This window comes from Cornus florida, unplaced genomic scaffold (genome assembly GCF_030987335.1).
Source record: "Cornus florida cultivar Cherokee Brave unplaced genomic scaffold, ASM3098733v1 CherokeeBrave_3.0.0_Hap2_Chr03, whole genome shotgun sequence".
NCBI lineage: Eukaryota > Viridiplantae > Streptophyta > Magnoliopsida > Cornales > Cornaceae > Cornus > Cornus florida.
Window position 1 is genome coordinate 90,784,070 of NW_026775573.1, and position 288,358 is coordinate 91,072,427.

The 288,358-nt window shown below is 36.6% G+C and overlaps 1 protein-coding gene and 1 pseudogene across 1 annotated transcript; one reads left to right on the forward strand and one right to left on the reverse strand.

Annotated features, from left to right (window-relative positions):
- Positions 1-175,225: 175,225 nt before the first annotated feature.
- Positions 175,226-175,798, reverse strand: LOC132298855 (dirigent protein 22-like). The gene has a single exon (XM_059795189.1). The coding sequence runs from the start codon at positions 175,796-175,798 to the stop codon at positions 175,226-175,228; it is 573 nt and encodes a 190-aa protein (XP_059651172.1).
- An 86,294-nt stretch (positions 175,799-262,092) lies between these two features.
- On the forward strand, positions 262,093-262,191 carry LOC132302034 (small nucleolar RNA R71; annotated as a pseudogene).
- Positions 262,192-288,358: the final 26,167 nt, after the last annotated feature.

Here is a 288,358-nt window from a genome sequence, read left to right on the forward strand (position 1 = left end):
TTGTTTGATTTCACATTTCATTTTCAAGTTGATAACTAGATGATTTTGTAACTTGTTGTTTCTTATTTTTCATTCCATTTTAAGTTACAGGATGTTAACTTTGCGAAATTATGCTTTATGCGTTATATTAGAAGTTCCAACGTTGGTTAAATTGCATCGATGTTGAAAATCGTGTTTTGACGTTCTAATAAAGCTTAAGATTGATCCTATTCATTCATTTATAACATAGACGTTAGGTGGCATGACCCACTTCTGTTGTTTTCATGCTTTAGATTCCAAGCTGATAGCTTTAAGAAATTGTATTTTGTTGTCTTGTATAATATGCTTTTATGTGGTTAGACTACATTGAAGTTGTAATTTGCGTTTTCATTGTTCAGCATGGTCTAGGTTGATTCCTTAGACTTATTTAGAACATAGACGTTAGGAAACATGATCACTTTAGTTGTTTCTGTATTCGAGATTGCAAGTTAATACCTTTAAGAACCTATATCTTGTTGCTTTGTATAATGTGCTTCCATATTGTTTAAATGGCATAGATGATGTGATTTATGCTAGAAACACTCTAAGATAGCTTAGGATGCTCCCTGAGTCTCATTTCGATATAGACGTTAGGTGGCATGAACCACTTTAACATGTTTCACCTTAAGGTGATAAATTTGTAAAATGCTAGGTCGATACATGCTCATCTCCTACGAGTAGCCTTATGTTACTTACCCCTACGATACTGGGGCATATTTCAGGTACAAAGACTTGGTTCGTGAAGCCTAGCATTCCTTGGATGTCGTGTAGCTTTCAAGTTTCCATTTCACGCAAATGTTAGCATGAAATGTCATTTTGTAGACTTATATGTCAAAATATGTATATTTGATTTCATGTATGTAATGTGTACTTAAGTACACTCCTTTCAATTTATTTAATATGTATGAGATGAGGCCGGAGGCCAATGACCATTATATTGTATTCTGTGTACTTTTTAACTTCATGAAATGTTGTAAAAATCTTGAAAAATCACAAGTCATTGCTTCACCATGATTGCATCGGGTGTGGGAATTCCATTCTCATTCTTTCATAGGGTCTCATAAATCATGTTTGAAGTGTGGCCAAGGGCTAAACGGTCATTTGATCCCATTTTGTATTTTTGGATTCCGAGTTTTCATTCCAAGTTCTATTTTTGCCTTTTTGCTCTTGGGGGTCTGTTCGGTCTTTTTCTGATCATTTGTTCCCGCATTAGTTCTTATTGAGTTCCACGACCTCATGGAAGGTCACTTTGACTTCTTAGAGTTTTGTTTTCTATTTTCGCTTCCGTATTCAGATCCGTTATCGGGTCAAGCTTCGGTTCATCACAGGACACGCTGGCCTAAAAACCAGGGTCGTCACATGAGCATGTATAGTTGTATGACATTGTTCACTTTAAATTACATGAGTAGCTTAGGATGATCCCTAAGTCTCACTTGACATAGACGTTAGGTGACATGAGTCCCTTTGACATGTTTCACCTTAAGGTGATATAATTGTAAAACGCTAGGTCGATCCATACTCATCTCCTACGATTAACTTTATGTTACTCACCCACGTAATGAGGACATTTTTCAAGTACCGGGATCAAGATTCGGGATTCACATCATGCTTGGATGATTTGTAGACTTGAAGTTCTCATTTCTTGTACATGTTGGCTTGAAATGCCATTTATAGCTTTATATGTCAAAATGTGTAAATTTGATTTTATTTTTGTAATGTGTATATAAGTACATTCTTTACAATGTATTTGACATGTATGAGATGAGGCCATAGGCCAATGACATCTAATTTGTATCCTATGTAACTTTTAACTTCATGAAATATTATGAAAATATTGAAAAATGCCGAGTCATTGTTTCATTATGCTTGCATCGGGTGTAGGAATTCCATTTTTATTCTTTCATAGGGTCTTATTAATCATATATGAAGTGTGGCCAAGGGCCAAACGGTAATTTGAAATCAATTGTTAATTTTGGTTTTCAAATTTCCCTTTTCTTGTTCATCTTTGCCTTTTTGCCCGTTGGAGGGTCGAATTTTGCATCGGTGGTATTTTTAAGCCATGGACCATTGTAGTACGTCCTAATAGGTAAGTTACGTTTGTGTGCATGATCGTTTTCAAGAAAAACCTCTTCCTTGGCAATTTAATCCTCCTAGGAACTCATTTTGAGGTTTTGTTGCATAATCTGATCTAGGGGTATTCTAGACCTTTCACATCAGTTTTATTTTCTTCTTTTGATATGGTCGATTAGAAAATGTGATTTTAGGGAGGGTTTCTTCTTCATGTTTTTCCAGAAAACATTGTCTTGGTACCGGAAATCCCTCGTCAAGTTTCAGCTTCCAGTTTTCATTTTAGCAGCTTTTTAGCTCTTTTGACCAGATTTCTTGGGAGGGCATTTTGGCAATTTTACAGTGAGTTTTTTTTTTTAATTCTCTTGCGAGTCACGTAGAAAACTCAATTTTGAGGGGGTTTTCTTTTTTGTGTTTTTGCAAAAAAGTTCATCTAGGACTCCAAATTCAGCCTCTGTTCCGGATTTTTCTGAAAAAAGACCACACAGCAGCTTTATGGGCTGCTGCCAACCATGTGTGCACCCAGCGCGCGCGGCGTGCATGGGCGCGTGCATGGGCGTGCGCATGGGGCTGTCATGGCCCCTCTTCGGGCCACTGCAATGTCATTTCTTCTTTTGGGCTTTTCTCCTTTGTCCGTACTCCAATTCAAGTAAATTTTTTTTTTGAACTTGACTAATTTTTCGCTGTCTTTCCAACGGTGTGCTTGGTTGCACCCGGTTCTTCCTGGATAATTACCAATTTACCCTTTTGCCTTAAGTGCTCGTTTTTCTTTGTCATGCCATTTCTCCTTCGTCCGGACTCTGAATCATGCGATTCTTAAGTCTATCTTGATTAGTTTTTCATTATCTTTCCATCGATGTTCTCGGTGGCACCTAAATCTACAGTTTTCAAAAATGACTATTTTACCCCTGGGGGCATATTTGTCATATTTTTGATCTTTTGCTTCCGCATCAGTTCTTGTTGAGTTCCACAACCTCATAGAAGGTCACTTTGACTTCTTAGAGTTTTGTTTTCTGTTTTCGCTTCCGCATTCAGATCCATTATCGGATCATCATTTCGGTTCATCACTGACACACTGGCCTAAAAACTAGGGCCGTCACAATTACTCACTAAGTAATGCAAGGTAACATCAACGGCAACTAGCACTCGCCCACCACACACAACTTGTATGGTAGCATGACAATATAAAGCCCCAATTCGTCATCTGCCCCTAACAAGCTTACTCGTGAAACCTATTGATACAAATGACATCAATGTCAAATAATCATTACCAAAAGCACCACAGAAACCAGACATTTTGTGAGAGTGGAGATATGGTCCAAAGATGTCCGGCCGAACCATTCTGGCCAATCCCAAAACACTGACAACAATGTCATAGGCATCGCTACGCTTAAGGCCATAAATACTTAATACTGAAAAAACTGACAACCCCAAGTGCAGTACAGGAATGATAACAAAATGAACTAATTAAGGCAATTAGTCATAAAACATACACACATATATATACAAGTATACACAAGTATAATAAGCAATATCGAAACATAAATGCAATATTTATATCTATATATGTATAAGTATACATCCACAAGTATGCTAAGCAGTATTAAATCCATGGTATACAAGTATACGGGCTCGGTATACTATACCAAGACAAAATAAAGTATCCAAGGCAAGACAAGAAGAATCATAGGTCAACACACCTATTAAATCCCTAACCATCACTCTAAGAAGAAGAAACACGAGAACCTAGCCATTGATGCTCACGAAAATAGACCTCCCAATCCCCCAGGAAGGACTCGAGTCAATCCAAGTCATCACATCAAGGTCACCATGAAACCCAAAGAGATGATACCAACACCCCAGGCACTCCTTGACTATGTCGTGAAGCCATAAAGGAAAAAGGAAATGAAACAGTGCCTCCCTAGCCCACGTCTCATTTCACCAGATAAGGATTGCGATTCTATACTCATATGAGCCTTACTCGCATCAACCGTCAAACTAAGGTCTCGAAACACCCAAACCAACAAGACAGACAAGAAGGTTCCCGTTTTGAGGACCTCACAGAATGACTTTCACCTACCCCAGGAGGAAACTTCGCAAGACAAGAATGTATCCTAAAGAATATGATGGACTCCAAGAGACAATGCCCTAACATCAATCTCAACCAACCAAGATGCAATAACCCGTAATGCCTAAATAAGCAACATAACGACGGACTACATACTTACACAAGTAGTAAAATCACATAAGGCATGTCGATACACGCAACATACAGTCATGTTAAGACAAATAAGCACAAATAACTCACTAAAGAAAACAAGCATATCCAACATGTTAAGCAGACCAGCGTAAAATAGCAAGCTACGACAGCCAAGCATATACAATGTACTCAGGTAGACAAACACATACAATATGCTAAGGCAGTTAAAGTAAACTTCTAAACATACGTCTACATAAGCACGTAAACATGTTATTAAGAAGCAACTAAAAACATAGAGCATGGCAACACAAGCATGATATACACCCAAAATCCATCGTCCTAAGGTTTTCGAACCCAAGAGCTCTGATACCACTTGTAACGACCCTGGATTTTACAAGCCTAGTGTGTCCAGTGATGACCCCAAATGCATCCAAAAATGCGAAAGCAAAACATAAACAAGTCAATAGAGATGTACATCATCCCTAAGACATGAGAGTGGTCTTCCGAGGAGTCCCATGACTTGATGGAAGTGAGACCAAGATTAGGGTTTCAAAGCCCTCCAAGGAATGGACCAATGGAAAAATGGTCATTCTAAAATGAAATGGGTGCCACCGTGTACACCATTGGATATACAATGAAAAATAAACAAAGTTAGACTCAAGAATCGCTTGATTCGGAGTCCGGATGACAAAGATATGAAAATAGAACGAAGTGATGTCCTCCGATTAAGAGATACCACAACCCTATCTTACTAAAACATGAATAACTCCCATTGTGATTTGAATTTGAGAATGGCATTGATACCATTAGAAAGCTGACTCAAAATCCTTGAGTTTAGACTCAAGAATCACCCAATTTGGGCTAGAAATGAAGAAGTTATGACCGTATGAAGTCAAAGCAACATTGCTATTACAAAACTAAAGGGCATCTATGTGAAAGTTATTTAGGTCGGCCGAAATGGACCCAAAATCACCAGAAAACTGAATTTTGAGGAAAAGTCACTTCGGTTATCTGAAATGATATTGGTCGGCCAGTTGTGACCCAAACAGTACTCTAGCTACGGGAATGACAAATTATTGTTCAAATCAAATTAAACAATGAACCAGTCGGCCAAAATAGACCACTAGTTGACCGAAACAAGTCGAAAATGTGAAAATGAAGCCTATTATGCGCCAAAGCTGAAAAGAGTTCTTAAGTCTCATTTGAATCCCCCATAGCATGATCGATTTAAAACTAAATGCTATTATATGACGATGTGAGCATGCACGCAAGCATAATATGGCATTTTAGACGTGCTACAATGGCCTACGGCCTCATTACATTTCATTTACAAGATTTTACATGCCAAACCTCCAAGTTGACAAAAATTAGTTTTCAAAGGCAAACTTGAAATTTAAATGGATACACTTGAACTTTAAAGTTTATGGCCCTTGGCCTCATGTCATACATATCAAATGAGTACTAAAAAGAGTGCTTAGGCACTCATTACATATCCGAAATTGGAATTGACATGTTAAACCAAACAATTACATCACAATTCAAAATAGAAGCTAAGTATGCTAACACTTGCATATGAACAAGAATACATGTAAAAGAACTTCAATTCGACGAAACGACCTCGGGATATTCTGCATCCCAAACCAAGGCATCCGTACCTGAAAACAGTCTGATAACTTTGGGGTGAGTAAACAAGTTACTCATAGGGAATGATCGTGCATTGAACTAACTTTTTACAAGGTAAAGCCATGGATGCTTAGCGGGGATCCTCGTACATGGTGAATAACCAAATTCCAATTGAAATAAAATCTTTAGGATAAATCAATGCAATTTAGGAGGAATCAATGAAAGGACATCAATTCAAATCCTGGATTTTCGAATTGAGAGAGATATTGAGAGAGATCGAGAATTCTCACTATTTCTTAGATTCATGGACCCAATTCAATTCAGTGGGATCTTTCATTCACATTTTTTTTCACCAAGAATGTTTTATAAAACTCTTTGACCCCCGAATTTGGAGTATCCTACTTTCACGCAATTCACAGGGTTCAACAAGCAATCGATATTTCACGATCAAGGGTGTAATACTCTTTGTAGTAGCGGTCCTTCTATATCATATTAACAATCAAAATATGGTCGAAAGAAAAAATCTCTATTTGATAGGGCTTCTTCCTATACCTATGAATTCCATTGGACCCAGAAATGGTACGTTTGAAGAATCCTTTTGGTCTTCCAATATCAACAGGTTGATTGTTTCGCTCCTGTATCTTCCAAAAGGAAAAAAGATCTCTAAGAGTTGTTTCCTGGATCTGAAAGAGAGTACTTGGGTTCTCCCAAGTACTAAAAAGTGTATCATGCCTGAATCTAACTGGGGTTCGCGGTGGTGGAGGAGCTGGATCGGAAAAAAGAGGGATTCTAGTTGGAAGATATCTAATGAAACCGTCGCTGGAATTGAGATCTTATTTAAAGAGAAAGATATCAAATATCTGGAGTTTTGTTTTGTATATTATATGGATGATCCGATCCGCAAGGACCATGATTGAGAATTGTTTGATCGTCTTTCTCTGAGGAAGAGGCGAAATATAATCAATTTGAATTCAGGACCGCTATTCGAAATCTTAGTGAAACACTGGATTTGTTATCTCATGTCTACTTTTCGTGAAAAAATACCAATTGAAGTGGAGGGTTTCTTCAAACAACAAGGGGCTAGGTCAACTATTCAATCAAATGATATTGAGCATGTTTCCCATCTCTTCTCGAGAAACAAGTGGGCTATTTCTTTGCAAAATTGTGCTCAATTTCATATGTGGCAATTCCGCCAAGATCTCCTCGTTAGTTGGGGGAAGAATCCGCACGAATCGGATTTTTTGAGGAACGTATCGAGAGAGAATTGGATTTGGTTAGACAATGTGTGGTTGGTAAACAAGGGTCGGTTTTTTAGCAAGGTACGGAATGTATCGTCAAATATTCAATATGATTCCACAAGATCTAGTTTCGTTCAAGTAACGGATTCTAGCCAATTGAAAGGATTTTCTGATCAATCCAGAGATCATTTGGATTCCATTAGTAATGAGGATTCGGAATATTACACATTGATCAATCAAAGAGAGATTCAACAACTAAAAGAAAGATCGATTCTTTGGGATCCTTCCTTTCTTCAAACGGAACGAACAGAGATAGAATCAGACCGATTCCCGATATTAACATGAAGCAATTCAAGAGGATTATGCTACCTAACATCTATGTCACAAGTGAGACTCAATGATCATCCTAAGCTACTCATGCAATTGAAATGAACTACGGCATACAAGTATACATACTTATGTATACAAAATGATGCTAAAACACAATATACAAAATATAAACTTACATTTACAAGTATACTAAACTATATTAAAACAAGTTAAGCAATGTCTAGGCATACCTACACAAGTATACATTTAATATGGAAAACTCGTAAATTAAGAACACAAACACAAGTATACCAAACTAATAGGATTGCGCATAAGACAAGTATACATAGCACAAGTATACTAAATGGAACCTACACACACGGAGTAAGTAAACGAGTTCAAGCACACTAAAAGAGATTCAAATACACAAACAAGAATACAAGTTCAAGTATGCCAAATGAGATCTAAATACACAAAGTAAGTATACGGTTCCAAGTATACTAAATGAGATCCAAATAGACAAGGCAGGCACCAATTCACAAGCTACAAGTAATCCATGATTAACAACTTGGAATGGAATATGAAATCAAGTCAAATAGTGAAAGGACTAGGAATACATGGTTATCAACCATGCAAGTTATTCCTATCTATTACTCCCACAAGGTTTTACCTAGTGCGCCATGTATAAGTGATTCTAGGCAATTACTCCCGCAATGTACTACCTATGCGCACTTCATATGACTAAGGAGACTTTTGTCGCCGTAATAGAGCAAAACTCTAGCCATCATATGTTCATTTTCCTTACAAGCCTTCCAAAATCAATAAGTTCAAAACTTATGCAAAATTAATAAGTTAAATCAAACTTATACCACTCAAATAATGCATAGGAATCAATTTCTATGTACAAGTAAGGTTGAATCCACACAACCATGTCCTAGAGTTTCAAGTCTACAATGACCTTCACAATGTCAAATCTTCAGTGTGCGATTCGTTACACGCTATAACAACATTATTTCAATATCAAAAATATAATCTCATCTAAACGATCCCTAATTTAGATATGTTAAACAACATAGTGTGGTCATTACATAAACCAATTCGAAAGCTAAATTAGGTCATTGAAACAACAAAATAGAGTTTAATCAAAATACGGCAATTAAATCTCTAGATTATAAAGTATCTCCAAATGGCCCTAAATTTGTATATACTAGTGAACTAGCCCTAGTCATTACCATTATCAATGGAACCATTAATTATATTTTAATTTATTTATTTAATTCAAAATCTCTAGATTTCTAAACTTATCCAAATGCTCTCAATTTAACATAGGTTAAAGAACATACCATAGTCTACTTTAATATCACATTACAAGTTAATTTCATGGTTGTTACAACGATGTGAATTAAGCTTACGCAAAAGATAATTATTAAATAAAAGTTGCAATTCTTATTCAAATAATCCCAATTTAATATATGTTAATAAACTTACCAAGGCCTAATTTACTAGCATGCCACAATTTAATTCTAAACTATATACAATCATTAGAATTAAATCTCAAACATAGAAAATAATTAAATTAAGTTCTAGAACTTGAACAAAAGGATGCATACAAGTTGTATAAGCCTATAAAACAATCAATACAACATTTAAATAATCCTAAGACATCCCCTACCTCAATTTGAGATGAAAATCTCAAAAGCCACCAAATGGAAACCGCTCCGAATCCAATGAAATTTTGGGGTTTTGTCGAGGACAACACGAACTCGAAAAATGGCAAAAACGGGATTCCAATTGGTTGGAATCGAAGGCCTTGTCAAGGCGGACATTAAAAACTAAGTCACTACGGCGTTTTACTAAAGAGAAGTGACTGGAAAAAGAAGAAGAAGGGTGGCAGCCATGGCTAGCCAGCCAAGGAAGAGAGAGTAGAGGTTTGACTTTTCATTTCAAGAATGCCTTATTTATAGAATTTCAAAAAGTGCCCCAAACGGGCCCTGCCGGGTTTGGAAAGGTGGAAATTGAGCAGACGCGCTCAAATGGCCAAACTCCATGAATGAAAAAGAACCAAAATGAGAAAAAAAAAAATGAACAGTGAAAGAAACAGAGTCAAAAACTAAGTCCTAACCAGAGAGATATGCTCTAAACAAGTTTGGTGCTAATCGGGCCGAAAATCCGAAAACTGTAGGGATCGACCATAAGATAATTCTAAGATTACACGACTCAACAAAATGTGAAAATGAATCCCATATGAGGATTCAAGCCCCAAGGAGACACTTTGCAATTAACTTTCCTTAATTGCACAAAGGTCCCTACACAAAAGGATAACTGCGCTACTGGTCTAGAATGAAAATATCTTCTAAAATATATTTTGTTAAAAACCTCTGAAATAAATATCTTTAAAAGATATTTACAAAAAACACCCCAAGAAATATCAATGTTTCTAAAGAATCTTTTCATTCACGCCCCTACAGGAAAAAGAAACAATCGACGAGCTTTTCTCCGAAAGCAAAGCTACGCATTTCAAAACAACTGGAATGAAAACTCATGAAGTCAAAACTCAACTCCGAACATGAAAAGTGAGGTTGTGCCAACAAAGTGACATACGAGGAAAAAAGACGAAAAGTAAATAGTGTCAAAAAAACAAAAAATGTGGAAATGACTCGGTCCTTTAAGGAAGTTGTCAATGCAACGGAAAGAGTCTCGAAAATCATTTCTGAGCACTCGAGACGACACTAAGTGACGAGAAACCAAACTCGTAAGAGATAATTCAATGAAAAAAATTCATCTGTAAAATTCTGAGAAAAAGGAAAGGAAGAAAAATGGCCGGGTCATTACAATTTACCTTTACTTTCTAGAGACCAAAATAAATCATATAATTGTTGTGCATAGTCCTAACATTTCTAGCTTAAATGATGACTTCTTTAAAAGCTTATCAAGCTTGAACTAACTCATTCTTTAGCAAAAACTCCATATGTTAATTATATATGAATGAAGTGTATAGTCTATTGCTAATGGATATAGGAACATATAAATGATGATATGATATGCATAGTCCTATAGAGATGAGCTTTCAAATGAAGTTACTTCAAAAATAACTTATAATTTAAGCTAGCACTCATCAAACTATCTAGCCCTTTCTTCAAGCTTTGTCCATGATCGTTTAGGCTTTGAGGTATTCTTGCTTTGTTCCTTTCTTTAAGTTGCTTTCTTGATCATTGATGTCCAAGCTATCTTTCCTTACAACTTCGACTCTTCTTTGTATCCATTTCTTTCTTTGATGTGATATTGAATAGTGGAATACTTGTAATGGTCTTTATGATCTTCATTAAGGTCCTTTTTGAATGTAAATCATCTATAATACATAATGGTTTGTTATCATCAAAACAACTAGATCGTCCTTGGATGAAATCCTTAAGGTCAACACACTTGAACCTGGAATGCTCTGATACGTACTTTGATCCCCCCCAATTTCGGAGACACGGGTTGATCAAGTCTACACCCAAAACCAGGGGATGTCAAACAATTAATATTTGAAACGAACACATAATACAAATGGATAAATAATAAATAAATTATATCACTGAAAAGGAAACCAAATAATACATAAATAATCCTTTAAATAAATCCAATAATTCCCAAGCGTAAATAATCCTCTAGAATACAACTCGAGAATCCGTATCATGGACCCCTAATAAAATCCCATAACTAAAGAAAATAATAAATGTCTAAAACTGAATAATAAAGACATAATGAAGAATCCTACATCAACAACACCGGAAGAGTGATGAAGAGAAGTCTTTGATCTGTATGAGCAATTTCTAATCCTGTTACTGACGAGGACCTGAAAAATATCACAACAAAGATGGGTCAAAATCCATGAACAAGTTATTTTTACAACAACCCAACTAGAGAACCAATAAATAATACATCCCTAGCTAACTTATGACGGCCCAGGATTTCCAAACCACCCAGTGCGTCCAGTGATGACACTATGATGACTCATTAACGAATATGAAATATGGAAATGAAACATAAAAAAGTCTTTAGAGATGTACATCATCCCTAAGACACAATAATGGCCTATTGAAGAGTCCCTGACTCAGCAGAATCAAAACTGAAGCTAGGGTTTCAAAACCCTTCAAGAAGTGGACTAAGGATAAAATGGTCATTTAATATTGAAAGGGGTGCCACCGTGCACACCATTGGATAGACAACAAAAAATTAACGAAAATTGACTCAAGAATCACTTGATTTTGAGTCCGGATGAAAAAGATATGACCGAAACAAAATGCCAAGCCAAGGTTGCCAAGATAGCACCTGCTACGCACCTTGTGGGCGGCCGCTAAGGGCTGCAGGCACCCACTTTACTGACACTACGGGCAGATGCCAAGGTTGGTAGGCACTCACCAAAAATAAAAGTTGATGCCAAGGTGATGAAAATGGGGGTTCGGGTGGTCCGAAAATTGTCCGAATGGCTAATGCAACTCTAAAATGCCTCCACAAGACCCCCCGAAACTTTCGGAATGGTCGGCATGGCTTTTGTGCAAAAGTCGATGAATAGTGCCAAAGTTCAAAGTTTAAAGTTTTGAAAAAAATGTATAAACCAGAAAATTATGTTTGAAATGGGATTTCTGAGACCGAGACGACGTTTTCTTGAAAACGTCCGTAAGGGAACCCCTCCCCCCCCCCCCCCCCCCCCCCCAAAAAAAAAAAAATCACATTTCTAAGAGAAACTCTAATGCTCTTTCATTTGGGCTATCAAACTCAAAATTTGAGAGAGGTGTAAAATGTAGGCTCTCCAATGGGCTTTCATTTGGGCTCTCAGATATAAAAGCTGCCAATTTTTCTTGGCAAGTCTTCTAATCGCTTTGTACAATGCCATTTGTTCACTTTCTATCTCTGCCTATTATTTTCCTGTCCATTGCTTTTTATCTCTGTGGTTGTGTTGCCCTGTTATCTCTCTCTCCCTCTCATCTACAACGACCTCTCTCTTCTTCTCATCTGCAACGACCGGTGATTGTCGATGGCGACAAGGTAAATTCTCAAATCTGTATTTTCTCTTCCCCTCCCATCCTCATGTATGTGTATATCTATCTATCTCTCTCTCCTCATAACTGTAAATTTTGTTGAAAAAACTCAAATCCATAATTATACATGTCATGTCTTCTAGTAAGCACAAACCCCTCATCTCATCCATTACCATGCTTCTTCTGTGCTTCCCCCCCTTTCACTTTTCTTTCTCTCTCTAAATCTGTATTTTGAAAAACTCAATTCCTCCTAGGTTGCGTAATCTACCTCTCCAGATGCATTAGTATATTCTAATAAGAACATAAAAAATTAATTCTTTTGATTTATATGCACGACATGTAATACCCTTAATTTTAAAAGGATAGTCTCGTCATTTTAATTATGATTTTATTGCATTTTTGTTTTATTATTTGCTTAATTGTTTAATTAAAATATTATGTATTTGATTTACTTGTTTAATTGTGTATTTAATTGCATTACTTGGTTAATTGGTTATTTAATTAAATTAATTGATTAATTGTTTAGCTAATTGAATTATATATTTATATTGTTTATTTAATTGAGAATTGGTTTAATTATTTTCTTTCATTAATATATGCTTAGGTGGACTTAATTGGTTTAAATTGAGTAAAATATAATTAAGGTTTTTATATTCTTTTAGGTAGTCACGTATTGGGTAGCCGACTTGGATTGTATATTTGATTGTTTTCTTTTCCTTTTTGGATCACAATTAGAATTAGGGTTTTATTTTCCTAAGCCTATAAATATAACATTACGTCAGCTTGGGGTTTTAAAATAAACACAAATTCTGTACACGTAAAGAGAAGGTTGAGAGAACAGAGGCACCAGTTAGGGCTACCAAGGAGGAAGGAGAGGTTTTGCTTGTGGATTTAAACTAGAGCAGTAGGAGGTTGATGGTGAACGGACGTCGTCAGAAAACTTAGGAAGACGGCAACGAGGTTTTGATTCAAAACCACACAGGCAAGTTTTATTCTTTCTCTCTCCCATTGGCCTGTGTTCTATGCATGCCTAAATGATCTATAGGATTTTAATCAGCTATTAAATGGATCTCGCATGCTTAGTATGTGTTAAATTAATCATCTGTATGTGTTTAAAGTGATCAGGAATAGTAATTATTGAACTTGAATTTCATTGTTTGATCTTAAAGCATGTTGAATCGGTAATTTTTTTATTGTTCTTTTTAATGGAAACTGTTTTAAATAAAGGACTGGGATGATATTGGATGTAATATAGACTCTTGAGTTCAATATTAATAAGGAACAGAAGGTTGGAAGTGGCCGGAGATGAAGCAGACGAAGGAAAATGATTCAGGGCTCTTAGAGAGGGAGAGAGCCGGCTCCATGCAAAAGGGAGCCAGCTCCCTTAAGTGCAGAGCCAGCTCTAGGGGTTAGAGAGCTGGCTCCCACCCCTCTAGAGCCAGCTCCAAGGCGCATGGAGCTGGCTCCATGCTTGGACAGAGCCTGCTCTCAAGTTTTGAGAGCAGGCTTTCTTATATGCATGCAATCTGGACTTTTTTGGGTACTGTTTGGATGAATTTGATATTCTGAATTGTTTTGGGGAATGCACTGAGGGTTCTAAATATAATTTCATGGAATTCTAAAACCTCATATTGCATAATTTACACCGTTATGCTAATGGAATGAATAGTATCAAATTAAACAACTTTGCATGCTATTAACGGATGGAAGGGATTTAATTGCTTAATTTTAATTTAGCAATTTAATAACCTATAGCATGATTATAAATCTTGTTTTGGATGCACAATAGGGTCATTTATTTGTCAGATGTGATCTATGCTTACTTTGGATCCTATTGTTGAAATAATAAACTCTGTTCTGCAATTATATGGATTAATGTTTTGGTTACAAATTGTTAAACTATTAAACTATGTTCTGTCAAATATATGGATTAATGTGTTAGACTTTAATTGCTGAATTATTATATTAAATTCTGTTAATTACCTGGATATTATGGATTGTATGCACCGGTATGGGACGATAGCATACTAGGGATGGTTTAGCTTAAAATGTTAAGACCTACCTTATTGGAATAAGGGAATGGATTGTAAAATATTGAATCCTACTTATATTTAAGTCATATCAACTGAGTAAGTTGAGTGACTACTTAGATTAATTGTTATTTGTGGTTAAGTCAAATCAACTGAATAAGTTGAGTGACTAACTGGATTATAAATCTTATGACAGATTAATGAACAATTGAATGACATACTCAGGTTTTGGATGAACTTTAAATATATAACTATGGTACCATGATATGAGCTTGAGTCTCAGGATCATTGGTTAGGAAGCGTATATGCATTGGGATGCATAGCTGGCTATGATAGTTGAGGTGTACCCTGTTAGGTCTATGTACTCATGCCCACCTCTGGTGCATTTTGCATGTTGCCTTCTATTCAGGTTGAGACCCCTTTGTAGTCCAATGAGAGTCCCTTAGTGTGGATATATATTTATGTATGGACTAGATAGATATTGTTGAGATATCTAGGATGTATCTGCGTATCAGGTCTTTGTTTGGATTGTAGTTAGAATAGAACTTGTTCGTGGGCTTGACCCACTTTCATTTTTCAGGTACTGGATGGTTCCAGTCTTAGATCTTCTTCGGGCTGAGCAGAGGTAGTTATTCGCTCTATCGATGACGTAGGATTGCATTCTATGTTTTGGATTTGAATTTTATCTTCAGTTGTTTATTTTTAGTTGGGATTTTATTTAAGGGTCCACCAGATGGATTCTCGAGTTGTACTCTTGGAGGTTTTGGAAAGTTAAATTATTTTAATATTTATGGTTTGAGGATTTTATATTAATTAATTCTTTCAACTTTAATATTTATTTCTTATTTCATTTTGTATTCCTGCTTGTTTACATATTAATTATTTGGTATTCCCCTGGGTTTGAACTTGGGCCTGATCAACCCATGTCTCTGAGTTGAGGGGTATCACAGTTGGAATCAGAGCACTCCAAGTTCAGTGTCTCTAGGGTATTTCGTATTAAGACTTCTGCGTAGCATTTTCTCTTGATTAGAGCTTATGTTTAGGATTCATTGTATTCCTTTGTGGTCCGTTTAAATCGTACTGATCGGTTGATCAACTATACATCAACCTTCGCAATAGCACGAATCATTGTAAAATAGGGCTATTGGTCGGGTAAGTCGAACCACTGGGACTGCACTAGTCTAAGGCAACCTAAGTGTCTAGAGTCATTCTTAGGATGATGAAGGGGTGTTCATAGAGGTTTTGTTTGTTGTCACTTAAATTAGGAATTCAAAGTGCATAAAACACTAATTTGCAAGGAATTTAGGATGAAAAGATTAAGAAGAGGAGACTAGGGAAGTGAATCCGCCTCCATCCCTATACATATGCTAGATTAGACCTAAATTGGGGGAAAAACAACATATGATGGTCAAGACTTACATAGCAACACATGGTTGCCATATAAGTAATCAAGAGGTACATTAGGTCTCAAACAAGTATAATCCATCAAAAGATAAGCATGCTTAGACTACCTAACTAAGGTGTAGCTTATACACATTTACTTAAATGAGAGACTATCAAGTTCTTGACAAAATGATAAAGCACATGGAGTTAGAGATTAAGCATACACCATCAAAGGATTTCCTAAGCAATGGTCTATCAAAGTCACCTATCAACATGCCATGAAACGACCTTGCTTCCACTCTCACCATGAAAAACTCAAGCAATATGATTACTCTAAGACATCATCTAAGACAAGATAATCAACTTAAAGAAATCATCCATACATGCATCAACATTCATTACAACAAATGAGGTGCTCTTGGTTAAGAAAAGACCATAAAATATATATAGCAAATCCCCAAAATAGACTATCCTAGGACATGCTTACAAGGGAGGGACTTCATCACCTCCCTAGAGAAAGAGTTAGTTACCCATTGCTAAGCTAGAAGAAGGAAGAAGCTCCATCCAAGACTCCATTTTCGTGCTCCTACTGTAGCACTCAAGAACACCCTCCTCCTTGCTCTCTTCTCTCTCCTCTAATCTTGTAGAAAATGTAGGATAGCCAATGTGTGGCCTTTGGTAGCTTTTTATTCTCCAACAAAACCCTCTCTCTCCTCCAAGGAACACCTCCAACCACTTCATAAAGAAGGAAGATGGCATTGAGGAAACCAATGTGCAAGTGGCTGAAATTGAGCCATTTCTGAGTGCAATGTGCCTGATTTTCGAGCACTCGAAAAGTGGTCTCGAGCACTCTAAATTAGTGCAATGTGCAACATGCTCTTCTTGCTCAGTGCTGACCTACTTTAGTAAAACTGCTATAACTTTATGCCCCGAACTCCAAATGATGATATGTTTAAAGATTTAGAGAGCTGATTCAGTGCTTTAAAAACTTTATGTTTTGATGAAGACCCAATTCTCAAGTCTGGTTGGTCGAAAATGGGGAGAAAGGTAGTACTTCAGTGCTGCCAGGCAGTTCTGCGCACCTCTGTTACGAAGATCATAACTCTCTGCTCCGAACTCCGAATGATGAACCACTTGAAGATTTGGAAAGCTGATTCAGAGATCTAAATATTTAATGTTATGATGGAAGTCTAGTTCTTGAGTTTGCTAGGTCGAAAATGGCCACAAAAGTCAGGATCACTGCTGCCAGAAATTCAGAAATGGCATCCTTTTTGTTCAAAATTCCACAAGGCATCATTTTTGCTTCCTTTTTGCACTTTAACCTGAAAATTCATAAAAACATGCAAATGGAGTTAATCTACATAAAATAATTAATAACTGGACTTTGTTAATGTAATTTAGGGCGCTTGAATATACAGTATTCAGCGCTTATCACACACCCAAACTTACATTTTGCTAGTCCCTTAGCGAAACCAAAATGCAAAGCTCAATGGAAAGAAAACATGGGAATGCTATTACAAAAATATTCACCATGGCAAAGATAAACATAAACATAGCTCAAATACAACTTGAAACAGATAAAGAGCTGGAGACGGGATCATTGGGAAGACTACCTTGCATATATGAAGCATTGATACAAAAAAATGGGAAAAAAAAAACATTTCAACATGCATGCATCAACATCATAGTCCATATAAATAATTCAATTGTCATCTCTTAAATGGAAATAACTCAAACTCCAGTGAAAGTGAATTGAATCCTCAAGATGCGGCTTTTACTTTCTTTCCCAATTCTAAAGCACAAGTTTTCAAATCAATGAATTCCCCTTTACATGAAGTCCCTAAGGCATGATTTTATTTTCAAGACAACTTTTGTTGCCTGTTAACAATTTATTGCAACTCATAAGCGAAACATAGAAAGGTTGTGCAATGCTAAAGTCCCTTAAGCTTTCTAACCAACCTATGTAGCAAGCATTAGGCCAACAGCTCCCAAACCAGACGGCTTTAGGGTGTTAAGTGTAGAAACACTCCAAAGGGCATAATAGCTCAAGTTGGAAAGGCTACGAACTCTAGCTAACCATGTTTATTACAATTTTTTTTGAATGACCGTGCAATGTTTAAGTCCCTTAAACTTTCTAACCAACCCTTGTTGCAAGCGTTAGGCCAACAACTCCCAAACCAGACGGCTTTAGGGTGCTAAGTGTAGAGACACTCCTAGGGCTTAATAGCTCGAGTTGGAAAGGCTACCAACGTCAACTAGTCATTTTTTTTTTTTTTTTTTAGATACATGCCAAAGGTATTCATCTATCAGGTTCATCAAATCAGATAAACTAGGCCAATGGTCAAGGTCAATCAAGTTGCATGCCTCACAGTTAAGTTTCCAATGTGCATCTGTGCATTGTGAAGCTTATAAGAGTGTAAATCCAGCAAGAATCTAATTGAGGCATTTATACAGACTACATTGTATTTGCATGATCATTTCAAATTCGAATTTCTTTATTTTCAAAAATTTCTCAATTGCTTCTATACACAAGGTATTAAACATATGCTTTGTCTCCGACAAGTTCCAAGTTACACTATCATTGCTTTACAAAAATATGATACCGAAACTATGCCAAGAATGCTTTGATGCACCCCCAAACTTAAACTACACAGTGTCCTCAATGTGGGACATGGATGTAAGTTAGAGACAAAAATGACAACGAGTATAAAAAGGAACAACAATACCCAGGGGGAAGAAACAGCATCTTGAGACAAAAACCCCCAAACTTGAATTGGACTGCGCAACCTGGAGAGCATCATGAAGAACAAAAAGAAACAACCACAAACAGCATTAATAGCACAAGCATAAATACAGAAAAAGAATGTACCGAAAGTGAACAGAACAAAAAGAATTTGCATTGCAAAAAGAGTTTACATGATTACAAAAAGAGCTGTACAGGGATCATGTCTACTAGAGCAACCTATACATAGCAAATTCTTACAGTTCAAAAGGAAAACAAAAGATACAAGAGAAATAGGTACATATGAAACAAAAAGAAAAGGTCCAACACTCGCAACAAGCTACGGTCCAGAGGGTAAACGGGCGAGGATGGAATGGAGGAGAGATTGAGTCTTACGCCGTTCAGCGGAGGCCAAACGACGTTCCTCAGTGGCGACACGGCGGTCTTCAGCAGCAAGACGACGATCTTCTTCAGCATGTGAAGAAGTCTCACACAGAGTCCGAGTGTACACGGACAAAGAATTCTCAAAACGATCCAGTCGCTCGTGAATACAGGCAAAGCTAGCCCGGATGAAAGCCTGGTCCTGGTGAGAGTCGACCGGAGGCTCTATCCTTGCAGCGGCTGCGGTGGTGGAAGCACCCGCAGAAGGAGGAGGAGGTGGAGCGTGGATGAACAGGGGGGCAGCAGGCTGAGGGGTACTAGAATGGCTAAGAACATTGATCCACCGGCGCTGGGTAAAAATTTTAATCTTGTCGCCTTTTGGTTCATGGGGAGGAACAATGAAACCCTTGTGCTGAAGGAGCCGAGTGATGAAAAACGGCAAAGGCAATTTCCGATTTTCAACTCGCGGAACCCACGCATTATGAGCATCATGCCAAAACTTCATAAATGTGGTCCAAATGAGCTCTGGGATGGAGAACCATTGGCCTTGGTCCATGGCATATAAGGCTTGCAAAAGGAGGCCCCGACACTCGGTGCTATGCACCAAAGGGCAGACATTGTGCTTGAAGACAGTGTCAATGAACCACTGGCGTTCCGGAAGATTGGTTTTGCGGATAAAAGACCAGGGCCTGGTAGGATCGTCAACAGGGCAAAGGGCAGCGGCAATCTGCTCCACAATTAATATATCCGGCTCCTCATATAAAGGGAGATTTTCACGATTGACAATGTCATCGGGGCACTCAATGGGGCAACCAGAAACCTGAATGATGTCAGTCATAATGAAAGCATAGGTGGTGCCATCAATGGATTTAGTGAGAGAAATGGGTGGCTCTTCAGGGCATTGGAGATTCTGGTAGAAGAGGCGCACTACACGGGGGTAGGCAACCCTGGCAAGGGGCGCGCAAATGTGCTGCAGACGCCGGTTAGTCAATTCGGCTACAGCCCACGAAGTTGTGGGTAGAATATCAAAGGCATCCGTGAGCGGAAAAGAAAGCTCGTAGTTGAGTTGTTTGCGATCCCAAGGATCACGTGGTCGCTCACGATTGACAACACGGGCACCCGCAGAGGGTCTAGGAGGGCGAGAAGGACCGGCACGAGACATTTAGAGAGGTGGACTTGGTTGAGGAATTTTAGCGAACACCTGGCGTGCACCACAAAAAGGAGAAGGTAAAAATGAGTGGGACGGATGATGAAACCCAAAAATTTTGGCAAGAAAACAAGGTATATCATAGAGCAATCATCAAAAACATTCAACACAACCTCCATAATGCATCCCCACACTCCTTATAATGGAAATAAAGACAAAGAAATGAGGAGAAAATGAAGAGCAGATACCTTGAGAAGAAGAAAAAGAAAGGAGGTGCCTGGATGGTGAGTAATGTGGGGTGGTGAGTAATAGAGGGATGGAGGTTGGGGTAGCCAGGAGTTGAGAGGGAGAGAAGGTGGTGGTTGGGGGTTAAGTTGAAGGTTGGGGATGAGGTGAAGGTGGGGGTTGGTTGTGGGTGGTGGTGACTTGGATTTAAAAGAGGAGGAGGGCGTGAGTGTGTGGGCTGAGGTGGGTTGTAAAATAGGTAGGAAGTGGGCTTGGTTCGAGTGCTCGAAGCTGGACTTCGAGCACTCGAAATGGGGTCAGTGAGTTGGACGCATGGGTTTGAGAGGTCGAGCATTTTCGAGCACTCGAAGCTTGGCTTTGAGTGCTCGAAATTATTACAGAGAGGTGAGGTGGATGTTTGGTTTGGGTAGAGAGAGAAAGGTGGTTGCATGGGTGGCAAGCATGGTTGTGGGGTGTGCATGCGAGTTGGTTGCATGGTTTTTATGCATGCTGGGGTTGGTCTGTAGATGCCGAAAGGGTGGCATGAGAGAGTGAGGTTGGGTTGATGTGGTGTATGATGTTGATCGATGGTGGTATGGTTTGTGAGGGTGGTGAGCTTGATGGGGGGGATAGTTTGGTGGGGAGTGGAAAAGTGGGAGGTGATTAAGATAGAGAGAAGTGAAGGTGGCCGAGAGGAGGTTGTGGGTGCTCATGCATGGTATGCATGAGGTGAGGAAGTGGGTTGGGGAATGCCGAGAGGTGTGTGTTTGGTGATAAGCGCTGCGTGAGTTGGCATGCATGCATGCATGGAGCTTGCATGCATGCATGGATGTGTTGGGTGGTGAAGGTGGTTAGTTTAGGTTGAGTGGCCGAGAGTGAGGGTGGTGGATGGTGGGTTGGGGAGGATGATGTGGGGATGGGGAGGTGGGGTTGAGGTGGAGTTGGTGTGGTGTGTTAGGTTGGAATGGGTTTGCATGGAAGATGGGCATGCAAGAGGCATGGTGTGAATGGTGTGCATGCGTGGAGGTGGTGAGGTGAGTTGAGGGTGGCTGGTTGAGGGGCATGCATGCATGGGCTTGCATGCATGCATGCAGTGTTGTGGGTTGATTGATTCGAGTGCTCGAACTGAGCTTGCGAGCACTCGAATTGAAGGTAGCCGAGAGAGGTTGTAAATTGGATGCAGGTTGGTGGTTTGTGGATGGAGGTCGAGCACTCGAAGCTTGGTCTTCGAGTGCAATTTGGGTAGAGAGTTGGGGTCTTTGGGTGAGAGAATTTTGAGCACTCGAAGTTCAACTTCGAGGGCTCGAAGCCTGGACAGGGAGCTCCACTGATGAGTGCATGTGAGTGCAAAGTTGCGAGCACTCTAACTTGGATATTGAATGCTCAAAATTAGGACAGTAAGCTAGAAAGGAGCACAGAAAGCTGGAATTTTGAGCAGCATAGAGGTTGAATTTTTCATCTGACAGGGATGCATGGATGCATGCAAAATTGGTTTATTTTTATGCATGTATGAATGCAAAAGTTAAACCTTACATTATGAGTGACCAACCGAGCACTTAGGCATACATATCTTATGCATACATATTGTAGAATGCAAACATTTTTTTTTTTTTTATATATGCATGCATGAAAATTTTAAACCTTAAAAATTTATTTATTTATTTATTTTGTATTCTTATGCATGCAGGAATCCATATGCATTGAATGTAAAGTTTTTCATCATGGATGTATGCATGAATTTTTTTTTTTTTTTTTTTTTTTTTTTTTTTTTTTTTTTTTCTTAGGTATTGTGAATGCATGCAAAATTACTATGCATAGATAGACTGTGTATACATGATGCAATTTGCAATTTGCCTGGATGCATTGGCTTGAAAGTTGAAATGTTGCATGGATGGAAAAATTGAAATTTTTCATGGAAATTTTTTTTTTTTTTTAGAACTTTGCAATTTCATTCTAATGTAATGCATGGATGATAAATTTCGAAAACTTTTCAACTTTTTAATGCATGGACAATTTGGAAAAAATTTCAAACTGTAGCACCTTTCCAACGCATGGATGATTTTGAGAAACCATGATCCAACAATGCATTGAAGATAAGAGGCTATGCATGTAAGAGCCATGTCGAAAGTCCAAGAAAATTGCTTGATAGAGCTAAAAACTTCCGGGAATGAAAACAAGAATTAAGAAGGTCTAAGAAGCCAGTCTAAAAATGTGGAACACAACTTAAGATAGTTCCAGAGAAAGTTAAATTTTGGCATTTCTACACCGTTTCCCAGAAAATTTGCAAGGCACGAGCAATTTCAAAGAGACGGAAGCTTGGAAATTGAAAGAATTGCTTCCCTTGCTTTGCTAAATTTACTGTCGATAGCTAAACAAAGCTAGAGCAGGCACTAATCCTCATAAATTGGATCCGTCAAGAGGACTTCCTCAACTTTTCGGGTTAGGATGGTGCCGTCAATGCAAGGCTTAAGCCGTTGGCCGTTTACCTTGAAGAGTGATCCACTTGCAGGATCATGAAGTTCGATTGCTCCATGAGGAAAGACGGTAGTGACAATGTATGGACCATCCCATCTTGACCGGAGTTTACCGGGAAAGAGTTTCAAGCGGGAATTGAAAAGCCAGACCTTTTGTCTCGGGGCAAAAGACTTCTTGACGATGTGTTTGTCATGAAAAGCTTTAGTCTTTGCCTTGTAAATTTTTGCGCTTTCATACGCGTCATTACGCAATTCCTCAAGTTCATTTAATTGCAATGCACGATTAGAGCCGGCTTGTTTGAGATCAAAATTGAACCTTTTTATGGCCCAATAAGCACGGTGCTCTAAGTCTACCGGGAGATGACATGCTTTGCCAAAGACAAGTCGATATGGTGACATGCCAATGGGTGTCTTATAAGCTGTCCGGTAAGCCCAAAGTGCATCGTTTAGCCTTACTGACCAATCTTTGCGGTCCGGTCTAACCGTTTTTTCCAAAATGTACTTAATCTCCCGGTTAGAAATCTCTACTTGACCACTTGTTTGAGGGTGGTAAGGTGTAGCAACCTTATGAATGACGGAATACCTAGCAAGGACGGATTTTAGATAACGATTTTGGAAATGAGATCCGCCATCACTAATGATTGCTCGGGGCGTACCAAAACGACTAAAGATGTGAGATTGAATGAAATGGATCACGACTTTATGATCATCGGTTTTGGTAGCCTCGGCTTCAACCCATTTAGACACATAATCCACCGCTACAAGGATGTACTCATAGCCATAAGAAGATGGAAATGGTCCCATGAAGTCAATCCCCCACACATCAAAAATTTCAACAATTAAAATGTTGGTGAGGGGCATCATGTCTCTTCGGGACATGGATCCAAGTTTTTGACATCGTTCACACGATTTGCAAAAATTGTATGCATCCCGAAACAAGGTAGGCCAAAAGAACCCGCTTTGAAGAACTTTGTTAGCGGTCTTTTTGGCACTAAAATGGCCTCCACAATCAAGAGTATGGCAAAAATTTAGAATGCTTGTGGCCTCGGTTTCAGGAATGCATCGCCGTATGATTTGGTCCGGGCAATACTTGAATAGTTCCGGATCTTCCCAAAAGAAATGATTGACTTGGGAGAAAAACCGGTCCCTCTCTTGTTTGGACCAATGAGCTGGAATTTTGCCAACAGCAAGATAATTGACAATATCCGCAAACCATGGAAGAGTAGAATGTGAAACTTGAAGAAGTTGCTCATCCGGAAAGGAATCACGGATGGCTGCGAATTTTGAAGATTTCTCAATAAGTAAGCGAGAGAGATGATCGGCGACAACATTGTCGGTCCCTTTTTTGTCCCGGATGTCAATGTCAAACTCTTGAAGTAAGAGGATCCATCGAATTAAACGGGGCTTTGTCTCTTTTTTCGCTAACAAATGCCTAAGAGCGGCATGATCTGAAAAGACGATGACCTTGGAGCCAAGAAGATAAGAGCGAAATTTATCCAAGGCGTACACCACAGCTAGCAATTCTTTTTCAGTGGTGGTGTAGTTCAATTGGGCATCGCAGAGAGTTTTGTTAGCATAATAAATGACATGCGGAAGTTTATCCACACGTTGGCCCAAAACCGCCCCTAATGCATAGTCGGATGCATCACACATGATCTCAAAGGGAAGAGACCAATTAGGGGGTTTCATGATTGGGGCGGAGGAGAGGAGAATGCGAAGTTTGATGAAAGCTTCCATGCAAGCGTCATCAAAATTGAATGGAACATCCTTGGCTAAAAGATTACACAAGGGCCGTGAGATTTTGCTAAAATCTTTGATGAAGCGACGATAGAATCCGGCATGGCCAAGAAAAGAACGGATTTGACGGACGGAATTCGGAGGAGGAAGATTAGAGATTAACTCAACTTTTGCCTTGTCTACCTCGATTCCCCGCTTAGAAATGACATGTCCTAAAACAATGCCTTCTTGGACCATGAAGTGGCTTTTCTCCCAACTTAGAATGAGATTCATCTCTTTGCATCTTTGGAGCACAAGAAATAAATTTTCGAGACACGAGTCAAAGGAGGAGCCAAATACAGAAAAATCGTCCATGAAAACTTCCAAGAACCTTTCAATCATATCGGAGAATATGGACATCATGCACCTTTGGAACGTTGCCGGTGCATTGCATAGACCAAAAGGCATGCGTCGATAGGCAAAAGTACCAAAGGGACATGTGAATGTTGTTTTCTCTTGATCTTGGGGGGCGATTGCCACTTGGTTATAGCCGGAATAACCATCAAGAAAACAATAGAAGCTTTGGCCGGCTAACCTTTCTAGGATTTGATCAATAAATGGGAGTGGGAAATGATCCTTCCTAGTTGATGAATTGAGTTTACGATAGTCAATGCACACACGCCACCCGGTGGTGGTTCGTTGTGGCACGAGCTCACCTGCTGAATTTTCAACAACGGTGAGCCCGGAATTCTTGGGGACAACTTGTGTGGGGCTCACCCACTTGCTATCAGAGATAGGATAGATGATTCTCGCATCTAGCAATTTGATCACCTCTTTCATGACCACTTCCTTCATGTTTGGATTTAACCGGCGCTGGACCTCTCTAGTAGGCTTTGCGTCATCCTCCATATGAATGCGGTGCATACAAATGGAGGGGTCAATTCCTTTCAAATCTGCCACTGTCCAACCAATAGCTTCTTTATGCTCTTGGAGCACTGCTAAAAGGTTGGTCTCTTAGTCTTTTTGAAGGTCCGAGGCAATAATGACCGGAAGGGTTTGCTTTGGACCAAGGAACACATACTTGAGATGGGCCGGGAGCGGCTTAAGCTCAAGTTGTGGCGGAGATAACAATGATGGGACCGGAGGAGTGGTGGAAAGTTGGGGAAGTGGTTCTTTTGGAATTTTCCAAGGAGGTACATCCATGATAGCACTAATATCAAGCAAGGAATTGACTTCTTGAATGGCTTGATCAACATCAAAGTTTGAGAAGTCAAAATGGGACATGCAAGTTTCAAGAGGATCTTTGCTTAGAATGAAGGGGAGAGCTTCTTCGACCACTTCATCGATGACATCCACAAGAAAACAATCATCCTCATTGGAGGGATGTTGAGTTGCATGAAAGATGTGGAGTTTGACTTGCATGTTTCCAAAAGCAATGTCCATCACCCCGGTTCAACAATTAATTGATGCATTAGCCGTGGCTAAAAATGGCCTACCAAGGATCACAGGAATGTGCTTTTTTGGGTCATGGACCGGTTCCGTATCAAGAACCACAAAATCTACCGGGAAGTAGAATTTGTCCACTTTGATGATAACGTCCTCGAGAATACCTCGTGGATGCTTGACCGATCTATCGGCAAGTTGCAAAACCACGGAAGTCGGCTTAAGATCTCCCAAACCAAGTTGTAGGTAGACTGAGTATGGAATTAAATTCACACTAGCTCCTAAGTCAAGGAGGGCCCTCTCGATTTTGCTGTCACCAATGACGCACGAGATTGTGGGGGCACCCGGATCCTTATACTTCGGGGGAGTGCTGTGCTGAATGATAGCACTAACATTTTCAGTCAACCTCACTTTTTTTGGCAAATGATTTTTAGAAGTGCGCGTTTGAGTGCACAAATCTTTGAGAAATTTTGCATAGGGAGGGATTTGCTTGATAGCATCCAAGAGGGGCAAGTGAATCTTCACTTGCTTGAAAACTTCCCACATGTCTTGAATTTTACAATTCTTGTTCCCAAAATGTGTCGACTCTTGAAGACGTTGAGGAAACGGAGCTCTTGGCTCATAAGTAGTTTCCACATTTGGGGTGACATGTGTGGGATTTCCGTGACTGGTATTTGGACAAGAATTTGGATTAGAAGAGCTTGAATTTGGATTTTTCAAAGGAGAAACTTCCTCACTTTTGTCTCCATCGACCTAGTTGTCAACCACTCTACCACTCCGAAGGGTGGTGATAGCTTGAACTTGTTCATGAGTCGGCCCACTCAGAGGAGGGGTTTCGTCAATCACATGCATTCCTCTAGGATTTTCAAAAGGTTGAGAGGGAAGCTTGCCCTTGTCCTTTTGAAGCAATTGATTCACCGAGTTAGCTATTTGGCCCACTTGATTTTCGAGATTAGCTATGGATTGAGCATGAGAGTGAACCATTTGGAGAGTAGGCTGCAAGGATGTCAAGAGTTGCTTGTTGGCATCCATTATTTGCTTATTTAATGATTCCATCATTTGCTTGTTTGCAGCTACTATCTCGTCAGTTGGACACACAGGAGGTTGATTGGAGACATTTGGATTGTAAGGAGGACGGTAGCTTGAAGAGGCTTGGAAAGGTCTACCTTGAAATTGAGAAGAGGGCTGATTTTGCCGCCCTTAGTTTTGGAATTGGGAATTTTGTGGGGCTTGTTGCCGCCACGAGAAATTCGGATGATCTCGCCAACCCGGATTGTAGGTGTTGGAATATGGATTGTCCCCGGGCCGCGAGAACATGGCATTAGCTTGCTCTTGGTTGGGATTGGGAAATTGCTCCGGTGTGGGGCAATCTTCTGAGAGATGGAATGGACTAGTACATGAAGCACAAACTAAACTTGCCGAATTTTGAGACAATGAAGGAGGAAGATGTGGTGCCATCAATTGGTAGAATTTATGAGCGATGGCATCCACTTGAGATGATTCCTCCCTTATTGACTTTGGTTGACAAGGGTTGGTGTTGTTTGGAGTGGTTGTGGTCGGAGCCCTACGAGAATTGTGTTGAAGTGAATTTTCACTCAAATTCTCAAGTAAGGTCCAAGCCTCATCTGCATTCTTGGACATAAACATCCCACCACAAGAAGAATCAACCATGAATCTATGGGTTTCGGTCAAGCCAGCATAGAAAGCTTGCACTAATTGCCATTTTGGGATCAAATGATGAGGGCATTTTCGAAGAAGATCTTGTAGCCTTTCCCAAGTCTCGTGGAGTTGTTCTCCATCAACTTGAGAAAAACTTAGAATGGAACGCCTCATTTGGTTGGTTTTACTCACCGGATAATACTTCTTAAGAAATTCTTGTTGCAATTGAGCCCAAGAAGTAATAGAGTTGGGAGCGAGGGAGTTCAACCAATATTTTGCCCTATCCTTTAGGAAGAATGGGAAAAGATGGAGATTAAGTGCATTGTCCGGAAAACCTCTCAACCGGATGGTCGAATAGATTTCAAGGAACTCATCAAGATGCTTATATGGATCTTCATTATCAAAGCCATGAAATGATGGAAGCATTTGAATGGTACTAGACTTGATCTCATATTGAGCTGCATCGATGTTTGGCATCACTATACAAGAAGGAGAAGCATAGGTGGTAGGAATGAAATGATCTCTAAGAGTCATTGGTTCTACATTAGGAATTTCAGCCCTTTCATTTCCCGGATTTCCTACGTTATCCCCCATTATATTGAATTCAGTTTCAAGGTCCCTTGTAAGAGTGGGTTCCCTAAGGTTCCATCTAAGAGTTCTTTCAAGTGAATTTATATCAATAGGCGAGTCAAGTGTGGGTAGAGAGAGTAACCTCCGGCCAATCATCAACAATTCACAACAACATCATCACAACAAATCTTTATCATCAACTCCACATACGATGTTCCCTTTCTCCTCAATTATCAAGACAGAAAATAAATGGCCACGACAAGGACTGATGCTTGGAATTGAAAATGCATAATTAAAATAGCCTCGACAAGGGCTTGTAATTTATCTACTTCTAAGCTTAACACATGCACGATATTCACAATTTGAAACTAGAAGTCACGAGACTTACCTGGGGTCCTCTAGACTTACAATTTGCTAGCAATCCCACGGCGAGCTTCGAGTCCCTACAATCTTGCAACACGAAGATGATCAAAACACACAAGGAATATTCACAAGACACAATATGCACAATCAAACTAAATTTAACCCTAAACTTTGGTTGCTAAACCGTTTGCAAGTCCCCGGCAACGGCGCCAAAAATTGATCGGTTGATCAACTATACATCAACCTTCGCAATAGCACGAATCATTGTAAAATAGGGCTATTGGTCGGGTAAGTCGAACCACTGGGACTGCACTAGTCTAAGGCAACCTAAGTGTCTAGAGTCATTCTTAGGATGATGAAGGGGTGTTCATAGAGGTTTTGTTTGTTGTCACTTAAATTAGGAATTCAAAGTGCATAAAACACTAATTTGCAAGGAATTTAGGATGAAAAGATTAAGAAGAGGAGACTAGGGAAGTGAATCCGCCTCCATCCCTATACATATGCTAGATTAGACCTAAATTGGGGGAAAAACAACATATGATGGTCAAGACTTACATAGCAACACATGGTTGCCATATAAGTAATCAAGAGGTACATTAGGTCTCAAACAAGTATAATCCATCAAAAGATAAGCATGCTTAGACTACCTAACTAAGGTGTAGCTTATACACATTTACTTAAATGAGAGACTATCAAGTTCTTGACAAAATGATAAAGCACATGGAGTTAGAGATTAAGCATACACCATCAAAGGATTTCCTAAGCAATGGTCTATCAAAGTCACCTATCAACATGCCATGAAACGACCTTGCTTCCACTCTCACCATGAAAAACTCAAGCAATATGATTACTCTAAGACATCATCTAAGACAAGATAATCAACTTAAAGAAATCATCCATACATGCATCAACATTCATTACAACAAATGAGGTGCTCTTGGTTAAGAAAAGACCATAAAATATATATAGCAAATCCCCAAAATAGACTATCCTAGGACATGCTTACAAGGGAGGGACTTCATCACCTCCCTAGAGAAAGAGTTAGTTACCCATTGCTAAGCTAGAAGAAGGAAGAAGCTCCATCCAAGACTCCATTTTCGTGCTCCTACTGTAGCACTCAAGAACACCCTCCTCCTTGCTCTCTTCTCTCTCCTCTAATCTTGTAGAAAATGTAGGATAGCCAATGTGTGGCCTTTGGTAGCTTTTTATTCTCCAACAAAACCCTCTCTCTCCTCCAAGGAACAACTCCAACCACTTCATAAAGAAGGAAGATGGCATTGAGGAAACCAATGTGCAAGTGGCTGAAATTGAGCCATTTCCGAGTGCAATCTGCCTGATTTTCGAGCACTCGAAAAGTGGTCTCGAGCACTCTAAATTAGTGCAATGTGCAACATGCTCTTCTTGATCAGCGCTGACCTACTTTGGTAAAACTACTATAACTTTGTGCCCCAAACTCCGAATGATGATCTGTTTGAAGATTTGGAGAGCTGATTCAGTGCTTTAAAAACTTCATGTTTTGATGAAGACCCAATTCTCAAGTCTGGTTGGTCGAAAATGGGGAGAAAGGCAGTACTTCAGTGCTGCCAGGCAGTTCTGCGTACCTCTGTTACGAAGATCATAACTCTCTGCTCCGAACTCCGAATGATGAACCACTTGAAGATTTGGAAAGCTGATTCAGAGATCTAAATCTTTCATGTTATGATGGAAGTCTAGTTCTTGAGTTTGCTAGGTCGAAAATGGCGACAAAAGTCAGGATCACTGCTGCCATAAATTCAGAAATGGCATCCTTTTTGTTCAAAATTCCACAAGGCATCATTTTTGCTTCCTTTTTGCACTTGAACCTGAAAATTCATAAAAACATGCAAATGGAGTTAATCTACATAAAATAATTAATAACTGGACTTTGTTAATGTAATTTAGGGCGCTTGAATATACAGTATTCAGCGCTTATCACGTACTGATATCTATCATTTTGTGTTAACGGCATGGTTAACACTAGAAGAGGATAGAACATGTAAGTAAATAGTCGACAAAGGAGACCGGTACGTAGGCAGCAAGAACCCCTGCGGCGTCAGCAAATAGAGGAAGAGCAGCAAATACTTGGGTTTGAGGATGATGATGGTCAGTTTCAGGACGAGCAGAAGGAAGTTCAGCTAGTTCAGGATCAAGGAGATCCAAAGTATCCTCCTCATATTAATGATCTCATTGCTCGGGCTATAGAAGTAGTGGTAACAACTATACTTCAAAATCAACCACAGGTTCAGCAGGCACCGATACCAGCACCAGTTTTTTCCAACTGATCCTTGGGAAAAAGGTCAGGAGTTTTTTCATAAAGGGGAGCCCACCTGAGTTCACAGGCTCCACCGATATGAAAGCAGCTCATCAGTAGAAGAAGGATATTGAGCGACATCTTTGAATGGTTCAGTGCATGGAGGTTTAAAAGTAGACGCTAGCTACATTCAAACTGGTCGAAGATGCATTACAGTTGTGGGAGTTAGTTACCACCATAGAGAAGAGGACTTCATTGACTTATGATCAGTTCAGTGTTCACTTCAATGAGAAGTACTTTCCTTATGCAATTAGGATAGCTATAAAGACTGAGTTCCTTAATCTGCAGTAGGGGAACATGACAGTGGCAGAGTATGAGCAATAGTTCACGCGCTTATCTCTTTTTGTTCTAGTGGAGGTGGATACAGAGGAAAAGAAACATAATAGTTTCGTTAAGGGACTGATGTGGTCTATTAAGCGAGCTATTACAGGTAGTTCAACCTACACTACTTATGCTCAGGTGGTGGACGCTGCTCTACAGCAGTATCAATTGACCGTAGACTTTAGAAAGGCTAAGGGTGAAAAGCAAGGTGACAGAGACTCTGCTAATCAGTCAGCTAAGAAAAGAAATGGCAATGGACACTGATAGACTGACAAGGGAAAATTCTAGTTACAGTAGTCTTGGAAGAAGCACAAGGGTAGTTCAGATGCTCACAGGGATTGGGCACCTATTCAGAGGCAGCATAATGGGGGACCACAGGCAGGACATAGTCAGCCACAAGATAGCCGACAGAGGAGGCCATTTAACACTTTCCAGGGTAGTTGCTACACTTGTGGAGAGTATGGTCATACTTTCAGGCAGTGTTCTAAAGCAAGACAAGGACAGGGACAGCATGTGTAGTAGGGACAGAGGGCATCGATACCTTTACCCGCTCCACAGGTTCCACGGATTCAGGGACAGATATATCCGACTTTACTGGCACCGCCACAGCCTCAGGGATAAGCACCACAGCAGTTACATTATAGCAGGGTGTACAACCCCATGCCACAGGATGTTCAGGTACCTTAGGCGGTTCAGGGTATGTTTTTTATTCATGGTTCACAGGGTCATGTTTTATTTGATACGGGTGCTACACACTCATTTGTATCTAAAGCTTTTGTTGCTTTATCTGGAATGATGACGCAGGTATGCGATAGACCTCAGGGTATTTCTACACTTTTAGGCAATACTGCCATTTTACATGAGAGTGATAGGCATGTGACACTAGATATTGGTAGACTCAAATTTTTAGCCAATCTATTGGCCTTGGACATGCACACTTATGATGTGATACTTGGGATGGATTGGTTATCTCACTACCATGCCCAAGTTAATTGTTATGATAGGTCTATTGTGTTCACCATACCTGGTCAGGATATCTACATCGTCACTATGCCACATTCTAACGAGGTTACTAGCACATATTTGTTCTATGTGGAGGAGGAAACGGAGGAGGAGATTACTGTGTCATTGGATAGCATACCAATTGTACAGGACTTTCTGAATGTTTTTCAGGAGATTCCAAGGTTGGCACCTAGTCGTGAGATAGACTTTGTGATTGACTTAGCTCCAGGAACTACGCCTATTGCTAGGGCACTATACAGGATGGCACTAGTAGAGATGCGAGAGCTGAGGGATCAGATTCACTAATTACTCAGCCAGGGTTTTATTCATAGGAGTACTTCACCCTGGGGAGCACCAGTTTTGTTTGTGAAAAGGAAGGATGGTTCACTTCGCCTGTGTATAGATTATAGGGAGTTGAATAAGGTTACTATTCATAACAAGTACCCTCTGCCCAGCATTGATGATCTTTTTGGTCAATTGAAAGGAGCTACAACTTCTCTAAGATTGATCTACATTCTGGATATCATTAACTTCGGGTTAGGGAGCAAGATGTTCCAAGGATAGCGTTTCTCACTAGATATTCCTAGTCTATTGAACATATTAAAGGCACTAACAATTTTCTTGCAGATTTCTGAAGCCGAAATTACAATGAAGTATCTAACGAAGATATTTCTCTGTACACAGATGAGTGATCAAAGCAAAACTCCTCCCGATAAAGATGGTTGGATCACAATTGCTAAAAAGGCAATCGACAAACCAACTTCATCACAGCCTAACAAATGGTTTATGGTATTTGCTGGTCACCAACATGGAATCTACTCAAAATGGAACGACTGTCACAAACAGTTGAGATCATTTTCTGGCTCATGCTTTAAGGCTTATGATACACTTATAGAAGCCCAAACCGTTTTCTATAATGTGGGAAAAGTCACCCAAAAAATGTTTTCACAAATCCCGGAGCAAATAGAGGTAAACAACTTCTATAATCAAGGTCTTCCAAACAATTTTTATAATGAAATTAATAGTGTTTGGAAATCCCACAAAATTGGTGCCAATAAGAAATTTTGACAACATCTGAGTACTCTTACGTCTCTTATAGCTGAACAAACAGCTATGACTGATGAGCTAAAACAGCTTTGCATCCAAAATCTGTCTCACCATTAACTGGGAAAAAGATTTTTCTTTATCAGAAATAAATTTTTTTCTTAAACTTGCCCAGTTAGTCGGAGAACTCGATTTTCCACAAAATTCGTTTTCTAAAATTGATCGTATATGTCTCCTTAAAAAAGCAAGGAACACTTTTCCTCCTGAACTTTTTCGAATAATCCTCTCCAAAATAGTGGATCATTCTGTTACAGTTAAAAACTTTTATTTTTCAAATCATGAAGAAATTAGTACTTTCGACATGATTCATACTGGGAAAACAATCCCAAAAATGACTCTTTTCATTGTTCCCGGATTTCCCTGGTCAATGGAACCTATCGATTGGGGAGTAATTAACAAAATCACTTTCTCATCTCATAACTGCCATTCCTGGATTGCATTCCCTGTAATGCTCAAAGCAATAATCTACAAAGTTATGTCCCACTGGAAATACTGTCGTAATTTGACTTTTTGGATTCTAGTACTATTGGATGGAGAGAAAAAACTCGTTTCTTTCAACCCTTCCAGATCTGGTTCCTCAAAACTACTGAAAAAGCAGACCTTGAACATAATCAACTTCTCAATTCAGAAGAAATCGCCAACAGCATCGATCCTTATTACCTTGTAATGCACAGTCTTATACACCTTCCAGACAAAGCCTGCAAAATCTTAAACGGAACGTTTAATAATCGTAATCAAATCGGATATTGTTGTGACAGACGAAGACTTTTCATCACCTCTCTGACTATGTATTATCCTGAATATTCAGAGAACCACATTTTAACAGCCAAAGAATTTCTAAAAGAAATAGTGGCTAATACAATTAACGTTCTAGAAACCATCCGAAGCGATGCTGATGACATCAATCTTGATTGGGACATAGTTGATGCTCAGTTACCAGTTAGTACTCCTCCACTTGATGAAAATAAGCTCCATAATCTCATCAATGCAATGGAAGGATAATTTGTCACTCTTCTTTCTGATCAACTGCAGTTCATCTAGCACACGACAAGAAGAGCTGTCATATCTACTATTCATCAACAGTGAAAGTAGCCGACAAACTATTCATCAACAGTGAAAGTTGTCGACATCTACTTTAAGGAACAGTACAAAGAAAGATTCCTTCTTATCTTCTCAAGGATAGTTTACTTTTTCTTGGCTATTTAAACCGAAGCTCCACAAAGGTTTCAGCATCTGAAGTTTTTATTTTAACTATTGCTTGTATTCTTTCTCTCTTGTAAAACATTCTCAGTTTTATATTTTTTTTCCGCACTTGTTTGTAACTGGTATTAGAGCCGTACCTCGAGCTTAAACCACTATTGTAAGCTTTCTTTTATATTTAATAATACTATTACAGTGTTTAATTGTGCTTTATTTACTGTTATAAATCTCATATATTTGATTATTGTTTAAAGCCCATATTTTCCTGTATTAGCTTGTTTATCTGTATGACTGTTAAAAAGCTTTGTCACAGGAACACTCGGTTTTAGGCACCACAACAGGAATCAAAAGGCCTTAAGAACCCTTAACTGTTTCTTATGGCACAATCTACCTCTGTAGGATGTATCTGTAATATAGTTGGAAAGGTCCCTAACAAATATGGTCATATCCCACACTATTTAACTTCAGATCCACTCAATTTTAACCAAATTGGCGCTAGAATGAACTTTTTGATCGACTTGATTAATGACTGGAAACATTCATTTCAGCTTAACCTCGAATCTACAAATTCTCAAATGGAAACCTCATTTGATGATTTGCAACAAGGAGTAATTTCCTTAAATGATAAGCTTGATACTCTAACACAGATTATCTCGCAAACTGACAGTCAGGATTTAAAAGATCAGATTCACTAGATGACTATTGATTTAGCTAAGCTCAAAAAAGCAAAACTATCTAATCTTTACCCTTCTAATGACCCACCGGATAAACAATCCACGCCTTCACCAAAGGTGCATAATCGGTCTACTTCAACTCAAACCATATATAAGGTCAAACCCCTTTTCTATGGTAATGTAGATATTAAAGTACTTAATGAGCAACCCTCATCAAGTTACAATAAAGAGGAATATGACAGCATCGTAGACTTACTTAGTTGCCTACGCGAGCTATACATAAATCCTCAACTATCTATTAATGAAAGCACACATATCATCAATCAGATACGAGAAACTTCTATACAAAATGAAGCTCTTCTTACACACTTCGGATATAATTTCAATATTTCTGACAGTGACACTGAATCAGAAGAACAAATACATGTTTTCTCTGATCAATCTTATTTCAAAAACTTTAATAACTCTAACGACTCAGAATCAGTCGATGAAGAAATCCAAGTTGATGCACAGCCTGAAATATCTTCCTCTCATCGCCAAAAAAGAGTTTCTGACACTATTTTAGACAAATCATTTTACGGTGATTTTCCTACAACAGAAGAAATGCATCCAGCAGAAGAAACTGCTATTCTAGCCACAGGTATACCAGCTGAGTCTTCTAAAACCATAGAACCAAAACCAGCTGCCTCTGCTACGTACCATAATTATGATTATATGACCCTTCCCACCTTTATTAGATGACCTCAATAGGTATCATATTTCACAAAATGTTACTTATCTTGATCTAACTAATGTCCCCTACAAAGATCATTTCAAAGCTATAAATGAATGGGCATAATCATTAGCTATTCTGGTTAACAATCAGAAAGCTATTTGGGGAAAAGATCATTTTCTCGACTACATTGCAGCAACCCTACAAGGTGATGCTCTTGATTGGCTTCGCTAATGGGATAAGATAGCTAAAGGCAAAGAGCAGAAAGGCGATCTCCTTAACAACTTTTACGAGATACCTGATATTCTACGTGGCTTTGTTCAAATCCTTAAATGTTCATTAAGCCGTTTATAGTTGATTACCATGCGGGCTTTACCTCTTTTTACCTCACTATGGTTACGTACCATAAAAGCAGGACTACTATGAGGGCTTTTGGTTCGTTTAATGAGCTTCTTGTCGAGAGGATCTTGAAGTTGATCGTCAAATTCGTCTATATTCTTTCGGAGATATATCATTGGTTTTACACAAATAATGATGTGAGCGTCTTTGAGTTTTAATCTGCAAAAATGAGGACTTCTACTCCATAGATTTAAAGGATTATCAGAAAAATTTTGTCGCAAAATAGAGTATAACCAGTGAGTTTCATTTAAGACAAAAAGGTCATTAGTGTCTCTTTTTGGGGGAGAAAATTTTTCATTTCAAACAGAAGCTAAATTTTCTTCAATCAAAATTTCAACAACTGTTTTATCTTTTAACGTTAAAGAAATTGTTTTTTTGTTTAACTGTAAAGGAAGATAACTGTAAATAAAGTTACATCCTAGAATGAAATCACCATGCATATATGGAAAATAGAGTAATTTTGGGATGATAAATTTTTTTGTCATTTAACCAAATAGCAATATCTTTTGCTTTAAATTGAATAACATTCATAGGAGCTTCAGCATCAATACCTTCAACACTAATAGGATGTTTCATTTGTCACCATTTTTCGGATGGGATGGCGTTATAACGGCAACAAATGGTTGTTGCTCCAGTGTCGATGAGAACACAAAGGCTATATGGTTTATAACCTTAAAAGTTAAGGATACCTTTTACATAGGTATACTTTCGCTTTTTTCCTTCAGAGGGAGCGATAAGGATTTCATCATTTCCGTGTCGAAAATGAAAAAATCTGGCAGATTTCATGGATTGAACACCACCAATAAAGGCATTAATGGGATGATTGAATCGATTGTCCATCACAAGAGCAAGGATGGGTTGATCGGTTCCTTTACGGAACAGAGAACTAATTTTGATCTGAACCATTCCGATATGAGTATAGTGTGCCAGAGGATTCTGTTGTTTCCATCGAGCAACCTTGTCTTTATTGAGGATATTGAATCCATGTTTGCCACTAGAGGTGTAATCGATAGTGGTATCACCGCTAAATTGTTCTAGAATCCTTTTTGAAAAGATTGAGAACTTTGAAGTTTTGTAGACTTTTTCTTTCTTCAGCTTCTAAAGTTTAGCGAACTAAGTGAGTTGTTCATTCGTAAACTGGACTTCTTCGCCAATAACACTGCTTAATTTAATGTTAGAGGATTCTTCCTCTTGATGAGAAGTAAATTGCATCATACAGATGTCTTCATCATTGTCGCTTGATTATGAGGATTGACTAGAAATTTTATAAAGAATATCATCAGAATCGGAGAGGTCGCTGCCATAAACGACACAGAGATCTTCTGTGTTAAGGCGTTTGATCATCTTGGATACACTTTTGCCTTTATTAGGACAATTAGGTGCAATATGACCAGGTTCATTACAAATGTAGCATTTGCAATCTTTTTTGATCTCTGGAGTCTTTTTCCCCTTGCGTTTGCTTTGTTTAGAAGTATGGGACGATAAAGATGGTTTAACATACTTTTTTAAGTTTTGGGTCAATTTTTTACCTTTCTTCCATTTTTGCCATTTGAAGTGTTTCTTCTTTTTGTACGAACGTCGTGTAGGAGTAGAGCCGCTTGGTGCACAACCAACCTTCCAAGTTTCTTGAAGAATTTTGTCGCAACAACGCTATCCGGTGGGGGTGTTACTGATTTGATTCTTCACCTATTTTTTGGCTTTAGTTTCTAAAATTTTTTTGTTAAGAAGATGATAAATGAAATTAGTACGAAACCCAAGGTTATCGGTTTGTTTTATTCGAACAAGAAAGTTGGGGTAGCCTTTAATGGCTAACTCATCCTAAGGACTTGGAAGTTTATGGAAGAATTGGCGTAACCAATGTTCCATGGCATTTGGAGGAAGACGTCTAAAATATTTGCTAAATATCTTAATGTATTCCGGAAAACGGCATATGTCACATAATTCGATTTTAGAAAGAGCGAAATTTGCATCATTGAAAAAAAGTACTTCACCGGTATGGCCAACTAGTTCTTCTTTAAGGATTTGAACAAAGCCACAAAGAATATCAGGCATCTCGTGAAAGTTGTTAAAGAGATCGCCATCTGCTATTTACCTTTAGCTGTCTGATCCCATTGACGAAGCCAATCAAGAGCATCACCTTGCATGGTTGCTGCAATGTAGTCGAGAAAATGATCTTTTCCCCAAATGGCTTTTTGATTCTTAACCAGAATAGCTAATGATTGTGCCCATTCATCTATAGCTTTGAGATGATCTTTGTAGGGGACATTAGTTAGATCAAGATAAGTACCATTTTGTGAAATAGGATACTTATTGAGGTCATCCTTTCTAGTAAAGGTGGGAAAGGTCATATAATCATAATTATGGGATGTAGTAGAGGCAGCTAGTTTTGGTTCTGTGGTTTTAGAAGACTCAGCTGGTATATCTATGGCTGGAATAGCAGTTTCTTCTGCTAGATGCATTTCTTCTGTTGTAGGAAACTCACCGGAAAATGATTCGTCTAAAAGAGTGTCAAAAACTCTTTTCCGGCAATGAGAGGAAGATATTTCGGGCTGTGCGTCAACTTGGATTTCTTCATCGACTGATTTTGTGTCGTTAGAGTTATTAAAGTTTTCGGAATCAGATTGATCGGAGAAAACATGTATTTATTCTTCTAATTCAGTGTCACTGTCGAAAATATTAAAATTATATCCGAAGTGTGCAAGGAGGGCTTCATTTTGTATAGAAGTTTCTTGTATCTGATTGATGATATGTGTGCTTTCATCAATAGATAGTTGAGGATTTATGTATAGCTCGCGTAGGCAACTAAGTAAGTCACGAATTTTAATAATAATATTATCCTGTAGTTTTATATCTTTGTGGGTTAAAACAAGGCCAAGGAAATTAATGGATTCATGTTCAACATCAATTTTTGTTGGAGATAGAATGATTCCATGGTTTTTCATTTTTCCTGAAAGACATTGGAGATATTTTTTGTGTTCATTTCTTGTTTTAGATAAAACCAGAATATCACCGATGTAAACAACAACAAAGTCTTTAAGGTAATTAAAGATCTTGTCTATCCATCTTTGATAGATCTGATGTGCAGTATTGAGACCGAATGGCATTACGGTCCATTGATAATGACCTCGTGGTGTCCTGAAAGCAGTTAATGGTTTGATTAATGAGAACATCTTTTTGAGGTATAAAATATCTGTTGAAAATTAAATGTTCATTAAGCCGTTTATAGTTACTTACCATGCGGGCTTTACTTCTTTTTACCTCACTATGGTTGCGTACCATAAGAGTAAGACTGCTATGAGGGCTTTCAGTTCGTTCAATGAGCTTCTTGTCGAGAAGATCTTGAAGTTGATCATCAAATTCATCTATATCCTTTCAGAGATATATCATTGGTTTTACACGAATGATGATGTGAGCGTCTTTGAGTTTTAATCTACAAAAACGAGGACTTCTACTCCATAGATTTAAGGGATTATCAGAAAAATTTTGTCGCAAAATAGAGTATAACCAGTGAGTTTCATTTAAGACAAAAAGGTCATTACTGTCTCTTTTTGGGGGAGAAAATTTTTCATTACAAACAGAAGCTAAATTTTCTTGAATCAAAATTTCAACAACTGTTTTGTCTTTTAACGTTAAAGAAATTATTTTTTCGTTTAACTGTAAAGGAAGATAACTGTAAATAAAGTTACATCCTAGAATGAAATCACCATGCATATATGGAAAATAGAGTAATTTTGGGATGATAAATTTTTTGTCATTTAACCAAATAACAATATCTTTTGCTGTAAATTGAATAACATTCATGGGAGCTTCAGCATCAATACCTTGAACACCAATAGGATGTTTCATTTATCGCCATTTTTCGGATGGGATGGCATTATAACGGCAACAACTGGTTGTTGCTCCAGTGTCGATGAGAACACAAAAGCTATATGGTTTATAACCTTTGAAGTTAAGGATACCATTTACATAGGTATACTTTCACTTTTTTCCTTGAGCGGGAGCAGTAAGGATTTCATCATTTCCGTGTCGAAAATGAAAAAATCTGGCAGATTTCATGGATTAATTAGAGCCAGGAAGGAAAGGTGCATCAATGGGAGCTTTGCCTTTCTCTGCCCATGCAAACTTTCGGCGTGGAGGTAGTAGGTTGGAGGTTTGAACATTAGAGGCTCTTTGGGGAAGTAATTTGTCCTATCTCGATGGGCTGCTAGATATGTGTGCTGATGTTGATCTTTGCAGCTGTGGTTTCTCTTTATTGGTTATATAAAGATTGGAACTAGATGCTTGAATAGTGGTAACGGTAGGTTCAACTACGCGGAGTTTAGGTTCCGAATTGATGTCTTCAAATAACCAGTTATGGGGGATTTCTAGACCTGTCCATTTCAATAATTTTGGTTCAATTACTGAGTTAAAAGGACGACGTTCGAACAAAGTGACTAGTTTTGAGTCAATTATAGGAATGGAGGCAGTTTCGGGTTCACGCATAAGCTCGTAAAGAACTTTCCACTATATCCCTAGACTTGGAGAATCAAAATCTATTTTGAGATTTGAATGTTGAAGTTTAACTTGGAGAACTTTCTCAATGTTTGGATTAGAAAGGGAAACAAAATAATTAGGTTTAATTTTGAACCAAATTATATTGTTAACAAGATTGGATTGAACACCACCAATGAAGGCATCGATAGGATGATGGAATTGATTGTCCATCATAAGAGCGAGGATGGGTTGATCGGTTCCTTTACGGAACAGAGAAGTAATTTTGATCTGAACCATTCCGATATGAATATAGTGTGCAAGGGGATTCTGTTGTTTCCATCGAGCAACCTTGTCTTTATTGAGGTATTGAATCCATGTTTGCCACTAGAGGTGTAATCAATAGTGGTATCACAGCTAAATTGTTCGAGAATCCTTTTTGAAAAGATTGAGAACTTTGAAGTTTTGTAGACTTCTTCTTTCTTCAGCTTCTGAAGTTTAGCGAACTGAATGAGTTGTTCGTTCGTATACAGGACTTCTTCACCAATAACACTGCTTAATTTAATGTTAGAGGATTCTTCCTCTTGATGAGAAGTAAATTGCATCATACAGATGTCTTCATTGCTATCACTTGAATTTGAGGATTGACTAGAAATTTCATAGAGAATATCGTCAGAATCGGAGAGGTTGCAGCCATAAACGACACAGAGATCTTCTGCTGGATGAATTTGTTCTGTTGTAGGAAAATCACCGTAAAATGATTCATCTAAAATAGTGTCAGAAACTCTTTTTCGGCGATGAGAGGAAGATATTTCGGGCTGTACGTAAACTTGGATTTCTTCATCGACTAATTCTGAGTCGTTAGAGTTATTAAAGTTTTAGGAATCAGATTGATTAGAGAAAACATATATTTGTTCTTTTGATTTAATGTCACTGTCAGAAATATTGAAATTATATCCGAAGTGTGTAAGGAGAGCTTCATTTTGTATAGAAGTTTCTCGTATCTGATTGATGATATGTGTGCTTTTATTAATAGATAGTTGAGGATTTATGTATAGCTCACGTAGGCAACTAAGTAAGTCTACGATGCTGTCATATTCCTCTTTATTATAACTTGATGAGGGTTGCTCATTAAGTACTTTAATATCTACATTACCATAGAAAAGGGGTTTGACCTTATATATGGTTTGAGTAGAAGTAGACCCATTATCCGCCTTTGGTAAAGGCATGGATTGTTTATCTGGTAGGTCATCAGGAGGGTAAAGATCAGATAGCTTTGCTTTTTTGAGCTTAGCTAAATCAATAGTCATCTGGTGAATCTGATTTTTTAGATCCTGACTGTCAGATAGCAAGATAATCTGTGTTAGAGTATCAAGCTTATCGTTTAAGGAAATTACTCGTTGTTGCAAATCATCAAATGAGGTTTCCATTTGAGAATTTGTAGATTCGAGGTTAAGCTGAAATGAATGTTAATTGTATTAGCCACTGTTTCTTTTAGAAATTCTTTCGCTGTCAAAATGTGGTTCTCTGAATATTTAGGATAATACATAGTCAGAAAGGTGACGAAAAGTCTTCGTCCATCACAGTAATATCCGTTTTGATTATAATTATTAAACATTCCGTTTAAGATTCTGCGAGCTTTGTCTTGAAGGTGTATAAGACTATGCATTGCAAGGTAATAAGGATCGATGCTGTTAGAAATTTCTTCTGAATTGAGAAGTTGATTATGTTCAAGGTCTGCTTCTTTAGTAGTTTTGAGGAACCAGGTTTGGAAGGGTTGAAAGAAACAAGTTTTTTCTCTCCATCCAATAGTACTAGAAATCCAGAAAGTCAGATTACGACTGTATTTCTAGTGGGACGTAACTTTGTAGATCATTGCTTTGAGCATTGTAGGGAATGCAATCCAGGAATGGTAGTCATGAGATGAGAAAGTAATTTTGTTAATTACTCCCCAATCGACAGGTTCCATTGACCAGGGAAATCTGGGAACAATGAAAAGAGTCATTTTTGGGATTGTTTTCCTGGTATAAATCATGTCAAAAGTATTAATTTCTTCATGATTTGAAAAATAAAAGTTTTTAAGTGTAACAGAATGATCCATGTTTTTGGAGAGGATTATTCGAAAAAGTTCAGGAGGAAAAGTGTTCCTTGGTTTTTCAAGGAGACATATACAATCAATTTTAGCAAACGTATTTTGTGGAAAATCGAGTTCTCTGACTAACTGAGCAAGTTTAAGAAAACAATTTATTTGTGATAAAGAAAAATCTTTTTCCCAGTTAATGGTGAGACAGATTTGGATGCAAAGCTGTTTTAGCTCATCAGTCATAGCTGTTTGTTCAGCTATAAGAGACGTAAGAGTACTTAGATATTGTCTGAATTTCTTATTGGCACCAATTTTTTTGGATTTCCAAACACTATTAATTTCATTATAAAATGATCATGCTAGACATCTTCGCATCGTGTTGTAGATGCTTCATGAACACCAGTTATATGCCAAGTTCAAGAAGTGTGAATTTTGGCAGCGGGAAGTGAAGTTTCTGGGTCATGTAGTGTCAGAAAGGGGAATAGCAGTAGATCCAGCCAAAGTTTCAGTAGTGGTTGAGTGGGGACAGCCTACTTCACCTATCGAGATTCAAAGTTTTCTCGGATTGGCAAGATATTATTGTAGGTTCATCCTGGGGTTCTCAAAGATAGCAGGACTACTTACTCATCTGACTAAAAAGGGTGTATGGTTCATGTAGGATGAACATTGTCAGAAAGCTTTTGAAGAGCTAAAGCACAAGTTGACTTCTGCACCGGTTCTGTCTACTCCACAGAGCGGGATTGAGTATCTTTTTTACACAGATGCTTCTTTGCAAGGTCTTGGATGTGTTTTGATGCAGGAGGAGCGACCAATTTCATATAGATCTCAAAAGCTTAAGCCTCATGAGCTTAATTATCCAACTTATGATTTGGAGTTCGCAGCAGCGATCTTTGCCTTACGCATTTGGAGGCATTATCTGTTAGGAGAATCCTTCAGATTATTTAGTGATCAGAAGAGTCTGCAGTGTTTGTTCACTCAGCGGGAGCTGAATATGAGACAGCGCAGATGGTTAGAGTTTGTGAAAGACTATCATTTCTCTTTACAGTATCATCCAAGGAAACTGAATGTGGTGATAGATGTATTTAGTCGCCGACCTGCTACTAGTCTTTCTGCTTTATTCACCACTTAATGGGATGCTTTGAAGACGGTGGATGAGTTGTTGGATGCTTTCATGGCTTGTATGGAAGTTACACCTTCTATTATTCATAAGCTTTTGAAAGCACAACTCACGAATCAGCAGTGCATTGACAGAGTTGTAGAGATAGCTTCTAGGGAGGTCCCATTTTACTATGTTGGGACTGATGGAGGTTTGAGGTACAAGGGACGTTTAATGGTACCTTCTGCTGACAATTTGAGAAAGGATGTGATGACTGAGACTCATCATTCTGATTTTTTTGTTTATCCAGGAGGAGACACGATGTATGAGGATATAAAGCGGTAGTTTTGGTGGCAGGTATGAAAAAGGACATTGTTATTTTTGTCTCTTGGTGTAGTACTTATCAAATGGTCAAGATTGATCATCAGAGGCCGCTAGGAGCTCTACAACCACTACCTATATTGGAGTGGAAATGGGAAAGCATTACTATGGATTTGTGGAGAGATTGCCTAATTCTTTAAGGATCACAATTCCATTTGGGCCATCGTGGATAGGTTAACTAAATCATCTCATTTCTTATCTATTCACACTAGTTTCACTTCGGAGTAGTTGGTGCGACTTTACATTACAGAGATTGTGAAGTTACATGGCATTCCATTGTCTATTATATCGGACAGGGATTCGAGCTTTGTGTCAGGATTCTAGAAGAGTTTTCAGCAGGCTTTGGGTACAGAGTTACATCTTAGTACTGCTTATCATCCTCAGACTGATGGACAGACTGAGAGCGTTAATCAGATTATGGAGGATATGCTTCATTCGTATGTTCTTGATTTCAAGGGCCACTGGGAGAATTATTTGCCACTTGTGGAGTTTGTATATAATAATAGTTTCCAGAAGACTATTGGTATGGCCCCATTTAAGGCATTTTACGACCGACCGTGCCGATCGTCTGTTTGTTGGATAGAGGTTGGTGAGAGCAGATTTTTGGGTCCTGAGTTCATTAAGGATACTTTTGAAAAGATTACTCTTATTAGGGATCGCATGCGCACTGCCCAGAGTTGGCAGAAGAGTTATGCCGATCGTCGCACTCATGCTTTGGAGTTTCAGGTTGGGGATCAGGTTCTACTGAAAATATCTTCTATGAAAGGAGTAATGTGCTTTGGGAAGAAAGGGAAGTTATCACCATGGTTTGTCAGTCCATTCATAATTACGGATCACGTTGGAGTTGTAGCTTATCGATTGGCACTCACGGATAATTTGGATCGCATACACAATGTGTTCCATGTTTCCATCTTACAGAAATTTTTGGGAGATAAGGATCGGTATCAGCATATCGATGCTGGGGAGATTGAGTTGCAGCCGGATGCAACATATTTGGAGCCACCGTGTCGAATTTTTGACCGTCGGGATCAAATTCTTCATAATAAGGTTATCCCTCTAGTGCGTGTTTAGTGGAGTCATCACAATGAGGCTGAGTCTACTTAGGAACGGGAAGATGTCATTCACTCGTAGTTTCCTAAAATATTGGAAGAAAGGTAAGAGCAAATTCCGAGGACGGAATTCCTTTTGTTATGGGGGAAGAATGTAATACCCCTAATTTTAAAAAGATAGTCTCGACATTTTAATTATGGTTTTATTGCATTTTTGTTTGATTATTTGCTTAATTTTTTAATTTAAAATATTATACATTTGATTTACTTATTTAATTTTGTATTTAATTGCATTACTTCGTTAATTGGTTATTTAATTAAATTAATTGATTAATTGTTTAGTTAATTGAATTATTTGTTTATATTATTTATTTAATTGAGAATTGGTTTAATTATTTTCTTTCATTAATATATGCTTAGGTGGACTTAATTGGTTTAAATTGAGTAAAATATAATTACAGTTTTTATATTCTTTTAGGTAGTCACGTATTGGGTAACCGACTTAGATTGTATATTTGATTGTTTTCTTTTCCTTCTCGGATCATAATTAGAATTAGGGTTATGTTTTCCTAAGCCTATAAATATAACATTACGTCGGCTTGGGGTTTTAAAATAAACACAAATTCTATACACGTAAAGAGAGGGTTGAGAGAACAGAGGCACCAGTTAGAGCTACCAAGGAGGAAGGAGTTTTGCTTATGGATTTAAACCAGAGCAGTAGGAGGTTGACGGTGAATAGACGTCGTCGGAAAACTTAGGAAGATGGCGACGAGGTTTTGATTCAAAACCACACATGCAAGTTTTATTCTTTCTCTCTCCCATTGGCCTGTGTTCTGTGCATGCCTAGATGATCTCAAGGATCTTCATTAGATATTAAATGGATCTTGTGTGCTTAGTATGTGTTAAATTAATCATCTGTATGGGTTTAATTTGATCTGGAATAGTAATTGCCGAACTTAAATTTCATTGTTTGATCATAAAGCATGTTGAATCAGTAATTATTTTTATTGTTCTTTTTAATGCAAACTATTTTAAATAAAGGACTGGGATGATATTGGATGTAATATAGACTCTTAAGTTCAATATTAATAAGGAATAGAATGGTTGGAGGCGGCCAGAGACGAAGCAGACGAAGGAAAACAGTTCAGGACTCTCAGAGAGGGAGAGAGTCGGCTCCATGGAAGAGGGAGCCGGCTCCCTCAAGTGCAGAGCCGGCTCTAGGGGTTAGAGAGTTGGCTCCCACCCCTCTAGAGCCGGCTCCAAGGTGCATGGAGCCAGCTCTATGCTTGGACACAGCCTGCTTTCAAGTTTTGAGAGCATGCTCTCATATATGCATGCAATCTGGACTTTTCTGGGTACTGCTTGGACGAATTCAATATTCTGAATTGTTTTGGGGAATGTACTGAGGGTTCTAAATGTAATTTCATGGAATTCTAAGACCTCATATTGCATAATTTACACGCTAATGGAATGAATAGTATGAAATTAAACAACTTTGCATGCTATTAACGGATGGAAGGGATTTAATTGCTTAATTTTAATTTAGTAATCTAACAAAATATATCATGATTATAAATCTTGTTTTGGATGCACAATAGGGTCATTTATTTGTCAGACTTGATCTCAGCTTACTTTGGATGCTAATTGCTGAAATAATAAACTTTGTTCTGCAATTATATGGATTAATGTTTTGGTTACAAATTACTAAACTATTAAACTATGTTTTGTCAAATATATGGATAAATGTGTTGGACTTTAATTACTGAATCATTATATTAAATTCTATCAATTACCTGGATGTTATGGATTGTATGCACCGGTATGGGATGGTAGCATACTAAGGATGGTTTACTTCAAAACGCTAAGACCTACCTTAGTGGAATAAGGGAATGGATTGTAAAATATTGAATCCTACTTACATTTAAGTCAGATCAACTGAGTAAGTTGAGTGACTACCTGGATTAATTGTTATTTGTAGTTATGTCAGATCAACTGAATAAGTTGAGTGACTAACTGGATTATAAATCTTATGTCAGATTAATGAACAATTAAATGACATACTCTGGTTTTGGACAGACTTTAAATATATAACTATAGTACCATGATATGAGCTTGAGTCTCAGGATCGTTGGTTAGGGAGCGTATATGCATTGGGATGCGTAGCTGGCTATGACGGTTGAGGTGTACCTTGTTAGGTCTAGGTACTCATGCCCACCTCTGGTGTATTTTGCATGTTGTCTTCTATTCAGGTTGAGACCCCTTTGTAGTCCAATGAGAGTCCCTTAGTGTGGATATATATTTATGTATGGACTAGATAGATATTGTTGAGATATCTAGGATGTATTTGCGTATCGGGTCTTTGTTTGGATTGTAGTTAGAATAAAACTTGTTCGTGGGCCTGACCCACTTTCATTTTTCAGGTGTCAGACGGTTCCAGTCTTAGGGCTTGTTCGGGCTGAGCAGAGACAGTCATTCACTCTACCGACGACGTAGGATTTCATTCCATGTTTTGGATTTGGATTTTATCTTCAGTTGTTTATTTTCAGTTGGGATTTTGTTTAGGGGTCCACTAGATGGATTCCCGAGTTGTACGCTTGGAGGTTTTGGAGAGTTGGATTACTTTAATCTTTAAGGTTTGAGGATTTTATATTAATTAATTCTTTCAGCTTTAATATTTATTTCTTATTTCATTTTGTATTCCTACTTGTTTACATATTATTTATTTGGTATTGCCTCAGGTTTGAGCTTAGGCCTGATCAACCCATGTCTCGGAGTCGAGGGGTATCACACTATATAAACTGGTATGAGCAATCCTGTTATGTTTGAATACTTGGATGCTTCTTTTCAGAAATTAATTCAAAGAGCAGTGCTACAATGAGGGTTTTCTCATGATGAGTTTGCACCCTTATCTGTCAAATTGAGTATGTGATATTATCAAACCTCAATCACTGAATGAGGAAATGAGCTCAAAAAAGACCTAGCAATTTTCTTATTCGAATATGATTTCGCATTATCCACATGGTAATAGAATCATAATGCCTTCACTAACAACTGCAAAGAAACCATAATTGAATCGATGAGGCTATGTTATTTGTTCTTTTCTTCAATCTACAGATACTAGAAAATGTGGAGAAACTATAATTGCTTGAATGGCAACTGCAAAGTAATCAAATGACACCATCTACATGTCCAATTTGGAACCTTAACAATGGGCAACTTTAATTATATAACAATTAATAGAAAATTTTGGAAATTACATGCATCTAAAAATGCAGGAATGTTGATGGACTATCCAAAACTCTTTATCTTGGTGCTGATATCTGTCATCTACAACCAACAACCATAAATTCCCTCTATCAGTACACAAAAATATGTGTGTGTATTTATATATTTTTGGAATTTAACACACACATAATCAACATGAAGAAGTTGTTACCTTCTGTAACATGAAATCATGGCCATATGTGATATGAGGAGAGACACTTGCCTCTAATTGGATTGTTGTCACTTCACCAGCTCATCTTTAAGGAAGAGGTTATGTGCTTGTAATCTTTTCCATTGGCTGCAACTGTGTGTACTATGTGCTAATTATCCTAACATAAAAACATTTAGTATGTGTGTTATTTTGTATCAATCCTCCCCCTCTTCCTTTTTACATTTTCTATTGAGTTCACCATAGTGCCCAATTTCCAAAGTTACGAGATTGGTTAGACTTTGAATACTATATGGAAGTTATACAACCTTAGGGCTCATTTGTGAAATTTAGTAAAATATACTAATCTAATTATTAACTATTTTGTTCTTTGATTAACATGCTTGGCATTTTGTGAGACAATATATTTGCTTACAATAATATCCTTTGACGCATGTCTTGTTAACCTTTAAATTCTTATTTTTTCAATTTTATCTAGTGTGGGTGCTATCATTCAATTAAATTCAAGATCTTGATATAGTAAATGGGCATCTTTGAGAAGGTTTAATGGATAAACCTGATAGCAATTGTTAAAGGGTTTAGATTTCATAACTCAGTGTTTACCAGTTCTAAACTTCTCTTATTTAAATGATAAGGCTCCTGTCTCTTCATTAATACACATAACTAAAGTAGTAAATCGGAATATATGTTTACTCTTCTCAAAACTATTCAACTCTTCATCACTTTAAATACTGTAATACATGGATGGTCCTATCCATCTTCTTCTTGTTTTCTTTAGCTTTTCTTGTGTAACACACGGAACTATATATGTGTTTTGTGGTTTTTCCTTAGTTTTGCAATGCTTGGTTGAGCATTAATGGAAGTCCTCAACAATCAACAAGACGGGGAAAGGCATTCACGCCGGATCAAGATGTAACAATTTGTAATGCTTGGTTGAGCATCACCCAAGATCTAATTGTCGGTAACTCGCAATCACAAACTAATTTTTGGAGTTGGATATTCCAAAATTATCTTGAGCACAGCAAAGATGATGTAACGACCCGGTCATTTACCTCCATTTCTTTCTTCTTGAAATTTTACGAATAATTTTTTTCGTTTAATTTTCCTTTCCAAACTCTATTTCTTATCGCTTAGTGTCATCTCCAGTGCTTGGAAATGATTTCTGAGACTCTTTTTCCATGGATTGACAACTTCCTTTGAGGACAGAGTCATTTCTGCATTTTCACTTTTCGGACACTATGCGTTATTTCATCCTTTTCCCTATTTTGTCTTATCTCCGTTTGTCAGTTTTTGGCACAACCTCACTTTTCATGCTCGGAGTTGGTTTTTGACTTCACGTGCCTTCATCTTCAGTGGTTTTCTCGAAATACGTATCTTTACTTTTGCAAGAAAGTACTCTGGTTGCTCCCGATGTCCATAGGGACATGGATGCACAATTCTTCAGAATCTTTTTCATTTCTTGGGGTGTTTTTCAGAAATATCTTTTGAAGATATTTTATTTCAGGGGTATCTAAGAAAATATCTTTTGGAAGATATTTTCATTCTGGGGCAGTTTCACAGTTAACCCTTTTTGTAGGGGCCATTGTGCAATTAACGAAAGTTATTGCAAAAATATCTCGTCTGGAGCCTGGATCCTCATACGGGATTCATTTTCATATTTCGTTGAGTCGTGTACTCTTAGAATTCCGTTCTGGTCATTTTTCTCCAGTTTCAGAGTTTCTGACCCCTGTTGCCGCCGAACTTATTAGGGGCATATCTTCCTGCTCGGGACTCAGTTTTTGACGTCATTTCTTCTGTTGTTCATATTTCTTCCATTCACGGAGTTTTCCCGTTTGAGCACATTTGCTCAAAATCCACTTTTCCAGACCCAGCAGGGCCCTTTCGGGGCACTTTTTGAGACTTTCTATAAAAAGGGGACTTAAGGAGAAAAATCAGATTTTTCATCATCTTCCCCACCTCTCTTGGCCGGATCTTCTAGCAGCCATGGCTGCCACCTCCTCTCTCCTCCTTTGATCCACTTTTTCTTGGTGAAAAGTCTTCGGCCTTAACATTTATTGTTCCCCTCGGCGTGCTCTACCTTTTGCCCTTATTAGAATCCATTTCCGATGATTTTTCGAGTTCAGGTTTGGAGTCAAGTTGAGATTTTCATGGGGCTTCTTGCGGATTCTTGTTCACGGTGTTGTCCCTGACAAAACCTCTCGGTATCGTTGAATTCGGAGCACTTTTATTTTGGTGGGCCTTTGAGATTGCATCTCAAATTGAGGTAGGGGGTGTTATAATTTACTTTTCTTGTCATATTACATGCTATGGGTGCTTGTACTACTTGTTTACATCATTGGTTATTAAATCTAGAAATTTTGATTAATTATTTCCTTGTGTAAGATTTAATTTTCCCGGTTGCTCATATCTTTGTTTGAACATGTAGCATGATATTAAATTACCCCTTGACATGATCATTGACATATATTAAATCTAGATCATTTGGACAAGTAACGTAGATTTTATTTAATATCTATCTTGAATAAAATATTAAATCACGTGGCCTTAATTAACTTGAAATCGATATGTGTTAGCATATTAAATTAGGCCTTAGCATGCTCTTCAACTTAGATTAATTTGAGAGTAAATGGTGATGTTTTAAAATCTAGAGAATAATTAATTATTTGATTAATTAATTTATTCTGGGTGTACTATTCACCCCATTGGAATTCCGACTTGACATTCATGATTACATGACATGTAGTTTCACATATATTAAATCTAGAATATTTGATTAGGTTTTAGAACTTTTCAATTATTATATTTCTAGTATTAAAGTTTAATACTCAAGGTAGTATCTTGCTCAGAACTTACTTGTATCATGGTTTTAAAACGAGTCTTGACATGTTGTATAACATACTTTAATTTGAAGTCATTTGGATGACTTTTAAAATCTAGAGACTTTAATTAAATAAATTAATTAAAATCCATTCAATGGTTCCATGAGCTAGATTAAGTTTCTAACCTTGTATTCATGATTTCCTTGATAAGTTCCTTCATGTGTATTACATTGAGCATAACCGGATAAGTTTCGAAGCTTATATTTCATTATTTCCCTAGTATGGAACTTAGCTCACATGGTCGTAACTTTTACTTCATGAAGGTTCTAGCTTTTTGTCATGTATCTAGACCCTTTGTATCTTGGTTTCATTAGTGTACTTCATAGGTTTATACATTTGTCTTGGAATGGTTTGATTTCACATGTGTTATTTTGTAAGTAATTAAATCATGTATCTTATACTTGTGGTATATTTACTTCAATGGATTCTATGTGCTATATATCTTGGATTTAATCTATATAGATGAATACTGTGTTTTCTTGACATTTCACATGCCATTGTAGTTGTGAACTTAGGGCATGACTTGTGTGTTCCAAAATCTTGGTTGTGCATGAAACGTGGTTAATGCATTTCTTGTATTTGATACAATCTTGACTTGCACAACTTGTTGTTTTGGGACTTGGGATATCAATCAAGAATTATCATGGCTAGAACTTGGTTCTAGTATAGGGGAAGGTACCCTTGGGTTAATAGCCCTAAAGTGATCCCAAGAACAGGGGAAGGTACCCTTGGGTTAATAGCCCTAAAGTGATCCCAAGAACAGGGGAAAGTACCCTTGGGTTGATAACCCTAAAGTGATCCCAAGAGTACGGTTTTAATCCGGGCGATATCCAAGTTTCCGTATTGTTTGATTTCACTCTTTAAATTTTAAGTTGCTATTCCTTGAAGATTTAAACTTGTCGTGTATGTGAAATGCTCCAAACTTGCTAGACTGTATAGATATTATGCCTTGCTCTTAATTTCATGTATAACTCTTTTCGTGTTTCATGGAATGTTCCATCCCTGTCTTATTGCATAGATTTTATGCCTTGCACTTGCATAGATTTTATGCCATGTTCTTGCATAGATATTATGCCTTGTTCTTGACTTCATGTATAATCTCTTTTTGTGTTTCATAGAATGTCCCATCCTTGTTTAATCGCATAGATCATATGCCTTGTCCTTGATTTCAAGTATATTTCACGTCGTGTTAATTGGAATATCCCAATCTTGTTTACTTGCATAGACATTATGCCTTGTTCTTGATTCCATGCGTTATTCTTGTCGTGTTCTTCGGATTATCCCAATCTTGACTTGCTTCATATATGTAGATATATCATGATTCTTGTTGCTTATGCTCCATGGTAACTTAGGATGATCCCTGAGTCTAATCTTTAACATAGACGTTAGGTGGCATGATCCCTTTTGAACTATATCATGTTAGTCCTAAAAATCTCTAAAGAAATAAAGTTAATGCATGCTCATCCCCTATGAATAAACTTGTTAGTCTTGTTTATTCACCCCAAAGTTATTGGGTGTCTTGCCGGTAAAGAAGCTTTGTTGTGGGTTACACAACACTCTTTGACAGGCTAGAAGTCTTGAAGTGTTGTTGATGACATTGATTATGCACGTGTTAGCATATCATGTTTACTTTTGTTTATTTTGATAAAACTTGTATTCTTTGACTCCACATATGTAAAGTGTACATAAGTACACTCCTTTTCATTGTATTCAACATGTATAAGATAAGGCCGAAGGCCAATATCATGTATCTCGTATTCTATGCACTTGTGCTTTCAAAGTTCATATGGAGATATTGAAATTTCATGTGTTGTTATGTCATAACTTTTGCATCGGGTGTGGGAATTCCATTCTAATTCTTTCATAGGGTCTCATTAATCATGTATGAAGTGTGGCCAAGGGCCAAACAATCATTTGAGACCATTTCATAAATTTTGGTTTTCACTTTTCTCATTTCAAGTTAATTTTCGCCTTTTTGGCCGTTAGGGGGTCGGATTTTGACTCGGCCATTTCTAGGAGCCACGGACCATTTTTGCGTGCTTAAAATCATCATTCACGTTTACGTGAATGATTGTTTGCATGAAAAACCCTTTCGTTTGTGTTTTGAGCCTCCTATGGACTCATTTCACCTTTTTATTGAAAAACTCGGCCAAAGGGCATTTTGGGGATTTCCTTTGGGAAATAAATTCCATTCTCAACTTTGTCACATAGAAAATGTGATTTTAAGGGGAGTTTCTTCACGACATTTTTCCAAAAAATGTCTTCTTGACCTCAAAAACCATGTTGCAAACTCATTTTTCTGCTAAAACACTGTTTCTGCTGCATTTTTAGCATTTTGTTCAAGTTGAACCGGTTCAAGAATAGTTGAACTAGTTCAAGGTGTCATTTTGGTTCAGCTTGGGTGTATTGCCAAAGTTGAACCAGTTCAAGAAATGTTGAACCGGTTCAAGTCTTCCAGAGTTTTCAGTTTTGGACTTCGAACTTCAAACTGATGTAATTTCTTCGTTTTAACTCCGAATTGGTCCATTCTTGAGTCTAAACTGACTGCGCTGAAGTCAGATTTCCAATGGTACCAATTTTAGCTTCAGATTCTTTTCTTAGCTCAAGATATCGTCGTTTTAGTGAGAGGGTGTCAGATTTGGTTTGAACCGTGATAGGGTTCATCTGAGATTTCAGTTCCTTTGGCCTTGGGACTTCATGTGAAGTTATCAAAGGATATTTTTGGATGTTTTTGACCTCGTTTGACTTGTTGGATGTCAAATTCCTTCCTCCTTGGGTAAAATGACCATTTTACCCTTGGCCCTTCCTTCGGTAGGGTTTTCATACCCTTGTCCTTGTTTTGCTTCCGCACTTTGTTCCTTTGGGTTTTGTGACCTCATGGAAGGTTAGCAAAGGGTCTTAGAGGTGTGTTATGCCTTGGGTGATCATTGTTTTATTCCTTGCTTCCGCATCTGGATCCGTTAGCGAGTCAATCTTCGGCTCATCACTATAGTACCGGGTTGAATCAAAACCCGGGTCGTTACAGATGAAGTTTTACAAACATAAGGTTCTATCCAATCTCGTTAGGGCATAATCATGAAGTGTTGCAGTAAATATAGTGGGTGCCTCAGACAAATTGAAAATAGGCAATAAAGTGGAATCAATGAAACAGATAAGGTAAGATTTCTACTTTTCTTGTTAGTTCTAATTTTAAGTTTTATACATCTAATTTTGTTTCATATCATTTCTAGCTTTTTCAAGCAAAAAGTTAGTATTATGAAAACGAGAAGAAACATTTTACTTTGGATCACTGTTGGGCGATCTTGGAACATGGCATTAAGTAGGAAGATTGGGGGTCCTCCAAAAATCCAAAGTCTCCTGCAATGACCCCATATTCCTCTTCCCCATTTTCCTCTTCTGCATCCCAAATTCCTGAGACGTCCATTTCTCTCGATTCCGATCAAGCTCCAACCGGAAAATCTGTTAACTCCCCAAGAACCAAAAGGCCTAGTGGAAGGAAATTTGGAAAAGAAGCATATAGGAAAATCAAGATGGCAGATACTTTAGACACTCGTTTTTGTGATTTGATGGAAAAATTTAACGAAAGTGTAAGTGCGAGTAGAATGAAGAAGTTTGAAATAGAAGAAAGAAAAGTTAAAATAATGGAGCAAATGAATCAAAGGGAGCAAGAAGATAAAGAAGCCAAGGAAAAAGAGAGATGATAAGATTATGATGATGAACCTTTCCAACATGGACCCTCAAGCGAAAGTTTATTACCAGCTGCGCAAGGATGAGATTCTTGCCAAACTACAAGCACGCTTAACAAACTTTGATTATTATGTTCCTCTTCCCCCATCTCCAACATGAAGGACAGGTGAAGTTTAGCACTTTCTAGCAATATGCTATTTTGGTTTGTTCCCTATATGAAGTAGTATGTTTGACAATGAAAGTAAAGGTAATGGACTGTGTTGTCGAAGCTTTTTTTTGTTGTGCTTTATGAAAGCATCTTCTTCGGAAATGTATTTTTTGAAGGAGGAGAAAAATGGTGATAACAGAAATAGTTGATATCATTCACCCTAGCCTTATGTTTGAAGATTATGAATGAGGAAAATGAGAAGGTACAAGGGAATCATTTTCTTGGTCAATCAGGGGTAAACACCTTTTTTTTAGAAATTAATTTTTATTTTTCTAATTTTATATAACAAAACAAGAAATAACATAACATGAATAATAGTATGATTTATTGTTATGGATTTTATTGAATTGTAGTATTGAAATGCCAAACATGAATTTGATGATTCAAATATTTTTATTTATTTTTAATAAGGCAAACAATCTAAATAAAATACAAACACTCATAAAAAAAATACAAACTCACTTGTACACTATCGAGTGTACAAAACACACATACTAATAAATCAAAGATCGGATCAGATTGCTACATTCACGGATCGGTGGCGGATTCAAAAAAAATAAATCCGTAGTTTACGGATTGGGCTGTTAAAAATCTAATCTGTGAGTCTGATCCAATCCGATCCGTGAAATTTATATAAATATATAAAAATAATAAATTATTTGATTTAATTAGTTAGTGATAATTTAATGTACTCTAAGGATGTATTAGTTAATAATTATTAAAATATATGAATTAATATTAATAAATTAAAATTTTATTTCTTAGGTTAGGGTTAGAAAATAAATAAATAATAAATAATATTACTTATAAAAATAAAAATAAAAATAAAAAAAGATAATTGTTGGTTTAGTAGATAGAAATAGTAGTTAAAAAAGAATGGTAGTTGAAACTGATAGTTGAGAATGGTAATCGAAAACAAAATGGTGATTGTGTTAAAAAATAGCACTTTGGATGAAATGCACCATTGGGAGAAAAATTTACTAAAATATAGTATTTTGACATTATAGCACATCTCAAAATATAGATTTGGCATGCAAAAATAGCTTTTTACATTGGAGATGGTCTAAGTGACCATGTCAAGGCCGGAATTTATTTTTCAAAGTAAAATCTCCAAAATTCTCCTAAACCAGATTTGTAAAAAAAATGGTAAAAAGTGTCCAAAGGGAACTCATTTCATGGAATGGGGTGTTTTATGCCTAAGTGAACATACATGTAATGACTCGGTCATTTCCCTTCATTTCTTTTTTCTCAAATTTTACGGATAAATTTTTTTCGTTTAATTTTCTTTTCTGAGTTCTATTTCTCATCACTTGGTGTCATTTCGAGTGCTCAGAAATAGTTTTTGAGACTCTTTTGTTTGGATTGACAACTTCCTTATTAGGACTGCGTCATTTCCACGCTTTCATTTTTTCGACACTATTCACTTTTCATCTTTTTTTTCGTTGTCACTTTTTGGCACAACCTCAATTTTTGTTCTCAAAGTTAGTTTTTGACTTCACGTATCTTCATTCTATGTAGTTTCTACGAAGTACGTATCCTTACTTTTGTAAAAAAGTACTCTGGTTGCTCCTGGTGTCCATAGGGGCATGGATGCAAAGTTCTTCGGAAACATTCTTGATTCTTGGAGTGTTTTTCATAAATATCTTATGAAGATATTTTATTTCAGTGGTTTCTAAGAAAGTATCTTTGAAAGATATTTTCATTCTGGCCTAGTTTTACAATTACCCTTTCTTGGATGGGTCATTGTGTAATTAACAAAAGTTGTTACAAAATGCTTTAATTTGAGACTGGATCCTCGTACGGGATTCATTTTCACATTTTGTCGAGTCACGTACTCTTAGAATTCCCTTCTGGTCATTTTCCCCAGTTTTAGGGTTTTCGGCCCTAGTTGCCGCCAAAGTTATTTAAGGCATATCTTTCCTCACGGGACTCAGTTTTTGACGCTGTTTCTTCCATTGTTCATTATTTTTCATTTTAGTTCTTTTTTGTTCACAGTGTTTTACTGTTTGAACACATCTACGCAAATTCCACTTTTCTGGACTCGGCGAGGCCTGTTCGGGGCACTTTTAGGGTTTTACTATAAATAGGTTGCCCTAAAGTCAAAATCAGATTTTTCCATCATCTTCTCCTCTCTTTGGCTGGCTGCCACCTTCTTTCTTCTTCTCCACTCACTTCCCTTTGTTATTTGCCTCGAGCGTTAGCATTTATCGAAGGCCTTGACTAGGCCTTACTTCCCCCTTATTAGAAACCATTTTCGACCATTTTTTAGTTCAGTTTTTGAGTTTGGGTTTGGATTTTCATGGTGTCTCAAAGATTAAAGTTGCTTCCCTCGTTGTCCCCGACATAACCTAGCAGTATTGTTGGATTCGGAGCACTTTTCTTTCGGTGGGGATTTGAGATTTCATCTCAAATTGAGGTAGGGGATGTCTTAGGTTCATATGTTTGTTGTATTGGATGTATTTCATGCTTACACAACCTATTTACATGCCTATGTATCAAATCTAGAAACTTTAATTAATTATTTCTTTGTGTAAGATTTAATTCTCCCAGTTAGTTATAGCTTGGATTAAACTTGTGGCATGCTATTAAATTAGACCTTAATATGTTCATTGACATATATATATATATATATATATATATATATATGTTATATCTTGATTTTCATAACTTGTTGATTTTGGGACTTGGGATATCAAACAAGAATTGACATGGCTAGGACTTGGTTCTAGTATGGGAGATAGAGAGCTCCCTACAATGAGTACGATTTTAATCCAGACGTTATCCGAGTATCCACATTGTTTGATTTCTTCCTTAAATTTCAAGTGCTATTCCTTAAAGATTTAAGAATCTTTTTGTGTCATTTCTTCATTAAATTTCAAGTGTTATTCCTTAAAGATTTAAGAATCTTTTCGTGTCATTTCTTCCTTAAATTTCAACTGTTATTCCTTGAAGATTTAAGAATCTTTTCGTGTCATTGATTTCATCCTTAAGTTTCAAGTGTCTATTCCTTGAAGACTTACGAATCTTTTCGTGTCATTGATTTCATCCTTAAGTTTCAAGTGTCCATTCCTTGAAGACTTAAGAACCTTTTCGTGTCATTGATTTCATCCTTAAGTTTTAAGTGTCATTCCTTGAAGACTTAAAAACATTTCCATGCCATTGATTTCATCCTTTAAATTTCACGTGTTGCATGCCATGATCATTTAATACCTTTTCGTGTTATATGGAATGATCCAACCTTGTTTAATTACATAGATAGTATGCTCCATCTTTGATTTCACCCTTTAAATTTCAAGTAGTATTTCTTGAAGATTTAAATCTTGTCGTGTTATATGATGGTGTGTCGTCGGACCAAAGCACAAAATGTGGTCAAATAATGTGTGGCCAAGTTTTAATTTATAAAATGCCACTACCACTACTAACTATTACTGCAACTAGAGTAAGTAGGGATCGTCCCTAGGGAAATGAACACCATTCATGGAATCGATGATGGATTAGTAGGTCGAATGATCAAAAGACAGTTTATAGTTTAATTATACTATGATTTAAACTAAACAAATGTAATGTAAAACAACTAAAGCAATATGAGGTGTAAAGAATATAAGAGAGGAGTCTTGGGTCATAGAGTTCACCACTAAGCATAACCTTTCTAGACATTCAATATGCAATGACCCTGTTATTTCCTTCTTTTCCTTTTCTCAGATTTTCATGGATATTTTTTTTTTCCCATTGTTCTTTTCCTTTCTGAGTTCGGTTTCTTGTCACTTAGTGTCATCTTGAGTGCTCTAGAATGATTTTTGAGACTCTTTTCTTTGGATTGACAACTTCCTTTAAGGACTGAGTCATTTCCACATTTTTCGTTTTTTGACACTATTCATTTTTCGTCATTTTCCCTATTTCATCTTTTCCCTATTTCGTCTTTTCCCCATTTGTTACTTTTTGGCACAACCTCACTTTTCATGCTTGGAGTTGGTTTTTGATTTCATGTACCTTCATCCTAAGTGGTTTCCATAAAATACGTATCTTTACTTTTGTAAGAAAGTACTCTAGTTGCTCCCGGTGTCTGTAGGGGCATGGATGCACAATTCTTCAAAATCTTTTTCATTTCTTGGGGTGTTTTTCATAAATATCTTTTGAAAATATTTTATTTTAGGGGTTTTTAAGAAAATATTTTTGGAAGATATTTTCATTCTAGGCCATTAGTGCAGTTTTCACTTTTTGAAGGGGCCATTGTGCAATTAATGAAAGTTATTGCAAAAATGCCTCGTTTAGAGCCTGGATCCTCATATGGGATTCATTTTCACATTTCCTCGAGTCGTGTACTCTTGGAATTTCCTTCTGGTCATTTTTCTCCAGTTTCATGGTTTTTGGCCCCGATTGCCGCCGAACTTGTTCGGGGCAAATCTCTCTGCTCAAAACTCAGTTTTTGACGTTGTTTCTTCCGTTGTTCATATTTTATCATTTTGAATCTTTTTTGTTCATGGAGTTTTGCCGTTTGAGCACGTCTGCTCAAATTTTACTTTTTCAGACCCGGCGGGGCCTTTTCGTATAAATAGGGTGACTTAAAGTCAAAAAGTCACTTTCTCCTCCCTTCATGAACGACTTGAATCTTCCATGGCAGCCCATGGGGGGCTGCCACCCTTCTCCTCTCATTTAAACCTCCTTCCCTTTGTTATAAAGTCATAGTGCCTTCGCGTTTTGTGTTTATCTTGACTACGCGCTTCTTTCCCCTTTATTAGAACCCATTTTTGGCCAATTTTTGAGTTCGGGTTTGAGGTAAAGTTAGGATTTTGGTAGGTCCTCTTTGGAGTTTAATATTCACGGCGTTGTCCCCAACAAAACCCCGAAGTATTGTCGGATTCGGAGCCGTTTCATTTTGGTGACTTTTGAGATTTTCATCTCAAATTAAGGTGGGAGATGTTTTAGGATTACATGTGTGTTGTATTAAGTGTTTCTCATGATTGTACAACTTGTATGCAAGCTTTTGTTCATAATCTAGAATTTAATTTAATTATTTTTTATGTTTAAGATTTAATTCTCATGATGATATTCAACTTAGAATTAAATTGTGGCATGCTAGTAAATTAGGCGTTGGTTTGTTTGTTAACATATATTAAATTGGAAGTATTTGATAAAGAATTGCACTTTCTATTTAATAATTATCTTTTGTGAAAGTTTAATTATCATGGACGTACCGTGCATGGAATTAACTTGTGCTAGGCTATTAAATTAAGTCTTGGCATATTCTTTAACATACTTTAATTTGAGAGCATTTGGATGTGTGACGACCCTGGTTTTTAGGCCAGCGTATCCTGTGATGAACCGTAAGGATGATCCGATAACGGATCCGAATGCGGAAGCAAAAACAGAAAACAAGACTCTAAGAAGTCAAAGTGACCTTCCATGAGGTCATGGAACTCAATGAGAACTGATGCGGAAGCAAAAGATCGAAAATATGACAAATAAGCCCCCAGGGGCAAAATAGTCATTTCTGAAAACTATAGATTCGGGTGGCACCGAGCACACCACTGGAAGGACAATGAAAAACTAATCAAGATGGACTCAAGAATTGCATGATTCGGAATCCGAACGAAGGAGAAACGGCATGATGAAGAAAAACGAGCACTTAAAGCAAAAAGGGTAAACTGGTAATTATCCAGGAGGAACTGGGTGCAACCGAGCACACCGTTGGAAATACAGTGAAAAATTAGTCAAGTTAAAAAAAAAAAATTCACATGAATCGGAGTCCAGACGAAGGAGAAAAGCGCAAAAGAAGAATTGACGTCGCGGCGGCCCGACGAGGGGCCATGGCGCACACGGCGCCCATGCGCGAGCCCACCGGCGTGCATGCCGGCACCCAAAGACATGGCTGGTGGCAGCCCTTGGCTGCTGCTACATTTTTTTTGATCTGCCCAGAACTGAGGCTTGAAACGGAGGTCAAGACGAGTTTTTCTGGAATAACACGAAGAAGAAACCCCCCCTAAAATCGAGTTTTCTACCACGGAATCGAGAAAAAATCACTGTAAAATCCCCAAAATGCCCCTAGATCAAAACTGAACAAGAGGGTCATAAAGCTACTAAATCAAAACTGGAAGCTGAAACTTCACGAGGGATTTTCGGTACCAAGACGACATTTTCTGGAAAAACACGAAGAAGAAACTCCCCCTAAAATCATGTTTTCTATTCAACCATGTCAAAAGAAGAAAATAAAACTAATGTGAAAGGTCCATAATGCCCCTAGATCAGAATATGCAAAAAAAAAATGCGAAATGAATTCACAAGAGGCTCAAAACACAAACGATAAGGTTTTGCCCGGAAACGACCATGCACACAAACATAACTTACCTATTTAGACGCGCTACAATGGTCCATGGCTTAAAAATATAGCCGATACAAAATCCGACCCCCCAACGGGCAAAAAGGCAAAAATGGACTTGGAATGGAAAACATGGAATCCAAAAATGTAAATTGGAGTCAAATGACCATTTAGCCCTTGGTTACACTTCATACAAGATTAATAAGACCCTATGAAAGAATGAAAATGGAATTTCCACACCCGATGCAACCTTGGTGAAACAATGACTTGCGATTTTTCAAGGTTTTCATAATATTTCATGAAGTTAAAATGTTGTATAGAATACAATACACATGTCATTGGCCTCCGGCCTCATCTCATACATGTTAAATACATTGAAAAGAGTGCACTTATGTACACATTACATACATGGAATCAAATATACATATTTTGACATATAAGTCTTCAAAATGACATTTCATGCTAACATTTGCATGAAATGGAAACTTGAAAGCTATACGACATCCAAGGAATGCTAGGCTTCATGAACCAAGTCTTCGTACCTGAAATATGCCCCAGTATGGTAGGGGTGAGTAACATAAAGCTACTCGTAGGAGATGAGCATGCATCGACCTAGCATTTTACAAATTTATCACCTTAAGGTGAAACATGTTAAAGGAGCTCATGCCACCTAACGTCTATGTCCAAGTGAGACTCGGGGAGCATCCTAAGCTACCTTAGAGTCTAAGCAACAAGAATCATGATATACATACGTGTATGAAATGAATCATGGTTGGGATAATCCAAAGAACACGACAAGAAGAATGCTTGAGCATAGATTAACATGAATTGCATTTTCAATACAATTGAACTAGGTCTAAAGTAATCCATACAACATGACAAAAGCATATTTGAATACAAGTTAACAAGAATCACACTATCTATGCAATTCAAAAACAAAAGTGCATGTTATACAATGCAACAAGGTTTAAGTTCTCAAAGCCATCAACTTAGAATCTAAAGCACAAAATAATAGTAGTGGTTGATGCCACCTAACGTCTATGTTATAAATGAATCAATAGGATCAATCCTAAGCTTTATTAGAACGTTAAAACACGATTTTCAATATCGATGCAATTTAACCAACATTGGAACTTCCAATACAACGCATAAAGCATAATTTCGTAAAGTTAACATCTTGTAACTTAAAATGAAACGACAAATAAGAAACAACAAGTTACAACATCATCTAGTTATCAACTTGAAAATGAAATGCGAAATCAAACAAAGTGGATACTCGGACGTCACGCCGGATCAGACCGACAAAATAGTTACTTTAGGGTTACTAGCCCATGGGTAACCTCCCTATGCGCGCACTAGACCATATAGAGAGACTATCCCCTGTACTCAAACCACGTCCTAGCCATAGTCAAACAATGACATCCCCAAGTTTCCAAAATCAACAAGTTGTGCAACAACGCATATGTCAACAGGAATACGCAAGACAATCAACTATTTACTAAGCACAACCAAATTTGGAAACCTATACAATACATGTTCTAAATCCAAAACTAATATGATATGATGAATGTCGAATCTTCAATGTGCGATTCGTTACACGCTATGCATGAAAGATGTTAAACAGGAAGTGTGCAAATCATTACACAAGGCAACAATATATTCAATAAGGAAAACATATTATCACGAATACAAACATAGCCACTATGTTATCCAATGTTCCAAACATAACCAAATGAATATACAACAAGTCTAAGTCCATGATTTGAATATAGAAACCACTTCTAAAACACAACTAGATCATGGAGCAAATTGAAAGAATTTAAATAAATAAACACAATTAAATTCTCAAGATTCCGATTCAATTCCAAATAACCTCAATTTAATACATGTTAAAGGACATGGTATGGTCATCACCTATATCCATTCTAAAACTCAATTAGGTTGTTGGAACAACAAAGTAGAACTTTAATTAAATCTTGCTAATTTAATTACCAAGGTTCTAAAACAACTTCTAATAGTCCCAAATTAATATATACTTGTAAACAAGTCATGGCCAATACAAATATCAAGTTAAAACCTTAATTAAGCTAATGGGACCACAAAATAGATTTTAATTAATTCTTTTAATTAAAATCTCTAGATTTTTAAACTTAACCAAATGTTCTCAATTTAACATATCTTAGAGAATATGCCAAGGATTAATGTAATATCACATTACAAAGTTTATTTCATTCAATTTAAGACCATCCGACTTAACCTTTCACTAAAGTTAAATATAAACTAAAAGTTGCAATTCTCATGCAATTAATCCCAATATAATATATGTGAACAACTATACCTAAGCTTAATTTTCTAGCACGCCACAATACAATCCCAAGATGTATATCACCATGAGGATTAAATCTTAAACATGGAATTTAATTAAATAAAATGTTTCAAAACCTCACCGAATATTCTTAATCAAATATATGTGAAGCTATATGGCATGTAGATCAAGAATATCAAGTCAAAATTCAAATAGAGTGAATAGTGCACTCGGGGCAAATTAATTAATCAAATTAATTAAAAATTACTAATTTTCAGAACACCTCCAATCACTTTCAAATTCAACTATGTTGGAGAGCATGCTAAGGCCTAATTTAGTATGCTAACACATATTGATTTTAAGCTAGTTAAGGCCATGTGAATTAATCTTTCACCTAAGATAAATATTAAATAAAATCTTTAATACTTATTCAAATGTTCCAATTTTAATACACGACAATGAGCATATCAAGGGGCAATATAAAATCATGCTACATGTTTAAACCACGTCATGAGCAACCGGGAAAATTAGATCCCGTACAAGAAAAATAAATAATAAAATCTCTATATTTTATATTTAATCATGCAAACAAGTAGTATAAGCATCACAAGCATGCTATATAACAAGAATTTAAATCTAGAACATCTCCTACCTCAATTTGAGATGAAAATCCCAAAGGCCCACCAAAATAAAAGTGCTCCGAATTCGACGATACCGAGAGGTTTTGTCGGGGACAACACCGTGAACAAGAATCCGCAAGAAGCCCCATGAAAATCAAACTTGACCTCAAAACCAAACTCAAGAAATGGTCAAAACTGAATTCTAATAAGAGGGAAAGGAAGAGCACGGCGAGGGGAACAACAAACATTAAGGCCGAAGACTTTACATCAAAGAAAAGTGAACCAAAAGAGGAAAGAGATGGCAGCACCCCTTGGGCTACCATGGGAGCTTCAGGTCGTGCATGAAGAGGGGAGAAGATCAAAAATGAAATATCTCACCCCCCTTTTATAGAAATCTCAAAAAGTGCCCCGAACGGGCCCCGCCGGGTCTGAAAAAGTAAAATTTGAGCAGACGAGCTCAAATGGCAAAACTTTGTGAACAAAAAAGATTCAAAATGATAAAATATGAACAACAGAAGAAACGGCGTCAAAAACTGAGCCTCGAGCAGAAAGGTATGCCCAAAACAAGTTTGGCGAAAACCGGAGCCAAAAACCCTGAAACTGGAAAACATCGACCAGGAGGAAATTCCAAGAGTACACAACTCGACGAAATGTGAAAATGAATCCCGTACGAGGATCCAGGCTCAAAACAAGACATTTTGCAATAACTTTCATTAATTGCACAATGACCCCTTCAAAAAATGAAAACTGCACTTATGGCCCAGAATGAAAATATCTTCCAAAAATATTTTCTTAAAAACCCCTAAAATAAAATATCTTCAAAAGATATTTATGAAAAACACCCCAAGAAAAGAAAATAATTTCAAAGAACTTTGCATCCATGCCCCTATTGACACCGGGAGCAACCAAAGTACTTTCTTGCAAAAGTAAAGATACGTATTTCGTGGAAACCACTCAAGACGAAGGCACGTGAAGTCAAAAACCAACTCCGAGCATGAGAAGTGAGGTTGTGCCAAAAGCTGACAAACGGAGATAAGACAGAATAGGGAAAAGGACGAAATAGTGCATAGTGTCAAAAAATGAAAAATGTGAAAATGACTCGGTCCTCAAAGGAAGTTGTCAATCCATGGAAAAGAGTCTCAGGAACTAATTTCGAGCACTCGAGATGACACTAAGCGACACGGAACAGAGCTCAGAAAAGAAAATTAAACGAAAAAAATTCCATTCGTAAAATTTTAGGAAAAAAGGAAAGGAAGGCAAATGACCGGGTCGTTACAACCTACCCTCCTTAAAGGAATTTCATCCCCGAAATTAGGAACATACCAGAGAGAACAGAATAATGACCAAACAAAAGGTCAAATCAAAGGATAGCTCACAATGCACTGAAGGACAAATCCTAAAGTCTAAAGATCAACTGAAAGAACGCGAAACCATGAACTGAGACAACACCTCATACGAACCGGCACGTTAACTCAACGTCAACCACCGAGAGAATCCCAAGACAAAGGAACGTTGAATCACGATGAAAGGAAAGAGTGACAAGGCAGTACGAACAGCAACCAGAACCCGCCCACACTTACTCGTCAGCAAGGTAACATGACGGTATAAGGCACTAGTCCGTAACATGCCCCAGAAGGGAACTTTTCGATACCAATGACATCAATGTCAAAAATGATCATTACCAGAAGCACCGCGGGAACCAGGTATCTACGAGAGTTGGGGTAGCTAATCCCAAAACTCTGACAACAATGACACTAGCACCATTACCCTTAAGGCCTTAGATCTAGAAGCCACGATGAAAGGGAATAAAACGCTGCCTCCCTGGTCCACGTCTCACTCCACCAGACAAGGAAAAGGAAATGAATTATAGTCGTCTACGCTCACATGAGCCTCACTCGCATCAAACAACAGAACAGACAAGAAGGTTCCCTACATGGGTCCTCACAGAACGAATTTCTCCTATCCAAGGAAGAAACTCGTGAAACAAGAACGCATCCAAGGGATACGACAGATCCTAAGAGACAATGCCAAAACCAGACATAAAAGGGGACAGCTAGCATACAACATAGCAACAGACTATCTACTCACACAAGTAGTAAACAAGTTGCCACATAAGCAAATAGGCATGTTATCAAATCAAACATGTTATCAAGAAGTACGCAGACATGTTATCACACCAGAACATGATAGTGACACAGAACATGTTATCAGGAAGCATATATACACAAAAGCATGCTCAACCAATGATAGATGTCTCAAAACACCTGAACATATAAACATGTTATCATACAAGACATGTTATCAATATATAAATGACAAATCAAATCAAAACAACATGAGCATGATATGCACCCAAAACCCGTCGTCCAAGGTATTCGAACCCGGACGCTCTGATACCACCTGTGACTACCCTGGTTTTTAGGCCAACGTGTCTTGTGATGAACCGTAAGGATGATCCGATAACGGATCCGAATGCGGAAGCGAAAATAGAAAACAAGACTCTAAGAAGTCAAAGTGACCTTACATGAGGTCATGGAACTTAATGAGAACTGATGCGGAAGCAAAAGATCAAAAATATGACAAATAAGCCCCCAGGGGCAAAATAGTCATTTCTGAAAACTGTAGATTCGGGTGCCACCGAGCAAACCGCTGGAAGGACAACGAAAAACTAATCAAGATGGACTCAAGAATCGCATGATTCGGAGTCCGAACGAAGGAGAAACGGCATGACGAAGAAAAACGAGCACTTAAAGCAAAAAGGGTAAACTGGTAATTATCCAGGAAGAACCGGGTGCAACCGAGCATACCGTTGGAAAGACAGCGAAAAATTAATCAAGTTGAAAAAAAAATTCACTTGAATCGGAGTCCGGACGAAGGAAAAAAGCCCAAAAGAAGAATTGACGTCGCGGCGGCCCGACGAGGGGCCATGGCGCACACGGCGCCCATGCGCGAGCCCACCCGCGTGCATGCCGGCGCCCAAAGACAGGGCTGGTGGCAGCCCTTGGCTGCTGCTACATTTTTTTTGATCTGCCCAGAACTGAGGCTTGAAATGGAGGTCAAGACGAGTTTTTCTGGAAAAACACGAAGAAGAAACCCCCCCTAAAATCGAGTTTTCTACCCGATAGGACGGACAGAATTGGAAAAAACTCACTGTGAAATCCCCAAAATGCCCCTAGATCAGAACTGAACAAGAGGGTCATAAAGCTGCAAAATCAAAACTGGAAGCTGAAACTTCACGAGGGATTTCCGGTAACAAGACGACATTTTCTGGAAAAACATGAAGAAGAAACCCCCCCTAAAATCATGCTTTCTATTCAACCATGCCAAAAGAAGAAAATAAAACTGATGTGAAAGGTCCATAATGCCCCTAGATCAGAATATGCAAAAAAAATGCGAAATGAATTCACAAGAGGCTCAAAACACAAACGATAAGGTTTTGCCCGGAAATGACCATGCACGCAAACGCAACTTACCTATTTAGATACGCTAGAATGGTCCATGGCTTAAAAATATAGCCGATACAAAATCCGACCCCCCAACGGGCAAAAAGGCAAAAATGGACTTGGAATGGAAAACATGAAATCCAAAAATGAAAATTGGAGTCAAATGACCATTTGGCCCTTAGTCACACTTCATACAAGATTAATAAGACCCTATGAAAGAATCAAAATGGAATTCCCACACCCGATGCAACTATGGTGAAGCAATGACTTGCGATTTTTCAAGGTTTTTATAATATTTCATGAAGTTAAAAAGTTGTATAGAATACAATACACATGTCATTGGCCTCCGGTCTCATCTCATACATGTCAAATACATTGAAAGGAGTGCACTTATGTACACATTACATACATGGAATCAAATATACATATTTTGACATATAAGTCTACAAAATGACATTTCATGCTAACATTTGCATGAAATGGAAACTTGAAAGCTATACAACATCCAAGGAATGCTAGGCTTCACGAACCAAGTCTTCGTACCTGAAATATGCCCCAGTATCGTAGGGGTGAGTAACATAAAGCTACTCGTAGGAGATTAGCATGCATCGACCTAGCATTTTACAAATTTATCACCTTAAGGTGAAACATGTTAAAGCGGCTCATGCCACCTAACGTCTATGTCCAAGTGAGACTCGGGGAGCATCCTAAGCTACCTTAGAGTCTAAGCAACAAGAATCATGATATACATACGTGTATGAAACAAATCATGGTTGGGATAATCCAAAGAACACGACAAGAAGAATGCTTGAGCATAGATTAACATGAATTGCATTTTCAATACAATTGAACTAGGTCTAGAGTAATCCATACAACATGACAAAAGCATATTTGAATACAAGTTAACAAGAATCACATTATCCATTCAATTCAATAATAAAAGAGCATGTTATACAATGCAACAAGGTTTAAGTTCTCAAAGCTATCAACTTAGAATCTAAAGCACAAAATAACAGTAGTGGTTCATGCCACCTAACGTCTATGTTATAAATGAATCAACAGGATCAATCCTAAGCTTTATTAGAACGTTAAAACACGATTATCAATATCGATGCAATTTAACCAACATTGGAACTTCCAATACAACGCATAAAGCACAATTTCGCAAAGTTAACATCTTGTAATTTAAAATGGAATGACAAATAAGAAACAATAAGTTACAACATCATCTAGTTATCAACTTGAAAATGAAATGCGAAATCAAAAAAAGTGGATACTCGGAGGTCACGCCGGATCAGACCGACAACATAGTTACTTTAGGGTTACTAGCCCCTGGGTAACCTCCCTATGTGCGCACTATACCATATAGAGGGACTATCCCCCGCACTAGAACCACGTCCTAGCCATAGTCAAACAACGACATCTCCAAGTTTCCAAAATCAACAAGTTGTGCAACAACGCATATATCAACAGGAATATGCAAGATAATCAACTATCTACTAAGCACAACCAAATTTGGAAACCTATACAATACATGCTCTAAATCCACAACTAATATGATATGATGAATGTCGAATCTTCAGTGTGCGATTCGTTATACGTTATGTATGAAAGATGTTAAACACGAAGTGTGCAAATCATTACATAAGGCAACAATATATTCAATAAGGAAAACATATTATCACGAATACAAACATAGCCACTATGTTATCCAATGTTCAAAACATAACCAAATGAATATACAACAAGTCTAAGTCTATGGTTTGAATATAGAAACCACTTCTAAAACACAACTAGATCATGGAGCAAATTGAAAGAATTTAAATAGATAAACACAATTAAATTCTCTAGATTCCGATTCAATTCCAAATAACCTCAATTTAATACATGTTAATTAAAATCTCTAGATTTTTAAACTTAACCAAATGCTCTCAATTTAACATATCTTAGAGAATATGCCAAGGATTAATGTAATATCACATTACAAGTTTATTTCATTCAATTTAAGACCATCCGACTTAACCTTTCACTAAAGTTAAATATAAATTAAAAGTTGCAATTCTCATGCAATTAATCCCAATTTAATATATGTGAACAACTATACCTAAGCTTAATTTTCTAGTATGCCACAATACAATCCCAAGTTGTATATCACCATGAGGATTAAATCTTAAACATGGAATTTAATTAAATAAAAGGTTTCAAAACCTCACCGAATATTGTAAATCAAATATATGTGAAGCTATATGGCATGTAGATCAAGAATATCAAGTCGGAATTCAAATAGAGTGAATAGTGCACTCGGGGCAAATTAATTAATAATTACTAATTTTCAAAACACCTCCAATCACTTTCAAATTCAATTATGTTGGAGAGCATGCTAAGGCCTAATTTAGTATGCTAACACATATTGATTTTAAGCTAGTTAAGGCCATGTGAATTAATCTTTCACCTAAGATAAATATTAAATAAAATCTTTAATACTTATTCAAATGTTCCAATTTTAATACACGACAATGAGCATATCAAGGGGCAATATAAAATCATGCTACATGTTTAAACCAAGTCATGAGCAACCGGGAAAATTAGATCCCGTACAAGAAAAATAAATAATAAAATCTCTAGATTTTATATTTAATCATGCAAACAAGTAGTATAAGCCTCACAAGCATGCTATATAACAGGAATTTAAACCTAGAACATCTTCTACCTCAATTTGAGATGAAAATCCCAACGGCCCACCAAAATAAAAGTGCTCCGAATTCGACGATACCGTGAGGTTTTGTCGGGGACAACACCGTGAACAAGAATCCGCAAGAAGCCCCATGAAAATCATAACTTAACCTCAAAACCAAACTCAAGAAATGGTTAAAACTGAATTCTAATAAGGGGGAAAGGTAGAGAACGGCGAGGGGAACAACAAACGTTAAGGCCGAAGACTTTCCATCAAAGAAAAGTGAACCAAAAGAGGAGAAAGAAGATGGCAGCACCCCTTGGGATGCTATGGGAGCTCTAGGTCGTGCATGAAGGGGGGAGAAGATCAAAAATGAAATATCTCACCCCCCTTTTATAGAAATCTCAAAAAGTGCCCCGAACTGGCACCGCCGGGTCCGAAAAAGTAAAATTTGAGTAGACGAGCTCAAATGGCAAAACTTTGTGAATGAAAAAGATTCAAAATGATAAAATATGAACAACAGAAGAAACGGCTTCAAAAACCGAGTTTCGAGCAGAAAGGTATGCCCAAAACAAGTTTGGCGAAAACCGGAGTCAGAAACCCTAAAACTGGAAAACATCGACCAGGAGGAAATTCCAAGAGTACACAACTCGAAAAAATGTGAAAATGAATCCCGTACGAGGATCCAGGCTCAAAACAAGACATTTTGCAATAACTTTCATTAATTGCACAATGGCCCCTCCAAAAAGTGAAAACTGCACTTATGGCCCAGAATGAAAATATCTTCCAAAAATATTTTCTTAAAAACCCCTGAAATAAAATATCTTCAAAAGATATTTATGAAAAACACCCTAAGAAAAGAAAATAATTTCAAAGAACTTTGCATCTATGCCCCTATGGACACGGGGAGTAACCAGAGTACTTTCTTGCAAAAGTAAAGATACGTATTTTGTGGAAACCACTCAAGACGAAGGCACGTGAAGTCAAAAACTAACTCTGAGCATGAGAAGTGAGGTTGTGCCGAAAGCTGACAAACGGAGATAAGACAGAATAGGGAAAAGGACGAAATAGCGTATAGTGTCGAAAAACAAAAAATGTGAAAATGACTCGGTCCTCAAAGAAAGTTGTCAATCCATGGAAAAGAGTCTCAGGAACTAATTCTGAGCACTCGAGATGACACTAAGCGACACGAAACAGAGCTCAGAAAAGAAAATTAAACGAAAAAAATTCATTCGTAAAATTTCAGGAAAAAAGGAAAGGAAGGCAAATGACCGGGTCGTTACAGGATGAATATGAAAATCTAGAGATTTTAATTAAAATGATTAATTAAAATCTATTTTAAAGGTCTATTGGTTTAATTCAGTTTTTAACTTGATATTGAGATGACTAGGACTTGTTTACTAGCATGTATAAATTTGGGACAATTTAATGTTGTTTCAGAATCTAGGAATTTAATTATCATGATTTAATTAAATTCCATCATATTGTTTCAAGGACCTAATTAAGTTTTTGAATGGATATATGAAATGACCATGCTATGTTGTTTAACATGTGTTAATTAGGGATAATTTGATTGAGATTTGAAACCTAGAGAAATTAATTGGTTTATTTGATTAATTTTCGTTTCTATTGCATTATTGATTTAATCATGAGTTTGACATTGGTAGTAATCATGATTTTGGACTTGTATTAGATTCTTCAGTTTATGTTTTCAATATTGAATTATATCGTTATAGCGTATAACGAATCGCACACTGAAGATTCGACATGTGATATTATTATAGCTCGTAACGAATCATGCTCTGAGGATTCGACATTTGTCATCCTATAGTAGTTGCGGATTTAAAGCATGAGCTGTGTGGTTACAACCTACTTGTGCATGGAATGTAGTTTCATGCTTTATATATATTTCGTATGTAAGTTGTAAACTTATTTATTTTGGAGACTCTTGGGGCATTGTTACTACGATATGGCTAGAGATTGGCTCTAGTGCGGGATGTATGAGTTCTTCTCGTCAAGATAGTGCACACTAGGTGTGGTATTACCAGCTAGTTAGTACCCGTAATAGCCGTTGAGGTCTCGGCAGAATTCCGAGCTTAGATGTCCAAGTATTCCACTATTTGATTTCGCAGTTTTAGATTTGTAGTTGATAACCTAGAGAATCTATGTCTTGATGTGTGGTATTAGAAATTCTAACTAGACTAAATTGCTATATTTAGTTGATTTCGCACTTTTGGATTTCTAGTTGATAACCTAGAGAATCTATGTCTTGATGCGTGGTATTAGAAATTCTAATTATACTAAATTACTATATTTAGTTGATTTCGCACTTTTAGATTTCAAGTTGATAACTTTGAGAATCTATATCTTGTTGCCTTGTATAGCATGTTTCTATGTTAGTTAAATTGCATAGATATTGTGATTCATGTTTTATTGTTCAAATGTGACTTAGGAATGATCCTATAGATTCATTTGGAATATAGACGTCAGGCGGTATGACCCACCTTTGTCGTTTTTGTATATTAAATTTCAAGTTGATGACTTTGAGAATCTATATTATGTTGCTTTGTATAGCATGCTACTATGTTGTTTGAATTGCATGGATGATGTGATTTGTGTTAGAAATGATCTAGGGTAGCTTAGGATGCTTCCTGAGTCTCATCTTGACATAGACGTTAGGTGGCATGAGCCCCTTTGACATGTTTCACCTTAAAGTGATAAAATTGTAAAATGCTAGGTCGATGCATGCTCATTTCCTACGAGTAGCTTTATGTTACTCACCCCAAAGTTACTGGGGCATATTTCAGGTACAAGAATCAAGGTTGAGATTCTCGTTATGCTCAGATGATTTGTGAACTTAAAGGTTCCATTCTTGTAAAGGTTGGCTTGAAATGCCATCTGTAGCCTTATTTGTCAAATGTGTATATTTGATTCTAAACATGTAATGTGTGCCTAAGCACACTGTTTGATTCTCATTTTATGTATATGATATAAGGCTAAGGGCCAAATTTCATTTGAAGTCCATGTTTATTCATAATGGTTGTATTTTGCCTTTAATGAGAATATGTGAAAAAGCATGTGTTTTAGTATGTTACTTTGCACCGGAGTGTGCTTTATGAATGAAATTCATTATCTAGCATTCATTTAATATGTATGAGGTATGGCCAAGGGCCAAACACCATTTAGTTTTCATTTTTGCATTTTAGTTCATATATTGCATTTTTGGGCTAAAATAGTAGAAACCGAGCCTTTAAGGGTTCATTTTCAAATTGGGTGGTGTAAAGTGTGTTCTGGCACCTCCACTAGGTCTCATTCATCTTGTATGAAGTGTGGCCAAGGGCCAAATGGTCATTTGAAACCATTTCCTAATTTTGGTTTCCATATTTTCCATTTCAAGTTCATTTTCACCTTTTTGGCCGTCGGGGGGTCGGATTTTGAGTCAGCCATTTCTGGGAGCCACAGACCATTCCCGTGCACTCAAAATCATCATTTACGTTTGCGTGCATGATCATTTTCAAGAAAAACCCTTTCCATTGTGATTTGAGCCTCTTATGGAATCATTTTTCAATTTTCTTGCATCATCTGATTTTAGGGCATTCTGGGGTCTTCCTTTGGGAAATAAATTATGGTATTCAAATGGTCACTTAGAAAACATAATTTTAGGGGGGGGGGGGGTTTCTTTTTCATGTTTTTCCAGAAAATGTTGTCTTGGTACCGGAAATCCCTCATGAAGTTTCAGCTTCCAGTTTTCATTTTAGCAGCTTTTTAGCTCACTTGACCAGATTTCTTGGGAGGGCATTTTGGCCATTTTGGAGTGAGCTTTTTTCATTTCTGTCTATAACATGGGGTAGAAAATTTGATTTTATGAGGGGTTTCTTCTTTGTGTTTTTCCAGAAAAATTCGTTTGGTAGCCCATTTTTTTATCTTAGATCCTGTAGCAGCTTTTTGCCCTCTTGTCCAGTTCTGATCTAGGGGCATTTTGGGGATTTCATTATGAGTTTTTTTCGTTTCCGTCTACGATGTCAAGTAGAAAACTCGATTTTAGGGGGGGTTTCTTCTTTGTATTTTTCCAGAAAAACTCGTTTCGACCTCCGTTTCAAGCCTCAATTCTAGATACTCAATTTTTTCTTCTTACTGTCATCATGTGCATGCCATTGGGCGCCGGCACGGGCGCCTGTGGGCTCGCGCATGGGCGCCGAGCGGGCCATGGCCTTCGTCAGGCAGCCACGACGTCTCAACTTCAAACCCTCGTTTCTCCCTCGTCCGGACTCCAAATCGAGTGAACTTTTTTTTGACCTTGACTAATTTTTCGCTGTCTTTCCAACGGTGTACTCAGTTGCACCCGGATCTTCCTAGATAATTACCAGTTTACCCTTTTTTGCTTTAAGTGCTCGTTTTTCTTGGTCATGCCGTTTCTCCTTCGTCCGAACTCCGAATCATGCGATTCTTGAGTCCATTTTGATTAGTTTTTTGTTGTCCTTCCAACAGTGTGCTCGGTGGCACCTGAGTCCACAGTTTTCAGAAATGACTATTTTGCCCCTGGGGGCTTATTTGTCATATTTTCGATCTTTTGCTTCCGTATCAGTTCTCATTGAGTTCCACGACCTCATGGAAGGTCACTTTGACTTCTCAGAGTCCTGTTTTCTATTTTCGCTTCCGCATTCGGATCCGTTATTGGGTCAATCTTCGGTTCATCACAGGATGCACTGGCTTAAAAAACCAAGGCCGTCACATAATATTTGATAGATTAGGGGGATTATATGTTGTAAATGAAAGTGTGTGCCAGTAATTGAAATATCAAGCATGGATGGCTAAGTAAGCATACATTGTCTAGCCAATATAGTGAATAGCACAACATATCAAATTAAGCCATTAATCCTTCCATAAGTCCACAATTAATGCACACTCATTAAATTAGAGAAATATACTACTTGCATTCATAATCATGGAACATCAAACAACAAGCATGGATTGTCCACCTATCTAAGAAAGTAAGGCAATTACACTACAACTAAGCTAGTGATATGAAAATTAAACTAATTAAACTAAGGAAGTGGCACAATCCATCAAGAAATAAGTATAAACCATTAAATAAACCACAAGAGTAATCTATTTAAGCACCATGCCTTAACCATCACTAGATTCATAATATTAACACATAGACATGCATCAATGTCACAAAATCTAGAGATAAACACATAAGCATTCATTCTAGCATACATAGACATATGGAAATGATCAATTGGAAGTATTAAAACAAAACAAATCATTGTAGAAACAAGATTTATATATATATATATATATATATATATATATATATATATAAGATGTCAAGACAAGAATTATAACACAAATCCCCATTAATTACAAAATATCAAAGTGTAGGAGGCATGCTTAGGGCTATCTCTAGCCCCAAGACAATGGTTTAGCCACTCATTGATGTTGTCATCCAACCCTCAAGGGCTATCTCCGTGGTAGAAATCATTCTCCTCCTCTTGTGTTCTTGGTAGAAACCCTAGATAAGTGGAAGAAGTTTCCCAAATTGTGTATTTCTCTCTCTAATCTCTAGCCTTTTGCCAAAACCTAATCAACCTCTATATCTAAAATAACTAAAATCCTTGTATAGGTAGCTCAAATGTCACACCCAATGGTCAGACCTCGTGTACTAGGACCTCCACATGATTGCACCACGAACACACCTTTTATTTAGCTGGAACTCTATTTTTCACGCACATGAGGCAGTTCAATCGATCGAACCTTGGCGGCGCACTTTTTGGATAATGACAAGGTTGAGATATTTTTGGAATATATTTGGGAAAAGGACAAAAGTGGTATGTGAGGATAAGATCAAAAGTGTTTGATCGATCGAAAGAGAAATTTTCCTGAAGATAAGGACAAAAGGCTTGATTCATCATGGCATGGTTGGAACGATCACAGTGTAATCAATCGGAGCTTTATTTAATCGATTAAAGAAGGCTTCTTTTTACAACTTTTCTTCCACTTTACTCCTTTCTTCCACTAAGCTTGAGATTGCTTCTTTAATGCTCTCAAGCTTAGTGGAAGAAATGAGCAAAGTGGATTAACTTATTTTGGGGATAAATGCCTGAAAAGGGATATAACATAAAATTAGACTAAAATGGGAAAATAAGATAGAATAAGGTCATAGAACATTCAAGCTTAAGGGGTTTAAATGCGCACTTTTTAGCGCTTATCACACCCCCAAACTTAAATATTGCTAGTCCCTAGCAATGAACTACGAAGAAAATAAAGAAATGAACAACTATACAACTATGAACTAGAAAGCAATTAATGGATAACGCCACTTTCGTTGGAAACACGATTGCATTTAGCACATGCAACAAGCCTATTAAACCCCTAGGTTACCCCTATTAGATGAGTGAAGTCTCGTGAGGGTTTCCAGAAATGATACCCACAAAAATTAAGCTCATTCTCACTAAAGAGGCACCAATATTCCAAACAAGTATTGGGAGAAAACTACCTCAAGTATGCAATTTTTCAACCATTTCCAAGCAATCTCCCAAAATCTCAATATCAAGTAAATAAGTATGGTCCTCTACACGTCAAGAAAATGATCATGCAAATCAAAACAACTCTAGAATTCTTTTTAAGTGAACCGGCATCAAATATGTTGTTATCTAAGCCAACTAAAGAAATGATCACATCCGGCCTCAAACTAGCACACAAATCTAGTACCGATCATCAAGACAAAGAATGAACCTTTTATTAAAGCTTTATTGAACTAGGTGCGCTTATTCTTTTCACTCGATTTTTTTTTTTTTTTCTCTATCCCTAAGGATCAAAGATGGAAGCATAGTGCAATGTCGTAATCTATTAAGCTTTCTAGCGATCCATGAGGTCGAATGTTAGGTCAATGACTCCCAAACCAGACGGCTTTAGGGCATTAAGTGTTTAAACACCCTTAAGGACTTACAAGCTCAAATCAACTAGGCTATAAATCAAAACAACCTCCATCAAATCATTTCCCACTTCTTACCTTTTGGGAGAAGTCCTCACTTTTTTATTTGCTTTTGCAACAACAAATTTTTTTTTTTTTTGGTTATTAACCTAGAGTTTGGGTCCTTCACCTTTCGGCGCGAGAAATTTAGTGCTTGATGAGGCTAGAATCCCGGCTACTTAGTGAAAAGGGTTTGTTATCCACCTTTATCAAGAATGAAAACTTTCAATGCACTACTAGCTCAATTGGGATGTAATCAAATCAGTAATCAACAAAGCATGTACCCCACAAATGAATGCTAATGTGTACCTGTGCCAGTGTAGAATCCTAGAGTGAATCTTAAAATAATCACAAAATCAAGATGATGTGGACTATAAGTGCAAGCATGATATCAATCTTTCAAAAAATTTACTCCTAAATGACATCCACAAAGCATACAAGGAGTATTGGACTCTCAAATCAAGCAATTTTTAAATTCTAAGCAATATAGTCATCAAAAGATCAAAATCATAGCTAGTCATGGACCAATCATAGAAAAGCCCTCAAATACACAAGTCATGCTAAAAATCTTGAATTGAATACAAAGAACACACATTACCCCTAAACTTAAATGGCACAATGTCCTCAATGTGCAAAGAGAACAAAAAAAAAAGGAAAGAGTATACCAGTGTAGCTATAACAATGAATGGTCGGGAAACAAGTATCTAAAGTGGGTGGTATAACCCCCCTAAACTTGGGATTAACTATGGTCCTGAAAAGATGGCACCGGGATAAAACCTCATCAGATAACAAATGGGATAATAATAGTGCACAGTAGGCATACAAGTGCAAGTGGGATAGTAAATGAAAGAGAAAGAGATAAGGGCGGTCCTGAAAAATATGGGTAGCGCTCTCTCACTGAAGTCACTGGGATGTACCTGATAATGGAGTCAATCATAAATAAATATATCAATATAAGAATCTAACATCCAAAATATCATGAATAAAAAAAATAATTTAAAAACAGTATAATGTACATCTCAGTAATCGGGCCAACAAACTGGCTGCAAAAATGAAATAATAGTATCAAAGTATTAGACTATAAGAACATAGGTATATATATGATAAAGAGAGAGAGAGAGGTCAGGCAAAGGATGACGGTCTGGCAGTGCGTGAACCCCGAATATATCTAGAAATGTCATGCAGTGCGGTCATGACATCCGTGCATAGAGTGGTTACATCTGCTTGGAGGGAGACAACTGCATCCTCTAAAGTCTGGATACGCTCCCCTAAGCTGGGTGTCTGACCTTGAGCGTCAGGAATGACTGGATCATCCTAACGGGGCAATTGGGAGTGATCAGGAGACTGATGCTTGTCCTGGCTCTGTGCATGATAGCTCTGCTCCAGAGAGTGATATGGTGACCCTACTAGAGGCTTCTACTAATAAGCGTCAAATATGACATATTTAAGCGCGCTTAATTGCATTAGTTATGCCCATTATTTAATCTATGTATATAGATTAACTACATTTTTATGTTTTTGTGTTTTTGCAGGTTTTATTGCTAAAAAGGAATAAGAATAAGGTTTTAAGGGTTTTTGGAGCACAAGTCATATCGAGCCTCAACATCAAGTGTTTTGAAGAAGAAATGACCCAAACAGGCGATGGATTCAACCAACACTGCAGAAGAAAAGAAGAGGCCAAGTAGAATGCTTGGTGTCCGGACGCAGGAACTGGCGTCCAAACGCCAGGGCCTCACATCTGGATGCTAAGCTTTGCGTCCAGATATAAGGCTACGGGCCCCCAATTTTATTAAGTCCAATTTTGTTCTATCTTAAGTGAAAATTTGAATTTCAATGACTTATTTTATTTTGAAACTCATCTAAAGATAAAGAGGGGGCAAAGGCTTGTTAGGAGTTAGTTAGTTTTGGTTTTTGAGAGGAGATTGTGAGGGAAGAGAATTTCTTTAGGGTTCTTGGCTGAGTTTTGCAACAATGGGGAAAAGAGGGAATTTCTTCTCTTCTTCAATCCTTGAAGTTGCTGCCATATCCATTTTGTGTGAAAAGACTATTTTACCCTTGGAGGCATACTTGATCTATTTTTTATCTTTTTCTTCTACGTTAGTTCTCGTTGAGTTTCGTGGCCTCTTGGAAGGTCACTTTGGTTTCTTAGAGACATATTGTATCTTTAGAGACTTGGGTTCTATTTTTGCTTCCGTATTCTGGATTTGTTATCAGATCTATGTTCGGTTCATCGCGGGATACACTGGCCTAAAAACTGGGGCCGTCACATTATAAGTTCAATCCATTCTAATCACATTATTCACTATTTTATGCAATTTAAATTCGTAGGTTAAGTGACAAACCAATCGAATTATCATCTCTGTTATCAAATTAAGAAGTAATTTAACAATTCCGTTTGCCATAAACTAGCAATCCTTATGGTTCGACAACCCCCTACTCCAGCGTTAATCTGTAATAATGAATGTGCTATTGTTATAAGTGGTAATTTAAGTGGTACACAGTTGTGCGCATCAACTTTTGGCACCGTTGCCAGGGATTGCATACGATTTTATAATCAGAATATAAAAATTGTTTTATTATTTGATTGTATATATATATTTATGTTTTTTATGTTTTTGTGTTACTAGGGATGAAGGAATTTTTAGGAGATTTAATTGCGAAATTTGAAGTCTTAAGGACTGTAGGTAAGTTTTTGAAGTTCCTAGTTTATTCCTTGTTTGACCCTTGTCGAGGCTATTGTAATTTCTTGTTTTATTCAGAGCATAGGTCCTTGTTGTGGCCAATTTAATCTGTTTTAATTATTGTTGAACTGAGGAAAAAGGGATCAACGTATGTGGATGTATTGGTGAAGGGTTGTTGTGATTGTTGTGTTTGATAGTTGATGGTAGGTCGTAGATCATTATCTTTATTACATCTTGAGGAACCAATTGATATTGCTTTTCTTGAAAGAACTCTTAGGCAACAAAGAATGAATCTTAGGGATCCCAAAGCTATAAGAGAACTTGAAATTGAAGTAGACAATATGGTTAATGAACAAGATAATCTTGGAAATGTTAATGCTGAAAATGAAAATTTAGCCCCAACGACTCTTAGGGACCACATTGTACCCTTTACATATACATCTCCATCATGTATTGTCATGCCCAATGTTAAAGCTCATCATTATGAGATCAAATCTACCACAATTCAAATGCTTCCAACATATCATGGGTTTAATAATAAGGATCTTTATAAACATCTTGATGAGTTTTTAGAGATCTGCTCGACCATTAAAATGAGGGATTTCCCCTAAGATGCACTTCATATGCTTCTCTTTCCATTCTCTTTGAAAGATTGAGCAAAGTATTAGGTAAATTCTCTTGTTGCAAATTCCATCACTTTATGGGTTCAATTGCAACAAGAATTTCTTAAAAAACACTATCTTGTGAGTAAGACCAATAAAATGCGTCGATCTAGTCTTAGCTTTTCCCAAATTGATGGGAAAATATTCTATGAGACATGGGAAAGACTTCAAGATTTTCTGAGGAAGTGTCCGCACTACCAAATTACAAAGTGGCAATTGGACCAATCCTTCTATAACGGTTTAATAGAACTACATAGACAATTAATCGATTATTCATGTCGGGGTATGTTAGTGTCTAAAAATCCAGATGATGCATGGTCTCTACTTAAGAACATAAGCGAAAATTCAATGCAACATAGTTTTCGTAGAGCCTCTACATCTAATGTGGTTAAACCCTCAAACCCGTGTCAACTACGGACTTTTAGGGAAGAATCATCTCAAGTGGATGCCATAGCCCATAAAGTTTTCCAACTTGTGGCACCACATCTCTTATCTTCTTAGAATTTTTCATCATGTGCTATGTGTGCACATTGCACAAGTACTTTTCATAATGCAGAAGATTGCCCCACACCAGAACAATTTTCTGAAGGTATGCCTGAACAAGTTAATACCATGTTCTCTCGCCCAGTAAATAATCCATATTCCAATACATACAATCAGGGTTGGAGAGATCATCTAAATTTCTCGTGGAGGCAACAAGCCCCACAAAATTCATCATTTTAAGGTCATGGGCAATCAACTCAATCTAATTCTCAGTTCATGAAACGGCCATTCCAAGCTTCTTCAAGTTATCGTCCTCCTTCATATAATGCGAATTTTTCTAATCAAAATCCTGTTCTTTCTCAACAGTCTATATTAGATGAGCTAGTAATCTCCAATAAGTAGATAATGGCTACCCTTAGTGGTACGCAATCAATTGTGCAATTGGTTAATACTCATTCCCAATCAGTAGCCAATATTGAAACCCAACTAGGACAAATGGCTAATTCAATAAATCAGCTTTATAAGAAAGATACAGGAAAACTTCCAGCTCAACCTGTGGTGAACCCGAAAGGGCAAAATATGATTGATGAGACCAGAAATTCCAAATCTGCCAATCCAAAATGTTGAGATATCTTATGAGCCCAAGGCTCATTTTCCTCAATGCCTCATAGAGTCTACATATTTTGGGATAAAGGGCGATAAAATTTAGGAAATGTTTGAAGTCTTTAAGCAAGTCAAGATAAACATTCCTCTCCTTGATGCCATGAAGCAAATTCCACCTTATGCAAAATTTCTTAAAGATTTGGGTACTCAAAAATGCACTTCTAAGAGTAATATTCCTAAAAAGGTGAGGTTAACTGAGCAAGCAAGTGTTATCATTCAGCATAATACACCTCCGAAGTTTAAGGATCCGAGTGCCCAAACAATCTCGTGTATCATTGGAGACAATGAGATAAAAAAGGTCCTCCTTGATTTAGGATCAAGTGTAAATCTGATTTCTTACTTAGTATACTTGCAACTTGGCTTAGGAGAACTCAAATCCACTTTGGTTGTCTTACAACTTGCGGATAGATCCGTCAAACAACCTCGTGGTATCATTGAGGATGTACTCGTCAAGGTGGACAACTTCTACTTCCCAGTAGACTTTATGGTTCTAAATACTAAACTAATCCATAATCCAATAAAACATATTCCTGTGATACTTGGTCGATCTTTCTTAGCTACGGCTAATGCTCCAATTAATTGCCGAACTAGGGTGATGGATATTTCTTTTGGAAATATAAAGGTGAAGCTTAACATTTTTAGTGCTTCTCAACATTCTCAAGGGGAATATGAGTGTTTCTCTCCTAACATCATTGATGAAATGGTTGAAGAATCTCTCCCATTTATTTTAAGTCAAGACCCTCTTGAAACATGCTTGGCTCATTTTGACTTCGAAAATTATGATATTGATCAATCTATTAGAGAATTTAATTCTTTACTTAAAGCCAATGATATAACGGACTTTCCTTCTTGGAAAGTGCCAAAGGAACCTCTTCCATTAATTTCTAGCAATCCTCCTGTCCCTTTGCTGAAATCTCCACCTCAACCTAAGTTGAAACCGCTCCCGGTTAATCTCAAGTATGTATTTCTTGGTGTAAACAAAACTCTTCTGGTCATTATTGCATCGGATCTTTCTCCAGACCAAGAAAATAGCCTTTTAGCAGTGCTACAAGAGCACAAAGAAGCTATTGGTTGGTCGGTGGCTGATTTAAAAGGAATTGACCCCTCCATTTATATGCACCGCATTCTTTTGTAGGATGACGCCAAACCTTCCCGAGAGGTACAGCGACGGTTGAATCCTAACATAAAGGAGGTTGTCATAAAAGAGGTAATCAAGCTATTAGATGCGGGGATCATCTACCCCATCTCGGATAGCAAGTGGGTAAGTCCCACTCAAGTTGTTCCAAAGAAGTCTTGCCTCACCGTTGTTAAAAATTCAGTGGGAGAACTTGTGCCACAATGCACCACCACTGGTTGGCGTGTGTGCATAGATTACCAGAAACTAAACTCTGCAACTAGGAAAGATCATTTTTCACTTCCATTCATTGATCAAATCCTAGAAAGGTTAGCTGGCCAAAATTACTATTATTTTCTTGATGGCTATTCTAGCTATAACCAAGTGGCTGTAGATCCTCAAGATCAAGAAAAGACCACCTTCACTTGTCCTTTTGGAACTTTCGCTTATCGTCGCATGCCCTTTGGGTTATGTAATGCACTGGCCAATTTTCAGAGATGCATGATGTCCATAGTTTTTGATATGGTTAAAAAATTTCTTAAGGTATTCATGGATGATTTTTCTGTATTTGGATCTTTTTTTGACTCTTGTCTCCATAATCTGTCTCTTGTGCTTCAAAGATGTAAGGATACAAATCTGATCTTAAGTTGGGAAAAGAGTCACTTCATGGTACAAGAGGGATTGTCTTGGGTCACATTATCTCCAAAAAAGGGATTGAGGTTAATAAGGCAAAAGTTGAATTAATTCATAGCCTTCCTACTCCTTCTTTAGTGAGACAAATTCAATATTTTCTTGGCCATGCTAGCTTTTATCGCCACTTCATTAAGGATTTTAGCAAGATATCTCGGCCTTTATGCCATCTTCTTGAAAAGAATACTAATTTTAACTTTGATGAAGCATGTTTGGAAGCTTTTAAGAAGCTCCGTTCACTACTCTCTTCTGCCCCAATCATGAAACCACCTAATTGGTCTCTTCCTTTTGAGATCATGTGCGATGCATCTAATTATGCATTAAGTGTTGTTTTGGGCTAGCATGTAGATAAAACTCCTAATGTTATTTACTACGCTAGCAAGACCTTCTTAGATGTTCAAATGAACTAAATAACAACTGAGAAAGAGTTGCTAGTAGTTGTCTATGTCTTGGATAAATTTCGTTCATATCTTCTTGGATCCACGGTCATTGTCTTCACAGATTATGCCGCGTTAAGACTTTTACTTGCAAAGAAAAAGACTAAACCGTGAGTCATTCGTTGGTACTCTTACTTCAAAAGTTCCACATTGAGATTAAGGATAAGAAATGAACTGACAATGTGGTTACAGACCATCTCTATTGGCTTCTTATTGAGAATACTTCTGATTTTTCTCCAGTTCATGATTCCTTTCCGGATGAGTAACTATTTCAAAGAACGAGAATCTTTTTAAAGTCAATGATCAGTGGCTTAAGCGTTACATTGACAACCTAGTCCCGGTCGGATATGTGGATTCCATTATCTTGACGGGTCTAATTTATGAGGACTAGAGAGATTCCCATATCGTCTAGCTATCGACATTAAATTTAGCACTTTAAGGAAGCAAATTCTTTCCATTCCAAGTTTCCTTATTTCCTTGTTACTGTAAACCAAAGATATCTAAAAATACTTAAGTAGAAACTCTATGTTGTATTCTTCAAGAATCATCTCGATTTCCATCTCAGTAGTCATCATGGGTTTTTATAATCATACAAAGGTTTTGGTAACAAGTTGAGGAGTCTTCATGCAATAATTTATCAAAAGGACTGGGCAGACTCGTGTTTGGATGTAGGAATTCGTGTTCGGACGCCATAACCTGGAACATCCTGCATCCGAACGCCATAACCTGGAGCATCCAACGTCCGGATGCCATTCCCGGAGTCCGAATGCCATCACTTAGAGCATTTTGCGTCCGGATGCCATTCCCAGCGTCTGGATGCCATCACCTGCTAGTCGTGCATCCGGATGCCATTCCCGGTGTCCGGACACCATCTTCCATCTATATTTCCTAAGACATGCAAATGCCAAAATCCCGAACAATGAGGTTCGCGTCCGGACGCCATTCCTCGCGTCTGGATGCAAAGGCCCATGAAGCAAACCTGAGCCTAGCAAGGGATTTTATAAATTTCATTCCTCCATCATATCTTTTCACCTCTTCCTTTCATCCTAAAACCCCATCTCCTAACCCTACCTTCCCACAGCATCTCAAACTAATATTTCCCTTGCCCGATCTCAATTATTCATCAAATCATCCTATACCATCATTCTTTTCCATCATCCTCATCTATCATCCTCATTCAATTAAAGAGGGCAAGGTTTTAATTTTCAAAGTGAGGTAAGTTCTTATCTTTTCAATCCTTCAATTCTTGAATATTTAATGAAGATTATAACTTGATTTTGTGAAAAATTGATTTATTACTTGAGAGATTGTTGTGCTTTCATTCTAGATTCATACCTTTTGGGTTCAAATCATTTTAATCTTCACAAGTGTTCTCTACTTTTTAGTCTTGCACACCACGTGTTCGACAAAAGTCATGAACCAAGTTCCTTCACTCAAATGGCTTCTTCCTCTGCTTCTAAGTGCCCTCGCACATCCGAGGGGTCTTCCGAGGACACTCCTACCCTGGATTGAATTGACTGGCCCATTGAATATGAGATCGAATTCACAATTGAGCATGAATTTTAAGACCATCTGGAAACGGTTTGGTCGATTTTAGAGTTGAAAAATCATGGTCTTGACGCTTTATTTAAGCCATGTGCTCGTATTTTCCTTCCACGGATCGTCCGACAATTCTATGCCAACATGTCACATCCCTATGCCGAGCCAGATGTGATATGGACAACAATTAATGGGATGCATTTCGCATTCACCATTAATGACATTGCCACAACTTAGGATGCTCCTATGACTTCTCCTTTGAATGATGAGAATGAGCCTATTTATCGCATTTGTTAGGACATAATTACCTTACCGGATATTGTGCGTGAAATTTATCACAACAGCTTCACACATCGTCGTACAACGAGCACTAACAAGTCCTACATTCCGTGCCGGATTTGGTTTTTAGACTTTGTCCTTACTCAGAATGTCTTTTCGGTTGCTAGGCAATCGGAACGAAAGGATGTTTTTCTGACTACCCTCTATGCTGTGAAAAGAGGGTATTAGTTTTGTGTTCCACAGTGAATTTGGGATTAAATTCTGAAACTCTATCGTCAACTCATTGTGAAGCAAGTGGATAATGCTTTGACATGGGCATTTCCCTTTCCCTATTTAATCACAAAAATGCTAAAGAGAAAGGGACTTATGGTGCACCGAAATGAGGAGAAATTGGAGGATGTATATCATTACAATCTCACTAAATAGAAGAATAGTCGCTCTCAATTGAAAAAGGGTAGATAGCTACGCATCGATGATGAGTTCAATTGGGGTGATATGAATATTCCTTTGGAGGCTGAGCATGATAACCCTGCACCTGTCGGTCCACAGCCACCTGTCATGACTAGAGTAGAGTATGACTCTCTCAGCACTAGGCTTGACACTCTTCAGCTACAGGTCGGTACCATAAAGGGCACCCTTACCGACTTTTATAAGGAGACAAGAGAGGGACAACAGCTTTTATAGGCAATGATGCAATCAATTATCAACCGTGGTGGTATCGGTCTTCCACTTTTATGGAGGATTAAGCGTTATGTTGCTCTTTAATTTTATTTAGTTCATGCTATTTATTTCTGCTTTGTGTTTTCAGAATGATCTTAGGATTTGGGCCACGTTTGGCATAACAATTGTGGGTGCACTTTTTGATGTGCACATATTTTGGTTTTCATTCCCTGTTTTGATTAAAGCATGACATTTAACTTTATATTTATATCTTTATCTATGTCTATGCTTTTATGCTTGGTACCCAGTTTTTGTGAACAGATTATACGGTACAAGTTTGGGGAGAGAAGTTTAGCTTTCTGACTAAGACTGGTTGCACTAGAGTTTTTATCTCGCACTCGGTAGTTTCTCTCCTTTTTACACTTCCTTTCCTACTTCATTTTTATATATTTGTTTTCATACATTGAGGATAATGTATAATGTAAGTTTAAAGGTGTTGAGAGTTGCTATTCACAAGCATATTGTCATTGTTAAGTATGGTTGAATTGTGTATATATGTTGATTTGATAAATAAAAAATAAAAAAAAGAAAAGAAAAGAAAAGAAAAAGAGTTTTGGTGTTATTAGGACTAAGTTTTGGGGGGGGGGGGAGGGGAATCTATGTGATTAACACAACTTGTATGCTTATATAGGATATCAAGGAATGATTGGAAGTTGCTAGCATGATTGTTTAAATGAAAAAGGTCCATTGCATGATTTAAATGTTTTATTTTGGAGTCTTTCATCTCTAAGTGACTTCACAATGCACATTGAGCACACCGAAAATTGCATTCCCTTCCTTGTGGTTTTACTTAATTGGCTCCCTGAATTAGTAAGCAGGATGAATGAAATAATCCTTGGCAATTGAAAAACAAAATAATAAATAAATAAAACTGCATTCTTTCTGTAACGACCAGGTCATTTGCCTTCCTTTTTCCTGAAATTTTACGAATGAATTTTTTTCGTTTAATTTTCCTTTCTGAGCTCTGTTTCATGTCACTTAGTGTCATCTCGAGTGCTCAAAATTGGTTTCTAAGACTCTTTCATGTGAATTGACAACTTCCTTTAAAGACCGAGTCATTTTCACATTTTCATTTTTCGATACTCTGCGCTATTTCATCCTTTTCCCTATTTCCTCTTATCTCCATTTGTCAGTTTTTGGCACAACCTCACTTCTTATGCTTGGAGTTGGTTTTTGACTTCACGTGCCTTCATCTTGAGTGGTTTCCACAAAATACGTATCTTTACTTTTGCAAGAAAATACTCTGGTTGCTCCCGGTGTCCAAAGGGGCATGGATGCAAAGTTCTTTGAAATTATTTTCTTTTCTTGGGGTGTTTTTCATAAATATCTTTTGAAGATATTTTATTTCAGGGGTTTTTAAGAAAATATTTTTGGAGGATATTTTCATTTTGGGCCATAAGTGCAGTTTTCACTTTTTGGAGGAGCCATTGTGCAAGTAATGAAAGTTATTGCAAACTGTCTTGTTTTGAGCCTGAATCCTCGTACAGGATTCATTTTCACATTTGGTCGAGTTGTGTACTCTTGGAATTTCCTCCTGGTCGATGTTTTCCAGTTTCAGGGTTTTTGGCCCCGATTTTCGTCAAATTTTTTTTTGGCATAACTTTCTACTCGAGACTCAATTTTTGACGCCGTTTCTTCCGTTGTTCATATTTTATCATTTTGAATCTTTTTTGTTCACAAAGTTTTGCCATTTGAGAGTGTCTGCTCAAATTTTACTTTTTCGGACCCGGGGGGCCTGTTCGGGGCACTTTTTGAGATTTCTATAAAAGGGGGGTGAGATATTTCATTTTTCATCTTCTCCCCTCTTCATACACGACCTGGAGCTCCTATGGCAGCCCAAGGGGTGCTGCCATCTTCTCTCTCCTCTTTTGGTTCACTTTTCCTTGATGGAAAGTCTTCGGCCCTAATGTTTGTTGTTCCCCTTGCCGTGCTCTACCTTTCCCCCTTATTAGAATTCAGTTTTGACCATTTCTTGAGTTTGGCTTTGAGGTCAAGTTATGATTTTGATGGGGCTTTGATGTTCATGGTGTTGTCCCCGACAAAACCTCTCGGTATCGTCGAATTCGGAGCACTTTTATTTTGGTGGGCCTTTGGGATTTTCATCTCAAATTGAGGTAGGAGATGTTCTAGGTTTAAATTCTTGTTATATAACATGCTTGTGATGCTTATACTACTTGTTTGCATGATTAAATATAAAATCTAGAGATTTTATTATTTATTTTTCTTGTACGGGATCTAATTTTCCCGGTTGCTCATGACTTGGTTTAAACATGTAGCATGATTTTATACTGCCCCTTGATATGCTCATTGTCGTGTATTAAAATTGGAACATTTGAATAAGTATTAAAGATTTTATTTAATATTTATCTTAGGTGAAAGATTAATTCACATGGCCTTAACTAGCTTGAAATTAATATATGTTAGCATATTATATTTGGCCTTAGCATGCTCCTCAACATAGTTGAATTTGAAAGTAATTGGAGGTGTTTTGAAAATTAGTAATTATTAATTAATTTAATTAATTTACCCCGAGTGCACTATTCACTCTATTTAAATTCCGACTTGATATTCTTGATTTACATGCCATATAGCTTCACATATATTTGATTTAGAATATTTGGTTAGGTTTTGAAACCTTTTATTTAATTAAATTCCATGTTTAAGATTTAATCCTCATGGTGATATACAACTTGGGATTGTATTGTGGCATGCTAGAAAATTAAGCTTAGGTATAGTTGTTCACATATATTAAATTGAGATTAATTGTATGAGAATTGTAACTTTTAATTTATATTTAACTTTAATGAAAGGTTAAGTCACATGGTCTTAAATTGAATGAAATAAACTTGTAATGTGATATTTCATTAGTCCTTGGCATATTCTCTAAGATATGTTAAATTAAGAGCATTTGGTTAAGTTTAAAAATCTAGAGATTTTAATTAAAAGAATTAATTAAAATCTATTTTGTGGTCCTATTAGCTTAATTAAGGTTTTAACTTGATATTTGTATTGGCCATGACTTGTTTACTAGTATATATTAATTTGGGACTATTAGAAGTTGTTTTAGAACCTTGGTAATTAAATTAGCATGATTTAATTAAAGTTCTACTTTGTTGTTCCAACAACCTAATTGAGTTTTAGAATGGATATAGGTGATGACCATGCCATGTCCTTTAACATGTACTAAATTGAGGTTATTTGGAATTGAATCGGAATCTAGAGAATTTAATTGTGTTTACATATTTAAATTTTATCAATTTGCTCCATGATCTAGTTGTGCTTTAGAAGTGGTTTCTATATTCAAATCATGGACTTAGACTTGTTGTATATTCATTTGGTTATGTTTTGAACATTGGATAACATGGTTGCTATGTTTGTATTCATGAGAATATGTTTTCCTTATTGAATATATTGTTGCCTTATGTAATGATTTGCACACTTCGTGTTTAACATCATTCACGCATAGCGTGTAACGAATCACACACTGAAGATTCGATATTCATCACATCATATTAGTTGTGGACTTAGAGCATGTATTGTATAGGTTTCCAAATTTGGTTGTGCTTGGTAGATAGTTGATTATCTTGTATATTCCTGTTGATATATGCATTGTTGCACAACTTGTTGATTTTGGAAACTTGGGGATGTCGTTGTTTGGCTACGGCTAGGACGTGGTTCTAGTACGGGGGATAATCCCTCTATATATAGTCTAGTGCACACATAGGGAGGTTACCCATGGGCTAGTAACCCTAAAGTAACTATGTTGTCGGTCTGATCCGGCGTGACGTCCGAGTATCCACTTTGTTTGACTTCGCATTTCATTTTCAAGTTGATAACTAGATGATGTTGTAACTTGTTGTTTCTTATTTGTCGTTTCATTTTAAGTTACAGGATGTTAACTTTGCGAAATTGTGCTTTATGCGTTGTATTGGAAGTTCCAATGTTTGTTAAATTGCATTGATATTGAAAATCATGTTTTGACGTTCTAATAAAGCTTAGGATTGATCCTATTGATTCATTTATAACATAGACGTTAGGTGGCGTGAACCACTACTGTTATTTTGTGCTTTAGATTCTAAGTTGATGGCTTTGAAAACTTAAACCTTGTTGCATTGTATAACATGCTCTTTTATTGTTGAATTGCATGGATAATGTGATTCTTGTTAACTTGTATTCAAATATACTTTTGTCATGTTGTATGGATTACTCTAGACCTAGTTCAATTGTATTGAAAATGCAATTCATCTTAATTTATGCTCAAGCATTCTTCTTGTCGTGTTCTTTGGATTATCCCAACCATGATTCGTTTCATACACGTATGTATATCATAATTGTTGTTGCTTAGACTCTAAGGTAGCTTAGGATGCTCCCTGAGTCTCACTTGGACATAGACGTTAGGTGGCATGAGCCCCTTTAACATATTTCACCTTAAGGTGATAAATTTGTAAAATGTTAGGTCGATGCATGCTCATCTCCTACGAGTAGCTTTATGTTACTCACCCCTACGATACTGGGGCATATTTCAGGTACGAAGACTTGGTTCGTGAAGCCTAGCATTCCTTGGAAGTCGTGTAGCTTTCAAGTTTCCATTTCATGCAAATGTTAGCACGAAATGTCATTTTGTAGACTTATATGTCAAAATATGTATATTTGATTCCATGTATGTAATGTGTACATAAGTACACTTCTTTCAATGTATTTGATATGTATGAGATGAGGCTGGAGGCCAACGACATGTATATTGTATTCTATGCAACTTTTTAACTTCATGAAATGTTATGAAAAACTTGAAAAATCATAAGTCATTCCTTCACCACGGTTGCATCGGGTGTGGGAATTCCATTTTCATTATTTTATAGGGTCTTATTAATCTTGTATGAAGCGTGGCCAAGGGCCAAACGGTCATTTGATCCCGTTTTGCATTTTTTGATTCCATGTTTTCCATTCCAAGTTCATTTTTGCCTTTTTGCCCGTTGGGGGGTCGGATTTTGCATCGGCTATATTTTTAAGCCATGGACCATTGTAGCGCGTCTAAATAGGTAAGTTACGTTTACGTGCATAGTCGTTTTTGGGCAAAACCTCAACGTTTGTGTTTTGAGCCTCTTGTGAATTCATTTCGCATTTTTTTTTTTGCATATTCTGATCTAGGGGCATTATGGACCTTTCACATCAGTTTTATTTTCTTCTTTTGACATGGTTGAATAGAAAACATGATTTTAGGGGGGGTTTCTTCTTCATTTTTTTCCAGAAAATGTCGTCTTGGTACCGGAAATCCCTCGTGAAGTTTCAGTTTCCAGTTTTCATTTAGCAGCTTTATGACCCTCTGGTTCAGTTCTGATCTAGGGGCATTTTGGGGATTTCAAAGTGAGTTTTTTTCGATTTCGTCTACGATGTCGGGTAGAAAACTCGATATTAGGGGGGTTTCTTCTTTGTGTTTTTCCAGAAAAACTCGTCTTGACCTCCGTTTCAAACCTCAGTTCTGGGCAGATCAAAAAAAAATGTAGCAGCAGCCAAGGGCTGCCACCAGCCATGTCTTTAGACGCCGGCGTGCACACCGGTGGGCTCGCACATGGGCGCTGTGTGCGCCATGGCCCCTCGTCGGGCCGCCGCGACGTCAATTCTTCTTTTGGGCTTTTCTCCTTCGTCCGGACTCCGATTCAAGTGAATTTTTTTTTTAACTTGACTAATCTTTTGCTGTCTTTCCAACGGTTCCTCAGTTGCACCTAGTTCTTCCTAGATAATTTCCAGTTTACCCGTTTTGCGTTAAGTGCTCATTTTTCTTCATCATGCCGTTTCTCCTTCGTCCGGACTCCGAATCATGTGATTCTTGAGTCCATCTTGATTAGTTTTTCATTATCCTTCCAGAAGTGTGCTCGGTGGCACCCGAATCTATAGTTTTTAGAAATGACTATTTTGCCCCTGGGGGCTTATTTGTCATATGTTCGATCTTTTGCTTCCGCATCAGTTCTTGTTGAGTTCCACGACCTCATGGAAGGTCACTTTGACTTCTTAGAGTCTTGTTTTCTATTTTCGCTTCCGCATTCGGATCCGTTATCGGATCATCCTTACGGTTCATCACAGGACACGCTGGCCTAAAAACCAGGGTCATCACACTTTCAGCATGTCTTCTGATTAAAAAGGAAGACAAAGAAAAAATGTAAGATGTATAATTAGTTTGAGTTCGTAGCCTAATCATTCTGAGTAATTACGTCCTTAGGAGTGTCTTTACACTTAACGCCCTAAGACCATCTGGTTTGGGAGTCGTTGGCTCAACGCTTGTTATATGGTGTGATTAGAAAGCTTAAGGAACTTAGACATTGCACATGGTCATGCATAATAAAAATAAAAATAAAAATAAAAAATAAATAAACATAAAATGTGTTTAAATAAATACATGCCTTGAATTATGATTTCAAAAGATAGATTAAGGATGTGGAAGACATTGAATGAGCCATAAAAGGGTTAAAAGTGCATTCTAAAAGAAAATAAAATTTCGGTTCACATCTAAGGAACTTGAGATGAAATTCTATTATAAATGAGATGTTGAAGATTATGTATGTGGACTAGTTTGTTGATGCATGAATGCTGGGAATTGAATATTATTTTGAGATGTCATTATATGCATACTTGTTGTAGTCTTTATAATAGAGTTTTTCCCTAAAGTCACATGTTTTAATGCATACTACAATGAGCCTTGCTACTTAGTATTTGTGGGTATCATTTCTGGTAAACCCTCACGAGACTGCACTCATCCTCTAAGGATTCCTAGGGGTTTAAATGGCTTGTTGCATATGCTAAATGCAATTGTCATTCCCACGAAAGAGGAGAAATTTGTGTTTTAATTTTATTTTGCTAAGGGACTAGCAAAATGTAAGTTTGGGGTCTGATAAGTGTCAAATATTGCATATTTAAGCGCCCTTAATTGCATTAGTTATGCCCATTATTTGATCTGTGTATATAAATTAACTTCATTTTTATGTTTTTATAGGTTTTATTTCTAAAAAGGAATAAGAATAAGGTCTTAAGGGTTTTGGAGCACAAGTCATATCGGGCCTAAACATGAAGTGTTTTCAAGAAGAAATGGCCCAAACAAGTGATGGATGCAACTAGAACTGTAGAAGAAAAAAATAGTCCAAGTAGAGTGCTTGGCGTCTGGATGCAGGAACTAGCGTCTGGACACCAATTATTAGGGCCTCGCGCCCAGACGCCAAGCTTCGCTTCTGAACGCTAGGCTACGGGCCCCTAATTTTATTAATTCTGATTTTGTTCTATCTTGAGTGGAAATTTGAATTTCAATGAGTTATTTTATTTTAAAACCCATCTAAGGATAAAGAAGGGGCAAAGGCTTGTTAGGAGTTAGTTAGTTTTGGTTTTTGAGAGGAGATTGTGAGGGAAGAGAATTTCTTTAGGGTTCTTAGTTGAGTTTTGCAACAATGGGGGAAAGATGGAATTTCTTCTCTTCGTCAATCCTTGAGGTTGCTACCATATCCATGAGAGGCTAACTTCCTTTCGAGGGAGTTGATGTAATCTAGACCAAGTAAACATGTATTAATTTGTATTTCAATTTGGGGATTCTTAATGTATATATTCAGTTTCATAAATTAAAAATGTTTACATTAAATTGATGTATTTTACATTGAATTGATGTATGTGATTATCATCTAAATATATAATTATGTTCATTTGTTTATCTTGTCTTAAAAATCACATTGAGACAATTATACACTTGATTTCCTATAGTGACAATGGGAAAAAATTTATGGAATGGTTATATTAGCATGTAATTGAGTATTTATATGGATTATGCTTAACGAAGATGGATCATGCTACACCTTTAGATTAATGTAGTCAGGTAGATGGTCCATACCAACTGAAGATAATCTATGATATTTAATTAATTTCATGTGCTGCAACATACCATTGAAGGACCTTGATAAGCCATGCCTAGGGAAGATGGTTCATACCACAACCCAGTTTAGGTGGATGAACCATGCTAACCAAAGATGGGTTATGCTTAGTCTTGAAATGTATAATCTTTTTGACGATGTTGTGGTAGTTTTATGCTTCTACACATCATTTTATATATACAATTGTTTATCCCCAAGTTGACTGCAATTCAACATGTTTCTAAGGTTGAGGTGAAGTCAATTCCCTAGCCTTCTCTTTATAAGTTCAATCCATTCTAATCACATTATTTACTGTTTTATGCAATTTAAATTCGTAGGTTAAGTGACAAACCAATCGAACTATCATCTCTATTATCAAATTTGGAAGTAATTTTACAATTTTATTTGCTATAAACTAAGAATCCTTGTGGTTCGACAACCCCCTACTATAGCATTAATCTACAATGATGGATGTGCTATTGTTACAAGTGGTATTTTTAAGTGGTACACATTTATGCGCATCACCTGCTTTAGGTCAATATCCATGAAAGCTCTCTCTACCGTCGGTGCCTCTGCTGCTGCTGCGGCCTCCTCCTCCTATATTGTCATATCCTCTATTGCCTGGGCTGCCTCTACCTCCAGACTCTTGATAAGAGCATTATAGCTCTTATTTTAGTCCTTCTTCCTGTAGTGGCACGCCCCAGTCTCATTGTCCTCCTCTGGGTCAAAGGGGTAGTGCTGGTCCTGGAAGATCTGTGTAATCAAATAGGCATAGGGAAAGAACTTTGGCCGCTTCGAGTTGCTCTTGCTGATGTAATCGATATAGAGCTTCATCATGACACTCTAGTAGAGTGCAAGGACTAAGAACCAATGCCCCGCAAAGATTGCATATAAAGCCGCAAAAAAGTCTGCCCGCTTCTAGATCTTGTGCCCTGCCATAAAAACATTTCGGTATAAAACTGAATCAAAGAACCATATGTTATCAGGCAAGTAGGTCCGAGTGGCATAAGTGTCGGCGGTAGTAATGGTGCCGTGAAGAGCTGTGGTCATATCTGTAAATACAAGCCGCTGTAAAATCGGATAATCAATGCCTGGAGGGCAGGCATGTGGGCACTGAGAAGCTGTCGCTAAGGTTTTGATAGTAATGCAGATGAGATGTCTGTCAATGGTAGTCTGCAACTCGGCTAAGTTACTCAGAGCTGGCTAGAGGTTTTGGTAGAACAGCCGAACAAGCCTCGGGTAAACTAGATTGGCCACTAGGGCCAAAATAGGAGAAAAATGGCGGCAGTAGATCTCGTCATATGACCACTTGGTCATGATTGACCGTGCAAAGAAGTCCTTATCAAAAATAGACACATGCACCATGGAAAAGCATGAAAACCTCCTAGCCACCCTATCTCAGGCAATGCCAGGCTGTACTGGTGGTGGTACTGGAGCAGGTGAAGAAGGTGGCGTGGGCTCACCACCCTGAGATGATGAAGAAGAAGAAGAAGAAGCAGAGGAAGAAGAGGAGAAGTACTCGGAGTGAGCTGGAGCTGACTCCTCAGGCTCCTCTACTCTCTGCCGTACCCGACGGTCATAAGTCCGGTTGGCTTTGGTCTTGAACCTAGTTTTGGCCTATAAAAAGAAAGAACACTTGCAATTATAGTTAGTAACAGGAAATGGTATACGAGATACAAAAATGAAAGCATAAAGATAGAAACATGCTTGTCATATTAAAATAGCCAACACAGAATAGAACACATGAACCTATCAATGCAAGTGGTAAAACAGGCCAAGTATAAACAGTGAATGATCAAAAAGCGTGAAACATGCTAGACATGACAAGTACAGAATTCAACCAATGTGGAACATAAAAGAGGGTATAGGAGCATCAATTATGTAAAACAGTGAAGTTCGAATGATCATGAAAAAATGTGATCGATCATGACATGCATTGAATCGATCGTACCCTGATCAATCAGGGTACTGGTGTGATCGATCAAACTTGCTGAGAAATGAAAAGTCACTCGTTCGTGACGTGGAAGGCACAGGGTGAGTCCAAATGGCCACTTTAAGGCTTGTGACCCCCTACACACCTCAACAATGCACAAATGGTCACTTAAAACGGCACGTGACCCCCGATTTCAAATTTGGAAACAAAATCTTTGTATACACATATATGCATATGCTTGCAAACCCAAAAATGGAAAAAAAATCAATCATTGAAAGCTTAAATCTAAGCATAGCAAGTAAAATCATCATGAAACAATAATCAAAAATGGAAAAGAAAATTTAAAACTTACCTAAAACCGAGGAGAGATATGGAGAGAGTGAGAGAAAAGAGAGGAGATCGATCTGAGATGGAGATTAAAGCTTGGGACCTTGCCAGAATCTCGCCGGAGAATGGGAAAACAAAGGAAGCGTCGAGAGGGATTTAAAATGATTAAAGAACGATCCAAATGACCCTTAGGTCATTTTTTTTAAAAAAAATTGGTCTCAACATGTGTGATCGATCACATGGTGCAATGGATCAATCGAACCTGGATCGATCATGAAGGTGCTCAAATCGATTGAACGTGCTAAACAACAAAATATTTTTGAATTTTGAAAATTTAAAATCTTTTTGGATTTTTGAATTTTTTTTTTTTTTGAAATTTGAATTTTAAAAAGTCAAAGTCAATGAAAGGAAAAGAAAACAACGAACTCTGATCGATTAAAACTCGATCCATCCAAGATTGAAAACCTGTAGAAAGCTTCGAACGATACATAGAGACTTGAAATATGCAAAGATTCAAAAAATTTCTAAGTATAAAACTGTGATTGATCGAAGGGATAACTAGATTGATCAGGGAACTTGGAACGATCAAAGAAAAAGTTCGAACGATACACAAAGCGATGAAATATGCAGAGAATCTTTGCACGATGGAATAAAGACTTGAAAATATGCAGAGATAATGTTCGATCGATCTATTATCTGTTGTGATCGATCAAACAGGCACTCAATGCTTAATTTGGAGATGAAAGAGCATGTATTCCCTTTCAATGTCTCAAACAACATATATAAACCCAGATTGTATCTAGTCGACGCAAGGAAAGAAAGTAAAATAGAAATGAGGAAGGAATAAGGTTGGAAACCCAACGAAACACTAGTGTTTAACGTCTCTAGCAAGACGTTGGACTCTTTTAGCCCGGATCAAAGATCTTAGTGTGCATCCCCTCCTTAATGAGGTGAAAAGAACTTTGAACCCCACCCAACAAACTATTCCTTAAAGAATTTGTTGGATTTGGTTCAAATGGAATTGATGGTCCTTTATCAGCAAAATTCTTGGGCTTCTATGCCCTTGCAACACTTGGTTTGAAAACACTTTCTTTTGAAACTATTGTAGAAGATAAACCATTTGAAGTTTTAACATCAATCAAAGACTCATTTTTAGCGAATTCATTTCCAAGACATTTTTCAACTACACATACTTCTTTATGCTTGTCCATAGAATTGGGGGTTGGATTGAAAATGTTCAACTTCACCTTCATATGGCCAAATGAAATTTTCATTATCCCAGTCCTACAATTAATGTTGGCATTAGCGGTAGCCAAGAATGGACGGCAAAGGATAACGGGAATTTGGCTTTTTAGATTCGGGACCGGTTCCATGTCAATGACGACGAAATCAACTGGGAAGAAGAACTTATCAATTTTGATCAAGACATCCTCAATGATACCCCGGGCTTTTTAATGGATCATTCGGTTAGTTGTAAAACTACCAACGTCGGTTTAAAACTCCTAAGCCCAATTGAACATAAACTGAATATGGAAGAAGGTTCACACTTGCTCCTAAATCAAAAAAAGCTCGGTTAATGACATAATCACCAATTATGCAAGAAGTAGTGGTGAACCAGGGTCTTTGAATTTTGGGAGGGTGTTGTGTTGCAAAATTGAGCTTACTTGCTTGGTCAAAACAACTCTTTTTGGTGCTTGGCTCTTGTTTTTCCTCTTAAGGGTGTAAAGAACTTTCAATAATTTGGCGTAGGCTAGAATTTGTCTAATTGCATCCAAGAGAGGAAGATTAATTTTCACTTGCCGAAACACATCAATTATCTCATTTGCTTTGCTTTGTTGCTTTTCAAGTGAAGTGGATCCTTTTAAGGCATCCGGAAATGAAGTCTTGGGCTTAAAAACTTTTTCACATTCATTTTTCAAATCTTTCTCAACAAAGGGTTCTTCCACGTGCAATGAAGGAGGAATAGGATGTGAGATGGGACGAGTGTCAACTTTTGGTTGTCCCGGTTCACCCTTTTTATTTTAAACACCTGTTTGATTATCAACAACTTTTCCACTTCTCAAAGTGGTCACCGCATTAACATGGTCAATTTGATTATCAATAACTCTTCATTGTAAAGCTGATAAGCGTCAAATATTGCATATTTAAGTGCCCTTAATTGCATTAGTTAAGCACATTATTTGCTATGTTTACATAGATTAACTTCATTTTTATATTTTTGTGTTTTTGCAGGTCTAATTGCTAAAAAGGAATAAAAATAAGGTTTTAAAGGGTTTTGAAGTACAAGTGAATTCGAGTTTACATTTCAAGTAATCATCAAAAGGAGATGTCATGAAGAGGCAAAAGATGCAACCGGAGCTAAAAAAGGATTATGTGCCAGAGTAGCATGCCTGGTGTCCGGACGCGAGACCACGGGCCCCCATGTTATTTTAGTCCAATTTTGTTTATCTTAAGTGGGGGATTTGAATTTTAAATGAGATTTGGTATTTTTAAACTCACGGGAGGATAAAGAGGGGGAAAGGCTGAAGGAGAGAGAGCTCTTGTTTTGTTTTTGAAAAGATACAGAGAGAGAGGAGGATTTTTAGGGTTCTTGGAGGCTAAGCTTGCTACAGTGGTGAGAGAGGGGATTTTATTCTCTTCTTCAATCCTGAAGGTTGTAGCTATATTCATGAGAGGCTAAATCCCTTTTCTAGGGAGTTGATGTAACCTAGACCAAGTAAACATAGTTTGATTTGTATTTCAATTTAGGGATTTTTATTGTATATATTTAGTTTCATAAATTAGAAGTATTTACATTGACTTGATGTTCTTTACATTGAATTGATGCATGTGTTTATCATATAAATATACATTTGTGTTTATTTGTTATCTTGTCTTAGAAATCACATTGATATAAGTATTATACTTGATTTCCTATAATGGCAATGGGAAAGAATTTATGGAATGGTTATATTGGCATAAAGATGAGCATTTATATATGTTATACCTAAGAAAGGTGGACCATGCTACACCTTTAGATTGATGTAGTTAGGTAGATGGTCTATACCAACTGAAGATAATCTATGATATTTAATTGATTTCATGTGCTGCAACATACTATTGAAGGACCTTGATAGGCCATGCCTAGGTAAGATGGTTCATACCACAATCTAGTTTAGGTGGACGAACCATGCTAACCAAAGATAGGTTATGCTTATTCCCGAATGTATGATCTTCTTGACGATGTTGTGGTAGTTTTATGCTTCTACACATCATTTTATATATATAATTATCAATCCCTAAGTTGAGTGCAAGTTTAACATGTTTATGAGGTTGAGGTGAAGTCAATTCCCTAGCCTTCTCTTTATAAGTTCAATCCATCCTATTCACATTTAACTATTTTGTAAAAGTTAAATTCGTAGGTTAAGTGACAAACCAATCAATTTATCATTTCTTTTATCAAATGGAGGAAGTAGTTGTATAATTCTGTTTGCCATAAACTAGCAATCCTTGTGTTTCGACAACCCCCTACTCTAGCATTAATCTGCACTGATGAATGTGCTATTGTTATAAGTGGTATTTTTAAGTGGTACACATTTCATCAACTTTTTGGTGTCGTTGCCGAGGATTGTATACGGTTTTGTAATCAAAATTTAAAAATTGCTTCATTGTTTGATTGTATATATATTTTTATGTTTTTGATGTTTTTGTGTTGCTAGGAACTAAAAACTTTTCAGAAGATTTAATTGCGAAATTTGAAGTCTTAAGGACTTTGCATAAGTTTTTGAAGTTCCTAGTTATACTTTGTTGGGCCCTTGTCAAAGCTATTACAAATTTCTCGTTTTATTCAGAGCATAGGTCCTTGTTGTGGCCAATTTAATTTATTTTCATTATTGTTGAATTGAGGAGAAAGGGATCAATGTAATTGAATGTATTGGTGAAAGGGTTGTTGTAATTGATAGTTGATAGTAGGTCGTAGATCATTGTCTTTACCACATTTTGAGGAACCAATTAATATCGCTTTAATTGAAAGAACTCTTAGGCAGCAAAAAAGGAACCTTAGGGATCTTGAGATTCTAAGAGAACTTGAAATTGAAGTAGATACAATGGCTAATGAACATGATAATCTCGGAAATCCTAATACTGAAAATGAAAATTTAGCACCAATAACTCTTTGGGACCATTTTGTACCCTCCACATATATATCTCCATCATGCATAGTCATGCCAAATGTTGAGGCTCGTCATTATGAGATCAAATCTACCATAATTCAAATGCTTCCAACATATCATGGGTTTGATAATGAGGATCCTTATAAACATCTTGATGAGTTTTTGGAAATCTGCTCCACCATCAAGATAAGGGATTTCCCCTAAGATGCACTTCATATGCTTCTCTTCCCATTCTCTTTGAAAGATAGAGCAAAATATTGGTTAAACATTCTTGTTGCTAATTCCATCACTTCATGGGTCCAATTGCAACAAGAATTTCTTAAAAAGTACTATCCTGTGAGTAAGACCAATCAAATGCATCGTTCCATTCTTAGTTTTTCCCAAATTGATGGGGAAATATTCTATGAGACGTGGGAGAGACTTCAAGATTTTCTGAGGAAGTGTCCGTACCACCAAATTCCAAATTGGCAATTGGTGTAAACTTTTGATGATGGTTTAACAGAACCACATAGGAAATTAATTGATTCTTCATGTGGGGGCATGTTTATGTTCAAAAATCCAGATGATGCATGGACTCTACTTGAGAACATAAGTGAAAATTCTATGCAACATAGTTCTCGTAGAGCTTCTACATCTAATGTGGTTAAACCCTCAAATCCATGTCAACCACGGACTCTTAGGGAAGAATCTTCTCAAGTGGATGCCATAGCCGACAAAGTTTTTCAGCTTGTGGCACCACATCTCTCATCTTCTCAGAATTCTTCATCAAGTGCTATGTGTGCACATTGCACAAGTACTTTTCATAATGCAGAAGATTGCCCTATGTCGGAGCAATTTTTTGAAGGTATGCCAAAATAGGTAAATGCCATGTTCTCTCGCCCTGGAAATAATCCCTACTCTAATACATACAATCCAGGTTGGAGAGATCATCCAAATTTCTTGTGGAGGCAACAAGCCCCACAAAATTCATCATTCCAAGGTCATAGGCAATCAAATCAATCTAATTCTTAGTCCATGAACCAGCCATTTCAAGCTTCTTCAAGCTATCATCCTCCTTCCTATAATGCAAATTTTTCCAATCAGAATCATGTTCCTTCACAACAGTCTCAATTGGATGAGCTAGTAATTTCCAATAAGCAGATAATGGCTACTCTTAGTGGTTTGCAATCAACTGTGCAATTGGTTAATACTCACTCTCAATCAATAGCCAATATTGAAACCCAACTAGGACAAATGGCTAATTCAATAAATCAGCTTCACAAGAAGGACACAGGAAAACTTCCAGCTTAACTTGTGGTGAACTCGAAAAGGCAGTATATGACTGATGAGATCACTCCTCCGAGTGGATTAAATCTTGAGCAAGTTCAAGCAATCACCACACTTTGGAGTGGAAGAGTTGTGGATAATAAGGTTAATGAAAAATTTAAAATTCTTACTCCCAATGATTCAACTTCTTCATGCAAAAATCTGAAAGATAGTCCAAAAATTCTGAATCCGCCAATCCAAAATGTTGAGACATCTTATGAGCCTAAGGCTCATTTTCCTCAACGCCTCATAGAATCCACAAATTTTGGGAAAAAGGGCGATAAAATTCAGGATATGTTTGAAGCCTTTAAGCAAGTAAAGATCAACATTCCTCTCCTTGATGCCATTAAGCAAATTCCACCTTATGCAAAATTTCTTAAAGATTTGTACTCAAGAATGCATTTCTAAGAGCAATATTCCAAAGAAAGTGAGGTTAACTGAGCAAGCAAGTGCTATCATTCAGCATAATACACCTCCAAAGTTTAAGGATCTGGGTGCCCCGACAATCTCGTGTGTCATTGGAGACAATGAGATAGAAAAGGCCCTCTTTGACTTAGGATCAAGTGTAAATCTGATTCCTTACTCAGTATACTTACAACTTGGCTTAGGAAAACTCAAATCCACTTTGGTTGTCTTGCAACTTACAGATAGATATGTAAAGCAGCCTCGTGGTATCATTGAACATGTACTCATCAAGGTGAACAATTTCTACTTCCCGGTAGACTTTGTGGTTCTAGATACTGAACCAGTCTATAATCCAATAAAACATATTCCCATAATCCTTGGTTGGCCTTTCTTAGATACAGTTAATGCTTTAATTAATTGTTGAACCGGGGTGATGGATATTTCTTTTTGAAATATGAAGGTGAAGCTTAACATCTTTAGTGCTTCTTAACATCCTCAAGGGGAATATGAGTGTTTCTCCCTTGACACCATTGATGAAATGGTTGAAGAATCTCTCTCATTTATATTAAGTCAAAATCCTCTTGCAACCTGCTTGGCTCATTTTGAGTTTAAAAATTATGATATTGATCAATCCATTTGTGAAGTCAACTCTTTACTTGAAGCCAATATAATCTTAGACTTTCCTTCTTGGAAAATGCCAAAGGAATCTCTTCCATTAATTTCCAGCACTCCTCATGTCCCTTCATTGAAATCTCTACCTCAACTTGAGTTAAAGCCACTCCCAATTAATCTCAAGTATGTATTTCTTGGTGTAAACAAAACTCTTCTAGTCATCATTGCATCGGATCTTTCAAAAGATCAAGAAAATAGCCTTCTAGTAGTGCTACAAGAGCACAAAGAAGCTATTGGTTGGTCAGTGGCTGATTTAAAAGGAATTGACCCTTCCATTTGCATTCATTGCATTCTTTTGGTGGAAGAAGCTAGACCTTCCCAAGAGGTGCAGCGTCGATTGAATCCTAACATGAAGGAGGTTGTCATGAAAAAGGTAATCAAGCTATTAAATGTGGGAATCATCTACCCCATCTCAGATAGTAAGTGGGTGAGTCCTACTTAAGTTGTTCCAAAGAAGTCTGGCCTCACCGTTGTTGAAAATTCAGCGGGAAAACTTGTGCCACAACGTATTACTACTGGTTGGCATGTGTGCATTGATTACAGAAAACTAAACTCTGCAACTAAGAAAGATCATTTTCCACTCCCATTCATTGATCAAATCCTAGAAAGGTTAGCTGGTTAGAGTTACTATTATTTTCTTTATGGTTATTCTGGTTATAACCAAGTGGCTGTAGATCCTCGAGATCAAGAGAAGACCACCTTCACTTATCCTTTGGGAACTTTTGCTTATCGTCGCATGCCTTTTGGGTTGTGCAATACACCGGCTACTTTTCAAACAAGCATGATGTCCATATTTTCTAATATGGTCAAAAAAATTCTTGAAGTATTCATGGATGATTTTTCTGTCTTTGGATCTTCTTTTGACTCTTGTCTCTATAATCTATCACTTGTCTTTCAAAGATACAAAGATACCAATCTAATTTTAAGTTAGCAAAAGAGTCACTTCGTGGTTCTAGAAGGCATTGTCCTAGGACATATTATCTCTAAAAGAGGGATTGAGGTCGATAAGGTAAAATTTGAATTAATTCATAGCATTCCTCCTCCCTCTTCGGTGAGACAAATTCTATCCTTTCTTCGATGAGACAAATTCGATCCTTTTACCGCCGTTTTATCAAGGATTTTAGTAAGATATCTCAGCTTTTATGCCATCTTCTTGAAAAGGACACTAATTTCAACTTTGATGTAGCATGTTTGGAAGCTTTTAAGAAGCTCCATTCACTACTCTCATCTGCCCCAATCATGAGACCACCTAATTGGTCTTTACCCTTTGAGATTATATGTGATACATCTGACTATGCATTAGGTGCTGTTTTGGGCCAGCGTGTGGATAAAACTCCTCATGCTATTTACTACGCTAGCAAAACTCTCTCAGATGCTTAAATGAATTACACAACAACTGAGAAAGAATTACTAGCGGTTGTCTATGCCTTGGATAAATTCCGTTCATATCTTCTTGGATCCAAGGTCATCGTTTTCACGGATCATGTCGCATTAAGACATCTACTTGCAAAGAAAGAGACCAAACCTCATCTTATTTGTTGGATACTCTTACTCTAAGACTTTAACATTGAGATTAAGGACAAGAAAGGAACTGATAATGTAGTTGCAGACCATCTTTCTAGGCTTTTAATTGAGAACACTTCTGATTTTTCTCCAGTTCATGACTCCTTCTCTGATGAGCAACTGTTCCAGATTTCTCATGAGTCACCTCCTTGGTTTGTTGACATTGTCAATTATCTTACGGTTGGGAAAATTCCATCAAAATGGTCTAAGCAAGAGAAAGACCGGTTCTTCGCTCAAATCAAGAATTTCTTTTGGGAAGACCCAGAATTGTTCAAGTACTATAGGGATCAAATAATCCGGAGATGTATTCCTAAATCCGAAATCCAAAACATCTTGAAATTTTGCCACACTCTTGAATGTGGAGAACATTTCGGTGCTAAAAAGACTTTATCTAAAGTTCTTTAGAGTGGATTTTATTGGCCTTCATTATTCAGGGATGCCTACAACTTTTGCAAGTCTTATACGCGATGTCAAAAGCTTGAGGCCATGTCAAAAAGGGACATGATGCCATTGAACTCCATTTTAATCATCGAAATCTCTGATGTCTGGGGAATAGATTTTATGGGACCATTTCCATCTTCTTATAGTTATTTTTACATTCTTCTAGCAATGGATTATGTATCTAAATGGATAAAAGTTGAGGCGACCATAACCAATGACCATACTGCAGTGGTCCAGTTCATTCAAAAGAATATATTCAGTCGGTTTGGCACATCTCGAGCACTCTTAAGTGATGGAGGATCTCATTTCTACAATTATTATCTTCGATCTATTCTCCTTAAATACTCTGTCAGTCATAAGGTTGCCACACCTTACCATCCTCAATCGAGTAGTCAAGTGGAAGTTTCTACTTAGGAAATTAAGCACATTATTGAAAAGATGGTTCAACTTAACCTCAAAGATTGGTCATTACGACTAAACGATGCGCTTTGGGCCTTCCGAACTGCATTCAAAATGCCAATTGGCATGTCACCATAACGGATCATTTACGGTACGCATGTCATCTTCCAGTTGAATTAGAGCATCGTGTATTTTGGGCCATAAAGTGGTTTAATTTTAATCTTAATCATGCCAGCTCTAACAGAAAATTGCAGCTCAATGAGCTAGAAGAAATCCGTAATGAGGCTTATGAAAATGCCAAAATTTATAAAGCAAAGACTAAAGCATTCCATAATAAACATATTATCAAAAAGTCTTTTGCTTCAGATCAAAAGGTTTGGCTTTTCAATTCCAGATTGTAACTCTTCTCAGGGAAGCTTCCATCAAGCTGGGAAGGTTCGTTTCTAATCATTTCGGTATTATATTATGGTGCAGTTGAGCTGCAAGACCCAAAAAATAGGAATCTTTTTAAGGTCAATGGTTAGCAGCTTAAGCCTTACATTGATAACCTAGTCCCGATCAGATATGTGGATTCCATTATCTTAACAGATCCAATTTATGAGGACTAAAAGGATTCCCATAATGTCTAGCTATCAACGTTAAATTTAGCACTTCAAGGAAGCAAATTCTTTCCATTCCAAGCTTCCTTATTTACTTGTTACTATAAACCAAAAATCTCTAATTTCTAACCTTTCGCTTCCGCATTTGTTCTCGTTGAGATCTGTGGCCTCATGGAAGGTCACTTTGGCTTCTTAGAGATGTATTATATCTCCAGAGTCTTATTTTCTATTTTCACTTCCGCATTCGGATCCGTTATCGGGTCAAACTCCAGCTCATCACAAGACGCACTGGCTTAAGAAACTAGGGCCATCATAATGCACACGTATGTAATGTGCCTATTTAGACACACGACAATGGTTCATGGCCTCCAAAAACACTCAATGCTAAAGACAACATGCCAAACCTCCAATATTCAAGAATTTGCCTAAAAACGTAAAATATGGAGACTACGAGCATACATGAGTTCGGAAAGGTGTTTGGCCCTTGGCCACACCTCAAATATAATAAATGAACCTTGAAAAGTAAATTTGCATACTCGAACCAAGCCCTAATACAAAAATGGCAGATTAAATCCCTAAGTTTAACAATATTGCCTTTAAATCTAATTTTCCATATATAGTGCACAAATGTAATTCCAAATGTAATTTGGCCCTTGGCCACATGTTATAAATACAAAATAAGCGTTAAAAAGTGTACTTAGGTACACATTACATGTTTCAAGGCAAAAATAACATTTTAAACCAAAATGAAGCTATATGCTAACACTTGCATGTTTTCCAAAATACATCAAAATACTTCAAGGCATCAAAGCAACTTAAGGATGTGATGCATCCCATAACAAAGTTTCTTTACCTGCAAAATGACTCAAACAATAAGGGTGAGTAAACAAGTTACTCGTAGGATGTGGTGCATGCGTATACCCCATAGTTTCAAATATAATGCAACTCAACATAGATCATTACAAAGGAGTATTCCACCTAACATTTATGTTTTCAAGGTGTACTAAGGAATCATCTCAAGCTGCTCAAGTATTTGAAATTATAAAAGCATGGCATCCAAGTATACAAATACTAGTACACTAAACCACATTGAAACTTAAGCACCAAATCACAAGCTACAAGAAATCCATGATTTATAACTTGGAATTAAATGCGAAATCAAATAATGGAAAGACTAGGATATGTGGCCACAAGACTAAACAAGTTGTTCCGGGCAATTATGACCCGTAAGGTACTACCTAGTGCGCACTATGACTTAGGAGAATTCTTATCCCCCATACTAAAGCCAAACCCTAGCCATCACACATTTCATATCCTTACAAGCCTTTAAAAATCAACAAGTCCATGACATCTATATAATCACAATGTATGAAACTAACTACCAAGCACAAGTAAGGTGAAACCACACAAGCCATACCCTAAGGTTACATGTCTAAAGTGGCATACACCATATCGAATCTTCAATGTGCGATTCGTTACACTTTCAATGAACATCAAATGTCGAATCTTCAATGTGCGATTCGTTACACGCAAGTTAATGATACTACACATTACACTAAATCATGTAATCAACATATATAAAGCTCCAATATATATAAAACCCAAAGAGGATAAACATACAACCACCCCTACCTCAATAAAGAATTGAATCTCTATAATCTAAAGCAACGAAGCTTAAAATGGAAAACCAAATTAGGGTTTTGTAGATGGGAGTGAGGGAAAGCTTTTGTCTTCCAAGGACCAAGCCCAAAGATGTATGAAAGAGGGTTAATTTCAAGGTCACAAGCCTATCGTTAAGGCTTAACAATGGTGGCTAGAGAGGATTTTGTGAAGAAGAAGCAAGTTAGTGGAGAAATGTGTATTTCTCTGCTAACTAAAGAGTTGTTGGCCTAACACACACACATTGTGCAAGACAAAATTTGGATCCTACACTTGTCACAATCCTAAGCATCCATCCAAAACTTAATCTTAAGCCTACACTTGTCAACCAACCAAGCCAACAAGTGTACCTATCCTAGGTTAACAAGTGGGTGAATCCTCACCCTTCATATGTCATCATCCAAGGCTCCCAAGGATAACCAATGAGATGCCTACAAGTGGACCAATGAGAGTGTGACACTTGTCATACTTTCCAGAAATTGCAAAAGGGTCCCTCCCTAAAATATGTTGCAAATTAAATTACAAAATGGTCCCTAAGACAAATATCCCAAGAATTTTTTATTATGAAAAATACCACGTAAAACAAGAATGTTTTCGAAGAAACTATGCATCCATGCCCTTTACGCAAAAAGTAAACAAGTAGCATGTTTTTCTACAAAAGTAAAACTACATATTTCACGAAAATCAAATATCATGGATGCATACAAAGCTGGGATCAAATTCGAGCATAAAAAAGTGAGATTACACGAACGAAAATGAAAACTGGGAAAAGATGAAAAAGGAAAAAAAAAAAAAAAAACAAAAAATACCGGAAAAACAAATGAAAGAAAATGACCGGGTCATTACATGACTTATACAATATCTACATAATCGATAGATAAATATATATACACATTAAAGAGCCTCACTGGACTATAGGGCAGACTCAACCAGATAATAAGTATCCCATAAAAAATGCACACAAGGTGGTCACAAGTCCTCCTTCTACCAGGGCACACATCTCCTATATCCAGCTACCATCCATCGACAATATACGCCTTAATCTTAATCACTGATCCCAAGACCTCAAGCTTGTATCATGGTATACCTAATAATATAAATATTTAGCCATATCCAGACAGTAGCGCAACCATAAACAAAAATTACCGTAACCATATCCTAACAATGGCAAGACCACATATAAGATATTGTAACAATATCCTGACAATTTTATAATAAAACAATACAACCATATCCTGACAATGGCATAAAAAAAAGGTCCAACTTATTAGCCGATACACTTATATTCATCAATAGAAGAATCATATCCTAAAAATGGTCCCACATACAACAGAGCTAGATCACATATTAGATCATACGAAATAGTCACGGACATGATTAAAATCACATTACCAAATATTGCAATTATTATAGCAATTTAACATTATTAAATCACGTGAATAATTTATAAGTTATTAAAGTACTTTTTTATCAACCATGGCAACTATAAATCCAGCTAGGGACGGATAGAGCATACATCCAGGGGACGCCATTGCCACCACTGAATTTTTTATTTATTTTTAGCATTAATATTACTGATTTTTCCTTTTTGAGCTATATACTAATGAAAATTTTATATTCCCCCCTCCCTGTAATTACAAAAAAAAAATAATCACACTATTGCCCCCCTTACACAAATTCCTGGGTTAATCCCTAAATCCAACCATGAACAATTATGATAATTTACAATTCCAGCAAATAAAATGATTAAAATCATATCCCATACTAAACATTTAAATTTTATTGTTTAAATAATTAAAAGTATTCAATTTTCAAATTAATAATTGAATAAATCCTGTACTAACATGCATGCTTAAGCTTCATGCTATTAAATCCATCTACTACTATTCCTGACTTTAAATATTATGTTCGAGACCTTAAAAATACAATTCTGGGGCAATCGGAATGCATTTGGGGCAAAACAGGCCAGTAGTGCTCGAGCACCCCCCTTATTGGGCTCGAGCACTGAACAGTGCTCGAGCCCTGTCTAAACAGCGTTGTTCTCCAAAATAGTGCTCGAGCCCTATTTTGGGAAAATAGCTCAGGAAGTCCGTTTTAAGTCCAAAAATCCATTGTTTAAGGGTCCTAAAGCATGCATTTAAGTCCCAATTGATGTCTGACATTAATATAGATCAAATAATCATCATTAGAGAAACTTAAATATGAGTTTTATGCATAAACATTCAAGATTTCATAATTGCATATACATATATCCACACATTTACAATTCTTTATTTAAATTCTGTTTTAGGGCATGCAGATTATATTTTAATCTCCATTTAATTCCCTAAAGCTATACTAAAGGTGTATAGACATGAGATCTAAGGGAGAAGTGTAGAACGAAGAACTTACCTTACGGTTTTCGGATCGAAAACCAAACTCCTTTTCTGTATTCTTTTTCTCTAACGCCGGTAGCCTTCAAGTTGTTGTCGTCGTCCTCTCCTACGGGTTGTTCTCCCACAAATAGCACTTCACTCTTTTTCTTCTTCTTCCTTTAGCCACCCCTCTCTCGCTCTGCTCTCTCTTATACAAGTTTTCTAACCCTCACATAACTACACGCATACACACACACATATATATAATATATATAAACCTAATCCGAAAACACATATGACAACTATAATAATAATAATAATAATAAAAATAATAATAATACTGATAGTAAAAACATAATATATATACATATATACAACACAATATATGTATATATATATACATCCCCATGGGCAACATCCAAACCCATCTAGGATTCCTTCCAAATAATCTAAGACCCATGCTTTAAAAACAAAATAAATAAAATAATTAACTAAATCAAATAACCATTTTAAAACAAATATACAATTAAACTAATTATAAACAATGACAATTAAACACATCATATCATATGATCAATTAAATAACAAATAAAACACATTTAAATCAATCCACGTAAATAAATAGCCAAATAATTGAAATAAATGCAATAAAATAAATAATAAATGCCATGAAAATTAGGGATATTATAGTGACAATACAAAATTCTAGTTTTGCCCTTCTTCATAAATTCTTTAGAATGATGCGTAGTTGTTGATGGTAATACTTTAAGATGCATTTCCATTCTTCTCGTGTGTAATAGTTTGAGTATAGTTGTAATACATCCTTTTATATATATTTGGTGAGTTATGGGAGCTTGTAGAGCTTAGGATAGGGGGAGTGTTGTTGAGCACCAAGTAGAGCTAGTGTGTGTGTAGAGGCTGTGAAAACTAGTGTTTCATCTTGTACAAGGGTGTGTGCAGAGAGTGAAACAACTAAATATGTAACTACTTGCATACAACTAGTGGAGATTACATTGGATATGCCCAAGAACCAAGGTTTTTAATCTCTAGTTGAGAGAGATTTTCCTTGTAAAGTCCAGGTGTGAGCATTGTGTGTATGTTGAAAACACTTCAAGTGTTAAGAGAAGTTTAGTAAGAGAACCAATTCACCCCCATCTTGGTTCATCAGAATTTCTTCGGCTTTGGGCTCTTTAAGACTTCGTCGGTAAAAAAGGATACCACCATTTAAGTTGATGCTCGGGTAGCCATATCAGTTGGGGTAAGTGCTTTGAGATCTTTCATCTGCTCCCTTATCCCTTTTTGAACCTGCATTTTCAAATCCGACCTGGATGTTTCATTGAATGTCTGGACTGTATTGGAGTTTTGTATGGCAGGACGGCTTGTCCCCACCTATTCATCCGCTGGTGCACTTCGTTTGGGCTCACGTCAGTGGGGATCAAGGTGAATAAAACATGATCGATCGTTTTGCTGCTAAACTACCTCATTTGCTACCATAACATCAACTGGTAGAGGAGGTAGCGGATGCAGCATTTCTATTCTTTCCTAGCGTAATCTGAGCACAGCGTTCTCCCAACGCATGATATCGACCACTTTTGCGTTCTTTTGGTGTAGGACTTCAACTACCTCTGCATTTTCCCAATGCAACGTTTCAACCAACTGCCACAATTCCTCCTGCCAATCGTTTCGATTGCCTTCTTGTTGTCGCATACTTCCTTCTCCTATCATAGTTCTTGATCATAGCTGTGTCATCAATTAGATCGAAAAGCTATGATACTCATTGTTTCCTACAGATGGTGCCAAAAAGGTGTAGGTACAAAAAATAATTTTTCTCTATAAACAAAAAGTTTTCATGTCATACACATTCTCCTTTCTCACTTTTTTTCTTTCTATTTCTACTCCCATAGTCTTGCCCTAATTCTCTTTCCTTGGAGTCCACGTTTCTAGGCCGATGGGCCTGTCATGTTTGCTGGATGGCCCAATTGACATGTTATTGGATATGGGCTTGGGTTAATCATGATCTTTTTGGGCTGACGCTTTACCGTTTAGCCCATTTCTAGAGATACTTGTAGTAGTCTCTCTCACGACATTCTAGCCCTTTCATATATATCGTGATTGTATCTAACCAATTTTAGTTAGGCAAACTTACACCTTCTCCTTCAATCACGGCTTCTAATATCACCCATTGATCTCTCACCTTCATCCTCCCTTTTGCTAACTTTGGATCTCAATCATAACCATCGATCTCTAGTTCCATCAATAATCTTATCAGAGTAGAGAGAGCTGATGAGCGCTGAAAAGTGCGCATTTAAACCCCTTAAGCTTGTGTATTCTAGTACCTTATCCTATCTTATTTTTCCGATTTAGTATAATTTCATGTTATCTCTCTTTTCAGAAACTTATCTCCAAAATAAGTTAATTCAGCCAAATTAGAGCATAAAAGAAACAATCTTAAGCTAAATGGAAGAAAGGAGTAAAGTGGTGGAAAACAGCATCTTCGATCGATCTCACAGTGATCGATCCAGCCATGCCAAGATAGATCGAGCCTCTTGTCCTTATCCTCAGGAAATTTCCATCTTTGATCGATTCAACTTTTCTTCGATTGATCTAACTTCTTTGATCTTATCCCCACCTACCACTTTTGTCCTTTTTCCCAAATATCCAGAAAATATCTCAGATTTGTCAGTGTTCCAAAAAGGTGCCGCCAAGGTTCGATCGATCTCACCACACTTCAATCGATTGAACCCCCTTAAGTGCGAGAAAAATAGAGTTCTAGCTAATTAAAAGGTGTGCTCGTGGTGTAATCATTTGGAGGTCCTAATACACGAGGTTTGACCATTGGGTGTGACACTTGAGCTACCTATATAAGGATTTTGAGCCATTTTACATATAGACATAATAGAGAAAGGAACTATACACAAGAGAGGTTGGAGTAGTCTAGAGATTGGAGAGATACACACCATTTGGGAGTTCTTCCACTCATCTAAAGTTTCCATCAAGGAGAAAAGGATCATTCCTACCATGGAGATGGCCCTTGAGGGTTGAATGACTACATTAATGAGTGGCTAAACATCTTTTTGGGGCTAGAGTTAGCCCTAAACATGCTTCTTAGACCTTGATGCTTTGTATTTTGAGGAGATTTGTGTTGTAATTCTTGTATTAACCTTTGATATATATATAAATCTTGTTTCTATCTTGATTTGTCTAGTTTAATGCTTCTAATTGATAATTTCATTCTATTCACATGTCTATATATGCTAGAATAGATGTTCATGTGTTTATCTTTAGATTTTGTTACCTTGATGCATGTCTATGTGTATTAATATCATGAATTTAGTGATGGTTAAGGCATTGTGCTTTAATGGAATACTCTTGTGGCTTATTTGATGGCTCATGCTCATTTCTTGATGGATTGTGCCTCTTCCTTAGTTTAATTTTTATGTCCCTAGCTTAGTTGTAGTGTAGTTACCTTACTTTCTTAGATGGGAGGACAATCCATGCTTGTTGTTTGATGTTCCATGCTTATGAATGCAAGTAATATATTTCTCTAGCTTGTTGATGTGATTTGATTGTGAACTTAGAGGAAGGAACAATGGTTTAACTTGATATATTGTGCTATTCATCAGTTTGTCTAGATAATGTATACTTAATTAGCCATCATGCTTATTGATTCAATCAATCACACACACTAGTATTGCAACATACAATCCCCCTCATTTATTGCACATTGAGTGTCTAGGAAGGTGATGTTTAGCGGTGACCTCTAAGTCCCAAAACCTCTCTCTCTTATTTCTTTATACTTTACTTACTTTAGTTATTCTACATTGCTTTCATTTAATTTAAAATTGTAGTTTAATTAACCAATTAAAACACCTTTTGATCACTCGACCTTCTAATCCAACATTGTTTCCAAGCAAAGTACACTTCCAATCCCCTGGGACGATTCCTACTCACCCTAGCTATATTTAGTAGTTAGAGGTAGTAGTGGCACTTTACAAATTCAAACTTGGCCACAATACACACATTTGGTCCCAGACACACCAAGTTTTGGAGCCGTTGCCGGGGATTAGGCAATGCCGTATTTTGGAAACAATTAGGAATTAGTACTCTTTTGATCGTGTCTTTACTTTATTTATTTTGGTTACTTATTGTGTTTGTTCTTCATTAGCTAGGTGAATTGAGCCAAGAGAAGTGAAAGAAAGGAGAATTCAAAAGCAAAGAGCCAAGCTAAGCTAAGCATCGAAAGCTAAAAATCTAAAAGAATTGCAAAAGCCAAGCAAGGCAAAGAAAAAAAAGAAAAAAAAAAAATTGAAATTAATTTGAAGTTGCTTAAGGACCTTTTGTGAGCTTTTCTAACTCAATCTTTAGTTCAATCGTCGGCCCGCGTGGTGGCAAGTCTTTAAATTCTTAGATAAATCGTGAGCCCGTGTGGAGGCAATTTACTTTTCTTTGCATATTGTTGAAAGCATGAGAGTATGGGATCATCGTATATGGAGGATTATTGATATTTGATTTGTTGCGGGGGCGAAGTGCTTATTTTATTGATTTTGTTGTTGTGTTACTTGATTCTTGTGTGGTCTTAACCAACCCTTTATCATTCTAATGTAAAATCTAGAGGGTCATCTTGGTTATTTAGACCCGAATTTCATGGAACATCCTCCTTTCAACCAATTCCCTCCCGGAGTTCAAGCTCCAATTCCTCTAATGATCCTTCATGATCATTATAATCTCCATGAAGACCATGCACTGACTTGTATCATGCTTCCTAACTTTGGGGCCGATCAATATGAAATTAAGCCCTAGACTATTCAAATGTGTCCACTTTTCTATGGCTTAAATGATGAGGAACCATATAAACATCTTAAGGAATTTCTTGAGATAAGCTCTACCGTGAAATACATGAATGTTCTGGAGGAAGTCCTTAGGTTGCTCCTTTTTCCCCTTCACTCTTAAAAATAAAGTAAAACATTGGTTCAATAACTTAGGGGCGAATTCAATAACTTCTTGGACACAAATGCAAAATGAATTTTTTTAAAAAATTTACCTCCTAAGTTTAACCAATTCAATGAGGACTGCCATTAGAGAATTTTCTCAAAGGGAAGGAGAACTTTTGCATGAGGCTTGAGAAAGATTGAATGACTTGCTTAGGAAGTGTCCAAACCATGGCATTCCAAAAGGGCAAGTGGTTCAATATTTCTATGAAAGCTTATTTGATAATCACAAGGATATAGTTGATACATCATGTGGAGGTTCATATTTTGGGAAACATGAAGATGATGTTTGGCACCTTTTTGAAAAAATGAGTGAAAATTCATTGCATAAGTCTCACACTTGGTTAAATAATGATTCTATTAACAAAAAGAGAAATTTGAAAGTGTGTCAAATTGAGAGTCCAATGGAGATTGTTGCCGAGGTCAAAACTCTCACTCAAAAACTTGATTAATTTATATTGAGTCAAAAACCGACAACTAAATCACCTCTTCTTCTTAAGCATCATCTTCATCATTTTTGTGAGCCTTGCATAACATGTTCAAGTGTATTGCACACTACTTCCAATTGTCCCCTTGTCGTAACCCGAGTTTTATTCATCCCGGTACGTTAGTGATGAACCGAGGATTGACCCGTTAACGGATCCAGATGCGGAAGCAAAAGATGAAACCATAGTCCTTTGAGATATAAATCATCTCTAAGACACAAATGTGACATTCCACGTGGTCACGGAAGCTAAAGAGAGCAAAAGGGGAAACTAGAGTTAAAACGGGCTAAATCCGTCGAACAAGGGTAAAATGGTCAATTCACAATTAAAAGGAGAAAATTGACTGTAAACAAGTCAAACAAGGTGAATACAACCTAATATAATCATTTCCTAACATTCCAAGAGATTCTAAGAACTTTGGGAAAGAATTCCCACAAAATGCCCTTTCCCGGTTTAAGTGAAAACTGACACTACTTCACTAAAACATATATATCTCTCATTGTGTATGGAATCTGAGAATAAAATTGGTACCATTGGAAATCTGACTCAAAATCCTTGAGTTTAGGCTCAAGAATCACCCCATTTGGATTAGAAACGAAGAAGTAATGACCCTTTGAAGTTGAAAAATCAATGCTGAAACAAAATCTGGAAGCTGTTGCTATGAAAGCTATTTAGGTCGACCGAAATGGAGTTTCAGTCGACCAAAATCACCAAAAAATGTGCTGAAAACCTGCATATAAGTGCTGGTTATTTTGGTAGACCGAAATAAAGGTTCGATCGACCGAAATAGACCTTGAACAGTAGAATTGGCTACTGGAATGATGAATTACTGTGCAAAGACAAATCCAATTACCATCGGTTGACTGAAATGGAGTTTCGGTCGACCGAAACACCTCAAAAAGTTGCTATAAGGCCTGCTATATGCCAAAGGTGTTGAGGTTCAACCCATGCTTTCAATCCTATGATGATTTGGTTCAAATATGAGTGTTTAAAACTGATTTTCAATGAGATTTTGAGTATGTGAAGATGCTAACAACCTTGAAATGACTAAATGAATGTATTACAACCACTTATAGCCTTATACATGTCCATTACGAGAATTTCATATGCCAAACCTTCAAGGTTGGTTTAAAAACATTTTTAAAGCAAATGATGGTACCAAATGACTACAAGTGTTAAGTTAAACATGTTTGGCCCTTGGCCTCATTACACACACATCCAAAGAGTATCAAAAGGTGCACTTAAGTGCACATTACTTGTTTTGAACAATAAATACAAGTTTTTAACATAATGACCAAAATAAAGTGCGCTATGCTAACAAGTGCATATTCTAACATAGCAAAAATACTCCAAGTATTCTAGCAAGTCTAAGATTGTTGTGCATCCCACAATATAGCTTCTTTACCTGAAAAACACCCGGTAACTTTAGGGTGAGTAAACAAGTTTACTCGTAGGGAATGCATAGGTTTATCTTTATACAAGGTTTGTAATTTAATACAATTTAATCCGTGCTATTAAAGTGACATTAAAACTTTCAATATAGCACAATGAGATGTAAATTCACAAAGTTAATAACTTAGAATTTAAATGCGAAATCAAACCAAAGTGGATACTTGGATATTGCCCAGATTAAAACTGTACTCTTGGGATCACTTTAGGGCTATTAACCCATGGGTACCTTCCCCTAGTGCGCACTATAGTGTAGGGAGCTCTCTATCTCCCATACTAGAACCAAGTCCTAGCTTAGTCAAGTTCTTGATAATATCCCAAGTTTCCAAAATCAACAAGTAGAGCAGCAAGTCATGATATGTGATAAAACATAACAAGTTCCATGAATTGAATGACTAAATCATTAGAATAATAAGATAGAAATTAATTAAACTAAATAAGTAATTTCTCTAGATTTCAAGAGTTTTCCAAATGATTCCAATTAAATATATGACAATGAGTAACTCATGGACATGCCATATATCAAGTCAAAAATGGAATTTAAGCATGGTGCAATTAAGTAGAATTTAAATCAATTTAAATTAATTAATTCTCCAGATTTAAAAGCTTATTTAAATCATGCCAAATTAATATACAACAAAGATCAAGTCATGGCCATGCTATATATCAAGTCTAAAATGAGTTATATGCAAGTTACCATTTATCATTGGTTTCTCAATTTAATACAATCTTGCATACAACTTATACATCATTATGAAAAACATTAATTGACTTAAATAATAAACTATAACACCCCCTACCTCAATAGAGAATAGAATCTCTATAATCCAAGGCAACCAAGCTTAAAAATGGAAAATTAAACAAAGGTTTTGTAGAGGAGAGTGAGAGGAAACTTAAGTATTCCAAGTTTAATGGTTTTAGGTGAGTGGAAGGGCACCAAAATTGAAGTTAAAGCTATTGGTCAAGCTTTTCTTTCAATGGAGGCTAAGTTAGAGTTCTTGAGAGGAAAGAGATGCATGAACTAAATGTGAAAATCCTAAGTTAAAATGGTGGGATTCTCCACTCACTAGGTGCTCGTGCACTACCTCTCTCACACACACTAATGCAAGACTAAAGGTGAGTCCTACACTTGTCACCATCCTATGTAAACTTCTAAGGCTTAATATTGAACCTACACTTATCAACCATCTATGCCAACAAGTGATCCAATCCTAGGTCAACAAATGGGTGAATCTCCACCCTCCATGTGTTAAGAGATTAAGCCTCCAAGTGTTACCACCACAAGACCAACAAGTGGCACCTTAGGAATATGACACTTGTCACATTTTTCGAAAATTGCAAATAGGTCCTTTTTGAAAATATCTTCCAAATTAAATTGCTAAATGGTTCCTAAGACGAAAAATAATTACTTTTCTTAATTACACTAAAACCCCTTAAGTTTAGGATAATTACCAAAAAGTCATGCTTTCATGCACTTTACAAGAAAAGTAAACATTTAATATGCTTTTCTACAAAAGTAAAAATGTAGATATCATGGAAATGAAATATCATGAATGTATGCCAAGCCGAAATCAAATCCGAGCACAAAAAGTGAGGTTATGCAAGGAAAAATGGAAAAATGACTAAAGGACGAAATAGGAAAAAGGCGAAAAAAAAGAATTTCTGAAAAAAGAAAGGAAGGAAAATGACCGGGTCATTACACCCCATGGACATGTGATTGATGAACATTATGAACAAGTCAATGCCGCATTTGCTCACCCTCTTTCAAATGCTTATGTTCCAATATGGAGTGAGATTCAAGACCTTTTCAAGTTAATAATTTTCAAAATTGCTATGTTCCTCCTCATCAAAGAAATGAAGGTTCCCAAGGATTTACATCATCCTCTTCCTATCATCAAAGAATGAATCATTGCTCTCATCCTCAAGCTTATAATTCTCAAGTTTGCTCTCATCATCCTCATGCACTTTCTAGTAATTCCACATTTAAAGATAAGGTCTTGGTGGCTTTGGGTAGTTTGGAAATGAATGCTAAATTGTTGCATTCTCATTCTCAATCAATATTAAAGCTTGAATCCCAAATTGGAATGATAGCTAATTCATTAAATGCAAGGGAAATTGGTAAATTACCTAGCTAACCCGAAAGCCTAATATTTTGTGGAAGCAAACCCTACATCGGGGTGCCATTCCAAAGAGAAAGTGCAAGCAATTACCACTTTGAGAAGTGGTAGGCAAGTTGACAATAGGGTTAAACAACCAAGTAAAGATAGTGAACCGGTGCAACCCAAAATTGACACACGTCCCATTTCTAATCCTACTCCTACTTCCTTGGATGAAAATGTCACCATCAAGAATTCTCAATCCTCTTCATCATCCCATCAAGTTGTACGGTCTTATGAACTAAAAGCTCCATTTCCTTATGCTTTAAAAGAGACTTCACCTTTCAGGAGGCAGGAAGGAAAATTCCATGATATGATGGAGGTGTTTAAACAAGTAAACATAAATCTTCCTCTCTTGGATACAATTAGGTAAATTCCGCCCTAGGCAAAAATTTTGAAAGATCATTGCACACAAAAGAGAAAGAACAAGAGATAAGATCCTAAAAAAGTGTTCCTCATGGAGCAAGTGAGTTCCGTCATTCAACATAATACTCCACCTAAGTTCAAAGATCCCGATGCTCCGACTATCTCATGCGTGATTAGAAACCATAAAGTTTGAAGATCTCTTCTTGACTTAGGAGCGAGTGTTAATTTGATTCCTTACTCCGTGTATGTCCAACTAGGATTAAATGAATTGAAGCCAACCTTGGTGGTGCTTCAATTAGCCGATAGATCCATCAAAACTCCCAAGGGCAAAGTTGAGGACATTCTCATCAAGGTTGAATAGTTCTACTTCCCAGTTGATTTTGTGGTTCTTGACACCGAACCGGTTGCCAACCTTACCAATCACATCCCAATCATTTTAGGAAGGCCATTCCTTGCCATTGCCAATGCAACCATTAATTGTAGATCTGGTGTCATAGACCTTTCTTTTGGTAACATGATGGTTAAGCTCAATGTCTTTAATGCAAGTCGGCATCCTATCGATGAAGACGAGTGTTGTCTCATAGATGTATGGTATGAGGTTATTGAGGAATCCATTCTTTCCATGATTATGAAAAAGCCAACAGAGGAAAATCTTTCATCTCTCCTATCCGATGATCATCTTGCATCTTGTCTTCTTGAAATGTATGGCAATTGTGGGTTTGATGATGAGGGATCAATGAGTGAAGTAAGCAATTTAATGGAATCCGTTGCAAGCTTGGATTCTCCACATTGGAAAACTCTAAAAAAACATCTTCCCTCTCTCTCTAGCACTCTACCAGTTCCATCTTTAATTTCCCCACCCACTCTTGAGCTTAAAACTCTTCCTTCCAATCTTAAGTATGCCTTCTTAGGCCCAAATGAGACCCTTCCAGTCATCATTTCTTCAAGTCTTGAAAAAGACCAAGAGAATGACCTTTTGAGTGTGCTTCAAGAAATTAAGGAAGCTATTGGTTAGAGTGTGGCTGACCTAAAGGGAATTGACCCTTCCATTTGTATGCATCGCATTATTATGGAAGAAGATGAAAAACCTTTTAGAGATTCCCAAAGAAGATTGAACCCTAATATGAAAGAAGTGGTTAAAAAGGAAGTTGTAAAACTTTTAGATGCCGGTATAATTTATCCAATATCTGATAGCAAATGGGTGAGTCCAACTCAAGTAGTTCCCAAGAAGTTAGGGGTTATGGTAGTTTAGAATTCAAAAGGTGAGGCAATTTCTAAGCGTACTGCCACTTCATGGTGTGTATGTATTGATTATCGAAAGTTGAATGCCGCCACTAAAAAAGATCACTTCCCTTCACCATTCATTGATCAAATTCTAGAAAGATTGGCCGGGCAACAATATTATTGCTTCCTTGATGGGTATTCGGGTTACAATCAAGTAGCCCTAAACCCTTTAGACCAAGAGAAAACCACATTCACTTGTCCTTTTGGCACATTTGCTTATAGACAGATGCCTTTTGGTTTGTGCAATGCTCCCGCAACATTCCAAAGGTGTATGATGTCAATTTTCTCGGACATGGTGGAAGAGTATCTAAAGGTCTTCATGGATGATTTTTCGGTCTTTGGGTCTTCATTTGATACATGTCTTAAAATTTATCTTTACTGCTTAAAAGATGTCATAAAATAAACCTTGTTCTTAGTTGGGAAACGAGCCATTTCATGGTTCAAGAAGGTATTGTTTTGGGTCATGTCATCTCAAAAAAGTTGAGCTCATTTCTGAATTGCCTCCACCTTCTACGGTAAGAGAGGTTCGCTCATTTTTAGGTCATGCCGGCTTCTATCGATGATTCATTAAAGACTTAGCATAATTACTAGACCCTTATGCAGTCTTCTTGCCAAGGAGACACCATTCGTCTTTGCTCAAGCATGCCTTGATGCTTTTCAAAAATTGCGTAGTTTATTGTCATCTGCCCCTATTATACAACCTCTCAATTGGTCGTTACCATTTGAAATCATGTGTGATGCCTCTGATTATGTCATAGGAGCAGTTTTAGGGCAAAGGGTAGGAAAAACTTCCATGCGCCGTATACTATGCAAGCAAGACCCACTCAAGAGCTCAATTGAATTACTCTACTACCGAGAAAGAATTACTTGTCGTAGTGTATGCTCTTGATAAATTTTGATCGTACCTCTTAGGATCAAAAGTCATTGTTTGTTCTGATCATGCTGCTTTAAGGCATTTTTTGACCAAGAAGGAAAGAAAACCTCATTTGATAAGATGGATTTTGCTTCTTTAAGAATTTGACCTTGAGATAAAAGATAAGAAATGTAGCTAAAATGTGGTTGCCGATCACCTTTAGAGGTTAATGGTGGAATCTTTCCCAAGTCCACTAATTCATGATTCATTTCCGGATGAACAACTTTTCCAAATTTCTAATAGAGAAATGTCTTGGTTTGCCGACATTGTGAATTTTCTAGCAATTGGCAAGCTTCCAACTAATTGGTCAAGAAACGAAAAGAACCGTTTTTTTGCCAACATCTGGAAATACTATTAGGAAGATCCTGTCTTGTATCGAAATTGCCCAAATCAAATTGTGAGAAGATGCATCCCGGAGAGTGAAATTCCAAGTGTCCTTGTGTTTTGTCATACCATTGCATGTGGTGGGCATTTTAGTGCAAAGAAACCCACTTTGAAGGTGCTACAAAGTGGGCTATTTTGGCACACCATGTAATGACCCAGTCATTTTCCTTCCTTTCCTTTTCTCAGATTTTTATAGATATTTTTTTTCTGTTGATCTTTCCTTTCTGAGTTCGATTCTCATCACTTAGTGTCATCTTGAGTGCTCGGAAATGGTTTCTGAGACTCTTTTCTTTGGATTGACAACTTCCTTTGAGGACCGAGTCATTTTCATATTTTCACTTTTTGGACACTATTCACCTTTCGTCCTTTTTCTTCTTTCGTCCTTTTCCCTATTTTGTCTTTTCCCCATTTGTCACTTTGTTGGCATAACCTCACTTCTTGTGTTCGGAGTTGGTTTTTGACTTCACATATCTTCATTCTAAGTGGTTTCCATGAAATACGTATCTTTACTTTTGTAAGAAAGTACTCTGGTTGCTCCCGGTGTCCACAAGGGCATAGATGCATAGTTCTTTGGAATTATTTTCTTTTCTTGGGGTGTTTTTCGTAAATATCTTTAGAAAATATTTTCTTTCAGGGGTTTTTAAAAAAATATTTTTGGAAGATATTTTCATTCTGAGGCATTAGTGCAGTTTTCACTTTTTGGAGGGCCATTGTGCAATTAACGAAAGTTATTGCAAAAATACCTCGTCTGGAGCCTGGATCCTCGTACGGGATTCATTTTCACATTTCGTCGAATCATGTTTTTCCAGAAAATGTCATTTTGGTATCGGAAATCCCTCGGGAAGTTCAGCTTTCTGTTTTCAATTGTAGCAGCTTTTTGGCCTTCATAACCAGATTTCATGGAGGGGTATTTTGGGTGTTTTACAGTAAGTTTTTTTTTTTTTTTAATTCTCTTGCAAATCAGGTAGAAAACTCAATTTTGATGGGGTTTTGTTCTTTATGTTTTTCCAGAAAAATTCATCTACTAGCCCATTTTCGCTCTCTGTTCTGGCAGATTTCAAAAAAAAAATCATGTAGCAGCTTTTTGTTTTAACCCTCTTGGCCTAAACTGATCTAGGGGCATTTCGAGAATTTCTTTTGAAAAATAAATTCCAGTCTTGACATGGCCACATAGAAAACGTGATTTTAGGAGGGGTTTCTTCACAACATTTTTCAATAATATGTCATCTCGGACCCGAAAACCCTATGTCAAATCTGATTTCCTGTGTGCATCAGCACTATTTGAAAAAGTCTGTTGTAAGGGCATTTCGGGGATTTCACATCAAAAATAAAATTTTCTTTTGACATGGTCAACTTGGAAAAATTATTTTAAGGGGGTTCTTCTTCATGTTTTTCCAGAAAATATCGTTTAGTACCTCAAAACGGCACACAAACTTCAGCATTTTGCCCAGGTTACTATTCACGGCCGCGGCGACGTCAAAACTTTGTTTTGATTTTTCTCTTCCATCCGAACTCCGAATCAAGTGATTCTTGAGTCTAACTTGGTTAATTTTTCACTATCTTCCTAGTGGTGTACTCCGTAGCACCTGATTTTATATTTTTTCAGAAATAACCATTTTGCCCTTGGGGCTATTTTTGTCCAGTTTTCTTGTAATTCGCTTCTGTTACTTTCTTTTGAGTTCTATGACTTCACGGGAAGTCATGGATATGTCTCGAGAATATTTTATATTCTAGGGATATCATTTCTATGTAAAATGACTATTTTGCCCCTAGGGGCTTATTTGTCATATTTTCGACCTTTTGCTTCCGCATCAGTCCTCATTGAGTTCTCATTGACTTCTTAGAGTCTTGTTTTCCATTTTTGCTTTCAATTTTGGATCCGTTATCGGATCATCCTTTCGGTTCATCACTGACGCACTGGCCAAAAAACCAGGGCCGTCACAAGTGGTATCAAAGCTCCTAGGTTTTAATACCTTGGATGACGGGCTTTGGGTGCACCTTGGATAACGGGCTTTGGGTGCATGTCATGCTTTTGTTGGTGTACTTTGATGCATTCACATGCTTTTGATAACATATTTTGGCATTTTAACATGTTTAGGTGTTCATGATAACACTTTTGCTATTATGACATGTCTCTATGCTTATATGCTTATATATTTAAAAGCATCTTTGTTTGACATGTATGCTCATGTAAGTGCTCAATTGTTTAAAAAGCTTCCCTTGATTGCTTTAGCATGACCGTATGCTGCATACATTGACGTGTTATTTATTTAATGCATTTATAGTGTGAGTTGCACTCGATCATAATAACTCGTGTTATTATTGATCTCGTTTCCTTTTTACGCATATTGTGTCATAGTCTTAACTCACAGAGAGTCTTCTTGTTAGGGCTCATGTGAATGTAGAGTTGTAGTCTTCGTCTGGCGAGATGAAACGTAGGCCACGGAGGCACCGTTTTATCTCATTTTCTTTTGTCTTTTCGTGATGTAGTCATGGTGGTGTTAAAGGTGTCGGTGTCATCTCTTAAGACTTCACAGTGGTCATAACGTCATTGATGTCATTGAGGTCCTTGTTTTTAGCGTCATAGGACGATGAGTCAGGACCGACTCGAGTTCTTCCTTGTGAGCCTCAAGGCGAGGTTCTTGTGTCTTGCCTTCTTAGGGCAATGGTTTCGAGATTTAGATAGGTGTGTTGGCCTAGGATCCTTCTTGTGTTGCCTTGTACAACTCTTATGAGCTATGGTTGGGATGCGAGTGGTTTCGTGTAATTAATTGCGCTGGTGCAATTAATTATTCTCCCTTGTCTTTAGAGATTTGGGGTATTGTGTTAGAGTTCCTATCGAGCTCGTCACCATCTTAGTTTACGGGATGTTCCCTTTCTTCGTAATGAGAGATTGGACTCATCTAGGTTCGGTTGTATGTTTTCTGTGTGGTGTCTTTAGAGAGGCATTCCATTCATTGTTTTGATTTTACGAACTTGCCATTTGTATGATCACTTTTACATGTTTATAAGCTCCATTGTTGTCAGGCATACCTTAAAAACATGTTTAGGGTGTATGACTATGTGATCGTTGTATGAGGATGTAGATGATACGTTTGCTCATACTATATCTGTTTGCCATGTTTGTGTCGTTGGTGGTATATAGCACGTTGCTATTTGTTTAACCTCTATGTGATAGGTGGTTTATTTGGTTTTATGTGTACTAGTGCTTAGTACTATGATATTATTTGATTATGTCATTTAATTTTGCGAGCATATACTATGTGAGTATTTCGTTTATGCTGTTTTATCCTTCCTGCACTTATGTTGGGGTTTGTGACCTTGGTTGTCGGGATTGTCATGAGTGAGCTACGTGGTAGACTTGTGTTTTAAGATTTTGTTTTCCACTATAAGGATTTTGATCCAATGTTTTGTATTCTGTATGTAGCCTTACGGTATGTCTACTTCAAATCTGTGCTTAGAGTTTTGGTTTTGTGGGTCCAATCCATTGGCTTGAGGGCACAGACTCGTCAGGCTGTGGATTTAAGACTGGTGTTGTTATTGTGATGTTTTCAGATATGGGGGTCTTTAGTTGTGCCAGCGTTAGGGGTTTAAGGCCTTAAGCATAACGGTGCCAGTGACATTGTTGTTAGAGTTTTGGGATTAGCTACCCCAACTCTTGCGGATGCCTGGTTCTCGTAGTGCTTTTGGTAATGATCATTTTCGACATTGATGTCATTTGTATAGAAAAGTTTCCTTCTGAGTTAATCTGTTGAGGGCATGTTATGAACTAGTGCCTTATACTATCATGCTACGTTGCTGACGAGTAAGTGTGGGCGAGTTCTAGTCATTGTTCTTACTGCCATATCATTCTTAGCCAACGGTCATGATTTGACTTGTCGTTGTCTTGGGATTCTCTCGGTGATTGACGTTGAGTTAATATGCTGATTCGTTTGGGGATTGTCACTCAGTTCTTAAGTTTTGTGTTCCTTCGGAAGACCTTTAAGCTTTTGAAGTTATCTTTTTATACCTTATGGTATGTCCTTTGGTTTGATCTTACATTGATCTTGTTCGGTTCTCTTTTGTCTGTTCCTGATTACAGGGACAAAATCCTTTTAAGGAGGGTAGGTTGTAATGACCCGGTCATTTTCCTTCCTTTCCTTTTCTCAGATTTTTACGGATATTTTTTTTTCCGTTGATCTTTCCTTCCTGAGTTCGGTTATCGTCTTGAGTGCTTGGAAATGGTTTCTGAGACTCTTTTCTTTGGATTGACAACTTCATTTGAGGACCGAGTCATTTCCATATTTTCACTTTTTGGACACTATTCACCTTTCATCATTTTCCTTATTTCGTCCTTTTCCCTATTTTGTCTTTTCCCTGTTTGTCACTTTGTTGGCATAACCTCACTTCTTGTGTTCGGAGTTAGTTTTTGACTTCACATATCTTCATTCTAAGTGGTTTCCACGAAATACGTATCTTTACTTTTGTAAGAAAGTACTCTATTTGCTCCCAGTGTCCACATAGGCATGGATGCATAGTTCTTTGGAATTATTTTCTTTTCTTGGGGTGTTTTTCGGAAATATCTTTAGAAAATATTTTATTTCAGGGGTTTTTAAAAAAATATTTTTGGAAGATATTTTCATTCTGGGGCATTAGTGCAGTTTTTACTTTTTGGAGGGCCATTGTGCAATTAACGAAAGTTATTGCAAAAATACCTCGTCTGGAGCCTGGATCCTCGTACGGGATTCATTTTCACATTTCGTCGAATCATGTTTTCCAGAAAATGTCATCTTGGTATCGAAAATCCCTCGGGAAGTTCAGCTTTCTGTTTTCAATTGTAGCAGCTTTTTAGCCTTCATAACCAGATTTCATGGAGGGTATTTTGGGTGTTTTACAGTGAGTTTGTTTTTTTTTTTTTTAATTCTCTTGCAAGTCAGGTAAAAAACTCAATTTTGATGGGGGTTTCTTCTTTGTGTTTTTCCAAAAAAATTAATCTACTAGCCTGTTTTCACTCTCTATTATGGAAGATTTCAAAAAAAAAAAAAAAAATCACGTAGCAGCTTTTTGTTTTAACCCTCTTGGCCTAAACTGATCTATAGGCATTTTGGAAATTTTTTTTGAAAAATAAATTCCAGTCTTGACATGGTCACATAGAAAACGTTATTTTAGGGAGGGTTTCTTCACAACATTTTTCCAGAAAATGTCATCTCGGACCCAAAAACCCCGTGTCAAATCTGTTTTCCTGTGCGCATCAGCACTATTTGAAAAAGTCTGTTGTAAGGGCATTTCGGGGATTTCACGTCAAAAATAAAAAAAAAAATTTCAACTTGGTCAACTTGGAAAAATTATTTTAAGGGGGGTTTCTTCTTCGTGTTTTTCTAGAAAACATCGTTTAGTACCTTAAAACGGCACACAAACTTCAGCATTTTGCCCAGGTTACTATTCACGTCCGCAGCGACGTCAAAACTTTGTTTTGACTTTTCTATTCCATCCGGACTCCGAATCAAGTGATTCTTGAGTCTAACTTGATTAATTTTTCATTGTCTTCCCAGTGGTGTGCTCAGTAGCACCCGATTTTATATTTTTTCAGAAATAACTATTTTGCCCTTCGGGCTATTTTTGTCCGGTTTTCTTGTAATTCGCTTCCGCTACTTTCTTTTGAGTTCCGTGACTTCACGGGAAGTTATGGATGTGTTCAAGAATAATTTACATTCTAGGGACATCATTTCTATGTAAAATGACTATTTTACCCCTAGGGGCTTATTTGTCATATTTTCGACCTTTTGCTTCTGCATCAGTTCTTATTGAGTTCCATGACCTCATGGAAGGTTACTTTGACTTCTTAGAGTCTTATTTTCCATTTTCGCTTTCGCATTTCAAATCCGTTATCGGATCATCCTTTCGGTTCATCACTAATGCACTGGCCAAAAAACCAGGGCCATCACACACCATCCATAGAGATGCCTACAATTTTTGCAAGGAATGTGAGAGATGTCAAAAGATGGGATCAATGTCGGGAAAGACATGATGCCCTTAACAAAAATTCTTGTGGTTGAGATCTTTAACATTTGGGGCATTGATTTCATGGGTCCTTTTCCAATGTCATATGGTTTTCAATACATTTTATTTGCCGTTGATTATGTTTATAAGTGAGTGGAGGCTTGTGCTACTAAAATGAATGATCACTCCATGGTTGTTCAATTCATCAAATCCAATCTTTTTATTCATTTCGGTATGCCAAGAGCAATGATTAGTGATGGGGGAAAGCACTTTTGCAATCAATTCTTAAGGAAACTATTTCTCAAATACTCCGTCTCACATAAAGTTGCTACCCATTATCATCCTCAAACAAGTGGGCATGTAGAAGTTTCAAACCAAGAAATTAAGCATATACTTGAGAAAACAGAGAACACAACCCGAAAAAATTGGTCGTGGAAATTAAATGATGCTTTGTGGGCTTACCAGACGGCATATAAGACTCCTATTGGCATGTCTCCTTATAAACTTGTATATGGAAAATCTTACCACCTTCCGGTTGAGTTAGAACACAAAGCTATGTGGTCGGTTAAAAAGTTAAATCTTGACCTTGACAAAGCCGGAGAAAATCATTCACTTCAATTGAATGAGCTGGAAGAGTTGAGACATAATGCTTATGATAATGCCAAACTTTATAAAGAAAGAACTAAGGCTTTTCATGATAAACACATTATGAAGAAATCTTTTGAACCCGGTCAAAAAGCATGACTCTTTAACTCTAGATTAAAACTCTTTCCTGGGAAGTAACGAACTAAATGGGAAGGCCCATATGAGATCATTTCTGTTGTGCCTCATACAGCGGTTGAAATACAAAGCTTGGAAGACGGAACTACATTCAAGGTGAATGGACAAAGGTTGAAACCCTACATTGAAGGGCAAGTTTTTTAAAGACATACGAAAGCCACCCTTTTGGTGGATCCTATCTATGAAAAGATATAGTGATGCACTCAATGTTATCAAGGGGAGTTCAATTTGTTTCTCCTATGGTGTCATTCCTTCCCTTTATTTCTACCATCATCAATTTTCTTAGAGTGTCAATGAAGTACAAATGTGAAGACCCTGGTTTTTAGGCCAGCGTGTCCTGTGACGAACCGTAAGGATGATCCGATAATGGATCCGAAATGCGGAAGCAAAAACAGAAAACAAGACTCTAAGAAGTCAAAGTGACCTTCCATGAGGTCATGGAACTCAATGGGAACTGATGCGGAAGCAAAAGATAAAAAATATGACAAATAAGCCCCTAGGGGCAAAATAGTCATTTTTAAAAAATATGGATTCGGGTGCCATCGAGCACACCGCTGGAAAGACAACAAAAAAAATAATCAGGATGGACTCAAGAATCGCATGATTCGAAGTCCGGACGAAGAAGAAACGGCCTGACGAAGAAAAATGAGCACTTAAGGCTAAAAGGGTAAACAAGTAATTATCCAGGAAGATCTGGGTGCAACCAAGCATACCGTTGGAAAGAAAGCGAAAAATTAGTCAATTTAAAAAAAAAATTCACTCGTTTTGGTGTCCGGACGAGGGAGAAACGAGGGTTTGAAGTTGAGACGTCGCGACGGCCCGACGAAGGCGATGGCGCACACGGTGCCCATGCTGGCGCCCAATGGCTTGCACAAGCTGACAGCAAGAAAAAAAAAAAAAAAAAAAAAAAAAAAGTGAGATTCCAGAACTAAGGCTTGAAATGGAGGCCAAGACGAGTTTTTCTAGAAAAACACGAAGAACTGAAAAAAACTCACTGTAAAATGCCCAAAATACCCCTCCAAGAAATCTGGTCATGAGGGTCATAAAGCTACTAAATGAAAACTGGAAGCTAAAACTTCACGAGGGATTTCTGATACCAAGATGATATTTTCTGACAAAACACGAAAAAGAAACCCCCCTTAAAATCATGTTTTCTAAGCGACTATATCAAAAGAAGAAAATAAAACTGATGTGAAAGGTCTAGAATACCCCAAGATAAGATTATGCAACAAAATGTCAAAATGAATCCCTAGGAGGCTCAATTCACAAATGAAAAGGTTTTTCTTGAAAACAATCAAGCACACAAATATAACTTACCTATTTGGATGTGCTACAATGGTCCATGGCTTAAAAATACCGCCGATACAAAATCCGACCCTCCAACGGCCGAAAAGGCAAAAATGGACTTGAAATGGAAAACATGAAAACCAAAATTGACAAATGATTTCAATGTAATGTTTGGCCCTTGGCCACACTTCAAACATGATTTATAAGACCCTATGAAAGAATGAAAATGGAATTCCCATGCAAAAGTTATGATTTAATATCTCATGAATTTTCAATATTTCCATAATAAAGTTTATAAGTAAAAGTGCATAACATACATAATATATGATATTGGCCTCCGGCCTCATTACATACACATCAAAAGAGTGTCAAAAGGTGCACTTAAGTGCACATTACATGGCTTAAACAATAAGTACAAGTTTTGTCAAAATAAACAAAAGTAAACATGATATGCTAACATGTGCATATTCAATATCATCAAAATTACTTCAAGACTTCTAGCCTATCTAAGAGTGTTGTGTATCCCACAACAAAGCTTCTTCACCTGCAAAACACCCAGTAACTTCGGGGTGAATAAACAAGACTAACAAGTTTATTCGTAGGGGATGAGCATGCATCGACTTGATTTCTTTAGAGATTTTTAGGACTAACATGATATAGTTCAAAAGAGATCATGCCACCTAACGTCTATGTCAAAGATTAGACTCAGGAATCATCCTAAGCTATCTTAGATCATTTCTAGCATAAGTCACATCATCTATGCAATTTAAACAATATGGAAGCACGTTATACAAGGCAACAAGTTAAAGGTTCTTAAAGGTATCAACTTGCAATCTAGAATACAGAAACAACTAAAATGATCATGCCACCTATTGTCTATGTTCTAAATAAGTCTAAGGAATCATCCTAGACCATGTTGAACCATTAAAACACAAATTACAATTTCAATGCAATCTAGCCACATAAAAGCATGTTATACAAGGCAACAAAAAACAAATTCTTAAAGCTATCAGCTTGAAATCTAAAGCACAAAAATAACAGAAGTAGGTCATGCCACCTAATGTCTATGTTCCAATTGAATCTATAGGATCATTCCTAAACTACATTAGAACATCAAAACACAAATCACAATTTTAATGCAATCTAACCAATATTAGAACTTCTAATACAACGCGTAAAGTATGGTGTCTCAAAGTAAACATCCTGAAACTTAAAACGAGAAAACAAGTAAGAAACGACAAGTCATAACATCATCTAGTTATCAACTTGAAATGAAATGCGAAATCAAATAAAGTGGATACTTGGACATCATGCCGGATCAGATCGACAACATAGTTACTTTAGGGTTACTAGCACATGGGTAACCTCCCTATGTGCGCACTAGACTATATAGAGGGACATTCCCCCGTACTAGAACCACGACCTAGCCGTAGCCAAACAATGACATCCCCAAGTTTCCAAAGTCAACAAGTTGTGCAACAACGTATATATCAGCATGTATATACAAGATACTCAACTATCTACCATGCACAACCAAATTTGGAAACCTATACAATACATGCTCTAAGTCCACAACTAATATGATACGATAAATGTCGAATCTTCAGTGTGCGATTCATTACACTCTATGCATGAAAGATATTAAATACGAAGTGTGCAAATCATTACACAAGGCAACAATATATTCAATAAGGAAACATATTATCATGAGTATAAACATAGCAACTATGTTATCTAATGCTGAAAACATAATCAAATGAGTATACAACAACAAGGTAGAGCTTTAATTAAATCATGCTAATTTGAATCCCAAGGTTCTAAAACAACTTCTAGTAGTCCCAAATTAATATATGCTAGTATACAAGTCATGATCAATACAATTATCAAGTTAAAAACTTAATTAAGCTAAGGGGACCATTAAATAGATTTTAATTAATTCTTTTAATTAAAATCCCTAGATTTTCAAACTTAACCAAATGCTCTCAATTTAACCTATCTTAGAGAACATTCCAAGGACTAATGTAATATCACATTACAAGTTTATTTCATTCAATTTACGACCATGTGAATTAAACTTTCACTAAAGTTAAATATGAAATAAAAGTTGTAATTCTCATGCAATTAATCCCAATTTAATATATGTGAACAACCATACCAAAGTCTAATTTTCTAGCATGCCACAATTCAATTCCAAGTTGTATATCACCGTGAGAATTTAATCTTAAACAAGGAAATTAATTAAATGAAAGGTTTCAAAACCTCACCGAATATTCTAAATCAAATATATGTGAAGTTATATGGTATGTAGATCAAGAATATCAAGTCGGAATTCAAATAGAGTGAATAGTGCACTCGGGGCAAATTAATTAATCAAATTAATTAATAATTACTAATTTTCAAAACACCTCCAATTACTTTCAAATTCAACTATGTTGAAGAGCATGCTAAGGCCAAATATAATATGCTATCACACATTGATTTCAAGCTAGTTAAGGCCACATGAATTAATATTTTATTCAAGATGAATATTAAATAAAATCTTCATTTCTTATCCAAATGCTCCAATTTTAATATATATTAATCAATATATCAAGGTGTAATATAATGTCAAGCCATAAGTTTAAAACATGCTATAACTCACCGGGAAAATTAAATTTCATACTAGAAAATAAATAATCAAAAATTCTAGATTTAATATCCAAGCATGCAATTGAGTTAAATAAGCATCACAAGGATATAATAGAGCAAGAAAGTAAATTATAACACCCCCTACCTCAATTTGAGCTAAAAACCTCAAAGGCCCACCGAAAAAAAAGTGTTCCAAATCCACCGAAACCGAAGGGTTTTGTCAGGGACAACACGATCTACATGAATCCGAAGGAAGCCCCATGAAATCACAACTTGACTTCAAACCCTAACTCAAGAAATGGTCAAAAAATGAATTCTAATAAGGGGGAATGGTAGAACACGTCGAGGGAAACAAAAAACGTGAAAGCCGAAGACTTTTCACTTAGGAAAAGTAAATCAAAGGAGGAGAGAGAAGGTGGCAGCTCCATGGGCATCCATGGCTGCTTCAGGTCGTGCAAGGGGAGTGAGGAAGATTAAAAATGAAATATCTTATCCCCCTTTTATAGAAATCTCGAAAAGTGCCCCGAACGGGCCCCGCCGAGTCCGAAAAAGTGGATTTTGAGCAAACACGCTCAAATGGCAAAACTCCGTGAATGAAAAAGATTCAAAATGAGAAAATATGAATAACAGAAGAAACGACGTCAAAAACGGAGTCCCGAACATAAAGTTATGCCCCAAACAAGTTCGGCGGCAACTAGGTCCAGAAACTCTGAAACTCGAGAAAAATAACTAGAAGGAAATTCTATGAATTTATGAGTCAACAAAAATTGAAAATGAATCCCGTACGAGGATCCAGGCTCCAGATGAGGTATTTTGCTATAACTTTCGTTAATTGCACAATGGCCCCTACAAAAAGGGTTAACTGCGAAACTGCCCCAGAATGAAAATATCTTCCAAAAGATATTTTCTTAGATACCCCTGAAATAAAATATCTTCAAAAGATATTTACGAAAAACACCCCAAGAAAGGAAATTAAATCCAAAGAATTGTGCATCCATGCCCCTATGGACAATGGGAGCAACCAGAGTACTTTCTTGCAAAAGTAAAGATACATATTTCGAGGAAACCACTCAAGATGAAGGCACGTGAAGTCAAAAACCAACTCCAAGCAAGAGAAGTGAGGTTGTACCAATAATGTGACAAATGGGGAAAAGACAGAATAGGGAAAAAGACGAAACAGGGAAAAGGACGAAAGACGCATAGTGTCCGAAAAGTAAAAATGCGGAAATGACTCGGTTCTCAAAGGAAGTTATCAATTCACATGAAAAAGTCTCAGAAACCAATTCCGAGCACTCGAGATGACACTAAGCGACACGAAACAGAGCTCAGAAAAGAAAATTAAACGAAAAAAATTCATTCGTAAAGCTGAAACTTCACGAGGGATTTCCGGTACCAAGATGACATTTTCTGGAAAAGCACGAAAAAGAAACCCCCCCCCCCCCCTAAAATCACGTTTTCTAAGCGATTATGTCAAAAGAAGAAAATAAAATTGATGGGAAAGGTCTAGAATGCCCCTAGATAAGATTATGCAACAAAATGTCAAAATGAATCCCTAGGAGGCTCAATTCACAAATGAAAGGGTTTTTCTTGAAGACGATCATGCACACAAACGTAACTTACCTATTTGGACGCATTACAATGGTCCATGGCTTAAAAATACCGCCGATGCAAAATCTGACCCCCCAACGGCCGAAAAGGCAAAAATGGACTTGAAATGGAAAACATGAAAACCAAAATTGACAAATGATTTCAAATTACCGTTTGGCCCTTGCCACACTTCAAACATGATTTATAAAACCCTATGAAAGAATGAAAATGGAATTCCCACACCCGATGCAAAAGTTATGACATAATATCTCATGAATTTTCAATATTTTCATAATGAAGTTTATAAGTAAAAGTGCATAACATACATAATATATGATATTGGCCTCCGGCCTCATTACATACACATCAAAAGAGTGTCAAAAGGTGCACGTAAGTGCACATTACATGGCTTAAACAATAAGTACAAGTTTTGTCAAAATAAACAGAAGTAAACATGATATGCTAACATGTGCATATTCAATATCATCAAAATTACTTAAAGACTTCTAGCCTATCTAAGAGCGTTGTGTATCCCATAACCAAGCTTCTTCACCTGCAAACCACCCAGTAACTTCGGGGTGAATAAATAAGGCTAACAAGTTTATTCATAGGGGATGAGCATGCATCGACTCGATTTCTTTAAAGATTTTTAGGACTAACATGATATAGTTCAAAAGGGATCATGCCACCTAACGTCTATGTCAAAGATTAAACTCAGGAATCATCCTAAGCTATCTTAGATCATTTCTAGTATAAATTACATCATCTATGCAATTTAAACAATATGGAAGCACATTATACAAGACAACAAGATAAAGGTTCTTAAAGGTATCAACTTGCAATCTAGAATATAGAAACAACTAAAATGATCATGCCACCTAACGTCTATGTTCTAAATAAGTCTAAGCAATCATCCTAGACCATATTGAACAATCAAAACACAAATTACAATTTCAATGCAATCTAGCCACATAAAAGCATGTTATACAAGGCAACAAAATACAAATTCTTAAAGCTATCAGCTTGAAATCTAAAGCACGAAAATAACAGAAGTGGGTCATGCCACCTAATGTCTATGTTCCAATTGAATCTATAGGATCATTCCTAAACTACATTAGAACATCAAAACACAAATCACAATTTCAATGCAATCTAACCAACCTTAGAACTTCTAATACAACGCGTAAAGCATGGTGTCTCAAAGTAAACATCTTGAAACTTAAAACGAGAAAACAAGTAAGAAACGACATGTCATAACATCACCTAGTTATCAACTTGAAATGAAATGCGAAATCAAATAAAGTGGATACTTGGACGTCACGCCGGATCAGACCGACAACATAGTTACTTTAGGGTTACTAGCCCATGGGTAACCTCCCTATGTGCGTGCTAGACTATATAGCGGAACAATCCCCCGTACTAGAACCACGTCCTAGCCATAGCCAAACAACGACATCCCCAAGTTTCCAAAATCAACAAGTTGTACAACAACGTATATATCAGCATGTATATACAAGATAATCAACTATCTACCATGCACAACCAAATTTGGAAACCTATACAATACATGCTCTAAGTCCACAACAAATATGATTTGATGAATGTCAAATCTTCAGTGTGGGATTCATTATACGCTATACATGAAAGATGTTAAATACGAAGTGTGCAAATCATTACACAAGGTAACAATATATTCAATAAGGAAACATATTCTCATGAGTATAAACATAGCAACTATGTTACTTTAGATTTAATATCCAAGCATGCAATTGAGTTGAATAAGCATCACAAGTATGTAATAGAGCAAGAAAGTAAATTATAACACCCCCTACCTCACTTTGAGATGAAAGCCTCAAAGGCCCACCGAAAAAAAAGTGTTCCGAATCCACTAAAACCGATGGGTTTTGTCGGGGACAACATGATCTACATGAATCCGAAGGAAGCCCTATGAAAATCACAACTAGACTTCAAACCCAAACTCAAGAAATGGTCAAAAATGAATTCTAATAAGGGGGAATGGTAGAACACGTCGAGGGAAACAAAAAACGTGAAATCCGAAGACTTTTCACTTAGGAAAGTAAATCAAAGGAGGAGAGAGAATGTGGCAGCTCCACGGGCATCCATAGCTGCTTCAGGTCGTGCAAGGGGAGTGGGGAAGATGAAAAATTGTCTTATTTTATTTTTATCTCTTTAATATTTTATTTAATTGAGTGCTTAGATTAATTGTTTTATTTTAATTGAATTATATGTTGTGATTATATATATGATGATTGTTTGTGTGTGTATTTGATTATTGATTGAATTGTGGTGTGTTAATTTTATTGGTATGGTGTGACTTGGTTGTAATTTATTGCTTTGTTTATGTACTTCATGTAATTAGTTATTTTAATTTAAGTGTTTATTTAATTATTTGATTTATTTAAATTAATCAGATTTGGGCTTAAAGGAAGTTGGACCAAATGATATGGTCTTAGGCTTGAAGGAAGCCTTGTTGGGTTAATTAATAAGAGCCCATGGTTATAAAGATATTTAAATAATTATCTTTGCAATAATTATATATATATATGTATATAATTATATATATATAATTATAATTAATTAATAATTGTAATGACCCGGATTTTTCGGATAAATTTTTTCCGTTGTCTTTTCCCTTCTGAGTTTGGTTTATTGTCGATTAGTGTCGTCTCGAGTGCTCTGGAGTGATTTCGGAGACTCTTTTATATGGATTGACAACTTCCTTTGAGGACCGAGTCATTCCCACATTTTTCGTTTTTTGACACTATTCACTTTTTTTCTTTTTCCCTATTCCGTCTTTTCCTCATTTGTCACTCTGTTTGCGTAACCACACTTCTTGTGTTCGAAGTTGGTTTCTAACTTCACGTATCTTCATTCCCAATGATTTCTATGAGATACGTATCTTTACTTTCGTGAGAAAGTACTCTGGTTGCTCCCGGTGTCCATAAGGGCATGAATGCAAAGTTCTTTGGACACTTTTTCTTTTCTTGGGGTGTTTTTCATAAATATCTTTTGAAGATATTTTATTTCAGGGATATCTAAGAAAATATCTTTTGGAAGATATTTTCATTCTGGGGCAGTTTCGCAGTTTTCACTCTTTGGAGGGGTCATTGTGCAATTAATGAAAGTTATTGCTCAATGCCTTATTTTGAGCCTGGATCCTCGTATGGGATTCATTTTCACATTTGTCAGGTCATGAACTCTTAGAATTTCCTCCTGGACGATGTTTTCCAGTTTCTGGGTTTCTGGCCCCGGTTTGCGCTAAACTTGTTTTGGGCATAACTCTCTGCTCGGGACTCAGTTTTTGACAGAGTTTCTTCCGTTGTTCATATTTTCTTATTTGGAATCTTTTTTGTTCATAGAGTTTTACCGTTTGAGTGCGTCTGCTCAGATTTCACTTTTTCGGACCCAGCGGGGCCCGTTCGGGACACTTTTTGAGTTTTTCTATAAATAGGGGGCCTTTAAGTGAAAAATCAGATTTTTGCTCTCTCTTTCCTCTCTCTTGGCCGGATCTAGAGGCAACCATGGCTGCCATCTTCTCTCTCTTCTTTTGAGCTTCTTCCCTTCAATGAAATTTTACGAATGAATTTTTTTCGTTTAATTTTCCTTTCTGAGCTCTGCTTCGTGTCGCTTAGTGTCATCTCGAGTGCTCAGAATTGATTTCTGAAACTCTTTCATGTGAATTAACAACTTCCTTTGAGGACCGAGTCATTTTTGCATTTTTCATTTTTCGAACACTATGCGCTATTTCGTCTTTTCCCTATTCTGTCATTTTCGCATTTTTCATTTTTCGGACACTATGCGCTATTTCGTCTTTTCCCTATTCTGTCATTTTCCCTATTTCGTCTTATCTCTGTTTGTCAGTTTTTGGCACAACCTCACTTCTCATGCTCGGAGTTGGTTTTTGACTTCACGTGCCTTCATCTTGAGTGGTTTCCTCGAAATACATATCTTTACTTTTGCAAGAAAGTACTCTGGTTGCTCCCGGTGTCCCATAGGGGCATGGATGCAAAGTTCTTTGAAATTATTTTCTTTTCTTGGGGTGTTTTTTGTAAATATCTTTTGAAGATATTTTATTTCAGGGGTTTTTAAGAAAATATTTTTGGAAGATATTTTCATTCTGGGCCATAAGTGTAGTTTTCACTTTTTGGAGGGGCCATTGTGCAATTAATGTAAGTTATTGCAAAATGTCTTATATTGAGCCTGGATCCTCGTACAAGATTCATTTTCACATTTTGTCGAGTTGTGTACACTTGGAATTTCCTCCTTGACGATGTTTTCCAGTTTTAGGGTTTCTGGCCCTAGTTAGCCCCAAACTTCTTTTGGGCATAACTTTTTGCTCAGGACTCGATTTTTGACGCCGTTTCTTCCGTTATTCATATTTTATCATTTTAAATCTTTTTTGTTCACAAATTTTTTCCATTTGAGAGCGTCTGCTCAAATTTTACTTTTTTGGACCTGGCGGGGCCCGTTCAGGGCACTTTTTGAGATTTCTATAAAAGGGGGGTGAGATATTTCATTTTTCATCTTCTCCCCTCTTCATGCATGACCTGCAGCTCCCATGGCAGCCCAAGGGGTGCTGCCATCTTCTCTCTCCTCTTTTGGTTCACTTTTCCTTGATGGAAAGTCTTCGGCCTTAACATTTTTTGTTCCCCTCGCCGTGCTCTACCTTTCCCCCTTATTAGAATTCAGCTTTGACCATTTCTTGACTTTGGTTTTGAGGTCAAGTTATGATTTTGATGGGGCTTTCATGGGGGTTATGTTCATGGCGTTGTCCCCGATAAAACCTAGTAGTTTCATCGGATTCGGAGCCGTTCCATTTTGATGGCATTTGAGATTTTCATCTCAAATTGAGGTAGGGGATGTTTTAGGTTTAAATTCTTATTATATAGCATGTTTGTGATGCTTATACTACTTGTTTGCATGATTAAATATAAAATCTAGAGATTTTATTATTTATTTTTCTTGTACGGGATCTAATTTTTCCGGTTACTCATGACTTGGTTTAAACATGTAGCATGATTTTATATTGCCCCTTGATATGCTCATTGTCGTGTATTAGAATTGGAACATTTGAATAAGTATTAAAGATTTTATTTAATATTTATCTTAGGTGAAAGATTAATTCACATGGCCTTAACTAACTTAAAATCAATATGTGTTAGCATATTAAATTAGGCCTTTGCATGCTCTCCAACATAGTTGAATTTGAAAGTAATTGGAGGTGTTTCGAAAATTAGTAATTATTAATTAATTTGATTAATTAATTTGCCCCGAGTGCACTATTCACTCTATTTTAATTCCGACTTGATATTCTTGACTTACATGCTATATAGCTTCACATATGTTTGATTTAGAATATTCGGTTAGGTTTTCAAAACTTTCATTTAATTAAATTCCTTGTTTAAGATTTAATCCTCATGGTGATATACAACTTGGAATTGAATTGTGGCATTCTAGAAAATTAAGCATTGGTGTGGTTGTTCACATATATTAAATTGGAATTAATTGCATGAGAATTGCAACTTTTAATTTATATTTAACTTTAGTGAAAGGTTAAGTCACATGGTCTTAAATTGAATGAAATAAACTTGTAATGTGATATTACATTAGTCCTTGGCATATTCTCTAAGATATGTTAAATTGAGAGCATTTGGTTAAGTTTGAAAATCTGGAGATCTTAATTAAAAGAATTAATTAAAATCTATTTTGTGGTCCCAATAGCTTAATTAAGGTTTTAACTTGATATTTGTATTGGCCATGACTTGTTTACTAGTATATATTAAATTGGGACTATCTGAAGTTGTTTTAGAACCTTGGGATTTAAATTAGCATGATTTAATTAAAGTTCTACTTTATTGTTCTAACAACCTAATTGAGTTTTAGAATGGATATAGGTGATGACCTTGCCATGCCCTTTAACATGAATTAAATTGAGGTTAATTGAAATTGAATCTAGAGAATTTAATTGTGTTTATCTAATTAAATTCTATCAATTTGTTCCATGATCTAGTTGTGTTTTAGAAGTGGTTTCTATATTTAAATCATGGACTTGGACTTGTTGTATATTCATTTGGTTATGTTTTGAACATTGGATAACATAGTTGCTATGTTTGTATTCATGAGAATATGTTTTCCTTATTGAATATATTGTTGCCTTGTGTAAAGATTTGCACACTTCGTATTTAACATCTTTTATGCATAGCGTGTAACGAATCGCACACTGAAGATTCGACATTCATCATATCATATTAGTTGTGGATTTAGAGCATGTATTGTATAGGTTTGCAAATTTGGTTGTGCTTAGTAGATAGTTGATTATCTTGCATATTCCTGTTGATATATGCGTTGTTGCACAACTTGTTGATTTTGGAAACTTGGGGATATCGTTGTTTGACTATGGCTAGGACGTGGTTCTAGTACGGGGGATAGTCCCTCTATATATAGTCTAGTGCGCCCATAGGGAGGTTACCCATGGGTTAGTAACCCTAAAGTAACTATGTTGTCGGTCTGATCCGGCATGACGTTCGAGTATCCACTTTATTTGATTTCGCATTTCATTTTCAAGTTGATGACTAGATGATGTTGTAACTTGTTGTTTCTTATTTGTCGTTCCATTTTAAGTTACAGGATGTTAACTTTGCAAAATTGTGCTTTATGCGTTGTATTGGAAGTTCTAATGTTGATTAAATTGCATCGATATTGAAAATCATGTTTTGACGTTCTAATAAAGCTTAGGATTAATCCTATTGATTCATTTATAACATAGACGTTAGGTGTCATGAACCACTACTGTTATTTTGTGCTTTAGATTCTAAGCTGATGGCTTTGAGAACTTAAACTTTGTTGCATTGTATAACATGCTCTTTTGTTGTTGAATTGCATAGATAATGTGATTCTTGTTAACTTGTATTCAAATATACTTTTGTTATGTTGTATGGATTACTCTAGACCTAGTTCAATTGTATTGAAAATGCAATTCATGTTAATATATGCTCAAGCATTCTTCTTGTCATGTTCTTTAGATTATCTCAACCATGATTCGTTTCATACACGTATGTATATCATGATTCTTGTTGCTTAGACTCTAAGGTAGCTTAGGATGCTCCCCGAGTCTCACTTGGACATAGACGTCAGGTGGCATGAGCTCCTTTAACATGTTTCACCTTAAGGTGATAAATTTGTAAAATGCTAGGTCGATGCATGCTCATCTCCTACGAGTAGCTTTATTTTACTCACCACTACGATACTGGGGCATATTTCAGGTACGAAGACTTGATTCGTGAAGCCTAGCATTCCTTGGATGTCGAGTAGCTTTCAAGTTTCCATTTCATGCAAATGTTAGCATGAAATGTCATTTTGTAGACTTATATGTCAAAATATGTATGTTTGATTCCATGTATGTTAGCATGAAATGTCATTTTGTAGACTTATATGTCAAAATATGTATGTTTGATTCCATGTATGTAATGTGTACTTAAGTACACTCCTTTCAATGTATTTGATATGTATGAGATGAGGCTAGAGGCCAATGACATGTATATTGTATTCTATGCAACTTTTTAACTTCATTAAATGTTATGAAAAACTTGAAAAATCGCAAGTCATTACTTCACCACGGTTGCATCGGGTGTGGGAATTCCATTTTCATTCTTTTATAGGGTCTTATTAATCTTTTATGAAGTGTGGCCAAGGGCCAAACGGTCATTTGATCCCGTTTTGCATTTTTGGATTCCATGTTTTCCATTCCGAGTCCATTTTTGCCTTTTTGCCCCCGTTGGGGGGTCGGATTTTGCATCGGCTATATTTTTAAGCCATGGGCCATTGTAGCGCGTCTAAATAGGTAATTTACGTTTGCGTGCATAGTCGTTTCTAAGCAAAACCTCATCGTTTGTGTTTTGAGCCTCTTGTGAATTCATTTCACATTTTTTTTGCATATTCTGATCTAGGGGCATTATGGATCTTTCATCTCAATTTTATTTTCTTCTTTCGACATGGTCGCTTAGAAAATGTGATTTTAGGGGGGGTTTTTTTTCGTGTTTTTCCAGAAAAGGTCATCTTGGTGCCGGAAATCGATCGCAAAGTTTAGTTTTCTGTTATGCATATAGCAGCTTTTTAATCCTCTTGCCCTTTTCTGATCTAGGGGCATTCTGGGTACTTCATAGTGTTTATTTTTCATTTTCGTTCGAGATCTGGGTAGAAAACATGATTTTAGGGGGGGTTTCTTCTTCGTGTTTTTACAAAAAAAAATCATCTTGATGCCGAAAACAACTCGCAGATCTGGAAAATCTGGTCGTTCCAGGTTTTTCTGGAAAAAGTGCTGATCTAAGGGGCATTTCGGGTATTTCACTTGTAAAATAAAATCTTCTCTTGACATGGTCATGTAGAAAACATGATTTTCAGGGGGGGGGGGGGGGTGGGGGGGTTGTTCACAACTTTTTGCCAAAAAATGTGGTTTAAGCCCTCAAAACCACATTTAAAGTCCAAAAATCTGGGTAGGTCCTGCCCAGATTTGAACCCAGAAAATTATTTTTTTTGAAACTTTGAGGCTTCATATCTTTTTCGTCCCGACTCCAAATCAAGTGATTTTTGAGTCTAAGTTTATTTGTTTTTGCTGGTCTATATAACGGTATGCACGATTGCATCAAATTATATCTTAAAAGACCATTTTACCCCTTGTAAAGTACCCTTGCCGCACTGATTTTAAACCCAAAAGTTTGTTTTTATGAAACTTTGACGTTTCATATCTTCTTCGTCCGGACTCCGAATCAAGTGATTCTTGAGTCTAGATTCATTAAATTTTCCCGATTTATCTAACGGTATGCTCAGTTACATCCAATTTTGTCTGAAAAGACCTTTTTACCCCTTGCGAAGTACCCTTGCTGCATTGATTTCAAACCCAAAAATGTGATTTTTATAAAACTTTGGAGTTTCATATTTTCCTCATCCGGACTCCGAATCAAGTGATTCTTGAGTCCATCTTAATTAGTTTTTCGTTGTCTTTCCAGTGGTGTGCTCGGTGGCACCTGAGTCCACAGTTTTCAGAAATGACTATTTTGCCCCTAGGGGCTTATTTGTCATATTTTTGGTCTTTTGCTTCCGCGTCAGTTCTCATTGAGTTCCACGACCTAATGGAAGGTCATTTTGACTTCTTAGAGTCTTGTTTTCTGTTTTTGCTTCCGCATATCGGATCCGTTATCGGGTCAATCTTCGGTTCATCACAGGACACGCGGGCCTAAAAACCAGAGTCGTCACAGGTGGTATTAGAGCGTCCGGGTTCGAATACCTTGGATGGCGGGTTTTAAGTGCATATCATGCTCACGTTGTTTTGCTTTGATGTGTCATTTATATCTTGATAACATGCCTTCTTTGATAATATGTCTTGTATGATAACATGTTCACATGTTTAGGTGCTTTAAGACATCTATTATTTGTTAAGCATACTTTATGTGTATATATGCTCTTAATAACATGTCTGTTTGCTTATGTGGCACCTTGAGTAGATAGTCCATTGCTATGATGCATGCATTGCTATGATGTCTGTTTGCTTATGTGGCACCTTGGATGCATTCTTGTTTCACGAGTTTCTTCCTTAGATAGGAGAATTTCATTCTGTAAGGACCTATGTCGGGAACCTTCTTGTCTGTTCTGTCGATTGATGCGAGTAAGGCTCATGCAAGCGTAGAGGACTGCGATTCACTTTTTTTTCCTTGTCTGGTGGATTGAGACGTGGGCCAGGGAGGCACCGTTTCATTTCCTTTTTCTTCGTGCCTTCTATATCTAAGGCCTTAAGCGTAATGGTGTCAGTGTCATTGTTGTCAGAGTTTTGGGATTAGCTACCCCAACTCTCGCAGATGCCTGGTTTCCGTAGTGCCTTTGGTAATGACCATTTTCGACATTGATGTCATTGGTATCGAAAAGTTCCCTTCTGGGGCATGTTACGAAGTAGTACCTTATACTGTCATGCTACCTTGCTGACGAGTAAGTGTGGGCGGGTTCTGGTCACTATTTGTACTGCCTTGTCACTCTCTTCTTCTATCATGTTTCAATGTTTCATTGTCTTGGGATTCTCTCGGTAGTTGACGTTGAGTTAACGTGCCGATTCGTATGAGGTGTTGCCTCAGTTCTGGGTTTCGCGTTCCTTCAATTGATCTGTAGACTTCGGGATTTGTCTTCAGTGCGTTGTGAGCTGTCCTTTGATTTGACCTTTTGTTCGGTCATTATTCTATTCTCTATGGTATGTTCCTAATTTCGGGGATGAAATTCCTTTAAGGAGGGTAGGTTGTAACAACCCGGTCATTTGCCTCCTTTTCCTTTTACTTGAAATTTTACGAATGAATTTTTTTCGTTTAATTTTCTTTTCTGAGCTCTGTTTCGTGTCGCTTAGTGTCATCTCGAGTGCTCAGAATTGGTTTCTGAGACTCTTTCATGTGAATTGACAACTTCCTTTGAGGACCGAGTCATTTTCGCATTTTTCATTTTTCAGACACTATGCGCTATTTCGTCTTTTCCCTATTATGTCATTTTCCCTATTTCGTCTTATCTCTGTTTGTCAGTTTTTGGCACAACCACACTTCTCATGCTCTAAGTTGGTTTTTGACTTCACGTGCCTTAATCTTGAGTGGCTTCCTCGAAATACGTATCTTTACTTTTGCAAGAAAGTACTCTGGTTGCTCCCGGTGTCCCATAGGGGCATGGATGCAAAGTTCTTTGAAATTATTTTCTTTTCTTGGGGTGTTTTTCGTAAATATCTTTTGAAGATATTTTATTTCAGGGATTTTTAAGAAAATATTTTTGGAAAATATTTTCATTCTGGGCCATAAGTGTAGTTTTCACTTTTTGGAGGGGCCATTGTGCAATTAATGTAAGTTATTGCAAAATGTCTTGTTTTGAACCTGGATCCTCGTACAAGATTCATTTTCACATTTCGTCGAGTTGTGTACTCTTGGAATTTCCTCCTGGACGAGTTTTCCAGTTTTAGTGTTTCTGGCCCCAGTTAGCGCCAAACTTGTTTTGGGCATAACTTTTTGCTCGAGACTCGGTTTTTGACGTCGTTTCTTCCGTTGTTCATATTTTATCATTTTGAATCTTTTTTGTTCACAAAGTTTTGGCATTTGAGAGCGTCTGCTCAAATTTTACTTTTTTGGACCCGGCGGGGCCCGTTCGGGGCACTTTTTGAGATTTCTAAAAAAGGGGGGTGAGATATTTCATTTTTCATCTTCTCCCCTCTTCATGCACGACCTGGAGCTCCCATGGCGGCCCAAGGGGTGCTGCCATCTTCTCTCTCCTCTTTTGGTTCACTTTTCCTTGATGGAAAGTCTTTGGCCTTAACATTTTTTGTTCCCCTCGCCGTGCTCTACCTTTCCCCCTTATTAGAATTCAGCTTTGACCATTTCTTGAGTTTGGTTTTGAGGTCAAGTTATGATTTTGATGGGGCTTTCATGGGGGTTATGTTCACGGCGTTGTCCCTGACAAAACCAAGTAGTTTCGTCAGATTCGGAGCCGTTCCATTTTGATGGCATTTGAGATTTTCATCTCAAATTGAGGTAGGGGATGTTTTAGGTTTAAATTCTTGTTATATAGCATGCTTGTGATGCTTATACTACTTGTTTGCATGATTAAATATAAAATCTAGAGATTTTATTATTTATTTTTCTTGTACGGGATCTAATTTTCCCAGTTGCTCATGACTTGGTTTAAAAATGTAGCATGATTTTATATTGCCCCTTGATATGCTCATTGTCGTGTATTAAAATTGGAACATTTGAATAAGTATTAAAGATTTTATTTAATATTTATCTTAGGTGAAAGATTAATTCACATGACCTTAACTAGCTTAAAATCAATATGTGTTAGCATATTAAATTAGGCCTTTGCATGCTCTCCAACATAGTTGAATTTGAAAGTAATTGGAGGTGTTTTGAAAATTAGTAATTATTAATTAATTTGATTAATTAATTTGCCCCGAGTGCACTATTCACTCTATTTAAATTCCGACTTGATATTCTTGACTTACATGCCATATAGCTTCAGATATGTTTGATTTAGAATATTCGGTTAGGTTTTCAAACCTTTCATTTAATTAAATTCCTTATTTAAGATTTAATCCTCATGGTGATATACAACTTAGAATTGAATTGTGGCATGCTAGAAAATGAAGCTTTGGTGTGGTTGTTCACATATATTAAATTGGGATTAATTGCATGAGAATTGCAACTTTTAATTTATATTTAACTTTAGTGAAAGGTTATGTCACATGGTCTTAAATTGAATGAAATAAACTTGTAATGTGATATTACATTAGTCCTTGGCATATTCTCTAAGATATGTTAAATTGAGAGCATTTGGTTAAGTTTGAAAATCTAGAGATCTTAATTAAAAGAATTAATTAAAATCTATTTTGTGGTCCCAATAGCTTAATTAAGGTTTTAACTTGATATTTGTATTGGCCATAACTTGTTTACTAGTATATATTAAATTGGGACTATCTGAAGTTGTTTTAGAACCTTGGGATTTAAATTAGCATGATTTAATTTAAGTTCTACTTTGTTGTTCTAACAACCTAATTTAGTTTTAGAATGGATATAGGTGATGACCTTACCATGCCCTTTAACATGTATTAAATTGAGGTTAATTGAAATTGAATCGGAAATCTAGAGAATTTAATTGTGTTTATCTATTTAAATTCTATCAATTTGCTCCATAATCTAGTTGTGTTTTAGATGTGGTTTCTATATTCAAATCATGGACTTGGACTTGCTGTATATTCATTTGGTTATGTTTTGAACATTGGATAACATAGTTGCTATGTTTGTATTCATGAGAATATGTTTTCCTTATTGAATATATTGTTGCCTTGTGTAATGATTTGCACACTTCGTGTTTAACATCTTTCATGCATAGCGTGTAACGAATCGCACACTAAAGATTCGACATTCATCATATCATATTAGTTGTGGATTTAGAGCATGTATTGTACAGGTTTCCAAATTTGGTTGTGCTTAGTAGATAGTTAATTATCTTGCATATTCCTGTTGATATATGCATTGTTGCACAACTTGTTGATTTTGGAAACTTGGGGATGTTGTTGTTTGACTATGGCTAGGACGTGGTTCTAGTACGGGGGATAATCCCTCTATATATAGTCTAGTGCGCATATAGGGAGGTTACCCATGGGCTAGTAACCCTAAAGTAACTATGTTGTCGATCTGATCCGGTGTGACGTCCGAGTATCCACTTTGTTTGATTTCGCATTTCATTTTCAAGTTGATAACTAGATGATGTTGTAACTTGTTGTTTCTTATTTGTCGTTCCATTTTAAGTTACAGGATGTTAACTTTGCAAAATTCTGCTTTATGCGTTGTATTGGAAGTTCCAATGTTGGTTAAATTGCATCGATATTGAAAATCATGCTTTGACGTTCTAAGAAAGCTTAGGATTGATCCTATTGATTCATTTATAACAAAGACGTTAGGTGGCATGAACCACTACTGTCATTTTGTGCTTTAAATTCTAAGTTGATGGCTTTGAGAACTTAAACCTTGTTGCATTGTATAACATGCTCTTTTGTTGTTGAATTGCACGGATAATGTGATTCTTGTTAACTTGTATTCAAATATGCTTTTGTTATGTTGTATGGATTATTCTAGACCTAGTTCAATTGTATTAAAAATGCAATTCATGTTAATATATGCTCAAGCATTCTTCTTGTCGTGTTCTTTAGATTATCCCAACTATGATTCGTTTCATACACGTATGTATATCATGATTCTTGTTGCTTAGACTCTAAGGTAGCTTAGGATGCTCCCCGAGTCTCACTTGGACATAGACGTTAGGTGGCATGAGCCCCTTTAACTTGTTTCACCTTATGGTGATAAATTTGTAAAATGTTAGGTCGATGCATGCTCATCTCCCACGAGTAGCTTTATGTTACTCACCCCTAAGATACTGGGGCATATTTCAAGTATGAAGACTTGGTTCGTGAAGCCTAGCATTCCTTGGATGTCGAGTAGCTTTCAAGTTTCCATTTCATGCAAATGTTAGCAGGAAATGTTATTTTGTAGACTTATATGTCAAAATATGTATATTTGATTCTATGTATGTAATGTGTACTTAAGTACACTCCTTTCAATGTATTTGATATGTATGAGATGAGGCTGGAGGCCAATGACATATATATTGCATTCTATGCAACTTTTTAACTTCATGAAATGTTATGAAAAACTTGAAAAATCGCAAGTCATTGCTTCACCACGGTTGCAGCGGGTGTGGGAATTCCATTTTCAATCTTTTATAGGGTCTTATTCATCTTGTATGAAGTGTGGCCAAGGGTCAAACAGTCATTTGATCCCGTTTTGCATTTTTGGATTCCATGTTTTCCATTCCAAGTCCATTTTTGCCTTTTTGCCCGTTGGGGGGTCGGATTTTGCATCGGCTATATTTTTAAGCCATGGACCATTGTAGCGTGTCTAAATAGGTAAGTTACGTTTGTGTGCATAGTCGTTTCCGGGCAAAACCTCATCGTTTGTGTTTTGAGCCTCTTGTGAATTCATTTCGCATTTTTTTTGCATATTCTGATCTAGGGGCATTATGGACCTTTCACCTCAATTTTATTTTCTTCTTTTGACATGGTCGCTTAGAAAATGTGATTTTAGGGGGGGTTTCTTTTTCGTATTTTTCCAGAAAAGGTCAACTTGGTGCCGAAAATCGATCGCAAATTTCAATTTTCTGTTATGCATATAGCAGCTTTTTAATCCTCTTGCCCTTTTCTGATCTAGGGGCATTCTGGGTACTTCATAGTGTTTATTTTTCATTTTTGGTATAGATCTGGGTAGAAAACGTGATTTTAGGGGGGGTTTCTTCTTCGTGTTTTTACAAAAAAAGTCATCTTGATGCCGAAAACAACTTGCAGATCTGGAAGATCTGGTCGTTTCAGGTTTTTCCGGAAAAAGTGCTGATCTAAGGGGCATTTTCGGGTATTTCACTTGTAAAATAAAATCTTCTCTTGAGATGGTCATGTAGAAAACATGATTTTGAGGGGGAGGGGGGGGGGGGGTTTGTTCACAACTTTTTTCCAAAAAATGTGGTTTAAGCCCTCAAAATCACATTTGAAGTCCAAAAATATGGGCAGGTCCTGCCCAGATTTGAACCTAGAAAATTGTTTTTTTTGAAACTTTGAGGCTTCATATCTTCTTCGTCCCGACTCCAAATCAAGTGATTTTTGAGTCTAAGTTTATTAGTTTTTGCTGGTCTATATAACGGTATGCACGATTGCATCAAATTATATCTTAAAAGACCTTGTAAAGTACCCTTCCGCACTGATTTTAAACCCTAAAGTTGGTTTTTATGAAACTTTGACGTTTCATATCTTCTTCGTCCGGACTCCTAAATAAGTGATTCTTGAGTCTAGATTCATTAAATTTTCCCGGTCTATCTAACGGTATGCTCAGTTGCATCCAATTTTTTCTAAAAAGACCTTTTTACCCCTTGCGAAGTACCCTTGCTGTACTGATTTCAAACCCAAAAATGTAATTTTTATGAAACTTTGGAGTTTCATATTTTCCTCATCCGGACTCCGAATCAAGTGATTCTTGAGTCCATCTTGATTAGTTTTTTGTTGTCCTTCTAGTGGTGTGCTCGGTGGCACCCGAGTCCACAGTTTATAGAAATGACTATTTTGCCCCTGGGGGCTTATTTGTCATATTTTTGGTCTTTTGCTTCCGCGTCAGTTCTCATTGAGTTCCACGACCTTATGGAAGGTCATTTTGACTTCTTAGAGTCTTATTTTCTATTTTTGCTTCCGCATATCGGATCCGTTATCGGGTCAATCCTCGGTTCATCACAGGACACGCTAGCCTAAAAACCAGGGTCGTCACATAATATGTATAAGTTATGAACTTATTTTGCTTATTTTGGAATCTTGGAACATTTTTGAGTTGAGATGGCTAGGGTTTGGCTCTAGTACGGGGACGTGAGTCCTCTAAGTCATTGAAATAGTGCGCACTTAGGGTGGTCTTCCCTGCGGGTTAGTGCCCGAAATAACTATTGAGGTCTCGGCAGAATTCCGAGCGTGATGTCTAAGTCTTCCACTATTTGTTTCACATTCAATTCCAAGTTGACAATCATGTTTACCTTGTTGACTTGTGGTTTTGACTATTGGCGATTTTGATGTTGTTAAGTACATCCATACTAAATTGCTATATTTAGTTGATTTCACACTTTTAGATTTCTAGTTGATAACCTAGAGAATCTATGTCTTGATATGTGGTATTAGATATTCTAATTATGCTAAATTGTTATATTTAGTTGATGTTGCATTTTAGATTTCAAGTTAATTACCTTGAGAATCTATATGTTGTTGCTTTGTATAAGCATGCTCCTATGTTGTTGCTTTGTGTAAGCATGACCCTATGTTGTTAAAATTGCATGAATGATGTGATTGATGCTAGAAATGATCTTAGGTAGTTAGGATGCTCCTTGAGTCTCACCTTTGACATTGACGTTAGGTGGAATGAACCACAATAATTAAATCATGCAAACTTGTAAAATGTAGGTCGATGCATGCTCATTTCCTATGAGTAGCTTTATGTTACTCACTCCTACGATACTGGGGCATATTTCTGGTACAAGAATCAAAGTTGATGTTTCAATTATGCTTGGATGACTTGTGGACTTGGAGACTTCCATTTTTGTGAAGGTTGGCTCGGAATGCCAATTGTAGTCTTATTTATCAAATGTGTATATTTGATTCCAAATTTGTAATGTGTGACTAAGCACACTTTTTGATTCTCATTTTGTGTATATGACATGAGGCCAAGGGCTAAACTCCTTTTAGAATCACAATTATGTTATGGATGTTGATTTTTGCCTTTATTGAGATTATATAAAGATTCATGTGTTTTAGTATACTATTTTGCACCGGAGTGTGCATTATGTATGAAACTCATCCATTAGCATTCATTCATCATATATGAGGTGTGGCCAAAGGCTAAATGGCATTTTGAAACCATCTCATGATTTTAAATTCCAAGTTTTTGTTCCAAACTTCGTTTTTGGCATTTTGGCCGTTGGGGTGGTCATATTTTGTATCGGCCATATTTTTGAGCCATGGACCATTATAGAACATCTTACTAGGTAAGTTACATTCGCGCACATAGTTATTTCCGGGCAAAGCTTCTTCTTTTGTGAAATGAGCCTCCTACGAACTCATTTTTCACTTTTGTTGCATATTTTGACCTAAGGGTATTTTGGAAATTTTCTTTGGGAAATAAATTCTGTTCTTTAATTGGTTGAATAGAAAACATGATTTTAGGGGGGATTTCTTTTTTGTGTTTTTCCAGAAAATGTCGTCTTGGCATCGGAAATCGTTTACGAAGTTCAGCTTTCAGTTTTCTATATAGTAGCTTTTTGGACCCTCTGGACCAGTTTTCTTGAGAGGGCATTTAGGGCATTTCACAGTGAGTATTTTTTGATTTTTCTCGCGAGTCACGTAGAAACTCGATTTTGAGGGGGGTTTTTTCTTTGTGTTTTTCCCGAAAATGTCATCTAGGCCCTCAAAAATTCATTTTTTCCAGAAAAACCCCTGCGGCCAGGTTTTTGGGTCGCACCCTTACTGCCCCTTCACATCAAAACGTTTAGATGGGGTCTCGTAACCGGTTACATGAGTGTGGGCAGCGTTTTTGTCACTGTTTTTGGCCTTCTAACGGGTTAGATAGGCCATCTAACCGGTTAGATGTTCTTGAGTTGGTACTTTTTGACCGTTTTGCCCTTTCTCTTCCGTTAGCCATATCTTCTTCATCCGGACTCCGAATCAAATGATTCTTGAGTCTAAATTCATTAATTTTTTGTTGTCTTCCAATTGTGTGCTCGCTGGCACCCACTTTTAAGCTGAAAATGATGATTTTGCCCCTATGTTCATTCTTGTTCGTTTTTGAAAGTTGCTTCCGCATTTGATTCCTTTGGGTTCTGTGACCTCGTTGAGGGTCATAAAGGTGTCTTAAAGCCATGTTGTATGTCTAGAGACTGTTGTTTTGTCTTTTGCTTCTATATTTCGGATCTGTTATCGGGTCATCTTTCGGTTCATCACTGACGCACCGAGTTGAAAAACTTGGGCCGTCACAATAATCATTATGGAGGGGTATATATGTCAATATATATATATATTGATATGTATACGTATATATGATTTATTTAACTAATGATTATTTATGGAAGGTATTTATATATATAATACAATATATATGTATATAAATATATATTATTTCAAGATTATTATTTTATTTGGTAATCATAGTAGGAATAGGATTTGGATTTTAATGTGTATAAATATATACATAAGGCTTTAGGGTTAAAAGTTTACACGTTAAAAAAATAAGAGAGGTAGAGAGAGAGAAGAGGAGAAGGTTGACAAAGAGGACGTCGGATCAGATAAAGAGGATGTCAGATTTGGAAGAGGCAATCAAGGCTTGAAATTTTGGTTTCGTTTCGAAACCATCAGGTGAGTTCTTCTCTATCTTTCCTCTTAAAACTCATAAATATTTCACCTTGAGTATCAAGGCTTTAAATTAAATTTATTAATTTAAATTATGTTAGAACGAATTAATAAAAAGCATTAAGTTAAATTTATTTGATTAAATCATGTGTAGATCGGATTATTTAAAAGTATGAATTATTATATTTTTATTTTTTTGGATTATTGGATTTTAATTGTATATATAGATGTTGTATACAATTTAAAATCACCCAAGAGGGTTAATTAAAGTTTCTAGAATTTTTTGCGATTTTTTGGAATTTTTCTAGAATTTTTTGAGATTTTTCTATAATTTTCTGATTTTTATAGAATTATATATGTGTATAATTATAATATATATATATGGTTGTACGAATTGGAGGCCTCTGTTATCGGCGCTTCAATAGGGGTGGGATCCAGCGTGGGCGAGTGCATAGGAATTTGTTACACACGCTGATCTGGGCCGTGGGTGGAGTTGATGGATGGTGGATTGATCAGGTGTAGTGCGGCACATGATAGTATGGTGCGCGTATAAATTTAAACCATGGATTAGGTGTAGTCAACTTAGAAATAATCTGGTGCGGCGTGAACTATCAGAGTTAATGCAGCAATGAATCAGAGTGTGCCACGTTTCGTCTTTAATCCGGTGCGGTCGCGCTTACAATAGCAATTGATTTCAGGCTATTATTTTGCCTGTTTTATTACTCGAAATTTATACGGTCATAACTCAGTCATCTTAAATCGAAATTGGGTCATTCTTGAGCTCAAATTTAAGGATTTTTTGTCCTCTTTCTAATGGTACTAATTTCATTATCAAATTCCCATCCTACTAGGAGATATTTATATTTTAGTAAGATGGTGTCGGAAAATTATTTAAACCAAGATGGAGTATTTATGGGAAACCATTTATGACGATACTTAGTAGTATTTAATTTGCATAAATATAATTAAATTAATACATTGGTGATAGAAGGAAGGAATATATATATATAATTACTAATATATATGTATATATGATTTTAAATAATCAAGGATTATTAAGAAAGTTGTTATACACATATATATATATTAAATAATATATGTGTATATGTATATATTATTTAAAATTATTAATATTATTAGTCTTATTTGGCATATCTGGATAGGTTGATTATTAAATTAATTATATGCATATAATATGCATGGAATGCTTAGGTATGAGTTATTTTGTTAATAAATTAATTTGCCTATATAAGAATTGTTTGGTTGATAAATTAACTTTTAAAGTTGGTACATGGTTGAATTGTAGGTGTGGTTGAGTTGTAAAAGGCTTAAATATATTGCCTTATTTGTATGAATAAAATACATACATAGGAAATATAGATGAGAAGCTAATTAAAAGTATAAGTAAATATATACTTAAGGAAGCATGGTTAAATTGCTAATATATAAATAAATATATTTATGGAGGTATGGTTGATTTGTCAATGTATAAATAAATATACTTAAGGAGGCTTAGTTGAGTTGCCAATATATAAATAAATATATTTATAATGGTATGATTGATTTGCCAAAGCGTAATTAAATTGCTATGTATTAGATGATTAAAATTTCATCTAAGGTTATTGTATATATATGTTTAATTAGGATTAGATATTCTTAAATTATAATAATCTAGTAATTATAGGTTAGTGTATTATTTTATGTATATTAATAAAATTATATTGGTGGAGACATGGATGATTTGTCAAAGCCTAGATATTGGCTACGTGATTTGAATAATTAAATCTTATTGGGTTTTGGATTAAATATAATATTCTTTTAATTATTTTCTATTGTTATTTTGCCCTTTATTAATGGATTTAGCTCGTTTTAACTCTAGTTTCCTCCTTCGCTCTCCTTAAGTTCCATGACATCATGGAATGTCACATTGGTGCCTAAGAGATGATTTATATCTCAAAGGACTATGGTTTCCTCTTTTGCTTCTGCATTTCGGATCCGATATCGGGTCAACTTTTGGGTCATCACTGATGCACTGGGTTAAAAAACTTGGGCCGTCACACACGTAATTAATAGAAAATATACAATTAATTCTTCAACTAAATCTAGGGGAAACATAACAAAATCTAATATGTATAAGACCCTATTATGCATCCCAAAACAACTTTAAAAATCATACTCCAGTCATCTAGGTTGCTAAAATAAATGGAAACAACTAAATACATTACAACCGTCAACCATGTGCGACATTTGCTTAAAACTTCCACACGGTGAATACCATTAGCATATACAGATAAATTATGCACTGTGGGTTCAATTACATAATTCAGTCCTTCCTATCCGTTAAAACGTGCAAGGTTGCTTATTTTTATACTGTTTATTACACTTGCTCTACGGATCAAATTATGCAATTAGAAAGTTTAACTCCCTTGAAATTACTTTTAAAATTCTAAGTCCAATCCTTGAAACAATTTAGAATCCCAAACACATCCAAAACAGGGCCCAAAACTGTTCTTAAATTCGACAAAACAATGGAAAACAAGGGAGCCTGCTCTCTAACCAACAGAGCAGGCTCTAAGCACTTTGAAGCATTCTCTTTTAAATCAAAGAGCCTTCTCTTTTGTCAAAGAGCCTTTTCTTTCAAATCCAGAGCCTTTTTTTTATCAAAGAGCCTTCTCTTACAAATCAAGAGCCTTCTTTTTCAAATCAAGAGCCTTCTCTTTTATCAACAAGCCTCCTCTTTGCTAAAGGAGCCGCCTCTTTGCCGACTACGCGTCTTCTGCTTCATCTCCGGCAACTTCCGATGATTCCGTTCGTCTATGTTAAGGTCTCTAATGGTCTTAACAGTCTAATATATATCCAGTATAATCCTAGCCCCTTGTTTATAGCAGTAAGAATTAATACCATGATTAAAACAATACCAATTTGTTATGCTTTAAAAATAGACGACGAGCTTCCAAACTTACACGAATTATTTCAGGAAAAATTAAACATACAACAGATAATCAATTTCACATATATTACACATACAATATTCAATTAACATCCCATTAAATCCCTAGAGATAATCTAGGTATGCACATAATACAGGCCAAGGGGAGAGAGACAGAATAGAACTTGCCTATGTGGTTTTTAAATCAAAACCTCGTCGCCGTCTTCCTAAGTTTTTCCGGCGATCGTGACTGCCATCAAGAACTCCTCTGCTCCAATTCTAACCCTCGAACAACCCTCAACCTTCCTCCTTGGTCCGACCTACAATCCTTGGCCAAAACCCTAACTTCTTCTCTCTCAGTTTCTCTCTAAGAACTCTCTGTATCCTCCCGTCCCTTACTACTGCTATAAGGGTTTTTCAAACCCTATTGCAGACCATCGTATATATTTATAGTTTAAACAAAAACCAACCCTAGTCCTAATTGAAAACTAAGTACGGAAAGAAAAATAAAAAAATATAATACATAATACTACAATGTCGTGATAAATAAATATATACATAGTTTATAATTATATATATATATATATATATATTTATATATATATATATATATATATATATATATATCACCTACTAACCTAAACTACCATTATTAGTATTAATAATAAATAATTATTAATAAAAATAATACCTTATCCTTATATACGTATATAACCATATAAATCCATACAACCATCCATATATGGGTAAATGTCTGTACCCACAATCAACTCCATTCAGATAGTCCATGAGACCCCTTTGGGTCGATCCATTACTCCTATTCCAATCCATCCTTTTAAACTAAAATAAAATATATATTTAATTTAGCAAATAAAACTTACAATTAAACACACACCTCATCAAAATCAATTAACAAATAATTGCACATAACACTTAATTCAATTTCAAATAAAACAGGAAACCATCTAACCACATAGCCACGTAAGCACCTAAAAATAATAAAATAAATAACTAAAATAATAAGATAAATAATAAAATTCCAATTATATCCTTTTTAAAACTATGGGTATTACATTCTTCCCCCCTAACAAACGGAATTTCATCCTCAGAATTCACAAAACTCTGAATTATTTGCTATTAAAATTCATTTCTGGACTTGTGTGGACTCAGCTCTATCAGTACGAATATATTGATTCATAACTTGGCAACTAAACCATGCCTCTTTAAGTATAGTTATTTATACTTTGTCAAATCAACCATGCCCCCCTTATATATATTTAGTTATACCTTGGCAAATCAACCATGCCGACAATTCAACCATGTCTGTGGCAAATCAACCATGCCGCCTTAAGTATATTTAGTTACACTTGACAAATCGACCATGCCGACAATTCAACCATGTCTTTGGCAAATAAACTATGCCACCTTAAGTATATTTAGTTATACTTTGACAAATCAACCATGCCTTAATTCAACCATATACCGATTTTAAACTTAACGATGAACTAAATCACACATAGTCCTAGCATGCATATCGTACGCATAACATTAATTTTAAACCAACCAATCCAGATATACCAATTAAACATGTCCTTACATCAACCGGTTCACCTGACCAGAAATTTGATGTCTTGATGTACCTTATAAGCATCCGAGTGCATTGATAAGAAGTGACGAAAATTTATATCGCACTCACTCCGACAACATTAAAAGAAACCAATCCTCCAGTACCCAGACCTGTCCTCCAAACGTCTGCTTCATACTGTAAAGCATCATGTTTTCACCAGAAAACAATTAAAGAACTAAGAGTTGTGAACCTCAGTCCTTACATCCTCTCTCCAATTTGTCTACGGAAAGTACCGTTAGTCTGGTACCACCAGCTTTCGTCTACACCCATTGCTAAATTGGAGCATCTACAAAAGCTAACTTGGCAACTAAATTGTTACATATTGATCCGTGATAAACCCACCGATATGGAAAGTCAATCGGTTATTCCATTTATCAAAAGTCAACAAACTATGAGTTTTGCACACACCGTACACCTCTTCCTGTTATAAGTGATCGGTCCCACCATCCTGTCTTTGACAAACCCTACTTCTTTAATGTACGTAAGTGTCAATTTGACTCCTTGTCTCGCTTCAAATGAATATGAAACTTTTTCCATCCTCCATACAGTCATAAATGTTGTAGCAACAGCTAATTGTTGCAAATGATGACCTTAAAAAAATAAAAATTTCACATTTTATACAATGTAGAAACTTTGGTTCTCCTCCAAGTGCAACACTGGCAACTCCTCCAAATGACACCCTCATGCCTAATGTCCTGGTTATGAATACACTAATGAAAATTTAGTCAGTCTACTAACCTCTCTCGGCGTCATTCTAAGAAAAACCTACCAGCGCGAAATCCTCTGTCCGAACCATAGTGGCATTACAGTGATCTTTATCTACCACAACCTAACGAATACCGCCACATTACATCCGCCATTATTAGGGTATTGTAAAAATCAATCCACATCTAGTATAGAGCATAGCAAACTAATCATTTTAGTTTATTTGACTCGTATTGATAGTTGAACTATCCCATCCCAAATAGCATACTATACTGATGCATGTCTATGTCCAATATATTGGTTAGAATTATCTATTTCTACCAAATCCTATGACCACATGCTCACATTCCTAGCGCACATAGTGCTATTACTCCATGTCATCAAAACCATAGTTGGCTAATCACATACTTGTGTCCCCAACTAAACCATATTCTGAATCTTGGATAACCAACAAAAATGAAACACATATTACAAAACATAATAACACAAAATATAATTCTACTTAAAACATCAACCATTCTAGAAAAGAAAACCACCTTTGAACTCCACTTGTCCAATTATTTCACAAAAGTTCCCTTTACAGTTTTGTAGGTAATCACCTCACCTCGAAACATATCCTTGAATATAGCTTAATAGCAATAATCGATTGCCTAAGCAAAACCCCAAAGGGCTTAACCCTCATCCTCCTTATACGCGGAATGCAAACCGTCTAACGTAGCTTTATAAAGTAACTTAGAACGACACACCCTAATCGCCACAATCTCTGAAATGTGATATAAAATCATTGATTCATTCTGATAAGAACTCCATCCGATTCCCAAACTCCTGAAGAGTACCTTTTTATCTATCTCCCGTAGAGATGATATGAAAATTTAACTATATGCAGATTGGTTCACACCAACTCTACTAGTATCATTTACAATACTACTAGTAAATAAGATCACCCTTGTGCGATCCTTTATCTTAAAAATGTAGTATCCTCTTTCTTGGATACGCTGCAATCTCCTCCCTTAGAATCCTCTTCGGATTCCGACTCCTTGATTGTCTCCTTTTTGAGAACAATTGAAGTTGTGTTGGCCCCGATATGCGGTGACCTAAAAGCTACACCTTAATCCTTCCTTGGTTGATACTTTCTAAGTAATGCCAACCCCAAAACTAAACTTTCGATCCCAAGTTCTGCTTCTGGGAAAGAACTCGATAACGTACTCTTTTACTCCTTTGGGTCTTTATTGCTTTCGCCTTGAATCCAATCCTCCTCCCAGTGTCAACCATTCCATAACTATGGAATGTAATTGACATCCGCTCTGACTAACGAACCGTAAATAGAGTACAACGAATCCTAATATGGCTCTAAGTTTTAAGAGATGCAACGCAGAAGTCTTATAACGAAAAACACTCCTAAGGACACTTGAACCTGGAGTGCCCTGATACCAACTGTGATAACCCCGGATTTCCGGATACGGGTTGGCCAGGCCCACGCCCGATTACCCGAGGATATTAAACCAATTAGCAATAAACGAATATAGAATACAATTAAGATAAATAGGAATAAATAAAATTGCTAAAAAGAATACTAAAATGATAATCCATAAACTGAAACCTCAGAATAAATTTTATAAATAAAAACTATTCCGATACATTCAACTTCTCCATTTCTAATACAACCTGGGAATCCATCTGGTGGACCCCTATTCAAAACCAAACTGAAGTAAAACTAAACTAAACAAGGCAATCCAAAACTAAATAAAAAATAGCAGTCCTACACAGTCGGAAGAATGAATGACCGTCTCTGCTCAGCACGAACAAGCTCTAAGACTAGAACCATCTGATATCTAAAAAATAATTGTGGGTTAGGCCCACGAATAAGTTCTATTCTAACTACAATCCAAACAGAGACTCGATACGCAGATACATCCTAGATGTCTCAACCATATCTATATAGTCCGTAAAAATATATATATATATCCACACTACAGGACTCTCGCTGGACTATGATGAGGGTCTCAACCTGAATAGAAGGCAACATGCAAAACGCACCTGAGTGGGCATGACTACCTAAGCCTAACTGGGTATACCTCAACAAACATAGCCAGTTACGCATCTTACTAAATATACGCTCCCTAACTGTCGACTATAAGACTCAAGCTCATATCGTGGTACCATAATTATATATATAAATTCTATCCAAATACAATGTTGTGTCAGTCAACTGTTCGTCGTCCAGATACGACATATAATTAGGATTTAACTGTTTTAATTAAATCCCTATCCTTCCTAACACAGCAATATAAACAACCATTCAATATGTCGTTCAACTGTTTTAGTTGACAGGACATGAAACCATGTAGGATTTATCTGTTTTAATTAATCCATTCCGTATGTATGAATGGGTAGGGATTAACGTTTTGATCTAATTCGTCCCTCCATATGCCACCATCCCATACCGGTGCATATAATGCATATGATCCGTAAATGATGCAACACTTTAAACAGTACATCAAATAAAATCCACATAATCTATATAGTTGATAAAAATAGAATTTAAACAGTTCATCAACTAAAAATCCATAATAATATCCATGTAATTGACAAAACAATGTTTAATCATTCGTCAATTTAAAATCCAGAATCCATCCATGTAATTAACGAGACAAGTTTTAATAGTTCATCAATTCAAAATCTAGTATACATCTATGTAATTGACAGAATATAATTTACTAATTCTTCAATTAAAATCCAGACCAACATCCATGTAATTGACAGAAAATATATAATTTATTCTTCAATTAAATCCAGGGAAAACATAACAAAATCTAATATGTATAAGATCCAATTATGCATCCCAAAACAACTTTAAAAATCATACTCCAGTCATCTAGGCTGCTAAAATAAATGTAAGCAATTAAATACTTTACAACCGTCAACCGTATGCGATATTTGCTTAAAACTTCCACACGGTGAAAACCATTATCATATACAGATAAATTATGCACTGTGGGTTCAATTACAGCATAATATCCTTTTATGGTCCATGCTACAATCTAGTAAATTTTTAAAACTAGATTACACAATTCAGTCCTTCCTATCCGTTAAAGCGTGCAAGGTTGCTTATTTTTATACTATTTATTCCATTTGCTCTACTGATCAAATTATGCAATTAGAGAGTTTAAAATCCCTTGAAATTACTTTTAAAATTATCAGTCCAATCCTTGAAACAATTCAGAATCCCAAACACGTCCAAAACAGTGCCCAAAACTGTTCCGAAATTCGTCAAAACAAGGGAAAACAAGGGAGCCTACTCTCTAACCAACATAGCAGGCTCTAAGCACCATGGAGCCTTCTCTTTTAAATGAAAGAGCCTTCTCTTTCAAATCCAAAGCCTTCTCTTTTATCAAAGAGCCTTCTCTTTCAAATCAAGAGTCTTCTCTTTTATCAACAAGCCTCCTCTTTGCTAAAGGAGCCGCCTCTTTGCCTACTACGCGTCTTCTGCTTCATCTCCGGCAATTTCTGATGATTTCGTTCATCTATGTTAAGGTCTCTAATGGTCTTAATAGTCTAATATATATCCATTATAATCCCAGCCCCTTGTTTATAACAGTAGGAATTAATACCACGATTAAAACATTACCAATTTGTTATGCTTTAAAAATAGACGACGAGCTTCCAAACTTGCAAGAATTATTTCAGACAAAATTAAACATACAAAAGATAATCAATTTAACATATATCACACATACAACATTCAATTAACATCAATTAAATTCTTAGAGATCATCTAGTTACGCACAGAACACAGGCCAAGGGGAAAGAGACAGAATAGAACTTGCCTGTGTGGTTTTTAAATCAAAACCTCGTTACCGTCTTCTTAAGTTTTTCTGGCGATCATGACTGCCATCAAGAACTCCTCTGCTCCGGTTCTAACCCTTGAACAACCCTCAACCTTCCTCCTTGGTCTGACCTACAATCCTTGGCCAAAACCCTAGCTTCTTCTCTCTCAATTTCCCTCTAAAAACTCTCTGTATCCTCCCGTCCCTTACTACTGCTACAAGGGTTTTTCAAACCCTATTGCAAACCGTCGTATATATCTATAGTTTAAACAGAAACCAACCCTAGTCCTAATCAAAAACTAAGTCCGGAAAGAAAAATAAAAAAATATAACACATAATACTACAATGTCGTGATAAATAAATATATGCATAATTTATAATTATATATGTATATATCACCTACTAACCTAAACTACCATTATTAGTATTAATAATAAATAATTATTAATAAAAATAATACCCTATCCTTATATACGTATATAACCATATAAATCCATACAACCATCCATATATAGGTAAATATCCGTACCCACAATCAACTCTATTCAGATAGTCCATGAGACCCCTTTGGGTCGATCCATTACTCCTATTCCTATCCATCCTTTTAAACTAAAATAAAATACATATTTAATTTAGCAAATAAAACTTACAATTAAACACACACCTCATCAAAATTAATTAACAATAATTCCACACAACACTTATTCAATTTAACATAAAACAGGAAACCATCTAACCATATAGCCACGTAAACACCTAAAAATAATAAATTAAATAACTAAAACAATAAGATAAATAATAAAATTCTAATTATACCCTTTTTAAAATTAGGGGTTTTACATTCTTCCCCCCTAACAAACAGAATTCCGTCCTCGGAATTCACGAAACTCTGAATTATTTGCTATTAAATTCATTTCCGGTCTTATGTGGATTTAGCTCTATCAGTACGAATATATTGATTCATAACTTGGCAACTAAACCATGCCTCCTTAACTATAGTTATTTATACTTTGGCAAATCAACCATGCCCCCCTTATGTATATTTAGTTATACCTTGGCAAATCAACCATGTCGACAATTCAACCATGTCTGTGGCGAATCCACCATGCCGCCTTAAGTATATTTCGTTATACTTGACAAATCAACCATGCCGATAATTCAACTATGTCTTTGGCAAATCAACCATGCCACCTTAAGTATATTTAGTTATATTTTGGCAAGTCAACCATGCCTTAATTCAACCATATATCGATTTTAAACTTAACGATTAACTAAATCACACATAGTCCTAGCATGTATATCATACGCATAACATTAATTTAAAACCAACCAATCCAGATATACCAATTAAACATGTCTTACATCAACCGGTTCACCTGACCAGACATTCGATGTCTTGATGTACCTTATAAGCATCCGAGTACATTGAGAAGAAGTGACGAAAATTTATATCGCACTCACTCTGACAACATTAATAGAAACTAATCCTCCAGTACCCCGGCCTGTCCTCCAAACGTCTGCTTCATACCGTAAAGCATTATGTTTTCACCAGAAAACAATTAAAAAACTAAGAGTTGTGAACCTCAGTCCTTACATCCTCTCTCCAATTTGTCTACAAAAAGTACCGTTAGTCTGGTACCACCAGCTTTCGTTTGCACCCATTGTTAAATTGGAGCATCTACAAAAGCTAGCTTGGCAACTAAATTCTTACATACTAATCCATGATAAACCAACCGATATGAAAAGTCAATCGGTAATTCCATTTATTAAAAGTCAATAAACTTTGAGTTTTGCACACATCGTGCAACTCTTCCTAATATAAGTGATCGGTCTCACCATCCTATCTTTGACACACCCTACTTCTTTAATGTACGTAAGTGTCAATTTGACTCCTTGTCTCGCTTCAAATGAATATGGAACTTTTTCCATCCTCCATACAGTCATAAATGTCGTAGCAACAGCCAATTGTTGCAAATGATGACCTTAAAAAAAAAAAAAAATCCCACATTTTATACAGTGTAGAAACTTTGGTTCCTCCTCCAAGTGCAACACTAGCAACTCCTCCAAATGACACCCTCATGCCTAATGTCCTGGTTATGAATAGACTGATGAAAATTTAGTCAGTTCATTAACCTCTCTCGGCGTCATTCTAATAAGTACCTACCAGCGCGAAATCCTCCGTCCGAACCGTAGCGGCATTACAGTGATCTTTATCTACCGCAACCTCACGAATACCGCCACATTACATCCACCATTATTAGGGCATTGTAAAAATGAATCCACATCTAGCATAGAGCATATCAAACTAATCATTTTAGTTTATTTAACTCGTACCGATAGTTGAACTATCCCATCCCAAATAGCATACCATATTAATGCATGTCTAGGTCCAATATATTGGGTAGAATTATCTATTTCTACCAAATCCTATGACCACATGCTTACAATCTTAGTGCACATTGCGCTATTATTCCATGTTATCAAAACCATAGTTGGCTGATCACATACTTGTGTCCCCAACTAAACTATATTCCGAATCCTGGATAACCAACAAAAATGAAACACAGATTACAAAACATAATAACACAAAATATAATTTTACTTAAAACATCATCCATTCTAGAAAAGAAAACCACATTTTAACTCCACTTATCTAATTATTTCACAAAAGTTGCCTTTACAGTTTCGTAGGTAATCACCCCACCTCGAAACATATCCTTGAACATAGCTTAATAGTAACAATCGATTGCCTAAGCAAAACCACAAAGGGCTTAACCCTCATTCTCCTTCTACGCGTAATGCAAACCATCTAACATGGCTTTATAAAGCAACTTAGAACATCACACCCTAATCCCCATAATCTCTGAAACGTGATATAAAATCATTGATTCGTTCTAATAAGAACTCCATCCGATTCCCAAACTCCTAAAGATTACCTTTTTATCTATCTCCCTTAGAGATGATACGAAAATTTAAGTATATGCAGATTGGTTCACACCAACTCTACTAGTATCATTAACAATACTACTAGTGAATAAGATCACCCTTGTGCGATCCTTCATCTTAAAAATGTAGTATCCTCTTTCTTGGATACGCTGCAATCTCCTCCCTTAGAATCCTCTTCAGACTCCTACTCCTTGATTGTCTCCTTTTTGAGAACAACTGAAGTTGTGTTAGCCCCGATATGCGGTGACCTAAAACCTACCCCTTAATCCTTCCTTGGCTGATACTTTCTAAGTAATGCCAACCTCGAAACTAAACCTTCGATCCCAAGTTCTGCTTCTGGCAAATAACTTGACAATGTACTCCTTTACTCCTTTGGGTCTTCATTGCTTTCGCCTTGAATCCAATCCTCCTCCTAGTGTCAACCATTCCATAACTATGGAATATAATTGACATCCACTCCAACTAACGAACCGTAAATAGAGTACAACGAATCCTAATATGGCTCTAAGTTTTAAGAGACGCAACGCGGAAGTCTTATAACGAAAAACACTCCTAAGGACACTTGAACCTAGAGTGCTCTGATATCAACTGTGATACCCCCGGATTTCCGGATACGGGTTAGCCAGGCCCACGCTCGATTACCTGAGTATATCAAACCAATTAGCAATAAACGAATACAGAATACAATTAAGATAAACAGGAATAAATGAACTTGCTGAAAAGAATACTAAAATGATAATCCAGAAACTGAAACCTCAGAATAAATTTTATAAATAAGAAACTATTCTGATACATTCAACTTCTCCATTTCTAATACAACCTGGGAATCCATCTGGTGGACCCCTATTCAAAACCCAACTGAAGAAAAACTAAGCTAAAAAAGGCAATCCAAAACTAAATAATAAATAGCAGTCCTACGCAATCGGAAGAATGAATGACCGTCTCTGCTCAGCACGAACAAGCTCTAAGACTGGAACCATCCAATACCCGAAACATAATAGTGGGTCAGGCCCACGAACAAGTTATATTCTAATTACAATCCAAATAGAGACCCAATACGCAGATACATCCTAGATGTCTCAACCATATCTATATAATCCGTAAAAATATATATATATATATATCCACACTACAGGTGTAATGACCCGGCCTTTTTCCTCCTTTTCCATTTTTGGCGATTTTCTTTTTTCGTCATTTTCCTATTTTGTCTTTTCCCTATTTCGTCTTTTTCCCGTTTCTTTCATTTTTCCTTGCATAACCTTACTTGTTGTGCTCGGATTTGATTCCAGTTTTGCATGTATTCATGGTATTTAAATTCCATGACATCTACATTTTTACTTTTGTAGAAATGCATATTAAATGCTTACTTTCTTTGTAAAAACCATGAAGACAAGACTTTTTGTAATTATCCATAACTTGATGGGTTTTTGAGTAGTTAAGTAAAGTAATTATTTTTCGTCTTAGGGACCATTTTGCAATTTAATTTGGAAGATATTTTCAAAAAGGACTTGTTTGCAATTTTCGGAAAGTGTGACAAGTGTCACACTCTCATTGGTCCACTTGTTGACATTTGTGTGGAAATACTTTGATGCCTTGGATGATGACATGTGGAGGGTGGAGATTCACCCACTTGTTGGCCTAGGATTGGTACACTTGTTGGCATGGATGGTTGACAAATGTAGGTTCAATATTAAGTCTTGGAAGTTTACATAGGATGATGACAAGTGTAGGCTTGAGATTAAGCCTAAGAATGAACCATAGATTCATGACAAGTGTAGGTTCACCATTTAGTCTTGCATTATGTGTGTGAAAGAGGTAGTGTAAGAGCACATAGTGAGTGGAGGATTTCTAGCCCTTCCACTCACCATTTTACACTTTATCATTTTCATTTTCACTTGTCTTCAAGAACCATAACCTAGCCACCATTGGAGAAAAGCTTGGTTAATAGCTTTTTTCTTCATTTTGGCCTCCTTCCACTCACCTTAGATATAAAACCTTGGAAGACAAAAGCTTCCTCTCACTCCCCTCTTCATTAACCCTAAACTTGTTTTCCATTTTGAGCATGGTTGCTTGGATTATAGAGATTCAATTCTCTATTAAGGTAGGGGGTGTTATCATTTATCTTCCAAGTGATTTTATTTGTTCCTATAGTGATATCTAAGTTATATGTTTGTCTTGTATTAAAATGAGAAATAAATGATTAATTGTGACTTGTATGTAATTCACTTTAGACTTGATAAATAACATTACCATGGCTTGATTCATAACTTATGTTAATTTTAGGTCATTTAGAGTTGTTTTAAAATCTAGAGGGATTAATGAATTAATTTAATTAATTTTTATTTATATGCTCCCATGACTTAAATCAAGTTTTGAAGTGATTTATATAATAACCATGACATGTACTACAACATATATTAAATTGAGCATGTTTGGATGAGAAGTGAAATCTAGAGAATTTAGTTGTTTTATTAAATTGTTTAAATTATGATTTTAAACTTATATCATACTTGTGAGGTTATGTTCTTGTTGTTGAATGATATTGTTGTAATTAGTGGCAAATAGCATAATGATCATTCAATATTCTTCATGCCATTTTAGTTGAGAAATTAGGGTATGTATTGTGTTTCCAAAATTGATTTGTGCATGTTGATGGCTTTACATTGTATATATATATATTATGTTGATACATATATGTAATGTGCACAAAATGTTGATTTTGGAAACTTGGGGATGTCGTTGTTATGACTATGGCTAGGGCATGGTTCTAATACGGGGGAAAGTCCCTCTACAAGTCTAGTGCGCACATAGGGAGGTTACCCATGGGCTAGTAACCCTAAAGTAACCACATTGTCGGTTTGATCCGGCGTAACGTCCAAGTATCCACTTTGGTTTGATTTTGCAATTAAATTCCAAGTTGTTAACTTTGTAAAATTACATCTCATTGTGTTATGTTGAAAGTTCTATTGTCACTCGATAGCATGAATTAAATGGTATTGGATTGTAACTTGGTACAAAGATAAACCCATGCATTCCATACGAGTAAACTTGTTTACTCACCCCTAAGTTAATGGGTGTTTTGCAGGTAAAGAAGCCTTAGTGTGGGATGCACAGCATTCTTAGACTCACTAGAGTTCTTGAAGTATATTTTGATGACATAGAATATGCATATGTTAGCATATCTTGTCCTACTTTTGCTTACTTTGATAAAACTTGTACTTATTGTCTAAGTTATGTAATGTGCACTTAAGTGCATCTTTTGACACTCTTAGAATGTGGTTGTAATGAGGCCAAGGGCCAAAGATACTTATGTGAAACGTATGCTAACTTTGAACTTCATTGTTGCCTATGGAAGATATGTGGATTAATTCATTGAAGGGTTCTATTTTGCATATGACATGCCATGAGGCCATAGGCCATTGCAACACATCTAGTTTATCACATTACATATGCTTGCATGCTCACTTTGGCAAACAAAACCGTCCTTGATGAAACAAAGACTCTAAGTAGCATTTTTAGGGAGTTTTACCCTATTCTGTTCTAGGGGAATTTCGGGTATTTCAAAATGTGTTTTTTTCATTTTTCCTCGAGAGTCATATAGAAAACTCAATTTTGAAAGGGGTTTCTTCTTTGTGTTTTTCCAGAAACTGCCATCTTGGCCCTCAAAAATCGATTTTTTTCCGAAAAATCACTGCTGCCAGGTTTTTGCCGACTTTAGTGCAAATATACTTGGTACTATTCATAGACTTTTTTTTGAAAAGCGTGACGACCGATCCAAAACTTCCGGGGGTCTTGTGGGTGTATTTTAAGATTGCATTTTCAATTTAGGGAATTTAAAAACCTTCCAAAGCCCCATTTCCTTTCTTTGGGTAGTAGCTTGGAACGATTTTTGACCTCTAGACCTGATTTTCTTGAGGCTATTTTGGACATTTTACGATGCATTTTTTTGGTTTCCGTCCCCATAATGGGTAGAAAACTTGATTTTAGAGGGGGTTTCTTCTTTGAGTTTTTCCAGAAAAGTCCGTTTAGATGCCTGTTTTTACTCTCAGTTGCAGCAGTAGTGCGTTGATGGTACTGTAGCTGTCACGGCCTTCGTCGGGCCGCAGCAACGTCGATTTTGTTTTTGACCTTTCGCCCTCATCCGGACTCCAAATCAAGTGATTTTTTTTTTTTTAAATTGATTAATTTTTCATTATCTATCCAACGGTGTCCTCGGTTACACCTAGATATTTCTGAATAATTACCAGTTTACCCTTTTAGCTTTATTGCTCGTTTTTCTTTGTTTTGTCGTTTCTCCTTCGTCCGGAATCCGGATAATGAAATTCTTGAGTCCATCATCATTAGTTTTTCATTGTCTTCTCAGTGGTGTGCTCGATAGCACTTGAATCCATTTTTTTTGGAAAATGACCATTTTGCCCTTAGGTTCCTTTTTGTCCGTTTTTTAAACGACACTTCCGCATTTGTTTTCCTTTAGGTTCCATGACCTCATTGAGGGTCACATTGGTGTCTTAGAGATGCATTGTATCTCTAGAGACCGTTGTTTCACCTTTTGCTTCCGCATTTCGGATCCGTTATCGGGTCATCTTTTGGTCATCACTGACACACCGGGTTTACAAAACTTGGGCCGTCACAACAGGACTCTCACTGGACTATGATGAGGGTCTCAACCTGAATAGAAGGCAACATGCAAAACACAGCTGAGTGGGCATGACTACCTAAGCCTAATAGGGTATACCCCAACCAACATAGCCAGCTATGCATCCTACTGCGTATACGCTCCCTAACCGTTGACTATGAGACTCGAGCTTATATCGCGGTACCATAATCATATATATAAATTCCATCCAAATACAATGTTGTGTCGGTCAACTATTCGTCATCTAGACACGACATATAATTAGGATTTAACAGTTTCAATTAAATCCCTATCCTTCCTAACACAAAAATATAGACAACCATCCAATATGTCGTTTAACTATTTTAGTTGATAGGACATGAAACCATGTAGGATTTAACTCTTTTAGTTAATCCATTCCGTATGTATGAATGGGTAGGGATTAACGTTTTGGTCTAATCCGTCCCTCCATATGCCACCATCCCATGCCGGTGCATATAATGCATATGATCTGTAAATGATGCAACACTTTAAACAGTACATCAAATAAAATCCACATCATCCATATAGTTGATAAAAACATAATTTAAACAGTTCATCAACTAAAAATCCATAATAATATCCATGTAATTGACGAAACAATGTTTAATCGTTCATCAATTTAAAATCCAGAATCCATCCATGTAATTGATGAGACAAGATTTAATAGTTCATCAATTCAAAATCTAGTATACATCCGGGTAACTGACAGAATATAATTTACTAATTCTTCAATTAAAATCCAGACCAACATCGATGCAATTGACAAAAAATATATAATTAATTCTTCAATTAAATCCAGGGGAAACATAACAAAATCTAATATGTATAAGACCCTATTATGCATCCCAAAACAACTTTAAAAATCATACTCCAGTCAGCTAAGTTGCTAAAATAAATGTAGGCAACTAAATACTTTACAACCGTCAACCGTGTGCGACATTTGCTTAAAACTTCCACACGGTGAACACCATTAGCATATACAGATAAATTATGCACTGTGGGTTCAATTACAGCATAATATAATGTTTAGGGTCCATGCTACAATCCGTTATATTTTGAAAATAGGATTACACAATTCAGTCCTTCCTATCCGTTAAAGCGTTCATGGTTGCTTATTTTTATACTATTTATTCCATTTGCTCTACGGATCAAATTATGCAATTAGAGAGTTTAAAATCCCTTGAAATTACTTTTAAAATTCTCAGTCTAGTCTTTGAAACAATTCAGAATCCCAAACACGTCCAAAACAGTGCCCAAAACAGTTTCGAAATTCGTCAAAACAAGGGAAAACAAGGGAGCCTGCTCTCTAACCAACAGAGCAAGCTCTAAGCACCATGGAGCCTTCTATTTTAAATCAAAGAGCCTTCTCTTTCAAATCCAGAGCCTTCTCTTTTATCAAAGTGCCTTCTTTTTCAAATCAAGAGCCTTCTCTTTTATCAAAGAGCCTCCTCTTTGCTAAAGGAGCCGCCTTTTTGCCTACTACGCGTCTTCTGCTTCATTTCCGGCAACTGCTGATGATTCTGTTCATCTATGTTAAGGTTTCTAATGGTCTTAACAGTCTAATATATATCCAGTATAATCCCAGCCCCTTGTTTAGAACAGTAGGAATTAATACCACGATTAAAACAATACCAATTTGTTATGCTTTAAAAATAGATGACGAGCTTCCAAACTTGCAAGAATTATTTCAGACAAAATTAAACATACAATAGATAATCAATTTAACATATATTACACATACAAGATTTAATTAATGTCCTATTAAATTCCTATAGATCATCTAGATATGCACAGAGCACAGGCCAATGGGTGAGAGACCGAATAGAACTTGCCTGTGCGGTTTTTAAATCAAAACCTCGTCGCCATCTTCCTAAGTTTTTTCGGCGATCGTGACTGCCATCAAGAACTCCTCTGCTCTGGTTCTGACCCTCGAACAACCCTTAACCTTCCTCCTTGGTCCGACTTATAATCCTTGGCCAAAACCCTAGCTTCTTCTCTCTCAGTTTCTCTCTAAAAACTCTCTGTATCCTCCCGTCCCTTACTACTGCTATAAGGGTTTTTCAAACCCTATTGCAGACCATCGTATATATTTATAGTTTAAACAGAAACCAACCCTAGTCCTAATTGAAAACTAAGTCCGGAAAGAAAAATAAAAAAATATAATACATAATATTACAATGTCGTGATAAATAAATATATATGTAGTTTATAATTATATATATCACCTACTAACCTAAACTACCATTATTAGTATTAATAATAAATAATTATTGATAAAAATAATACCATATCCTTATATACGTATATAACCATATAAATCCATACAACCGTCCATATATGGGTAAATATCCGTACCCATAATCAACTCCATTCAGATAGTCCATGAGACCCCTTTGGGTCGATCCATTACTCCTGTTCCAATCCATCCTTTTAAACTAAAATAAAATACATATTTAATCTAGCAAATAAAACTTACAATTAAATACACACCTCATCAAAATCAATTAACAAATAATTCCACACAACACTTAATTCCATTTCACATAAAACATGAAACCATCTAACCACATAGCCACGTAAGCACCTAAACATAATAAAATTAATAACTAAAACAATAAGATAAATAATAAAATTTCAATTATATTCTTTTTTAAACTAGGGGTATTATAAGAATATCATCCCGTGGTCGTAGAACACACGTGTGCAAGTGTGTGTGTGTGTGTGTCACATTAATAACAAAATAATGATCTCAAAGTTTGTAAAAATGCACAAAAAGAGAACAATAATGAACTAAAGAATGCAAAAATAATCTAAACAGAGTATAGAGGAGAAAAGGAAGAGATCGTGACCCCACTTTCTTTAATGATCATGCTCTATTCTTCGTGGCTTCGATGACCGGTGAATCTCTTTCTCAATGTTTAGAGAGAGATGGAAGAGGTGTATGTGTGAGATTAGAGAAATATTGTGTGTTCTTTGTGTTTGTGTGTGTGAGAGAGAGAGAGTGTGTGTGTGTGTGTGTATATGTGTATGTGTATATATATGGGGAGGGAGAGAGAGAGAGAGAGAGAGAATTCTAGAGAGAGAGAGAGCATCTCTGGGCAAATGTGAATTTTCCTAGAGAATAAGGGGCCATTTTATGGTTGCATGATGTCTTCTATTTATAGAAGGGAGGACGAAGGTGCCATTGTTCGTGGGCTTGACCCACTATTTATTTTTCAAGTCATCATCAGTACCAGGAGTAGACCTTGTTTGTGCAGAGCAGAGACCAGCTATTATCACTCTTCCATTCATCTACGTATGATTATATCTTTATTTTTAGTATTCAGACTTAGACAATTATTATTGTTATTTCAGTTGCGATTTTATTAGGGGTCCACATGCTATAGATTCCCGAGTTGTATTTTGTATAATTATTGATATCAGAGGAATTTATTATTTATTGGAGTTTATTCTGAGGATTTAATTATTAGATTATTAATTTAGTTTTCCTTTCAGCATTTTATATATTCTTTATTTATCCTTTTGTATTATGTGCTTATTTTAAATATTAATTGTTTGATATCCCTTTATTTTGTGCACGGATCTGATCAACCCGTATTCCAAAATTGGGAGGTATCCCACAGCTCAAAAGCCCATCCCAAGAAAAATGATCTATCCGGTCAACATGCTACTAAACCCATGTCAAGGGCCATGTTGACCAGGCCCAAAACAAAGAAAAGCCCATGAAACCGGAGACGTGGGGCTAAGGAATGAATTAAGGTAAGAAGGAAAGTGGATATTAATAGAAAGGGGGTAGAGAGTGGGGGTCTAATTGAAGGATTTTTGCAACTAACTATTTTCCCTCAAAACGTTTCCTATATACAAGACATGCAAAAATAAAATTTTCACTTGAAATGAGCAACTATTTTTTAGGTTCCTATTTTACCCACAATTTCAATTTGTTTTTTTTATTTTTTATTTTATTTTTAATTGGGTTTGAGAGAATTGCACATCAAGAAGGACTTCTCCTATGGATCATTGTTTTCCATTAGATATGGAAATCAAATAAATATTAGTTTATTGGGTCTGTATTAACTTAAAATGTCCATCCTTTTATATATATATATATACATATATATATTATTACATTAGTTTTTTTTAGTTATTGATAGCATTATAGGTAAATTCATTCCTTTACAAAATTATTGAACTATAAAATTTCTCAACTTGTATATATTTTTATTCATGCACCTTATTACAGGTCAATTAGACATTAAAAATAAGAAATCAATAATTAGCTAAATAATGGGGGGAAGAATGATCAGTGAAACACAAATTTATTTTATTATTATGCTATTTAATATAATAAGGACAATTTAGGTAAGTAAAAATATTTATTTCTAACTTAGTTTTCTATTCAAACTATATTCGGCCTTAGGTGTGACAGGCCGCAAACCCATTGTGCCTGCTTTTTGACCACTCAGTCTTTGACTCTTTGGCATATGAAATTAGTCATAGGGCCTGTGTTTTGAGTCCCGTATCATATATAAATTAGAAATTGTAGAGGGATCTTTCTAAATTAATAATCCAAACAAGCCTAAGAAGGTTAACAAGAAAAACAATAGGATTGAAAAGTCCAAAAACTCCCTGATAAACTCCAAGAGATACAACAAAAGCATGGCATACTAGATTCCAACAAAACATACCCAACTTAAAATGGATTTCTTTTAGTGAATCCACTTTACCTTATTTGACTGAATTTGAAGGAGCTGGCCCTTTTGAAAACATAAAAAATTGATGAAATATAAGACAAGGGCAAATTAAGAAGTTGTCATCCAACCAAGGCCTAATAATGAAGAACTATGACATTGTACTCAACAATAGCATCAGCCGTGGTAGTATTAACCCAATATGTCTTTGCAGTGGCAATTCCACGGGCGAGTCGAAAAGCACCTGACCCACCGACGACGGACATCTCCCTGTACAAATTCAGTGCCGGATTCCGGCCTAGAACCGCGAGAGTGCTACCATTGTATTTTCCATCTGTGAAATGAAAATTCAAGGTCATAAGCAGACCTAACTCCTTCAATCCAGCTGAGGCATAGATTCCCTGGGCTCGACCAATGATCTTGGAAGTGGGCTCGGGCCCTGCCGTTAGTGGGTCATCCATCATCACAACCATGCCGAAAAAGGTGGGGGATTTATCAGTGAAGTTGGACTGGGCCACCCGCGTTGCAGTTGGGTTCTTGCCACTTACTATGTCATGGAAATAGAAGTGAAGCTTTGTTACCTTTTCCTTCTTGAGACTCAGCTTTTGGAACCACTCTTCAACTGCTTTGGGCTCTTGAGCAATTCCATACACCATAGGCATCACCATGACCGCTAAGCAGAGCATTAGGTCTATAGATAGCTTCCTCATCTTCTCTCTCTCTCTCTCTCTCTCTGTGTCACTGTGTGTGTCTGTGAGTGTAATTAGGGTAGACTGGATATGCTTATATACATGTATTTATATATACAAATTGCACATTTAAGTACAGCAGTCAACCTACCACGTTTTAGCCTTTTCTTCTTAAATTATAAGTTAATTTTAGGGATTTGCATAATTGAAGGTTTTGGGCGGCTGTTTAGATGCCTTTTTGACATCATTTGTCATATAATATTATCCTACATATATATAATTTCTACCAAATTCCTACTGGGCAGCTGTTGAGATGCCTTTCAAATCTATATATTATATATAATATTGTCCCTTCCAAATCTATATAATTTCTACTAATTCCTACTGCACTCTAACACCACGCGGGCAGTCGGGCTTGCAACAGAGAACCATATTTACTCGTTTACCTTAACTGCGAAAAATATGTTAACGACCATGACATGAACCAGATTTTTTTTTTGCGTATAGCATAGCCTTGAATTTAGGATTGATTCACTCTCATACCAATAATAATGAATTGGACGGTGGCAAAGCCACATTGGGACCAATGAAGGCAATTGCACCCACTGCGATTTATGTTATTTGAATTTCAAAAACCTCCCATTGTTTGCTATTGAATTTCTATTATTTTCATTTTCTACACACAAATTATGATAACGATAATTATATAATTGCCTTGATTAAATTCCTACAAAATTCACAAAAGACCTTGAGGAAAACTTTTAAAATTCAAAAAGAACCTCGCTTTTTTTTCTTTTTTTTTTATTTTTTTATTTTTTTATTTTATATATATATATATATATATATATATATGTTTTTTGCTTAACAGTATTGATGAACAAAGAGAAGAAAAAGAGGGGGGTTTGAATTAGTTCTTTAACGTAACTTCTTTCAACACTAGGAGTGTTTTCAGTACACTCTAGTGTTTTCAATACACACACAATGCTCAATCATTCAACCATAAGTACACCTGGATTTTATAAGGAAAATCTCTCTTAATTAGAGATCAAAAACCTTAGTTTTTGGCCACAGCCAATGCAATCTCCACTAGTTATATGCAAGTAGTTACACACTCAGCTGTCTTACTCTCTGCACACACCCTTGTATAAGATGAAACACTAGTTTTCACAGCTTCTACACACACACTAGCTCTACTTGGTGTTTAACAGCACTCCTCTTGTCCTAAGCAACCCTGCTTGGACCCTACAAGGTCTCACAGCTCACCAATTACATATAAAAGAGCGTATTACAACAATACTCAAACTATTATACAAGATAAGATTGAAAATCCATTTTTAAGTATCAACAGCAGCAACTACACATCATTCTGCAGAATTTGTGAAAGAAGGGCAAAATTGGAATTTTGTATTGTCACAGACCTGAAGATAGTTCCCTCAACATTGTATCACCATTGTACACTTGCTCAAATGATATTTTCAATGGTTCAAGCGAGATGTATCACAATCGTAACTCAATAAGGCTTTTCACTTGTGAAACCCTAGCATTTGAGCGTTTACAAGACAAAAAACTGTTATAGTCACTTTTCTGGCCAAAACTCAAGTTGCATAACCTCAAATCACATATATAAGCATGTAATAGGTACTATCGTACTTTAGTACACAAATACTACATCACTCATAAAGTTGTCACTCCCTATTATCCCCAAACAAATGGCTAAGTTGAAATATCCAATCGTGAAATTAAGAGAATTCTTGAAAAAACGGTTAAGCCAGATCGTAAGGATTGGTCATTCAGACTAAATGATATATTGTGAGCTTACCGAACAACTTTTAAAACTCCGATTGGTATGTCACCTTACCGTCTCGTTTATGGTAAAGGGTGTCATCTTCCTGTAGAGTTAGAGCATAGAGCTCTTTGGGCATAAAAAAACTCAATTTTGATATGAACTCTACTGGCTCTAATAGGAAGCTTCAACTATCTGAGCTTGAAGAATTGCTTAATGATGCTTATGAGAGTGCTAAGATTTATAAATCAAAGACTAAGGCATTTTATTACAAGTATATCTTGCGTAAGACTTTTTAACCCGGGCAGAAGGTTTGGTTGTTTAATACACGACTGAAACTTTTTCCTATAAAGCTTAAGTCACGTTGGGAGGGTCCATACGTGATTATTTCTTTTACGCCCGATGATGCAATAGAAATACAAGATTGCACGACTGGACAAGTGTCCAAAGTCAATGGACAAAGATTAAAACCTTACATTGAGGGTAGTGTGTAGTGAGGCACAGTGGAGGCAGTAGAACTTCATAATCCTATTTACTTGGACTAGAGAGGTCACTTATCGTCGAGCTAACGACGTTAAACTTAGCACTGCTGTCGAGCTAACGACGTTAAACTTTGCACTGTTATAGAGCAAGCAATGTTAAACTTAGCACTACTGTCGAGCTATCAACGTTAAACTTATCATTTGTATGTTATACTTTAGTTTATTTTACGTTTTTTTTTTTTATTTTGTTTTTGTTTTTGTTTTTAATTTATAGATTTTATTTTAATTTTTAGATTAGTTTAGACTTAGATTAATTTAAGAAAAGTAAATATTAAAAAATACAAAAAAATATTCTTCAGAGCTCGAGCTTGCAGTCTAAAGCACGAGCCTTAGCTATCCAAAGCTCAAGCTTGAGCCATACTTGTAATGTCCCGGTCTTTTTCCTCATTTTCCTTTTTTTTTTCGATGATTTTCTTTTTTCGTCTTTTTCCTATTTTGTCTTTTCCCTATTTCGTCTTTTTCCCGTTATCATTTTTCCTTACATATCCTCACTGGTTGTGCTCGGATTTGATTCCGGTTTTGCATGCATCTATGATATTTGATTTCCATGACATTTGTATTTTTATTTTTGTAGAAATACATTCCAGTTACTTACTTTTTCGTAAATGGCATGAATCCATACTTAATTGTAATTATTCTTGATTTTTGGGGTTTTAGTGTAATTATATAAAATAATTATTTTACGCCTTGGGGACCTTTTTGCAATTAAATTTAGAAGATATTTTGAAAAAGGACTTTTTTGTAATTTTTGAAAAATGTGACAAGTGTCACATTCTCATGGTGCCACTTATTGGCATTGGGGTGGAGTGACTTGGAAACATAATCTGTTGACATTTGGAGAATGGAGATTCACCCATTTGTTGGCCTAGGATTGGAGCACTTATTGGCTTAGATGGTTGACAAGTGTAGCCTTAGGATTAAGCCTAGGAAGGAGCCTTAAATTTGTGACAAGTGTACGCACCAAAATAAGTCTTGCATTGTGTGTGTGTGAGAGGTAGTGTAAGAAGACATAGTGAGTGAAAGATTTCTAGACCTTCCACTAACCATTTTCACTTGATCCTTTTCATTTTCACTTGTTCAGCAAGAGCCCTAACCTAGCCACCATTGGAGAAAAGCTTGGTTAATAGCTTTCTTTTTCGTTTTGGCCTCCTTCCATTCACCTTAGACTTAAAACCTTGGGAGACAAAAGTTTCCTTTCACTGTCCTCTTCATTAACCCTAAACTTGTTTTCCATTTTGAGCTTGGTTGCTTGGATTATAGAGATTCAATTCTCTATTGAGGTAGGGGTGATAGTATGTTTATATTTTAATTGTTTTATAATCCTTTGGGGTTTAATATATATTTTGTACATGCTTTTAATATGATAGTCTTGCATATTATAGGAAACCCTTATTAGTGACTTAGGGTTTATTAATTTTAAGCATGTATATTGTGTATGTATCTTGTGTAGGATTATTAATATTATATAGAACTCATATTGATTTGAATTACTATACTATTTTGATGATAATTCTACATTCTAGTTGATTACTATAAGTAATTGTAATTATTTTAGAAGCTTAATACAATAATGTTGTAATCTAGTATATGAAGCTTATTGTTGAGGCATGATTTAAATTGATAAGTTAGTGGTATTATATTGCACATTATATCATGTTAAGAACTTGTCATTTATTATACCATTATAGACTTGGAACCCTAAAACATGGTTTCTGTGGTTTGAAAATGCTTGTGCATGGAAGGTGGTAAATATGCCTTAATATTGTGTATAAGTTTTGAACTTAATATAATTTAGATTATCTTAGGACATAGTTACAAGTGATATGGCTAGCGTTTGGATCTAATGCGGGAGGTATGAGTTCTCCCCAATTGAGATAGTGCACACTAGGGTGGTCTTCCCAGCGGGTTAATGCCCAGAATAACCATTGAGGTCTCGGCAGAATTCCGAGCTTAGATGTCCTAGGATTCCACTTCTTGATTTCGTATTCAATTCCAAGTTAACAATCAATGTTTAAATTGTAACTTGTAATTTTTGTTTCATGCAATTTGATGTTGTTAAGTACATCCATATTGATATTGTGTTGCTAAGAAATATTTAAGTTAGCTTAAGATGATCCCTTAGAACACTTGAACATCGACGTTAAGTGGAATGCTCCCTTGTATTCGTCTATGTTGATCTTGCAATGATATTGAAACTTTAGGGTATACGCATATGCTTCTTACTACGAGTAACTTGATTACTCACCCTAGTGGTTTGGGTTGTTTTACAGGTAAGGAGATAATGTTTTTTTGATGCTCATCATATCCTTAGAGGCTCATGAACCATTTCAAGCATTTTTGTATATGAACATGCACTTGTTTAGCATGCTTTAGTTTTGATGTCATATTTTGTGTACCATAGGTGTATGGTATTTTAGAAGCTAATGTAGCTACTTTGATATGTAATGATACTTAAGAATTTATTTTTGACATTATAAGCACGTAAGCAATGAGGCCAAGGGCCAAGCTTGTTTATTTTAGTACTTGTGTTCATTGGTACCAACTTTAGCTACAAAAATGTATTTTAACTAACTTTGGGGATTTGACATGTGAAATTCTTGTGATGGACATGTATAAGGCCATGAGTTGTTGTAATACATTCATTTATTCATTTCAAGGTTGTTGACATGTTCACATAATCAAATCACATTGAAAATCAGTTTTAAACTATCATTTTTGAACCAATTCATGAGGGGATTTGAAGCATGGGTTAAACCTTAACACATTGGGCATATAGCAGGTTTTACAACTGGTTTTCGAGGTGTTTCAGCTGACCAAAACTCCATTTCGGTTGACCGATGGCTTTTGGAAGCTTCAATGCACAGTAAATCTTCAATTCCAGTAGGCTTTTTCACTGTTCAGTGCCATTTCGGTCTATTGATGGCCTATTTCGGTCGACCGATGGCCCAATTCAGTCTACCGAACCAACCTTACCTTAAAAAAAAAACTTCAACAAAGATTTTATGAGTTTTGGTCGACCAAAACTCTATTTCAGTCTACTGAAATAGCCCTCATGCACCTACCTTCTAGGATTTGTTTCAGCACTGAAGTTCCAACTTTAGAGGGTCATCACTTCTTCATTTCTTGTCCAAATGGGGTGATTCTTGAGCCTAAACTCAAGGATTTTGAGTCAGATTTCCAATGGTACCTATGTAATTCTCATATTCGAATCACTGTGGGAGTTATTCATGTTTTAGTGAGGTAGTATCAGTTTTCACTTAAACTGGGAAAGGGCAATTTTGTGGGATTCTTGTCCAAAGTTCTTAGAACCTCTTGGAATGTTGTGCAATAATTAGATTAGGTTGTATTCACCTTGTTTGACTAGTTTAGAGTCAATTCTCTCCTTTTAATTGTGAATTGACCATTTTGCCCTTAATTAATGGATTTAGCCTATTTTTAACTCTAGTTTCCTCTTTCGCTCTCCTTAAGTTCCATGATATCATGGAATGTCACATTGGTGTCTTAGAGATGATTTTTATCTCAAAGGACTATGGTTTCATCTTTTGCTTCTGCATTTCGAATCCGTTATCGAGTTAACTTCTGGTCATTACTGACGCACCGGGTTGAAAAACTTGTGCCGTCACAAGTGGTATTAGGGCTCCTAGGTTTGAATACCTTAAGACGATGGGTTTTGGGTGCATATCATGCTTTTGTTGATTTACTTATACATTTTGACATGCTTTTGATAACATGTTTCGGAATTGTAACATGTTTATATGTTTCTTGATAACACACTTGGTATTATGACATACCTCCATGGTTATATGCTTATGTGTATAAAAGCATCTTTGTTTGGCATGTATGCTTATCTGCTTAAGTGCTTAACTGTTTAAATAGCTTTCTTTGATTGCTTTAGCATGACAGTATGTTACATATCTTGTTTTGCTACGTGTTTTGTGCATTCTTAGTATGAGTTGCATTCGGTCATAATAACTTGTGTTATTATTGAACTCCTTTCTTTCGTACGTTTAGCATCATGGTTATCACGAGTAGAGAGTCTTCGTGTCAGGGCATTGAGGAGCAGGTGGCTGACATCGAGTTCATGAGGGGTCCAGGGAGGCCCAAGATTCCAATTCGTAGCATAGATGCTGATCCGCCGCAGGCACCGACTAACGAGGAGTAGGTTGCTCAGGGAATTAATCAGGGGATTGCTGAATCCCTACAGGAATTGATACGCAAGCAGGTGGCAGGGATATAGATTCCGGCACCGGCACCGGCACCGATAGTCAATGAGGCAATGGAGTACTTTATGCGACTACAGAGGGTTAAGATTGATCCATTTGTGGGGAGTTCAGATCCGCTAGTCTCAAAAGCTTGGTTGAACCTTATGGTTCGCAAGTTGGACAATATGGCGGTACTCACGGACAAGTTGAGGATTTCTTTGACTGCTTCTATGTTCATGGGAGATGCAGATATCTGGTGGAGGTCTATGACCAATGTCCATAATGTTGAGTTGATGACTTGGAATGAGTTCAGAGATTTATTCTTCGAGCACTTCTTTCCTAGGGCTATGAGGCTGGAGATGAGGTATGACGGCCCTGGTTTTTCAAGCCAGTGCATCTTGTGATGAACCGTAGTTTGATCCGATAACGGATCCGAAATGTGAAAGCAAAAATAGAAAACAAGACTCTAAGAAGTCAAAGTGACCTTCCATGAGGTTGTGGAACTCAATGAGAACTGATGCGGAAGCAAAAGACCAAAAATATGACAAATAAGCCCCCAGGGGCAAAATAGTCATTTTTAAAAACTGTGGACTCGGGTGCCACCGAGTACACCGCTAGAAGGATAATGAAATATAAATCAAGATGGACTCAAGAATCACTTGATTCGGAGTCCGGATGAAAAAGATATGAAACTCCGAAATTTCATAAAATCAAACTTTTGGGTTTGAAATCAATGCGGCAAGGGTACTTTACAAGGGGTAAAATGGTCTTTTCAGATATAATTTGATGCAACCGTGCATACTGTTATATAGACCAGCAGAAACTAATAAACTTAGACTCAAAAATTACTTAATTTTGAGTCCGGATGATGAAGATATGGAGCCTCAAAGTTTCAAAAAAATTAACTTATTTTCCGAATAAGAAATCTAGGCAGGAATAGTGTTTTTACAGCAAGCAACATTTGATTTTTTTCTTGGAACTGAGGCTAAAAATGGACCCTTAAACGAGTTTTTCTGGAAAAACACGAAGAACAAAGCCCCCTTAAAATCACATTTTCTACCCGGCATCATGAAAGGAACGAAGTTAAATACGCTGTAAGATCCCTAGAATGCCCCTAGATCAGCCTAGGTCAAGAGGGACCCAAAAAGCTGCTACATGAAATTTCTTCAGGATCAGTCCACAACTGAGAGCAAAAAGGGGCTATCAAATGAATTGTTTTTGAAAAACACGAAAAAGAAACCCCTCCTGAAATCAAGTTTTCTATGTGACTCGTGAAAGAAATAAAAAAAAAAAAAAAAAAACTTAATGTAGAATGCCCAAAATGCCCCTCTATGAAATCTAGTCATGAGGGTCATAAAGCTGCTAAATGTAAAACTGGAAGTTGAACTTTGCAATGGATTTCCGGTATAAAGACGACATTTTCTAGAAAAATATAAAGAAGAAACCCCTCATAAAATCACATTTTCTAAGTGACCATGTCAAAAGAAGAATATAAAACTGATGTGAAAAGTCTAGAAAGCCCCTAGATCAGATTATGCAACAAAGTTTCAAAATGAGTCCATAGGAGGCTCATTTCACCAAAGAAGAAGGTTTGCCCGGAAACAACCAAGCACGCAAACGTAACTTACCTATTAGGATGTCCTACAATGGTCCATGGCTTAAAAATACTACCGATGCAAAATCCAACCCCACAACGGGCAAAAAGGCAAAAATGAACAAGAAAAGGAAAATTTGAAAACTAAAATTAACAGATGATTTCAAATTACCATTTGGCCCTTGGCCATACTTCAAACATGATTTATAAGACCCTATGAAAGAATAAAAATGGAATTCCCACACCCGATACAACCATGGTGAGACAATGACTTGACATTTTTCAATGTTTTCATAATATTTCATGAAGTTAAAACATACATAGAATTCAATATACATGTCAATGGCCTCCGGCCTCATCTCATACATATCAAATATATTGTAAAGAGTGTACTTAGGTACACATTACATACATGGAATCGAAAGACACAAGCTTTGTCAAAATAAACAAAAGCAAACATGATATGCTAACATGTGCATATTCAATGTCATCAAAAGTACTTCAAGACTTCTAGCATGTCTAAAAATGTTGTGAATCCCACAACAAAGCTTCTTTACCTGTAAAACACCCGGTAACTTCGGGGTGAATAAACAAGACTAACAAGTTTATTCGTAGAGGATGAGCATGCATCGACTCGATTTCTTTAGAGATTTTTAGGACTAACATGACATAGTTCAAAAGGGATCATGCCACCTAACGTCTATGTCAAAGATTAGACTCAGGGATCATCCTAAGCTACCATGGAGTATAAGCAACAAGAATCAAGATATATATACATATATAAAATAAGTCAAAGTTGGGATAATCCAAGAACATGACAAGAAGGTTACTTGAACAAAGATTAACATGAATTACATTATCAATACAATTAAGCAAGGCTTGGAATAATTCCATACAACACGACAAAAGGATACTAGAACAAAGATTAATATGAATTGCATTATCAATACAATTAACATGATTGGAGCATTCCAATTAACACGAAAGGGTTAATACACGAAATCAAGAACGTGGCATAATATTTATGCAATTAGACAAAGTTGGAACCATTCACATAACATAAAAAGAGTTACACATGACAATATCTATGCATTTAAACATGGGTAGAATCTACCACATAACATGAAAAGAGTCTAAAATCTTCGAGGAATACAACACTTAAAATTTAAGGAGTTCAATCACGAAAGAAGCATAAAATCTATGCAATGAGACAAGATTGGTGCATTTCACATACACGACAAGTTTAAATCTTCAAGGAATAGCAACTTAAAATTTAAAGAGTGAAATCAACCGATGTGGAAACTTGGATATTGCCCGGATTAAAACCGTACTCTTGAGATCACTTTAGGACTACTAACCCATGGGTACCTTTCCCCTAGTGCGCACTATAGTGTAAAGGGACATTCCCCCGTACTAGAACCGAGTCCTAGCCATGTCAATTCTTGATTGATATCCCAAGTCCCAAAATCAACAAGTTGTGCAAGTCAAGATTGTATCAAAATACAAGAAATGCATTAACCATATATCACGCACAACCAAGATTTTGTAACACACAAGTCATGATGGCATGTGAAATGTCAAGAAATCAATGTGTGCATTTATATAGACCACAACCAAGATAAATAACATATGTAATCCATCGAAGCAAATATACCATAAGTATTAGATACATGATTCAATTGTATACTAAACAACACATGTGTGAATAAACCATTCCGAAACAAATAAGCATGTTCATTAAGCACATTAATGAACCAAGATACAAGAAGTCAAGATACATGATATCAAGGCATTATTAACTCGAGGGAGACATAAAAGGAAATTTAATCTACTTAAGGGATTAAATTAACAAGGTTACATGGCAAGTCCAAATGTTCTACGAACAAATTATGTCAATGATCATGTCAAGGCCAAGTTCAATGTCAAGTTTCAAGTTCATTTCATACACGACACAACCATGTGAGTTAAGTTCCATACAAAGGAAATGAATAAATATAAGTTTCAAAACTTATCCGATTATGCTCAATGTAATACACGTGAAGGAACTTATCAAGGAAATCATGAATACAAGGTTAGAAACTTAATCAAGTGCATAGAACCATTAAATGGATTTTAATTATTTCATTTAATTAAAATCTCTAGATTTTGAAAGTCCTCCAAATGACCTCAATTTAACATATGTTATACAATATGTCATAACTTGATTTAAGAACACAATACAAGTACATTTCATATAAGTTACGGCCTTGAGTATTAAACTTTAATTGAAGAAAAATAATAAATGAAAGGTTTCAAAACCTAATCAAATATTCTAGATTTAATATATGTGAAACTATAAGCCATGCACATCAGGAATTTCAAGTCGGAATTCCAATAGAGTGAATAGTACACTCGGAGCAATTTAATTAATATAATCAATTAAATATTACTAGATTTCAAAACTTCTCCAATTACTCTCAAATTAATCTATGTTGAAGAGCATGCGAAGGCCTATTATAATGTGTTATCACATGTTGATTTAAAGCTAAATAAGGCCACATGATTTAATATTTTATTCAAGATAAATATTAAATAAAATCTTCATTACTTGTCCAAATAGTCTAGATTTAATATATGTCAATCTACATATCAAGGGGTAATATTCTATCATGCCACATGATTAAACAAAGCTATGGACAACCGAAAAAATTAAATCCTTCACAAGAAAAATAAATAATAAAATCTCTAGATTTTACATCCAAGCGTGTAATCAAGTTGTATAAGCATCACAAGCGTGTAATATAGGAAAATTTTAAATTATAACACCCCCTTCCTCAATTTGAAATGAAAACCTCAAATCCCCACTGAAAAAAAAGTGTTCCGAATTCGCCGAAACCGAAGGGTTTTGTCGGGGACAACACGATCTACATGAATCCAGAGGAAGCCCTATGAAAATCACAACTTGACTTTAAACCCAAACTCAAGAAATGGTCAGAAATGAATTCTAATAAGAGGGAATGGTAGAACACGTCGAGGGGAATAATAAATATAAAGGCCGAAGGATTTCTACCAAGGAAATCAAGTGGAGGAGAAGGAGATAGGGTGGCAGCCAAGGAGCTCCCATGGCTGCTGGCCAAGAGGTGGAGAAGATGAGTGAAAAAGTGATTTTTCACTTTAAGACTTTCTATTTATAGTAAGTCTCAAAAAGTGCCCCGGAAGGGCCCCGCCGGGTCCGGAAAAGTGGATTTTGAGCAAACGCACTCAAACAGCAAAACTCCGTGAATGAAAAAGATTGAAAATGAGAAAAGATGAACAACGAAAGAAATGGCGTCGAGCCTCGAGCGAAAGTTATGCCCCGAACAAGTTCGGTAGCAACTGGGTCCAGAAACTCTAAAACTGAAAAAAAAAAAAACGACAAGAAAGAAATTCCAAGAGTCCATGATTCGACGAAATGTGAAAATGAATCCCATACAAGGGTCCAGGCTCCAGATGAGACATTTTGCAATAACTTTCGTTAATTACACGATGGCCCCTACAAAAAGGGTTAACTACGAAACTGCCCCAGAATGAAAATATCTTCCAAAAGATATATTTTTAGATACCCCTGAAAAAAATATCTTCAAAATATATTTATGAAAAACACCCCAAGAAATCAAAAAGATTCTGAAGAATTGTGCATCTATGCCCCTCTAGACACCAGCAGCAACCAGAGTACTTTCTTGCAAAAGTAACGATACGTATTTCGAGGAAACCACTGAAGATGAAGGTACATGAAGTCAAAAACTAACTCTGAGCACGAAAAGTGAGGTTTTGCCAAACAAGTGACAAACGGAGATAAGACAAAATAGGGAAAAAAACGAAATAGCGCAAAGTGTCCGAAAAGTAAAAATGCATAAATGACTTGATCCTCAAAGAAAGTTGTCAATCCAAGAAAAAGAGTCTCAAAAATCATTTCCAAGCACTTGAGACGACACTAAGCGACAAGAAATAGAGTTCAGAAAGGAAAATTAAACGAAAAAAATTCATTTGTAAAATTTCAGTGAAAAGGAAAGAGAGGTAAATGACTGGGTCGTTACAACCTACCCTCATACGAATCAGCACGTTAACTCAACGTCAACCACCGAGAGAATCCCAAGACAATGAAACGTCAAACGCGGTGAAAAAAGAGAGTGACATGGTAGTATGAACAGCAACCAGAACCCACCCACACTTACTTGCCAGTAAGGTAGCATGACAGTATAAGGTACTAGTTCATAACGTGCCCTAGAAGAGAACTTTTCGATACAAATAACATCAATATCAGAAATGATCATTACCAAAAGCTCTGCGGGAACCAGGCATCTGCGAGAGTTGGGGTAACTAATCCCAAAACTATGACAACAATGACATTGGCACCATATGCTTAAGGCCTTAGATCTAGAAGCCACAAGGGAAAAGGAAATGAAACGGTGCCTCCCTGGCCCACGTCTCACTCCGCCAGACAAGAACTGTGATTCTACACTCACACGAGCCTTACTCGCATCGATTGACAGAACAGACAAGAAGGTTCCCTACATGGGTCCTTATGGAATGAATTTCTCTTATCTAAGGAAGAAACTCCTGAAACAAGAAGGCATCCAAGGGATACAACAGATCCTAAGAGACACTGTCAAAACCAGACATAAAAGTAAACAGCTAGCATGCAACATAGCAATGGACTATCTACTCAATGTGCCACCTAAGCAAACAGACATGTTATCAAATCAAAACATGTTATCAAAAGCGTATATACACATAAAGTATTCTTAACAAATAATAGATGTCTCAAAACACCTAAGCATGTGAACATGTTATCATACAAGACATATTATAAAACAAGGCATATTTTTAAGATATAAATGACACATCAAAGCAAAACAACGTGAGCATGATTTGCACCCAAAACCCGTCGTCCAAGGTATTCGAACCCAGACGCTCTAATACCACCTGTGACGGCTCTGGTTTTTCAAGCCATTGCGTCTTGTGATGAACCATAGTTTGATCCGATAACGGATCCGAAATGCGGAAGCGAAAACAGAAAACAACACTCTAAGAAGTCAAAGTGACCTTCCATAAGGTTGTGGAACTCAATGAGAACTGATGCGGAAGCAAAAGACCAAAATATGACAAATAAGCCCCCAGGGGTAAAATAGTCATTTTTGAAAATTGTGGACTCGGGTGTCAGCGAGCACACCGCTGGAAGGACAACGAAAAATTAATCAAGATGGACTCAAGAATCACTTGATTCGGAGTCCGGATGAAGAAGATATGAAACTCCAAAGTTTCATAAAATCAAACTTTTGGGTTTGAAATCAATGCGGCAAGGGTACTTTACGAGGGGTAAAATGGTCTTTTTAGATATAATTTGATGCAACCGTGCATATCGTTATATAGACTAGCAGAAACTAATAAACTTAGACTCAAAAATCACTTAATTTGGAGTCCGAATGATGAAGATATGGAGCCTCAAAGTTTCAAAAATATCAACTTATTTTCCAGGTAAGAAATTTGGGCAGGAATAGTGTTTTTACAGCAAGCAACATTTGATTTTTTTTCTCGGAACTGAGGCTAAAAACAGACCCTTAAACGAGTTTTTCTGGAAAAACACGAAGAAGAAACCCCCCTTAAAATCATGTTTTCTACCTAGCTTCGCTGAAGGAACGGAGAAAAACACACTGTAAAATCCTTAAAATGCCCCTAGATTAGCCTATGTCAAGAGGGACCCAAAAAGCTGCTACATGAAATTTCTTCAGGATCAGTCCACAACTGAGAGCAAAAACGGGCTATCAAATGAATTTTTATGGAAAAACACGAAAAAGAAACCCATCCCAAAATTGAGTTTTCTACATGACTCGCTAGAGAAATAAAAAAATAAAAAAAAAACTCAATGTAGAATGCCCAAAATGCCCTTCCATGAAATCTGGTCATGAGGGTCATAAAGCTGCTAAATGTAAAACTGGAAGCTAAACTTTGCAATGGACTTCCGGTATCAAGACGACATTTTCTGGAAAAATATGAAGAAGAAACCCCCCCTAAAATCACATTTTCTAAGCAACTATGTCAAAAGAAGAAAATAAAACTGATGTGAAAAGTCTAGAAAGCCCCTAGATCAGATTATGCAACAAAGTTTCAAAATGAGTCCATAGGAGGCTCATTTCACCAAAGAAGAAGGTTTACCCGAAAACAACCATGCACACAAACGTAATATACCTATTAGGACGTGCTACAATGGTCCATGGCTTAAAAATACCACCGATGCAAAATCCAACCCCCCAACGGGCAAAAAGGCAAAAATGAATAAGAAAAGGGAAATTTAGAAACTAAAATTAACAAATTATTTCAAATTACCATTTGGCCCTTGGCCACAGTTCAAACATGATTTACAAGACCCTATGAAAGAAAAGAAATAGAATTCCCACACCCGATGCAACCATGGTGAGTGAATGACTTGACATTTTTTAATGTTTTCATAATATTTCATGAAGTTAAAACATACATAGAATTCAATATACATGTCAATAGCCTCCGGCCTCATCTCATACATATCAAATACATTGTAAAGAGTGTACTTAGGTACACATTACATACATGGAATCGAAAGATACAAGCTTTGTCAAAATAAACAAAAGCAAACATGATATGCTAACATGTGCATATTCAATGTCATCAAAAGTACTTCAAGACTTCTAGCATGTCTAAAAATGTTGTGTATCCCACAACAAAGCTTCTTTACCTGCAAAACACCCAGTAACTTCGGGGTGAATAAACAAGACTAACAAGTTTATTCGTAGGGGACGAGCATGCATCGACTCGATTTCTTTAGAGATTTTTAGGACTAACATGATATAGTTCAAAAGGGATCATGCCACCTAACGTCTATGTCAAAGATTAGACTCAGGGATCATCCTAAGCTACCATGGAGTATAAGCAACAAGAATTAAGAAATATATACATATATAAAACAAGTCAAAGTTGGGATAATCCAAGAATATGACAAGAAGGTTACTTGAACAAAGATTAACATGAATTGCATTATCAATACAATTAAGCAAGGCTTGGAATAATTCTATACAACACGACAAAAGGATACTAGAACAAAGATTAACATGAATTGCATTATCAATACAATTCACATGATTGGAGCATTCCAATTAACATGAAAGGGTTAATACACGAAATTAAGAACATGACATAATATCTATGCTATTAGACAAAGTTGGAACCATTCACATAACACGAAAAGAGTTACCATGACATCAAGGATAATGCATAATGCATAATATCTATGCATTTAAACATGGGTAGAGTCTACCATATAACACGAAAAGAGTCTTAAATCTTCAAGGAATACAACACTTAAAATTTAAGGAGTTAAATCACGAATGAAGCATAAAATCTATGCAATAAGACAAGATTGGTGCATTTCACATATACGACAAGTTTAAATCTTCAAGGAATAGCAACTTGAAATTTAAAGAGTGAAATCAACCAATATAGAAACTTGGATATCGCCCGGATTAAAACCGTACTCTTGAAATCACTTTAGGGCTACTAACCCATGGGTACCTTTCCCCTAGTGCGCACTATAGTGTAGAGGGACATTCCCCCGTACTAGAACCTAGTCCTAGCCATGTCAATTCTTGATTGATATCCCAAGTCCCTAAATGAACAAGTTGTGAAAGTCAAGATTACATCAAAATACAAAAAGTACATTAATAACATATCATGCACAACCAAGATTTTGGAACACACAAGTCATGCCCTAAGTTCTCAACTATGATGGCATGTGAAATGTCAAGAAATCAATGTGTACATTTATATAGATCAAAACCAAGATAAATAACATATGGAATCCATCGAAGCAAATATACCATAAGTATAAGATACATGATTCAATTGTATAGTAAAAAACACATATGTGAATAAACCATTTCGAAACAAATGAGCATGTTCATTAAGCACATTAATGAAACCAAGTTACAAGAAGTCTAGATACATGATATCAAGGCATGATTAACTCGAGGGTGACATTAAAGGAAATTTAATCTACTTAAGGGATTAAATTATCAAGGTTACATGGCAAGTCCAAATGTTTTACGAACAAATTATGTCAAGGATCATGTCAAGGCCAAGTTCAATGTCAAGTTTCAAGTTCATTTCATACATGACACAACCATGTGAGTTAAGTTCCATACAAAGGAAATGAATAAATATAAGTTTCAAAACTTATCCGATTATTCTTAATGTAATACACATGAAGGAACTTATCAAGGAAATCATGAATACAAGGTTAGAAACTTAATCAAGTGCATAGAACCATTAAATGGATTTTAATTATTTCATTTAATTAAAATCTCTAGATTTTGAAAGTCCTCCAAATGACCTCAATTTAACATATGTTATACAACATGTTATAACTTGATTTAAGAACACAATACAAGTACATTTCATGCAAGTTATAGCGTTGAATATTAAACTTTAATAGAAGAAAAATAATAAATGAAAGGTTTCAAAACCTAATCAAATATTCTAGATTTAATATATGTGAAACTATATGCCATGCACATCAAGAATTTCAAGTCGGAATTCCAATAGAATGAATAGTACACTCGGAGCAATTTAATAAATCTAATCAATTAACTATTACTAGATTTCAAAACTTCTCCGATTAGTCTCAAATTAATCTATGTTAAAGAGCATGCTAAGGCCTATTATAATGTGCTATCATATGTTGATTTAAAGCTAGATAAGGCCATATGATTTAATATTTTATTCAAGATAAATATTAAATAAAATCTTCATTACTTGTCCAAATAATCTAGATTTAATCTATGTCAATCTACATATCAAGGGTAATATTCTATCATGCCACATGATTAAACAAAGCTATGGACAACCGGAAAAATTAAATCCTTCATAAGAAAAATAAATAATAAAATCTCTAGATTTTACTTCCAAGCATGTAATCAAATTGTACAAGCATCACAAGCATGTAATATAGCAAGAATTTAAATTATAGCACCCCCTACCCCAATTTGAGATGAAAACCTCAAATCCTCACTGAAAAAAAAATGTTCTGAATTCGCCGAAACCGAAGGGTTTTGTCGGGGACAACATGATCTACATGAATCCGTAGAAAGCCCCATGAAAATCACAACTTGACTTCAAACCCAAACTCAAGAAATGGTTAGAAATGAATTCTCATAAGGGGGAATGGTAGAACACGTCGAGGGGAACAATAAATGTAAAGGCCGAAGGATTTCTACAAAGAAAATCAAGTGAAGGAGAAGGAAAAAGGGTGGCAGCCAAGGAGCTCCAATGGCTGCCAGCCAAGAGGTGGAGAAGATAAGAGAAAATGTGATTTTTCACTTTAAGGCTTTCTATTTATACTAAGTCTCAAAAAGTGCCCCGAAAGGGCCTTACCAGGTTTGGAAAAGTGGATTTTGAGCAAACACACTGAAACAACAAAACTTCGTGAACAAAAAAGATTCAAAATGAGAAAATATGTACAACGGAAGAAACAGCATCGTAAACCGAGCCTCGACCAGAAAGTTATGCCCCGAACAAGTTCGGCGGCAACCGGGTCCAGAAACTCTGAAACTGAAAAAAAAACGACTGGAAAGAAATTCCAAGAGTCCATGACTCAATGAAATGTGAAAATGAATCCCATACGAGGATCCAGGCTCCAGACGAGACATTTTGCAATAACTTTCGTTAATTGCATAATGGCCCCTACAAAAAGGGTTAACTGCAAAACTGCCCCAGAATAAATATATCTTCCAAAAGATATTTTCTTAGATACCGCTAAAATAAAATTTCTTCGAAAGATATTTATGAAAAACACCCCAAGAAATGGAAAAGATTATGAAGAATTATGCATCTATGCCCCTATGGACACCGGGAGCAACCAGAGTACTTTCTTGCAAGAGTAAAGATACGTAATTTGAGAAAACCACTGAAGATGAAGGTACGTGAAGTCAAAACTAACTCTGAGCATGAAAAGTGAGGTTTTACTAAACAAGTGACAAACAGAGATAAGACAGAATAGGAAAAAGGACGAAATAACGCATAGTGTCTGAAAAGTAAAAATGCAAAAATGACTCGGTCCTCAAAGGAAGTTGTCAATCCATGGAAAAGAGTCTCAGAAATCACTTCTAAGCACTCGAGATGACACTAAGCGACAAGAAACAGAGTTCAGGAAGGAAAATTAAACGAAAAAAATTTATTCGTAAAATTTCAGGAAAAAGGAAAGGGAGGTAAATGACCGGGTCGTTACATAAGGATACAATTCACAAGTCTTTATCAGGGCACTATGAGTGTCATTGAGTATGAGACATGATTTACTTCTCCCTCTCGTTATGCCAAGGATATGGTGGCGACAGATGAGGCCAGGGTAATGAAATTTCAAGATGGACTACATCTTGACATCATGCCACGGGTCTCAATTCTTAATTTGAGGACTTACAGAGAGGTAGTCCAGAGGGCTATGCTAGCTGAGGCAGAGGAACGAGATCAATTACGGATCAGAGGTTCACACAAGCAGCCTCACGGAGACAATCCATCATCTTTCAAAAGTCAGTGGAAGAAGGCCAGGGCAGGGAACAATACTAACTCACAGGGGGCACCGCAATAGAATTATCCTGCATCCATAGTTCCTGTATCTACAGGATCAGCCTAGGGTGTGGTTTATTACCATTGTCAGTAGACGGGGCACATCAAGCCTTGCTGCCCACAGCTTCGAACACAGGCCAGTCAAACATCAGTTTCTATGAAAACAGGGCAGGGAGCTTGCTTCTATTACAAGCAACCAGGTCATCTCAGGAAGGATTGTCCAAAGTTGTTGAATAAGTCACGTAGTGGCACAGATTCACAGATGGTACCAGCATAGTCTGTAGTGGTTCAGTCTGGTTTCAGAGTTTCTCAGGCACCACAGCTAGTGGCGCCAGTTGGCACTTACCTAGCCAGGGGTTCTACACCTACTATTTCTAAACATCAGTTAGGCTATCAGGGTAGTTCACAGCAAGGCTCAGGGACTCAGGGATGAGCCTACGCTCTTCCACAGGCGGATGCTTCCGTAGTCACCTCTTCAGTTAGAGGTATTTTTCCAATTTTCAGTTCTTAGGCACGGGTTCTTGTTGACACAGGTGCTTTATATTCTTTCATTTCTGCATCATTTGCACATTCATTGGGTTTGGAGGTCACACTTCAGGACAGTCTTCCCTGTGTTGACACACCAGTTGGGGTCCAGTGTCTTTGGATTATGTTTGTCTTAGTAGTGCTATTGAGATAGCTGGGCGGACCTTAGAGTTTGATTTCGTTGTTCTCGACATAATAGGTTTTGACATCATTCTCGGGATGGATTGGTTGTCATTCTTTCAGGCTACGATCGATTGCTTCCGCAAGAGGGTGTCCATTTATACTCCCAAGGGAGATTGTTTCCATTTTGTGGGAGATCGGAGTGATTCCCACCCAGAGATGGTTATCAGCATTGGTGACTGGAGTTGCCACAGATCCTACTTGGCTAGTTTGCTAGTTGATAAGGATAGCAGTTTGGGTCGTGTTCTTCTGGCAATTGTTGAGGATTTTGTTGATGTCTTTCCAGAGGAACTGACAGAGTTACCTCCTTTAAGGGAAGTTATTTTTGTCATTGATGTCATTCCCGGTACATCGCCCATCTCTATGGCACTGTACCGTATGGCACCGGCAGAGCTTGATGAGCTAAAAGGTCAGTTGGATGATTTGAAAGCTAAAGGCTTTATTCATCCTAGTGCTTCACCATGGGGAGCACCGGTTCTTTTTGTGAAGAAGAAGGATGGGTCTTTGAGACTTTGCATCGATTATCGCAAGTTGAATCACGCTACTATCAAAAACAGGTATCTTTTGCCTAGGATTAATGATTTATTTAATCAGTTGAAGGGAGCGACATGCTTTTTGAAGATCGATTTGAGATCGAGTTACTATCAATTGAGGGTTAAGGATGAGGATATATCCAAGACCGCTTTTCACATACGGTATGGCCATTATGAGTTTCTGGTGATGCCATTTGGTTTGACCAATGCTCCAGCAGCTTTTATGGACTTAATGAACCGTGTATTCAGTGATTATCTTGATAGATTTATGGTGGTGTTTGTTGATGACATTCTCATTTACTCAGCTTTGGTAGAGGAGTATGAGTATCATTTAAGGATAGTATTGTAAATCTTTAGGGAAAACCGATTGTATGCCAAGTTCGAGAAATGCGAATTTTGGCTACCGGAAGTTAAGTTCCTTGGACATGTTGTGTCAGAGGGCGGTGTTGCAGTGGATCCGTCGAAGATTGAGTATATGGTGGATTGGGAGCATCTGAAGACAGTGTTTGAGGTTCGGAGCTTTCTTGGCCTAGCCGGCTACTACAGGAGATTTGTTCAGGATTTCTCTCGTCTAGTGGCATCTATGACTCGACTTACTTGCAAAGGAGCCAAGTTCATAAGGCTTGTGACTTTGCGTTTCAGGAGTTGAAGGTCAGGTTGACATCAGCTCTAATTTTGATCATACCTGAACATGGTTTGGGTTACGTGGTCTATTGCGATGCTTCGCGGGAAGGATTGGGTTGTGTCTTGATGCAAACAGAACGGGTGGTTGCTTATGGGTCTCGACAGTTGAAGATTCATGAGTTGAACTATCCAACACATGATTTGGAGTTGGCAGCAGTTATCTTTGCCCTGAAAGAGTGGAGACATTATTTGTACGGGGAGAAGTTTGAGGTTTTCTCCAATCACAAAAGTCTCAAATATCTCTTCTCTTAGAAAGATTTGAATTTGAGACAGCGCAGATGGGTTAAGTTCATAGAGGACTACGACTTTGAGTCGTAGTATCATCTAGGAAAGGCCAAAGTGGTGGCCGATGCATTGAGTAGGAAGTCACGGGGTACTCTTGCTAGTATTTCCATTCACAGATGGAAGATGCTAGAAGAGCTTGCAGATCTAGGTTTACAGTTGTATGAGGATGTTTCACCGGTTATCTTGTTTAGCCTTGTGACTCAACCAGCTCTTGTTAGTAGAGTTATTGAGGCATAGTAGGAGGATGGGGAGATAAAGTCCATCCACGATCGAATTTTAGGTTACGAGAATATAGAGGGTTAGACCTTCCATTCAGACAGTGGTCTCAGGTACAGAGGAAAGATGGTTATTCCTTTGTCTTGTCGTGACATTGTTCTCCGGGATTTTCACCATTCTAGACATGCAGTTCATCCTGGTGGTATGAAGATGTATCACAATTTGCGAAGATAGTTTTGGTGGAAAGGCATGAAATGGGATGTTTCTTAGTTCGTGGCTAAATGCCTTACTTGTCAGTAAGTGAAGGCAAAACATCAGAGATCGGCAGGTTTGTTGCAACTACTACTAGTGGCAGAGTGGAAGTGGGAGCACATCACTATGAATTTCGTGATGGGACTTCCGAGATCCAAGGCAGGGAATGATGCCGTTTGGGTCATTGTTGACAAACTGACTAAGACGGCTCACTTTTTGCCTATGGCAGTGACAAACGACACAGAGAGACTTAATGGACTATATGGGGGGCAGATTGTCAGGCTTCACGGGTTCCAGTATCCATTGTTTTGGATAGGGATCCTAGGTTCACATCTCACTTTTGGCAGAGTTTTCAGGAGGCTCTTGATACAGGGCTTCATTTCATCATGGCATTCCATCCTCAAACTGATGGTCAATCGGAGTGTACCATTCAAATATTGGCGGATATGTTACGAGCTTGCATTTTGGATTTTGGGGGTAGTTGGGAAGACTACTTACCTTTGGTTAAGTTTGCCTATAACAACAGCTACCAGACCAGTATTGGTATTGCACCTTTTGAGGCATTGTATGGCAGACCTTGCAGATTTCTAGTTTGTTGGACCGAGGTAGGTGATACAATCGCCTTGGGTCTAGATATTATCTGTGACACTATAGAGAAATTAAGTTAATTCGACAGCGGTTGGCTATAGCTCAGAGCAGGCAGAAGAGTTACGCAGATAAAAGGAGGAGATCCTTGTCTTTTGAGATATGTGACCACGTCTTTCTCAAGATTTCTCCACGGAAGGGACTTCTGAGATTTTGGCAGACGGGTAAGTTGTCTCCTAGGTTCATTGGACCATTTCAGATTTTGGAGCACGTCGGTGAAGTCGCTTATCATTTGGCATTGCCGCCAGACCTGGATAGGGTTCACGACGACTTTCATATCTCTATGTTGAGAAAGTACGAGCTGGATCCATCGCATGTTTTACGATGGACAGATGTTGTTGTTGATGAGGATGTGACCTACGAGGAGGGTTCAGTTCAGATTCTTGATTCACGAGAGTAGGTCTTACGTACTAAGACCATTCCATTGGTTAAGGTCTTATAGAGACATCACGGCGTTGAGGAGGCTACCTGGGAGCTCGAACAGGAGGTTCGCTCTCGGTATCCCAATTTGTTCTCTCTTTCAGGTACGACATGATTTCGGGGACGAAATCCTTTTAAGGAGGGTAGGTTGTAATAACCCAGTCTTTTTCCTCTTTCTCCTTTTTTTTCGGTGATTTTCTTTTTTCGTCTTTTTCCTATTTTGTCTTTTCCCTATTTTGTCTTTTTCCCCGTTTATGATTTTTCCTTGCACAACCTCACTTGTTATGCTCGGATTTGATTCCGGCTTTGCGTGCATCCATGATATTTGATTTCCATGACATTTGTATCTTTACTTTTGTAGAAATACATTCTAGTTGCTTACTTTTTCGTAAAGGGAATGAATGCTTACTTAATTATAATTATTCTTAATTTTTGGGGTTTTAGTGTAATTATGTAAAATAATTATTTTTCGTCTTAGGCACCTTTTTGCAATTAAATTTGAAAGATATTTTGAAAAAGGATTTTTTTGTAATTTTGGGAAAATGTGACAAGTGTCACATTCTCATGGTGCCACTTGTTGGCATTGGGGTGGAGTGGCTTGAAAACATAATCTGTTGACATTTGGAGGGTGGAGATTCACCCACTTGTTGGCCTAGGATTGGAGCACTTGTTGGCTTAGATGGTTGACAAATGTAGGCTTAGGCTTAAGCCTAGGAAGGAGCCTTAGATTTGTGACAAGTGTAGGCACCAAAATAAGTCTTGCATTGTGTGTGGTGAGAAGTAGTGTAAGAACACATAGTGAGTGGAAGATTTCTAGACCGTCCACTCATCATTTTCACTTGATCCTTTTCATTTTCACTTGTTCTACAAGAGCCCTAACCTAGCCACCACTGGTGAAAAGCTTGGTTAATAGCTTTCTTCTTCATTTTGGCCTCCTTCCATTCACCTTAGACTTAAAACCTTAAGAGACAAAAGTTTCCTCTCACTCTCCTCTTCATTAACCCTAAACTTATTTTCCATTTTGAGCTTGGTTGCTTGGATTATAGAGATTCAATTCTCTATTGAGGTAGGGGTGGTAGTATGTTTATATTTTAAGTGTTTTATAATCCTTTGGGGTTTAATATATATTATGTACATGCTTTCAATATGTTAGTCTTGCATATTATAAGAAACCCTTATGAGTGACTTAGGGTTTATTGATTTTAAGCATGTATGTTGTGTATGTATCTTGTGTAGGATTATTAATGTTATATAGAACTCATACTGATTTGAATAACTATACTATTTTGATGATAATTCTACATTCTAGTTGATTACTATTGGTAATTGTAATTATTTTAGAAGCTTAATACTATAATGTTATAATCTAGTATATGAAGCTTATTGTTGAAGCATGATTTATATTGATAAGTTAGTGGTATTATATTGCACATTATATCATGTTAAGAACTTGTTATTTATTATGACATTCTAGACTTGGAACCCTAAGACATGGTTTGTGTGCTTTCAAAATGCTTGTTCATGGAATGTGATATATATGCCTTAATATTGTATATAAGTTTGGAACTTGATATATTTTGGATTCTCTTGGGACATAGTTACAAGTGGCATGGCTGGAGTTTGGCTCTAGTGTGGGAGGTATGAGTTCTCCCCAATTGAGATAGTGCGCACTAGGTTGGTCTTCCCAGCAGATTAATGCCAGGAATAACCATTGAGGTCTCGGCAGAATTCCGAGCTTAGATGTCCAAGGATTCCACTTCTTGATTTCACATTCAATTCAAAGTTGACAATCAATGTTTAAATTGTAACTTGTAATTTTTCTTTCATGCGATTTGATGTTGTTAAGTATATCCATATTGATATTGTGTTGCTAAGAAATATTTAAGTTAGCTTAAGATGATCTCTTAGAACACCTTGAACATAGACGTTAAGTGGAATGCTCCCTTGTATTCGTCTATATTGATCTTGTAATGATATTGAAACTTTGGTGTATATGCATATGCTTCTTCCTACGAGTAACTTGATTACTCACCCTAGTGGTTTGGGTTGTTTTATAAGTAAGGTGACAATGTTTTTGGATGCTCATCATCCTCAGAGGCTCATGAGCCATTTGAAGCATTTTTGTATATGAGCATGCACTTGTTTAACATGCTTTACTTTTGATGTCATATTTTGTATACCATGGGTGTATGGTTTTTTAGAAGCTAATGTAGCTACTTTGGATATGTAATGATACTTAAGTATTTATTTTTGACATTATAAGCACGTAAGCAATGAGGCCAAGGGCCAAACATGTTTATTTTAGTACTTGTGTTCATTGGTACCAACTTTTGCTACAAAAATGTATTTTAACCTACTTTGGGGATTTGACATGTGAAATTCTTGTAATGGACATGTATAAGGCCATGAGTTGTTGTAATACATTCATTTATTCATTTCAAGGTTGTTGACATGTACACATACTCAAATCACATTGAAAATCAGTTTTAAACTTTCATTTTTGAACCAATTTATGAGGGGATTTTAAGAATGGGTTAAACCTTAACACATTGGGTATATAGCAAGTCTTACGGTAGGTTTTTGAGGTGTTTCGATCGACCAAAACTCCATTTCGGTCGATCGATGGCTTTTGGAAGCTTCAATGCACAATAAATCTTCAATTCCAGTAGGCTTTTTCACTGTTCAGGACCATTTCGGTCGACCGATGGCCCAATTCGGTCTACCGAACCAACCTCACCTTAAAAACAAAACTTCAGCAAAGTGTCTGTGAGTTTTGGTCGACCAAAACTCTATTTCGGTCTACCAAAATAGCCCTCATGCACCTACCTTCCAGGATTTGTTTCAACACTGAAGTTCCAACTTCAAAGGGTCATAACTCCTTCATTTCTAGTCCAAATGGGGTGATTTTTGAGCCTAAACTCATGGATTTTGAGTCAGATTTCCAATGATACCTATGCAATTCTTAGATTCAAATCACAGTGGGAGTTATTCATTTTTTAGTGAGGTAGTGTCAGTTTTCGCTTAAACCGAAAAAGGGCAATTTTGTGGGATTCTTGTCCAAAGTTCTTAGAACCTCTTGGAATGTTGTGAAATGATTAGATTAGGTTGTATTCACCTTTGTTTGACTTGTTTAGAGTCAATTCTCTCCTTTTAATTGTGAATTGACCATTTTCCCTTAATTAATGGATTTAGCCCATTGTTAACTCTAGTTTCCTCTTTCGCTCTCCTTAAGTTCTGTGATATCATGGAATGTCACATTGGTGTCTTAGAGATGATTTTTGTCTCAGAGGACTATGGTTTCATCTTTTGCTTTCGCATTTCGAATCCATTATCGAGTTAACTTCGGGTCATCACTAACGCACCGGGTTAAAAAACTTGGGCCGTCACAATACTCCATCGCTCACTTTAGGGTTTTTACGACAAGGCTCGAGCTTTGCATTGGCCCTGGGTTATAAAGTTTTTATAAACCCGAAAGTTGTGCTTCTCTCATTCTATGTATCTCTCTCTTAAATCAAAGTTTTCTTCTTCAACCTTATTCACCATGATCTTTGACATTCCCCTTCCAGATCTGCAGTTTCTAATCTGGTAAATATCTTCATCTTCATCCCCTTTCCATTGCCTCCTTCATAGTTGCATAAATTTCTAGATCTTGAATAAGAAAGTATGAGTTTCTCTATGGATGAATGATTATTTAGGTTTTCATGAGTTGTCTGCATATTATGGATGTTTAAAGAGTCATAGATTGATCTATAGATTGATTCTTGAGTCTTTGTTGGTGTAGTTTCTGGTATATATAGCTTGAACACTACACTGTAAAGCTCAAGCCTTGGTTAAAGCTCGAGCTTTGATTTCTAGATTGCAGAGTTGGTTGAATTTTGGTGATTTGAGGGGATTTCTTTAAATAATACAATCTATTGAAAGTTAAGATGGTTTGTCCCACTCCATCTAAGCATGCTAGGGTGACTAAAGGCATCTTGTTAAGTGCTTGGAAGACTTTTCCAATTTCCTATGAATCGACCTTTGATTATAAGGCGTTCATCACTAATCCTTGCACTAGATGGGCTATGAAATCCTTTATTTATCAGCACCTTTTGCATCTTATGGTTCCTATTACTCAGGTTGCTTATCCTCATCTTGTTCGGTTATTTTATCTCAACCTGATTTATAATGAGAATGACCCTTGGGAACTCAGAACCGTGGTAGGTATGAGTTAATTATTAATCCTAGTGCAATTACTGTAGCTTTATAGTGTTATCATAAGCTTCCCCATGTGGTAGATGAGAGGCGTAGTTGTCCCAATTTTAAGCCTTTTCTTAGGGTACCAATTGCAAAGAATTTGATTGAAGAGTTGTGTGATGGTAGGTTCGCCAAGAGAAAACGCAATAGTACGACTAAGGCTAAGATTCCAAAAAGGTTATAGATTTTGGATTCGATTATCTCTGCTAATGTTCATCCACTTGGACATAAGAATATTAGGAAGACTGATTTTCTTCAAGCACTTTATGCTATTCAATTTGAGCATTGGTATTCATTTCCATGGATGATATTTTACCAGTTACTTAAGTTTTCTCTGAGATTGGACCTCATAAGAATATTCCAACCCATAAGCTACCTTTTTCATATATGATTACCTAGCTATTAGAGCTATAGGGTTTTGTGGTAGATAAGAAAGAGGAGTTATGTGACGAGTCTCCTCTGTTTGGAAGGAAGGAATGAAATAAGGTTTGGTCACATATGCCGGCAAATTGCCGCAATGCAGTGGAGTTTGGAAACGATGGTTATGTGGCAATTACTGCTAGAGTGGAGGATGAAGATGATAATGATGGCATAGAGGATGAGATGGATATCTCTGATGGCCAGGCACCACAGAGGAGGCAGGCAGCTATAACAGTACAGCCTAAGAGTTCTTCTTAGGCTGAGATTCGAGACTTACATGACAGAGTGGCAGAGCTGTAGGCTGGCCAGATGATGCTTAGAGAGATGTTGACCGAGCAGCGGAGCATTCTGGATGAGCTATTACGCCGCACTTTGTCTGCCGGGTCTACTTCTACTGAACCTCTGTCATCCCATACAAATTAGTTATTTAGGACTTCTCTATATTTGTTTTTACTAGATAGGAATATTTTGTTTACGAGGGAAGTATTTTTGATGTATTTCATTCAGTATGTTGTATTTCTGCCCTAAGTCTGTTGTTCAAAGCATTGTACTGATCATGATTATTTATATACATGATTTTCGTCTATTATACCCTTATGTTGATATATATTGCCATATCTGAGCTATATAATTGATATTTATCTGTTATTACTCCATTTACTTGATACTCTGATATGTATTGGAGTTTGATGATTTTGCCAGGTACTAAGGACTAGGTTTGGGGGTGACTTTTTTGTTTTTCCCTTCTGTGTTTTATATTGGTATATCTTTACTGGTCTGGTGTAGTATGGTAATATCTTTCTAACTCACCTTTATTTTCACACATCGAGGACAATGTGCACACTAAGTTTGGGGATGAGGGGAATTTCAAAATTTTTTATGAGGATATATTGAACACAAGGTCATGAATTTTTTATGTTCAAAGCATGATTTTGAGTCTGTTGATTGTCATGATTTCTTTATATAGTCTGATGTTAGTTAGAGATGGCTTGTATGCCAAAGTTATTTTGAAAAGGAATTTTTGAATTTTTTTTTAAATTAGTTGGTGGCTTGTGGTCCACTTTATTAGGATGATTATTGTTTGATGATGTTAATCTCTAAAATTCTTCACTTTATACGTATTCGCACTTGCATGAATTCTGTGGAGTAATAACTGGAAGTCTTGTTTTGTTTTTTGATAAACAGAGATGAGCAGGTGAATTTGATGATTTTGATAACCAAGGTAAATAAAATATAAAAAAAAAAGGTATAGAAAGAAGAATTGGTATGTATGCAATAAATGAAAACAATTCTTCACCAATGTAAAAGAAATGAAAAAAAAAATGATGAAGAAAAGAAGTAGAAAAAAGTCAAGTTCAAATCTGTACCTAGATTGCTTAAGCAATTAAGTCCTTAGGGGTGCGTTTTGACACCTAATGCCCTAAGACCATCTAGTTTGGGAGTCATTGGCTGAAAACTTGTTACATAAGGGGTTTAGGTTGCCTAGATTACTTGAACAATCAAGTCCGGAGGGGTGCTTTATCATTTAATACCTTAAAACCATCTGGTTTGGGAGTCATTGGCCGAAAGTTTGTTACATTGATGATTTAGAAAGCTTAATAGACCTGAGCATTGCACAATGCCCTTTTTAAAAAATGCATACCTGTAGAAAGTAGAAAAAAAATACCTTAGGAATTGGAATTTGAAAAGTTTGCCTATAAATTGAGTGATGGCATGGAATGAATACAAGTATGGATAGAAAGCCACATGTTTGAAATTATGAGTTCACTTCTAAAAGGTTTTGGAGATTGAAATTAGTGAATAAATGGTTAAACTGACATATAGGGACCATGGCTGCTAAATTGAAATTTGAAGTTTGAAAGTTTTTTTGATTGATATAATTGGTTATACCTATTGTATTTGATTGATTAATGAACTGTTGGGATATTATGATTTGAAAACAAGCTTGAATGAGCTTATTATGCAATTAAGGCACTGTCTGAGATGTTTTTGGGTACCATCACCGCAAACCCTCATGAGACTACAACTTATCCACTATGGGTAATGTAGGGGTTTAATGGCTTATTGCATAGGCTAAATGCAACTGTGACATGAAAGCGGCTTTTTAGTTCTGTAATGCTAAGGGACTAGCAATATGTAAGTTTGGGGGTATGACGAGCGCTGAATATTGCATATTCAAGCCCCTAAATATACATATGTTAATACCTAAATTGATACTTCTATCCATTGTTAGATTGATTTATGTTTATTGTGTGTTTATAGGTACTTTCCCAAAGAAACGGTTAAAACCGAGACTTTATGATGAAAAGACTGATATCGAAGCTTATAGAGTCGTTGTTGGTCATTCAAAGTAAGCTGAGAACTTAAATGGTGAAGTTTGGAGGAATTCAACTGCCAAGGCTCGAGCCTCAGTTCTAAGGCTCGAGCTCTATAAGAAAAAGAAGAAAAATCAACTAAGGCATTAAAGCTAGAGCCTTTGACCTCCAGAGCTTGAGCCCTACACAGCGGTGCTCGACCCTTACCCAAGGGTGCTCCAGCCTTTGCCTACAAGCTCAAGAATGAGGTGTCAGAATTTGAAAAGTTGATTTCAAGAAAGCTAAGCTTCCAGGGCCTCGTGCCAGACCTCAAGGGATCGAACACTATCATTCAAAGCTCGAACTTTGTACCTAAAGCTCGAGCCCTATGAAGAAAAGATCGAGCAATGTTAAAAGAAGAAAACCCAAAAATATTCTAAGTGTTAATTGAAAAGATGCTTCAGAAACTAGTTGAAGAAATTTGACTAAGTACAAAAGTGAAAATTGAGCACCATTCTTTGAAGCTCGAACCATATTCAAGAAAGCTCGAGCTTTGCTTCCAAAGCTCGAGCCCGTACCAAACAGCTCGAGCTCTGCTTCTAAAGTGATAAGTGCTTAAATGTTACACATTTCAGCACCTAAGCTAAGGTATTTCAGTCCTTGCATCTATCTTACTTTCATGTTTTAGTCACAATTTATTTTTATGTGTATTTCATGGCAATAAAGTTAAAATGAGTTATGAACGGTCCATTATGGCCTTTGGGAGTCAAGCCAGAGCATCGGGACAACATTCAAAAGGAAGCAAGGATGCAACAGTGCACTACATCCGGACGCAACGGACGTCATTCCTTGCATCCAGATGCAAGCCTCCCATACATTGCATTCGAATGCCAAAAGTTGGGTCCGAACGCCATGTTGCTGGCAACAATTTAAATTACAGGTTTAACCTGTTTTGATGGCTACGGGATTTTGTATTTTGGGCTTATTTTTGTAACTTATGGGCTGTCATATGGTTTGTTACTTAAGGGAACAAAGACCCATTAGTTTAAGGTGAGTTTTATTATTTTTTATTAAGTATTATTTTTTTCTGTAATCGATATATCAGGTTCTCCCTAGAAAACACGAAAGAGGAGAAAAAGCTAGGGTTTTGAGAAAAAGTACATAGAAGAAGAAGAAGAAGCGCAAAGATGATGAAGAAAAGGATGGAGATTGTTCCGTCTTTGAATTCATCAACCATGAGTGGCTGATTCTTCAACTTAAGGTTGGATAAACCCTAAGCATGTAACCTAATCTCTACTCTTTTCACTTTTTGGGGATGAATTTGTGTAATTAGTTTATAGCCTTGAATGTTTATGAATAAATTCTTCTTATTGATTATCAATGTTAATATCATGTTGTTTTATGTGTGTATGCTTGATAATCAACCTCTACACTTGATTTCTTTGTGAATTGAATCTTGTGATGACTATGCATGGTGTTAATTAGTTGTATTTGTGTTTCAATTTGATGGAAGATACTTCTACTAGATGGATGGCACTACACAATTAGGTTAATTCAATGTCTAATTAGTTTTAATTTCATACTTAGTTAGTTTAATTTAAATTTAATTTGTTTAATTGCACTTAATTTTCTAGGTAAGTAGACCATCCATACTTGTGTTTGAATTCCATGCTTATTATCACATATACATTACCCTCTTGATCGATATATGTTACAATTGTAACTTGAATTGATGAGACATACTTTGAATTGGTGAATTGCACTACACTTAGTTTAATTGTCATTAAGCAGGCAATTCAAGCTTAAAATTGATGATTCATACTTTTCTTTGCAAGTGTTAGTTACATTAGAATTACATTCGATTATTTCTCTAATTAGTTAAAAGTTAGTGAGTTAGGGAATGTGCTTAGTGGTGAATCATATGCACTAAGTCTTTTTCCCAATCTCTTAAACTCTATTCTTTAAAGCTTTAATTCTATTACATTATTTAGATTAAAATTAGTTCTAATCACAAAACAAACCTCTCTTTAGCAATCGCATAAAAACTAAAGTAGAATTCAAATCCAAAAACCAACATATTTAGATCTCTTGGGATGATCCCTACTCACTTCGTACTCCATAGTAAAAGTGTTTAGTGGTTTTATAAATTATAAAATATGATGCCCACTTGACATTATTTCTAAACCTAAAGTGTTGTGCATTGTTTTGTGCACACGCTCGGTCGCATCATAAAGCTCGAGCCTTCCATGACAGACTGGATTTATAAGTTACGAGAATTATATTTTTCAAGTCTTAATTGATTCTAGATGGGCCAGAAGACCTAAAATCCCACTAGAACCTTAATTCTTCTATAAAAGAAGGCACAAGGCCTTAGTAGAAAAAGCCCTTTTTTTCTATCATATTGTTTAGAGTTCTAATATTGTGGTGGCGACTTTTAGGGTTTCTATAACCTTAGAAGGTGAAGATCTTGAGAAGCGAAGTGTCGTCCATGACGATAAGGACGACAATAACACATATGGTATTATGTGTCGTCATGAGTAGCTAATTCCTCTCTTAAGGCACTGATGTAACCCAATCTAAGTACTATGGTTTGATTGCTTCAACTTTGGGTATTTTTAATATATTATATTTTTTATTACACGATTCTGAGCAATTGAGACAACTCAATTGGATTTTAATTTTTAAATAGTTTTTGAAAAGTTATTACCTTGTCTTAGATATAACTGCTCTTAAACTATTCTCAAACCATTCTTGTTGGACAGTACCTGGCGAAGCCCTGCCGGACATAAGAATGGAGATCATGTAATGGTGTTTCAATATTTTTTATAAATGAATGTTTTCATAGTCTATGGTTAGGAAAGATAGATTATTTGCAAATTAGTTAAAGCAGGTAGATGGATAGTCCATGCTAACCGTAGATAGGTTATAGTTAACAGAAATCTATAAAACATCTTTCTTTAAAACTGAATTAAATGAATGTTATTGAGTTCAATTTATTTACACTATAAATTGTTAAAATCCCAAAGTTGAACAGTTAACCATAGTACAAAGTTCATGGTGAAGTCAAAGCCCTAAGACCTTTTTTCTCTGATCTCTTTAATTTAATTTTAGTTTAATTTCATTTTATGTTTGTGACAACCAATCAATCAAATACAATCAGTTACATATAGACCAAAAAGAATTAGATTAGTTAAAAATAAAGCAAAGAACACTCATCTCCCTGTGGGATCGACACCCTCTATACAATCCTATCCTACAAAGATTTGTACTATTACGAGTGGTAATATAAAACACACATCAATTCCATATTGTATAACAAGTATGTGTGCCATTAATTGAAATACTAATCATAGATGACAAAATAAGCATAAATTGTCAAATTAAGCTAGTGAGTAGTACAACTTATCAAATTAGGCCGTTAACCATTAAATAAACCTACAATTGATGCACAAAAAAATCTAGAGAAATGTATTACTTGCACTCATAAGCATGGATCATCAAACAACAACAATGGATTGTGTACCTATCTAGGAATTTAAAGCAACTACACTACAATTATACTAATGACAAGGAAATTAAACTAATTAAACTAAGTAGCACAATCCATCAAGAAATAAGCATAATCTATCAAATAACCCACAAGAGTAGTCAATTAAGCACCATGCCTTGACCATCACTAGATCTACAATTCCCACACACATAGACATGCATTAAACTCATAAAATCTAGTGTAAACACATGACTGATGAGCGCTGAATATTGCATATTCGAGCCCCTAAATATGCATATGTTAAGACTTCAAACTTCTATTCACTTTTAGACTGATTTATGTTTATTTCATGTTTTTAGGTACTTTCCCAAAGAAATGGTTAAAACCAGGATTTTATGATGAAAAGACTGATATCGAAGCTGACAGAACCACTGTCGATCATCTGAAGTAAGCTTGGAGTCAAAATGATGAAAATTCTAGACCTGCTTTAGTATTTTGGTAATAATTTTTCACTCGTAACTCCAAATTAGGCAAACTTAGCAGCTATCAAAAAAAGACTCGAAGCCTGATGTTTTTTTTGTCTCTAATAGCAAATTTAGGATTCGCACTCTAAATATATCAAAATTGCGTTACAACTTTAGAATAAGATACTGACAGAAAATTAACTAAGGCACAAAAGCTCGAGCTTTAGCTTCAAATCTTGAGCCTAAGTCAAGGATAGAGCACCATGAAAGGGGGATCGATCACTATTGAAGACAAAACCAAAAAATATTCTAAGTGTTGATAAAAAAATGCTTCGGATAAATTTAGCTAAGTATAGAAGTAGGGATCGAGCACCATTCCAAAAAGCTCAAGTCCTGTGCCTGAAAGCTCAAGCCCTAACCCGAAAGCTCGAGCTCTAGACTGAAAGCTCAAACTCTGGCCTGAAAGCTCAAACTTTGCTATTAAGTAAGAATTTAAAGCTGCAAAATCTGTTCTAATTTAGTCATACTTCATCCCAGATGGGCCCAGATTATCCCAGAAGACTTAAAAGCCCATCCAACCCTTATTAGAAGTTAATTCTTCTATAAAAGGAGGCACAAGGCTATCATCTCAGCTCTCGCTCTCTCTCACGGCGGCTTTTAGGGTTTTGAAGAAGAAGATCCAAAAAGAGTTTTGGCAGTCCATAGCAATGAAGACCACAACAACGCAGATGATATCTTGCGTCGTCATGAGTAGCTAATTCCTCTCTTAGGGCATTGATGTAGCCCGAATCCGAATACTATTGTTTGATTGTTCTGTACTTTGGGAATTTAATATATTATGCATTTTGATTGCATGATTATGGGCAATTGACTTAATTTAATTGGTTTTTTATGATTACATAGTTTTTGAATGATTAATACCTTCTCTTAGATTTAACTGTTCTTAAGTTATATTCAACCCATTCTTATTGGACAGTATTTGGTGGAGGCCTATTAGACATAAGAATAGAGATCATGCAATGGTGTTTAAACATTTTCATGAATGAATGTTTTCATAGTCTATGCCTAGGAAAGCGAGTTATACTACAAAATTAGTTAGAAGTAGGTAGGTAGATAATTCGTGCTACCCGAAGATAGGTTATTATTAACTGAAATTCATGAAACATCTTTCTTTAAATCTGAATTAAACGAATGTTATTGAGTTTAATTCCATATAATACATAATAGTCGAATTCTCAAGGTTGAATAGTTGACTATAGTATGAGGTTCGTGGTGAAGTCAATCCCTAAGTATTTCTTCTCTTGATCTCAATCCTTCTATTCCGTTTATTTTATTTTATGTTATTAAATTACATCATAACACAATAAATCAAATCCTATTTCTAACTTAAAATAGTATTAATTGCAGACTCGATAAACCACCACAATCTTTGAGGTTCGACACCCTCAATGTAGCCCTATCCTATAAGGATTCGTTCTATTGTGAGTGGTATTTAATTATTGATAAATAAAAACACACATTAATAACCATTCATTTTAGCATACATAGACATATGAATAGAAATAAAAGATCAATTGGAATAATTAATCCATACAAATCATGTAGAAAACCAAGATTTATATAATCATGGGTCAAAACAACAATTATAACTAAAATTCCTAAAAATTTACAAAGAACTAAAGCTTAGGAGGCAAGCCTAGCCCCAAGAAAAGGATCTAGCCACTCATGGTTATTGTCATCCAACCCTCAATGGCTTTCTTCAATGTAGGCGCCATCTTCTTCCTCTTACTTTGGTCTCAGAAAACCCTAATCCAGATAGAGAAAACTATATTAATTGAATACAAAATGTGTCACAAAAGTTGGAAAAAAAACTTGGAACCTCTACAATTGGTTCAATTACATTTTAAATACTAGTTCCCTTTAGTGTTCTCCAAGTTAGAAATTGGCCTTTGATTGGTGCAAATCTTGCAGGTACCAAAGTTAGATGGAGTTCGGGCGCGCTCGAGAATAAGACAGCTCACTGACAGTAATATCTTCGATCGATCAAAGTTGATGCGGCAAAAAAAAATATCTTCTTGGCCATATCCGGATTGCTAAGCTGGCACCGCCTTCATTTTGATTGATCAAAAATCTTGTCGATCGATCGAGAACTCCTTCGATCGATCAAAGACTATCCAATGCAGTTTTTTTTTTTTTTTTTTTTCTTTCTTTCTTTCTGGGTTTTCTTCTTGACTCCAAAAAGGAGCTAATAGGCTCTTTTAAGCTTATTTGAACCTTATTGACCTGAAATAGACAAAAACACAAATTAGAACTAAAATGGGAAAGTAAGATAGATGAATGGACTAAAATACCATAGCTTAGGTGCTAAAATGCATCACATTTGAGCACTCATCAGCATATCGATGTGTATTATATCAGACAGGGATTCGAGCATTGTATCGGGATTTTGGGGGATTTTTCAGTAGGCTTTGGGTACCGAATTACATATTAGCACTACTTATCATCCTCAGACTGATGGACAGACCGAGGGAGTTAATCAGATCATAGAGGATATGCTTCATGCCTGTGTCCTTGATTTTAAAGGCAACTGGGAGGATTATTTGTGATCGATCTCAATTCCATACTTACAAAATTTTTGAAGCTCTGAAAATTTCATCTCTCTGTCCCATTATTCGAAGGTGTCTGCAGGTTTTCAGGCCTTGGATCGATCGGGGTCCGATCGATCATTCTCCGATCATTCAAAGTTTTCTAAAAAAAAAAAATCAATCTTCCAAAGTGGCATTCCGTCTTGCTAGAGACGTTAAACTTAGCAATCATTTTGCATATTTCTTGCATTTTTGTTTCTTTACATACTTTCATAAAAAAATAAAAAAAGTAAAAATTTTTTTTTTTTCAACATTGCACCCTTTTATGTAGTTATGCATACTTTATAATTTATCATAGGCTTGATCTCATATCTCTCTTTATCTTTTGTTATATTGCTCTAGAATGCATGATTTGATTATTCTTATCCCATTTGATATTTGATGTGAGTTTGCTAGTGTGATTATTCACGTAGGTTGTTGATTCCAAGTTTGGGGGTACACTTTTTTCCCATTGGATCATTATTGCACTTCATGTCTTTGCTACTACGGTATATTCTTTCAATGTTTTCCATTGTTCTCATTGCACAATTGAGGACAATGTGTGGTTTAAGTTTGGGGGTAAGGTGTCTTTGTTGTATTCTACTTTAGTTTGCGACTTAATTGCATGATTGAGATTTGGGATCCATTTTAGCAATGATTTTGATCTTTTGAAGACTATATTACTTAGAATTTCAAAATTCCTTGACTTAAGAGTCCAAAACTCCTTGTATGCCTTATGGATGCCATTTAGGAGTAAATTTTTAAAAGATTGATATCTTGCTTGCACTTATGGTCTACATCATCTTAATTTTGTGATTGCTTTGAGATTCACTCTAGGATTCTACGCTAGCATAGGCGCACACTAGCATTCATTTGTGGGGTATATGCTTTATTGATTATTGATTTGATTATATCCCAATTGAGCTAGTAGTGTATTGAAAGCTTTCATTCTTGACAAAGGTAGATAACAACCCCATTTCACTAAGTAGCCGGATTCGAGCCTCATCAAGCACTAAATTTCTTGTGCCGAAAGGTGGAGGGCCCAAACTCTAGGTTAATAACCTGATAAAAATAAATAAATAAATAAATAAAAATTTGTTGCAAAAGCAAATAAAAAAGATGAGGACTTCTCCCAAAAAGTGAGAAGTGGGAAATGATTAGATGGAGATTGTTTTGATTTGTAACCAAGTTGATTTGAGTTTGTAAATCCTTAAGGGTATTTAAACACCTAATGCTTTAAAGCCATTCGGTTTGGGAGTCATTGACCAAATGCTAGACCTCATGGATCGCTAGAAAGCTTAATAGATCAACACATTGCACTATGATTCCATATTTGATCCTTAGGGTTAAAAAAATAAAAAATAAAAAAGAATAAGCGCACCTAGTTGAATAAAGCTTTAATAAAAGGTCCATTATTTGTCTTGATGATCGGTACTAGATTTGTATGCTAGTTTAAGGCAGGATGTGATCATTTCTTTAGTTGGCTTAGATAGTAACATATTTGATGCCGATTTACTTAAAAAGGATTCTAGAGTTATTTAGATTTGCATGATCATTGTCTTGATGTGTGGAGGACCATATTTGCTTGTTTGATGTTGAAATTTTGGGAGATTTCTTGGAAATGATTGAAAAATTACATACTTGAGGTAGTTTTCTCTCAATGCTTGTTTGCAATATTGGTGTCTCCTTAGTGAGAAAGAGCTTAATGTTTATGGGTATCATTTCTAGAAAACCTCACGAGACTTCACTCATCCACTAAGGGTAACCTAGGGGTTTAAAAGGCTTGTTGTATATGCTAAATGCAATCATGTTCCCTACGAAAGTGGCGTTATCCATTTATTACTTTCTAGTTCATAGTTGTATAGTTGTTCATTTCTTTATTTTCTTCGTAGTTCATTGCTAGGGACTAGCAATATTTAAGTTTGGGGGTGTGACAAGTGTTGAAAAGTGCACATTTAAACCCCTTAATCTTGAATGTTCTTGGACCTTATTCTATCTTATTTTCTCGTTTTAGTCTAATTTCATGTTATTTTTCTTTTCAGGCACTTATCCCCAAAATAAGTCAATTCAGCTGAATTAGAGCATTAAAAGAAGCAATCTCAAGCCTAGTTGTGGTAACCCTCATTGCACTGATAATTGAGTTATAGCATAAGGTTATTCATTATGGTAGATTAAAGGTGCTATGTCAAAGAAAATTTTTTTTCCCAGGTGTTAGAGGATATACTTAGGACATATATTAGATTTGATCGAGACATTATATTTGATCATGGAGGATATGCTTAGGATATATATCCTAGGTTTGCATGGGTAATTGAAAGTGTTATTTCATTTTACATCAATTAAACAAATACACAATTAACCAATTAAACAAATACATAATTAAACAATTAAATTAATTAAATATAAAAACACATAGCCATGTAAACAACTAAAAATGCCCAAGAAATCAAATTTAAAGTGCAATTTATCCTTTTAAAAACTAGGGGTATTACACTAGTCGAAGAAAGGAGCAAAGTGGAAGCAAAGTGGTGAAAAACCTTTCTTTGATCGATCGAACCAAGCTACGATCGATCATACTATGATCGTTCCAACCCTGCCATGATGGATCGAACCTTTTGTCCTTATCCTCAGGAAAATTTCCTATTCGATCGATCCAACCTTTCCTTTGATCGATTGATTTGATCTTATCCTCACCTACCACTTTTGTCCTTTTCCCAAAAATATCTCAGTCTTGTCCTTATCCAAAAAGTGTGCCGCCATGGTTCAATCGATCCGAGTTACCATGTGATCGATCGAACTGCCTCAAAACTTGGTCGTGTGTCATCAAGCACCCAAAGTAGCACAAAAGTGGTGTGTGAAATGTAGTGTGGCCAAGTTTAAATTTATAGAATGCCACTACCGCTACTAACTATTAATGTAGCTAGAGTAAGTAGGGATCATCTCAAAGGAAATGAGTGGTATTCTTGGAATCAATGTTGGATTAGTAAGTCGAATGATCAAAAGATGTTTTATTGGTTGAATTATACTACACCTTAAACTAAAGAAATGCAATGTAAAATAACTAAAACAAATGAGGTGAAGAGAATCTGGGAGAGGAGTCTTGGGTCATAGAGGTCACCACTAAGCATTACCTTCCTAGGCATTCAATATTTGATGGATTAGGGGGATTGTGTGTTCCAAATGAAAGTGTGTGCCATTAATTGAAATATTAGACATGGATGGCCAAGTAAGCATACATTGTCTAGTCAATCTAATGAATAGCACAACATACCAAATTAAGCCATTATTCCTTCCATAAGTCCACAATTAATGCACACTCATTAAATTAGAGAAATATACTACTTGCATTCATTAGCATAGAATATCAAACAATAAGAATGGATTGTCCACCTATCTAAGAAAGTAAGGGAATTACACTACAACTAAACTGGTGACATGAAAATTAAACTAATTAAACTAAGGAGGTGGCACAATCCATCAAGAAATATGTATGAACCATTAAATAAACCACAAGAGTATTTCATTTAAACATCATGCCTTGACCATCACTAGATTCATAATATCAACACACACAGACATGCATTAATGTCACAAAATCTAGAGATAAACACATGAACATTCATTCTAGCATACGTAGACATATAGATAGAATTAAATGATCAATTGGAAGTATTAAACTACACAAATCATTGTAGAAACAAGATTTATATATATATATAAGATGTCAAGACAAGAATTACAACACAAATCCCTATTAATTACAAAGCATCAAAGTTTAGGAGGCATGCACAAGGCTATCTCTAGCCCCAAGAGAATGGTTTAGCCACTCATTGATGTTGTTATCTAACCCTCAAAGGCTATCTCTGTGGTAGAATTCATCCTCCTCCTCTTGTATTCTTGGTAGAAACCCTAGATGAATGGAAGAACTTTCCCAAATTGTATGTTTCTCTCTCTAATCTTTAGCCAAGTTTATTTCTCTAACCAACCTCCTTTACTCAAAATAGCCAAATTCCTTATATAGGTAGCTCAAATGTCACACCCAATGGTCAGACCTCGTGCACTAGGACCTCCAAATGGTTGCACCACGAGCACACCTTTAATTTGGCTTGAACTCTATTTTTTACGCAATTTGAGGCAGTTTGATCGATCACATGGTTGCTCAGATCGATCAAACCATGGTGGCCCACTTTTTGGATGAGGACAAGGCTGAGACATTTTTGGGAAAAGGACAAAAGTGGTAGGTGAGGATAAAATTAAAAAGGTTCGATCGATCGAAGGAAAGGTTGGATTGATCGAATAGGAAATTTTTTTGAGGATAAGGACAAAGGGCTCGATCCATTATGACAGGGTTAGAACGATCACAGTGTGATTGATCGTAGCTAGGTTCGATCGATCAGAGAAGGCTTTTTCACCACTTTGCTTCCACTTTTCTCCTTTCTTCCACTAGGTTTGAGATTGCTTCTTTTAATGCTCTAATTCAGCTAAATTAACTTATTTTGGGGATAAGTGCTTGAAAAGGGAAATAAAATGAAATTAGACTAAAATGGAAAAATAAGATAAAATAAGGTCCTAGAACATTCAAGATTAAGGGGTTTAAATGCGCACTTTTTAGCGCTTATCAATTTGTCACTTGCAGAGTTTGCCTACAACAATAGTTTTCAGAAAACTATTGGTATGGCACCATTTGAGGCGTTGTACAGCCGACCATGTCGATCTCCTGTTTGTTGGTTAAAGGTCGGTGAGAGTAGATTTCTAGGTCCTAAATTTATCAAGGATACCTCTGAGAAGATTGCTCTTATTCGTGACCACATGCGTACTGCCCAGAGTAGGTAAAATAGTTATGCAGATCATCATACTCATAGTTTAGAGTTTCTGGTAGGGGATCAGGTGTTGCTCAAAGTATCTCCCATAAAGGGAGTAATGCGCTTTGGGAAGAATGGGAAGTTGTCAACACATTTTGTCAGGCCTTTTATGATTGCGGATCGAGTTGGAGCCGTAACCTATCGATTAGCACTTCTAGATCATCTACATCGGGTCTATAATGTCTTCCATATGTCAATGTTGCGAAAATTTTTGCGAGATGAGGATTGCTATCAGTATATAGATGTTGGCGAGATTGAGTTACAGTCGGATGTGATATATGTCAAGCCACTGTCTCGTATTCTTAATCATTGTGAGTAAGTGCTTCGCAACAATACTATCCCTCTTGTGCGTGTTCAGTGGAGGCATCATAATGAGGCCGAGTTCACTTGGGAACGAGAAGATGTCATTCATTCAAAATTTCCACCCGAATCATGCATAAAGCTTAGAGAGCCTTAGTAATGAACCTAGCATCATATACACCATTACAGCAGCTTTTCATTGCAGCAGTAGGAGTTTCAATCGGCTGATGCAGCTCCATAGGTCGGTTGACGATTCCCTCAAGACCATTCTAGTAGGCTTTTCCGGAAAAACCCTTGTCTCGGCCGGCTGACGATTGGGGTTTGGCCAATCGACAGTGGGGTTTTGGCCGGCTGACCATTGCCTTTGGTCGACTGATCCTCCCTGGAACCCTCTCCCTCTCAGCATCTATTGGATAGCTTTGTTGTCCCAACTTTGGGAGATCATATCTCTTTCATTTCAAATCCGATTTGGGTCATTCTTGACTCAAAATTCAAGTGCTCGGAATTAGAAATCCAATGGTACTAACTACACATCCTAACTCCATCTATGATGAGAGTTATTCCAGTTCTAGTTAGATAGGGTCGTGGTAGTCCTTAAACGGAGAAAGCCATTTTGTTTTCATTCATATCTTTTCCGTCCGGACTCCGAATCAGGCGATTCTTGAGTCTAACTTGGTTCATTTTTTGTTGTCTTTCCAGTGGTGTGCTCAGCGGCACCCATTTTAGTTTGAAATGACCATTTTGTCCTTGGTTCATTTCTTTTCGAGTTGGTATTCTTGCTTCATTTGTTTGGTTCATTTGTGTTCCATGACCTCATGGAAGGTCATCAAAGTGTCTTATAGGTGTGTTGTGCCTTGAAAGATTGTTGTCTTGTTTCTTTTGCTTCCGCATCATGGATCCAGTTCGGGTTGTCACAGGACACACTAGCTTAAAAACCAGGGTCATTACAGGTGGTATCTGAGTGTCTGGGGTCAAATACCTTGGATGATGGGTTTTGGGTGCATATCATACTTATGTTGCCATGCACTACGTGTTTAAATGCTTCTTGATTACATGTCTTGTGTGATAACATGTTTACCTGTTCTGGTGTTTATTTGTTACGCTTACTTTATGTGTATACATGTTTCCTAATAACATGTTTCGAGTTGGCAACATGTCTGTTTGCTTATGTGGCAACTTGTTTAGAAGCTTACTATGACTGTCTTAACATATGATATATGCCCATTTGCCTTACATGGTACCTGGTTGTTATCTTAGCATATGGTATATGTTCAGCTGTCTGAGTAGATTACATACACTTATTCATCTTGACATGATTATATGCAGCATATCATCATGCTTTACGTCCCTTCTCCTGTATGCACTGACATGCTATATGTGATTCTTACCATTTGTATGAGTAGATAATCCGTTGCTAGGTTACACTCTAACTGTCTCCTTTTATGTCTGGTTTTGACAGTGTCTCTTAGGATCTATCGTATCCCTTAGATGCATTCTTGTTTCATGAGTTTCTTCCTTGGATAGGACAAATTCATTCTGTAAGGACCTACGTCAGGAACTTTCTTGTCTGTTATGTCGATTGATGCGAGTAAGGCTCATATAAGCGTAGAAGACTGCGATTCGTTTCATTTCCTTGTCTGGTGGAGTGAGACGTGGGCCAGAGAGGCACCGTTTCATTTCTCTTTCCTTCATGGCTTCTGGATCTAAGGCCTTAAGCGTAATGGTGCCAGTGTCATTATAGTCAGAGTTTTGGGATTAGCTACCCCAACTCTCGCAGATGCCTGGTTCCCGCAGTGCTTTTGGTAAAGATCATTTCTGATATTGATGTCATCCATATCAATAGGTTTTTCAGAGTTGACCAGGTTAGGGCATATTATGAACTAGTGCCTTGTACTGTTATGCTACCTTGCTGACGAGTAAGTGTGGGCGAGTTCTGGTTGCCATTCATACTGCCTTGTCACTCTTTCCTTTTATCGTGTTTCAACATTTCGTTGTCTTAGAATTCTCCCAGTGGTTGTCGTTAAGTTGACGTGCCGACTCGTGTGGGGTGTTGTCTCAGTTCGTGGTTTCACGTTCCTTCGGTTGATCTTAGACTTCAGGAGTTGTTCTTTAGTGCTTTATGAGCTTTCTTTGGTTCGACCTTTTTCTTCGGTCCTTGCACTATTCTTTTTCAGAATGTTCCAAATTTTGGGGACGAAATTTCTTTAAGGAGGGTAGGTTGTAATGACCCTGTCATTTGACTCCCTGTCCTTTTTTCTGAAATTTTATGGATAAATTTTTTTCGTTTAATTTTCCTTTCTGAGCTCTATTTCTTGTTGTTTAATGTCATCTCGAGTGCTTGGAATTGGTTTCTAAGATCCTTTCATTTGGATTAACAACTTCCTTTGAGGACTGAGTCATTTCCACATTTTCACTTTTCGGGCACTATTCACTTTTGTCTTTTTCCCTATTTCGTCATCTTCCCTATTCTGTCTTTTTCCCGTTTGTCACTTTGTTGGCATAACCTCACTTTTCATGCTCAGAGTTAGTTTTTAACTTCACCTGTTTTCATTCGAAGTGGTTTCCAGAAAACACGTATCTTTACTTTTGCAAGAAAGTACTCTAGTTGCCCCTTGTGTCCATGGAGGCATGGATGTAAAGTTCTTTGGAATTTTTTTCTTTTCTTGGGGTGTTTTTCATAAATATCTTTTAAAGATATTTTATTTTAGGGGTATCTAAGAAAATATCTTTTGGAAGATATTTTCATTCTGGGGCAGTTTCACAATTAACCTTTTTGTAGAGGCCATTGTGTAATTAACGAAAGTTATTGCAAAATGCCTCATCTGGAGCCTGGATCCTCGTACGGGATTCATTATTATATTTTGTTGAGTCATGGACTCTTGGAAATTCCTTCTGGTCATTTTTCTCCAGTTTCAGAGTTTCTGGACTCGATTACCGCCGAACTTGTTCGGGGCATAACTTTCTACTCGGGACTCAGTTTTTGATGCCGTTTCTTCTGTTGTTCATATTTTATCATTTTAAATCTTTTTTGTTCATGAACTTTTTCCGTTTCAGCACATTTGCTCAAAATCCACTTTTTCGGACCCGGCGGGGCCCGTACGGGGCACTTTTTGAGATTTCTATAAAAGGGGGATGAGATATTTCATTTTTCATCTTCCCAACTCCCCTTGCACGACCTGAAGCAGCCATGGATGTCCATGGAGCTGCCACCTTCTCTCTCCTCCTTTGATTTACTTTTCCTAAGTGAAAAGTCTTCGGCCTTCAGGTTTTTCTGTTCCCCTCGATATGTTCTACCATTCCCCCTTATTATAATTCATTTTTGACCATTTCTTAAGTTTGGGTTTGATGTCAAGTTGTGATTTTCATAGGGGGTCCTTCGGATTCATGTAGATCATGTTGTCCCCAACAAAACCCTTGTATGGAACTTAGCTCTCATGGTTGTGTCGTGTATAAAATTAACTTGAAACTTGACATTAAACTTCGCCTTGATATGATCCTTGACATAACTTGTTCGTAGAATATTTGGACTTGCCATCTAACCTTGATAATTTAATCCCTCAAGTAGATTAAATTCTCTTTTATGCCTTCCTCGAGTTAATCATGCCTTGATATCATGTATCTAACCTTCTTGTGTCTTGGTTTCATTAATGTGCTTAATGAACATGCTCATTTGTCTTGGAATGATTTAATTACACATGCGTTGTTTAGTATGTAATTGAATCGTGTATCTTATACTTATGGTATATTTGCTTCGATGGATTTTCTTGTCCTATATATACCTTGGTTCTAGTCTATATAGATGTACACTTTGTTTTCTTGACATTTCACATGCCATCATAGTTGTGAATCTAGGGCATGACTTGTGTGTTCCAAAATCTTGGTTGTGCATGATATGTGGTAAATGCATTTCTTGTATTTTGATACAATCTTGACTTGCACAACTTGTTGATTTTGGGACTTGGAATATCAATCAAGAATTGTCATGGCTAGGACTTGGTTCTAGTACGGGGGATTATCCTCCTACACTATAGTGCGTACTAGGGGAAAGGCACCCATGGGTTAGTAGCCCTAAAGTGATCTCAAGAGTACGATTTTAATCCGGGCAATATTTGAGTTTCCGCACTGGTTGATTTCACTCTTTAAATTTCAAGTTGCTATTCCTTGAAGATTTAAACTTGTCATGTATGTGAAATGCTCCAATCTTGTTTACTTACATAGATATTATGCCTTGTTCTTGATTCATGTATTATTCTTTTCATGTTTCATGGAATGTTCCATTCTTGTTTAACTGCATAGATATTATGTCTTGCTCTTCATTTCGTATATTACTTCTATCGCATTAATTGGGAAGCTCCAATCATGTTAATTGCATTGATAATGTAATTCGTGTTAACTTGTATTCGAGTATACTTCTTGTCGTGTTAATTGGTATGTTCCAAACCTTGTTCAACTCCATTAATAATGTGATACTTGTATTCTAATATCCTTTTGTCATGTTGTATGCAATTATTCTAAACCTTGCTTAATTGTATTGATAATGCAATTCATGTTAACCTATGTTCAAGTATCCTTCTCATCGTATTCTTGGATTATCCCAGTCTTAACTTGCTTCATATATGTAGATATATCATGATTCTTGTTGCTTATACTCCATGGTAGCTTAGGATGATCCCTGAGTCTACTCTTTGACATAGACGTTAGGTAGCATGATCCCTTTTGAACTATATCATGTTAGTCCTAAAAATCTTTAAAGTAATCGAGTCGATGCATGCTCATTCTCTTCGAGTAAACTTGTTTACTCACCCCGAAGTTACTGGGGGATTTGATCAGGTACGAAGACTTGGTTCGTGACGCTTGCTGTTCAGTGGGATGGCTTCTAGCTTTTCAGTTTCTATTTCATGCAAGTGTTAGCATGAAAATGCCATTGTCATAGCCTTATGTATAAAACTTGTATTCTTTGATACCATATATGTAAAGTGTGCATAAGCACACTCTTTTCATTGTATTCAACATATATAAGATGAGGCCGGAGGCCAATATCATGTATTATGTATTCTATGCACTTTTACTTTCAAAGTCATTGTGAAAACATTGAAAATTTACAAGTCTTTGCCTTATCACTTTTGCATCGGGTGAGGGAATTCCATTCTTTCTTTTTCATAGGGTTTCTATGATCGTGTATGAGGTGTGGCCAATGGCCAAACGCCATTTCATTCTAGGTCTTGTATTGTAGTTCCATTTATTCCATTTTTAGGGATTTTTGGCCATTGAGAGGTCATATTTTGCATTCTTGACATTTTGAGGTCGTGGACCATTGGGACACGTCTTAAATGTCTTTCGACGCGTGCGTGCATGTCCATATTTCACAAAACCCTTGATTTTCAACTTTTGATCAATTTTTGGATGATTTATTGAATTTTTATGGAAAATTCCTTCACGGGGTGTCATTTTGAGTTTCCCCTTGTTTTAACATGTTTTGAATGCTTCAATGATGTTAAGAGATGTTTTCAAACTTGTCCGGATCATGTATAAAGCATAGAGAGCCTAGAAATGAACCTCGCATCACATACACCATTACAACAGTTTTTCATAGCAACAGCAGGAGTTTCGGTCGGCTGATGAAGCTTCATCGGTCGGCTGACAATTCCCTCGAGACCATTCCAGTAGGCTTTTTAAGAAAAACCCTTGTTTTGGCTGGCTGACGGTTGGGGTTTGGCCGACTGACGGTGGGGTTTCGGCAGGCTGACCATTGCCTTTGGTCGACCAATCCTCCCTGGAACCCTCTCCCTCTCAGCATCTATTGGACAGCTTTGTTGTTCCAACTTTGGGAGATCATATCTCTTTCATTTCGAATCTGATTTGGGTCATTCTTGACTCTAAATTCAAGAGCTCGGAGTTAGCTATCAAATGGTACTAACTACACATCATAACTCCATCTATGATGAGAGTTATTCCAGTTCTAGTGAGATAGGGTAGTCTTTTAACGGAGAAAACCATTTTGTTTTCATTCATATCTTTTCCGTCCGAACTCCAAATTAGGCGATTCTTGAGTCTAACTTGGTTCATTTTTTGTTGTCTTTCTAGTGGTGTGCTCAGTGGTACCCATTTCAGTTTGGAATGACCATTTTGTCCTTGGTTCATTTCTTTTTGAGTTGGCATTCTTGCTTCATTTGTTTGGTTCATTTGTGTTCCTTGACCTCATGGAAGGTCATCAAAGTGTCTTATAGGTGTGTTGTGCCTTGAAAGACTGTTTTCTTTTTTCTTTTGCTTTCGTATCTTAGATCCAGTTCGGGTCGTCACAGGACACACTGGCTTAAAAACCAGGGTCGTTATAGACCTAGTGGGGGTAGGTTATGAACTAGTACCTTATATTGTCATGCTACCGTATTAGTTGTGTGCTGTAGGTGGGTACTAGTTACCGTTGATGCTACATTTCTGACAAGTAAGTGTGGGTGGGCACTAAGTACTATCATTGCTACCATACATTTGAGTACGTCGTGGGCGGGTTCTAGTCGCTATTCGTACTGCCACGTCGTCTTTGTTCGGTACCTTGATTCAATTTTAGTTCCTAAGGGTGATAAAGGTGATGCAGGCAAAGATAAAAATGGTACCAAGGAAGTGAGTTCTAAGGGGAGAGTGGTGGAATCATCTACTGAGGTTATTTCAACACTGGCTTTAGTCCCTAGGGGTGATAAAGGCAATGCAGGCATAGATACAAATGGTATTTTAGTGTCTGGTCTAGATTTTGATGTTTTATTGCAAGAGCAAACAGAACAACAGAAGATGAAACCCAAAAAAAGATATCAAGCCCCACCTTCTGATAGGGTTGCCAGAGGAAAACAAGTTGGTGGTTTACCAACTAAGAATATTTCTTAATGCTAGGAACCTGGAATGTTCGAGGTCTAAATAGACCTAATATGCAGGCTGTTGTCAAGGCCTAGATGAGGGAGAATAAATTTTCTTTGGTAGCTTTGGTTGAGACTAGAGTTAGGCAAGGTAATGCTAGGAAAATTTAGCGTAAAATAAATGCTAGATGGGAATGGTTAGATAATTATGCTTCTTATTTTTTGGGTAAGATTTGGATTGCTCGGGATCCTATGGTATTTAAAGTTCAACTCATTAAGGAAGATATTCAGGTGATATTTTTGAAGGTTAGACATATTAGTTCAGGGAAAATGTGTTTCTTTCTGCTATATATGCTGATAATACTATTCAAGAAAGAAGGAAATTGTGGATGAGTCTCAAAGATCAAGCTGTTGTGGTGGATTCTCCTTAGCTTGCTATTGGTGACTGGAACATATCTAGATTTCATTGTGAAAAAATGGTGATTGGTCTTGGAGCGTGCCTCAACATCTCTGAGAGTGCCTCAACATCTCTTAGACGAATTTAATCAAGTGATCAAAGATATTCACATGGATGAGCTGCCTATTAATAATGGTGATTGGTCTTGGAGCAATACGCAAGAGAGGAATAGAAGGATTCATGTTAAGTTGGATAGAGCTCTAGTTAATGAGGCTTGGATTCATAAGTTTACTAATACCAAAGTGCAATTGATAGCTGCTTCATTGTCAGACCATTATGGGATGGCAGCGAAGTGGCATTTGGATTGTACAGCTGGTCCAAAACCTTTTAAGTTTTTAAAAATCTGGTGCTTTCAACAAGAGGTTGAGGAGTTGGTGCTAAAAGGAAGGAATGAGCCAGTTGAAGGAAATCCTTTACACAATCTTCAGAAAAAACTCAGAGCTGTGAAAGCTATTGTTAGAGAATGGAATAAAGAAAAGGGCAAGGTCTCAGACCAGGTTCAAACTGTGACTGAGGATCTACATATAGTTCAAACTGTGACTGAGGATCTACATATGGTTCAAATGGAGGCTACTTTGAAGTTGCAAGTTACTTTGGATTTAGAAGAAATTTTGTGGTGTCAGAAATCAAGGGTCAAATGGCTTAAAGAGGGGGACAAATGTTCTGCTTATTTTCACAATATGGTTAAACAGAGGAGATGTTATAATTCAATAACCTATTTGAAGCATCCTAATGGGGAGATATCTTCTGAGCCTCAAGTGATCAAAGATTGGTTAGTTCAGTACTATGAAGATTTGTATTCTGCTACTAATGGTGTTGTGTCTGATGTTGTTGCTCCCAGAAATCAACTTGAAGCTGAAGCTTTACAGGATCTTGATAGAGAGGTTACAACTGAAGAAATTAAAATGGTTGTGATGGCTTTTAGTCCAGACAAATCCCCTGGTCCTGATGGTTTCCAGCTAGATTCTTTCAAAAATACTGGTACATTGTAGGTACTGACTTGATTAATGCAATGGTGTATTTCTTCAAAGCTGTTGTAATGCCTATGGGGATAAATTCTACCTTTCTTGCTTTAATTCCTAAACAGAATCATGGTGACAAGCTTGAGAATCATAGGCCTATTTCCTTATGTAATCTTAGTTATAAGGTCATCTCAAAAATCTTGGCAAATAGACTTAGTGTTGTTCTTCCAAGTATTGTTGGGCTGGAATAGTCTGCCTTTATTAAGCGAAGAAGGATTCATGATAATATTCTTTTGGTAATAGATATGATTAAAAATTTTGGTTTAAAGTCAAGTGGTCCTGCTATGGCTTTGAAAGTGGATCTTAGAAAAGCTTATGATTCTGTGAGTTGGGATTTTATTCAGAAAACTCTTCAGCTTTATGGGTTCAGTGCTACATGGATAAAGTGGATCGTGCAATGTGTTACTTCTTCCAAGTGTTTTGTTCTTTATAATGGTGTGCCAACTGGATATTTTGCAGCTGGGAGAGGGATTAGACAGGGCTGTCCATTTTTTCCTCTTCTTTTTACCTTAATTACTGATCATTTCTCTACCCTAATGCATAAAAAAATTCTTTGAGGTCAAATTAAGCTCTGTAATTTGGTTCAGAAGACTGGTTTATTGGTTTCTCATGCCTTCTATGCTGATGATTTATTCATTATAGTGAAGGCAAATATTCCTACAGCAAAGTCAATTGATGAGGTGTTTAAGAGGTTTCATGAGGTGTCTGGTCTTGCAGTGAATAAAGATAAAAGCTCAGTCATTTTCTCTAAGGCCGTTAGAGGGAAAAGAAGGATATTACATGTTCTTTAAATGAAAAATGAAGCTTTTCCAATTAAATGTCTTGGAATTACTCTGGTAAATAGGGCTCTGAAGGCTGTAGACTGCAAGGGTCCATTTGATAAAGTCAATGCCAGGTTTGATCATTGGAATATAATCAATTTGTCTTTGGGAGGCAGGATAGAGCTTATTAGATCAGTTCTTTATTCTTTCCTTTATCATTGGGTTTTTGGATTTAAAATCCCATGGGGTTGTATCATTGCTTTGGAAAAAAAGGTTAAACACTTTTTATAGAGCGGGAAATTGGATACAAGGAAGATGTCTCAACTCAAATGGAGTCAAGTCATATTGCCTTATGCCAAAGGTGGTTTTAATCTTAGAAGAATTTCAAATATTGATTTTGCTGCAAAGTTTCTATCTGTTGGGATTTTTTGCAGAACAAGGAGGCTCTGTGGGTGCAATGGATGCATGCTCGTTATTTACATCATAAAAATTTCTGGATGGTGGTTCCAAAGGTTCAAGATTCAAGTATCTGGAAGTAACTACTTGATGTTAGGGATTTTATTCAAGAAAATGTGTTGTACAACTTCTTTTAACATGTTATTTGACCCCTGGTGTGTAGGTTTGTCTTTGGTCCAGAGATTTGGTGCCAATATGTTTAGAAATTTTGATAAGCAAGCTACTACAGGAGCTCTTATTGCTTGTGGAGGGTGGTTGTTTCCTCCCTCTTTTCCAGAGGAGGCTGTTGATTTCATTGCTAATATAAATTTAAAAGCTGGAGAAGATGAAATTAGTTGGATTTATGGTGATTTTGGTTTGAAAAATGCTTGGTCAGCTTGTAGGACTAGGGGGCAAGTGGTAAAGTGGAGTTGCCTGTGTTAGAAATTTTGCAGACCTCGGATTGCTGCTATGTTTGTTATCATCATGCATAATAAAAACCTGTCGTGTGTGAACTTCAGAGCCGTGGTTTTTATGGACCATCAGTTTGTCACAATTGCTTTCAGGATGAAGACTCAAATAACCATTTGTTTTGCACCTGTGTTTATGCTGTTGCAGTATAGCAGCAGGTTGTGATTTGGTTGGAAATTCTTGCTATTAGGTTTCATGATCTAAGATCATTTGTGGAATGGATGATACAGATTACAAATGATAAGGGGAACAAGTCTAAGATTTTGAAGGGGCTATTTTCAGTTTTTATTTACAAGATTTGGTTGGAAAGGAATTCAGCCTTACATAGAGGCGTCAAAGCTTCTCCTATTGCTGCTGCAAATGATATTATTTGGGAAGTTTTGAATTTTTTTCTTTTGGTCTAGCTGATGTACCAGTTATTTTTAACGTTGTTTGATGCTTTTGTTGCTGGTTTTAGTTTGTTTTGGAAATGGTTTCGTTCCATCTCATGTCTTCTTGTAAAGAGGGGTATGCCTCTCTATTGTATTCTGTAATTTATTTTTCTATTTTGAATTTTATAAAATCAACCCATTCAGGGAAAAAAAAATTAATAAAAATAAAAAAATAAAAGGATAAATACATAGTTATCTTGGAGTTCTTTTGGTGGTTATTTTTGGATCGGTATGATGATTCGTCAGGGGGGATGTTTATGGTTGTGGTCTTCTGTTCATTCATTTGAGAGTGGTCGTCATGAGCACGGGGTGCGAATGACATTGGTTTGTACGTTGTCTTTCAGTTTTAGGATTGTTTTTGTAGCATGCTATGTGGGGTACTTGAAGATGTACTCCGTAATTGTCCTGGTTTCGCCTTTTATTTTGTCGAGGCTGGATTTTGGGGATGAAATCCCTTTAAGGTGAAAAGGTTGTAATAACCCGGTCATTTTCCTTCCTTTCCTTTTTTCCTCAAATTTTACGGATAAATTTTTTTCGTTGTATTTTCTTTTGTATGTTCAGTTTCTCATCACTTAGTGTCGTCTTAAGTGCTCAAAAATAGTTTCTGAGACTCTTTCCTTTGGAATGACAACTTCCTTTAAGGACCGAGTCATTTCCACATTTTTTTATTTTCAACACTATTCACCTTTCGTCTTTTTCCCATTTGTCACTTTGTTGGCGTAACCTCACTTTTTGTGCTCGGAGTTGATTTCCGACTTCATGTACCTTCATTCTAAGCGGTTTCCATGAAATACGCATTTTTACTTTTGTAGAAAAGTACTCTGGTTGCTCCCCGAGTCCATAGGGGCATGGATGTATAGTTTCTTCGGAAACATTTTCTTTTCTTGTGGTGTTTTTTGTAAATATTTTATTTCAGAGGTTTTTAAGAAAATATTTTTAAAAGATATTTTCTTTCTGAGCCAGTTTTGCAGTTAACCCTTTTTGTTTGGGACCATTGTGTAATTAATGAAAGTTATTGCAAAATGCCTCGTTTTGAGCCTGGATCCTCGTACGGGATTCATTTTCACTTTTCGTTGAGTCACGTACTCTTAGAATTGTCTTCTGGTCGTTTACCCCAGTTTTAGGGTTTCTGACCCTAATTGCCGCCGAACTTGTTCGGGAAATATCTTTCTGCTCGGGACTCGGTTTTTTACGCAATTTCTTCCTTTGTTCATTTTATCTTATTTTAGTTCTTTTTTATTCACGGTGTTTTTTTGTCTGAGCATATTTCTGAAATTTTCACTATTCAAGGCATTTTGGGGCCTTTTTGCAATTTTGTAAAGTTTTGGGGCAAGTTCACGATTATTGAAAGTTGGGAATTATAAATAAGACCAAAAATAGAAAAATTTCTATTTTTTTCCAGACCTGCTCTTCTTCAGCCATGGAATGTCTTTCTCTCCCAAAAGCATTTCCTTTTATTTCATTTTTTTTGCCTTCAAGCTTCCCTTCCATTTTCCCGCCGATTGGCTGGTCTTCCGGACTTGGTTCCTTGATGGAACATCATTCTCTACATTATACTCAAAGGGCTTAATTTTTGGAGGTATGTAGAAATTTTTACGAATTTTTTAAGGTTTTGAATCTAGGAACGTTAATGGAGGTTTTCAACCATTTGTAGCCAGATTCTGGGGTTAATTCTTTGGGGCAGAATGATCTCCTCGGCGTCGGCTACGTTCCCACAGAATAGTTTTCCATTTCGCTGCCGTTGGCCGAAGTTAACGGGCGTTAACTTTCCATCCGGGAATGCATTTTGAGGTAAGGATGTTGTAGGTTTATATTTTTGTGTCTTGCATGCTAATGATGCTTATACAACTTGTATGCATGCTTTTGTTCATAATCTAGAATATAATTTAATTATTTTCTTTGTGTAAGATTTAATTCACATGGTTGTATATGTGATGGAATTAAATTGTGGCATGCTATTAAATTAGGTGTTGATATGTTTATTAATACATATTAAATTGAGAACTTTTGAATAAGTATTGAGACTTTAATTTAATAATTTTATTTTATAGAAGTTAAATTCACAAGTTTGTAACTTGCATGAAATCAACTTGTAATGTGATATTAAAATAGGCCATAGTATGCTCTTTAACCTATGTTAATTTGAGAGCATTTGGAGTTGTTTAAAAATCTAGAGGAAATTAATTAATTAGCTTAATTAATTTTATTTTTAGTGTTTTAATCACTTAATTAGTTATTTAATGTAATATATGTGATGACCATGCTATGTCCTTCAATTTATATTAATTTGAGGTTATTTGGAATTAATTTGGAATATAGAGAATTTAATTATTTTTATTTAATTAAATTCTATCTAATTACTCCATGGATTTAATTGTGTTTTGGAAGTTGTTTCTATGTTTAAATCATGGACTTGGACTTGTTATATATTCACTTGGTTACGTTTTGAGCATTGGATAACATTGTTGATATATTTAGATTCATGAGTTTATGTTTTCAATATTGAGTGATTTTGTTATAGCGTGTAACGAATCGCACACTGAAGATTCGACATTTGTCATGCCAAAGCAGTTGTAGACTTAGAGCATTCATTGTATGTGTTTCCAAATTCAGTTGTGCATGATAGATAGTTGATTATCTTGTATGTACATGTTGATATATACGTTGTTGCACAACTTGTTGATTGTGATGGCCCTAGTTTTTAGTCCAGCGCGTCTTGTTATGAACCAAACGTAGATCCGATAACGAATCCAGAATGCGGAAGCAAAAAATAAGATCTCCCAAGGCACAACACACCTCTAAGACATTTTGATGACCTTTCATGAGGTCGTGGAACTCAATGAGAACTAACGAGAAAGCAAAAGATCGAAAAAATAACAATTAAGCCCCCAGGGGTAAAATAGTCATTTTACATGGAAATGACGTTCCTAGAATATATATCATTCTCGAAACACATCCATGACTTCCCATGAAGTCACGGAACTCAAAAAAGTAACGAAAGAGGAAAGCAAGAAAAACTGAGCAAAAATAGCCCCAAAGGCAAAATAGTTATTTCTAAAACTATGGATTCGGGTGCCACCGAGTACACCGCTGGAAAGACAACGAAAAACTAATCAAGATGGACTCAAGAATTGCATGATTCGGAGTCCGGACGAAGGAGAAACGGCATGACGAAGAAAAATGAGCACTTAAGGCTAAAACGGTAAACTGGTAATTATCCAGGAAGATCCGGGTGTAACCGAACACACCGTTGGAAAGATAGTAAAAAATTAGTTAAGTTTAAAAAAAAATTCACTTGATTTGGAGTCCAGACGAAGGAGAACGAGCGAAAACAAAAGTCGACGTCACGACATCGAGACGAGCACCCCACGAGCATCCTGACAAGCACCATGACATGCTAGGGGAAGAAAAGTTCCAGCCAGAACCGAGAGCTGAAACGAGGTTCAAAACGACTTTTTCTGGAAAAACACGAAGAAGAAACCACCCCTAAAATCGAGTTTTCTACCCGACCTCGTGAAGGAAAACAAAAAGAACTCATTGTGAAATACCAAAATACCCCTAGATCAAAAGAGATCACGAGGGTCAAAAAGTTGCTACAGGATCTGTCCGTAACTGAGAGCAAAAGCGGGCCATGAAACGAATTTTTCTGGAAAAAAATGAAGAAGAAACCTCTCCCCTCCCCCCCCCCCCCCCCCCCCCAAATCAAGTTTTCTACCCAACTACGTGGACGGAAACAAAGAAAATGCACTGTAAAATGCCCAGAATACCCCCAAGAAAATCAGATCAAGAAGTTTAAAATCTTTCCGAGCTGCTGCCAAAGGAAAGGAAAAGAAATGGGGCTTCGGGAGCTTTTTAAATTGCCTAAATTGAAAATACAATCTTAAAATACACCCACAAGACCCCCGGAAGTTTCGGATTGGTCGACACATTTTTCAAAAAAAGTTGACAAATAGTACCAAGTACTAAAATCTCAGTTTTAAAAACATATTTGTAAACTTTAGAATTAATGGCCCTTAGTCTCATGTCATACATACAAAATAAGTATCCAAAAAGTATACTTATGTACACATTACATATTTGGAATCAAGGATACAAGTTTTGATATATAAAACTACAAAATGACATTTCATGCTAACATTTGCATGAAATGGGAATTTTAAAAGCTACAAGTCATCCAAGGAATGATGAGCATCACGAACCAAGCCTTCGTACCTGAAACAAATCCCGAGTAACTTCGAGGTGATTAACATAAAGCTACTCGTAGGAAATGAGCATGCATCGACCTAGCATTTTACAATTATATCACCTTAAGGTGAAACATGTTAAAGGGGCTCATGCCACCTAACGTTTATGTCAAGAGAGACTCGAGGATCATCCTAAGCTACTCAAGCAATCGAAATGAACTACAGCATACAAGTACACACGCTCAAGTACACTAAACCGTATTAAAACATGATACACAACATACAAACATACATGTTAAAGTACCTTAAATCATGTTAAACAAGATAAGCAATATCTAACACACATACACAAGTATTCGACATATATAGAGTACTCGTAAATCAAGTATACAAACACAAGTATACTAAGCTAAACAAAATACACATAAGACAAGTATACATGGCACAAGTATACTAAATGAAATTTAAACTCACAGAGCAAGTATACAAGTTCAAGTATACTAAATAGGATTCATATATCCAAAGCAAGAATCAATTCTCAAGCTACAAGTAATCCGTGATTAATAACTTTAATTTAAATGAGAAATCAAATAGTGGAAAGACTAGGTCATGCAGTCGCAAAACCAAGCAAGTATTTTTGGGTAATTACGACCCACAAGATACCACCTAGTGCGCACTTACGACTTAGAAGACTCTTGCCTCCATACTAGAGCCAAACCCTAGCCATCACTTAATTTATGTCCTCACAAGCTTTCCAAAATCAATAAGTTCAAAACTTATACAAAATGAAAATGCAAGTTACCATATTCCATGCATAAGTAAGGTTGGATCCAAACAAACCATGTCCTATAATTCAAGTCTAAATAGCATATGACATGTCATGTCCTCAATAAGCAATTTATACACACAGTAAGAATATTTTACAGTAATTGAACCATATTACCCTCTTAAGCCACAAGTACTAAATAAGCTTCAATTTAGCAATAACCTTTCAAGGTAAACAATTGTGATATTCTAACAAGCTATATACATACACAAGATATATTTAAACAAGCTATTCAAGACAATGATATCACATATTATGCTAAGTCCAATTACCATTTTAAGATACCCCAAATACTAATTCTACATCTAGGTAATTTATTGCACTACATTTCATGAGATCATCAACCTAACATGAAAAGTCCCTAGATTTCAAATAAATTCCAATTAGGCTCAAATTAATATATGTAAAAGGACATAACATGGTCTTCATATATATTCTACCCAAAATCAATTTAAGTGACTAAAACACTTAAAATAAAATTAATTAAGCTAATTAATTAATTTTTTCTAGATTTTTAAACAACTCTAAATATTCTTAAATTTACATATGTTAAACAATTCACCAAGGGCTACTTTAATATCACATTACAAGTTGATTTCATGCTTGATACAACTATGTGAATTAAACTTTCATAAAAGATAAATATTAAATAAAATTTGTAATTCTTATTCAAATGCTCCCAATTTAATATATGTTGATAAACATACTAAGGCCTAATTTACTAGCATGCCACAATTTAATTCCAAGGTGCCTACCATCATGAGAATTAAATCTTAAACATAGAAAATAATTAAATTAAATTCTAGATCTTGAACAAAGGCATGCTCACAAGTTGTATATGCTTATAAAACAATCAATACAACATTAATATAAACTTAAGACACCCCTACCTCAATTTGAGATGAAAATCACAAAAGCCACCAAAATGAAATGGTTTCGAATCCAACAATACTTCGGGGTTTTGTCGGGGACAACGACGTGAATATTAAACTCCAAGGAGGACCTACCAAAATCCTAACTTGACCTTAAACCCAAGCTCAAAAAATGGCCAAAAACGGGTTCTAACAAGGGGAAAAGATGCGCGTAGTCAAGACAAACACAAAACATAAAGGCAGTATGACTTTTTAACAAAGGGAATGAGGTTTAATTGAGAGAAGAAGGGTGGCAGCCCCCCTTGGGCTACCATGGCACCTGTTGGTCATGCATGAAAAGAGGAGAAGGTTAAAAATGAAACGTCTCACCCCCCTTTTATAGGAAAACCCTAAAAGGGCCCCGCCAAGTCCGGAAAAGTGGAATTTGAGCAGACGCTCTCAAATAACAAAACTCTGTGAATGAAAAAGAACTAAAATAAGAAAATACGAATAACGGAAGAAACGACATCAAAAACTAAGTCCTGAACAGAAAGATATGCCTCGAACAAGTTCGGCAGCAACTAGGGCCAAAAACCCTGAAATTGGGGGAAAATAACCAAAAGAAAATTCTAAGAATACACGACTTGATGAAAAGTGAAAATCAATTCTGTATGAGGATCCAGGCTCAAAACGAGGCATTTTTGCAATAACTTTCATTAATTGCACAATGGCCCCTCCAAAAAGTGAAAACTGCACTAATAACCCATAATGAAAATATCTTCCCAAAATAATTTCTTAAAAACCCCTAGAATAAAATATCTCCAAAATATATTTATGACAAACACCTCAAGAAACAAAAATGTTTCTGAAAAACTTTACATCCATGCCTCTATGGACACCAGGAGCAACTAGAGTACTTTCCTACAAAAGTAAAGATACGTATTTTGTGGAAACCACTTAGAATAAAGATACACGAAGTCAAAAACCAACTCCGAATACAAAAAGTAAGGTTATGCCAACAAAGTGGCAAATGGGGAATAAACAAAATAGGGAAACGGAAGAAAAGTGAATAGTGTCGAAAAATGAAAAATGTGGAAATGACTCGGTCCTTAAAGGAAGTTGTCAATCCAAAGGAAAGTGTCTCAGAAACTATTTTCGAGCACTCGAGATGACACTAAGTGATGACAAACTGAACGAAGAAAAGAAATTTCAACGAAAAAAATTCATCCGTAAAATTATAAGGAAAAATGAAAGGAAGGAAATGACCGGGTCATTACATTGATTTTGGAAACTTGGGATGTCGTTGTATGATTATGGCTAGGGCATGGTTCTAGTATGGGGGATTATCCCCCTATAGTCTAGTGCGCACATCGGGAGGTTACCCGTGGGCTAATAACCCTAAAGTAACCACGTTGTCGGTCTGATCCGGCGTGATGTCCGAGTATCCACCTTGTTTGATTTCACATTTTATTTCAAGTTAATAACTAGATGAAGTTGAAACTTGTTGTTCCTTATTTGATTTCCCATTTTAAGTTTCAAGATGTTAACTTGAGAAATCATGCTTTATGCGTTGTATTGGAAGTTCCAGTGTTGGTTAAATTGTATCGATATTGTGATTTGTGTTTTGATGTTCAAATGTGGCTTAAGAATGATCCTATAGATTCATTTGGAACATAGAAGTTAGGTGGCATGACCCACTTTAGTTGTTTCATATTTTAGATTTCAAGTTGATGGCTTTGAGAATCTATATCTTGTTACTTTATATAACATGCTTCTATATTGTTTAAATTGCATGAATGATGTGATTTATGCAAAAAATGACCTAAGGTAACTTAGGATGATTCCTCGATCTCACTCTTGACATAGACACTGGGTGGAATGAACCATAATGATTAAATGATACAAACTTGTAAAATGTTAGGTCTTTGCATACTCATCTCCTACGAGTAGCTTTATATTACTCACCCCAAAGTTATCGGGGTCATTTTTCAGGTACAGGATTCAAGATTTGGGGATTTGCAATTGCCTTGGGTAATATGTAGAATTGAAGTTCTTTTAACTGTATTCTTGTTCACATGCAAGTGTTAACATGTTTACCTTCTCTTTTAAAGTTGTTATGTAATGCTTGGTTTAACATGACATTTTCAATTTTGGGTATGTAATGTGTGCCTAAGCATACCTTTTGACTTTCATTTTATGTGTATGACATGAGGCCAAGGGCCAAGCATTTTTATATTTGCACTTATACTCATTTGGTGCCATATTTTGTTTAAAAAATGTATTTTTATCAACTTTGGAGGTTTGGCATGTAAAATCTTGTAAATAGGATATAATGGGTCCATAAGCCATCGTGACACGCCTTAAATACCATATTACACTTGCATGCATGTTCACATCATCACCCAATAAGACGTAATGTAAATTGATCATGTTATGGGGGATTCAAATGAGACTTATGAATTCTTTCGTCATCTGGTGCATAGCAGGCCTGATTTTCACATTTTCGACCTGTTTCGGTCGACCAGTGGCTTATTTCGGTCGATCGGTTCATTGTTCAATTTGATTTGTACAGTAAAAACTCAATTCCAGTAGCTAGAGTTCAGTTTGGGCCATAACCCTTCTTCCAGCTGACCGATCTTGTAGGTTAGAATGACTGACCTTGAAGGTCAAAACTAGCAACCATGTAGGTAAGACCGGCCGACCTTGTAGGTCAGAATGACTGACCATCTAGGTCTGACTGACTGACCAAGGGCTATCAGCAGACCAACCCTTCCTCACTGTCTTGCGCATTTTTTCCTCTTTGTAGGGTTGTGGTATCTCATAATCGGAGGACGTCATTTCATTCTATCTTCACATCTTCTCTATCTGGACTCTGAATCAAGTGATTCTTGAGTCTAACTTCATTGATTTTTCATTGTCTTTCTAATGGTGTGCACGGTGGCACCCATTTCAGTTTGGAATGACCATTTTACCCTTGGTCCATTCCTTGGAGGGTTTTGAAACCCTAACTATGGTCTTGCTTCCGCTGAGTCACGGGACTCCTCTGAAGGTCATCTTTATGTCTTAGGGATGATTTATATCTCTATAGACTTGTTTATATTTAGCTTCCGCATTTTGGATCTGTTTCAGGTCATCACAGGACACACTGGGTTGAAAAATCCAGGGTCGTCGCAATTCCGTAGGAGGGAGGAAGAATTCCAGCTTATATCAAGAGAAGAGTTCCAGTGACATAGTTGCCGAGGTAAAGTCTTTAACTCAAAGGTTTGATCAATCAAAATTCAGCTCATCAAGTGTCTTCCTCCCTCATCATCATCATTCTACTTAGTCTTGCATTACACGTTCAAGTGTGCTACATACTACTTTCAATTGTCCTCATGGACATGCGCATAATGAGCATCATGAATAAGTCAATGTCGCATTTGTGAATCAAGGGAATAATCCTTATGGCAATCATTATAATCCTGGGTGGAGAAATGACGGTGGTCGTTCTTATACGCCAAAATAATGTAGTGAATGCAAGGTTCAAGAAAAGCCTTTTGGGTCAAGTTTAAATTTATAAAAACCACTACCACCACTACTACTAATGTAGCAAGAGTGAGTAGGGATCGTCCCAAGGGATTGGAGGGCTACTAGTAATAGAAACAATGCTTAGAGTTAGTAGGTCAAGTGATCAAAGGTAGATTGTTTGGTTGATTAAACTACAATTAAGATTAAGCAAGCTCAATGTAAAACAAGTAATTAAAGGATAGAGAAAACAAGAGAGAGAGGTCTTGGGACTTAGAGATCACCACTAAACATCACCTTTCTATACACTTAATTCACAATTAATGAGGGAGAAAACATATGTTGCAACAATAGTGAGTGTTTGTGGTTGATTTAACAAGCATAGATGACCAATTAAGTATATATTGTCTAAACAACACAATGAATAGCACAATACATCAAACTAAGTCATTAATCCTTCTTTAAGCTCACAATCCAAACACATCACATAATTAGAGAAATATATTACTTGCATTCATAAGTATGGAACATCAAACAATAAGCATGGATTGTTCTCCCATTTAACAACTAAGGTAACTACACTACATCTAAGCTAATGACATGGAAATTAAGCTAATTAAACTAAGGGAGAGGCACAATCCATCAAGAAATGAGTATGAACCATCAAATAAACCACAAGAGCATTCTATTAAGCACTATGTCTTGACAATCTCTAGATCTATAGCATCAACATACATAGACATGCATCAACAACATAAGAGACAGAGATAAACACATGAACATCTATTCTACCATACATAGACATATGGATAGAATGAAATGACCAATTGGAAGAATTAAACCACACAAATCATTGAATTAACAAGATCTATGTATATAAATATGTTAAAACATGTATTACAACACAAATCCCCTCAAAAATACATAAATCAAGGCAAAGAAAGCATGCTTAGGGCTAACTCTAGCCCCAAAAGGATGTCTAGCCACTCATAAATGCTGTCCTCCAACCCTCGAGGGCTATCTCCATGGTAGAAGTGCTCTTCTTCTTGAGAAAGATGGAAGACCTCTCAAGAATGTGTTTCTAGCCTCCTCTTCTCTTTTATTCTTTTCTAAGAATTGTATCTCCTAACTACTAAAAGCATATCAAAAACTATATGTAAAAGTGGCTCATAATCCTTAAATATATAGCTCAAATGTCACACCCAATGGTCTAGGCTCGTACACAAGGGCTCCTCCAATGATTGCACAATGAGACAACTTTTAATGAGCTGGAAATTAATTTAATTCGCACTTGAGAGGGTTCGATTGATCGAACCTATACAGAGATCAATCAAACTTGGCTGAGATCTATCAAACTTTGGCTGGATCGATCCTCCCACGGCGGCGCCTTTTTGGATAAGGACAAATCTGAGATATTTTGGGGGAAGAGACAAAAGTGGTAGGTAGGGTGGTACAACAGGATAAGATAGAATCTTTTTGATCGATCTGAGAATTGTTGGATCAATCGAACTTTATGGGATCTTTGGATAAGGACAAAAGAGCTTGGATCCATCTTGGAGAGTCTAGATCGATGAACTTTCGATCGATCGAAGTATTCTTGAGATCAATCGAACATGCTGATTTCCACACTTTGCTTCATTCTGCTTCCACTTTGCTCCTTTCTTCCATCCAGCTTGAGTTACCTTCTTTTAAGTTCTTATTTGGATGAATTAGCTTATTTTGGGGGTAAGCACCTAAAAAGGACAATAAAATGAAATTAGTCTAAAACAGGAAAGTAAGATAGATAAAGGTCCTAAAATACCTATGCTTAAGGGGTTTAAATACGCACTTTTCAACGCTCATCATACCCCCAAACTTAAATATTTCTAGTCCCTAGCAATGAACTATAAAGTAAAGGAATGAAATAAACAACTATACAACTATGAACTAGAAAGCAATAAATGGATAACGCCATTCTCATAGGGAACACGATTGCATTTAACGTATGCAACAAGCCTTTTAAACCTCTTGGTTTCCCCTAGTGGATGGGTGAAGTCTCGTGAGGGTTTCCAGAAATGATACCCACTAACATTAAGCTCATTCTCACAAAAGAGGCACCAATATTGCAAACAAGCATTGGGAGAAAACTACCTTAAGTATGCAATTTTTCAAACATTTCCAAGCAATCTCCCAAAATCTCAACATCAAGCAAGCAAGTATGGTCCTCTACACATCAAGAAAATGATCATGCAAATCAAAACAACACTAGAATCCTTTTTGAGTGGATCGGCATCAAATTTGTTGCTATCTTAGCCAACTGGTGGACGTTGTCGCACACCGACCTAAAGTTTGCACTAAAAGATAGTGGTGTGGAACTATGATGAATGTGGCCAAGTTTTACATTTAGAAATTGCCACTACTACCTTTCACTAATAATATAGCTAGGGCAAGTAGTGATCGTCCCAAGGGATTAATAAGTCGTACAAGATTGAGGAATCAAGATTAAGGTTAATAGGTCGAGTGATCAAAAGATTGGTTGGTTGAATTACACTAGATGCAAATTAAACTAAAGTAAACAATAATGCAATAAAGAGAATAAAAGAGAGAGAGAGATCTTAGGGTTTAGAGATCACCACTAAGCATACTTTTCTACACCCTTAATGAATGATTAATGAGGGGGAAAACACGTATTGCAACAAAATGTGTGTGTGTGGTTGTTTCAACAAGCATGGATGACAAATTAAGCATATATTATCTAAGCAACATGGTGGATAGCACAACATATCAAATTAAGCCATTAATCCTTTCTTTAAGCTCACAACCAAACACATCACAAGGTTAGAGATATATGCTACTTGCATTCAAAAACATAGAACATCAAACAACAATCATGGATTGTCCTCCCATTTAACAACTACACTACAACTACACTACCACTAAGCTAATGATACGAAATTAAACTAATTAAACTAAGGGAGAGGCACAATCCATCAAGAAATGAGTATAAACCATCAAGTAAATCATAAGAGCATTCCATTAAGCACTATACCTTGACCATCTCTAGATCTATAGCCTTCATACACATAGACATGCATTAACAACACAAAAAATAGAGATAAACACATGAACAACTATTTTAGCATACATAGACATATGGATAGAATGAAATAATCAATTGGAAGCATTAAACCACCTAAATCATTGAATAAACAAGATCTATATATATAAAAGTGTCAAAACATGTATCAGAATACAAATCCCCTCAAAAATACATAAATAAAAATGTAGAAAGCATGCTTAAGGCTAACTATAGCCCTATGAAGATGTCTAGCCACTCATAGATGATGTCCTCCAACCCTCAAGGGAAAGCTCCATGGAAGAAATCTGCTCCTTGGTTGATGAAGAGCCTCCAACGGTGTCTCTAGCCTCCTCTTCTCCTTTGCTTCCTCACTAAGAGTTCTCTAAAAATCTCCCTCTATGGTTGTGTATGAATCCCCCCCAAAAGTTGCTCAAATCCTCATTTTTGGTAGGTTAGGTGACACCCAAAAATGATCTACCATGTACTCCAATATTCTCCCAATGATTGGATAGAGGACAACTTTTTATGAGCTGGCAATTTAACTTTTTTGCACTGGAGGAGGTTCGATCGATCAAACCTTGACCTTGGATCGATCGAACATGGCTGAGATCTATCAAACTGAAGCTAGATCGATCCTCTATGGTGGCACCTTTTTGGATAAAAACAAATCTGAGATATTTTGAAGATATTTTTGGAAAAAGGACAAATGTGGTTGGTAGGGTGGTACAGCTGGATAAAATTAATCATTTGGATAAGGACAAGATAGTTTGATCGATCATAGAATGAAGTTGGATCGATCGAACTTTGAGATCTTTGAATAGGGACAAACATGGCTCAGATCCATCTTGAAGTGCTGAGATCGATGAAAGTTGGATCGATCGAACTTTTCTTGAGATCGATCGAAGTTACTGAAATTCCACCTTTTGCTTCCTTTTGCTCTACTTTACTCCTTTCTTAGATTCATCCCAGAATTGCTTCATTTCTGCTCTTATTTGGCTGAGTTAGCTTATTTTAGGGATAAGTACCTGAAAATGGAAATAACATGAAATCAATATAAAGTGGGAAAATAAGATAGATAAAGGTTCTAGAATACCTAAGCTTAAGGGGTTTAAATGCGCACTTTTCAGCCCTCATCACACACCCAAACTTAAATATTGCTAGTCCCTAGCAATGAATTAGAAAGTAAAGGAATGAAATGAGCAACTATACAACTATGAACTAGAAAGTAATAAATGGATAATGTCACTTTCGTAGGGAACACGATTGGATTTTCTCGCATGCAACAAGCCTTTTAAACCCCTAGGTTACCCCTAGTGGACGAATGAAGTCTCGTGAGGGTTTCCAAAAATGATACACACAAACATTAAACTCATTCTTTCAAAAGAGGCACCAATATTGCAAACAACCATTGGGAGAAAACTACCTCAAGTATGCAATTTTTCAAACATTTCCAAGCAATTTCTCAAAATTTCAACATCAAGCAAGCAAGTATGGTCCTCCACACATCAAGAAAATGATCATGCAAATCAAAACAACACTAGAATTCTTTCTGAGTGGACCTGCCTCAAATATGTTGCTATCTTAGCCAACTAAAGAAATGATCACATCCTTACCCTCAAACTAGCACACAAATCTAATACCGATCATCAAGACAAAAAGTGGACATTTTATTAAAGCTTTATTTTTCTAGGTGCGCTTATTCTTTTCACTCAATTTTTTTATTTCTTTTTATTTTTATAGGATCAAAGATGGAAGCATGGTGCAATATGTTGATTTATTAAGCTTTCTAGCGATCTATTAGGTCAAGCGTTAGGTCAATGACTCCCAAACCAGACGACTTTAAGGCACTAGGTGTTAAAACACCCCTACGGACTTACAAGCTCAAATAAACTAGGCTACAAATTAAAATAACCTCCATCTAATCATTTCTCACTTCTCACCTTTCTGGAGAAGTCCTCACTTTTTTATTGCTTTTGCAAATTTTTTTTTTTTAAATTCAATTATTAACCTAGAGTTTGGGCCCTCCACCTTTCAGCGTGAGAAATTCAATGCTTGATGAGGCTAGAATCCCGGCTACTTAGTGAAAAAGGGTTGTTACCCACCTTTATCAAGAATGAAAGCTTTCAATGCACTATTAGCTCAATTGGGATATAACCAATTCAATAATCAACAAAGCATGTACCCCACAAATGAATGCTAGTGTGCGCCTGTGCTAGTGTAAAATACTAGAGTGAATCTCAAAACAATCACAAAATTAAGATGATGTGGACCACAAGTGCAAGCAAGATATCAATCTTTCGAAAAATTTACTCCTAAATGGCATCCACAAGGCATACAAGGAGTATTGGACTCTTAAGTCAAGCAATTTTTAAATTTTAAGCAATATAGTCCTCAAAAGATCAAAATCATCGCTAACATCAATCTCAAATCTCAATCATGCATTTAAAATCTCAAACTTATGTAGAATGCAACAAAGATACCTTATCCCCAAACTTAGACTACACATTGTCCTCAATGTGCCACGAGAAAAATGAAAAAGATGGAAAGAGTATACCATGGTGGGAAAGACATGAAGCCCGACAGTGACCCCAATTCTAAAGACGTCTCCCCCAAACTTGGAATCAACAACCTACTTGGAGAACCATACTAGCAGATTCACATTAAATCTCACATGGGATAAGAATGATCAAATTATGCATTCTAAAGCAATGCAACACAAGATAAAAGAGAGATATGAGATCAAGCTTTTTTTTTTTTTTTTCATTGAATAAAATTGTAAAATGAAGAAAGTATGAATAATGATTGCTAAGTTTAACGTCTCTAGCTAAACGTAATGTTGCTTTGAATAAATAAGCTTGAAATCCAACAAGGAAAGAAAAATGTTAGACCAAATATGCTCAGATCGATCAAGTTCAGATCGTTCTCAAAAAAATTTCAATCGATTGAACATGCATGAACCTGCAAATTTGTTTGAACGATGAGAAAGAGAGGTCTTTGGATGCAGGTAGATGCAGGTTAAAAAATTTTCTAAGTGTTGAGACTGCAGATCGATCCAAAATGAAGTTGGATCGATCGAAGAATTAAAGATCGATCTGGGAACAAGTTCGAATGATGGGACAGAGAGCTGAAATATACAGGTTTTCTTTGAATGATTAGACAGAGAGGGATTTGGATGCAAGCATGATGTTCAATCGATCGAACTTCCATTGAGATTGATCGAACAGGCAAAAACTCTTCCATTTGCATTGCATCCCTAGATGTCTTCATACACAGGGTCTATTAGATGTGCAGCTTCCAAATGTCTTTGGAAGACCTGTCTCTCAATGTAGGGTTTTAATCTCTGTCCATTAACCTTGAAAATGTTCCCCTTTTCAAATTTTGGATTTCAACCGCCCCATGCGGTGCAACAGATATGACTTCATAAGGACCCTCCTATTTGGTTCTCAACTTCCCCGGAAATAGTTTCAATCTAGAGTTGAAGAGCCAAACTTTTTAACCAGGTTCAAAAGACTTCTTCACAATATGCCTATCATGAAAGCTTTAGTTCTTTCTTTGTAAAGTTTGGTATTATCATAAGCATTATGTCTCAACTCTTCCAACTCACTCAATTGTAATAACCGGTTCTCTCCGGCTTTATCAAAGCCAAGATTGAGCTTTTTAACCTCCCACAAGGCTTTATGTTCCAACTCAACCGGAAGATGGCAAGGCTTTTCATATACAAGTCTATAGAGAGACATCTTAATGGGAGTCTTATATGCCGTCTGGTAAGCCCACAAAGCAACATTTAACTTCCGTGACCAATCTTTCCGGGTGGTGTTAACCGTTTTCTCAAGAATATGCTTAATTTCTCGGTTAGACACTTTGACTTGCCCACTTGTTTGGGGATGGTAAGGAGTGGTCACTTTATGAGTAACGGAGTACTTAAGAAATAAATGCCTTAGGAATTAATTACAAAAATACTTTCCTCCGTCACTTATCATAGCCCTAGGCATACCAAAACGAGCAAAGATATTGGATTTGATGAATTAAATAACCACGGAATGGTCATTGGTTTTGGTAGCACATGCTTCTACCCACTTAGAGACATAATCAACTACAAGAAGAATGTATTGAAAACCATAGGACATAGGAAATGGACCCATAAAATCAATGCCCCATATGTCAAAGATTTCTACAATAAGAATGTTGGTCAAAGGCATCATATCTCTTTTTGACATTGAACCCATCTTTTGACATCTCTCACATGACTTACAAAAATTGTAGGCATCTCTATGGATAGTGGGCCAAAAGAGCCCACTTTGAAGAACCTTCAACGCAGTCTTCTTTGCACTAAAATGCCCACTACATGCAAGAGTATGATAAAACACTAGAACACTTGGAATCTCGCTCTCCGTAATACATCTCCTCACAATTTGATCCGGACAATAACGGTACAAAAAATGATCTTCCCAATAGTAATTCCGGATGTTGGCAAAGAAACGATTCTTTTCGTTCTTTAACCAAGAAGTTGAAAGTTTGCCAATTGCTAAATAATTCACAATGTCGGAAAACCAAGGCATTTGTCCATTAGAAACTTGAAAAAGTTGTTCATCTGGAAAAGAATTCTGAATTGGTGGACTAGGGAAAGGTTCTATCGATAACCTAAAGAGATGATCGGCAACCACATTTTCGGTGCCTTTCTTGTCCTTGATTTCAAAATCGAATTCCTGAAAAAGCAAAATTCATCTAATCAATCTAGGTTTTGTTTCTCTCTTTGTCAAAAGATGTCTCAAGGCGGCATGATTGGGGTAAACAACAACCTTAAAACCTAAAAGATAGGATCAAAATTTATCAAGAGCATACACTACGGCAAGTAATTCTTTCTCGGTAGCGAAGTAATTCAATTGAGCTCCCGAGAAAGTTTTACTTGCATAGTATATGGCACAAGGAAGCTTTCCTACTCTTTGGCCCAAAACAGCTCCCATGGCATAATTAGAAGCATCACATATAATTTTAAATGACAATGACCAATTTGGGAGGTTGCATGATAGGAGCAGATGACAATAAATCACACAATTTATGAAAAGCGTCTAGGTATGCTTGATCAAAGACAAAAGGAGATTCCTTAGTGAGGAGATTGCACAAGGGTCGAGCAATTTTGCTAAAGTCTTTTATGAATCGGCGATAAAAGCCGGCATGACCTACAAAGGAGCGAACCTCTCTCATCGTTGAAAGTGGTGACAATTCAGCAATAAGCTTCACTTTCGCTTTATCTACCTCAATCCCCCTCCTCGAGATGACGTGACCCAAGATGATACCCTCTTGAACCATAAAATGGCTCTTTTCCCAACTAAGAACAAGGTTTGTTTCACGACATCTCTTAAGCACTAGATCTAAATTTTTGAGGCATGCATCAAATGAAAACCCAAAGACAGAAAAATCATCCATGAATACTTCTAGATACTCTTCCACCAGGTCCGAGAAAATTGACATCATACATATTTGGAATGTGACAGGGGCATTGCACAAACCAAAAGGCATCCGTCTATAAGCAAATGTGCCGAATGGACAAGTAAAGGTGGTTTTCTCTTGGTCCAATGGGTTAAGGGCTACTTGATTGTAACCCGAATAGCCATTAAGGAAGCAATAGTACTGTTGTCCGGCCAATCTTTCTAGAATTTGATCAATGAATGGCAAAAGGAAGTGATCTTTTCTAGTGGCAACATTTCATTTGCGGTAATCAATGCATACACGCCATGAATTGGCAGTACGCTTAGAGATTTCCTCACCCTTTGCATTCTCAACCATGGTAATTCCTGATTTCTTGGGAACTACTTGAGTGAGATGCACCCATTTGCTATCGGAGATTGGGTAAATGATCCCGGCATCTAAAAGCTTGACTACTTCCTTTTTGTTTACCTCCTTCATGTTGGGGTTAAGTCTCCTTTGGGCATCCCTAAAGGGTTTTGCATCATTTTCCATAAGTATGCGATGCATACAAATAGAAGGGTCAATTCCCTTAAGATCCGCCACACTCCATCCTATGGCTTCCTTATTTTCTTTAAGCACATTTAAGAGAGCGTCTTCTTGGTCTTTTTCAAGACTTGAAGAAATGATAACCGGAAGAGTCTTTTTTGGTCCTAGGAATACATACTTAAGATTGGAAGGTAGAGTTTTAAGCTCAAGAGTTGGTGGAGAAACTAAAGATGAGACCGATGGAGTGCTAGAAAGTGGAGGAAGAGGTTCTATTGGAGTTTTCCAAGATGAAAAATCCAAGCTTGCAACAGATTCCGTGAGATTGTTTACTTCATTCATTGATTTTTCATCATCAAACCCACAATTGCTATACATGTCAAGAAGATAAGAAACAAAAGGATCATTGGATAAAAGAGATGAAAGATTATCCTTAATCGGTTATTTCATGACCATGGTAGGAATTGATTCCTCAACAACCTCATCCAACACATCTATAAGACAACACTTGTCTTCATCTATGGGATGTCAACTTGCATTGAAAACATTAAGCTTGACCATCATGTTACCAAAAGAAAGGTCCATAACCCTGGATCTACAATTAATGGTTGCATTTGCGTTGGCAAGGAATGGCCTTCCCAAGTTAATTGGGATGTGGTTAGTGGGATTGGCAACCGATTCGGTATCAAGAACTACAAAATCAACCGAGAAGTAAAACTTATCAACTTTGATGAGGATGTCCTCAACCATGCCTCTAGGTGTTTTGACTGATCTATCGGCCAATTGAAGCACCACCGAGGTTGGCTTCAACTCATTGAAACCTAGTTAGATATACACGGAGTAAGGAATCAAATTAACACTCGCACCTAAGTCAAGAAGGGCTCTACGAACTTCATGGTTTCCAATTACCTAAGAAATAGTTGGAGCACTGGGATCTTTAAACTTAGGTGGAGTGTTTTGTTGAATAATGGAGCTCACTTGCTCTGTGAGGAACACTTTTTTAGGGCTTGGTCCCTTACTTTTCCTCTTTTGTGTACAAAGATCTTTTCAGAATTTTGCATAAGGTGGAATTTGCTTAATGGCATCCAAAAGAGGAAGATTTATGTTGACTTGCTTAAAAACTTCCATCATGTCATATATTTTCCCTTCTTGCCTCCCATAAGGCGAAGTTTCTTTTAAAGCATAAGGGAATGGAGCTTTTGGCTCATAAGACTTTGCAATTTGAGGAGATGATGGAGATGATTGAGAATTCCGGTTAGGAACATTTTCATTCAAGGAAGTAGGGATGGAATTGGGAATTGGATGGGTGAAAACTTTTGGTTGCACCAATTCACTATCTTCCTTTAGTAGTTCAACCCTATTGTCCACTTGTTTACCACTTCTCAAAGTGGTGATGGCTTGCACTTGAGCTTGGGAAGAACACCCCGATGTAGGGTTTGCTTCCACACAAAATTGGGCTTTTGGATTCCTCTCGGGTTGACTAGGTAATTTACCGATTTCTCTTGTATTCAATGCATTAACTATGGTCCCAATTTGGGATTCAAACTTTGATATAGATTGAGAGTGGGAATGTAACAAGTTGGTACTCCTTTCTAAGCTACCCAAGGCCACCAAAACCTTATCTTCAAATGTACAATTGCTAGAAAGTGCATAAGGATAATGAGAGCAAATTTGCGAATCATACATTTGAGGATGTGAAAAGTGATTGGTTCTTTGATGAGATGAAGAAGAAACAAATCCTTGGGAACCTCCTTCCCTTCTATGAGGTGGAATATATTTGCCTTGAAACTTTTTAGCTTGATAGAAATTCAAATTTTCATTCCACATTGGAACATATGCACTGGAGTAAGGGTGAGCAAACGTAGCATTGACTTGTTCAAAGTGCTCATTGAATGCATGTCCATGGGGACAATTGAAAGTGGTATGTCAAACACTTGAACATATCATGCAAGGCTCACTAAGATGAGAAGTATGATGAAAAGAAGGTGATTTTATAATCGGTTTTTGACTCAACAAGAATTGATCAAGTTTTTGAGAGAAATTCTTAACCTCGACTACAATCTCTAATGGATTCTCTATTTGACATACTTGCAAATCTATCTTCTTTTCCTTTGAACTATGGTCAAACCGAGAAATATAATATTTTTGCAAAGAGTTTTCGCTCATTTTCTCAAAGAGGTGCCATATGTCATCCTCATGTTTTCCAAAATATGATCCTCCACATGATGTATCGACTATGTTCTTATGAATGTCGGATAGGCTCTCATAAAAATATTGAACCACTTGCCATTTTGGAATACCATGATATGGACATTTGCTTAGCAAGTTATTCAATCTTTCCCAAGCCTCATGTAACCACTCCTCTTCCCTTTGAGAAAATTCTCTAATTGAAGCACGCATTACATTAGTCAAACTTACGGGGTAAAAATTTTTCAAAAATTTATTTTGCATTTGTGCCCAAGATGTTATTGAATTTGCCCCCAAAGTATTGAACCAATGCTTTGCTTTATTTTTTAGTGTGAAAGGGAAGAAAAGTAGCCTAAGAACTTCTTCTGGGACATCCATATTCTTATGGTGGAACATATCTCAAAGAATTCATTAAGATGTTTGTAGAGTTCCTCATCATCTAAGCCATAAAAGAGTGGACACATTTGAATAGTCTCAGGCTTGATTTCATATTAATTTGCCTCAAAATTAGGCAACACAATACAAGTAGGTGCATGATATGTATGAAGATTGTAATGATCACGAAGGACCATTGGAGGAATTGGAGCTTGAACAATGGGGCCATGTTGATTAAAAGAGGGGTTTTGCATGAAACGTGGGTCTAAGTAGCCAAGATTACCCTCTAGATTTTCCATGTGAATGCCTAGGACGAATGATATGACAAGGATTACCCAAGACTTCTAGCAACACACGAATCACAACAAAACAAGCAAGCACTTCTCCTTCACAACAAGTCAATAATCAAACTTCCTCCACAAACAATGATCCCATACTCCCATGCTTGTAAATCATGATGCAAAGAACAATAAAAAATGCTTCCACGCGGGCTCATGATTTATCTATGAATTGAAATATAGGCCTCCACGCGGACTGACGATTTAACTAAGGGTTGAGTAAGGAAAAGCTCACAAAGGTCCTTTAGCACTTCAACTCCAATTTTAGCTTTGCAAATTTTTAGATTTTTAGCTTTTTCCTTCTTTTGCTTAGCTCCTTTGCTTAAATGCTCCTTTGCTTGCTTCCTAGCTCAATACTCCTAGTCAAACAAAAACAAACACAATGAGTAATTAAAAGAAAAATAAAAAGCAAAGTAAAGACACGATCAAAAGAGTACTAATTCCTAATTGATTCCACAAATACGATGTTGCCTTCAATCAATCCTTGGCAACAGCGCTAAACACTTGGTGGAGGTTGTCGCACACCGACCCAAAGTTTGCACTAAAAGATAGTGGTGTAGAGCTATGACAAATGTGGCCAAGTTTTACATTTAGAAATTGCCGCTACTACCTTTCACTAAAAATATAGCAAGGGCAAGTAGGGATCGTCCCAAAGGATTACTGAGTCGTACAAGATTGAGGAATCAAAATTAGGGTTAGTAGGTCGAGTAATCAAAAGATTGGTTGGTTGAATTACACTAGATGCAAATTAAACTAAAGTAAACAATAATGTAATAAAGAGAATAAAAAAGAGAGAGAGATCTTGGGGTTTAGAGTTCACCACTAAGCATACTTTTCTACACCCTTAATGAATGATTAATGAGGGAGAAAACATGTATTGTAATAAAGTGTGTGTGTGTGGTTGTTTCAACAAGCATTGATTACAAATTAAGCATATATTGTCTAAGCAACATGGTGGATAGTACAACATACCAAATTAAGCCATTAATCCTTTATTTAAGCTCACAACCAAAAACATCACAAAGTTAGAGATATATGCTACTTGCATTCAAAAGCATGGAACATCAAACAACAAGCATGGATTATCTTCCCATTTAACAACTACACTGCAACTACATACCACTAAGCTAATGACATGAAATTAAACTAATTAAACTAAGGGAGAGGCACAATCCATCAAGAAATGAGTATGAACCATCAAGTAAATCACAAAAGCATTCCATTAAGCACTATGCCTTGAAAATCTCTAGATCTATAGCATTAATACACATAGACATGCAAATGTAGACATATGAATAGAATGAAATGATCAATTGGAAGCATTAAACCACATAAATTATTGAATAAACAAGATCTATATATATAAAAGTGTCAAAACATGTATCACAATACAAATTCCCTCAAAAATACATAAATCAAGATGTAGAAAGCATGCTTAGGGCGAACTCTAGCCCCAAAAGGATGTCTAGCCACTCATGGATGATGTCCTCCAACCCTCAAGGGCAAGCTCCATGGAAGAAATCTGCTCCTTGGTTGATGAAGAGCCTCCAATGGTGTCTCTAGCCTCCTCTTCTCCTTTGCTTCCTCACTAAGAATTCTCTAAAAATCTCCCTCTATGGTTGTGTGTGAATCCCCCCAAAAGTTACTCAAATCCACATTTTTGGTAGGTTAGGTGACACCCAAAAATGATCTGGCACATACTCCAATATTCTCCCAATGATTGAATAGAGGACAACTTTTTATGAGCTGGCAATTTAACTTTTTCGCACAAGAGGAGGTTCGATCGATCGAACCTTGACCCTGGATCGATCGTACATGGCTGAGATCTATCAAACTGAAGCTAGATCGATCCTCTATGGTGGCACCTTTTTGGATAAAAACAAATCTGAGATATTTTAAAGATATTTTTGGGAAAAGGACAAATGTGGTTGGTAGTGTAATGACTCGGATTTTTTGGATAAATTTTTTCCGTTGTCTTTTCCCTTCTGAGTTTGGTTTCTTATCGATTAGTGTCGTCTCGAGTGCTCTGGAGTGATTTCTGAGACTCTTTTCTGTGGATTGACAACTTCCTTTGAGGACTGAGTCATTCCCATATTTTTCATTTTTTGACACTATTCACTTTTTGTCTTTTTCCCTATTTCGTCTTTTCCTCATTTGTCACTCTGTTTGCGTAACCACACTTATTGTGTTCGGAGTTGGTTTCTGACTTCACGTATCTTCATTCTCAGTGGTTTTCATGAGATACGTATCTTTACTTTCGTGAGAAAGTACTCTGGTTGCTCCCGGTGTCTATAGGGGCATAAATGCAAAGTTCTTTGGAAACTTTTTCTTTTCTTGGGGTGTTTTTCATAAATATCTTTTGAAGATATTTTATTTCAGGGGTATCTAAGAAAATATCTTTTGGAAGATATTTTCATTCTGGGGCAGTTTCGCATTTTTCACTTTTTGGAGGGGCCATTGTGCAATTAATGAAAGTTATTGCTCAATGCCTTGTTTTGAGCTTGGATCCTCGTATGGGATTCATTTTCACATTTTGTCGAGTCGTGGAATCTTAGAATTTCCTCCTAGACGATGTTTTCCAGTTTCAGGGTTTCTGGCCTCAATTTGCGCCAAACTTGTTTTAGGCATAACTCTCTGATCAGGACTCAGTTTTGAACGCCGTTTCTTCCGTTGTTCATATTTTCTCATTTGGAATCTTTTTCATTCACAAAGTTTTGTTGTTTGAGTGCGTCTGCTCAGATTTCACTTTTCCGAACCCGGCGGGGCCAGTTCAGGACACTTTTTGAGTTTTTCTATAAATAGGGGGCCTTTAAGTGAAAAATCATATTTTTGTTGTGTCTCTCCTCTCTCTTGGCCGGATCTAGAGGCAGCCATGGCTGCCATCTTCTCTCTCTTCTTTTGAGCTTCTTCCCTTCAATGAAATACCTTAATGCCTTAGTGTTTATTGTTCCCCTCGGTGAGGCCTTCGATTCCAACCGATTGGAATTTCGTTTTGGCCATTTCTTGAGTTTGAGTTTGAAGTCAAGTTGTGTTTTTGATGGGGCTTCCTTGGGATTCATGTTCATGGTGTTGTCCCCGATAAAACCTAGGAGTTTCGTCTGATTCAGAGCTGATTTATTTTGGTGGGGATTTACGATTTCATCTCAAATGGAGGTAGGGAATATTTTAGGCTTTTTTGTGTGTTGTATTGAGTGTTTAGCATGATTATACAACTTATATATGTGCTTTGTATCAAATCTAGAAAGTTAGTAATTTTTAATTCTTTGTATAAGATTTAAAATTTATGATGATATATAACTTTGATTTGAATTGTAGCATGGTAGAAAATCTTGTTTTAACATGTTGGTTCACATATATTAAATTTGGATTAATTAAATAAGAATTGCTCTTTTTAATTAATATTTATCTTTTGTGAAAGATTAAAGTTCATGGTCGTTCCTTGCATGAAATTGAGTTGTATTATGCTTCTAAATTAAGTTTTGGCATGTTTGTTAACATACTTTAATTTGAGAGCATTTAGTTGAGTTTGAAAATTTAGAGACTTTAATTAAGAGAATTAATTAAAATCTAATTTTGTGGTTTCATGGGCCTAATTAAGATTTTGTGTGAATATATGTAATGACCATGATATGTCTATTAGCATATATTAAATTGAGGCCATTTGGAAATGATTTGAAATCTAGAGAGTTTAATTATTTTGATGTAATTAGATTCTATCTTGCTTATCCATGGATTTAATCATGTTTTAGAAGGTGTTTCTATTTTAAGATCATGGATTTAAACTTGTGAAATATTCACTTGATTGTGTTATATGCATTGAAGGGCATTGTTGTTAAATTTATATTCATGAGAGTATGTTTCTAATATGAATATATTATTGGCTTGTGATTTCGTAGCATTATGGATATGAAATGCTTATTATGCACAATTGAGAGTTATATTGCTAACTTATTACTATGTAGTAGTAATATGTATAAGTTATGAACTTATTTGGCTTATTTTTGAATCTTGGAACATTGTTGAGTTGAGATGGCTAGGGTTTGGCTCTAGTACGGGGACGTGAGTCCTCTAAGTCATTGCGATAGTGGGCACTTAGGGTGGTCTTCCCTGCGGATTAGTGCCCGAAATAACCATTGAGGTCTCGGCAGAATTCCGAGCGTGATGTCCAAGTCTTCCACTTTTTGTTTTCGCATTCAATTCCAAGTTGACAATCTTGTTTACCTTGTTGATTTGTGATTTTGGCTATTGGCCATTTTGATGTTGTTAAGTACGTCCATACTAAATTGCTATATTTAGTTGATTTCACACTTTTAGATTTCTAGTTGATAACCTAGAGAACCTATGTCTTGATGTGTGATATTAGATATTCAATTATGCTAAATTATTATATTTAGTTGATGTTGCATTTTAGACTTCAAGTTGATAACCTTGAGAATCTATATGTTGTTGCTTTATGTAAGCATGCGCCTATATAGTTGCTTTGTGGAAGCATGCTCCTATGTTGTTGCTTTGTGTAAGCATGACCCTATGTTGCTAAAATTGCATGAACGAGGTGATTAATGCTAGAAATGATCTTAGGTAGCTAGAATGGTCCTTGAGTCTCACCTTTGACACAGATGTTAGGTGGAATGAACCACAATAATTAAATCATGCAAACTTGTAAAACGTAGGTTGATGCATGCTCATTTCCTACGAGTAGCTTTATGGTACTCACCCCTACGATACTGGGGCATATTTCAGGTACAAGAATCAAAGTTGAGGTTTCCATTATGCTTGAATGACTCGTGGACTTGAAGATTTCCATTTTGTGAAGATTGGCTTGAAATGCCATTGTAACTTTATATGTTTTGATTCTAAACTTGTAATGTGTGCCTAAGCACACTTTTTGATTCTTATTTTGTGTATATGACATGAGGCCAAGGGCCAAACTCCTTTTAGAATCACATTTATGTCATGGATATTGATTTTTGCCTTTAATGAGATTATATGAAATTCATGCGTTTTAGTATGCTATTTTGCACCGGAGCGTGTATTACGTATGAAATTCGTTATCTAGAATTCATCTAACATGTATGAGGTGTAGCCAAAGGCCAAACGGTATTTTGAAGTCATTTCATAGTTTTGAATTCCAAGTTTTATTTCCAAACTTTGTTTTTGGCATTTTGGCCGTTGGAGGGTCATATTTTGTATCGGTCATATTTTTGGGCCATGGACCATTGTAACACATCTTAATAGGTAAGTTACATTTGCGTGCATGGTTGTTTCCAGGAAAAGCTTCTTCTTTGGTGAAATGAGCCTCCTACGGACTTATTTTTCACTTTTGTTGCATATTCTGACCTAAGGGTATTTTGGGAATTTTTTATGGGAAATAAATTCCGTTCTTCACTTGGTTGAATATAAAACATGATTTTAGGGGGGGTTTCTTTTTTGTGATTTTCCAGAAAATGTCGTCTTGACATCGGAAATCGCTTCCGAAGTTCAGCTCTCAGTTTTTAAATTTAGCAGCTTTTTGGACCCTCTGGACCAGTTTTCTTGGGAGGGAATTTTGGGCATTTCACAGTGATTATTTTTCAATTTTTCTCGCGAATCACGTAGAAAACTCAATTTTGAGGGGGGTTTGTTGTTTGTGTTTTTCCATAAAATATCATCTAGGCCCTCAAATTTTCATTTTTTCCAGAAAAACCCCTGCTGCCAGGTTTTGGGTCGCACCCTTACTGCCCCTTCGCATCTAAACGTTTAGATGGGGTCTCGTAACCGGTTACATGAGTGTGAGTAGCGTTTTTGTCACTGTTTTTGGCCTTCTAACTGGTTAGATGTTCTTGGGTTTGCTATTTTTGACCGTTTTGCCCCTTCTTCTTCCGTAAGCCATATCTTCTTCATCCGGACTCCGAATCAAGTGATTTTTGAGTCTAAGTTCATTGATTTTTCATTGTCTTTCCAATAGTGTGCTTGGTGGCACCCACTTTTAAGCTAGAAATGACGATTTTTCCCCTAAGTTTAATCTTGTTCGTTTTTGAAATGTTGCTTCCGCATTTGTTTCCTTTGGGTTCCGTGACCTCATTGAGTGTCACATTGGTGTCTTAGAGATGCGTGGTATCTCTAGAGACTGTTGTTTTGTCTTTTGCTTCCGCATTTCGGATCCATTATCGGGTCATCTTTTGGTTCATCACTGACACACCGGGTTGAAAAACTTGGGCCGTCACAGGTAGGGTGGTACAGCTGGATAAGATCAATCATTTGGATAAGGATAAGATAGTTCGATCGATCATAGAATGAAGTTGGATAGATCAAACTTTGAGATCTTTGAATGAGGACAAACATGGCTCAGATCCATCTTGAAGTGCTGAGATCGATGAAAGTTGGATCGATCAAACTTTTCTTGAGATCGATCAAAGTTACTGAAATTCCACCTTTTGCTTCCTTTTGCTCTACTTTGCTCCTTTCTTTGATTCACCCCAGAATTGCTTCATTTCTGCTCTTATTTGGCTGAGTTAGTTTATTTTAGGGATAAGTACTTGAAAATGGAAATAACATGAAATCAATGCAAAGCGGGAAAATAAGATAGATAAAGGTTCTAGAATACCTAAGCTTAAGAGGTTTAAATGCGTACTTTTCAGCGCTTATCACCAACTAAAGAAATGATCACATCCTTACCCTCAAAGTAGCACACAAATCTAGTACCAATCATCAAGACAAAGAGTGGACTTTTTATTAAAGCTTTATTGTTCTAGGTGCGTTTATTCTTTTCACTTGATTTTTTTTTTTTTTTCTAATCCTAAGGATTAAAGATGGAAGCATAGTCTAATGTGTTGATCTATTAAGCTTTCCAGCGATCCATGAGGTCAAGCGTTAGGTCAATGACTCCCAAACCAGACAGCTTTAGGGCACTAGGTGTTCAAACACCCCTAAGGACTTACAAGCTCAAATCAACTAGGCTACAAAGCAAAATAACCTCCATCTAATCATTTCCCACTTCTCACCTTTTGGGAGAAGTCCTCACTTTTTTATTATTTTTACAACTTTTCTTTTTTTTTCTTTTTTTTTTTTTTGAATAAACAAGTTCAATTATTAACCTAGAGTTTGGGCCCTCCACCTTTTGGCGCGAGAAATTCAGTGCTTGATGAGGCTAGAATCCCAGCCACTCAATGAAAAGGGCCTGTTATCCACTTTTATCAAGATGAAAGCGTTCAATGCACTACTAGCTCAATTGGGATATAACCAATTCAATAATCAACAAAGCATGTACCCCACAAATGAATGCTAATGTGTGCCTATGCTAGTGTAGAATCCTAAAGTGAATCTCAAAACAATCACAAAATCAAGATGATGTGGACCACAAGTGCAAGCATGATATCAATCTTTCGAAAAATTTACTCCTAAATGGTATCCACAAGGCATACAAGGAGTATTGGACTCTCAAGTCAAGCAATTTTTAAATTTTAAGCAATATAGTCCTCAAAAGATCAAAATCATAGCTAGTTATGGAACAATTATAAACAATCTCTCAAATACACAAGTCATGCTTAAAATTTGAATTGAAAGGCAAATACTGCAATTAACACCATTACCCCCAAACTTAAATGGCACAATGTCCTCAATGTGCAAAGAGAACAAAGGAAAGAGTATACCACTGTAGCTATGGCAAAGAATGGCCGGGACACAAGTATCCAAATAACCCCCCCAAACTTGGGATTAACTGTGGTCCTAAAAAGATGGCACTTGGATAAAACTCATTAGATAACAAAAGGGATAATAATAGTGCGCAGTGAACATGCAAGTGTAAATGGGTCAAGAATTGAAGTAAAGTGAGAGGAAAAAGGGTGGTCCTGAAAATTTGGGCAGCACTCTCTTTCACTGAAGTCACTGGGATGCACCTGATGGAGTCAATCACAGAAAGATATATCAATACAAAGATATGACATCCAAAATATAGCATATATAGAAAAATAAAAATAAAGTACATCATAATGTCTGGGCCAACAGACTGGCCATAAAAATAATATAACAATATCAAAATAGTAAGAATGTATCACAGATATATAACATGATAAAAGAGAGGAATAGAGATCAGGCAGATGAAGTAGGGTGAGTAAGGCGTAATCCCTTGATATCTCTACATATGCCCTACAGTGCAGCAAAGATATTAAAGCGGAGAGATGCCACATCTGACCGAAGAGAGACAACTGCGTCCTCCAAGGCCTGGATACGCTCTCCAAAGTCGGGTGTCGGTGCGGGAGCCTCAGGTTTGACTGGATCAGGAAAATGATGTGCATCTTGAACCTGCTCCTGGAAATGTAATGGTGACCCCGCTGGAGAGTGATGTGGGATCTCCTCTGTTGGAGGCTCCTACTCTAAGTCAATGTCCATATGTATGGCAGCTGGATCGATTGCTGGATCATCTGCTGCTGCTGCTATCTCCCCCTCCGCAGCCTCCTCAGCTGCTATCACAGCATCCTCCATGAGACTCTTAATAAGAGCATTGTTGCTCTTATTCTAGTCCTTCTTGCCAAAGTGGCAAGCTCCAGTCTCTGGGCACTTATCTGGACGGAATGGATAGCGCTGATCTCGTAAGATCTAAGTAATAAGGTGGCCAAAAGGAAGGTACTTAGCCCGTTTGGGCTTGGCCTTGCTAATGCAGTCCGCGTAGAGCTTCATCATGATGCTCCAATATAAGGCCGGAATAGAAACCTAGTACCCTGTGTAGAAAGCATATAGGGCAGTCAAATAATTCCCTCGCCTCTGGACCTTATGGCCCGTCATATGAGACCGAATCAAAGAACCACAGATCATCGGGCAAATAGGTCCGAGTAGCAAATGTCTCGCCCTCACTGTAATGGCCTATAAGTGCCACAGCCATGTCTGCATAAGAAGGCCTCCTCTCCAGAATGGGATAATCGAGCTCAAACTCAGAAGGGCAAGCATGTGAGCATCGGCAAGATCTGGCTAGAGTCTCCACAGTAATGCTGATACGATGGCCATTAATGGTAGTGCGCAGCTCCTTCAGATTACTCGGTGCAGGTCGAAGGTTCTAGAAGAACATCCAAATAAGCCTCGGGTAAACTGGGTATGTAACAGGGGCTAGAATGGCTGAAATGCCCCTCCGGTCTATGTCCTCGTAGGCTACCCGGGTTAGAATGTACCGGGAGAAGAATGAGATGTCGAAAACTGACTCATGTGCCACTGTAAAATGTGAGTATCTCGACAGAGGTCTGTCTAAGGCCTGGTCTAGCTGTGCATGAGGCGTAGATGAAGAAGGTGATGGTGTATGCTCAGCCTCATCATGAGATGATGAAGATGCGGAGGCTGAAGACTGTAGTCTACTATTTGATGAGGACTGGGCTGGAGCTGGTGATACAGGCTGCTCAGGCTGGTCAGACTCAACAGGCTGCTCTGGATCTTGGACATAAGATGGTCCGGCCTGTTCCTCTAATTTGGGCCTGACTCGGCGATGATAATGTCCATGGGTAACAGTCTTGACCCTAGCCATGGCCTGCAAAACAGAAAGAAAAACACTTGCAATATAAGTTAATATCGGCATAAAGAAATGAAGCACAGTATATAGAAACATGTATGCCAAATAAGATAGACAACACAGAATCATGAATCTACGCAAGTGATGATGGGGCTAAATAAACAGTGACATTTAGTGAAGCATGCTAAACGATATAAGTATGGAATGCATCCAATGTGGAAAACACTAGCATTGGATATGTATGAGATAGCATGGAATCACAAAAGAGAGTGTGTGAAGTGTGGGATGCAAATTTGTAAAGTTTGATCGATCTCAAAAATGTGAGATCGATCTCTATGAGATCGATCTGAGATAAGTTCGATCGATCTTTAAATGATCGATCGAAGAAAACTTCGATTGATCAAACTGGTACGGGAAATTTGAAAAGTCACAAATCTGTGACATGGATGGCACGGAGGCACCCAAGCAAGCTTGTGGGGCCCTTTCACACAACAACATAACAAGATTGGTCACTTGTTTGGCCCGTGACCCCCAAAAGCAAGTCAAAAATGAAATATATACATAAACCTATACATATATATACACATATATATAAAACCTTGAAAACTTCAAATATGGCAAGGATTAAGCATGGAAACTCTAGATCTAACATGTAAAGCTTAGATTCATGAAGATTACAACTCGAAATCAAAAGAAAAACTCGGGAGTTACCAAATCCGAGAGAGAGAGAGATGGAAATCGAGAGAGATGGACGAGATCTGAGATGAGAGATGATATGGAAGCTTGGGATGGGAGAGGTAGGGTTTACAGCGGCGAGGGCTATAAGGGCTTAGATCGATCTTGAAATCGATCTAATGACCCTAGCGTTTTATTTTTAAAAACTGGTCCCGACAAGTTCGATCGATCAGGAAAAATTTTCGATTGATCGAAGATAGATCGATCTGAAAAATGTTGAGATCGATCTCCCCTCACTAAACGACAAAAATTATTATTATTATTATTTTTTTTTGAAATATTTTGAATTTTTGGAAATTAAAAATTAAAATTAAAATTAAAAGTATATTTTTTTTGAATTTTTGGAAATAAAACAAAAGAAAATTGTTTTTGGTATTTTTGAAAACTTTAAAATGAAAATAAAATAAGTAATTGAAAATAAAAGTAAAAAATAAAATGAAAATCTTTTTGGAGTTTTTGAAGGTAAAATAAAATAAAATAAGCACTAAAAATAAAAATAAAATTGCAGTCAAAGTCAAAGTCAAGGTCAACAAAGGGTACAGATCGATCAAACTGAGATCAATCGAGAAGAAGGTTTGATCGATCGAACAGGTAAAAACCTGCAGAGAAGCTCGAACAATGCACAAAGAGGCCTTTTTCATGGATCTCAATAAAATTTCTAAGTGCGGAGTGAAGATCGATCCAAGAAAAAGTTGGATTGATCTAGGAACTTTTAGATTGATCCAAGGAAATTTTCGAACGATACACATAGGGCTGATTCATGCAGGAAATTTCAGATCAATGGAACAGAGCAATGATTGGATGCAGGGATGGGTGTTCGATCGATCGAACCTCATTTGAGATCGATCGAATAGGGAAAAAATGCCTATTTTCAGAATGAAAGTGCAAACATACTCAATCAAAATTCCTAGCCATGTGTATGAATTCCAAAACATATCTAGACGACGCAAGAAATGAAAGATAAAAATAGAAATGAGGGAGGAATAGGGTTGTAAACCCTACGAAACATTTACTAGTCTTTAACGTCTCTAACAAGACGTTGGGCTCTTTTAGCCCTGATTAAACATCTTGTAGTGCATCCCCTCCTTAATGGGGTGATAGGTACTTTGAATTCCACCCAACAAAAGGTTCCCTAAAGAACTTGTTGGATTAGGTTCAAAGGAATTTGTTGGTCCTTTGTCAATGTGATCTTTGGGCTTCCATGCCCTCTCAAAGCAAGATATTGAAACATCATTCTTTAGACTCAAGGTCAAAGATGAACTTTTTGAAGTTTTCATTTCAAGCAAAGACTCTATTATTTCACATTCATTGTCTAGACATTTTTCTACAACATTTACTTCTTTATGCTTGTCAAATGAATTTGGGGTCGGATTGAAGATATTCAACTTCACTTTCATATGCCCAAATGAGATTTTCATTACTCCCGTCTTACAATTGATGTTGGCATTTGCGGTTACCAAAAAAGGACGGCCAAGGATAATGGGAAATTGGCTCTTAGGATTTGGAACCAGTTCCGTGTCAATGACAGAGAAATCGACCGGGAAGAAGAATTTATCAATTTTAATCAAGACATCTTCAATGATACCCATAGGCTTTTTGATGGATCGGTCAGCAAGTTATAAAACTACCGACGTCAGTTTCAAGTCTCTTAAGCCTAATTTAGCATATACCGAGTATGAAAGAAGATTAATACTTGCTCCTAAGTCTAGAAGAGACCGATTAATGACATGGTCACCAATAATGCAAGAAGTAGTAGGTGAACTGGGGTCCTTAAACTTTGGAAGGGTGTTATGTTACAAGATTGAGCTCACTTGCTCAGTCAAGACCACTTTTCATGGTGCTTGACTCTTGTTCTTCCTCTTTTGGGTGCAAAGATCTTTCTAGAACTTGACATAAGCCAGAATTTGCTTAATTGCATCCAAAAGTGGAAGATTAATCTTCACTTGCCTAAACATTTCAATGATTTCATTGGTCTTGGTCTTTTGTTTATCAAGATAAATGGATCCTTTCAAGGCATCCGGAAATGGAACTCTTGCCTCAAAAACTTTTTCAAAACTTTTCTTTGAAGAATCTTTAACACAAGAATTTTTAAAATCCTTTTTCAAAGCTTTGTTCACTTCATCTTTCAAATCAATTTTGGACTCACTTTTCAAATCACTTTCTAACACTTTCTCATTTGAATAATCATGCAGATGCAATGAAGGAAGAATATGATAAGAAATGGGACGGGTGTCAACTTTTGGTTGCATCGGTTCACTCTCTTCATTGGGAATACCTACCTTGTTGTCCACAATCTTCCCACTTCTCAAGGTTGTCACCGCATTGACATGCTCAATTGTGTGCCCTTCCGATGAGGAATGAGTCTCCACAACACATTGTTGCTTTGGTGGGGTATTCAAAGGCATCTTCCCCTTCTCTCTAGCGTTTAAGGTACTAGCTATTTTTCCTACTTAGGTTTCTAGCTTAGTAATGGATTGAGAATGAGAATGAAGCAATTGAGTGTTTGCCTCTAGAGTGCCTAGAGCGGTCAAAACTTTCTCTTCAAAGGCGGGACTCCTAGAATTTCCTTAAGAATGTGATGGTTGATTTGGAAAATGAGAATTAGAAAATTAGTTTCTATGTGATTGAAATAATGATGATTTAAAACCTTGGGAACCTTGGCCTTGCATTGGTGGCGGAATATGCTTCCCTTGAAAACCACCTTGGGGAGGGTTTGAGCCTTTCCCTTTGCTTTTCCAAGAAAAGTTCGAATGGTTCCTCCAACTTGAATTGTAAGGAGTGCCATAGGGATTATTCCCTTGATTAACAAATGTAGCATTGACTTGCTCAAGGGGCTCATTTTGCACATGTCCATGGGGACAATTGGAAGTAGAATGCAAGACACCTGAACAAGTTATGCATGATTCATTATATGCACGATGATGAATATGAGTAAGGGAGGAAGATACTTGATTCGCCAAATTTTTGTTGATCAAAAATTGATCAAACCTTTAAGATAAGGATTTCATCTCGGCGGCTATGTCATTGGAGTTGTCAACTTGATATAAGCCAACATTCTTCCTTCCACTTAGGTTTCTACCATTTTTAGAAGATAAGGACCTATACATAGAATTTTCACTCATACTTTCATACAATTGCCACACATCATTTTCATGCTTATTAAGATAAGAGTCACCCATAGATGCATCAACCATACCCTTGTGATTATCCGGTAAACTTTCATAGAAATATTGGACTAGTTGTCACTTAGGTATGTCATAATGAAGGCACTTCCTAAGCAAATCATTAAACCTTTCCCATGCCTCATGAAACATTTCCCCATCCCCTTGAGAAAATTCTCTAATTGAAGTTCTCATGGCATTGGTCTTAGAAACCGGATAGTACTTTTTCAAGAACTCTTGTTGCATTTCTGCCCAAGAGGTTATCGAAAAAGGCCTAAGATTGTTGAACCAATATTTTGCCTTATCTTTATGGGTGAAAGGAAAAAGTTTAAGTCTTAAAACTTCTTTCGGCATGTCCGTGTATTTTACAGTGGAACACACTTCAAGGAACTCATCCAAATGCTTATAAGGTTCTTCACTTGGAAGTCCATGATAGTTAGGAAGCATTTGAATGGTTTGTGGTTTGATTTCATAGTGATGTGCTCTAAATGGAGGCAATTGAATGGAAGTGGGTGCATTATATTCATTAGGCACATAAAGGTCTCTTAATGCAATGGGAGGATTTAAAATTGGTGGTGCTACACGAACACCTTGATTAGCTTAAACCATGGGAGGTTGTGGAGTAAAGATTAGTTGAGGCATTCCCAATGGAATTTGGCCTTATTGTTGTGGTGTGATGAATGGTCTAGGCATGCCTAATAGTACTTGAACATTTTCATGATGCACATTAGGGTGGAGGATGCCTTGTTGGTCTATGTGACCAAGGTCCTCCACATGGTCGTCATTCAAATTCTCCATTGGTGAAATGGAGTGATGAGAACTACCTCTTCCCCTAGGATTACGAATAACATATTCAAGATGAAAATTAAGAGGGACAAGAGTAGGATTTAATGGCCTACGACCATGCATGCACTAGAAAAGAAAAATAACAAGCAATTAAGGAAGTAACAAACACTTCTCCCCCACAATAAATAAATCAACAAATCTCCACATACAATGATCCCATGCTCCCATGCTTGAACAATATGCAAAGAAAAGTAAATAGCCTCCACGCGGGCTCACGATTTATCTAAGAAATGAAAAACAAGCCTCCACGCGGGCCAATGATTTAACTAGAGCTTAAGTTAGAAAGATCTCACAAAGGGTCCTTAAACACCTTTAATTCATTTTCATTTTCCAAGCTTTGCTATGCTTTGCAATTTTTTTTAGATTTTTAGTCCTTTTTGTGCTTAGCTTAGCTCCTTGCTTTGAATTCTCCTTTGCTCAACTTCCTTTGCTTAATTCACCTAGCCAAATAAGAACAAACATAATAAGTAACCAAAAATAAAAATAAAGTAAAAACACAATCAAAAGAGTACTAATCCTAATTGTTTCCAAAACACGGCGTTGCCAATTCAATCCCCGGCAACGGCGCCAAAATTTGACGGTGGCCGTTCCTATACGCCAAAATAATGTAGTGAATGCACGGTTCAAGAAAAGCCTTTTGGGTCAAGTTTAAATTTATAAAAACCACTACCACCACTATTACTAACGTAGCAAGAGTGAGTAGGGATCGTCCCAAAGGATTTGAGGGCTACTAGTAATGGAAATAATGCTAGGGTTAGTAGGTCGAGTGATCAAAGGTAGATTGTTTGGTTGATTAAACTACAATTAAGATTAAGCAAGCTCAATGTAAAATAAGTAATTAAAGGATAGAAAAAACAAGAGAGAGAGGTCTTGGGACTTAGAGATCACCACTAAGCATCACCTTTCTATACACTCAATTCACAATTAATGAGGGGGAAAACATATGTTGCAATAATAGTGAGTGTGTGTGGTTGATTTAACAAGCATGGATGACCAATTAAGTATATATTGTCTAAACAACACAATGAATAGCACAATACATCAAACTAAGTCATTAATCCTTCTTTAAGCTCACAATCCAAACACATTACATAATTAGAGAAATATACTACTTGCATTCATAAGTATGGAACACTAAACAACAAGCATGGATTGTCCTCCTATTTAACAACTAAGGTAACTACACTACATCTAAGCTAATGACATGGAAATTAAACTAATTAAACTAAGGGAGAGGCATAATCCATCAAGAAATGAATATGAACCATTAAATAAACCACAAGAACATTCTATTAAGCATTATATCTTGACAATCTCTAGATCTATAGCATCAACACATATAGACATGCATAAACAACACAAGAGATAAAGATAAACACATGAACATCTATTCTAGCATACATAGACATATGGATAGAATGAAATGACCAATTGGAAGAATTAAACCACACAACTCATTGAATAAACAAGATCTATGTATATAAATATGTTAAAACATATATTACAATACAAATCCCCTCAAAAATACATAAATCAAGGTAAAGAAAGCATACTTAGGGCTAATTCTAGCCCCAAAAGGATGTCTAGCCACTCATGAATGGTGTCCTCTAACCCTCAAGGGTTATCTCCATGGTAGAAGTGCTCTTCTTCATGAGAAAGATGGAAAACCTCTCAAGAATGTGTCTCTAGCCACCTCTTCTCTTTTCTTCCTCTCTAAGAATTGTATCTCCTAACTCCTAAAAGCATATCAAAAACTATATGTAAAAGTGGGTCATAATCCTTATATATGTCGCTCAACTGTCACACTCAATGGTCTAGGCTCATACACAAGGGCTCCTCCAATGATTGCACAATGAGACAACTTTTAATGAGCTGGAAATTAATTTAATTCGCACTTGAGAGGGTTTGATCGATCGAACCTATGCTGAGATCGATCGAACTTGGCTGAGATCTATCAAACTTTGGCTTGATCAATCCTCCCATGGCGGCACATTTTTGGATAAGGACAGATCTGAGATATTTTGGGGAAAGAGACAAAAGTGGTAGGTAGGGTGATACAATAGGATAAGATGAAATCTTTTCGATCGATCTGAGAATTGTTGGATCGATCGAACTTTGTGAGATCTTGGATAAGAACAAAAGAGCTTGGATCCATCTTGGAGAGTCTAGATCGATGAACTTTCGATCGACCGAAGTACTCTTGAGATCGATCGAACATGCTGATTTCCATACTTTGCTTCATTCTGCTTCCATTTTGCTTCTTTCTTCCATCCAGCTTAAGTTAACTTCTTTTAAGCTCTTATTTGGCTGAATTAGCTTATTTTGGGGATAAGCACCTAAAAAGGACAATAACATGAAATTAGTCTAAAATGGGAAAGTAAGATAGATAAAGGTTCTAAAATACATAAGCTTAAGGGGTTTAAATGCGCACTTTTCAGCGCTCATCAAGAAATCACCCAAATTTCTCTTGGAAAAGCCAAGGGGAAGGCTTAAACCCTCCCCAAGGGGAGTATGTTCCCCCACACTTGTAAGGTCAAAATTCTCAAGGCTATAGTCTGCCTTATCAAGCTCCTAATGTGAACCAATTTTCAAATTCTCAAGGTCCCAATCAACCATCTTATTCTCAAAGTCATCCTAGAAGTCCCGCTTTTGAGAAAAAAAAAGTTCTATCAGCTTTAGGAACTTTGGAGGCCAACACTCAATTTCTTCATTCTCACTCACAATCAATTGCCAAGCTAGAAACCCAAGTAGGGCAAATAACTAGTGCATTGAATGCAAGAGAGAAATGAAAAATGCCTCTTAATCCCGCACCTAAGCAACAATTCGTAGTGGAAATAACTTCCCAAATAGAAGGTCTTTCACTTGAACAAGTTAATGTGGTGACAATTTTGAGAAGTGGAAGGGTGATTGATAACCAAGTTAATGATTTTAATGAAGAGAGTGAACCGGTGTATCCTAATGTTGACACTCGTCCCGTTTCACATCCTATTCCTCCTTCACTTAGTAAAAAAGACCTCATTGTTGAGAATTAATCATCACCAAATGTGTTTGAAAAATGTTTTAAGCCAAAGGCTCCATTTCCGGACATTTCCGGATGCTTTGAAACCGTCCACATCTTTCGAAAGACAACAAGGCAAAGTGAATGAAATAATTGAAGTGTTTTAGTAAGTTAAAATAAATCTTCCTCTCTTAGATGTCATTAGACAAATTCTGACTTATGCAAAAAAAATTTAAAGATTTGTGCACTCTAAAGAGAAATAATAAGAGCCAAGCACCAAGGAAAGTTGTCCTTACTGAGCAAGTTAGCTTAATTTTGCAACACAACACTCTTCCCAAGTTCAAAGACCCTAGTTCACTCACTACATCTTGCACTATAGGTAACCATGTAATGACCCGGTCATTTTCCTTGCTTTCCTTTTTCTTAAATTTTACGGATTTTTTTTTTTTTGCGTTGATTTTTATTTCCGAGTTCGGTTTCTCGTCACTTGGTATTATCTCGAGTGCTCAGGAATGGTTTCCGAGACTCCTTCCTTTGGATTGACAATTTTTTTATAAGGACCGCGTCATTTTCACATTTTCTTTTTTCGACATTATTTAGTTTTCATCCTTTTCCCCGTTTGTCATTTTTTTGGTATAACCTCACTTTTCGTATTCGTAGTTGATTTTTGACTTCACAAATTTTCATTGCAATTGATTTCCTCAAAACGCGTAGCTTTACTTTTGGAGAAAAGCTCGTCGATTGTTTCTTTTTCTCGTAGGAGGGTGGTTGAAAGGATTCTTCAGAACATTTTTGCTTCTTAGGGTGTTTTTTTATAAATATCTTTTGGTGGTATTTTGATTAGAGGTTTTTAAGAAAATATCTTTTGGAAGATATATTCATTCTGGGCCAGTTTTGCAATTATCTTTTTTTATAGGGGTCATTGTGCAATTAATAAAAGTTATTGCAAAATACCTCGTTTTGAGCCTGGATCCTTGTATGGGATTCATTTCATATTTTGCTGAGTCGTGTACTCTTAGAATTTCCTTCCAGTCGTTTTCCCCAGTTTTAGGGTTTTTGGCCCTCGTTGCCGCCGAACTTGTTTGGGGCATATCTTTCTGCTCGGGACTCAATTTTTTATGTTGTTTCTTTCATTGTACATTTTTTCTCATTTCGATCCTTGTTCATTCATGATGTTTTGCTGTTTGAGCGCGTCTATGCAGATTCCACTTTTCGGGCCCAGGCGGGACCCGTTCGGGGTACTTTTTGAGATTTCTATAAATAGGGGTTTGAGAAAAAAAAAAAAAAAAAAAAAAAAAAAAAAAAAAAAAAAATCATTTCATCTCTTCTTCTTCCATGGCCGGCCAGCAGGTCCTCCCATGGCTGCCACCTTCTTTTCCCCCTTTAAGCCTTCTTCCTCTTTGAGTTTTGCCTCGATGATTATAGCTTTATTGTTGGCATCGCTAAGAACTTCATTTGCCCTCTATTAGAATTCGGTTTCGACCAGTTTTCGAGTTCAGGTTTGAATTAAAGTTTTGTTTTTGGTGTTGCCTCAAAAGGGAAAGTTGTTTCCCTCGTTGTTCTCGACAAAACCCCGAAGTATCGTCAGATTCGGAGCGGTTTCTTTTAGGTGGTTTTTGAGATTTTCATCTCAAATTGAGGTAGGGGATGTTATAAGATTCAATTCTTGATGAATTACATGTTTTTTATACCTATACAACTTGTATGTATGCCTTTGTTTATAATCTAAAATTTAATTTAATTATTTTCTTTGTGTAAGATTTAATTCACATGGTTGTATATAGCTTGGAATTAAATTGTGGCATGCTGTTAAATTAGGCCTTGATATGTTCATTAACATACATTAAATTGAGAATATTTGAATAAGTATTGAAACTTTTATTTAATTATTTTCTTGTATGAAAATTTAATTCACATGGTTATAACTATCATGGAATCAACTTGTAATGTGATATTAAATTAGGCCTTGGTATGTTTTTAGGCATATGTTAATTGGACAATATTTGGAGTTGTTTTAAAATCTAGAGAATATTAATTAATTAGATTAATTAATTTTATTTTAAGTGTTCTATTCACTACATTGAATTTTTAACTTGCTATTGATGATGAGTTTGGTATATTCTATCACATATATTAAATTGAGAATATTTGGATAAGTTTGGAGAACTTTATTTAATTTTTTTGTTCGCATTGAGTTTAATGTACCTAGTTGTAACTAGTATAGAATTAACTTGTGATATGTTATTAAATTAAGCCTTCACATGTTCTTTAACATATTTTAATTTTAGAGCATTTGGATGATTTTTAAGATCTAGAGATTTTAATTAAACGAATTAATTAAAATCTATTTAATGGTTCCATTAATTTGATTAAGTTTTTAACTTGAGATTTGCAATGACTAGAACTTGTTTACTAGCATATATTAATTTGGGGCCATTTGGAGTTGCTTTAAAATCTAGAGATTTAATTATTTTGTTTTAAATAAATTCTATTTTGTTGTTCAAATGACCTAATTAAGTTTATTTTATTTTATATATGTAATGACCATGCTATGATCTTGACATATATGTTAATTAGGGATTAATTGGATGAGATTTGAAATCTAGAGAAATTAATTAGTTTATTTAATTAATTTCTGATTCTATTGCATTAAAGACTTAATCATGTATTTTACGTTGATTGAATGTTGAAATCATAATTTTAGACTTGTATTATATTTATGAGATTATGTTTTCAATATTGAATAAAATTGTTATAGCGTGTAATGAATCGAACACTGAAGATTCGACATTTTTCAAGCCATAGTAGTTGTGGACTTAGAGCACGTGTTGTGACGACCCTGGATTTTTCAACCCAGTGTGTCCTATGATGACCCAAACTGGATCCAGAATGCAGAAGTAAAAGATAAAACAATGGTCTCAAGAGATATAATACATCTCTAAGACACCAATGTGACACTCAATGATGTCATGGAACCCAAAGGAACAAATGCAGAAGCGGCGTTTCAAAAAAAGACAAGAATGAACCTAGGGGCAAAACGATCATTTTCAATATGAAAGTGTGTGCTACCGAGCACACCATTGGAAAGACAATGAAAAATTAATGAACTTAGACTTAAGAATCACTTGATTCAGAGTTCGATGAAGAAGATATGGCTAACGGAAGAAAAAGGGGCAAAAAGGTCAAAAGGAGACAACCCTAGAACATCTAACCGGTTAGGAGACCTTTCTAACCAGTTAGGAGGCAAAAAATCACGACCACTACACTGCCCAAGCACATCTAACCAGTTACGAGGACTCTACCGTTCACACACTTGTGCTATAGCTCAGCAAAAACCTAGAAGTAGGGGTTTTTCAAGAAAAAATGGCTTTTTGAGGCCCTAGATGACATGTTTTCAAAAACACAAAGAAGAAACCCCCTTCAAAATTGAGTTTTCTACGTGATAGAATGAAAGAATTCAAAAAAAAACTCACTCTAAAGTACCCAAAATGCCCCTACATGAAATCAGGTCAAGAAGGTCCAAAAAGCAACTAAATGAAAAACAAAAAGCTGAACTTTACGATGGATTTCTGGCACCAAGACGACATTTTCTTGAAAAACACAAAAAAGAAACCCCTCCTAAAATCACGTTTTCTAAGTGACTATGTCAAGTCCAAAATTTATTTCCTGAAAAAAAATCCCAAAATGCCCTAGACCAGATTATGCAATAAAAATGCGAAATGAGTCCATAAGAAGCTCATTTCACCAAAGAAGAATTTTTTCATTAAAACGATCCTGCACGTAAACACAACTTACCTAATAGGACATGCTACAATGGTTCACGGCTTAAAAATATCGCCAATGCAAAATACAACCCCCCGACGGCCAAAATGACAAAAATAAAGTTTGGAATGAAAACTTGAAACTCAAAATTATAAAATGGTTTCGAAATACCATTTGGCCCTTGGCCACACCTTATACATGATAAATGAATGCTAATGGATGAATTTCATACACAATGCACGCTTCGATGCAAAATATCATACTAAAACGCATGATTTTTCATATATTCTCATTAAAAGCAAGATTTAACATCCATCACATATATGCCATTCCAAAAGAAGTTTGGCCCTTGGCCTCATGTCATACACATAAAATGAAAATCAAAAAGTGTGCTTTGGCACACATTACAAGTTTAGAACTAAATATACACATTTAACATATAAGGTTACAAATGGCTTTTCAAGCCAACCTTCACAAGAATTGAACCCTTCAAGTCCTTAAATCACCCAAGCATAATGAGAACCTCTAACCTTGATTCCTGTACCTAAAAAATGTCCCCACTACGTAGGTGAGTAACATAAAGCTACTCGTAGGAAATGAGCATGCATCGACCTAGCATTTTAAAATTTTATCACCTAAGGTGAAACATGTTAAAGGGCTCATGCCACCTAACGTCTATGTCAAGGGTGAGACTTAGGGAGCATCCTAAGCGACCCTAGATCATTTCTAGCATAAATCACATCACCCATGCAATTCAAACCACATAGAAGCATACTATCTAAAGCAACAAGATACAGATTCTCAAAGTTATTAATTTGAAATCTAAAATACGAAAACGACAAAAGTAGGTCATGCCACCTAACGTCTATGTTCCAAATGAATCTATAGGATCATTCCTAGATCACATTTGAACGATATAGCATATATGTACTTAACAACATCAAAACCTGCAATGATTCATTAGAAATCATAAAACATGAATGTACTTAATAACATTAAAGGCATGTTATGATTCATTCAAAATCATAATGCATAAATGTACTTAACAACATTAAATCGCCAATAACCAAAACCATAAGTCACAATTAAACATTGGTTGTCAACTTGGAATTGAATTCGAAATCAAATAGTGGAATACTTGGAAATTGTGACGACCCTGGTTTTTAGGCCAGCGTGTCCTGTGATGAACCGTAAGGATGATCCGATAACGGATCTGAATGCGGAAACGAAAACAGAAAACAAGACTCTAAGAAGTTAAAGTGACCTTCCATGAGGTCGTGGAACTCAACAAGAACTGATGCGGAAGCAAAAGATCAAAAATATGACAAATAAGCCCCCAGGGGTAAAATAGTCATTTTTGAAAATTGTAGATTCGGGTGCCACCGAGCACACCGCTGGGAGTACAACGAAAAACTAATCAAGATGGACTCAAGAATTGCATGATTCGGAGTCCGGACGAAGGAGAAACGGCATGACGAAGAAACACGAGCACTTAAGGCAAAAAGGTAAACTGGTAATTATCCATGAAGAACTGGGTGCAGCTGAGCACACCGTTGGAAAAATAGTGAAAAATTAGTCGAGTTAAAAAAAAATTCACTTGAATCGGTGTGAAAACCTTGGTTTTTAGGCCAGCGTGTCCTGTGATGAACCGTAAGGATGATCCGATAACGGATCCGAATGCGGAAGCGAAAACAGGAAATAAGACTCAAAGAAGTCAAAGTGACCTTCCATGAGATCGTGGAACTCAACAAGAACTGATGCGGAAGCAAAAGAGCGAAAATATGACAAATAAGCCCCCAGGGGCAAAATAATCATTTCTGAAAACTGTAGATTCGGGTGCCACCGAGCATACCACTGGAAGGACAATGAAAAACTAATCAAGATGGACTCAAGAATCGCATGATTCGGAGTCCAGATGAAGGAGAAATGGCATGACGAAGAAAAACGAGCACTTAAGGCAAAAAGGGTAAACTGGTAATTATTCAGAAAGAACCGGGTGCAACCGAACACACCGTTGGAAAGACAACGAAAAATTAGTCAAGTTAAAAAAAAAAATTCACTTGAATCGGAGTTTGGACGAAGAAGAAACGCCCAAAAGAAGAAATGACGTCGCGGCGGCCAGACGAGGGGCCATAACAGCCCCATGCGCATGCCCATGCGCGCGCCCATGCACGCCGCGCGTGCATTGAGTGCGCCATGGCTGGCAGCAGCAGCCCAAAAGCTGCTATGTGTTTATTTTTCAGAAAAATCCAAAACAAAGGCTGAATTTGGAGGCCTAGATAAATTTTTTCGCAAAAACACAAAGAAAAAACCCCCCTCAAAATTGAGTTTTCTACATGACTCATGAAAGAATTAAAAAAAAAACGCAATGTAAAATGCCCGAAATGCCCCTCCATGAAATCTGGTCATGGAGGTCCAAAAAGCTGCTGTTTTGAAAACTGAGAGCTGAACTTCGTAAGTGATTTCTGATATCAAGATGACATTTTCTGGAAAAATACGGAAAAGAAACCCCCCCTAAAATCATGTTTTCTATTCAACCATGTTGAAAGAAGAAAATAAAACCACCGTGACAAATCTATAATGCCCCTAGATCAGAATATGCAAAAAAAGTGCGAAATGAATTCACAAGAGGCTCAAAACACAAACGATAAGATTTTGCCCAGAAACGACCACGCACGCAAACGTAACTTACCTATTTGGACGTGCTACAATGGTCCACGACTTAAAAATACCACCGATACAAAATCCGACCCCCCAACGGGCAAAAAGGCAAAAATGGAACTTGGAATGAAAACTCGGAATCCAAAAATGCAAAACGGGATCAAATGACCGTTTGGCCCTTGGCCACACTTCAAACATGATTAATAAGACCCTATGAAAGAATGAAAATGGAATTCCCACACCCGATGCAACCATGGTGAAGCAATGACTTGCGATTTTTCAAAGTTTTCATAATATTTCATGAAGTTAAAAAGTTGTATAGAATATAATGCACATGTGATTGGCCTCCGGCCTCATCTCATACATGTCAAATACATTGAAAGGAGTGCACTTATGTACACATTACATACATAGAATCAAATATACATATTTTGACATATAAGTCTACAAAATGACATTTCATGCTAACATTTGCATGAAATGGAAACTTGAAAGCTACACGACATTCAAGGAATACTAGGCTTCACGAACCAAGTCTTCGTACCTGAAATATACCCCAGTATCGTAGGGGTGAGTAACATAAAGCTACTCGTAGGAGATGAGCATGCATCGACCTAGCATTTTACAAATTTATCACCTTAAGGTGAAACATGTTAAAGGGGTTCATGCCACCTAACGTCTATATCGAAATAAGACTCAGGGAGCATCCTAAGCTACCTTAGAGTGTTTCTAGCATAAATCACATCATCTATGCCATTTAAACAATATGGAAGCACGTTATACAAAGCAACAAGATATAGGTTCTTAAAGGTATTAACTTGCAATCTCGAATACAGAAACAACTAAAGTGATCATGTTACCTAACGTCTATGTTCTATATAAGTCTAAGGAATCATCCTAGGCCATGTTGAGCAATCAAAACGCAAATTACAACTTCAATGCAGTTTAACCACACAAAAGCATATTATACAAGGCAACAAAATACAATTTCTTAAAGCTATCAGCTTGGAATCTAAAGCACAAAAACAACAGAAGTGGGTCATGCCACCTAACGTCTATGTTATAAATGAATCGATAGGATCAATCCTAAGCTTTATTGGAATGTCAAAACACGATTTTTAATATCGATGCAATTTAACCAACATTGGAACTTCCAATACAACGCATAAAGCACAATTTCGCAAAGTTAACATCCTGTAACTTAAAATGGAACGACAAATAAGAAACAACAAGTTACAACATCATCTAGTTATCAACTTGAAAATGAAATGCGAAATCAAACAAAGTGGATACTCGGACGTCACGCCGGATCAGACCGACAACATAGTTACTTTAGGGTTACTAGCCCATGGGTAACCTCCCTATGTACGCACTAGACTATATATAGAGGGACTATCCCCCGTACTAGAACCACGTCCTAGCCATAGTCAAACAACGACATCCCCAAGTTTCCAAAATCAACAAGTTGTGCAACAACGCATATATCAACAAGAATATGCAAGATAATCAACTATCTACTAAGCACAACCAAATTTGGAAACCTATACAATGCATGCTCTAAATCCACAACTAATATGATATGATGAATGTCGAATCTTCAGTGTGCGATTCGTTACACGCTATGCATGAAAGATGTTAAACACGAAGTGTGCAATCATTACACAAGGCAACAATATATTCAATAAGGAAAACATATTCTCATGAATACAAACATAGCAACTATGTTATCCAATGTTCAAAACATAATCAAATGAATATACAACAAGTCTAAGTCCATGATTTGAATATATAAACCACTTCTAAAACACAAGTAGATCATGGAGCAAATTGATAGAATTTAAATAGATAAACACAATTAAATTCTCTAGATTTCCGATTCAATTTCAATTAACCTCCATTTAATACATGTTAAAGGGTATGGTAAGGTCGTCACCTATATCCATTCTAAAACTCAATTAGGTTGTTAGAACAACAAAGTAGAACCTTAATTAAATCATGCTAATTTAAATCCCAAGGTTCTAAAACAACTTCAAATAGTCCCAAATTAATATATACTAGTAAACAAGTCATGGTCAATACAAATATCAAGTTAAAACCTTAATTAACCTAATGAGACCACAAAATAGATTTTAATTAATTCTTTTAATTAAAATCTCTAGATTTTCAAACTTAACCAAATGCTCTCAATTTAACATATCTTAGAGAACATGCCAAGGACTAATGTAATATCACATTACAAGCTTATTTCATGTAAGTTACACCTATGTAAATTAAACTTTCACTAAAGTTAAATATAAAATAAAGGTTGCAATTCTCATGCAATTAATCCCAAATTAATATATGTGAGCAACCACACCAAAGCTTAATTTTCTAGCATGCCACAATTCAATTCCAAGTTGTATATCACCATGAGGATTAAATCTTAAACAAGGAAATTAATTAAATGAAATGTTTCAAAACCTCACCGAATATTCTAAATCAAATATATGTGAAGCTATATGGCATGTAGATCAAGAATATCAAGTCGGAATTCAAATGGAGTGAATAGTGCACTCGGGGCAAATTAATTAATCAAATTAATTAATAATTACTAATTTTCAAAACACCTCCAATTACTTTCAAATTCAACTATGTTGAAGAGCATGCTAAGGCCTAATATAATATGCTAACACATATTAATTTCAAGCTAGTTAAGGCCATGTGAATTAATCTTTCACCTAAGATAAATATTAAATAAAATATTTAATACTTATTCAAATGTTCCAATTTTAATACACGACAATGAGCATATCAAGGGGCAATATAAAATCATGCTACATGTTTAAACCAAGTCATGAGCAACCGGGAAAATTAGATCCCGTACAAGAAAAATAAATAATAAAATCTCTAGATTTTATATTGAATCATGCAAACAAGTAGTATAAGCATCACAAGCATGCTATATAACAAGAATTTAAACCTAGAACATCTCCTACCTCAATTTGAGATGAAAATCCCAAAGGCCATCAAAATAGAACGGCTCCGAATCCGATGAAACTACTAGGTTTTGTCGGGGACAACGCCGTGAACATAACCCCAATCAAAATCATAACTTGACCTCAAAACCAAACTCAAGAAATGGTCAAAACTGAATTCAAATAAGGAGGAAGGTAGAGCACGGCAGGAGTAACAACAAACGTTAAGGCCGAAGACTTTCCATCAAGGAAAAGTGAACCAAAAGAGGAGAGAGAAGATGGCAGGACCCCTTGGGCTGCCATGGGAGCTCCAGGTCGTGCATGAAGAGGGGAGAAGATGAAAAATGAAATATCTCACCCCCCTTTTATAGAAATCTCAAAAAGTGCCCCGAACGGGCCCCGCCGGGTCCGAAAAAGTAAAATTTGAGCAGACGCGCTCAAATGGCAAAACTTTGTGAACGAAAAAGATTTAAAATGATAAAATATGAACAACAGAAGAAACGGTGTCAAAAACTGAGTCCCAAGCAGAAAGTTATACCCAAAACAAGTTTGGCGTAAACCGGGGTCAGAAACCCTGAAACTGGAAAACATCGACCAGGAGGAAATTCCAAGAGTACACAACTCGACGAAATGTGAAAATGAATCCTGTACGAGGATCCAGGCTCAAAACAAGACATTTTGCAATAACTTTCATTAATTGCACAATGGCCCCTCCAAAAAGTGAAAACTGCACTTATGGCCCAGAATGAAAATATCTTCCAAAAATATTTTTTTAAAAACCCCTGAAATAAAATATCTTCAAAAGATATTTATGAAAAACACCCCAAGAAAAGAAAATAATTTCAAAGAACTTTGCATCTATGCCCCTATGGACACCTAGAGCAACCAGAGTACTTTCTTGCAAAAGTAAAGATACGTATTTTGAGGAAACCACTCAAAATGAAGGCATGTGAAGTCAAAAACCAACTCCAAGCATGAGAAGTGAGGTTGTGCCAACAATGTGACAAATGGGGAAAAGACAGAATAGGGAAAAAAATGAAACAGGGAAACGGACGAAAGGCGCATAATGTCCGAAAAGTGAAAATGCAGAAATGACTCGATCCTCAAAGAAAGTTGTCAATCTACGGAAAAGAGTCTCAGGAACCAATTTCGAGCACTCGAGATGACACTAAGCGACACGAAATAGAGCTCAGAAAAGAAAATTAAACGAAAAAAATTCATTCGTAAATTTTCAAGAAAAAGGAAAGGAAAGCAAATGACCAGGTCATTACAATCGGAGTCCGGACGAAGGAGAAAAGCCCAAAAGAAGAGTTGATGTCGCGGCGGCCCGACGAGGGGCCATGACAGCCCCATGCGCACGCCCATGCACGCGCCCATGCACGCCGCGCGCACGCTGAGTGCACCATGGCTGGCAGCAGCAGCCCATAAAGCTGTTGTGGGGTTATTTTTCAGAAAAATCTGGAACAGAGGCTGAATTTGGAGGCCTAGATGAATTTTTTTACAAAAACACAAAGAAGAAACCCCCCTCAAAAATGAGTTTCCTACATGACTCGTGAGAGAATTAAAAAAAAAAAAAAAAAAAAAAAAACACAATGTAAAATGCCCTCCCAAGAAATCTGGTCCAGATGGTCGAAAAAGCTGCTAAATAGAAAACTGAAAGCTGAACTTTGCGATCGATTTCCGGCACCAAGACGACATTTTCTGGAAAAACACGAAAAAGAAACACCCCCCCCCCCCCCAAAATCACGTTTTCTATTCAATCATATTGAAAGAAGGAAATAAAACCACCGTGAAAAGTCTATAATGCCCCTAGATCAGAATATGCAAAAAAAGTGCGAAATGAATTCACAAGAGGCTCAAAACACAAACGATAAGGTTTTGCCCTGAAACAACCATGCACGCAAACGTAACTTACCTATTTGGACGTGCTACAATCGTCCACGACTTAAAAATACCACCGATACAAAATCCGACCCCCCAACGGGCAAAAAGGCAAAAATGGAACTTGGAATGAAAACTTGGAATCCAAAAATATAAAACGGGATCAAATGACCGTTTGGCCCTTGGCCACACCTCAAACATGATTTATAAGACCCTATGAAAGAATGAAAACGGAATTCCCACACCCGATGCAACCACGGTGAAGCAATGACTTGTGATTTTTTAAGATTTTCACAATATTTCATGAAGTTAAAAAGTTGCATAGAATACAATATACATGTCATTGGCCTCCGGCCTCATCTCATACATATCAAATACATTGAAAGGAGTGTACTTAAGTACACATTACATGCATGGAATCAAATATACATATTTTGACATATAAGTCTACAAAATAACATTTCATGCTAACATTTGCATGAAATGGAAATTTGAAAGCTACACGACATCCAAGGAATGCTAGGCTTCATGAACCAAGTCTTCGTACCTGAAATAAGCCCCAATATCGTAGGGGTGAGTAACATAAAGCTACTCGTAGGAGATGAGCATGCATCGACCTAGCATTTTACAAATTTATCACCTTAAGGTGAAACATGTTAAAGGGGCTCATGCCACCTAGTGTCTATATCGAAATGAGACTCAGGGAGCATCCTAAGCTACCTTAGAGTGTTTCTAGCATAAATCACATCATCTATGCCATTTAAACAACATGGAAGCACGTTATACAAAGCAACAAGATATAGGTTCTTAAAGGTATTAACTTGCAATCTCGAATACAGAGACAACTAAAGTAATCATGTCACCTAACGTCTATGTTCTAAATAAAGTCTAAGGAATCATCCAAGGCCATGTTGAGCAATCAAAACGCAAATTACAACTTCAATGCAGTTTAACCACACAAAAGCATATTATACAAGGCAACAAAATACAATTTCTTAAAGCTATCAGCTTGGAATCTAAAGCATGAAAACAACAGAAGTGGGTCATGCCACCTAACGTCTATGTTATAAATGAATCGATAGGATCAATCCTAAGCTTTATTGGAAGGTCAAAACACAATTTTTAATATCGATGCAATTTAACCAACATTGGAACTTCCAATACAACGCATAAAGCACAATTTCGCAAAGTTAACATCCTGTAACTTAAAATGGAACGACAAATAAGAAACAACAAGTTACAACATCATCTAGTTATCGACTTGAAAATGAAATGCGAAATCAAACAAAGTGGATACTCGGACGTCACGCCTGATCAGACCGACAACATAGTTACTTTAGGGTTACTAACCCATGGGTAACCTCCCTATGTGCGCACTAGACTATATATAGAGGGACTATCCCCCGTACTAGAACCACGTCCTAGCCATATTCAAACAACGACATCCCCAAGTTTCCAAAATCAACAAGTTGTGCAACAACGCATATATCAATAAGAATATGCAAGATAATCAACTATCTACTAAGCACAACCAAATTTGGAAACCTATACAATACATGCTCTAAATCCACAACTAATATGATATGATGAATGTCGAATCTTCAGTGTGCGATTCGTTACATGCTATGCATGAAAGATGTTAAACACGAAGTGTGCAAAACATTACACAAGGCAACAATATATTCAATAAGGAAAACATATTCTTGTGAGTATAAACATAGCAACTATGTTATCCAATGCTCAAAACATAACCAAATGAATATACAACAAGTCCATGTCCAGGATTTTGATATAGAAACGACTTTCGAACACAATTAAATCCATGGCTCAATTCAATAGAATTTAATTAAATAAAAATAATTAAATTCCCTAGATACTAATTCAATTCCAAATAACCTTAAATTAATACATATTAAAGAACATGGCATGGTCATCACTTATATCCATTCTAAAACTCAATTTGGTTATTTGAACAACAAAGTAGAACTCTAATTAAATCATGCTAATTTAATTACCAAAGTTCTAAAGCAACTTCAAATGGTCCACAATTAATATATACTAGTAAACAAGTCATGGCCAATACAAATATCAAGTTAAAATCTTAATTAAGCTAATGGGACCACAAAATAGATTTTAATTAATTCTTTTAATTAAAATCTTTAGATTTTCAAACTTAACCAAATGCTCTCAAATTAACCTATGTTGGAAAATATGCCAAGGACTAATGTAATATCACATTACAAATTTATTTCATTTAATTTACGACCATGCGAATTAAACCTTCACTAAAGTTAAATATAAAACAAAAGTTGCAATTCTCATGCAATAAATCCCAATTTAATACATGTGAACAACCATACCAAAACTTAATTTTCTAGCATGCCACAATACAATTCCAAGTTGTATATCACCATGAGGATTAAATCTTCAACATGAAATTTAATTAAATAAAAGGTTTCAAAACCTAACCGAATATTCTAAATCAAACATATGTGAAACTATATGGCATGTAAGTCAAGAATATCAAGTCAGAATTCAAATGGAGTGAATAGTGCACTCGGGGTAAATTAATTAATCAAATTAATTAATAATTACTAATTTTCAAAACACCTCCAATTACTTTCAAATTCAACTATGTTGGAGAGCATGCAAAAGCCTAATTTAATGTGCTAACACATATTGATTTTAAGCTAGTTAAGGCCATGTGAATTAATCTTTCACCTAAGATAAATATTAAATAAAATCTTTAATACTTGTTCAAATTTTCTCAATTTAATATATGTCAATGACCATATTATATAGTATTATATTACCATGCTACATGTTTAAAACAAGTCATAAGCAACCGGGAAAATTAAATCCAATACAAGAAAATTAAATAATAAAATCTCTAGATTTCATATTTAAGCATGCAATCAAGTTGTATAAGCATCAATAGCATGTTATATAACAAGAATTAAACCTATAACACCTCCTACCTCAATTTGAGATGAAAATCTCGAAAGCCATCAAAATGGAATGGCTCCAAATCCGACGAAACTACTAGGTTTTGTCGGGGACAACGCCGTGAACAAAACCCCCATCAAAGCCCCATCAAAATCATAACTTGACCTCAAAACCAAACTCAAGAAATGGTCAAAACTGAATTCTAATAAGGGGAAAGGTAGAGCACGGCGAGGGGAACAACAAACGTTAAGGCCGAAGACTTTCCACCAAGGAAAAGTGAACCAAAAGAGGAGAGAGAAGATGGCAGCACCCCTTGGGCTGCCATGGGAGCTCCAGGTCATGCATGAAGAGGGGAGAAGATGAAAAATGAAATATCTCACCCTCCTTTTATAGAAATCTCAAAAAGTGCCCTAAACGGGCCCCGCCAGGTCCAAAAAAGTAAAATTTGAGCAGACGCACTCAAATGGCAAAACTTTATGAACAAAAAAGATTCAAAATGATGAAATATGAACAACGGAAGAAATAGTGTCAAAAACTGAGTCCCGGGCAGAAAGTTATGCCCAAAACAAGTTTGGCGCAAACCTGGGCCAGAAACCCTGAAACTGGAAAACATCGTCCAGGAGGAAATTCCAAGAGTACACAACTCGACGAAATATGAAAATGAATCCTGTATGAGGATCCAGACTCAAAATAAGACATTTTGCAATAACTTTCATTAATTGCACAATGGCCCCTCCAAAAAGTGAAAACTGCACTTATGGCCCAGAATGAAAATATCTTCCAAAAATATTTTCTTAAAAACCCCTGAAATAAAATATCTTCAAAAGATATTTACGAAAAACACCCTAAGAAAAGAAAATAATTTCAAAGAACTTTGCATCCATGCCTCTATGGACACCGGGAGCAACCAAAATACTTTCTTGCAAAAGTAAAGATACGTATTTCGAGGAAACCACTCAAGATGAAGGCACGTGAAGTCAAAAACCAACTCCGAGCATGAGAAGTGAGGTTGTGCCAACAATGTGACAAATGGGGAAAAGACAGAATAGGGAAAAGGACGAAACAGCGCATAGTGTCCGAAAAGTGAAAATGCAGAAATGACTCGGTCCTCAAAGGAAGTTGTCAATCCACAGAAAAGAGTCTTAGGAACCAATTCCGAGCACTTGAGATGACACTAAGTGATACGAAACAGAGCTCAGAAAAGAAAATTAAACGAAAAAAAATTCATTCGTAAAATTTCAGGAAAAAGGAAACGAAGGCAAATGACCGGGTCGTTACAGAAATCAAATCTCGGAGTACGACGACCTAAATGGTTATTCTGGGCATTAACCTACTGGGAAGACCACTCTAGTGCCCACTATCTCAACGGGGAGAACTCATACCTCTCACACTAGAGCCAAACTCTAGCCATATCACAGTAACAATGTCCCAAGTGACTCCAAAATAAATAAGTTAATAACTTATATACGTACTAAATAGTACACGAAACTACCTTCATATACAAGTAAGTTGAAACCACTCAATACATTCTTTAAATCCTCAACTACTATAAGATAACAATGTCAAATCTTCAGAGTGAGATTTGTTACACGCTATAATAATATCGCAAGTCGAATCTTTAATGTGCGATTCGTTACACGCTATAACAATATAATTCAATATTGGAAACATAATCTGAAGAATCTATTACAAATCCAAAATTATGATTTAGATATACAATGAATGTCAAACACATGATTAAATCATTAACACAATAGAAACGGAAAATAATTACATAACCTAATTAATTTCCCTAAGTTTCAAATCTCAATCAAATGACCTCTAATTAACACATGTTAAACAATATAGCATGGTGATTACATATACCAATTTAAAAACTTAATTAGGCCATTTGAACAATAAAACGGAATTTAATTAAATCATGGTAATCAAATCCCTAATTTCTAAAACAACATCAAATGGTCCCGAATTAACATATGCTAGTATACAAGTCCTAGTCATCTCAAATATCAAGTTAAAAACTTAATTAGGCAAATAAAACCTTTAAAATAGATTTTAATTAATCATTTTAGTTAAAATCTCTAAATTTTCATACTCATCCAAATGCTCTCAAATTGAAGTATATTAAAGGACATGCCAAGACTTAATTTAAAAACATATCACAACTTAATTTTACGTAAGGTACACCCATGAAAATTAAACTTTCACAAAAGATAATTATTAAATAAAAAGTGCAATTCTTATTCAAATAATTCTAATCTAACATATGTTAACAAACATATCAAAACATAATTTATCATCATGCACTTTTCAATTCTAACCTATATACATCCTTGTAAATTAAGTATTACACAAAGAAATAAATATTACTAATCTTCTAGATTTGATACAAGGCATGCAAACAAGTTGTATAATCATGTAAAACACTCAATACCACACATACAAAATCCTAAAACATTCCCTACCTCCATTTGAGATGAAATCTCAAATCCCCACCGAAATGAAACGACTCCGAATCCGACGAACTTCTAGGTTTTGTCGGGGACAACACGGTGAATAAGAATCCCAAGGAAGCCCCATCAAAATCATAACTTGACTTCAAACCCAAACTCAAGAAATAGCCAAAACGAGATTCCAATCGATGGAATCAAAGGCCTCGCCAAGACGAACACAAAACACTAAGGCACTACAACATTTCATTGAAGGGAAGAAGCTCAAAAGAAGAGAGAGAAGATGGCAGCCATGGCTTCTATGAGATCCGGCCAAGAGAGGGGGGAGAGAGAGTGAAATCTGATTTTTCACTTAAAGATCCCCTATTTATAGAAAAACTCAAAAAGTGCCCCAAACGGGCCCTGTCGAGTCCGAAAAAGTGGAAATCATGCAGACGCGCTCAAAAGGCAAAATTCCGCAAACGAAAAAGAACCAAAATGAGAAATTATGAACAACAGAAGAAACAGAAGAAACGGCGTCGAAAACCGAGTCCCGAGCAGAGAGATATGCCCCGAACAAGTTCGGCGGCAACTGGGGCCAGAAACCCTAAAACTGGAGAAAAACAACCAGAAGGAAATTCTAATAGTATGCGACTTAACAAAAAGTGAAAATGAATCATGTACGAGGATCCAGGCTCAAAATGAGGCATTTGGTAATAACTTTCATTAATTGCACAATAGCCCCTCTAAAAGTGAAAACTGCACAACTGGCCCAAAATGAAAATATCTTCCAAAAATATTTTCTTAGAAACCCCTAAAATAAAATATCTTCAAAAGATATTTATGAAAAATATCCCAGGAAAAGAAAATGTTTTCAAAGAACCTTGCATCCATGCCCCTATGGACACCGGGAGTAACTAGAGTACCTTTCTGCAAAAGTAAAGATACATATTTCGTGGAAACCACTTAGAATGAAGATATGTGAAGTCAAGAACCAACTCCGAACACAAAAAGTGAGGTTGTGCCAAAAAGTGGCAAACGGGGAAAAGACAAAATAGGGAAAAGGACGTAAAGTGAATAGTATCCGAAAAATGAAAATGTGGAAATGACACGGTCCTCAAAGGAAGTTGTCAATCCAAAGAAAAGAGTCTCATAAATCATCCCCGAGCACTCGAGATGACACTAAGTGACAAAAAACTAAACTCAGAAAGGAAAAGAACAACGGAAAAAAAAAATATCTGTGAAAATCTGAGAATTAAACAAGATCGAAGTAACGGATAAAAGAGAATCGAACAAGATTGAAGTAAGATCAAACCAAAGGACACTCTATAAGGTGCTAAAGGACAACTTCAAAAGCCTAAAGATTATTCGAAGGAACGCGAAAACCAAAAACTGAGTGACACCTCCCAATGAATCGGTATATTAACCCAATGTCAATCACCGAGAGAATCCCAAGATAACGACTAGTCGAATCAAGACAGATGGCTAAGAATGACATGGCAGTACGAACAATGACCAGAACCTGCCCGCACTTACTCGTCAGTAAGGTAGCTTGACAGTATAAAGCACTAGTTCATAACATGCCAGAAAAAAGAAACTTTTCGATACAAATGACATCAATGTCAAAAATGATCATTACTAAAAGCACTACGAAAGCCACGCATCCACAAGAATTAGGGTAGCTAATCCCAAAACTCTAACAACAATGTCAGTGGCACCGTTACGCTTAAGGCCTTAGATCCCTAACGCTGGCGTACCTAATGACCCCCACATCTGAAAACGCTACAACAACAACACCAGTCCCGAACCCACAGCCTGACAAGTTTGTGCTCTCAAGCCAATGGATTGGACCCACAAGACCGAAAACCTAAGCACAGATTTGAAGTAGACCTACCGTAAGTCTACATACAGAATGATAAGTGCTTAAATGTTGCACATTTTAGTACCTAAACTAGGGTATTTTAGTCCTTGCATCTATCTTATTTTCATGTTCAAGTTTTAATTTATATTTTTGTCAATTTCAGGTCAATAAGGTTCAAATGGACTAATTTTGTGCACTAAAGCTTTTTTGGAGTCAAGCAAAGACATTCAGAAAAAGTTCAGAAAATGGCAAAACGATGTCGTAGCCAATTGCTCGTATAGTGTGTTTATTCTTCAAAAGCGGTCAATCTCGGGCCTTTGATGATGTTCCCAAAGATGAAGAAGCAAATCAATTAGCCCAGGGCCAATACTGAGCTAAATAAGGCTTAAAGAAAATTTCCAACTCTGGGGGATTGATCCCCCAGAGAGTGGGGGATCGATCCCCCACTATTCACAGAACTAAAAATGCCCTTGAGGGATCGATCCCCAAGGCTGGGGAATCGATCCCCCAGCACCTGGCAGCATTGCGGGATTGATGTTTACTTAGCTACGGGATTTTGTTTCTTGAGCTTATTTTTATAACTTATGGGTTTTAACAGGGTTTGTTACTTAAGGCCCAGTGAACCATTAGTTTAGGATTAGTTATTATTTTAATTAAGAGAGTTTTATTTTATGATGATAAGTTGGATTTTACGAAAAAAAAATATCACGTTCTCTTTGGAGAACGAGGCGAGGGTTAGAAGAGAGGGAAGAGTGGAGGCATAAGGTTTGGGAAAAACATCTACACACTCATCTCTTTAGAGCTTCAAAGAAGAAGAAGAAGGAGCAAAGCATGGAGGAGGATCTTGTTGACACCTTGACCACCACAGCCATGATGGGCTAGATCTCTACTTAGGGCTTGGTTGAGCCCTAAGTTTATGTATTTCTAAACCCTTGTATTTCTATTTTTGGGGAGATTAATATATTGTTGTAGTTGATGTTATGGCCTTGTGATTCCTATTTACATGCTTGATTTGATAAATCATGGCTTGTGTTGGTTTAATTCTTCCATTAACTCTATGTGTTAATTATATGTCTATATATAATTAATCTAGGGTTATGCTCTTGATCGGATGTTAAAAATTAATTCTTTCATTAATTCTCTATGTTATTGCATGTCTATGTGTGATTAGAGGATTATACTCAACACTAGATTCCATTGTTATTTGGGTTTAGTGATGGCCATGGCATGGGTTTTATTGGATGGGATTGCTGATTAATTTGATGGGTTATACTTTATCTTGATGTGTTATGCTACAAATTAGTTTACTTGTCAGTAGGTAGAGAATTCATTGCTTGAATTGATAATCCACATTTATTATATACAAATTCCATTATCCTCTTGATTAATGTATGTTCTCATTAGATGCAATTGTGGTTAGTTTGATGGAGTATGCTTAGGCTTGATGAGTTGTTCTACACCCTAGTTTACATGTCATTGAGTAAACAATTCATACTTGCATTTGATAATTCATGCATACTTGATTGCAAGTTGTTTAGTGATTGAAGCTACATTTAAGTTACAATAACGTTCTCCCCATTAATGAAAAAGAAGTGGTTAATTGCATGAGCTTAGTGGTGATTCCAATAAATCCTAAGAATTCTCTTCTATCTCTTAAACCCTTAACTCTAATTTAGTTTATTTTCATTGCATTTTAATTTAATTGTTCACTAACTTAATCAACCAACCATCTCTTTATTTTCTCTCTCTTATGGTAATCACTTATTAAAACCACTTGTCTTATTTAAATCCAAGCCAAAGGTCTCTTGGTTTCGATCCCTTCTCACTTCATACTACATAGTATAAGTGTCTAGCGGTTTATAAATTATAAAATATGATGCCCACTTTACATTAATTCTAAACCTAAAGTTTTGTGCATTATTTTGTACACACGCTCGGTCGCATCATAGTTTTGGCACCTTTGCCGAGGACCATTGGTTTAATTGGAGGTAAATTAGATATTGGTTTTCATTTGATTATTTGTATATTCTTACTATTTTCTTATTTTTCTCTCTCTAATGTGCAATTAGATATTTGATACAAGAAAGGCGAACAATGGAGCTTAAAGCTATCATTGGAATTTGAAGTTGCTTAAGGACCTTTGTGAGCAATTCTTATCCTAATTTTTCACTTTTCTATGCTTGCGAGATAGTCCTTGTTGAAGCTTTCATATTGCTTAAATATTTTATCCAAGCATAGGTCCTTGTCGAGGCCATTACTTTCATTGTTATATGCATGAGCCATTATCGAGGCAATTATTTTATGGTTTTTGGATTGTGAATGTGAATGGAGCCCTTGTTTGATCCAAGTTTGGGGAAAATTTTTATCCCTTATCCTTATGTATCTCCATCATATCATGATCCTTATGAGAGTGAGTCAAATGCATTTCATGAATCATCATCATGTAATGGACTTGATCACTCTTATGATCACTCTTATGATCCCTCTTATGACTACTACCCTCGCCCAATATTTCATGAAGAACCATCTCTATTACCTTACTCTCCCGGATTTGAAAATAAAATGTTAGCTCTAATTGATGAACTTAATAAAATGAGACAACTTATTAATTCTCATTCTCATAGGCTAGCGATGCTAGAAGCTCAAGTTGAGGAAATTGTAAGTACTCTTTCTCGTCAAGAGGAAGAGGAAGAAGAGGCAAGTCAATTAATGACTAATCAAAATGAGCAAAACATGATAATAGAATGGGGTGAGGCAAGTGAGCTAATGACTAATCCAATAGAGTATAAATTGAATTATGAGGACATTCCTTGTAATCTTGAGCATGAGGAAATTGATACCTTAGGGAGTGAGGAGTTGTTGACCACTATAGAGGTAGGAGAGGAAAAGAGGAACTTGTAAAGAAGAACCTTCCTTTTATTATCTCCAACGACCCTCTTGAGGCGTGCCTTTTGAAAATATATGAAGGATGTGGTTTTGACATCAAAAGCTCCACATATGAAATGAACTTTCTAATGAACTCCATAGCTAACTTGGAAAGTGAAGAGATGGTGATCATTGAGGAAGAGAAAATGGATGAAAAGAGTGTGTTTCCTAATAATTCAATTGAGTCTTTAAAAGACATTGCTTTGCCAAGTGCAAGGCCACCCATTATTGATTTCATTTTCAAGACCATGGATGAAAGGAAACAAATTGCATCTTACATCATTTCTTTTCAAGTTATTATTTTGGGAGATGAATTTATTGTTATGAGAGAGGATCCACTTGGGAAGATAGACAAATGGATTAATGAGGATGTCTCATATCCCGTTTTTAATACTTTTAATTAGCATGTTGCCCCAACGTCTTGCTAGAGACGTTAAATATTAGTATTTTTCGTAGAGTTTCACAACTCTATTTCTACCTTATTTCTTTTTGTTTTTCATTTGCATTTTTATTTCCTTGCATTTTTATTTTGCTTATACATACTTTGTTATAATTTACAAAAAAAATAAAAATAAAAATAATAATAATAATAAATTTGCGCAAAAGTATCAGGTGTCGGACGATCATTTGCCTGGCATTAGGCTACCATCGCCCAGGGAAAAAAAAAAAAAATTGCGTAAAAGTATCAAGGATTGGGCGACCATCGCCCAAAAAAAAAAAAAATCAAAAAATCAAAAAATAAAAAATAAATAAAAATTGTAATGGTTAGTGTAGGTTGGTATTTTATTTTATTTTATTATTATTTTATATATATTTCATTTAAGTATATATATTTTTCTTTTTAGTTTTATTTAAAAATAATAATAATAATAAATAATTATTAAAAATAAAAAAAAAAAAAAAAAAAAACTGGGAGATCAATCCTGTTATTTGGCTGAGAGCAACAAAAAAATACCTCAAGTGGATTGATCCCCGATCCATGTGGATCAATCCCTTTTTACTTGTGCCTTCGCTTTCTCATTACACAACAAAGGGACAATTTTTTGTAAAAAAATATCGATCCCTCAATAAGGCCTCGTTTGGATTGAGGGAAT

Bases quoted from the DNA above. Each gene is read 5' to 3' on its own strand.
- LOC132298855 (XM_059795189.1), bottom strand. From the start codon at position 175,798: ATGAGGAAGCTATCTATAGACCTAATGCTCTGCTTAGCGGTCATGGTG.